Genomic DNA, 275297 nt, shown 5'->3' with positions numbered 1-275297 from the left:
GCCTGGTTTACGGAGGAGAAACTGAGGCTGGCACAGAGACTGTGAGGTCTGGGGTCCTTCCCCGTCTCTCCCCTGCCTCCAAAGGGCCTCTTGAGGTGCCGCCCCACCCTGTTCCAGCCTCCAAAGCCTCGGGACACCCGCAGGCCTGGTCTCGGTGGGGCGTGGCTCCTCTCCGGCCACGCCAGCCCCCACGAGCTGCCCGCCGGCGCCACGGGGGACATGGCGGGCCGCCTTGATTGTGTCGATGGGAGATGATTTTCAAGGTGAAATTTCTAGTTCAGTTGAGTCACTTTCGTTCAAGGCAGCGCACAAAATGTCATCCCCGCCCTGTTCTGCGCGCAATGTGCTGCTCTCCCGTTGCATTTAAATTTACCCCACTTTCCCTCCCTGACACCTGTTTAAATCAATATCTTCCTCTGCAGGTCGCGGGGAGAATGTGCCCGGCTCTCCACACAGCGCTTCTCAAATCCACTAAAATCAACACAATAATTGAAATATTTTCAAGCTGATTACACCGCAGCCCGAGGCTAGCCTGGTTGCTAAGGGTGAGCTCCGCGGTTGCTAGGGGGAGTAAATCATCTTGCATTATTTGATTTTTGTTATAGATATGAAACCGCTACTCCCGCGATTAAATGTCTCTCAGCCTAACACCTATGGGACCTGGGGAGAGGGAAGAGAAAGGCGCCAACCTTGACCCTGTCAAATAAATATCTCTAACTTTTCCTGTCCTCGGGCCTCCCAGCCAAACCTGTCTGGGTTTTTTTCTTCCCTTAACCTGACTTTAAATAACAAAGCTGTGGGGACCCGGAGATGGAGAGAGGGCGGCTGTCTGCTCTGCTAACGGTGCAGTGCGCAGACCTGCCATCCAGCCCCAGCCTGCCCAGCAGCCTCTGGCTGCTGGCTGCCCGCCCACTCTCCTCTGCCCCGAGCTCGGGCTGGCCGGCCCGGGGGGGCTCGGGGGACCAAGCACTCCTGCGGGGCTCCCTGGCCCACGGAGGTTGGCGTGCAAAGGACTTGTGACCCCCTACCCCCTGCTCACTTCTGATCGCCCTCTCCCTTGGCAGATTTGACCCAGACCCCGGCTTTGGCCTGGCTTTGACCCGGGGGTCTCAGAGTGAGGCCAAGGTCACCAGGCCCCAGGATGTCGGGACCACGGTGAACAGGGTCACTGTCCCCCTGACCCCGGGGCGGCAAGATGGAGGCCCAGAGGGTCGGGGGCCTAGGGACTGGCGGGAGGCTCTCACTGCTGGAAGCACAGCTGTGGGGCATCCTCACCTGCTTCCGCTCCCCTGGCTCGTCCCGGGGACGTGGCCCTCCCTCTGCAAGCCTCCCCTCCCCCAGCCATCAGACACCCCACAGCCTGTCCTGGCCAGCACCCTCGGAAAAGTGAGGGTGTCCCTGGCTGACCGAGGTTGTGCCTGCCGAGACGTAAGTACCTCGGCCCCGAGCCGGCTGTCGGTGGCAGGTGGGCCGTGAGGCTACCCTGCTGGGACCCAGCCAGCTGTTCCCATGAATGAATCTGAGTAAATTAACAAACAGCACACAAACCTGTCAGCTGAATCATTCTTGATGACTCTAAGTGCCGGGCCGGATGCGCAGAGCCTCACCTCTGCCCGGGACAGCCGGGGACAGTCCTGCGTGGCACCACTGGCCCGGCCTGGCCCCCGGCAGCCCCAGGCCCTCCGCCTGTCCTTGGGGGCCAGATGCTGCCCCTGGGGTGTCCCCGGCTCCCAGCTCTGTAGGGCAGCACCCCGTCTGTCTCAGTGCCCGATGCCCGGGCACCCCGGACATCCCAGGGCCGCCTGAGCCCTGCTCGTCACCCCTGAGCCTCTGGTTCTTCGGGACTCAGGCTGGGCACTTTTTCCTGGACGCCCTCGCTGACCACTGTAGCTGCCCCTCCCCAGCCTCCCACCAGCTCACGCCCGGGATCACGGTGCTTTCTCAGGTGTGTTCAGCGCTCGACAGTTTGCCCTCTCAGCCCCAGGGGAGGAGGTCAGCCACCGTTTTGCCGTCGGTGCAGAGGCCAGGGTAATAGAAGTCCTCCCGGCTCACCTGGGAGGAGACCAGAGTGGAGCCTGACCCCCGTCTTGGGGCCCAGGACCACATCACAGACCCAGAGCGCTCACTGCCCCTGGCAAGCCCTGCCTGGTCGCACCGGACCCAACGTGCGCCCTCCCTTGAGGTCGTGTGATGTGAATGGCTACGGGGAGAGTGGGTGGGAAAGGCTGGGGGGGGAGGGGGAGGGGAGGAGGCTTCAGCTGGGTCAGGGTCGGCCTTGCTTGGGCGGTGGGATCCGTGAAACCACCCTCTGTGGAAACCCAGGCCAGGCCAGGCCAGCCCAGCCGGGCCCTCGGGCTGGAGCAGCGGGGTCCCCTTTCTGAGGGCCCTTGACATGCCCACAATTCGCTTTCTTAGCTAACCTCAGAGAAGCAGACACTGAGCCACCCCCATTTTACAGGTGAGGAAACAGGTTCAGAAAGGCTCACCCACCTGCTCAAGGGGTGGACAGGGCTGAGGTTGGGGAGGGAGCGGAGGGGGCAGGCTTTGCTCCATCGTAGCTGTGGATTCCGGGTGGGCCCCGGGGTCCCTTCCCCCATCTGCAGGGCAGGGTCAGCATGTTCTAGACCTGGGGAGCTGGCCTCTGCCCCCCTCCCCCTCGGGTGGCAGGCGGCAGGGGCCTCACGTTCCTCCACCGAGTACCCTTGAATGGAGGGCCCTATGGCCTCAGCCTCCTTGTAGAGGGCCGCGTGGTCGAGGGAGGGGCCGGCACCAGCGGCCCCGGGAATGGAGTGATTAGTCCCGAGGCACGGACCAGGGGTCTTTGCCCCTCGTGGGCCTCTGTCCAAGGCCGTCACAGCCCTCCTTGTGCTGTGACCTCCGCTTGGGCTGCCCTTCCCAAGCCCTCAGTCCCTGAGCTCCTACTCACCCCTCAAGGCCCGCCCTGTTACCTCCTCTCCTGGAAAGCCTTTCCTGTCCCCCAGCCAGCGGGGTGTGCTTCCACGACGGCACGCATGGTGGTTCAGGGACCTGCACTGCCCTTAAGGGCAGGGGCCTTGTCTGATTCATGGTGCGTCCCCAGCCCAGAGCCGGCGAATCCTTGCCAGAAGTGGGAGCATCCTCTCTGGTTCCTCTAACTCAGCACTGGGCCCAAGGTGGCTTCTCCGTCACCTGGCCCAGCCGCTGCAGCTGGGCGGGGGTGGGCTGGCCCAGTGGCCTGGATGGCCCTGGGGTGGCCTGGGGGTGGGCTCCCCTCTGCTGCGGCTGAGGCCGGGGGGTGTCGGGGCGTCGGCCAGAGGCACCTTAGCTCTGGAAGGAGTCTCCAGATGTAGCATTGGTGGGGAGCCCTGATGTCAGCAGACACCTATGTCTGGGGGAGCCTTTCGCGGGGTCGACATGTTTTAGAACAGTTGAGGCCTCGGCAAAGAGGCCTGGGGTGGAGGCGGGGCTGAGGGGCCTACAGGGTGACTGGAGTCCTACCTGGAGGCCCAGGCCCTGGGTGGGGATGAGATGCAGCTGAGGGTGTTGGGACAGGGCTGGCGGCAGGGTCAGAACAGGGGTGAGAGAGGCCCCAGGGCTGAGGCGCCAACCGGCCTGGTCTCCAGGAGGAGCCTGGGGCTCTGGCCGTGAACAGCCAGGGTGTCGTCCGGTCCGCGGGGTGAGGGCTAAGGAGCCCTGCCCCTCCAGCCCAGATGCTCGGGCCTGCCTGGCTCTCCCCAGGCCCTGGGGCGGCTTCGAGCCCAGGATCCTGGCCCGCTGCCCTCCCCACCCCCCCACCCCCGCCTCCTCTTCCTCTAGCACCTGCATCCGCACCCCAGCCGTGGGCACTCTGCGTTTTCTAGAACTCTGCGGCTCTGGACCTGGAGGATCGGCTCCCAGTGCCTCTCCGGGCCCCCAGGGAGCCCCTCCTGTTTACCAGGCTGCCACCTCCCGCCCCACCAGGCCACCGGGACCCTCCTCGGCCGATCAGCGGAGCCACCTGCCGCCAGAGCTGCGAGTCTCCGGGCAGAAACCGCGGTGACAAGCGGGGATGTCCGTGCAGTTATCAGCAGAAGCAACAGAGGCCAGTTAGTCTGTCCCTCCCCTCCCTTTAGCTGCAGACAACAGCTCCCTGTATTATATTTTCTCACTCAATTAGCACTATCATCCTGCTGAAATAGAGGCCAATTTACCTATAATGACATCATTGTTAGGGAGGCGCGGGCGGGGCAGCCGGGCTGTGGAGACAGGTCCGTCTCCCTCCACTAACCCTGCCGGGCCGGACGGCCATGCGGGAAGGCACCGGGCGCCTGGGCGGCCTATCGGCGGCCACCCCGTCACCTCCGACCACAGACATCGTTTCCGACAGTTCTCAGGAGCAGCGTGGCGGAAAATTGAGTCCAGATTCATTAGGTTTTTCAGTGTGCCGCTCAAGTCAGTTAAATTGATACATTTCCTAACGAAATTGAAGGGCTCTGTGCTGCCAGCCGAAAGCCGGGTGACCGGCCTCGGCCCGCTGAGCAGCGGAACGAGCTGACGGATCCATTAGGCCGCCCGGGCGCCGGCCCCCTCTCCCTCCGCTCCCGGCCCGCGCTGTAAATCTCCGCCAATTTCGGGGCTAATCATCATTATAAACCCTTCCCCTGCCCGCTCCCTCGCTCGCCCGTCTGTCCGCCCCTCGCTCGCAAAACAGCCCGGATGTACTAATCGGGCCGGCCTGCGGGGTCAGCGTCCCTGCCGGCTCGTCTGGGCCTGGGGGCTGAGGACCCCGAGGTGCAGGGGCTCCAGGCTGGAGGAGGGGGCAGCCTTGAGAGGCAGCAGCGGGGCTTTGGAGTGGACGGTGTGCCCATTCGACAGGTGGGGAGACTGAGGGCAGGGGATGCAGACCTAGAACGTCAGGGTTCAAGGGACCCAGGAGACCTTCGTCTCTAACTTGACTCTTTCCTTTCTAAACTGAAATCCGTACGGAAGGTCCACAAGTGTCCCGAGCATGGCGTCATTTGTTCTTACATATGTAGTTCTTACGCCCACAAAGCCCCGCTAGACGTTGGGCCGGCACATTCCGGTGCCCCTCCCAGCCATGGCACCCCAGCAGGGTAACCACCATTCCGATTTTGAGCTTCATGGACGTGGGATCGTACAGTGTATCCTTTGCGTGTGTGGGTTTGGGGGCCGAGTCACCGAGCTTAGCTCTTTTTCATTGCTGTGTAGTATTCTGTGGTGTGAGGTTCCGCATTCCACCAACATTGCCGGCCTGGGGCTACGCGAGTCAATCTACCGTGAGCATTTCTCACATGTGACTTTGGTGCCGTGAGCACACATCTCTCGAATCTTCTGCCCACCCCCCTCATCCCCCCACCCTTCCACCGTTCACAGAGCTGCACCGTAAGTTTTGGAAATGCAGCTCCCCCCCCCTCCCCTCCCCTCCCCCGCCCCTCCCCTCCCCTCCAGTTCCCCACCCCCATGCCTCCTCGTGGGAAGGCAGCCAGGTGTCAGGCAGGCCCCCTGTGAGGAGAGTGTCCAAGTGAGGTTGGGAGATTGGCTATGTTGTCGAGATAGTAGGACTGGGTTTCTCATTTTCAAACAAGGGCGACACAGAATGGTTAGGGAAGCTGGTACTCGCTCCGTGTTGTTGGGTTGGAATTGGTTTCGTTACACGTAGACGGACGAGGAAATAAACACGAACGCCCGTGCACGTGTGTAGCGTTCCTCGCTCTGTGTGTCACCCCGGGGAGGTCTGGACGCTGCAGCATCTCAGCAGCAATGAGCACACCTCCTGCCCGGATCCTGGTTCCTCACCACCATCCTCTACTGGAAGGAGAGGTGGCTTGGCCGAGTCCAGGGCTGGGGCGGGAAAGAGGCTGAGCCGGGCACATCTGTTCAGAAAGTAGGGGAGTACGTCCAGGGGACCTGGGTACCAGCTCCAAGGGGCGCCTGCTGGTCAAACAGGGACAATTCAAGCATCAAATAAATAACAGGGTTATAACCCGTGGAATGAAATAGCAACCACGCATCCACAGCGATGCAGATAAATAGATAAACACACGGGGAGAAGGGAGGATGGGGTCTGAAAATCGCCATTTGTCAACCATCACGGCAGTAACCAGCGATGGATGTTAAACCTGGTGGGTGATGTTTGATGAGAAGGGTGATTTCACGTAGTTTCAAAGCATCTCCACAGCAGATCCTTGTGTGTTGCACACAGGGGATGAGTGAGCTCACGGCGGGAAACCAGGCTGGTCACAATGAGCCTCACCACGTGCCCTCATGTGACACAGCGTCACCCTGCGGTATTCCTGCCCAAAGTGCCCGTCCTCAGGCTAATCCTGAGGAAACACCCGTCAAGCCCAAATGGACGGATGTTGTGGGAAACAACAGGCCTGCAGTCTCCAGGGGGGTCAAAGTCGTGAACGTCAAGGAGAACCCGGGAGACGGGGTTCCCGCCAGCCAGATGCAGTACGTGATCCTGTAACTAGACCCTTTGCTATGAGGACAACTGATAAAACCCGAATCTTCTGGGCAAAGCGCGTGTTCCGGGTTCCTTGTATGATTCTTGCAATTTCCCTCTAAATTTGAAATTCTCCCCAAATAAAAAGTTAAAAATAAAAAGCTATAGAAAACATGCTGCTCAGTGAAAGAAGGCAGACACAAGAGGCCACACAGTGTGAGATTCCATTTATGTGAAATGTCTGGAACAGGCAAATCCACAGAGACAGAAAGCAGATTGCGGGGTGCCAGGGGCTGGGGCACTGGGGAGGGGGAACGGGGAGTGACCGTTAATGGGCACCAGGCCCCCTTCCGGGTGACGGAGATGATTCTGACCCGATGGAGGTGGGGGTTGCACGACACGGTGAATGTACTAGGGGCGCTGGTCACTTCCTTTTAAAACGGTGAATTTTGTGTGACGTGAAGTTAAAATCAAAAGCTGCAGGACGGTGAGAATAGAAACATTTCTCTGTCCCTCCCTGGTTTAAAGGCTTCGGGACCCTCAGGTCTGGGCTGTCCCACCGACCCTTCCCCCTCCCCACGCCCCAGTCACCTGCCAGTCTCCTGAGGGGGCCAATCCCACTTGTGCCCCTGGGCCTTTGCGAGTGTGGCCCCTTCCGATGTCAGTGTCAGGGCCGCTCCCTTCGAGGCCTCTCCTGCTCCCCAGTCACCTGCCTTACACAGTAATGCGCTGTGACACTTTGTTCAGTCTTTGTCACCCCAGCGGCTAGCTCTGTCCTGCCCTGGACCACGTCATGCCCACATGGGGCCCCAGACAGTGGGTGTTGGTGTGGCTCACAAGTGATGGCCTCGGGCTGGAGAAGGAAGGGTCCCACAGTGGGTGGAAAGGCAGGACCAGAGACGCGGCCCCGCTCCTGGAGGGCAGGCACAGGTGGGGGCAGTGGGCGCTCTCCGCACCTGGGCCCTGTGTCCGCCGTTGCGGCCGCGGGGCCGGCGGGACGGTGACCCTGCCCCGGTGCTGACGGTGGTCTGAGCAGCTCCGACCTCCGGGCCAGCGGGGGAGGTGCTGGGCCCTGGGCGGAGAGGGGCTGATGCGCAGTGCCCTGACGCCCCCCCACCCCACCCCACCTGTGCCCACCTTGCTCCCAGCCACAGCCTGCCAGGATGTGTGGAATCCTGGGAGAGGTTACACGCCTTCTAGAATCCCCCTGAGGATGGAGAAGGGCAGGGTGGTGGGCTCCCCTGCCTGACACTCATAGGAGTCTGACGACAGAAAGCCCACCAAGTGACCTCGGAACCAACGGGGGTGTCCAGGGGACAGCGTGGTCACCCAGTGCAGTGACCACTGGCCATCTGTGGTTACAGAGCACCCAAAATGCGGCCACCGCAAACCTAGGCACCCAGGAAGGGCCACGCACACACCCGACCCACAGCTTCGTATCAGCGCAAACAGTCCTGTTAATGCTTGTGTCTCGATCACATGTTGAAATGGTTGTGTTATTGGTGTTTTTTTCTTTTTTCTTATTTTTAATTTTTTTTGCAGCCGCGCTGCGCGGCGTGCGGGATTTTAGCTCCCTGGCCAGGAATCGAACCCGTGCCCCCTGCAGTGGAAGCTCAGAGCCCCAACCCCTGGACCGCCAGGGAACTCCCTATTTTTGGTGTATTAAGTGTATTATTTAAATTAATGCCACCTGTCTTGATGTTTGTACCGTGGCCACTAGGAAACTAGAAATCACTTACGAGGGTGCATTGTGTGTCTTTAGGGCGGTGCTGCTCTAGAAAATGCAGGAACAGACTCCAAGAGACACGGTTAAGGCCCTCGCCCACGCTGGCTTCAGAGTCGTCTCCAGCTGCATTAAAGTTGGGGTTTTTGTTTAAACTGAGGTGAAGTTCACGTCACACAAAAGCCGCCAGCTGAACCGTTTTGAGGTGTCCAGTCCAGCTGCATTTAGCAGTTCACGGTGTCATGCCACCATCACCTGGATCTAGTTCCTGGGCATCTTCCACCCCAGGAGGAGACCCCGTGCCCTGAGCACCCACTCCTGCCCCGGCCTCTGGACCACCACACCCATCCTTCTGTCTCTGTGATTTGCCTGCTCTGGACGTCTCTTCTACGTCGTCTTTTATGACTGGCTCCTTCACTGAGATGTCTTCCAGGTTTATCCACGTTGTCGCGTCTTTTAGAGCTCCATCCCTTTTGGGGCCCAATCCCGCTGCCCTGTGCGGACGGACCACGTTTTGTCTGTCACGGACACTGGGATGTGTCCACCCTTCGGCTGCTGGGAACAGAGGTGCTGTGGACGCTGTCCACGTTTTCGTTTGTGTGCCTGTCTTCAGTGATTTACTGAAGTTTCAGCTATATAGAATACCTTTATGAAAACAGAGCCCGGGCTCCGTCTCCAGCCCTGTGGCCTCTTCACTCCACCCTTGGCTGGACGTCCCTCTCCGACCCATCCAGACAGAAAAGCCGCCACACACCCGACCCCCCGGGGGGCTGCCTTGGGCCGGGGGGTCGGGAGATGTGGGTTGGGGCCATGGGGTCACACAGGGCTCCCCCGCCCTGATCCTGGACGCAGCGAGGGGCAAGGCTCTGTAAGGGCTGGGGGGCCCTCTCGGGGTGGGGGACTGAGCTCTGGGACCCCGGGTCTGGGGATTCGGGAACGTCCTCAGGGCTAGTGGTCCCTTGGGGAGTAGGATGGGGCACCCCAGGGAGCTCCTTCGGGGGGCCCGGGCGGCAGTGCTGTGTGTCACCCTCTGCCCGGCCTGGCGGGGCCGCGCTCAGTGGAGGCCCAGGTGTCGGGCGGGCCCGGGCATGGCCGCTGCAGGCTTCGGGCGGCCTGGGAGCAGCCGGGCTGGGCTGGGGAGCAGGCTCCCGGCCTGGCCACCCTTCAACCTCCTCTCTGCACTGAAGGTTGTGTGGGCATCTGGGGGGTCCCCACCCTCCAGTCTGGCCTCCGGACATCCCCGGACTCTGTCCCTCCCCTCAGGAGTCTCTTCTTACTCTGGGGCATGGACCCCAGAGCAGGCATGAGCTGAGGGTCAGGGTGTGGGGAAGGGGTGCAGCCCAGGGAGAGGCCTCCTGGGCCTGGGGGTCAGGGAGGCCCCGTGGGAGCATCTTAGGGGTGGTGGGTCCAGGTGACGAGAGGGGCCAGGTGCCCGGTGAGAGCACAGCTGGTGGGAAAGCTCCGGGCTGGGGCGGCTGGGACGTCCCCGGGCCAGGAGCCCCTCCATGGGGTTCGGGGCCTGATTCAGTGCTGGCTGTAGCTCTGAACAGCCAGCTACAGGCTGGCTGTGTCCCCAGGTCACTTCCTGGGGACAGGGCGTGACCTGGTCGGCTCTGCTCGGGGGAGTCCGGGGTCTCTGGAGAGATGCTGAGGGTCTGACACTGGGGCCTCGGGCGTGGGACTGGGACCGTTTGGGGGAGTGATTTTCTCTGGGCCGGCAGCACCGGCAGGCCTGACCCAGACGAGCCATTAGGCCGTTAGCCTGCCCCCCGCCCAGCTCCCACATGGGGCTGCAGAGAGGCCCGGATGGAAATTTACAGTGTCGAGGAGGGAGCCTCTCGCCCAGGGTTCTGGCCGGACGCGGTGAGAGGACAATATTTCCCGTAGAAGGGAAATGCAGGAGCTCTTAACAAATCGATAGCTGCCTTCAGTCAATAAACCGTGGAGCTCGTCCCCCTTCTCGAGGGCGGGGGTTCCATGGGCAGCCTCCGCTGAGGAAGCAGGGGCTGTGGTGGGCACAGCGAGGGCGGCAGGGGCCCACGGCCGCTTTCTTCTCCGGGCCTGGGTGGGGGTCGGGGGCAGGATGCTCGGGTGTCAGGCCGAAGGTCCCCGACCTTCCCCAGCCTCAGCTTCCTCTCCGTCTGGTGGATCAAGGCACACTGGAGAGCTCGTGGGAAGCCAGGGAGACACGGGATGCTGGCCCGTTTGCAAACTGTAGAGTGCTGTGCAGGGCCACGCGCTTGTGCCCTCTGGCGGGCCGGTCCAGACCGAGGCTTCCTCCACCCCTTCCCTCGCCGGGACAGAGTGGTGGGCTGCCTGCCCAGCTGGCCTCGGGGGACGCTGCGCGGCCGGGACGTGGCGCTCAGGCTCTGCTTTCCATCTGGCGTGACTTGTCTCTCTCTGGAGGCTCCCACCTCCCGTGGTTCCCGCCCACGCCCCCTCCCAGCACCACGGTGCCCGGGCAACGGTGGACTCAAGCCTGGGGATCGGCCCACGGCCCTGCTTGTACCTCTGGGGCCACACACAGGGCACCCAGAGGCCCCGGAGGAACCAGGCGGGGGTCTGTGCACGCAGCACCGCCTTGCCCCAGTGGGCAGGGACCCCAGGATACCTGGCCCCCGAGGCCTAGGCGTTGAGGGGCTGAAACCCAGGCTGTGGAGAAGTGGAGGGCAGACAAGGGCAAGCTCCTTTGGGACGTTGGTAGGTCCGTGCCGGCCCCCCCCACTCCAGGGGTCTTGCAGGCCAGTGGCCGTCATTCTGTGGCACTCCTGGGGCCGTGAGCCATCGAGATGGCAGCTGTGCTGAGTTCTCTGCACTCCCCACCGAGGCCCCTGAAAGAGAGGCCTCTCTGTTCAGTGAAGCCGGCTGGCTCCCAGCAGGGTCCAGGGAGGGCTCCTCCCACTGGCAGGACTCAAGCCCCTGCCATCCACAGCCCAGACCTCACCCCCGTCATTAGGCGGGTGCAGAAACCAGCGCCCAGAGAGGGGAGGGAAGGGCTCAGGGTCACACAGCACGTTGGAGGCCGCACTTCTCAGCTCTATTTTATCCCCGTTTCACAGATAAGAAAACGGAGGCTCCCGAGCCCAGGCTGTGCCCTGGAGCAGCGAGAACCTCCTGGGGGCCTGCAGCGCCGCCAGCCAGGCCAGGCCAGGCCAGGCCTGTGCCAAGAAGCCTCGGCGCCTGGAAACCGGAGAAGCCAGGCAGCTTGTCCGCTCGTTGCCCTGGAGATGCAAGGCGAGCTGCCTCCTTGTCTCAGTGCCAGGACCTCGCCGGCCCCTCTACAGCCGCCTCCAGCCAGACACGGCTCCGGTCATTAAATAGGGCGATTGTGGTGCCGGCTCCACGGACCCCCTCCTGGACCAGGCTGGTAAGAAACCATGGATCCTGCAGGCACGGCCCCAAGACCTGGGTGTCTGCTCTGCCGGCAAGGAGGGGGGCACTCAGGGCCTCCCTGAGCGTCCTCGCCCCCTGAGCTTGGCAGGAGCCTCTGTCCGTGCAGAGCCTGCGAGCTCCTGCCCAGACCCGAGTCCGGGAGGCAGGCCCCCGGGCAGCTCCCTGTCTGTGGCGGAAGCCGAGCGCACCCAAGGACGTCCTCCTGGCCAGATTAGCTGTGCCCCGCTCCTGAAGACACTAAATCTGCAAGCTGGCAGAGCGCAGGGCAAGGCCAGGAGACCCCTTCAGCTTTGGGCCTCCGTCCAGTTAGCCCCGATAGCTGCGCCCTAATTCCCCCGAACACTGGGAAGTCCTCCGGCCGGCATCACCGCCCCTTCCCGGCTCCGCCACCCCTCCAGACGCAGAGATGACTTTCCCTATCAAAATGTGCAATAAAGGCAGCAAGGCCCATTTCTTTTTTCTATTTTGAATTCTGTTAACTGACAATTTAACCTAAAATCCTCTGTATTTCCAGCTTGTACAGCTGTAAATAGAGACTGACAGTTTATTTTCACGTCCCAGCTTGCGGGGGGCGGCGGGGGGTAACCCATTTGAAATAAATACTTGCGGGTCCCTGACAGACTCCAGACGGGCCCGTCGATGCGGCTGGCAATCTCTGGGACCTGTCACACTCTGTGATCAGTCTTTTTGCAAACACAAACGCTGCTGATTTCTCATCAAATGTAAAACCGGCCCAGCTCTTTCTTAAATGGTTACCACGAGCATGAAATTGACATTGTGAATCACATGTGACACTGGCTTGTCTGCGCTGTAATTGATCGGTGCTTAGGACCAGGCGGGGGCTGCCCCAGCCCCCCGCCGGCCCGGCCGCACCCCGCCCCCCGCCCCCGCTCGCAGGCAGAGCCCCGGCCCTCGCGAGCGTCGTCGGTGGGAGAAAACTCTAAGAAAATGCCAGATTCGTGTTCGCCGTGGCCTCCCCCCTCCGTGATCCTCCGAGGTGTCAATTCCAATTTCCACGGCTTCATCATTACGCACATCAAACGGCTGTAATTGGCTGCTACAGAAATTTATCCTCCGAAAGGAGAGTGGGGGCAGCAGAGGAGGGAGCTTCGGGGGAGGACGGAAACGGTGGCGGTAATGAGATTTTGGAAGCCGTGGTGCCACCCCTGAGGTTGGCAGGGAGAGGAGGAGAGGCTGGCGAGCACGAGCTCCCCTTCGCGCTGGCTAACAAAACGCCGTTTGAAAACACGTCTGGCAGAGTGTGGGTGTCACACAACAGTCGCAAACACACAGCACCGTTCCAGGAACAGCCGGCCGTCTTTCACTGCCGCGTCGTCACGGTGACCGCGGGCCACACCCGCAGGCTCCCTCCCCGCCCCCCCACAGTTTGCGCAGCTGGAGGCGCCCTTCCCGTCCTGCCATCCAGACACTGGGGTGATGATGGCTGCTCTGCAGAAGGGGAAACCAAGGCCCAGAGAGGGGGTGGGGTTTGCCCAGGGTCCCAAACCCAGAGCACTGGGCCTCCTCCGTTAGGGCTTTGCCTCCAAACACCCCTTGGGGCCCCTCTGCCGTGCCGTGACCCCCAACGGTGCATCGGCCTCCTGCCGGCCTCCCCCACCCCCGAGGCTGCCCACCCTTTGTCTGGCAGGGACGGCCCACGCCCGGCCTGCCCGTGAAATCGGAATTGGTTTTTCAGGCCATGGATTTTCTGGGGCCTCCTGGGGAGCGAGCCAGTCTGTGAAGAGACAGAGCAAAGGCCCCCGCAGGGCCCCTCCAGGCTCTCTCCTGCCTGGCCGGCTGCTCAGAACTTGGCCGCCCCCTTCTCTGCCTCTCCCCAGCCCCCAGGACCTGCCAGCCTGGGCTCAGCCTAACCTGGCCCCGGGGACCAGGAGTTCCCCACGGCTGAGCGGGGCCCACACTCCCCCCTCTGGGCCCACGCACGGTCCAGCAGCTCCCTGGGCCAGGGTATTTATGTGTCTGCTTTTCCATTTGGATTTTGTGACTGATGAAACAATGTTACTAAGTTACAGGCGCAGCGATCGTGCCTTGCAGCAGGCGGGCGGTAGGCTTCCGGACCGGGGCTACGCCAGCCTCCTGCAGCCCGGCCCCTCCACAGGCCCCCCCAGCTCTCACCACGCCAGGAAGCAGAAAGCACCGCCCATTTTCTGATGGGGAAACTGACACACCAGCCGTTTTCCGGTTGAGCCTGCGACCTAGATGTTCAGGCTAGCATCCATTCCACAGCACCACACACCTGCAGAGGCTGCCGGAAGCATCTCGGGAAATCCATATGGCATGACAGTCGGAAGCTGCTCAGGCCTCCTAAATGGGAGGCCTTTCCCTCCTAAATGGGAAAAGCCTTGTTCCTCCTGGGTGCCTGGCTTAGTTTTCTTGCATGGGCGGTTCCTTGGGTACATTGCAATGGTGCGTGTTTTCCTTTTTGCCTTGGCCCCTAGGAAGCCCAGAGTCAAACCATCATCTGTTTTTAGCTGTATGGCACCATGGTACACACTGCTGAATCCTGACCTTCTGAATCCTGGCTTCTCTCCATATTTACTCAGCTGGGTGTTATTTTGTTCTATTTCAAATCCTTTGGGGAATGATGTGACTGAAGTTCAGAGAAGGGGGGTGGATCTGGTGTTGCTGGGCCTCTGTGGGGCCCACTTGCTAAATGCCATCCCTAGGGCTCTGTGCAGGGTCCCTCGGGGGCTGGCACCAGGGTGGGTGCTTTGACAGGAGGGGTGCTTGGTGTTGCTGGTGATGGTGGGGGACCCACTCTGTGGCTTGATTCACGGCAGCTCCCAGGGGAACCACAGAGAAACTGTGGGGTGATTACGTCCAGGGTCAGCAAACAGGTTTCATTTATTTTGCCATTTTTGATGGAGAACAGCCTCCTGGAGCACTGTGTTAAGAAGGATTCTGTGGTCCTGTCTGTGAAGGAGTGACGTGCTCGCTTAGTGCTGTCTGCCTGCCATTTGCCACCCGGGGTTGTTGGTCCTACTTCATTGAAGCTGGGCTCGCCGGCCACCACCTCTCCAGCCACTGTTCTTCCCTTCACTTGTTCAGCGAATGGTACTTGGGCGCTGCCAGCAGGGCTCAGTGAGGCCTGCCCTCCAGTTCTGTCTGGGGAAGCCACCCCTGCAAGGTTCGGCAGCCAAGTCTACCGGGTTTCTGTTGCAGGCCCTGAAGGCTGGGCAGGTGAGGCCACCTGTGAGCAGGAGAGCATCCCCAGAGATGGGGACAGCCTGTGTCCTGAGAACACCAGGTGTGAGAGGCCACCGGAGCAGTGCGGGTGGGACAGAGCTGGGCTCTGGGGGGGCCCCTGGGAGGTCCACGGGGAAGAGGCATGGCATGGGGCGCCCCAGGGGGCTCGGGCCCCAAAAGGGATGGGCTGATGGGGGAGGATGAGCTGTCATGGGATCTGGGGCAAGTGAGTGGACCTCTCAGAGCCTCAGGCATGAATCCTGGGAACCACCAGGACCCCGGGCTCCTCCTCTGCTCCTGGAGAGCAGCTCAGAGCCTGTTCGGCAGCTCCCGGCCTCAGCATCCACGGGAAGGAGAAGGCCGCCTGGTCGGGCCCTGGCCCGGGGTGGGGGGGCCCTCTGTCAGGGCCGCCCCACGCCAGGGTGGCTCAGGTAGGCAGGACACGCATGTCCTTACCTTACCTGGGGCTGCTCAGACACCAGAGCCCCGGGAGGTTTTCATACTCAAGCCAGAACAGAGGCGACGTAAACATGGACCAACCGAGGTACACACGGGCGAGCGAGCCTTTCCCCACCTGCTCAGCCTGGCGGAGGGAGGCTGCTAGGGTCTCCAACTCTTCCCGAAGTCCCTGCCCATCCCCAGAGACTCAGAATGCCGGGGTGAAGTGCAGGCCTCGGCAGAGCTGTGCCCGCCGGGCCTGCAGATGGCCCAGTCCTGGCTCCCGGCAGAGGTGGAGGCCAGCGAGGGTGGGACCTGCCACGGCAAGCCCAGCGAGAGCGGTCTGGACGCCTCCGGGGCAGGCGAGGGGGGACGCGGGGCCGGTGGGCGGCGGGCCCCGGGGCCGGGCGCGTTCTGGAGCTGTCCTCTGGACGTGCCAGTCCTTGGGGGCCGGCCTCCCCCGGCTCCCCCCTCTTCCCCCCCCACCCTCAGCAGTGTGGCTGAGACCACAGACGGGGGCCAGCGGGCTCTGCAGCAAACGTCTCCTGCAGCCCCTCCGCTCCTTCCCAGGCTATGGGCCGGGCACGCAACCGACCCCGGCTTCCTGCCCCCCACCCCAGCCCTCCGTGCTGCCCCTCCTCCCGGTGGCTGCCTGGCGAGGCCCTGGGATGCCCAGACACTGTGCCCAGGGGTAGTGGGCTGCCTCACAGCCCAGACCTCGGGGTGGCGGGGTCCTCCCACCGGGCTGGCCAGGCCTCTCCTCGCCTCGCCGCGGAGCCAACCTGGGCCGGGCAAGGCCAGGCTGGCGTCTCTGAGTGAGTGGGGAAGGGAGGGGAAAAGCCAAAACTTTAAGGTATATGAACTGTGAAATTAAATTGAAATACTCAAGTAAGGAATCGCAGAACAGCATAAGCAAAGATGTTTACCAGGGCTTGAAGTTAAATACAGACATTTCATAAACCCAAACACAAAATGCAGTAAAGTTCTGCGGAATGTTAACTATACTTTACAGTGGAAAGAACGTTCCTGACTGCCGTAAACCCGCATGCATGGCGTCACCATCCGGTGCTGGGAAGCTGAGTTCCCCTGGCTGCACTGCTGGGCCTGGTGCAGGCGGGCTGGGCACCCACGGCCCGCCAAGGGGCTGCCGGGCCTGGGGACGCAAGGGGCGGTGGGTGCTCAGTGCACGCACGGCCAGCGCTCCCCTCCCGGGTGGAAGGTGTCACCGGCGGGTCCAGAGATGACCGTGGTTGCCAGGTTTGCCCTGCGCTGGGGCATTGCTGTAAAGCTCAGGTCAGGCAGACCTCAGGGGAGGAAATCTCTCCAAACAGAGAAGCAGGCAGTGAGTGGCCACCCAGGTGCTGACTGGTTCCTGGTCCCACCTGGTCTTGGTCCTGGGGCCCCACCCACCGATGGGGGCCAGGTGCAAGGCAGGCCTGGAGAGCTCCCACCCAGAGACGCCAGCCCCAGGCCAGGGGATGGGAGCCAAGGCACCCAGCTTCCTTTGTCTGCCCCCTCCTGCAGTCAGATTCCTTCACAGGAAGATAGTCATTTACACTGTAGTGAGAAAGAGCCCCTTTATTGTGCTCCCTCCCCAGTACAGTTGTGTTCTCTCTGGCTGTGGAGTCTTTGTTGACCCTGGAAAGCCACTGGCATAGAAAGGCTTGAAAGGGGCAGGGTGCGGCCCAGAGCCACACACCTGCTTCCAGTTGCGTTCTGATTGGAACTCACCTTCCGGGCCTCTGGGGAGAGCAGCTGAGCTCAGTCAGTTCTTGGCTGGGCGAATGTATCGAGAGCAGCAGCCCCACAGACCAGGACCACAGCCCGCATTTCAAGTGTGTGTGGGTGTGTAGGTGGGGATGCCTGTGTCTGTGGCTGTTTGTGTGACGTATCTGAACAGGGCCCGAGTGTGTCCATGTGTCTGTGTGAACGTAAGTACCCCTGTGTGTCGCTCGGGGGTGGCGGGGCTCAGTGTGTGCCCGGGGTGGCCGTGGCCCCTGCATGCCTGGACTGTGGGGTAGCCCTTGCCCAGGCAGGCGGCCCCGGAGGTTGTGGGCTGGAGGGGACGCGCCCCCCGGCGCTCTGCACCCAGGGCTACTGAAGACGGACGGAGCGGCCTGGTACCACGCACTCCTGCAACCCCCTACCCCGGCCTGTCCAGGAGCCTGTGTGTGAGGGCTTCAAGCCATGTGGAATGCGGGGTGCAGGATCCCTATTCCCTGTGTTCAGCTCAGTGTGAAATGAGGCCCCCGCCCCTCCCCCCAGGCCGGCCTTGGCCAGGGATGTTGGACACAAAAGCTGAGCCTGGAGAGGCCAGATGGGCTGCCTTCACCTGGATGGATGGGTGGGTGGGCCGGGATGGTGGGGAGGGTCCCCAGTTGCCAGGAGCAGGCCCGGCACATGGCCCGAGGCTGGGCTGTCCTCCCAGGCCCAGATCCACCTGGATGCCCAGTGGGTGGGTTCAGAGGGGACGGCCAGTGTCCCCGTCCACAGGGGCCAGGCTGTGTGCTGCCCTCAGCGTCTCCTCCAGCCCCACCTCGGGGGAGGGGCACTGGCGGGCCCAGATCCCAGCCCAGGCTGCCCACCTCTGACCGGTGCCCCCTCCACTCCAAGCCCTCCCCCAGTGCACACAGGTAGGCATCCATAAGCCTGTTTACCAAGCGTGTATTGTGTGCCCACTGCCTACCAGGCTCCGCACTGGGAGCTGGGACCCCAGCGCCAGATGTGGCCCTTGCCCTCTGGGGCCCCCATCTTGGGGGTGGGACAGGAGCGGCAGTCACGGCTGTGTGGCCAATCGATTTCTGGCCTCGTCAGCCAGGCCCTGGGGAGGGGCTGGGCCCAAGATGGGCCACCTGGGTCCCCAGGCCTCGGGGAGTCCCTGGGGCAGCCCTGTCAGGGTCCTTGGTGTCCCGGCCCAGGGCAGCTGCCCCTAGGGGCATCCTGCCTCCTGCCGTCCCTCCCAGGCTGTGCCCTCCGCCCGCCCACATTTGCCTGGTCATCCTTACATGTGCAGGAGGCCGGTGGCATTTCTCCAGACTCCCAGCCTCCCTAATTTCTGTGCTGCCGCTATAGGGAGTATTTTCTGTAAAAACAGGATGGATGTGAGAAAAACAACAATGCTCGAAAACCACACTTAATGGGGGGGTCGGGCTGGCTCGTTAGCACCGAGTAATCCACTGAGCTGCAACCTCACGGCTGGGAAACAAAAATAAACAACCCACCCGGGGCGCGCTGGGGACGGGGCCTTCCACGCACGTTCAGCCCCCAGTGCCTGGGTCCGGGGTCTCAGGACAGCGGCAGGAGGGCTCCCGGCCAGCAGGGGCGCGGGCACCTCCATGGGGACTGCCTTCCTCTGCCACCCTTGCCGGGCACCTTCCCTGGGAAAGGTCACTTGGAGGTGGTGCTCCCGGCGGGAAGAGAAGGGGACAAACCTCCCAGCCCCTCCCAGGGACGAAACCTTTGTGGCAGCCGAAATCCTGCTCGGTAATTTAAGCTTGCTTCCCCCCCCCCGCTCCATCCTCAGTGAAGAAGAACAGCTGGCCTTGTCTCTTTTTCTAATAAATCGCATCCGACTGCACTGCCGGGGAGGGACCTGCCAGCTCAGCCGTCCGGCCCAAGGAGAAGGGCCGGATCTCCATCAGCCCTGGGCTCTGGAAATCGGACAGGGAGACCCAAGCGGCGACGCCTGCCCCGGGCAGCCCTCCACTCGCGCCGCCTTTGTATGAGCGGGTGGGGTGCGCCGTGCCGGCGGGAGGGCCGGGGTCTGGGGGGACGGCAGCCACTCACTTGTGCAGCCGAGCTCCAGGCGCATTGTGTACTGGGCCGAACTTTAGCTCACAATTTGGGATTAGAGCAAATCCGAGTATTTTTCTGCATGCCTGCCCGCTCCCGGGCACCCAGAGCCTGCTGGGTAACTGCCTATTATCCGCCGGTTCCACTCCAGTGCCCTCCCCAATAAAACTTTTCATATCCTTATAAACGAACTCGATTGCCGTGTTATAAACATTTACACTGTGCTAACAGATCATCTCCGCACATCAGAATTGGCTAAATTCCCTTTTCCAGATGAATATATTGAAGGAGATTAGAGATATGATAGCTTTTCAGATTGCTGAACCCGGAGAAATTAGCTTAGTGAGCGTTTACAGGGGCTAAATTGGAACCATTAAATACTGGATTAAATTGATGGCCCTTTCATTGTCTGTCCTTCGGTACTGCTGTAAAATCAATTAGCCGTCACCAGCCCATTCTCCATACAGGGACATTGCCGTCCTCCCTGGAAGCTGATGCAAAACCTCCCAGCGGTGGCGAGGGATGTGAAAACACACCTATTAGGTGGGACCCGGGCTGCCCGGGGAAGGCCCCGCCCGCTGCACCCCCAGCCTCTGCCGGCTGCGCATCGAGGGTCTGCTGGCAGCTCCCCCCTCCCCGGAGGCGACGGGGACAGGTGAGGGGGGTGCCTGCGGGCATGGCTGGGCCCCCGTCAGAGAGGCCGAAGATGGCGCGTGTCTGCAGGGAAGCAGCGGTCTCGGAGGGTGCTCAGGGGCTGCCTGGAGGGTAGCTTCCAGGTCGTGGCCGAGCGTGTGAGTCTTGCCGCCACGAGCCTGTGCTGGGAGCTTACTGAGCATCGGCCACGGATGAGTGGGGAGCCCACTGAACCCTCCCCACGGCCCTGGGGGGCAGGCGCTCTTCTTGTACCCATTTCACGGAGGAGGAAACTGAGGCTCAGCTGGTCTGGCAGCCGGCCCAAGTCCACAGCTGGCCCCAGGCGAGCACTGCAGCCTTGAGCCGCTGTCCTGGGCAAGAACCCTCGGGCCATGCCCAGGTCTGGAAGGAGCGTGGGGCCTACCTCACCCAGCAAAGGTCAGGATTGAGTGACCCTCGGGGCAGAGAAGCAAGTCTGGGGATGAGTGGATGGTCCAAGCGAGCTCAGGAGGATGGGCCAAGGCGAGGGGCTCCCTGGAGAATGGGGTGGGAGCAGGGAACACCCTTCTTGGGCCAGCACCCTCATCTGTCCCTGCAGAACTCAAATGATCAGCACAGGACCCTGGGTTGTACTGATGGGGAAACTAAGGCCCAGAGGCGGTGGGTCCGAGTCACACAGCAGGTGGCAGCCGGGTGGACAGTCAGCCTGGTTAGTAAACCTGGTTTGTGGTCAGTCCGATTTGACTCAACCAGCGCTGGGGGCCTGAAGGAACTTCTCCCAAACACACTCTGGACACTTCGTTGGTTTTTTTGGCCATGCTGCACAGCTTGCGGGATCTCAGCTCCCTGACCAGGGATTGAACCTGGGCCACGGCAGTGAAAGCCTGGCACCCTAATCACTAGGCCAGCAGGGAACTCCTCGGACACACATTTTAGATGCAGGAAGACAGGTTCGTGCATGGGAGACGGTGGGCAGAGGGCACTCGGGGTCTGGACTGGGGGTTGGGGCAGTGGGGCCGGAGACTGGGTGGCGCGCGGGATCTGGTGACGGCCTTCGCCCTGCGGTGTGCTCGGCCGGGAGCCCTCGTGCCCACTCCTGAGCTCAGCTCAGAAGTCACCCGCTCCGGGAAGGCTCCTCTGACCCTGCCGCCCCCTCCATCAGGCCAGGAACCCCCCCTACCCCTGCTCCCACGGGCTGTTGGGCTTCCCCATGTCATGGCGGTCATGACACTAGGTAGGAAATGCTGGCCTGCGAGGAGCCCGCCTCCGCATCTGCTCCAGGGCCCGTGGGTCCAGCCCGTCTTTGAAGAGTGGAGGGGGGAATGGGTCCATGTGTGCCGATGGCCCGGCCACCAGGCAGGTCAGTGAGAACGTGAACAGGATGCAGCAGCCGGGGGAGCCCCGGGCCTTCCTTGGCCCAAGTGCAGGGGAGGGGAGGCCAGCCCTGGGAGCTGACTGGCGGCAGAACGGCCGCCCTCCCAGTGGCCGGAACACGCAGGGGTCTCGTGGCTGTGAGGAGGTGGCTCTGTCCCTTCTCAGGCAAGAGCCTTTCCTCAAACGTTCTGGCGGCACCCACAGTCCGCAGAGCACTTCCCTCCCGTGAGCCTGGGACGGCCATCGGCCCCATCCCAGACAGGAAGCAGGAGAGACTGGGGTAGGCAAGCTCGCCCGGCCCGGCGGAGGGGAGCTGGGCTCCACTGAGGGACCCCGTGCCCCCGGCCCACTCGGCCTGAGCTGAGCCCTGGGGCGCACAGCCATCAGGACCGCACCCAGCGGCTCGATGCTCCGTAGCACTTCCCCGTCCCCGCTCTGGCCCCGCGGGACGGAGGAGGCTGGCGGACCAGCCCTTCTGTGCAACTTTTCAGAGACCAGCCTGCAGCCAAGATGTGGACGATCCTGTGGATGGGCTGAGCCCCTCCAGGCTGGACTGGGCCTTCGGCCGAGGTCTGTGTGTATGTGTGGAGGTCGCGAGGACCCAGACGGAAGGTGGAATGGAGTGGGCCTGTGGGGGCCTGGGAAGGACCCGCCCAGATGTCCACTCCTGGCCGAGGGGCCCTTAGCCGTCTCCTTCGGAGGGTGACGGGGACGAGCTGCTGGGCGGGGTGCTGAGCGGCCCGTCCTGGGAAGAGTGCAAGGCCCGCTGTGGGGGGAGGGCAGCGGGAAGAGCTGGGCCCGGAGCCTGGAGGTGTGAGGTGCCCTCCCTGGGGATGGGGTGCCCGGTGGCCCCGCACACAGTGCTGGGCACACACTGGCAGAGCCTCAGGGCTTGGGGCCCCCAGACCCCTGCCCGGGTCCCTGCAGCATCCCAGCACCGCTCTGTCCTCACCGTCCTGACGGCTGACCTCCGGCTGCTCTGAGAACTGGCCGCCCCCAGGCTGGTTGAGAGGCTCCTGTTCCAGCAGATTAGCCCCCCCTAAGAAAAACACACCGGGGGTTTCATCTGAGCCCAGCAGGTGGGCGGGAGGCCTCACAGCAGAGAAGCCCAGACGGGTGGGGAGGGGCTGCAGGCAGCACCGCACAGGTCAGGTGACGCCCGGGCAGGAGATGAGGGGTCTGCAGCCCGGGGGGGAAGGCCGGGTCAGAGACCCCCGTGCAGGGCAGAAACTTTGCACCCAGTGAGGACTGTGGGTGGGGCCAGTCTGGGATGGGTCCCCTGGGGTCTGCCCAACACCTTGGCTAACTCCCAGGTCTCCCTGATACCCAGAGGCCCTGAAAGGACTCTTCATCCCATCTTACAGATGAGGAAACTGAGGCTGGGGAAGGGAGGGGGGGCCCCTCTGGGACTGGGACCCCAGGCAGCCTGCACTTGCTCATCAGAACTGCAGACCCCTGGGCCACACCCTCATTTTTCACATGGGGGAACCGTGGCCCAGAGAGGGACAGGAGCCCACCAAGGTCACACAGGATGCCGGCCTCCTGTCCTGGCCTGGGCCCCTCTGCTGGGGCGTGCAGCCCCTCCCCACACCAAGCCCATACCCCGGGCCAGGAGGCAGCCCTCGGGGCTGGGTGGAGGCTGGGTGGATAAGGTTTCTGGCAGCTGGTGGGGGTGGGCACGGTGGGTCTGGTGCAGGGGGGGAGGGGGGGAGGGCCACAGAGGCAGGTGAGAACGGCGGCCACGGGAAGTTCTCACGGACAAATGGGGTGAACCGGCCGTCCCCGCTAGCCCCTGACAACTGATGTTAAAGTAGAGGGCAGTCTGGGCGCACATGGCCCTGCACAGGAAGGGGCTGGAGACCCCCCCTGCTCGCTGGCTCTGTGCTCGGCGCTCCCGGCTCTATGCACGCTGGGTGGTGGGCCACGTCTCTGGGCCCCCCACCCTGAGCTTCCAGGCCGGGATTCTGGGGGTCCCTCCGTTCACCCCCCAGGGGACACTCCAGGGATTGGCCGGCTGCCTGGGAGGAGGACCCAGAGCGGCTCTGTGGACTCTGCCACTGAATCACTGGTAAGTGCCTCTGCCCCCTGGGCCTCAGTTTCTCCCCCTGGACGGCCGGGGCCCCTCCCCCTCCCCTCCCCTCCCCTGCCCTCCCCTGCCCTCCCCCCGCCCATCCCGGGGGCTGCCAGGAGGAGAGTGAGCCAGGGCCCCGCCGGCAAAGATGAGACCACAAGGTGTGTTATGGTTGTCACGCTTGTCACAGGCAGAGTTTCACGCTCGGCCCCTGGGGACCATGAGGGCCTGTGGGGCAGGGGCCTCTCATCACCTGGGCCGCCGGCTCTCCGTTCGGGACAGTCTTCATCTGGCCGTGATGAATGGCTGCAGCTCCGCTTGGAAGGCCTGGGAGAGGAGCCAGAGAAGCTGGGCAGAGGCTCTAAGACGTGGAGGTGAAGGGGGCGCGGCGCCAGGAGGGCCACTGGTCCGTCTGTCCAGGCCACTGTCCTCCGCCCTAGAATGAGAGCAGGAGGGGCTGGAGCACGGGGTGGGGGCGTTTCTAAGCACACTTTCTGGAACGTTTGGACGCATGGGAGGGAATGCAGGCTGGGCCACCACGGACGGGCACCCGCACGTGCCCTGAGGCTCCGGGCAGCCCCTGAGATGCGGCCGAGTCTGGGTGCAGCAGGGCTGTGGAGGCGAGACCAGAGGTCCATCTGTGCCCCTTCCTCCCCCTTCCAGTTAGAGGACACGAGCCAGGCCGGAGCGGCCTGCCCACCAGGGACGCACGCCCGGCCGTGTCGCGGGAGCTGCGCTGCCCACCTGCTCGGGGGGACCAGGCAGTGTGGGGTGGAGCGCCGTCCACTGCACTCTGCCGCTCTGGGTCCTGCGTCGCCATCGTGGGGCATGTCCTCGGGGTTAAAGCCGCTTGGCTGTCTGGCCTCGGGGAGAAGGAAGCAGGTTGGCGTCGAGATGTCCTCGAAAACGGGTGGTGTAAGAGTCAGCGATGGACGCGAAAGTTAGTGGGCAAAAGGGAGATGAGACACAGGAACCCACACTCTTCCATGTACCTCCCCGGAGAGACACTTATTAAACTTTCTGGACTTTCTTGTGTGTGTGTGGGTAAAATATACATAACATTTACCATCTTAACCCCTTTGCAGTGTCCAGTGCAGGGGCATTAAGAACGTTCACACTGTTGTGCAGCGTCACCACCAGAATATTTTCATCGTCCCGACCTGAGACTCTGTCCCATTAAACACTCACTGCCCTTCCCCTCCCCCAGCCCTGGGCCCCCACCTCCTACTTTCTGTCTCTGTGACCCTGACTCCCCCAGGGTCCTCACGTGAGTCGAATCGCAGTGTCTGTCCTTCTGTGTCTGGCTTATTTCACTGAGCAGCGTGTCCTCAAAGTGCAGCCACATTGGAGCAGGTGTCAGTACTTCATTCCTTTCTGGGCCTGAATCTACTGATTAATTACAAAGAGAAAACTAGAACTTCACATGGGAGAAAGCCGATAGGCACCAGCAGGTGATCAAGCTGGCATCACCCGGGACGGGACAAACATCCCAGGCTCCCCTGACCTGAGGCCCCGGGGAGACACGGCATCACTTTGGGGATGTTCCTGCCCTGAACACACAGCCCGAACGGGCCCAGTCATGAGGAGACCCCACAAAGCCACACGGAGGAGTGTCTGACAAAGCAGCTGGCCGGCACTCTTGACAAATGTCAGTGTCGCAAAAAAGACTGAGGCGCTGTCCCAGAATGACCGTGACGACGGTGACGTGACAGCTACGTGCAACGCAAGGTCGTGGGACAGGACATGGGCGTCAGCAGGACGACTGGTGACCCTTGGAAAAGGCTTGTATCAGGAACCGCATCTATACCCAGGACCCTGGCGGGAATCAACTGTTAGGTAGTCAGGAATTTTGCAAACCAGCTGTAAGTTATGCAGATTGGCCGCGGTGGGAGCATTTACACCACGGAGAGAGGCTAGCGGCGCAAAGCAGGACTTTTGGGGGGAGGGGGGACCTTACAAGCACACCACCGGTTCTGTAAGACGTGACATTAGGGGAAGCTGGGTGAGGATAACTGGAATCCTGTCCACAATTTTGCAGCATTTTTGCAAGTCCGAAATTACTTCAAAATAAAAAGTTTTCAAAAGTTCTAAAATCAGACTCAGCTCCTGGCAAACCAATCCCCTTCCTGTGTCCTTCAGAGGCACCAGTCGCCACCCAAGCCTGACACACCCTTTCCTCATCCCCTGGGTGACCACACCCTCCTGGCCGCCTTCTTCTCCTCAGTCCCTTTCAGTCTTTTAAAAGAGGCTCTAATTTCTTTCTTTCATTCATCTATTCATCCCTCCACCCGCCTATCCATGCACCCATCCGTCATCCATCTATCCATCCATGATCCACCCATCCACCTATACGTCCTCCCCTCTATCCCTCCATCCAACCATTTACTGTTTTTCTTTTTGATAAATTTATGAATGTATTTATTTTTGGCTGCGTTGGGTCTTCGTTGCTACGCACGGGCTTTCTCTAGTTGTGGCGAGCAGGGGCTACTCTTGGTTGTGGTACAGGGGCTTCTCATTTCGGTGGCTTCTCTTGTTGCAGAGCGTGGGCTCTAGGCACATAGGCTTCAGTAGTTGAGGCACGTGGGCTCAGTAGTTGTGGCTCACGGGCTCTAGAGCACAGGCTCAGCAGTTGTGGCACACAGGCTTAGCTGCTCTGTGGCATGTGGGATCTTCCCGGACCAGGGCTCGAACCCGTGTCCCCTGCATTGGCAGGCGGATTCTTAACCACTGCGCCACCAGGGAAGCCCCACCATTTACTATTTTTAGAGCAACTTAAATGCAGGGCACTGCTCTCGTTTATTTTTCAGTACTGAGCAAAAGAGACAAAGCCCCTGACCTCATGGAGTTCATACACCAAAGGCGAGAAGAGCAAGCCAACAGGAAAAGAACTCCGTGAATTAAACACGAAGGAAGGGATGAGGTATCACGGGGGACGGGGGGTGGGAGGTATAAAGCTGGGAGCTGTGGGTGCACAGACACTCTGCCCCCTCCCAGCACATCCCGGGGGCCCCTCCCCAGCTCCACCGTGAGCTCCAAGCCTGCAACCGTCTCACCATTTGGTCCAGGCACACAGGAAGAGTCCAAGTGAGTTGGATGGTGTTTGATGGGGCCCCATGTGGGGTTGGACTCCAGCGTCCGACCCAGACAAGCCCTTGAAGCCGGGAATCCCCAGTTCACGGAGGCGCAGGGAGACAGGGACCCCTGGCCACCGGTGCTGGAAGCCGGGCCGGCCCTGGAAAGACATTTGGCAACATGGGCTCAGCACCGTGGAAACGCTCGACATCTTTGACCAGTAATGCCACGTGTGGGAGGCTCTTCCAAGGAAATTACCCCAAATATGGGGAGAGCGTTAGGCCCAAAGATATTCACTGTAACGTTATTTTTAACGACCAAAAAAAAAAAAAATTGGAAGCAGCTGAAATGGCCAACCATCAGGGAGTAGTTTAGTAAATTATAGTCCACAGACTCGATGGAATACTAGGCAGTCATTAAAAGTGATCATTACAAAGGCTGAGCGGTGAAATGCAGACGCGTCTGCAGTGTAACGCGGAAGGGAGAGCAGCGGATAGAACTGTGTGTGCATTAGGGGTGTAACATGTGAGAAACACGTGCAGCAGGAAAAAGCCTGGGGGGGACGGAGCGGCAGAGGACAGTGTGGTGAGCTGCGGAGGCGGAGAGCAGCCGCTCTTTTCTGTTTTCTGGCTTTTCTATAAAGTGTGATAGTCATTTAAGATACAGGCACACCTCGCTTTACTGCGCTTCACAGATACTGCATTTTCCACAAACTGAAGGTCTGTGGGGACCCGAGTCTATCGGCACCATTTTCCCAAGAGCGTCTGCTCGCTTCGTGTCTCTGTGTCACATTCTGGTAATTCTTGAAATATTTCAAACCCTCCACCAGCCAAAAGATTACAACCATTAAAGGCTCAGATGATGGTTATAGCATTTTTTAGTGATAATGTATTTTCCTTTAAGGTAGGTCCGTTGTTTTTTAGACATAAGGTTATTGCATACTTAATAGACTACAGTGTAGGGCAAACACAGCTTTTATCTGCACTGGGAAACCGAGAAGTTGGTGTGAGTGGCTTTACCACGATACTCTCTTCTTTGCGGTGGTCTGGAGCCAAACCCGTGACATCTCCGACGTGTGCCCGTACTTAATAAACAGAGTGATTGCAGGATGTCAGGATTGTAGTAAGTTTTGTTTTCTCTTTGTGCTTTTCTGGATTATTCAAAATGTTCTCCTGGGCTTCCCTGGTGGCGCAGTGGTTGAGAGTCCGCCTGCCGATGCAGGGGACGCGGGTTCGTGCCCCGGTCCGGGAAGATCCCACATGCCGCGGAGCGGCTGGGCCCGTGAGCCATGGCCGCTGGGCCTGCGCGTCCGGAGCCTGTGCTCCGCAACGGGAGAGGCCACGACAGTGGGAGGCCCGCGTACTGCAAAAAAAAAAAAGTTCTCCTATGAAGAGGCTCGCTCTGGTCCTGTGATGGGAGGAGGTTGGGGGGGGGCGGAGTGGGGGTGTCACCCCTTGTGGGATCATTGGCACAGGGACACCCTTCCTGCCCTCAGAAGGGCCATCCGGGTGGAGGAGCAGGTGTGCCCACAGGGTCCTGAGGGGGGACTGACCTCTAGGCGGGCATCACAGGCTACCCTGAAGGAAGCGCTGGGTGCCCTGGGGACGGGGGGACGCAGGGCACCGTGCTGTTATGGAGGGACGTGTACAAGGAGAACAGGGTGGTCAGAGGCCTGCGAGGTGCACTCTGGGGGAAGAGGGGAATCAACCGGAGGTCGTTCTGCACGCACTCTGCCCAGGCGTCACCTGCACCAACTCATTCATGTCTCAGAAACGGCCGTGAAGAACAAGCCTGTTTGTCAGAGGAGGAACTGGAGGCTTGAAGGCCTCAAGTAACCTGCCCAGAGTCATGAAGCTGGTAAGTGGGTGAGCGCCCCAGAAATGGCTCTCCTAGGATTGTGCAGTGTACAACTTACACCACTGTCCAGGGCCTGCATCAGGGTTCAGACCCAGGTCACCCCGAGTTCAGAGCCTGGGCTTTCCCACCTGGCCCCAGGCCCCATGCCAGAAACACAACAAGAAGTTGCCCTACAGGCGCCAGGGGGCTCAGAAAGCAGGGAGAGAGGGCACGGGGAAGGGGACCCCAAAGGTGATGGGGACGATGATGGCGCTGCCGGTGACAAAGGCGCCGATGGTCCTGGCGAGGAAGGTGATGCTGCCGGCAGTGGCCATCATTCGTTCAGTGCTCTTCATGTACCAGGCACTGTGCTAAGTCCTTCAGATAAAGTATTTGGCAGGTGGGTACTATCCTGCCTATTTGGTCTTTCAGCCCGTGAAGGGAAGGGCTGATATTTTCACCTAAGTCCACATGATTCCTGGGTCTGGGCTGGACAAAGGCCCGAAGGAGGCTGGGTGCAAGGGGCTAGGACGGAGGTCTATGCAGAGGGAGTCTAGCCCCTCCCCCTCCAGCAGAGGGAGGGGAAACATGATGGGCAGAGCTGATCCACATTGTTGGGGGGGGGCCCAGATACGGCCCCTGCCTGGAGGGTCGATGCCAGGCTAGCAGTGAGGGGACCAACAGCCCTGGGGTGCAGATGCCTGGGGCTGAGCGGGGGGGCGTCAACCTGCTCGCGTTCCTGTTTTGCAGATGGAGGTTGAGCGCTGCGGAGGGGCAGGCGTATCCGCCATGGTTTTTATTTTCTGTATTTTACGACGCTTTGATGTCTCAGGGGCCCTGCTGGCCAGGAAGAAAGTGCCCCTCGCCCCAGGGTTAGCTGGTCTGAGGGGTAACAGATACTCCCATGAGCGCGCCTATCGTACGGAACCAGCCAACACAGAGCCCACCCCTCCTCTCTCGGGCTCCCGCGCTCCCAGGGCAATATTTCCCTGCCCTCAGTCACCCAGGCCCGGGAAGCAGACAGCTGGAGACCCCTACAGCCCAGAGCCTGCCCCAGTTCTCCAATCCATCCAACCATAAGCCAGTGCACTGCTGACCCCGCCTCACCCTTTCCATGCCCTGAAAACTGCAATAAAGGCTCTGGGCCCTGCTGCCCCCAGGTTCCTTCTGCCTCTGGACTGACCCGCTGCTGCCCCGTGTGGCCCTGCGTGGCCTGCCCCCTCCTCTGGGGAACTGTGAGTGATGAACTCTTCTTTCAAGGCAGTGGTCTCCACGTCTGTCACCTTACATACCTGATTAGGATACATCATGGGTGCAAACCTCAACATGGCAGGGGGGGCCTTGGGCCGCGTGGCAGATGCAAGTTCAGACACAGGCTGTCTGGCTGGCCCGTCACGGAGCTGCTGAGGTGGGGTGAGCAGGGGCCACGGTTGTCCTGTGTGCTGGGTGGCCATGGGGCAGTGGGAGGGGACGCGCCTTCTGAATTCTGCTCATCGCCCGCTGCTGGGTGACTGGGGCGGGTCTCCACCTCTCTGTGGGTCTCCTCTGTGGACTGGAGACCTGGGCCTGGGAGCTGCCGGCCGGCCGGGAGGGTGCCGTCCGAGCCAGGCTGCAGGGGGCCGCTGAGCTGAGCGCCAGGTGGGCATGGGGCCGTCACCCCCCCATAGAGCCACCACCCTGCCCAGGACCCACTTGGCAGCCCCTGTAGGCAGCAGAGGGCAGGCAGGGCCAAAAGCCGGGCTGGGGTGTGGGGGGAGGGCGGTAGCCGGCGGGGCCCCGGCCGCCTCACCCCTGTGCCTGCCGGTCAGCATCTGGCCCCGGCCCAGCTCCCCTTCCTCCGGGCCCGGTGCTCTCCGTCCACTGGGCCGCCTCCCCAGGGGTGCCAGGCCCCGAGTGCACGGCCACGGCCAGCCTGGCCGCGTCATTGAAGCCTCCCTCCCGTAATTGGCAATTTTGTCATATTTATTCACAACAGATCGGATCGCCAGGAGCTTGCTGCGGCTCTCCGGAGGCCCGCCGTGAAATCGGTTTGAAATGGTGTGTCAGGTTTTTCTCTCCCTGCTGAAGCGACCATCTGGCTGCCGGGCCGGGGCTGGGCTGATACACTGACCCGGGGAATCGCGGCTAAGCCGCTCCCGGGGGCCCACACGCCCGCGCGCCGCTCTGGCCTCCCCCATGGGCTCGGCTGCAGGGGGAGACCTGGGCGGGGCGGGGGGGCAGGAGGCGAGAGCCCCCGGGCACCACGCTGGCCATCCAGGCACTGCCAGGTTGGCACCTCTCCCACAGCCCTACCCCGGGTGGCCCGGATCTCAGCGGCTCAGAATTAAAGGGTGAGTTTTTTTTTTTTTTAATTATTTTAAAAACGTATTTATTTTTGACTGCGTTGGGTCTTTGTTGCTACGCACGGGCTTTCTCTAGTTGCGGCGAGCGGGGGCTACTCTTCATTGTGGTGCGCAGGCTTCTCACTGCGGTGGCTTCTCTTGTTGCGGAGCACGGGCTCTAGGCGCGCGGGTTCAGTAGTTGTGGCTCGCGGGCTCTAGAGCGCAGGCTCAGTAGTTGTGGCTCACGGGCTTAGCTGCTCTGCAGCATGTGGGATCTTCCCAAACCAGGGCTCCAACCTGTGTCCCCTGTACTGGCAGGCGGATTCTCAACCACTGCGCCACCAGGGCAGCCCCAAGGGTGAGTTCTCGATCGTGTGGCAGTTCTGTCTGGGTCGATGGGGGCTCCGGTCCTGGCGGTCCTCAGGCCCCTCCCACCACAGCGCGTGGCCCTGTGAGCGCCTGGTGTCACTCAGCTGGGGGGCGGGGGCAGCTCCCAGGAAGGCCCCGAACTGGACGTGATCAGGTGGCCCCACTGATGCCAGGAGGGCTGCAAAGTGTCATATCCAGGGGAAGAAATGGGCTGGGAGCCCGTGAAGCAGACGCTCAATAAAGCAGGGGCACCAAAACCTTTTTATAAGAAATATTTTATTTCAAAAATCAAATGGGGGGCTTCCCTGGTGGTGCAGTGGTTGAGGGTCTGCCTGCCAATGCAGGGGACACGGGTTCAAGCCCTGGTCTGGGAAGATCCCACATGCCATGGAGCAACTAAGCCCGTGAGCCACAACTGCTGAGCCTGAGCATCTGGAGCCTGTGCTCCACAACAAGAGAGGCCGCGACAGTGAGAGCCCCGCGCACCGCGATGAAGAGCGGCCCCCGCTCACCGCGACTAGAGAAAGCCCTCGCACAGAAACGAAGACCCAACACAGCCAAAAATAAATAAATAAATTTAAAAAAAATCAAATGGGGCCGTGTCACACCTATTAGGATGAAGTATATATTTTTAATATAATAATATTATATATATTTCTACAGAAAATAGCAAACACTGGCAAGGATGTGGAGAAATTGGAATGCTTGCACCCTGTTGGTGGGAGTGTAAATTGGTAACACCATGGTGGAAAACAGTACAGAGTTTCCCCCCAAAATTAAAAACAGAACTGCCGTACGATCCAGCAATCCCACTTCTGGGTCTGCACCCAAAAGCATCGGAAGCAGGACACAAAGAGATACGTGTACCCCCACGTTCACAGCAGCCCAAAGGGTGGAAGCCACCCAAGTGTCCATCGACGGATGACGGATGAACACAGCGTGGTCCATCCACACGATGGAATATCACGCAGCCTTCGAAAGGGAGGAAACTCTGACCCCTGCTACAATGTGGAGGGACCTTGAGGACGTGATGCTCAGTGAAATAGGCCAGACACAGAAGGACAGATACTGGGAGTCCACTCCTATGGGGTCCCTGGAGGAGCTGGGGTCACAGAGACAGAAAGTAGGGGGTGGGGCGAGGGGCTGGGGGAGGGGCAGGGGCATCCGTGCGGAACGGAGACAGTCTCAGTTTGGGAAAATGGAAAGTTCTGGAGACGGACGATGGTGACGGCTGTCCAGCGTGACCACACTGTGTATGTACCTGATGCCCCTGAACTGGACATGAAAATGGTTAAGAGGATAAATGCTATGTTCTGCGCATTTTCCACAATAAGAAAATCAGACAGCGCCGCCACCTACGGGGAGCCTGGCGTGTCCCGTGTGGCTTCTGGGCAGAGGGTGGGCCCGGCGCCCCTTTGGGCGCTGGTCCTGGGCTCTAGCTGCCCTGTTCCTCTTCAGGGGAATGGGGAGGGGATGGGCTGCCCACGGCCACGCCGGGGCCCAGCAAAGACAGAAACCCAGAGCTCAGGAGGTTGTGGGAACGACGGGGGGAAGGTGTAGTTGGCCCTCCCGTCCCGTGTGTGTCTGTCTGTTGTGCCTTGGAGGAGCCGGGCGAGGGGGCGGGTCCGGGCGCCCCAGCCTGCCACCATGGCCACCTGCTGGGTCTGCAGGAGTGACACTGGCTGCACAGAGGCTGGGCTGGGGTCTGTGTTGGGCCCCCCACAGTGGGGGCATGGCTCCTCCCCTGGGAGGCTGGCCCGGGCCCCTCCAGCCCACACCTGCCCCGCCGTCCTCTCCCACCTGGGCCAGAGCGGGGTCCAGGCCGGACTGCTGCCAGGTGGGCTCCCTGAGGCCTCCCTGCCCCTCATCCAGCCCCCACCCTCCCTGGGTTCCACCCACACCTGGGTTCTGGTCTCAGCATCTCTGCTCACTGGCCGGTGACACTGGGCAGCTAAAGGCCCCGTCCGGCCCTCAGTTCTTCCCTCTGTAAAAGGGGGTGGAGGGCGTTGCCCTTCCCTCCCACCCCTTCTGCATCAAGCTGGATGTCTGCTCTGAAGCCTCCAGGATGGACGGGGGCCCTGGGCACCCAGATCCAGGCTGTGGACAGCAGGGGGCGGCTGAGAGGCCCAGAGGGGCCGGCAGACTCGTCGAAGGGGCCCAGGGGGTTGGGGTCCTGCCTTCCAGCATCCTGGGCACCCCAGGCCTCCCCCACCCGCTCCTGCCAGCAGCGTGCCCCCACGCCGTCGTCACTGTAGGCAAGGCTCTTACCCCGGCTGAGCCCAGATGTGCGCCCTGGCCTCACTGAGGAGGGCTGGGCAGCCAAGGAGAGTCTCCGAGCCTCGGTCTCTGTGTCTGTAAATCGGGGACGTGGTCCAGTCTCGTCTGCCAGGGCCGACCTGCGGGCTGGGAGGCTGCCTACCGCTGGGCCCGAGCCTCAGGGGGCCTCCGCTGTCGCCTCAGCCCCATGGTGGGGGGACCATCGATTCTCGAGGTGGGGGGCCGTCCATGCAGGCGGGCGGCGCATCCCGCATCGACCCGCCGTACCGTGTGCTGGCCCCCCCTGTGCTGTGCTAACAAGCCCATCTCATGGCGCCTCGGGCCCTAATTGGCAAGACGGGCACGTGCGTGTCTGTCTGGGAGACCGGCGCCTGCGCCCGCCCCAGCTCGAGGCGGACAGCGGTGCTGGGACCCTGTGCCGGCGTCCTGCCCCTATGGGCTGCCAGCCGAGGCCGCCTGGTTTCTAGAGGCAACACCCAGAGGAAGGTCGTCAGCAGGGATGTCAGCGGGGAGAAGGGGCTTGTTACCGGGACCCCCGAGAGGTGCTGGGCCCACCCCACAAGCCCAGAGGCAGCCTGGAGCCGTCCCACAGTGCGGACAGGGAGGGAGGGAGAGGCAGGCACGTGGTGAGGGGACTCGGGACCCTGGCCCTGGAGGGTAAAGGAGGAGAGGGGTTACTTGGTACAAGGAAGGAAGATGGGGGCAGTCTGAGAACAGAATTGGGGTAAAACCTGTAGGTGCAAGAAAATGGCCACTTACCTTGTCGACTTTGGTGTCCTGCCCAGATGGCAATGAGGTCCCGCCTGCTGCCCCCGGGAGCTGTCGTGGACCTGGGCAAGCGAGGGATGGCCTGGAAGATAGTGATCTGCCCGTCAGTGGGCGCGTGAAAGCTAGAGGCCTGAGAGGGGACGCCACCTCTGCATGAGGCAGGAGGGCTCTCAGAGTGGACGCGATGGACCTCAGAAATGTCCCCTCGGGGTCTGCTCAGCTGAGCACAGTGCCACGGTGGGGGCAGGGAACCGTGTCCCTGTCCCCAGAGACCCTCTCTAGTGGGATGACCTGAACCTGGAGGACCCGGCTGGGCGGCTCACTCTGCAGCAGACTCATCGCCTGCTCAGCCAGGGCGTCGCCTCATCCCAATGCCCCCAACACCCCAGAATCCAGCCGCCCCTCCCATCGGGCAGCCGCCACCCCAGTGAACACAGGTGGGGGCATTGATGCCCTGAGGATGGCAGGACGGACTCTCCAAGGCCTCCGGCACAGCTGCTGCTGCCCGGTCCCCACTCTTCCTACCCCGGGAGTCCCCAGATGCCTGCCTCACTGCCCACAGCCTGCCTGGGCCCAGGGTCCTCCGCACTCCTCTCTCTGGGTGAGCTGGGACCTCCACCCAGAGGGAGGAGGGGCCAGCCACTCGCTGAGGCCTGATTGGGCTCCAGGGAGGCCCCGCCCCGGATGCCCTGGCGGCACCTGTCAAAGAGCCCATTGTCCATGGCTCTGCCTGCAGAGATGTCACGTTGGCAGCGTGAGGCCGGCCGTGATGGGAACGCTCCCACCACGGAGACCTCCGAACAAGCCCGTCTTCTTTTGCTTCCAACAGACGTGTCCGGTGGTTCCTCTGCTCCCATGTTCTGGGTGAGAAAACTGAGGCCAGAGGGGAGCAGGGTGCCTGGTCCCCCTCCTGGGTGTGGGGGGCCCAGGAAGGTGGTGGCAGAGCCTTGCTGCTGTCGCCGGGGCACCCGGGCGGCCGCCAGCCCAGACAGGTGTGCCGCTGCCCCGCGCCCTGGCCGCAGCCCATCCGTCAGCCCGCTAATCTTTCAGCATCCGCCGGCCTCTCGTGGGGTGTGATGGATGGGCTCCCGGCCTCGCCGGCTGCTGCGAAATCACTCAGCGCCAGACAAGCCCTAAATCTGACGCACGGAGTGTTGAAAGGAGGAATGTCTGTTTTCATAACCTACCTCAGTTACAATAAATATTTAAAATGCACATTAACATCCTCTCGCCGTACAATCGGCCTCTGTGGCCCCGGCTGCGGGATTTAATTAGCTCCGGGCTTGCCCCGCCGGACGCGCTCGCCCGTGGACGGAAGGCCCCTGTTTTCTTAAACTCCTGGCCACTGCTGGGCTGACACAGAGCCTTTGTCTGGCCTGGCGTCCCCTGCTGGCCCCCAGCGCTGGGCTGGATGGGTCCCCGGGCCATGGGTGCCCATGGATCGGGGGGGGGGGCGCGTCCCAGGGCATCCTGGCTGCCCGGCCAGTGAACAGCCCTGACCAGGGCCCCCAGATGCTCGCTACCGGGTCCCAGAGGGGCAGGAAGACGACAACCCAGAAATGAAGGTAGAGCCTCAGCCCTCGTCCCGGATAGCTGTCCCAGGAGCCGTGCCCACCCCAGCGGATGGCCCGGCGCCAGGCTCACTTGCCTCCCTTCCGCCTTGGACCTCGGCTCCCGGGATGGCAGGACCCCCGTCCTCAGCAGGGGCCACATGGGCACCAAGCCCTGCTAAGGCCCTTGGGGATCATGTCCCCGACTTGCACGGACCCCTTGAGGTGGGGACGATGTCGCCCATTGTAGAGATGAGGAAACTGAGCTCAACGTAGAGAAGTGACTCCCGGGTCACCTGGATTTGTCGGAGCTCCAGCTCTCGGAGGAGCCCCGCCTGCTGGCCTGCCGGCCTCAGCCACCCCTTCACTCACCCATGCGCTCCTTTCGCACCAGCGTGCGTCTTCCTCCCTCTCTCCCTCCCTTGGGCAGAATGGAGACGCGAAGGGGGTTGAGGGATCAGGGTGGCATGGAGGAAAGCCCAGCATTCTTCCTGGAGGCAGTGGCTGCAGTGAGTCCCTGCTCGACCAGCCCTCTGTCCCGTGGCTCCCCAGGAGGCCTCGCCACCACCCAAGCCTCGTTCAGCCTCCGGGACGTGCAGGAGAGAATATGTTTCTGTTGCTTCCAGTCACCCCGCTTGTGGGGCTTTGTTCAAGCTGTCAGGCTTCCGGCTGTTGGTCCCAGTCCTGCCTCTTCTCTCTCCTCCCCTGTTCGCCCCGCGGCATCCTGGGGTTGTGGAGTCCGAGCTCTCCCGGGGATGGCCAGCACCTCTGGCTGGGCCTGGGGCTCAGCCCAGCCTCCCGGGCCTTTCAGCCTCTGGATTGTAAACCAGGGAGAGGAGGCTGGGGGATGGGGAACGTGCATCCCCACCCAGAGCCCCAGGCTGCGCCCCCACTGCCTGGCTTTTCCAGATGACGCTGGGATTCAGGTAGGGACAACGCCCTGAGGATGTGAGGCTGGAGCGCGGGCCCAGAGAGGCTCCCCAGCTGGCCTGCGGTAGGTGCTGCCCCCAGTCCAGGGCCCGAGGGCCTGCCCGGCACTTAGGGGGCTGCCCCCTGCTCCCGAACCCTCCCTCTGCCTGTCCCGACGGATGAAATCACACCCTCACCCCCTTGATGTTCCCTAGGTGCCGTCCTCAGGCAGTGGGACAGGTGCAGCTGTGAGGCTGGACGGGCAGGCCTGGGCTCGGGTCCAGACACAGCCCCTGCAGGCTGTGCTTTCGGGCAGGTCTGTAACTTACCTGGATGCCACTTCCTTCCTTTTCTGGAGTGGGAGGGCTCATGGAGAGGCTCACGGCCCCTGCGCCGAGAACACTCTGCGACACGCCACACCAGAACCTAGTGGCTCAAAACCACGTTGCTTTGCTTACAAATCTGCACCTTCGCCCGATCGGCGGGTCTCTTCTCTACCTGGGGTCTCGTCAGCTAGACACACTTGCCAGCTCCCATCTCATGGTCAGTGAGACTGACAGCCTCCCCTGTGGCCTGGGCCTGCCCACAGCACGGAGGCTGGGAGCCAGGGCTGGTCCTGGAGCGTGGCGGGTGGAAGCTGCAACCCTTTTTCCGCTCAGTCTGGACACCACAGAGCTGCCCTTCTGCCACGCACTGTTTCCTGGGAGCGAGGTGCTAAGCCTGGCCCACCTTCCAGGGTAGGGAAAGCAGACCCCTTCTCTTGCTAGGGGAGAGGACAATTCTAGAAGAGCGTGTAGGATGGGAGATACTGCTGCGGCCATCCTTGGAAAGCACTCCCAGTCACCTGAGTCATCGGCGACCACTTAAGGCCCGTAGGGTAAGGCCTGACCCTGACCTTTGCCCCTGACGCTGATGTACCAGCATCCCCTCTCTGCCCTGGGGGCCCTGCCCTCCTCCAGGCCCTCCACCCCACCCTCCCTCCTGCCACAGGGACTTTGCACATGTGTCTACCTCTGTCTCTTCTCTTAGTTCACACCCACTCTTCTTTGGGGCCCAGCCCAAGGTCACCACCTCAGGGAAGCCCTCCCTGATCTCTCTGCCCTGACCCATCCCTTTCATCAGCTTTTCTCTAGGCCCCCAGGCTCCTCCCTCAGAGCGCAGGGTCAGGCTGCAGTTCTGCCTCATATATAAATATCGTTATTTAGCAAACGTCTGTCTCTACGACTCCCTGCTCCTCCCCACAGACCGTAGGCTCTAGTCCTTAGCATGGATCCTGGCATTCAGTAGGTGCTCAATAAACAGCTGTTAAATGAAGGGAGAACAGAAGGCACTTGTATAAGTCAGAGTCCACCAGAGAAAGTGTAGGTTAACCTGTATATAACATAGGTAGGTACACAGGTAGGTAGATAGATGGATGGATGGATGGATAGATGGATGGTAGATAGATGGATGGATGGATGGATGTTGCAAGGTCGGCCGATGAGGTGGGTGCCGGCAGACAAGTCGGCAGCCTGTAGGGCAGGCCTCTGGGAGGGCAGCTGGAACTCTCGGGCACAGGCTGAAGCTGCCGTCCATGGGTGAAATTTCTTCTTCCTCAGGAAACCTCGGTTCTGCACTAAAGCCTTTGACTGATGAGATCCGGCCCACCAGTTGATCCAGGATAGCCTCCTGGACTTAAAGGCGGCTGACTGCACATGACGGCCACACCTGTGCACGCCGGCCACGTCTACCAAGTGCCTCCCAGCAGCGCCTAGAGAGCCTTTGGATCTCGGAGACACAGAGACCTGGCCACCCCGCCACGTAGCAGGGCCTCACCCCCTTCCTCCTCGACGCCTCCCACCTGGGATGGGTGCCGAGCGAGCCCACGGAGGGTGCTGAGTGCCCGGGCCTTGCGGGGCAGATTCCCCTTGGCGGGGGGCGGGGAGCACACTCAGCCTCGGAGGGTTTGGGGGTCCTGCTGAGACGCTCCATCCAGCAGGAGAGACGGGCCTGTGAACAAGCTGGACCAAGGGCCCCACGGAGCATGGGACCAGGTCTGTCTGGAGGTGGATACGCACGTGCGTGCGTAGATGTGTGAGTGTGCGCACATGCATGTGTGCATGTGTCTGTACACGTGTGTGTGTGCAGCCTCAGGCAGAGCATTCTAGAAGCAGGGCAGGAGCTGCCTGCCTCATCCAACCCGGCCTTGGGAGGCGCAAGCCCCCCTGCGGCCATCCCTCACGGCTCGAAGCTCTCAGGAGCCAGCGCAGGTTCAAGGGCAGTGGGTACAGAAGCCCCGCCATGAGCAACAGGAAAACAATGGGGCCATGTTTTAACTTGAGGGCATGTTTTAAAACCACCATAGCTGACGTGGTTGGATAGATTTCCCAGAAAAATCACTCTCGCTGGGAGCCGGGTGCGGAGGTCAGAGGCTGGGAGGCCTGTTAGCTTTGCTCCTCTGAGCAGATCAAAACAGCCTCTGCAGAGTAGCAAAGGGTGGGCTGGGGGAGAGGAGAGGCACCCCAGGGCCAAGGGCAGGGCCAGGGGGCCGGACAAGGACTCACGGTCAGTGAGCAGACGTCCTTTGGGCCAGGGAAGGCCAGAGGGCTTCCTGGAGCAGGGGGCAAGCGACAGGGGCTGAGAGGCCTGCTCTGCCCCCGAGGAGATCTGGACAGACCCTTTGGCGTGCCTGGACCAGTCCCCTGCTCTTCTGACCCCCAGCCGCCTGCCCACGGATGGCCGAGGTCGTGGGGCACGTGTGTGGCGGAGACCCCGCCAGCGGGCGTTCCTCACGCACCGGAGCCGCTCTGGCTCCCACCCGCTTGCTCCTGTCTATGACGCGGAGGGTAAGTGTTTAATTAGTCACCTAATTGCCTGGGTAATTGGGAGACGTACTCAGCTCTCCAAGTAATCAGTCGGAATAGGCCTGGAAAATATCTGGCCCAATATTCATTAGTGTGGTTCAATCGTTACACAGTTCCCGTGTTTGGTTCATGACGAGGCCCAGCAAACAGCTGCGCGCCCTGCAGCCACCCGCCAGCCCTGCTGGGGCAGGTTGCCCCGTGCACGCTCTGGACCTCCCACCCCCGGCGTCCTCCCCCCCACCCCACACCCCCAGGGAGCCTGGCAGCCGGGGTGCAGGGAGGGCTCAGTACACTGGCCCAGCAAGGGGGTCCAGTCCCCAGTGGCGGTGGGCCGGGGGGTAGGGGCTCTGGCCCATCACTGGTACCACCCGCACGCACAGTCCTTTATAGTTTACAAAGCAGGTGCCCAACCACAGGTCTCTGAATCTGCACAGCCCCGCAAGGTCCATAAATGTGCCCATTGTACAGACAGAGAAGCTGAGGCCAGAGGGACCAAGCAGCCTGAAGTGGAGTCAGGTCTCCCCACTGGATCAGCAGCACCCCCGGAGTTGGGCACAGCCCAGGCAGGACAGCCCATCTGCTCCCTGTCCCCGGATCCTGCCGCCCACCGGGAGGTTTGTTCCTCCGTGGAGGAAGCTCCTGGCAGCAGAGGAATGTCAGTGGGAGCACTGGGCCCCCAGAGGGGAAGGCAGAGTCCTCGCCTGATGTCTGCTGCGGGGAGCGAACGGCCACTGCTGCCCCAGTGCTGGCCACTCACATCCTCTACGCCTGACCCCTGGTTGCCCTCCGTGCACCAGGCTCTGCGCTCGGCTGTGGCGGGCACAGCAGTGACCAGACGGGACCTGACTCTTGCATCCTCACCGACTTCTCAGGGCACCTGGAGGGAGGGGAAGGTGCTATAAGGGTCTTTATGGGGGAGGTGGAACCAGGCCGGGGCTGGGGCGCTCCCCGCATACTCGAGCCGGGGCCTGAAGGACGGGGCAGAGACAAGTGGGGGGGAGGAGAGGGAAAAGCATTCCCGGTGGCTGGAACAGCAAATGCAAGGTCCCTGAGGCAGGGGGGAAGGCAGAAGGCCCTGGAGCTGCAGGTAGTGGGCGGGGAGGTGGGTGATGTCGGGAGGTGGGGCTAGGTCTGGGGTCTTGCTCTGGGAGTCGTGGGGGCCCTTGAGGAGGATTAAGGGGGCATTGAATGATGCTGTCTGGTTGGCATTTTTAAAAGACCCTCTGTAAGGAGGATGGGTGGGGGACCCAAGGGGAGGCCGAGAGACCAGTGCAGGGGGCCAGGTGAGCTCCGGACTCAGGCCCAGGCCCCAACCTTCTATGCCTGCTCTGGGCCCAGGAGGGGAGCCCATCCTGCTCTGGAGGCCACGGCCCTCCCTCCAGCTCTCACCAGCGCTGGCCCAGCCCAGCAGGGCTCCAGCGTGCTTCCTCCCTCAGTCAGGCCCACACCTTCCAGAGCAGCCTCCCTGCTGAATCGCCTGCCCCAGTGTTGCCCCAGCCCTCGGCGGCGACAGGCCACACTCGCTGGTCTTGCCTGAGTCCTACTGTGGTCGTGGGGATTTGTTCACACACTGAAAGCCCTTAAAGTGCAGATGCGTTACCTCGTGGACGGCACACAGAAAGAGCTGAACCAGAATCGGAAACCTGGCTTGGGTCCCAGCCTCACTGTGTGACCCTGGGCAAGCCACTCGCCCTCTCTGAGCTTCGTTTCTCATCTGGGAAATGGGGGAGAAAATAATACCCACTGATGGGATTATTGTGGGAACATGAACAGAGACATGGGGTACCTGGAAGAAAGTAATTTGGGGGATGGTGGTGTGAACAGCCACTGTAGGCGGTGCCCCCAGCTGCTGCCTGGCTGGCGCTGGTCTTCACAAATGTCACCTCGTTTGGTTTAACCCTCCCACTCATTTTTTAAAACAGAGGGAAAATTCATACAACATAAAATTAGTCACTGACCATTTTAAAGTGAACAATTCAGTGGTATTTAGTAAGTTTACAATGTTGTACAAACACCACCTGTACCTAATACCCAAACCTTTTTATTGTCCCCAAAGGAGCCCCAAATCCATTAACAGTCGCTCCCTAGCCCCCCTCCCCCAGTGTCCGCCAACCACCAATTCTCTACGGATTTGCCTCTGCTGGACATTTCTCACAAATGGAATCATATACTCTGTGTCCTTTTGTGTCGGGCTTACGTCACTCAGCATCACGCCCTCGAGGTTTGCCCACGCTGTAGCAGGTGTCAGAGCTTCACTCCTTCTGTGGCTGAATCATGTTCCACTGTGTGGGTATCAGCCATCTTTGGCAGCAGGTATAATTATGGTCATTTTGCAGACGTAGAAACTGAGCATCAGAAAGGTTTCTCTCGTCTTCGGAGCTTACAGCGTCAGGATGTGAGATATCGGAAGGGGTGTAGTTACTGTATCCAGTGCTTTTCATCCCTTGTGTGGACTCACGTTGGTCTGTTGTTATTTTCCTTCTGCTGGAAGGACTTCCTTTAACACTCCGGGTAGTACAGGTCTGCTGGGGGTGAGTTCTTGCAGCTTTTGTTTGTCTGAAAAACATCTTTATTTCACCTCCAGTTTTGAAAGAATTTTTGCCGGGTATAGAATTCTAGATTGATGGCATTTTAGGTCCTGTAAAGACATTGCTCCACTGTCTTCTTGCTTTATTATTTCCATGAGATATCTGCTGTCACGCTTATCTTTATTCCTCTGTACACATGTCTTTTTTTCTCTGCTTTTAAGATTTTATCACAGAGCTTAACGAGCTTTTGAGCAATTTGATTGATGTGTTTGTTGTAGTTTTCTTCATGTTTCTTAGACTTGGAGTACGTTGAGCTTTTATCTATGAGTTTATCGTTTTCATCAAATTTGGTAAATTTTCAGCCGAAGTTCTGCAAATATTTTTGTTTCCCCATTTTCCTTCAGCAACTCCAACTACACAAATATTAGGCCACCGGAAGTTGTCTTTCAGACACAGCTGAAGATCTTTTTCATTAAAGAACATTTTTTGTCCTTTCTATGTTCATTCTGCATAATTTCTCTTACTATGCCTTCCAGTTTATCAATCTTTTCTTCTACCATGTCTAATCTGCTATTAATACCATCTAGTGTCTTTTTTATCTGAGTCATTGCTGTTTTCAACTCCAAAAGTTCAATTCGGGCCTTTTTTTTTTCATATCTTCCATGTCTTTTCAAACATATAAAGTAGTTATGATAACTGATTAAATGCCCTTGTCTGTTCACTCTAACATCTATGTCAGTGCTGGGTCAGTTTTAATTAATTCTCATTGTGAATTTTGCCTTGCTGCTTGCTGGATGTTTTTGTAATCCTGTAAATATATCAATACCTGAGCCATGTTTTGGGGATGCAGTTAAGTTATTGGGAAACTGATCCTTCCCAGTCTTGTTTTATTGTTGGTTTTGTGCAGCTCTCAACTTAGTGCTAATTATTCCCTGCTACAAGGCAAGACCTACCTGAACATTCTTCCCAAGGCCCTGTGAGTGATGAGTTCTTCCAACATGAGTCTGCTGGTAGGAAAAGACATTTTCCCACCCTGTATGAGCACGGGACATTGTCCTCTTATCCTGGGATGATTCTTTCCCGGGGCATGGATAATTTCCCTACCTTCATGCAGCACTCAGTTCAGAGTCCTTCCTCTCTCTCCTTTTGGGTGCACCGTCCTGCAAATTCCCATTTGATACGCCCAGATTCTTGGCTCTTTCTCAGGTAGTTTGCCAGGTTACGTCCGGCTTCTTCCTTTCTGCCTCATGGTATGAAAAGTCTCCCAATGGCAGGTCACCTCATTTCTCCCCCATCTTTCAGAAATGTCTGTCCTTCACTGCCTGATGTCCAGCACCTTAAAAATCATTCTTTCTTATATTTTGTCTGTTTTCTTTAAAATAGTTGTTCCAGATGGGAAGATAAGTCTAGTCCTGTTGCTTTATCTTGGGTGGAAGTGGGAATCCTCAGACAGTTCCCGTCGCAGGAAAATCAGAGCCCAGACGTGGGTCCTGGGGATGACATTTGAACCCTGGATCGAGCCAGGCCTGAAGTTAGGGATCTATCCCAGACAGTTCAGCTCGAAGAGGCAACACATTCCCTCTTCTCTTTAAGCTGGTCAAGCTGGCTTTCGGCCCCTTGCTACTGCCAGGTTCCTATCCAACCATTGCAGCACGAGGCAGCTCCCTGGAGGTGAAACATGCAGCTATAGGAGACAGTGGGAGTGAGTGCAAGGCTGGGCCGGGCTGGGACAGGTGCAGGGGCACAGAGTGAGTTCTGTGCTTCTGAAAACCCATCCTGACCAGGTGAGGAGAGTGGATGGGTCCCATGTTTCCCACTCGCAATCCTCCAAAGTTTTCTCGAAACACTTGGGATAAAGCCCAGGGTCCTCAGTCTGAACTGACATGGCCAGGCCTCTGTTGCCCCCTCTCTTGCCCCAGTGCCCCTGCCCCAGCCCTGCAGGCTGCCAGCCCACGCCCACCCCAAGGCCTTTGCACCGACTGTGCCATCTGCCAGGGTCATGCCCTTAGGCATCTGTGTGGCTCCACAGCCGTGCCCTAGATCCCCGCACAGGTCTGGGCACACAGCGAGGCAGCGCCCTTCCCCTCCTGGGGACCTTATGCCAAGGAGGGAACAAAAGGGGGGGTGGGCCCCTCAGAGACTCCTGAGACCCCAGAACTTCCTAGAACAGGCCCACCTCCGTGGGGCAGGGCCGGAGAGGCCTGGTCCCAGACCTCCAAACTGCCCTCCCAGCAGAACATCCCCATCCAGCAGAGAGGATGGGTGGGGGCAGTGAGGAAGGGAACATAATTACTCCTCAGCCTCTAACCCTTTCCGGCAAGTGACTCGATAATAAATAATCCCCACGTCCCTCCAGCGCGGTCCATCAGCAAGGCCTCCTAATTACTTTAGGTCACTTTGAAACCGCTTCCAGTCCCACTTTCAAATAAATAAAAAATTAACATGGGACCGGAGCAGAGACCCAGACGCAGGGGTCCCAGCCCCCTCTCTGAGGTGTGCCTGAGCCGGGGTGGGCGGTGCCCCCGGGGAGCCCCACGCACACCCCCGAGGTGGGGCTCGAGGCTGGCAGTCAGGGGAAGAACTGACTCCAACCCCGGGCCAAGGACCCACCTGTCACACGTAGGGTCTCAGCTGGGAGGCGCCCACCCTGCAGGCCATTGCCGGGGCCCTTCTGTGCTCCTAGGGCACCGTGGTCTCAGGTCAGGCCCCGGACCCAGCGCCCAGCAGATGTGCTAGCCACAGCCTCTTTCCTCCCCGCCCCACTTGGCCGAGCCTCTCCACCCAGGGCTCCGTTGTGCCCTCCATAAGTAAGCCTGGGGGTTGACGAGCTGAGCCCTAAATGCCCCCGAAGCTCTGGCATTGAGCCCCCGCCCACGGGCGGCCCTGACTTTCTCTCTTTGCTGGGTGGGGACCCCACTGCCTGTGTCTGGGCCGTGGCCAGGCCTCGGCTGCACCTCTGAGCCCCCCCCATGGATGGAGGAGTCTCCGGGGCAGCCCGGCCCCTCCCAGCCCTGGATCGCCCGGTGGGTGGGCAGGGGCCTCCTCTGATAGTGGCCAGGTGGTGGACAGAGAGGCAGAGACGAGGCCCGTCCCCGCCTGCCCCAGCTGGCTCTGCTCAGGGCACATTCCCCCAGTCTCACAGCGCCCTGAGCTGAGGGCCGGAGGGAGCCCCCGCCCAGACCCTGCCCGCTGGACGTGGGGGAAGGGCCCCCGCCCCGCTGTCCCTGGCCTCCTGGAGCTGCAAGCCAGCTGCAGGGTGGGAACAGAGCTCGCCTCCGCCTGCAGGTCGGGACAGTGAGGGGCCGTAGGGGTGGCCCAGACGCGGGGCTGGCGAACAGGGGCCGCGCAGGAGTGAGGCGGCTGGGGGCACGTGGGGCCCCTCGGCCAGACCCTCCGTGGGAGAATTAATTAAACACGTCTCCCTCTGCCGCCACCGAGCGATTTCTGCTGACCTCACCAGGCCGATTAATATTTAATTAGCCTTTAGGAGGAAAGGAAAGCACTTATTAACCTGCTACGTCAATCTGTCAGCGCCGGGGCTGGGTCTCCAATGGACTGCTTGGCAGGGAAGGGGGAGAATAATGACCGGGTGGGCTGCGCTGAGATCTGAGGGCTGGGCTTAGGCCTCAGGGCCTGAGTGGGGTGGGCAGGGGCAGGGGCAAATGGTGCCCGTCATCGGGCCGGGCGTCCTCTGAGCACCCACTCACAGGCCTGCTTCCAGCTCAGGGTCCCAGCCGCTCTGGCCCCAGTGCCTGGGGCTGACTTGTGGGGGAAGGAGCGTCGGGGGCCAGGATTGGGGGGGGCTCCATGCTGAGGCCCCGGGAGTGGCGGGGACTGTGCCAGGCAGGGCCCTGCTGCCACAGGAGGTGATGCCTGATCTGGACAACCAGACCCGGCAGCCGCCTCCCAGCTCGACGTTACCCTGGGCGGGGGCGGGGGCGGGCTACGAAAGCCAGAAGAGTGAGCTTCGTGTGAACTCTGCTGATCTTCCAATTCTAGGATAACAGACAGACTCCACGTTCCAAAAGCCGGGCGAGCCGGGCTGGAGCGAGTGGCCCACGCCAGCGCCTGTGGCCCCAGCACATAGTAGGTCCTCAGCAGACTCTGGAGGGATGGACACACGGAAGTGTGTGGAGCGGAGCCGGAGGTGGCAGACTCAGGAGGACAGCCCCGGCCACCACTGCTGCAGGGGCCTCGGCACCTGGCCCCACCCACTGCGGCTGCCGACCCCTGGCCACACCCCTACCCTCATGGTCCCGCCCACAAAGCCCCTGGACCTTGGCACGTGCCGTGCCGTGTGTGCACCGAAAAGGGACTTCGGCTCTCAGCAAGCTCTGGGGAGGCCATCAGGGCCTGTGGGGCTGGAGGAGGGGGAGCCCTGAGACCCCTGGAGGGTGTCCCCATGCAGACATTGCCCAGATGGGGGCTACGATCGGGGGGGGGACACCTAGGATGGGCTGCCATGGGGGGACTGCCCAGTGCCCCTCTCTGCCAGCCAAGCCCCCCGGCCCCTCCTGAGCCCAGAGCCAGGCACACGGATGACTCTGCCAGGACCTCTCTCCCCGATGCTGGCAGGTGGTGATGAAATTTTTAAATAAGACCAAAAAAATTAAAACTCCCCTGAGTTTTATTAACTAGCTAGGTAATTATAAACTGGCTTAATTAAAATCTACCCTCAGAAAGCACTGCTGGGCGGCCCGACAGGGAAGGAAGATGGGGGCGTGGCTTCCTCGTGACAAGACTCGGTTTCCCCAGGCGTAAAGTAGGGAGGATACTAACCCCTGACCCAGAAGGGCTGTTGGGAGCATTGAATGCAGAGAGTTCACCTGCTCAGAGAGGCCAAGGCCCCGCCCAGATGGCACAGCAGTAACTAGCAGGGCTGAACTTGACCCTGAGGAAGACAGGGGCTTCCCTTCCAGGCCTGACCCACGCAGGGGTGGGGGCAGAGGGTCCCGGAGACCCTCACAGAGAATGCAACAAGCATGCCGACGTGGTCAGCATGGGAGCCTGGGGGCCTGCAGAATCTTGCAGCCCAGGCTCATCCTCCCTCTGAGAAGGTGATGGCGGAGCCAGGCCTTGTAGGACGAGTGGGGCTCACTTGCTGAAGAGCAGCCGGCCTGGGGGGCACAGCCAGTGGAGGGTGCGGCACAGGCAGGGCCCGGAGGTGTGGGTGGCCCGGAGGTTCAGGGAGGCTGCGGCTTGGTGGGAGCAGGACAGGGGGAGGGGCAAGGGGCTGGGGGAGGCCGGCTCGGAGGCCGGGCTTGGGGTCTGGGGCTCAGCCAGGGCGGGGAGAGGAGGCGGCCAGCCAGCGCCCTGGGGGTATCTTGCTCTGGCGGCCTCTCTCCCTGACCAGGGCAGCCGTGAGGGCGGCAGCAGGGCCCGGGAGGGGTGGGCACAGCTCGTTGGTCCTGGGGCAGAGCTTCCAGACCGTTTGCCCAGCGTCAAGCCACTGCGGCGCTCATGGATGGGACCCTGCTGGGCCTGGAGGGACGGGACCAGGACCCCAGCGGGGCCCGACGCCCAGTGGAGAAAACGCGGCCGGGGAGGCGGGAGGTGCTGGGAGGACGGAGGTGTCTGGGGAGGAGTCCGGGGGCTGGGACGCAGGGAGAGAGACAGAGACAGAGAGAAAGAGACCCACCCCGGCGTGGGACGGGGAAGGTGCCCCTGGCAGAGGCGTAAGCAGTCGCCTCCGCAGGGGGTCCCGGGGCTCCTGGTGGCCCCGAGGCTGGAGGAGGTTAGGCCCGCTCACCCTGTCACCCCGCAGGGATTGAACGATGGGTCTTCCCCACCCCCACGCCGCCTCCAGCCCACCACGGCCCCCCGACCCGTCTGCCCACCGAAAGGGAGGCCTCTCCACGGCAGCCGGGGCCGCAGGGAGTCTTGGGCTCATTCAGGCCTGGGTCTCCTCCTGGCTTGGCCACTGGCTGGCTGTGTGGCCTTGGGCGGGTCATCTGGCCCCAGCCTCAGTTTCCCCGCCTCCTAGGCTGCTGTGAGTACATTAAGCAGCGGCACACAGTAGGTACCCTCACCAGGGACCCGCCAGCCACGGCCCCGCGCGTCCCTCAAGGCGGGGAGTCTGGGATCCCAGCCTCAAGCCGCCCCCACCCCGCGGTCTGTTCCGGCGGCCGCCCCGCGGCTCATAAACCCCTGAGCTTTGATCTGTCCTCCTTCCGTCGAGCCGGAAGAGACGGGGCCTCCTCCCAGCCCAGCCCCTCAGCGTCGAGCCCCCCTACACCAGTGCGTCCATTAACCTCTGCACTCCGCCGGAAAGGGCAGCTTCAGCCCCCGCCTGTTCCCATGGGGGGCGCCCACAAGGTGTGTCTTCGAGGGCATCCTGCGGGGCAGGGGCCCCGCCCCCGGCAGCCGTCCCAAAGGGCCCAGGGCCTTGGGTTACCTCGGACGCCAGGAGACCCAGGGCTGCAGTTCCACCTGAGAGGGTGGATGCTGACAGCCTCAGCTTGGACCCCCAGACCCTCGTCAGCCCCCGGCAGGGGCAACTTCCTTGCGGTCTGAGGGCCTCTCCTGCCCCAGGGGACCCCTTGGAGGTGCCATGGGAGACACCCTCCAGAGTCCCTGTCTCGCCCCAGGCCACCCTACCCACTCCCTGCAACCCCACCGCCCCCTTCCAGCCCCTGGCCGTCTCCCTTGGGGCTTGTTCCATCCCAGGTTGGTGGTAATCAGCGCCCCTCGAGCTCTGCTGCCCCTGTGACAGGGGCCTCCCGCATGGGCCACTGGGGAGCTCGGCCTGGCGTCCAGCCCCACCCCGTCCTGCCTCTGGGCCCAGGGGACGCCCCCGCTCCTCCCTGCTGGGTCCTACACATGGCGGGCCCCCCTCTTCTCTGCCATCCCCCCACCACGGCTCTCACTTTGTCACAGTGGTTCTTGTCATCGTGCCTCCAAGGGGATGGGGCTCCTGATCTGCAAATGGAGCGGCAGGGTCACTGCCCTGAGCACGCATCACCCGCTGAGACCCCAGACCCACCAGCTCATTCTCACGGGAGACAATGAGCTCCCCTTGCCTGGCCCGCCCGGGGCTGGGCTGGACCAAGGGCAGGGGCTCCCTGAGCCCCCCACTCCCCGTGTCTGACCCGGGTCTAGGCACAGCACCCGTAAATCGGGGAGCAGGCCCCTCCCCACTCACGGGGAGCACAGGAAGATGCTCGCAGGGCCCGCGGCACGTCATCCATGAATGAGCTCTCTCCCTGGGAGCGCAAGTCCAGGTGTTCAGCTTGTGTGTACGGGACCCCTGATTCACGGGCACAGCGGGGAACAAATAAACAGCCCCCCTCCCGGAGCTTGGGGTCTGGAGGCGACGCAGTTGAGAAACCGACAGGCACCACGGAGGTTGTCACCAGGGGTGTGTGGAGGCCTGAGGAGGGGAGGAGGCAGGTTCAGAGCCAAGCTGGAGGCATCAGGGGACCATCACAGAGAGCCAGGAGGTGTGAGAACCCATGTGGGATAAGGGGTCAGCCTGGGAAGAGGACAGGAGGCGGGAAGGGTCCTGTGCAGTGGAGGGGGGGCGAGCATGAGGCTGGAGAGACAGGAGAGAGGGCCGGGCCACTTCTCAGCTAAAGGTCCCTCTGGCTGCCAGGAGGAGAGGGGAGCAGAGGGCCCGTCTTCCTGCCAGGGCACCATCGCGGCCATGGGGTCTCCATCAGAGCTCATAGGGCCCAGGCCCTGCCCCCGCCCTCGCAGACCTCAGGAGAAGCCTGGTCCGCTGGCTTTGCCTCTGTGCTGTGTGACTGTGGGCAAGGCCCTGCCCTCTCTGGGCTCCTGTCCCATCTGGGCCCCCTGCAGTCCCCCGCCTTCTCACAGGGGCCCCCAGCATGCACAGGCCCAAGAGGGCGCACGGATAGAGGAGGATGCCAGCCCCCCCAGGCTGCAGCCTCGTCTCGGGGAGCACCTCCACCCCAGCCGCTGCACCCTCCGCTCCCCTCAGGTCGGCTCCGTCTGCAATCGACACGTTTCCCTCCTCCATATAATGCATGTTTTCCCCATCGGGTTTACAAATAACCTCAAATTTTACTGTTTTCTTTCCCTAATGAATTCTCCGAAACGTGTTACAAGCTCCCCGTTAATGAATGTGGAGCGGCAGGCCCGGTGCGCCCCGGTTCTCCGCGGCTGAATTAGCCTAGCGGCACACAGCACACAGCCCTGGCGCAGCAGCTTGGCTCTCCGCAATTGGTGGGAATCCATTATATTGACAATATCCATTTGTGTAATTCCTGCATTAGGATTTTGTGCTAAACTGTGTTTGAAAGGCACCGCCGACCCTGATTACCTCTTTAATTGTGCTTAAAAATCCCGATTAATTCGGAGGCAAAGTCGACCGCGCTGGGAAGGGGCCTTGCTGGGCCCAAGCGGGGGACGGTTCCCAGGTCCCTGGGGTGGCTGGTTCCACGGGGACTTCCTCTGTGATGCTTCTAGCGTTCTTGAGAGCCTCCTTCGGGGCCGCCGGAGAGCTCTGGATCCGAAACGGGGTGGCTGGGGGCCTGGGCGGGCGGAGAAGAATGACAGTGGCCCCTGAATGTGGCACCGGGAGCGCCGGGCTCCCTGGGGAGAGCACGAGCGCTGTGGCCTCCTCTTCACATGGGAGAAGGCCGAGGCAGAGACCGGGACGGCCCAGGCCTTCAACTGGCGAGCGGGCGAGTCTGGGCGAGCCTCGCCCATCTCCTGCAGTCCCCCCAGGGAGGCCGGCGGGACTCTGCACAGCCCCATGCTCCTGCCCTCCTCGGACCTGAGGGGGCTCAGGGGTCCCCTGGTGGGGCAGGCGAGGCGACAGGCTTCTCGGGTCAGCCAGGCATTGGGCAGAACCCGCAGGAGGGGCCTGTGGGGGGGCGGAAGCAGATGAGATGTGGCGGAAGCTCGGAGACACGTGGTCCAGCTGGGGCTGCCTCCAGCCCGACCCCACCTCAGGCGCGGTGTTCCCCTCTCTGGGCCCAGGGCTGGGGCACCCGCGTCACTCGGTCACGACGCAGGCTGCCCCAGGGAGAGGGGTGTAAGTGCCCAGGCATCTCCCCTTGGCCAGCGCAAGCAGCGCTCCGGGGAGGGGCACCCGTGGGCCACCGGCAGCTGGGAGTGGGGAGGGCCATCGTGGCCATCCTGGCCCTCACCTCCCATCACCCAGGGAGGAAACAGAGCCCTGAAATCAGGTCTGGAGCTCAGCAAGGCCGACGGCACCTGACCCCACAGGCTGCTTAGTAGACGGCAGGCGCGCACACACACGTGTGCACACACGTGCAGGGTGCTCAGCGGCTGTCCTGGGGTGCAATGCACCCATTTACAGTGTACAACTCAGTGGGTCTAGCATGTTCACAGAACTGGGCAACCTTCAGCACAATCAATTTTAGAACACCTTCATCACCCCCAAAAGCACCCCTTTTTTCGTTAAACTTGTTCCTGAGTATTTTATTCTTTTTTTGCACACACACATTTGGAAAAACCCTCTGGTGTTGGTTTCGGGAAGGGGGTTAAAACCGTCCCACGTGGTGGTGGAAGAGGCGAGGTTCAGGTAGAGGGCGAATCACCCACCAGTTAGCTGTCTTTCGCTGTAGAACATTTATCCCCAAACGTAGCAGCTGGAATCACACACACTTATTATCCCACAGTGTCTGTGGGTCAGGAGTTTGGGAGCCACTTGGCCGGGTGGCTCTGGCCCGGGTCTCCCACGAGGCGCCGTCAGGCGTGGGCTGAGGCTGTGTCACCTGCAGGCCTTCGCAGGAGGCTGCTGGAAGGAGGCCCAGGTTCCCCACTTCGCTGACCCTGCAGGGCTGCTTGGGCTCCTGGCCGCCCCCAGAGCTGGTGACCCAGAGCACCGGGCGAGGCTGCCGTGCCTCCTACCACCCGATCCCAGAAGCCACACACCGTCTCCTTTGTCGCATTCTCCCCGCTGGAAGCAGGTCCCAAGTCCAGCCCACACTCAGGGGGAAGGGACTCAGCCTCCACCTTTCTGTGGACGGATTTCAAAACCCACAGAGGAGGTAGACTTGGGGAAGCGCGTGGGGAGGACCGTGACGGCACCATGGCAACTGGCGTCTCCAGGTGTTTCTGCTCCAGCTTCAGCGGAAAACACCTAAGCCCAGCTCTGGAGACAGAGGAGACCAAGTCGGGAGCCCTGCTCAGCCAGGGTCCCCGGGGCCCTAGGCCTCCCCTAACTCTCTGGACACTGACCCGGCTCACTGGGGCGGGGGCCCTGCCTCCCCACTGTCACCAGCCGGAGAGCGGGTCCTCCCCCGGGTAGGCTCGCTTCTGCATCCCACAGGGATGGAAAACGTGGGCCCCTGGAGGGACCCCGTGTTTGGCCCTGACCCACAATCCTCTCCTCACATTTATAACCGAGTTTCCAGGCAGGATTCCGACAGTGATGGGTAAGCAAACGGCAGGGCTCTGGGCCTCCCACCCGCTCCTGGCTGTGGCCGCGGGGTCGGACCCTCACCTTCCCAGGGCCGGGATGCCTCTTCCAGGAAGTCTCCCCCACACCGGCCGAGTTATTTACTTTCCTTAACAACCTGTTATGAGGGGCCTCGACGTGGCCTTCAGGAGAGCAGGGAGGGCTCCGAGGTCGTCCTTTGGATGTGATTTTATTAACTAACGTCGGCCCGCGGCAGGTTAAGCGGCAGCCCCTCCTCCCCCGGGCCGCACCGACCGCACACCGACCCTCCTGCTTCAGGTGTGGCATGGCTGCTCCCAGTTTAATTAAATCCTCCCTCCGCCCCCGACGGGCAGGAGACCCGTGGCAGCGCCTAACAGCCGGTGCCACCACCTGCCTCTGAACAGCAGACCTGGATTTTTAAATGAATCCATTTTCTATGTAATCAATCAAAATCAATTGTATTCGATTCTACAGTTAATCAATCGTATTGAGGTATAATTTCCACGTGATAGAATACTCCCACTTTCAGCGGACGGTTCGATGAGATTTGACAACCACAGGCTCGTGAAACAGCCCCCAGTCAAGACGGGGCCCCTCTCCCCACGCAGCGTGGGGGCCCCAGGCCGCACGGACCACTGAGCACCTGAGAAGTGGCTGGTCCCCGCCGAGGTGCGCCGTGCATGTAAAACACACACTGGGTTTCCAGGACTTAGTCTGAGAAGAGAACCCCACAAAACAGCACACTAATGATTTCCACAGTGATTACCTGTTAAATGGTGACATCTGAACGTGAGTTAACGCAGTGTATTATTGAAACTGACATCACCTGTCTCTGTTGCTTTTTGAACACGCCCACGAGAAAGTTTAAAACGGCGTCAATGGGCTTCCCTGGTGGCGCAGTGGTTGAGAGTCCGCCTGCCGATGCAGGGGACATGGGTTCGTGCCCGGGTCCGGGAGGATCCCACATGCCGCGGCGCAGCTGGGCCCGTGAGCCATGACCGCTGAGCCTGCGCGTCCGGAGCCTGTGCTCCGCAACGGGAGAGGCCACAACGGTGATAGGCCCGCGTACCGCAAAAAAAAAAAAAAAAAAAAAAATGTTAAAACGGCATCAGTGGCTTGTGTGATGCTCCTGTTTGCCAGTCCTGGTCCAGAGCAAGGGCTCCGCACCCCAGCCCTCCCCTGACCCGGGCACCGTACGCCTCAGAGCCCCGTGCCCCCGTCTGTGAAATGGGGACAAGGATGCTGCCGCGTGGGCTTGTCGTAGGGGCTAAAGGACACCAGAGGTGATTTGTCTGCAGAAGTCCTGGCACTGGGCATGGGCACTGCACGCGTGGGGGGACCCCAGCTGGGTTACCGCCCCGGCTTCCTGACCCTGCCGTCCTGTGTAAGTTCCAGAAGGTGGGACACATGGGGGGAACCCTTCCTCTAGACTCCCTGGAGGGAGGAAACTTGTTCATTGATGGTATTTTCAGGTGAGGCAAGGATGACATCTCCAGCAACGTCCCCCCGTAGCATCCGTCCCATCTCTCGCTGGGCCCCTGCCCCCTCACCTGCCTGCTGGTTCTGCCGGGAGGATCTGGGGCACCACCTCACCCCCAGGCACAAGACCACCCCGAACAGACCCCAGTTTACACGACGCTTCTCTGAAGTAGAGCGCCTGGCTGGAAGGAAGTCAGCACTGAGGCCCCACAAGGAAGGGCCAGTGCTGACCACGGACAGGGGCGTCTGAGCATCAGAGTGAACGAAGCGGCGACAGATTATAGCAGCTCGAGTAAAGAGTCCACCCGTCAGTGCCGACACACAGAAATAAACAGGGGAGGGAAAGCACCTCCTTGCAGAATGGCACAAATGTAGAAAGAAATGGAATTAGAGGATTCACCTTCGGCTGCCAGCATAGAAATGATGGTTCCAGAATGAGCCACGATGGACGCTAAAGCCGTCGGGTGCGACGGGGAAGGAGAGAGTCAGTGCCTCCGCATATCTGCCCACTGACAACTTCACTGACGGGTGTCCACGCGGCCCGAAGCCATCCCCACATCCGTCACCCCAAAGTTTCCTCCTGTCGCTTGTAATCCCCCTCCCACCTCTCCATAGACTCTCCCCGAAGCCTCGGGTGACCACCTTCTCTGTCCCTATAGATTCGTTTGCATTTTCTATAGATTCATATAAACAGAATCAGGCAGTATGTACCTTTTTTGGTCTGGTTTATTTCACTCAAGATAACAATTTTGAGGTCCCCCCATGCGCTATTGCATCAGGCATTCATTCCTCTTGGGGGCTGAGCAGCGTTCCACTGAATGGACGTACCATAGTCTGTTTATCCACTCGCTGTGGATGGACACAGTTTTTGGCTATCACCAGGTTGTTACGAACATTTGTGTACAAGTCTGAGTGTGGACATATGCTTTTCCTTCTCTTACGTAAATACCTAGGAGTGGAATGGTTGGGCTGTAAGGACACATATTTCACATTTCAGGACCTGCCAGACTGTTTTCCAAAGCAGCCGTACCATTTTCCACTCCTGCCAGCAAAGTGTACAAAACTCCATTTCTTCCACATCTTCGCCACCATCGGCCACGTCAACCTTCTTCTTCTTCTTTTTTTTTTAAATTAATTAATTAACTTTTTGGCTGCATTGGGTCTTCGTTGCTGCACGTGGGTTTTCTCTAGTTGAGGTGAGCGGGGGCTAATCTTCCTTGAGGTGCGCGGGCTTCTCACTGTGGTGGCTTCTCTTGTTGTGGAGCACGGGCTCTAGGCGCGCAGGCTTCAGTAGTTGTGGCTCACGGGCTCAGTAGTTGTGGCTTGTGGGCTCTAGAGCGCTGGCTCAGTAGTTGTGGCACACGGGCTTAGTTGCTCCGCGGCATGTGGGGTCTTCCTGGACCTGTGGGAACGAACCTGTGTCCCTACATTGGCGGGCGGATTCTTAACCACTGCGCCACCAGGGAAGTCCCACTGCATGAATTTTAATATCGACGTGTTGATTTCCACAGGAAGCCTGCTGGGATTGTGTTTTGGATTGCCCCAAACTGCCTCCAGGGAGCTCCGATGTGGTCACCGGCCCCTCAACAGCTATTTCTTGCTGGGCCCAGGGTGGAGCAGGGGGAGGGGGTGGAACCCCAGGTGCAAACCCTGGCTCTGTGCCCGCTTGCAGGGCAACCTGTCATTTCCTTTCTCTGAACCTTGTGATTTGGGGACAGTGGCACTGAGGCCTAGGACTGTTGGGGCGTAAGGGTGGGGATGGTGTGGGGGCAGCAGCAGTGGGTGTGACTTCCCAGCCGGGCTCTCTGCGCTGCCCCTGCAACCACCCTGTCCACAGGCGCCCCGCCAACTACAAACCGTCTGCAGCCACACCTGTTTAGTGAAGACGATGCTTGTCAAAGACACCTCGTTTAGGTAACTGGACCCTTTCCCCAAAGCCCAGTATCCCGAAGTTCACCCGCATCCTCTGATGAAAACAGGTGAAGCCCAATAGGGGGACCTTCCCCGTGTGCCGACTCGCTCCTCCCTCATCCACCCTCTGCATCCGGCCCTGCAGCTGGACACCTGCCTGTGGCCAGGAGAGCTCACCCACCCTGGGAGCTCCTCCCCCGAGGCCCAGCCGGGCAGGGAGTGCGCTCCCACCTCCCAGACGCGAAGCTGAGCCTGGGGTTCCCATCACACGTTGGTTCCCCTCCTCTGGTCCCCCCTGCAGTCCTCGGAGCCAGGTGGGATCATCCCATCATACCAAAGGCCCAGAGAGGCGCAGGCGTTCCCCCAAGGCCGCTCAGCCTGCGAGGGACGGGGCATACAAGCCGCCTGGCTCCCAGCTGACCCTGTGGCTGCCTAGAGGGTGCCTGCCCAGGCCCACCTGCCCCTGCCCTGCTCACCTGCCCTGTACCTGCTCTGTCTGCGGCTTCTCACCTCAGAAGAGCACCCCAGCTATTTACCACGGACTCATTTAAGTTGGTTAATTTTTAATAATGTTGAAATTTCCATGTGAATAATTCAGGTAAATTATTTATTGAAGCGCAAGATAAAGGGATCAGGAGAACTACCAGTCAACAGTGTTACCTGCCCCGTGGGCGGGGCGGGTGGCCTCGTGGCCCCGGAGGGCCGTCTCCGGGTTGGACAGGGGGCGTGGCCCGCCACACATGCTCCGCCCTCCGCGGCCCCCACTGACCGCCCAGTCGCCTAATCCTGCAGCCTGGTGGCCCCTGGCTTCCCTCTCGAGCCCCCCAAGTCCACCTCCACCAGCTGCCTTGACACCCCTGCAGCCCCCCAATCCATCCCCAGTGGCCGGAGGGAACTTCCTATGCACAAATCTGACTGTGTCTCCCCAGGGCGAGCCCTGCAGCAGTAACCCCAGGGCTCTTGGAATGAGGCCCCAGGGACCCTGCGAGGCCCCTCAGGTCAGGGGATGTCGAGCTCCACCTGCACCCTCACGCCACACACACGCCCACCATTCAGGGAGGAAGGGACTTCCCTGGACCAAGCCCCGGGGACACCAGGCTGGTGGGGCATTTTCTGCATATCTGCCCTCCCCCGACGGGGCTTCCCTGAGCAGGGCAGGGAGATGCAGGGTGGGGCCGGGGGCGCAGAGGCCGCCTGGGCGTCAGGAGCCACCATCCGTCCAGAGGCTCCGGCCCTGCGCCCAGGAGCTGCCCCGACCCTGCTCTTTCCGCCCCACCCTCGTGTCTACTGCCCCCTCTCAACTGTCCCTCGAGTCCACTCTGCTTCCCACCCTCGTGTCTACTGCCCCCTCTCAGCTGTCCCTCGAGTCCACTCTGCTTCCCAGGATGGTTCTAAAGGGTAATCCGATCCAGCTCCTCTCCAGCTTGGAGCTTCCCCGTGGCCCCGAGCGCCTCTGGAGAGAAGGCCGGGCTGCTCTGCTGGTGCCCAGGCCCCGCCCCACCCACCGCGCCCCAACGCTGCTCCACCAGGAGCACGGCCGGTCCAAAGGCAGAGGCACCGAAAGCGTAAAACAACCCAATTCTAAGGGCTTAGCTGGGGGAGTGCACGTGGAGAAACGGGCTGGCGGAATGTGTGCATGGGGTGCGGACCACCGGGGCCGCAGAACATCGGGGGGCCTTGCTTAGAAGAGTCTGGAGTTCAGGGGGCCTCTGGGTGGGGCGGGGGGAGTGAGTGGGGAGACTGGAAGTGGAGGAGGGGCCGTAACCTGCCCTGGGGGAACAGCCATCCACGCTGCCTCCGGGACCCACAGGGGTGCCTCGGCCCCTCTATCCAGAGCAGCCCCGATCCTGGCCCCATGGAGCACCTGCTCTAAGCTGGGCATTTCCTCCTTTTTCTGTGAAACCTCGCAGGAACCCTGCCATGGAACAGGATTCTCCCATTTTCCAGATGAGGAAACTGAGGCCCCAGGAGGCAAACAGAGCCAGAACTGGCATCCAGGTCTACATGACGCCAACCTCCTGCTCGTGACCTGGCCCCCGCTGACCTGCACAGGCAGAGACAGGGGTACCTGGGAGAGCCCCCCGAAGGCCTCTGCATGGGATGGCGAGGGGAACCGAGGCAGAGAGCTGGGACCCACATGGCCCCGACCAGCACAAGGGCATCTTCCAGCGCTGGCTTGGCCTGAAGCCCAGAAGCCGGTCCAGCCCCCTCGCTTGGGATCTAACTTTGTGGGGGGTTGGGCTGACGGGTATCCTCGTTTTACTGGGATTCAAGTTCACAGACCCAGCCCGCCCCCTCCCACCCATCCCGGGGCCAGGGGTCTGCTGTGCCAGGCAGCGCCCCCACGGCCCCTCCACCGTCCCTGAAGCCCATAGGTGCCCCTTTGGCCGCTGCTTTAACCATAGCATCCGGGCAGAAGCTGTGCCCGGCAGCTTCACACTGACGACAGAGGAGGGGCTCTGGGGGGACACGCAGTCCATGCAGCGGGCCTGGCAGCTCGAGGATCACTTCCGGGTTGCATAGGTGGTGAAACCCGGGTGACCGGCCCGGTGAGGGGCGCCCAGGAAGGTGACAGGCAAGCTGCAGCTGTGGCCCGAGGAGGCAGCTCCGCCCCGGAACCTGGCCCTCCTCTGCCCATAGAGGAAATCCAGCCCCTGAGGTGTGTTTCTCACTTAGACAAATGGCCCAGGTGAGCTCCGGGTAGCCTCACTCCTCCTGTGTTATCCCACCTGCAGGGTGAATTCCAGGGGCGGGGAGGGCGGAGAGGGGTTCCCAGAGGGTGGGGCTCCCTCTCTGTGGTCTGGCCTCGCCCACCCGGAGTCCTGGGCCCGCCCCACGGACCCTGTAGCCCCGCCCCCAGCCCCACGTGTGCCCCTGGCCCCTGAGGCTCACACCTCAACACTTAAGGAGCCTCACCGGGACCTGAGCTTCCCTGAGCTTCCAGCCCCTCGCGGGGTCAGCGGTGAGCCCCCAGGGCCATTCTGGGCCCCGTGTGCCGCACTGCAGCCCCCAGGGCACAGCCCATGGCTGGAGGCAGGAGCCTGGGGAGCGGGCTGCCGGGGAGCCCAGGCTGGCCCACCTCTAGGTCCTTTGATTTCCACGTGAGCCGGCACCCAGGATGCTGGGGCAGGGCGGGGGTGGGGCAGGCCCTTCCTCAAATTCCATCCCCCAACACCCCGCCCCAGGGAGGAGGTGGAAGAGAGATGGGGGGCAGCTCGGGGCCGGAGGACCCTCGTTCCCCAGGGATTGAGGACCGACCCTGTGGGGCCCTCCTCGAGACCTTCACTCTCCTTGGGACGCCAGCCTCTCTGCTGTAGCCCGGGATGTGGTCAGCTGCTTCCGCAAAGGCCCCCCAGCCCGTTCCAGGCTCTGCGTGCGCTGAGCCCCGGGGGCTGCCCTACAATCACCTGCGACCTGGGGCTTCATCAGCCCTTAGCCGTCGCGGTCACGGAGCACCGTACCAGGATGTGATCGTGCAGTACATCATACACCAGGGGTCGTATAGACACTTGAGTCCCGTGTCCTGACACCCCAGGGGCTTATTTCTCATCCACGTGGGTCTGCCCTGGGTGGTGCAGGGTACCGGACAGCTGGGGCCGGGCGGACCCTCAGGGGGCAGCCTTGTGAACGGGGCTCTGCTCCACGCAGCACGCAGGGATCCAGGGCCTCGGGCCGGCCGAGGGGAGAGAGGGCAGCTCTGAGCCTCGGATGTGGCATCTGTAGAGGGCGGATGAGCCCCCGCCCCTCTGGAACAGCACGGTCTCTGGGTCTCGCTCTGCCGGGGTCCTGCGGAGGCGGCAAGGGAGGGCTCTCAGGGGACCGGGGCAGGGGGAGGGGGTGGCTAGAGCCAGACGGCAGGGCTTCCATCCTGACTCCTTCAACTGCTGACCTGGGGCCTCCCTGTAAAACGGGGATAACTGCCTGCCTCACCGCGTGGGGGTGAGGTTTCCATGTGCTATAATGATCATAAATGCTGAAAATCAGAAGTATTAATAAAACAGAGTCACAAAGTGATTATTGCTGTAACCACACCTGGGCACTGCTCCAGATTGATTTCTGGTAACAGGAGGAGATGCACCCACCAGGCCCATGGCAGGCGCTCCGGAAATGTTTGCCCATCTGGGGAGGGTCCGGAGCCCCCAGGTGGTCCCAGCTGGGGAGAGGGTCCCAGCTTCACCCCAGGGACCCAATCCCCCGTCAGGGCTGACGGTGGAAGTCACACTGACCTGGGACGCAGGCGGGGTCAGAAGGGGATGGGAACTCCTGGAGACCCAGCCCCAAAGAAAATCACTCCCCATGCAGGGCCCAGGTAATAATAAGAAACCATTATTAGAAATAACAATCAGTGGAACAATCAAAATTGAGCATCTGATGATTTACATGTTTTCCTCATTAAATTTTCACCCACCCTAGGAGGGAGGCACTGCTGGTACTCCCACTTACAGAGATGGGGAAACTGAGGCCCAGAGGTTCAGGACCTGCCTGAGGTCGGTCACACAGCTGGTGCTGAGATTTGAGTAGGGTTCGGGGATGGAGCCTGCAGCCTGCTGGGAGTGGGCTCCCGGGATGACTGAGGAAGCTGACCCTGGAGAGGGGCTGACGACCCGGGTCACAGGGGCACGCCTCGCCCCCGCCTCCCCACCCCAACTCTGTGGGCAGGGCCGGTGGGAGCCCACAGCCAGGCCCCGTTGAAAGACACATGCCCGTGAAAACGCATCTTACGTGTTTGATTTAATCGCCGAGCGCTGATCCCCCCAGAGTGGGACACGACCCTGGTCACTTTGCGGAAATGAATTGCCTGGGAAAATGGAAATTGTCACTTTATTATAGGATTAAAAAATTCAATCCATTTGAATAATAATGGGAAACATGGCAAGCCCATGTCCTTCCCTCTCTCTCTTATTAACAAATGAGGTTTGACCCTCTCTGGGTCTTCTCACGGAGGGGGTGTCTCCAGAGAAGGGTGTGGCTCCCACATCCCAGCCTCCCCCGCCTCGGGGATCACAGGGGCCTCTCCAGCCAGGGCCACCCGCCCGGTTCCCTGGACACCCCCGCTGGCTCCAGCCTCCTGCCTTTGCCCGGGCTGCCCCTGTCCCGGACGCCGGTCCCCGCTCCGGCCGCCGGAATCCTCCCTCTGGGCTGATATCACCTCCCGCAGGCCCAGCCTGCTGGCCTTGGGAGCCATTCCTGCACCCGAACTGCCAGGCGGGGTCAGCACACACGCCTCCCACCTGTCGGGGCGCGGGGACCCCACTCCTGCCTCGCCCGTCAGGGTGTTCACCTGCGATGGGTCACAGTGTCGGGACCAGGAGAGTCTGTTTGACACTTGTGTGTTTCCTATTGTGGTAAAGACACATAACATAAAATTTCCCCTCCTAACCGTTTTCAGGTGTGCAGTTCAGGGGCATTAAGTACATTCACACTGTCGTGTAACCATCACCACTGTCATCTCCGGAACTTTCCGTCTTCCCAAACTGAGATTCTGCCCCCCATTAAACACTAACCCTCCATTGCCCCTCGCCTATATTGTACCTTCCCTATTAAATGATTAGGTCTGTATTATATTTCATACGTCATGTGCTATGCGACGTTATGCTATGGGACAGGGTCCCCAGCCTGGAACCCTGAGATGTGAGCACGGGGCCCCAAGACCCCGACGTGCACAAGCCCCTGAGAAAAGCAGGGAGGTGTCTTGGGGCCCGCCAGCCAGCAGCCAGGACCCCGAAGTGACAAATCCTCACTGGAGACGTAAAGGAGGGCTGCCCAGCTCTGAGGGTGCAGGACGTTGGGGAGACCCCAGCAGGAGCACCCGAGATCGTTGAGCGGAAGCCGGGCATCTCCCTGGGGGTGGTAGCTGGGCCCCGGCCCCAGAGCGGGAGGGCCTGCCTGTGGGGCTCAGGGCTGGACAGTTGGCCAGGACGTGTCTGCACCCATCACCCCCCCACCACGGGGCGCTTGCAGGGAGGGGCGGCACGGAGCGAGCCGCTGCCTTCACCTGGGCGCCAGGAGGCACTGCTGCCCTGAGGGGTTGCCACCTCCACCCCGTGACCTCACGCCACCACGGGCAGGACCCCCAAACAGGGCGGAGCGATTGCTGCTGCCGTGGGGACAAGAGGGGCTGCGGAGAGAAGCCAGGAGGCGAAGTTGGAGCACGAGGAAAGGGTGTCCCGCCCCGCGGAAGCCTGCTGGGCTGGTGGCTGCGGAGGGTCTGGGGGCAGACATGGGGGTGGGGCAGGGGCTGGGTGGAGAGTTCCTCTCCCCCCACAGAGGTGGGAGGTCACGCCGCCCTCGGGAAAGGAGAGCAAGGTGACTCTCAGGTGACCACGTGCTGCCCCGGCCGACCTCTCTCCTTCCTGGCGGGGCAGGGGTGTGCTGGGCCCCAAAAGCATTGGGATGAATCTTCCTCACTGGTGTTTCCCAGGGAGAGAAAAGCCACGGAAAGCTCCGTGGTTCGCGCTGGGCTCCAGGCTCGCTGGCCACAGTGATGATGGAGACCCACATGGGGCCTCGAGTTCCGCCTCTGTAGGGGGCGTCTGCTCACCCGGCCGCCTCCCACAAGTTTGCCTGGGGGGGTGGGGGTCTCCTTCCTAGCTCTGACCACGATCACCGCACAAGGGCCAGCCAGGGTCATCTTTGGCCCCCGCGTGGCCTGGCATTTACGCACTGTCCTGGCCAGGCCGAGCGCTGCCCCCTGGCATGGCCCCGTGGCCAGCCTTCCTCTGGGCAGGACGTGGGGTCTCCGTGGGGGGAAGCGGGTTATTGCCTTCCAGGGCGGGCTGTCCGCAGGGGCTGTGGGCAGGCGGGAGGCATCCGCCTCCGCCAGAACAAGATAATTAAAAGTGGATTCGGGGGATCAGGCCCGCCTGTCACTGGGGCTGGGCCAGCGCGTCACTCTTCCTGGGCTGGGCTCACGGGGCAACACTGTGGCCGAGGGCGGGTGCGGAGGGGCAGGAGGTGGCGCCCGGAACCCCCAGGGGGACCTCAGAGACTCAGCTGGTCCCCCCAGGGATGGAGTGCAGACAGGGCTCCCTGGGGGCCCCCCACCCCCGACCCTGCCCTGCCAGGCCATGCCCTCGGCCCTAACCCCACGCCTCCCGCGGGAGCCTTCCCGGACTACGCTTGGCTTTCTGGTCACCCCGCCCGGCCTCTCAGAGGTGGTCCCAGCCTCAGCTCTGCTCCCCTCTGCAGGATGGACAGGGTGAACCAGTGTCACTGGCGCCCGGCCTCCAGCCCCTCCCCGGACCTCCTTGTCAGACGTGGGAGGAGTGACATCAGCCCCAGTGGGTGCCAGTGGAACTGGGGCTGGACCCTTTTCCAGCCAAAGCCACTGGTTCACCTGTCTTTACGTCCTGAGCCGAGCAGAGGGCTGGGCCCTGGACCTCGCCCAGGGCAGTGTTATCCTGGGCTCCTGCGGCCGCTCTGGGCTGGCCTGTCCTGCCACCCACACCAGGGTCTCCAGCCTCCTGTCAGGGCCCCGTCCCCCGCCGGGACCTCTCAGGAATCCTTTTAGCTCCTGTTACCACACTCGGCTTTTGGGGGTTTCAAACCAGAGACCAAAAAGTACACAGCGGGGTGAGAGGAAGCACACGTGTATTTTGCAGTCAGGCCATTGGCTATATTCATGTGAAAAGAATGTATTGAGCACCTACTGTGTACCAGGGAGCGTGGTAGGTACTGGCGTGATGATGACCCACAAGGTAGATGGGCCCTGTCCCCAGAGCAAGCAGTCCACAGGGACAGACACACGAAGAATACATCAACCTTGGATAAACAAGTAATTGCAAGTGGTAGAAACACAGAAAATCGTCCAGCAGAGGCTCTAAAACTGCGGGTCAAGGTCCCCAAACTTAAACCAACAACAACATCATGAGGCTGACGAACTCTGTGGGTCAGGAATGCGGACGGGGCGCAGAGCAGACGGCCCGTCTCCGCTCCGGTGTCAGGACCAGAGCTCGAAGCCTCGAGAGCCGGGGCGACTTGGCGGAGGGGACCCAGCCGTCTGGAGGTGTCTTCCCTCACATTTCTGGGGCCCCGGCCGCTACCGTCTGACCGCCTGGCCTCATGGCCGGGATGCCTCCAGGTGGCTGCTGGACATCCTCACAGCATGGCTGCAGGGTCCCGGGGACTCACTGGACCCCTGCAGGGGGGCTGGGAGGTGGAAACCGAGGCCCAGAGAGGCAACCCAACCTGCCCAGGGTCACACAGCGAGACACGTCCCAAAGCCGCACGCTCCACCCAGGCACTCAGCCCAGGGCGAGTCCCCCGACTAGCTGTGTCCTGGGCGCGATCATGGCACTTGTTCCAGATAACTGAACGACACCCAGCCTGGCCCCATGGAGGCCACTGCGAAGGAACAAGCAGTGCTCGTGTCTCTGGACCCCAGGCCTGGACTGGCAGAGGGCAAGGGGACGCCAAGGCCCCCTGAGATTTGGTTTCCCCAGGTGGAGCCTCGCTGGCCCTGGCTGTGAGGACGACCACGGGACAACTCACACCCCCCAGGTGTGAACTGCATTAACACAATCAACCTCCCACGGAAACAGGTGCCGGGAGGGGAGAAGACAGCCCTGCCGCAGAGGTGCTCAGCTCGGGCCCTGTTCAACCTCGGGGTGGCCGTGGGGTCAGAAGATGTGGGCCCAGGAGCCCCAGCCCAGGAGCCGTGGGGAGACACACACACACACACACACACGCACACGCGCGCGCGCGCGCGCTGTCCCTGCTCAGCAGGGAACCCCTCCCACTGAGATGGGCGGGTGGATTCCCTAAACCCAGCACTGCCATCAGCCAGGCTGCAAGCTTCTAGAAGAAGGGCATCCCCAGGGGCCCCCAGGAGCATAAACAAGCCTGGGGGTTCCCGTGGGAGTGAGCCCGCCCCGTCCCCCGCCCTCCTGGCCCAGGGCCATCCTGGGGCTGCAGCCAGGACGTGAATCCTTTCCCCAGTTCAGGCTTCTACTTCCCCTTCTGTCCTGAGTGCCAGGATTTCCAGGTCCCAGAGCCCCCGCTCGGTCCTCATGGAGCCAAGACAGGTCCTGGGCCCCAGCCCTGCAAGACCGTCGCCTAGAAAATCAGGCCCCTTGGCCCATGCAAACCCAGCTCAGGACCGAAACACACCAGCTGCGGATTCTGCCCCCAGCCCTGCCGGGGCCTGTGCAGGCCCTCCCGAACACACATGGTGGGTTTTTATTAAACTTCCTTGTTAACTGCACAAGTAATGCACGAATACATCTGGAGTGAGTTTTAAAACAAATCCCAGACACCATATCATTTCACTCATAAATACTTCAGTATACAAATGGGGCTTTAAATAATTTGCTGTTAAAGTGATGTTGGTTTCTCCTATGATCAACACAGTACACGCTGACAGAGCAAAGGAGGAGAGCAAGCCCGCTCCACGGCCCTGGGGACCGGTTCCTCCCCGCCCCACTTGCACCTGCGTGGTCTGTGCCTGGGGCTTCCACGTGCCGAGCTCCCCGTGTAGACTGGGGTGTGCACCCTGCCCCTCTCACTCCCAGGATTAGCGTTGCCCTGGGGCTGTTCCCAGCTCACAAAACGTCTGTCCCCAGGGCCTCCTTGGACACCTCCATGGGCGCAATTCTCCGCGGTTATAAACACCGCACTGAACATCTTTGTGCTCCAGAGGATGTGTGGTTTTTGGATCACGCTCCCAGACTCCGGATTCCACAATCAAAGCGCCCATCCCCAAATGGCTTTCCAAGAAGACACAAACACTGTTGAAACCCTCATAAATCACAGTGGGGGCAGGGGCGCTCCGAGGCAGCAAGGTCACTCCTGCCTTCGGGGTGACAGCACGTGGGAAGGTGGCCTGGAAGGCTGGGGTCTGTTCCTCGGCTCCCCCGGTCACTGCCTTGCCCACGGGAGCAGCTGGGCGTGTGTGCCTCCCCACTGTCGGTTTCCTTGTCTGTCAAGCGGGCACACGTCTGTGTGGGCTGTCAGTGCTGTGTCTCACGTGTGTCCTCATGGGAGGCCGACCCCCAGCGCCCAGAGGGACAAAGGAGTGTCCCGTCCACTTTCGTGTGACAGCTTCCACTCTGGAGGAATGCAGGAGAGGGCTGGGGAGGGAAATGCCCATGCTGGGTGTGCATTAAAGTATGTTTGCTTTCGTTCTCTCCTTCTCCCCCGGGGCTCAGACTTGCCCCCAGGGAAGAAAGGCAGCTTTGCCAAAGCCAAGCAGGAAAGCTGAGATCTCAGCGTCAGCAGCCCCAGACCTCATCTCTCCCTACCTGCTCCTTTCCCGGGGCCCAGAGAGGGCATGTGACGTGCCCAAACGCACACAGCATCTTGCAGCAAAGCTCAGGTCCACACCCATCCCCTCGAACGCCCTGCTGGCTTCCTCCGAGCTCTGAGGTCGGCAGTTCAAGGAATCTGCCTGGCGTGGACCAGAAGAGCCGGTGGGCGGAACACCACAGCAGCCCCCTTCCTGGTGGCCTCCAGGTGCCAGCACCTGACCAAGCTACACCTGTGTGAGCTCCCTGAAGCAGATGCTAACAACATCCCTGTTTCACAGTCAAGGAAACTGAGGCTGGGCCTGGCAAGGCTGGAGCAAGAGCACCCAGCCAGCTGACCGTGGCCCGGGCGGGAGGACTGTGGCCATGCTTCTCCCCCTGCCCACTCCCCTGCCCTGGTGGAGTGTACATTTCTGTTCATTTGCTGGGGTCCTGCCTGGGTGGGCTCCAGAGGGGAGTGCCAAATGGAATAAAATCAAGCTAGGTGAGAAATCCAGGCGGAGGGAATTGGGGGTGGGCTTGGCAGAAGGAATTGTACCCTCCCCCTGGGGTACCCCAGGGGAGAGGAGGCGGGGTGGGGTGGGGAGGGATGGAGAAAGGCCCCGGCCTGGGCCCACCCCTGGTTCCTTCTGGCCCAGGTGGACACCCTGCACCCGCCCCCCGCAGACCCCCCACCCCCAGGCCAAGCCCCAGGCGCGCAGCGCCGCCGGGCGGCCCCAGCTGTCAGCCAGGCGATGAATTACACGCTGCAGGAAGGTGTTGACAGGAGCAGCTGGACGCGCCCGGGTGATGAAAAGAAGCAAATTCACTGCGATCCCCGTGCGGGGCCTCCGGAGCGGCGGCGGGCGCCCCCTGCCGGCGGCACGCGGGACCGCCCCTCCCCGGCCCGCGCCGCGATCCCATTTCACAGGTGAGGCCACTGAGGCCCTGCGGGGGGTCGCCCAGGTACAGAGCCTCGGGAAGGGGCCCCCGCGGGAGGAGGCACAGGGCAGTAGCGGGGAGCCAGTCGCTTCCTCTCAGCAGCATGAGGCCCAGTTTGCAGGGGGGATGGGGTTACCAGGGGTCAGTGTGGACGGCACAGCAAAGACAGCTGAATGGAGGCGCGGCTGAGAGGGAGGGTGAATGGAGACCCCTGGGGCTTCATGAGCCCTCAGGTCAGGTGCAGACACTGCTTGGTTTCTTGGACCCTCCCCACTGCACCTGCTCCCGGACGTGGGAAGAGGGGTCCTTGGCGGCTCTGGGAATAGAGTAGGAAGACCCCCACCACCCTCAGGCCGAGGCCCTCCCCACACAGACACAGCTTCCAAGACGGGAAATCAAGGGGAGCAGGGCCAAAGACCCCACAACACCTCAGCTGTGGGCTCTGCCCCCGCGTGCCCTTGCCTGCCCCCTCCTCCCAGCAGCAGGGGCAGAGGGAGGAGTCGAGAGTCAGACACACAGACAGGGTCTTGGGAACAGAGAGACAGAAACCCAGAGACATTTACACAGATGGGGCAGAGAGAGGGAAGGCATCAGCAGACAGAGGAGGGGTTTCAGGGAAGATGTTCAAAGGGTTTTTCCCTGGGGTATTTGCACAAAGGATTTTCAAACAGCCTTTGTCTAAGACCGCCCAGGCTCAGCCCACTGCAGCCAGCAGTGACCACCCTGGGACCCAGGCAGGGTCGGCGGGCCCAGTCTTCTCTCTCAGCCCTGATACGGATGTCTGAGCACCGATATGGATACTTCGTCCCATGCGGGCCTGGGGCACCAGGGAGGGATGAGGCTCACTGAAGGGTCTGGCACGGGCCAGCCAGCCCACACACCTGGTCCAGCCCACACACCTGGTCCAGCCAACACACCTGGTCCAGCCAACACACCTGGTCCGGGCCAGAGCTCCCAGCACCCACCCTGCCAGCTGTGGAGGTGCAGAGATGCAGTCGCGAGAAGGACGTTGGAGGTGATCTTGGTCTCTGCTTGAATGCTCCCACTGACAGGGATGTCACTACTCCTAGAGGCAGCCCAAAGTGTAATTCTGGGCATCTCAGAGAACTAGAAAGTCCATTCTTATCTGAAGAGGATTACTCCTCCCTCTCAGCCCCTCTGACCCTGGTTTCCAACACTGAGTTCTGGAACCGTGCACACCACAGACATCGCTTTGACATGCATTTATCAAGAAGCTACTGTGTACTGGGGAATGTTGTTGGTGCCGAAGCCGTTCCTTGGAAAGAGGCGTTAAAGGGGAAAGCCCACGAGGCCAGAGCAGAGGCAGGGAGCGAGGGTCGACTCAGTATCCTGGTGTGCCAGGTCTCGGGCACCCTCGTGACGACGTGGGGAGGGTATGATCATCACCACCACCACTGTGCAGAGGAGAAAAATGAGACTCAGAGGAGTTAGGGCCCCGTGCTGGGCACCAGGCACCTGGGACAAGCCAGACCCTGCTTTGGCCACATGACGGGTTTAGGGATGATTATGTGACCTGACTGTGGCCTGGAGCCGCAGCAACCATCGGGGGGGGGGGGGCTGTGAAACATGCCAACATAGGAAGCATCAGAACTGAGAGATGGAAAGAGACTGGGTCTCGATGACATCATAGGAACTCCTGGATCAACCCATGCCTGAAGCTGGTCCTGGATTTTTTTTACTTAAGTGAAATAGCAATTCCTTTTTTTGCTTAAGCCAATTTGAATTGAGTTTTCTACAGCCTAAAGAATCCTAATATCCAAGGGTTTATTGTCCATAAGAAACATTCCTAATTAAAAATGTGTGAGTGCTGTGGAGGGAAGTAAAGGAAGGGCCACCCACTATCATCATAAGAGCCAGCATTTATCCAGTGCTTGGAATGTACTAAGTGAAGGGCTGCGACTGGATTAGCTCATTGAACCCTCACAGCAAGTCCATGAAATAGATTCTGTCACTAGCCTGTGTATTAGTTAGGACACATCATGCTAGCTGCTGTGACAAATAAACGTCCAATAAATGACGCTGACATTAAAATCAGAGTTCATTACTTGCTCATGTAAAGTCCAGCCTGTCTACACATGGTGATTCAGGGACCTGAGCTCCTTCCATCGTGGGGTCCCACCATCCCCCAAGGCCTTGGAATCACTGGATCTGCCCGGTCGGCCACAAGCCCCGGGGTGGGGGGCACACTCTTGAAGGGTCTTATGGGGCAGGCCCAGAGGCAGCTTCCGTCACCTCTGCTATGTCTCATGGACCACAACCCAGGCACGTGGCTGTTCTAACTGCAAGGGGGGTTGAGAGATGCGGTGCCCGGGAAGAGAAGGGAAAGGTCCAGTCTTGCTTTGAGAGGTCACCCAGATGCCCCAAGTCACACAGATGGGCTGGGACACAACCAGGATCCAGGATTAAAACCAGGTGATTGCTATCACCTCACTCCCATTAGGATGGCCACCGCCGGAAAAACAGAAAATACAAGTGTTGACGAGGATGTGGAGAAACTGGAACCGTTGTGCACTGTTGTGAGCGTGGAAAACAGAGCAGCCGCTGTAGGAACCAGCGTGGCAGTTTCTCAGAAAGTTAAATGTAGAATTACAATCTGATCCAGCAATTCCACTCCTGGGTCTACAGCTAAAAGAATTGAAAACAGGGTCTCAAAGAGGTATTTGTACACCCATATGCAAAGCAGCATTATTCCCAGTAGCCAAAACATGGAAGGAACCCAAGTGTCCGTAAATGGATGAATAGCTGAGCAAAATGCGGTTCATTCACACAGCCTTAAAGAGGAACCCAATTCTGACACGTACTACATCCTGGGACGGACCTTGAGATCACGATGCTCAGCGCAATAAGCCAGACGCAAAAGGACAGGCACTGCGTGGTTCCACTTCTACGAGGTCCCCGGGGGAATCAGGGTCACAGACACAGAAGGTGAAGGGTGGGCGCCAGGGGCTGGGGGAGGGGGAGGGGGTAGCGTTTAATGGGGACAGAGTCTCAGTTTGGGAAGGTGAAATGCGCTCTGGAGAGGGACGGTGGTGATGGTTGCACGACAGTATGAATGTGCTTAATGCCCCTGAACTGGACACGTAAAAATTGTGAAGGAGGTCAATTTTATGTCGTGTGTATTTCACCACAGTGAAATAAGTGGGGTAGGGGGAACCGGGAGCTCTTACACATCCTGTTTCCCTGCCCCTGACGTCTCCGGTTGGACCCTCTCTGGGGGGGCGAGGTGTCTCGGGGAGGCTGGTCCTGTCATCAGGGCCATTTGCGTGTGATTGCCTCTGAGTCTCCAACCAGTGCTTGTTATTTTTAAGTGGTTCATTGACCCAACAGTTAATGGTTTTCATTTGGGGCAGGGGTGGTGGTTTTGAGTTGTTGTAATTATAAGATGGTGATTTCTTTTTCCCCTCTAAGACAGAAGCCAGATGAGGACACCATTTCCCTAGCACGAGCACGCAGCTGCTCTGTGGTCTGCTCACACAGCCCGCAGCTTCTAACGGGGTGCTTGACTTTCCGCCTCTAACGGGGTGTTTTCTCGGCTTTTGTCCACTCCCTGACTAGCCGTGAACTCCGCCAGGGCAGGAGCTGTGCTGGACACGGGCCTGGTGCAGAGCGGGAACTCAGAAAATATTTGCTAAATGGATGAAAGAGGAAAAGGGATGAAGGGTGGAACGTGGATAAATTAGGGGTGGAACGCGTGTCTAGCTTTGCCCCGCGGCCCCTCCAGGGGCAGCCCCGTCTTCTGATGGCTCAGCCCTGCCGCCCGGCTGCCCTGCCCCTCCACCTCTCCCTCCCTCCGGCCCCCTTGGCTGCCCTCAGGGGCTGCGGGCTCTTCGGGACACCAGGCTGGCTTCTCCACCCTTCATGCCAGAGACAGTGGAGTACGGAGCCCTCTCCCCTGCTCCCCCTCTGCCCCCTTCTCGGCCTGAAGTCGGCCAGGATGCCTCCTGGATCCGTCTTCCAGATTCCTAGCCCCACCTCCGTGTCCTTTAGATGCTGATTTTTGGAATAACCAGAGATGTGTACGTGCAAGTTGGCAATGGTTTAAAGGACTGATGGAACGTCGGGGAAGTGGCCTGGCTGTTTGCATGGCCGAGGTGATGGAGGCCAGCTTGGCCTTTCCAAGGGGCGGTTGGAGGGCCCATGGGGGCAGGTGCCTTGGGCCTCACAGGCGAGTCTGCAGCTGAGGTCATCCTGAGGGTGATCACGGGGGCCTGGCGTGGGGATGGGGTGTGGCGCTTATAGGGGCCGAGGCTCAGTCTGGGAAAGCGGGAAAGTTCTGGAGACGGACGCTGATGTTGGCACGACATTGTGAATGTCCTTAAGGCCACGGGAGTGTACGCTTCAAAGAAAGCCTCTTGACGGGTGACAGCAAACCACCCTCTCCTGTCCATCCCGTGGCCGGGGCAGAGGTCGCTGACCGACCCCGCACCCTTTCTGGCCGAGCCTCGGGTATCAGGTCCCTACTGCTGCTGTAACAAATTACCCCAAACTCAGTAACTCAAACCAACAAGATAAAAATAGAGAAATTTGTTTTCTTGCAGTTCTGGGGGTCAGAAGTCTAAAATGAACCTGCAGGGCCGGTTCCCCGGGAGGCTCTCGTGGAGAATCCCTTTCCTTGCCTTTTGCAGCTCCTACAGGCAGCACGCACCCCTTGGCTCAGGACCCCTTCCTCCCTCTTCTTGCCTCCCTGACCATGAGGACGCTTGTGCTCCATCAGCCCTACCTGGGCAATCCAGGCTCAGCCCCTCATCTCAACAGCCTTAACTCACTGACAGCGGCAAAGTTCCTTTCGCGGTGTAGGTAACCTTTTCTCAGGCTCTGGGGATTACGATGTGGACATCTCCTGGAGGTTAATCCACACCTGGATTAGACCTCAGACTCCCTCTTACCTCAGTGGTCCAGGAAGCCACAGCAGTCAGAGCTGGTGCTGGTGTTGACACAGCATCATGGCACACACATTCCTTGGTGTCCAGCTAGACGTTACCTGTGTTCTTACCATCAGATAGATGATTGATAGATAAATGATACAGGTGACAGACATAGGCGATTGATGGATAAATGAGAGATGACCAATAGATGGATAAATGCTGGATCGTAATAGATGGATAGGTACCTGACTGACAGATACAGCTGACAGATGGATAAGCGGACAGGTGATAGGTAGATGGATAGCTGGCAGGTAGACTTCCTTCTGGATGCGCTGAAACCCTGGCTGTAGCCCCAGGTCCACACGGAGGTGGAGGTGACCAGGGCAAAGGGCAGAGGCGGGAGAGTGAGTGGGCAGTTAGTGCTCTGCCCAGCAGGCCGAAGGGGCAGCAGGAGAGACAAGGGGGTGAGGTCATCGTGCCCCGAGGCCAGCAGAGGTGCCGGACAAGACGGTGGAGGGAGGATCTGGGCCAAGGTGGGTCTGAGCCAAGTGGGGGCTTCCTACAAGCCCAGGACCGGGGGGCAAGCCTCTGAAAGCCCCAGAAGGCGACGTCGGGGTGCTGAGCTGGTCCAGGCCCGCTTTCCTCCTTATTCCCCACAGCACCGGCGGGGTCACTCGTGGTGCCCCTCACAGAAGGGGCACAAGCTCCCGCAGCAGGGGTGAGCCCAGCGGGACCTCCCTGAGCTCTCCCAAGACGGGGGGACAGGCCGCGGGGGACAGGTGACTCCCAAGAGGTGGCCCAGAGACAGAAAGGCCCAGAGGTATGTGGGGGGAGCCCCTGGCCTGGGACCAGCCCCCCAGTCCCAGAATCACGGAGCCCGCGGAGGCGGGCCTACCGTTTGTCAGGAATTCAATTGGGTGGGAGAGCCGTTATTAATTTTATAGGCTTTGCTGGTCTGGAGGCCGCGCCGCGGGCGGAATCCGGACGGCCTCATCCTTCGGAGCCCGGGGTCAGCCTGCGGGGGCGACGTGAAGGCGCTTGTTGAGGTATTAATGAGATGTCTCTAGGTGCAAATACTAGTTTAATAGGTGTGACTTACGGGGCGCCGGCCGCCACCCGCAGCTCCCCGAACGCCTGGGCCCCCCGCCTTGTTGGAATAAGTAATTAGACGGTGCGGACACTCACTTAGACACTGTAACAAAGTGTCAGCCGTCACCCATGTGGTACTTAATAAAATAAAATTAAGCAGTTATGACGTTTTTGTATGCGTTGTATTTCAACCACACTGGCCCCCGCCCCCAAGGTTTTAACCCCAAGGACATGGGGAGAGCCATGCAGAGACGAGCCTGGGGGAGGTGGGGAGGTGAGGAGAGCCCCCCAGGCACCCGGGACGGGGACCGGGCGGGACAGGACGGACTCGCAGGGCCGGCTGCACGGTGAGCGACGGGAACCAGGGAGGCTCCGAAGACGCCTCCCAAGGTCTGAGGTCCCTGCTTTTTCTGCTTTCCTGTCACCCACCCCACCTGCCACCTTCAAAGCCGCCATTCCCAAAGGCCACTGAGGCCCCAGCCACGCCGGCCGGGTGCCTGGGCTGGGCTGGGCCAGGATGGCGGGCACAGGGGCTCCCCCCCAAGAGGAAACGGGCAGGTGTGATGGGGGCTGCATAGACCCCAGGCTCGGAGCACCCCGGCGACCCCCAAACAGCTCCACCCCCAGCCCAGAGACCAAGAGTGGGCACGTCTTGAGGACGTGTGGGGTCCGAGGACTCGGGGTCACACCTTATCTCCACACGTGGGAACCCCCCCAGCTCCCCTCTGCAGCGGAAGCCTGCCGCGTCCCTGCATCCCACCCCCACCCCTGCTATAGAAACTGTGTTTTCTGATGACAAAAGTAATAGCCAGGGAGGGGGAGGGAGGGGGAGGGGCATCGGGCGAAGGGCAGCTCTGGAGAGCCTGACCGGGCAGAGTCACGTGGTCACCGGACCAGCCCGCCAGGACCCGGCCTGGGGCCCAGGGATCTGAGCGCCCAGCCAGGGGGTTCAGACCACAGGGCGCTCGGCGCCTCGGCCCCATCCGGACGCAGCTGTCTCTCCGCGGGAGCCGCGTCCGCGGGCCCGCACACGTTCCCGCAGCGTGGGCCCCTGCACGTGTTCGGGGGGTGCTCAGCTGCACCGGCCACGCGGCCAGAGACTGGAAACGACCCCAGTGCCAGGAGCGGGGGCCGGAGGCCTAGGCGGTGAGGAAAAAGCTCAGCCCACGGCCCCGTCACTCTTGATTCCGTGGGTGAGACGGCCGGGCGGGTGAACTCCAGGGCTGAGGGGCAGGTGTGTTTCCGACATGCTGACCGTAAGGCCCCGGCTTGGGGCCCCTCGTGAGAGGGGAAGCCTGGAGGGCGGTGGACCCCGCCTGGGGACTCCGGCAGAGAAGGGCCCTTGGCCCTCCTCAGCCCCCATTCCCCGCACACCCACCCACCCCTCCTGTCCCTCACCTGCCCTGGGATGGGCCAGCCCCTCCCCAGTGCCCCGTCCATCCCTTCCCAGCCGCGGGCTGGGGGTGGGTACGCTTCCTGTCTCCGACGAGGCTCCCGGGGGGGTTTAGAGGCTAGCCCAGAGCCCTGGTCACTGCAGCCTGAGGCCAAAAGGAAATTGGAAACGTGGCTCATCGTGGACTTTGTGTTCATTTTGAGCATTTTAGATGCTGGACCAAACTCTCTGACCTTGACGCTGGGTCGCGCCTGCCCCCCTGGCCGTCGTCCTGGCCCCGCTAACTCGGCAGCCAGGGCCTCGCATGCCGTCACGTCCGCCGGGGCGCCCACTGGAGCCTGGAGCACCGCGGGGGCCCGTCAGCATCCTTGCCGCCAGCACCCGATCAGGCCTGGGCCCTCAGCAGAGGCCGACGCAGCTGGGCGTCTCAGGGCTGGTTGGTGACAAATACGCAGGTTTTGAGAGACAGCTGATCCGAGACAAGGGCCGCCTGATGCCCAGCAGGACAGTGGGCGACCAGCCGGCTCTGCCTCTCCCACTCTCTCCTCTCCTGATGTCTCTGTCTCTGTCTCTCTTTGTCTCTCTCCTGTCTCTGTCTCTCTCTTCCTCTCTCCCTTCCCCATGTTTGTAGCTGAATCGCTATGAATTAAACTTATGCCCAGAAGATGGGTTTCCCCTGAATTCGGTGATTCTCTGACGTGTCACCACCTCCCTCTTCAGACGGGGAAACTGAGGCTCCCATGGGAAGTGTGACGAGTCCAGACCACCTGGGAGCGGCAGAAGGCGGGTGATTCCCACGCAGACCCATCTGTGGATGCCCTGGACGGCCCAGGAGCCATGGCAAGCTGGCAGTGGGCACCCCAGGGACCGTCGTGCTGATGGGGACGTCAGCGGTGGGGGACTTGGAAGGAAGGAGGTCACACCCACCCAGGCTGGGCAGAGGGGGTCCTGCCTCAGAGCCAGGGCACTGTTAGGACACTGAGGGTGAGGGAGGGGTGGTCCTGGAGCCCACCCCAGGCCCGGAAGCCTCCTGGACCTGTCTTCACGACCTCAGGGCCTGGCTGCCCACAGACCAGGACCCGGCAGGCCAGGCGAGCTGGGCTCCAGCCCCAGATGCCAGCTGTCCCCCAGCAGCACCCTCTGGGAACCAGGTCAGGCTGCATGGGGCCCCTCCTGCCCTCCTTTCCTCTCCCTCGACCCCCAGACTCCACAGCTAGGCTGCTGTGCTGAGCTGCGTTAATGGGGTCTGAGGTTCCCCACCTGCCAGACTCTTGGCAAACGTTTTGTTGACGTCCAGTGGTGCAGCCTTATTGGTCAGTTCTTTGCAGGGTGTGCGGGCTCTTTCCTGGCCCAACATGGGAGGGGTCTGGCTGGGAGGGTGCAGCACCGGGGCCTGCACAGACCCCTCCTCACAGGAGACGTGAGCCCAGGATGCGAACCCAGCCAGAGATCTTCCCACAATGCCCTGTGGTCCTGGGCTGCAGCCGTCACTGTGCAGAATCCCTACCCCGGGCTTCCGCCCACCACACCCCTCCTGCTGTCCCCGATGCTCGGTGCAGGGGTGAGCGGGTGAAGGGTGATGCTGCAGGGCCCTCTGAGACCACGATCCCATCCCCCACTCCGGGGGAGGGACTGCCCTTCGGCCTTGCTGCAATGGCCTGAAAACCCCGGGATTCAGCCTCCCGCTCTAGGCCCCCGTCCCCCCTGGCCTGGGCTCAGACCCTCCCCTCAGGAAGCCCCTCTCACACCACCTCCCTGGGCACTGGGGGGTGGTGGGCAGGGTGCGAGGCGTGTGCCATCCTGCTTGGATCTGTGTCTCCAGGCACCTGCCAGGGGGCAGGGGGCTGCAGGGGTCCCGTGGCTGCCCAGTCACGACCCCACTCTTCCTGCTCTGAGGACGCTTCTCTCGGCCTCCAAAGTCTTCCGCCGGATAACGCTTCCCATACCCAGGGAGCTGGTCCCCAGAGCCACCCTCTCGCCACCGGGGGACGTCCCTGAGGCCTGTTGCCCGGCAACCGCCTGTGCAACCAGGGCAACCGCCATCCTGATCTCACCAAAGCCCCCGTGTTCCCCCTGCGTCAGCGCCTCTTGGCCCCGGGAGCCGCAGCAGCCTCCCGTCGCATCTCTGGGACCCTTGGTTTCTCCCAGCCTCACAGGTCAAATGTCGCACTGGGGTCCGCGTGGCAGCCTGATGGTGGGCGCCCTTGGCCCGGCCACAGGGCGTGTAGGACCCCAGTGGGCCTGTGGCGTCCAGCCCGGCGCTCAAGGCCCCTCAGTCATCCCTGTGAGCCGAGGGCAGGAGGGAATCTCTGCGCGGCCCACGGCCACCCAACCCGTGAGGCAGTCGGGGTGCTCTGTCATCAACCGCCTGGGCTTTGCAATCTGTAAAGTGCCCCTGTGTCCCCATCTGGTGCCCAGGTCCCAGCCGCTATGAAGCCCACGCAGTCAGTAATTCACAATCTGCAAAACTATACCAACCGCCCCAGCTGCATTTGCATCAAAATTGGTTGCAAAGAGCAATTAGCACCTCATTAATAATCAATGAGGTGCTAATTTACACTCCGCCCAAGAACAAATTGCAGATTCAGTTTGGCCTGTGACAGGAAGGGCTATAGTGGCAGCCCAGGCAGAGAGAGTTCCAGAAGTGACGGGGCGGGCAGCTGGGGCCCTTCTCCACTCCCCTCTGCTCCCGCAGAGGCGGGAAGGCTGGAGGGAGGGAGGGAAATGGACGAGTGAATGAACAAGGGAGTGAATGAACGAGTTCTCACCTGTGCCGGCCAGGTGACGGCAGAGGCTCACCTGGTGGGTGCCAGGGCCCCGCTGGGGCTGGAATGGGATGACGTGCTGCTCTAGGCTGCGGTGGGACCCAGTGTTTCCCCCTGCCCATCATGGGGTAAGCGGGGCCTTTCCAGAGCACCTACTGTGTACATGCCATGCTTCACTCTTCACACAGGGTGTCCTTCTGTCCCATCTCATAGGTGAGGACGCCAGACCCAGAGAGGGCGGCGGGACCTGAGCTCGGCCCCCTGGCTCCACACACCACAATCCCACATGCACCACGATGGCCCTCACTTTCTGTCCCCACCACTTGGTGGGCATCTCTGTTTAAGAACCCCGTTCCTAGCACCCGACCCAGGAAGACTCGGCCTTACGAGGCAGGCGAGGCCCCTGTGGCCTGGGTCAGTCAAGGAGGGCTCCCTGGAAGAGGAAGAGAGAGGGCCGAGTCAGAAGACTTTTGCTTTCCTCTCCCCACAGACCAGGAACTTGCCTCTGCTGCTCCCTGGGTGCTCCCCAGACCCCTTCTGCTTTCAGGTTACCTGGAAGCCTCCTGGCCAGGGGCACCTCAGGGGCACCTCAGGGGCACCTCAGGGGCACCTCAGGGGCAGCCTCAGGGCTGGCACGGGGTGGGGCAGAGGCCAAGGAGAGCCCCACAGTGAACACCTAAGGTGACCCCTGAGGGAGGGAAGTGCTGCCCAGTGGCCGGGACGGGCTCGCATGGCCAGTGGGGCCACCAGAGTGCAGGGCGTTGGAGAGGAGCCGGGCCTGGGGCAGCTGGAGGGAGGGCTTCCTGGCAGAGGGAATGGCCGTGCAAAGGCCCTGAGGTGGGACGGGAGCAGACAGAAGGGCACGCTGACACGCGGATCAGAGAGGGCAGGTCAGAGTCGGGCGGAGAGTTCGGAATAGAGAGGAGGGGGAGGAGGTCGGCCGAGACAGGGGTCTGGGTTTCATTCTGGGGTCTCTGCAAGGGTCGGAGGGTGTGGCCTGGGGTCCACGGGCCGCCGTGGGAGGTCGTTCGGGAGGGGACACGGCAGGAGCCTAGAGAGGGTCTGGGTGTCACGGGGGGAGACTGAGGGCAGCTTGGACCCCGGGGCACTGCGGGGGCAGGCCAGGGAAGGCTGTTCTTCAGGTTCCGGCGGTCCTGCTTGTCGCTGGCGGGTATAAGGATATCCCCAGCCGGGACCACGCGGGACCTCTCCGATTCCACCTGGGGCCTGGTCCCCTCGCCACCTCCTGCCTGCACCCACCACCCTCACCATGAGATTGAATTTACAGCGGACTCCAACACATTTCAATCCATTTATTGCAAAATTACTTTTCAATAATTATATCACCGTGCCGACTCTGTTGCATAATGAAATTAGCATGAGAGATATTAGAGAGAATATAAAATTATAAGAAATATTGAAATACCTCTTCCCGTCTGTCTTCATGAGGCCCCATAGCTTAACTGGGAAGCGGGCACACCTCATGGATGGGAGTGGAATGCACAGAGTGTAATTTTAGAATGTCTTTTGTGTAAATTAATTATAATGGTTATTGCAGCTTTCTATTATTGGATTGAAATTTCCCTCCACTGGAGCCAATTAGGGGAGAATAGGACCCTGGCTGGTGGCCCCGAGTCCCAGGGCCCACAGAATGGAGAGGATGGGGGAGGGGCAGGAGGACAGGCCTGGGCTTTACCGTCAGGCAGGTCACAGTTCAAATTTGGGCCCTGCTGTGTGTCTCCGGTAAAGCCACTTAACTTCTCTGATCTTGGGTTTCCCTCAGCTACTAAAAAAGAAACCACTAGTAACTCAGCCACGTTGCCGGAGGAGGAAACGAGCATGTGTTCGGTGCTGGTAAAAGTTGGTGCAGCAGTTAATGTTGCCGCGTAGCCAGCGGCTCCCAAGCTCCGTGGCTTAAAGCAACAGCGAATGTTGGTTATCGCCGCAGGTCGGTCAGGAACGTGCGAGAGGCTTGGTTAAGGGTCTGGCTCAGGGTCCCCCACGGCTGCATCAGGAGTCAGCCCGGGCTGCATAATCTGAAGGCTCGACCGCGGCTGGAGTCTCCCGTCCAGGTGGCTCAGGGTCAGCGCCAGCTGGTGCCCAGGGCCTCGGTTCCCCCCCACGCGGCCCCTGCACAGTCGTTGTGTGTCCTCACGGCATGCCGGGTGCCCTCCCTGGAGCCAGTGACCCAGAAGACCAAGGCGGACGCCACGGCGTCCTTTGTGGCCTGTGTCAGGAGTCACATGCCAGCAGGTCCCTGGACTCTGATTCATCCTGTGGGGCGCTATGCAGAGGCATCAAGACCAGGAGGTGAGCATCCCGGGAACCACCTAAGAGGCTGGCTACTGTAACTCGCTTCTCCCCCGGGGGTTTCACGGACATGGGTCCCCACAGCTGGCCAGGGCATGCTGTCCCCGAGGGGCCTGCGTCCTTGTCCTGCCTCGAAGCGGGTGAGCCTGGGGAAACGTCTCTGGCTTCCACCAGCCCATCTGCAGGACCTGGAATTAATGAGCCTGTGGCCGGGTGTACAGCACCGAAGCCGGGTCCCTATTTCCCGTCCGCTACGGCCGGGGGTCTAGCTGTTTGCATCTCTTCTGACCATAGCCACTGCAACCAGGCCTCCCGCAGCCCCAGGAGGACCACTGTGCCTTCCGCGCGGGATGGCGCAAGGTGCCCTACTACAAGCCGGGGCCTCGGGGGCAGAGGGAGCTGGTGCTGGGGTTGAGAAGCTGGGCTGGCTGAGGTCTGAGACCTCACAAATGTGCCCACTCTCGCTGCGCAATGTGGGGGCCGTCCAGCCTGTCCTGGGTCCAGGTTGTTCCTCCCCTGGGGTCCCTGTGATTTCCAAAAACCATGAGGAGTCGAGGGGGACACATCAGCAGCCCCTCCTGGGTCCCCAGCAACTGGACTCTGCGACGCTCTTGACAATGGGGGCTCGGAGGCAGCCAGTGGGAGCCGAACAGGGGTCCCGTGAGTGAGACTTGAATCTGGGGGGGAGGTGGGTTGCCCTGCTTCCATCATCCTAGCGCAGGTACAAGTGACTTATTCTCAGGAGCCCAAGAGGGCAGGGGCGGGACTGTTATGAGCTCCCAGTGTCTTGGGTCAGGACTCTGGCTTGGCATTGCTGGGCACTCCATTCGGGGGCTCAGGGCTGCGTTCTCATCCGCCAGCTCAGCCGGGGAAGACAGCCAGGGTGCTGGTGGTTTCCTCTCCTGGCAGGTGCCGGCCGGAGACCCAGCTTCCTTGCTGAGGCTGCTCTCAGGTCCTGCAGTCCCTGGCCACGGGGCCCCTCCCAGCATGGCAGCCTCTTCTCCAAAACCGACAAAAGAGGAAGTTCAGCAGCCGATCTGCCGGAGCGCCGGAGCACTTACATTATGTGGCCTCACCTGGGGGCGGACACCACATTCTGTGGGCTGCGGTCGAGTCACAGGTCCTGCCCCCCTCGAGGCGGGGGTCATGGGGGCCTCTTCCCCGGAGCTGCACAGCGAGCGAGGGTGGGGCTGAAATCCAGCCCCGCCTGTCAACACCAGCCCCCCCCACCGCTTTCTCTCCAGGCAGACGTCTGGCTGTAGAAGGGAGGGGAGAAACAGTGGGGGAAGGAGAGGCGGGGACCCAGGCCCCAAAGCGCCTCAGAGGCCATGCCCGGGCCCAGGGATGGGGCCACGGCGTCCCCACCGCGGAGGACCAGGGCACCGCTCTGGCCCCAGCATCCAGGGGTGGGGTCTCCTCAGCGGCCTCGCTCTTCCGGCCTCGTCCAGAGACCAGTTCTGAGCACGGCCTAACTTATTAACGAGTACAGGGAGGAGGCTGATGACGGCCAGAGCCAGCGGCCCGACCGATGGGGCGCCGAGAGCGGCGAGCAGCCCCTCTGCGTCTGGACTCAGTGCAGGACGTGCGCTTGGCGAGGGGCCCCTGCCCCTAAGCGCGCCCCAGAGAGCACGGGGTTAGCTGACGCGGCTGTTTGCTCCCCGCCCATGGGGAGTCCCCTCAGGTTGCTACCAGACTACAGTGCCCTTTCCAGCAGGCCTCCGAGAACCCGGTTCATGGAAGAGCGCTCCTTTCTGCACAGAGGGCCTCCCCCAAACCCAGGAAAGCGGCAGAGGGGCCCCGAGCTCCGCTCGCCACCCATGCAGATGAGCACCCGCCTGCCGGCCTCCAGGGGCCACGCGGCCCATGAGGCTGAGGCCTGGCCCCAACCAGGCCCCCCAGCGCCCTCGCTCCTGCCGCCTCTGTCCAGGTCCCACACGTGGGTCTGCTCTGCAGGGTGGGCAGCCAGAGTCCCCCGGGACCCCACCCTGCCGGGGGGGAGGGGAGGGGACCGGGGGACCCTGGGAAAGGGGAAGAGACCCTTCGCACTTGCCTGACGTTGTCCCCATCCTCACGCTGTCCCCTCGACGGTCCTCCAGGGCTGGACTCCCCGTTGCCCTGACCCCCACAAAGCCCATTCCAGGGCCCACCCCCAGCTCAGGGGCCTGGGCTCCACACGAACACTTCCCAGTTTATTTACTTGTTGAGCAGCTAATGTATTCACAACATTTCAGATTTTAAAAGGAGAGAAGAAGCCAATGGCTCTATACGAGGTTTTCATAATCACCAGAAACTGGAAACAACCAAACGTCTGTGTGCAGGAGGATGGATAAATAAGCCGTGGGGTATTCGTGCCGTGGAATACTACGCGGCAGTGAAAAAGACCACGGCTGCCCACGCCTGATGGACGGGTGTCACCGCACAGCTCTGAGTGAAGCGACCTCACAGGAATTCCATGCAGGGGGTCCCAGGACAGGCCACGTTTGGTGGATTCACTGAGCTGCTCACCCGGGAAGCAGACACTTTGTGGGATGTGGCTTTTTTGGGCTTTTTTTTAAGCAGAGAAGGGTTTACAGAGAAAAGATTTCCTCTCACTCTGTCCCCAGCCACCCAGTTCCCCTCTCGCAGACAGTTAATGTTGACACTGCCCTAGGGGTCCTTCCAGAAACGTCCCGTACACGTAAGAGCACGTATGGCTCTGCAGGTGATTGTCATGACGACTGAGTCCTAGAGCAGCCAAGACCCCCGCAGCTGCCCACGGTTTAGTGAGTCGTGGCCCCCTTCACTAGGGGCCTTCGCACGTCTGTGAAGGCTTACAGAACGATGCACAAATATAAATGCACACAATTAGTCTGGGGGACAAAAGTATAAAGTTGGGCACACATGTTCATTCTGTCAGATTCAGCCAGCACCAGTCTGGTATACTAATGGCCCTGAATGAATGCAGCAGGTGTCACTTAAAGGACCTGGGAAATGCAAATCATAACCTCGGTGGGTTGCCGCCTCGCCCATCACTAAGGTGGCTAAAGTCAAAAAGATAATAACAGATGTCCGTGAGGATGTGGAGGAAGTGGCGGGAATGTAAAATGCTGCAGCTGTTCCTTAAAATGTTAAACATGGAGTTGCCATACCACCCAGTACTTCCACTCCCAGGTGTATTGAACTGAAACCATACATCCACACGAAAGCTAGTATATGAATGTTCATAGCAGCATCGATCATAACGGCCCAAGAGTGGAAATAACCCAAATGTCCATCAGCTGATGATGGATAAACATGACGTAGCGTCTCTGTGCAATGGAGTATTACTCAGCCAGAAAAAAGAACGCGGCTCTGACACCTGCTACACCGGGATGAACCTTGAAATCACGATGCTCAGTGAAAGAAGCCAGCACAAAAGGTACATGTTGTGTGATTGCATTTATAGGAAAGGTCCAGGATCGACAAATCCATAGAGACGGGAAGTAGATTAGTGTTTCCAGGGCCTGGGACGGGGGATGGGGGCGAGTGGGAACTGCCTGCAATGAGGATGGGGTTTCCTTTAGGGGAGACAAATATGTTTTGAAATCACACAGCGGTGAGGATTGCAGCGCTCTGGGAATGTACTAGAAACCTCTGAACGGTACACTTTAGAAGGTGAATGGCATGTGAATTACACCTCCAAGCTGTTCAAAGATGCCGAAGAAGGACCCGGCTCTCGGGCTGCAGGCGCCAGGTGGGGTGAAGGCTCCGCTCCGGAGCAGGCGCTGGGACCACCCTGAGCTGGGGCACCAGCACAACGGCTCAGTCCTGGGTCCCTGCAACAAGCCCCCCGGAAGCACGTCCTCCTCGGGGGACCCCCTTTACAGTGGGGTCTGAGGCCCCAGGAGCCGGGGTAAACTGAGTCAAGGAGAAAAGGCGCAGACGGGGTTTCCAAGAGGCAGGCCGTCTGGGGCAGTGAATTTTGCACCTTTGGGAGGAAATGGCAGCGAGCAGGGCCTGGGTGAGGGGGGTCGTCCCTGAGGGGCCCGACGAAGAAACACTTTCCATTATTCATGGATTTTCCAGAAAACCTGAAAGTCCTGCTGTGGGTCGTCCATGACAAACTGTCTCCAGAAACGTCTCCCAGAATCCAGCGTGACTGGCGGAGCCCGGAGAGAAACGAAGAAGCAGGTCTCTTGTCCGAAAGCAGGAAAAGGCGACGCTGGAGGGCCAGCAGCCACGGCTGCTCGACCTTCCCGGCCTCCCTCCTACTCGTCAGAAACGCTCACGATGATGCAAAGAGATGTCAAAACATTTTTATTGTAGTAGAATACACACGCCTACAATTTCCCACCTTAACCTTCTAAGCGTGGAGTTCAGGGGCACTAAGCACATTCACGTGGTTGTGTGGCCGTCACCACCGTCCACCTCCAGAACTTTCTCATCTTCCCAAACTGAGACTCTGTCCCCGTTACGCACTCACTCCCCCTCCCCCTCCCCCAGCCCCTGGCACCCACCCCTCTGCTTTCTGTCTCTGTGACCCTGACTGCTCCAGGGACCTCGTAGAAGTGGGATCGCACAATGTCTGTCCTTCTGTGTCTGGCTTATTTCACAGAGCATCATGTCCTCAAAGTTCATCCACGCTGTAGCAGGTGTCAGTCTCCTTCCTTTTTAAGGCTGAGTGATATTCCATCGTGTGATGGGCCACGTCTTGTTTATCCATTCACCCACTGATGGACACTTGGGTCACTTCCACCTTTGGGCTGCTGTGAAGATAGGCACAGAAGTATCTCTTCAAGTCCCTGCTTTAAGTTCTTTGGGGTGTGGACCCCAAAGTGGAATTGCTGCCTCATATGGTGATTCTATGTTTAATATTTTGAGGAATCGTCGTACCGTGTTCCACTGTGGCTGCACCGTTTTACATTCCCGCCAGCGAGTGCTCCAACCTCTCTGCATCCTCGTCCACACTTGTTATTTTCAATTTTATTTACGTTTTCTACAGCCATCCTAACAGGTGGAAGGCGGTACCTCACTGTAGTTTTGATTTGCGTTTCTCTAACGATTAGTCATCCTGAGCAGCTTTTCATGTACTTTTGTCAATTTGTGTATTTTCTTTGGAGAAATGTCTATTCAAGTCATTGAATAAGAATATGAAATTTTCTATTGCTCATGTGTTAATTGGGTTGAGTTTTCTGTTGCTGTTGTTGAGTTATAGTTTTTTATGTATTTCTGGATATTAACCTCTTATCAGATACGATTTTTCAAACATTGTCTCCCTTCTGTGGGAGCTCTTCATTCTACTCATGCTCTTTGATGCACAGAATGTTTTCATTTTGATGAATTCCAACTTGCCTACTTTTCCTTTTGTTGCCTGTGCTTTTGGTGTCATCCCCAAGAAATCATGGCCAAAAAGGTATTCCCATTTGTTTTCTTCTAAGAGTTTCATAGTTTTGCTGTTCTGTCCAGGTCTTTGATCCACCTTGAGTTAAGGTTTGTACATGGTGTGAGGTAAGGGTTCAACTACCCTTGCCGCAGGCTTTGGCGTGTGAATCTCCAGTTTTCCCAGCACCGTTTGTTGAAAAGACTGAAAGACTGTCTGTCCTTTGCCAGTTGAATGGTCTTGGTACCATAGTGGGTTTTATTTGTTATTTAACGTCATTCTAGGTAAAAAAAGAACAAAAATCTTTTTAGATTTCAGTTATTATCATGAATTTTATCACTCACCTTTATATTGCACAATGTCAATTTTAAATGCAAATATAAGGACATTTAACTCATATGCAAAACCACCACATAACACAATTCGTGTTTCCTCGCTCATACATCATGCGTGTTCTTACCTGAACAGTGGGCTGCGTTCGTTTGCCCAGGATGGCTGCCGTCCCCATGCTCTCCCAGAACCTTCCCGGTCAAGTGGTCGAGTCCATGTCCCCTCCCCTTGAACCTGTGTGGACCTCAGTGGCCGCTCGGCCAGCACCACAGCGACTTCCGAGGGAAGGTCATAAAAATGCCGAACGCTGCCGCCTTGCTCTCTTCAAAGCCAATCACCGTGCTGGGAAGGAGCCCCGACATGGAGAAGAACCAAGAGCCCCGCCCACACCTCACATGTGAGGGCAAAGTAAACATCTGTTACTGTTTGAAGCCACTAAGTTTGGGGATGGCTTGTTACACAGCAATGCGTAACTGATGTACCCACCAAGGACTAGGCCCTGGGACACTCCGGCATTGCAGCCACTGCTGTCCCAACAGAGGCCAGGGCGGGGTGGGGTGTGGTGGGGGATACCAGGAAGAAGTGGGAGGATTCAGGACAAGCTTAGGAGTAGGGTCACCAGAATGGGTGGGATCGAACACGGGAAGGTGGGCAAGGTGCAGTCCTGGAGGGCTGTGAGCTGGGGGGCGGTGCAGGGCTATTGACTGAGCTGTGGCGTGCTGGGGGAGGACAGGCTGGGGACGGGGCATCTGGGATGCACGTTGGGACACCCCGGGGGGCAGCCAGCTGGCCATGTGGGTCTAGGGTTTGTGCCTGGGAGGTAAAGGTACGAGTCAGGGTAACTGAAGCTGTGTGTGTGGGCGAGACCCTGTCCTTCCCAGGCCATTACGGGCTGAACTGTGTTCCCCTCCCGCTAATTCATGTTGAGGCCCTAACCCCCCAAACCAGAGACTGTGACCTTATTTGGAAATAGGGTCCTTGCCAATGTAAGTAGTTAAGATGAGGTCCCACTGCACTGGAGTGGGGGTGGTCCCTGATGCAATGACCACTGTCCTTAGAAAAGGGGACATCTGGACACAGACATGCACTGGGAGAGGCCACGTCAGGGGAAGACAGAGATGGGGCGACGCAGCCACAGGCCGAGGAACATTCGAGATGGGTGGGTCCAGCAGCAGCAGCAAGGGGAGAGCCGGGAGCAGACCCTCCCTCAGAACGTCCAGGAGGAGCCCGCCCCGCAGACATCTCCATCTCAGACTTCAGCCTCCAGGACCGAGAGACGACACATTTCCGTTGTTCTAAGCCGCCAGATTTGTGGTTCTTCGTCCCAGCAGGAACGATCCCGGCCTCAGGGTCCCATCTGTCACCTGGGGGCCGGGGAAGGAGCTGCGCGGTGGAAGCTGGCCTGGTATATCCCCAGCGGAGGCCCTCGGTGGGGCTGCTAGGCCCGTCTCAGCACCCTGAACCTGGAGCACAGCGTGTGTCCAAGCAGCCCCCTCCCCCTCCCCCCAGCAGACAGCACAGCAGCCCTGCTGAGCGCCAAGCTTCCAGGGGCAGACTAACGTTGATTGAGCATCTGCTGTGTGCTTCACACATGCTTCCAACGTGACGACAGACAAACTTCTATTCATCCTTCAAAGCCCAGCTCAGGAGTCACCTCCTCCACAAAGCCTTCCCTTCCCAAACTTTGGGAGTTTGGCAGCAACTCTCAAAGAGAGGGGAAGACCCCCAGCCTCTTACTTCCCACTGTTGGCCCCTAAACAAAGGGACAGAGCAACGGAAGGTCTTCCCAAGAGGCTGTGAGCCCCCAAGAATCTTGTTCATCTCTGTGTCCCAGCACTTGACGCAGGGGCTTGCACACAGTAGGTGCTTAATAAATGCTTGTTGGATGAATGAATGGACAGATGTTTGGTCCAGTGAAACTGGACTGAGTCTCTTACTCTTAAGGAGACGAACAAGTCCTCACTTTGCTAAATACAAGGAGAATGTGGCTGGTTGCCACCCTGCTACGGGCACCTGCTGTCCACCAGAATCTCAGGGGGAATCCAGGAGGGCTTCCCGGAGGAAGCGACACCTGAGACCACTCTTTGGAGCACAGGTTTGCCCTGCCTGAGATGAGGAAAGGGAGTGAGGTGGTGGGCGACGAGACTGGCAAGGGGAAGCAGGGGCTGCCCAGGGCCCCCATGACGTCCCACACTGGCAGATGCCACACCCCACGTTGCAGTCCTCACCCTCCCACAGGCCCCATCCTCAAAACCCTGGAGGGTCACCTTTGTGTACAGCGAACAGGGGCCTCTGGGAGACAGAGGGCTGTGAGTGTGGGCAGGGGGCCTCTGGGCCTCCCGCCAGTCACCCTAGATGGGGCTGCTCTCCTGCGTGACCCTGAGCTTGGATGTCCCCAAGCTCCCCTGCGACCTCGGGTGACCCCTCTCCCAGCTCTGGGCCTCAGCTCACCGCCCCCCTGCCCCCAGGCCCCATCAACACAGGTCACACCTACACCCTGGTCACTTCCCCCAGCTCAACCTCTCCACCCCCAGCAGGTTTGCCCTCACTGCCCTCCTTGCCCCCAGGCCTGCAGCCTCCGTCCACCCGGAACACAGCATCAGGTGGGCGGGAGACGGCATCCCGGCTCCTCCGCAGAGTCTGTTTGTTTTCATAACCAATTCAATATTTAAGACGCGGCGAGCCGCTGACTGAGCTCGCGGGCTCCCCCTTCCTTTGTCTCCACTCCCCTCCGCCCCTGCACCTCCTGACAAACCGAGCGGTTCTGATGGAAAATTCATTAGTGGTCGGCCGCCCCCCCCTCCCCCCTGCCCGCCCGCGTTCCCAGGCAGCTCCGCGCCTGATGTGTCAGCCTCTCCATCCTGATTATCTGGAGACGCCAATTTCAAAGAGACATCTTAATAGTGATGTCAACGAATTAATTAGATGTGTTAATGAGCTAAAAGCAACCCAAATTAAATTAATGCAGTAATAAGCGCAGACAGCAAAATTAGCTCCAATTTCTCTAAATGATTCTGAACTGTACACAACACCTCATCTCGCTAGAACATTACCATCCCCCAAAGCTAATCAAGAACCCGGCGCAATTAACTGCGTAATTACAAACAGGCGCGTGCACGGGCAGGCGCACACGCACACACATGCGTACGCGCGCACGCACACACACACACACACACACACACACACACACAAACACACACGCGCGGGCGGGCGGGGAGGATTCCGCCTGGGCCGGCCTGGGGGTGGTGAGGGCTGTAGATCCCCCCCAAATAGCCCAGGTCACCATCCCCACCCCCATCCTTCATGGATCTGGGAGGCTCAGCCTTTCCAACGCGGAGGTGAGTGCTGTGGACAGTGTCAGGTGTCTGGGCCAGGCCAGGCAGGGAGAAGGGACAGCTGGAGGGCTTCCCCAGCGCCCCTGGGCATCTGCCTGGTGGTGGGGGGGGGGCTGGCCAAGGTGCAGGAGGGGCAGGGGAGGGAGGGAAGAGGGAGGAGGGGGCCGTGTCAGAGGCAGAGGAGCAGGGGAGGGGCAGCACGAGCTGAGTTGTTTATTGCTTGCATCAGAATCTGAGTTGCAACTATAAAGCTAATTGTCCAGCCCGGCTGATTTCCCACCGGGCAGGAAGAGCTGCTAATAGCTTCCAAGCCGCTCAGGTACCTGATTAGCTGTAATTGCTGCTGGATACGGGAGAGGGGTGAGGACAGAAGTGGAGAAGGCGGCAGGGAGGGGGAGACAGGGTGTGGGTGCGGAGTGAGGCCAGATGGAGGGCGGGGCCGGGTGGGAGGGGCCAGGCAGGTGCAGGGGGAGGGCCGTGGCCAGAGGAGGTGAGGGAAGAGGCAGAGGTGACTTGGGAAGGGCCGGCCCCCCAGCAGCCTCTCTGAGGACCACCCCCATGCACACACCACGTGTGGGCCCAGGACCCAGAGCGGGGGATCGGAGCAGGCCCAGAGCTGTACGCAGTCGGTGCCAACAGGCGGGGGCTGGAGCAGCTGCCCCCACGGGCCCGGGCTGGCAGGCGGCTCAAGCAGGACCCCCACCCATCTCCCACCCTCCCGCCTTTTAGAAGGGGGAGTTCAGTCTCCTTAGCCAGGGAGCTTCTTGTTCATTTCTGACCGACCTGGGGAACAGCGAAGAGCTGATTGATGAGCCCCGCCCATCACCGCCCAGCTCCCCCCACCCCGGCACCCCGCCCCCTGGAGAATGGCTCTCCCCAGAGCAGGGCAGCGGCGGGGTCCCCAGGAGGACCGCACATAGGGGTCGGGGCAGGGGGCCAAGAAGCCCTATTGGCCTACAGGCCGCCTCTTCCCCGGGCAGGAACCCTCCTCTCCCTCCCGCCCTGTCCTTCCCTCCTCATTTCCTGGGTGTTTTTCGCTCACGCATTTGTTTGTTTTTCAGCTTATTGATTCACTTAAAATATTTTCATCTTGCTCCAAACTGGAAGGAAGGTGACATCACCTCATTAACCCCCCGGCGGCCACAAACTGCGCCCCCCGTGGTGGCACCCCCCCCCCGGGGGACCAAGGTGACTGTCACTCCCCTGCCCTGGCTGAGCCCCTGACATGCGCACTGTTGATGGAGCGCCCTAGGGGAGCCTGCGCACCTGAGGGCAGAGGACAGGCCCCGGGAGGTGGCTTCTGGGGGAGGGTGTGGGTTAGTGGGGTGCCAGGCATGCATGGCAGGACAATGGGGGGCTGCCGGGGCTCCTCATGAGTCCCAGAGCCAGGCCTCACCCCCTTGGCCTCCGCTTTCAAACCTGCAAAATGGGGGCATCACAGCCGTGCTTTCCAGGAGCAAAAAGGCTCAGGGTCTTCAGGGCCAGAAGACACGGCTGCCACCCGAGGCCACCCAGGCCACATGTCCGCGGATGAGGCGTTGCGAAGCACTCATGAGGGCAGGTGGGTCCGTGCCCACCTGGCGTCGGAGTGTGTGGCCCCCACGGGTCCAAATTCCCAGCTGGGGCCTCGCTCCATTCTACAGGTGGGGAGAGTGAGGCTGGGGGCTGGGTGGGTATTGCTCAAGGTCACACGGGCCCTCGGCACGTCCCCCTCCAGGGCTGAGTGGTCACCTTTGGCGGTTGTTTGAGGATTTTATTTCCCAGCAGCAAGAAAGGATTGTTTTGCTCGGCAAGAGTTCCAGTGCGTTTTCCCCTCTCTGGGCAGGGGTGAGTCCCAGAGCCCGCCCCGGGGTGAGGACATCAGGGGTGGGAGGGGCTGTGGGCAGGTGATGGAGAAGGGGCGGGGCCACATATCGGCCAGTCAGGTGGCTGGAAGTGGCAGCCGCATGGCCACGCTTTAGCCTCCATCCTCTGACACGGGCAAGTGGGCTGGGGGCTTCTGTGGACGGGGAGAGCCCTGTCGCATCGCCCAGGTGCAGGCAGGTGCATGTGTGGGCCGGCCGGCGGGCCTCGGGGAGCCTGGCGTTGGCGTGTCGGTCACACACCTGGAGGCCGCCCAGGCTCCCACAGCCCACGCCAATTAGGAACTCACTTTACATTATTTTAATTTGTCTCTGGGGCCCTGGAAGGAAAGTCATGCGATTATTATTATTATTATATTTTGGCTGGAAATTGCAGCCACCGTTACATAAATTACATATAGTTGAATCCACCAGTTTCTTTTAAACCACCATGTTTTCCCCTCCCCAGCAACGGGCAGCTTCTCCTCACCACTCGCCTCCGTGCCCCTGGTGAGAACTTTCTGGCCCTGGGAGGAGGGGGGAGGCCTGCAGACCACCCGACCGCCTCACCCACAGGGGACAGGGGGCTTTGAAATCCAGCCCTTGTGGGTCTGCCTCTGCGGCACCACTGCTCGCTGTGTGACCTCGAGCTAGGTGCCTACCCCCTCTGAGCCTCAGTTTTCTCATCTGTGACAGCCTCTGCCTCAGAGGGCTGGCGTGAGGTTTAAAGGCAATAATGTCTAGAACGCCCTCGGGGTGGTGCCCACGGGCAGGATCCTGCTGGGAGAACTCGGTGTCCAGCCACCCAGCCCGCAGCACGGGCACCTATTACTGGGGTCTGTTTTGTCAGGCGTGGGGGACACACAGACTCAGAAATGATTGTCCTGAAAGAAGAAGTTCGTGTTATGATCACAGAGTCCCCTGGAAACAAGAGGCCGCACACAGAGGGCCACGCCAGGAAGCTCCAGGGTCAGGCAGGAGGCAGAGGCAAGGGCACTTCGGGCCAGGGGCTGTGTCCCGGGTTGTCGGGGAGCTGCCCGGAGATGAGGGCAGGTGGACCGTGGCCGGGAGGGTGCCACCCTGTGGGGAAGGGGGTGGGGCAGGCTCTGCATTAGGTGTTTGCATCTGAAAACACACTCTGGCAGGTGAGTCCTAACAGTGTCTAGGACTTGGCTGACCCCGGGGAGGGCTTAGCAAGGCCCCGATGTCAGCGCACCAAACATACGGAAAATAAGAAAACACAGTTAGCACGATGGCATGAAAGTGATGCCAGTGACTGATCCCTCTGTGAGGGCTGAGAGAGGAGGCTGCCCCAGAGCACAGGCGGGCACGCCGGGGCCCGGGGGAAGCCACGTGCTTCAGGCCACCCAGGGAACGGGGCAGGGCCCGGCGAAGACCAGCCTGGGGTGGCCTCAACCTCCTTGGGCTTCGGGCTGTTGGGAGAGAGACGGGGGAGCCTGCCGGTGGGTTGGATGTGGGTGGACGCAGGCCGTGTTGGTCTGCGTCAGGGTCCCACGAGGCCATATCTGTGGCACACGGGTGCATAGCCAGGGCTCCATGAGCACTCATTCTCTGGGTGACCTTGGACAAGCCCCTGCCCCCTCCAGCCCTGTCTCCCTGTCCACACTGCGGGGGATGCCATGTTGGGTCAGGGGCTAGTCTCTCAGATGGCATGTGCCCCTCGCCCTGGCACCCTTGCTTCTGGGAACGTATCCCACGATGCTCTCGGACACGGGGCCCAGGTGGTGCCCCAGCTGATCCCCGCACACCCCGTCTGGCGGTAACCGCCTGGAAACGACTCACAGAGGGGCTGGTGGGCTGGGGCTACAGACAGGACACTGTGCCGGCCGGCAAGACGCAGGACGGACGCTGTCACCGTGGGGAAAGGGGGAGGTCAGCTTTATTCCTCATACAACCACGGGTGCTTCTGGGTACAAGAGACCGCGGGCGGGCCTGGGATCCGCAGCGAAAGGGAAACTTACTTGTCAGCCCGTCCCTTCTGTGCCCGAGATTGTTTTTCACCATGTACCTGTGTTACTTTCTTTTTAAAGAAATTTCAAGCACTTCTAAGTGTACATCCAAGAGAATTGAGAACATTTGTCCATGCAAAGATCTGCACACGGGTGTTCAAAGAAGTGTGACTTACAATAGCCAAAAGGTGGAGACAGCGCAAACGCCCATCACAGGATGAGTGGATAAACAAATGTGGTCCATCGACACCAGGGAATATGATTCAGCCTCAGAAAGGAAGGAAGCACTGACCCCGTTACAACATGGATGAACCTTGAAGACGTGTACACAAAAGTGAAAGAAGCCAACACAAAAGGACACATACCCCACTTACTAAAAAAGTGTCCAGGGCTTCCCTGGTGGCGCAGTGGTTGAGAGTCCGCCTGCCGATGCAGGGGACACGGGTTCGTGCCCGGGTCCGGGAAGATCCCACATGCCGCGGAGCGGCTGGGCCCGTGAGCCATGGCCGCTGGGCCTGCGCGTCCGGAGCCTGTGCTCCGCAACGGGAGGGGCCGCAGCAGTGAGAGGCCCGCGTACCGCAAAAAAAGAAAAAAAAGAAGTGTCCAGAATAAGCAAATCTCCGTAAACAGAGAGGGCTGGGGGCTGGGGAGGAAGGGGAGCGGGGCTTCTCTCGGGGGGGGCTGTGACGTGTTCTGGGGTCAGGTGGTGATGGCCACACTGCTGTGTGCGCACTGAAAACGCTGAACTATACGCTTTAGAGAAGAGGGTTGTACCGCACAGTGTGTGAGTTTCCCAGGGCTGCTGTAACAAGCACCGCAAACTAGGTGACCTGAAACCACAGGTGCTGGAGGCCAGAAGCCTGAGCTCAAGGTGTCGGCAGGGCCAGCCTCCCTCCACACGCTCGAGGGGAGGGTCCCGACTTGCCTGCTTGCCTCCTGGGGGGCAGGGGGCATCCTCGGCTAGTGGCCGCATGGCTCCAATCTCTGCCTGTGTCTTCCCGTGGCTTCCCCGCTTCCTGGAAGGACACCAGTCACTGTGTTTTAGGGCCCACCCTAAAGACCTCATCTCAGCTGGATTACCTCTGCAAAGACCTTATTTCCAGGCAAGGTCCCATTTACAGGTACTGGAGGTTAGGACTTCAGCATGTCTTTCAGGGGTCACAGTTCACCCCACCACGTATGTGATTTGTATCTCAATAAAGCTGTTATTTCTTCTAGAAAGTTTTAAACAATAGAATATAAAAAGAGAGAGAAGAAATATATCCCAGTGTAGGGGCACGGAGCCTGAATCAGTGGGGAGGTGACCTCACAGGGCAGATGTGACGCCCCACCAGGGAGACCTCTGCCACCCTGGGCTCTGTGATAATCTCTCGAATAACTTTCCTGAGAACAGCAGCAGTGATAACCGCATCCCTGGCCTGCGTCTTGGTCCCGCCTCCTCCTCTGCCCTGAACCACCAGGCCTTCCTCTAAGGTCCGCCCCTGCCCTGCCCTTGAGCTCTGGCCCCGCCCACCCCTCCTGGCTCTTCCCTCCCCTCCCCCCCCCCGCAGGCCTGTCAGGCGCCTATGTCCCCAACTTGTAAAGTAACAACCTGTCACACGCACAACCTCTTTGCACCCAAAATGTTCTCTGATCTGTGTAAACTGCAATTGAAGCTGCAGCACTTGATATTAATATCTTTTGTTTGTGTGTCAGGTTCTGCAGAATCTAATTAAGGCGTGTTCTCTGCGTATCCGGGGTGTTGGAACAAGTCCATGGAGTAGACAATGCAAGCTGTTGACCTGCAAGATAAACTGTGCTTGCGGAGGATTTGGGGGTGGCGGGCAGGGGGCACACGGCTGTTCTTTTCCGCTGGGGCACCAGCCTCCCTGCCTACGGGTCACCCTTGTGTGTGTGTGGGTGGCAGAGGCATCTTCACTGGGGGGCGTTTATCACAGCAGCAGTTTGCTGTGTGTACTTCTGTGTATACACACGTGCACATGCACAGGTGCACGCGCATACGGGAGCTAGGCCTCCCTGGCCGGGCAACTCCTATCTCAACAGCCCTCTCCCTGCGGTGTCTGCGAGGTGCGAGTACTGACCCATTACACAGATGGGGAAGCCGAGGCCTGTGATGCACGTGTTCGGCTGGGAGCTCGGCTGACTGAGCAGCCACTGGTGCCCTAGCAAACCCGCGCCCGGGGGGGCTGGGCCTGGGCTTGGGCCAGGTCAGGTGAAGACACCAGCCCACCCTCCAGCGCAGGCCCAGGTGAAACTGCCATCCCTCCTGGACAGACGGGGGAACCGAGGCCCAGAGAGGGCAGGGGCTTGCCCATGACACACAGCGAGCTGGTGGCAGAGCTGGGCCCTTCCTGACCCTGCGGCCCACAGCCTGGAGGCTGAACATAAGTGTCCATCAGTTCGAGGGCAGCTTTGGGACCCCTGGACCTGAGGCCCTGACCCCACGTGCGGTGACCTTGGCCAGCGCCCGGCCCACTGCGACTTCAGTTACCCCTGAAGGGGTAGGAAGGGGTGAGGAGAGCATCACAGCAACGCGGCCTGCCCGCCAGCCCGCCCGGGCGGCGCCCAGCGGGGGCGAGTGCTTGGAGCTGCCGTCATCACTGCTCCTGTCCCAGCTCAGGACCTGCCTGCCCACCGGTGCGCCAGATAGAGTTGTTCACACCAGGTTGGGGTGGGGGGCATCCTTTGGGCTTTCCTCTCCCCGTCTGCAAGATGTACAGGGGATCCCAGACTCTGAGTGCCCCGAACAGAGAAAACCAGAGGCCAGGTCTGCTGAAGTCCGGGGGGGAAAGACTCCAGGACCCGGGATGCAGGTGGAGGAGGCCACCCCGACGGGGCACACGGTGAGGACAAAGGCCTGCAGACAGCCTGAGCTCGGGATTCAGGCCAGAGCAGGTGTTTGGGTGAGAAAACCAGTGTGACCGTGCGCTGCGCGGGTCTGCGCCCGTGTGTGCATGTGTGTAATGCATGGACAGGCACGCGGCTTACGTGTGCATGCAATCGGGTGCACGCAGCACCCGTGTACCTCGTGTCCGGCCGTGCACGAGGAATACCTGCGTCGCGGACCCGGCAGGGCCTCGCCGCCCGCGCCCCTTAGGAAACGCCGCAGCGCCACCTGCCGGCCGCGCTCCGGCCCGCACAGAGGGCGCGAGGCCCCGCCCACCCGAGGCCCCGCCCCCACCAGGCCACACCTCCCGGTGTCCCGCCCCTGGGGACGTGGCTCAGGAGGCGGCTCTGGGACCCTGACCCACTGGTGCCTCGGAGAGGCGGGCGCCTGGGTCTGGGCTTTTGAGGTCCCGGCTGAAGTGGGGACAACTGCGAGGATTAAACGCGCACCAGGGGGACAGTGAGCGCACCGCCCCGCTATGGCCCCATTTCACAGATGCGGAAAACGTCACCAAGGAAGTGACGAGTCAGCTGTAAGCGGGACTCGAAGTGAAAACGTCAAAGCTCAGCGGGCTTTGAGCCGGCAGCCTGGGTGCAGCGTGCATTCAGCCACGACCAGCAAACTGAGATGTATTTGTTAACTATTAACTGTTAATGAACCCATTCGCCCTCACACCGCTTTGTAGAGGTATATGCTGGCAGCCGCTTCGGGAGTGAGGTGCTGAGAATTGCCTGTATCCGGAAGTGACCTGGCAAGACTCACCCCGCCTTCTGGGCAGCCTCCAGTACCTGACGTGGGCAGGAATTTGGGGAGCGGGCGGGAACAGTAGGATTTCAGAGCAAAGTCAGTAGCGCTTGACCCCCTATAGGCCTCGGTTTCCACACTGTACAGTGGGGTGGGTACGGGGAGCTAGAATAGATATTTTCTCAGGTTCTGTCCCTGCGGCTCGCCCCCCACCCCCAAGGCAGTGCAGGAGGCAGGAATCCATGAAGGACTGCGCTGGTGCAGGGACTGGGGGTTCAGGCGGTCTATCCCCTGGCCCAGCCCCCCGAGGGGTCCCTCCCGACGCCCATGGCTGTCCCTGACGGGAAGTTTGAGCGCCTCTGCGGGCACCTCCTGCCCAGGGCCCCACCCCCTCCAGCCCCCTCCAAGGAGGAGGCATCTCCGAGGGTACGGGGCTGCCAGGGGCAGGTGGCGTCGCCCCGGTGCCAGCCCAGCTGAGGTCGCCAGAGGAGCCGGCAGAGCCTGCCGCCCCAGAAAACCTCTTCCGAGTGCATGGGCGAGCCCTGCACGGGGCGGGGCGGGGGGCGGGGGGTCATGCTGGGGAGACCCTGGGGGGGGGCGGGGCAGCTGCCGGCCTGGCTCAGCAATGTCCCTGACAGGCTTGACCTTGGGCAAGGCCCTCTGCCTGGCCTCCTCCTTTCCTGGGCCCCAGGCCCAGGCCCCTGTTAGCCGAACTCCCGCCCACCAGCTACCGTGTCACTCGGGGGCCCAGTCACACACACCTCCATTCACACCACAACTCGCTGTGTGGCCTTAGGCAGGTCGCCTCACTGCTCTGAGCCTCAATGGCCTCATGAAAATGGCCTCTGGAAAATGCGCTGACACCTGGGCTGGCTCTGGCCAGGGTGTGGGCCCAGAACCAGAGCCTGGAGCAGAGGAGGGCAGTTCTGCAGCCCCGGGTCTGACTACAGCAGGTCTCAGGAGGCCCCACCGTGCACTGGTGCAGCATCGGATGCAGGTCACTGCTGTCCACTCCGTCCTCACAACTGGCCCAAGAGTCAGGCCAGAGGGCCTTCATTTTACAGGCGGGAAAATGGAGGCTCAGGTGCTGCGACTTTCGCAAGGAAGTGACGAGTCAGCTGTAAGCGGGACTCGAAGTGGATCACGGCACCCCATCCTCAGGCCCAGGGATCCCCCAGTCTCACATCTGGCCTGGCCCGGGTACTGGACTCTGGGACTCCTGGAGAGAGGAAGTCCACACAGTTTGCAGACGCTTGGAACGTGGCTCCTCCTCCCAGACAGGGGCGCAGCTGAGCCCTTCAGCCCATTTTATGACAGGCAGCCCAAGGCTGAGGCAGAGCTGCGGGGGAGCCCAAAGTGTGCGTGCCTCTGAAGACCACCGCCGTCTGGACACAGCATGGGCGGCACGGCCACCCGGCCCCGCTAGCACCCAGCACGTGGCACACGCGGCCCCTTTCACCACGGCCACATCCCCACACCGACGCACAGGCCCCTCTGGGGCCCCAGAGAACAGGAGGGGCGGAGAGGTCGGGCACCTGCTTTCCTCCATCCTTGGGGTCAATCCCCAGCCTGCTCAGGGCAAGGAGGCCTGACACCAAGGGCTCAGAACTAATGTCCCTCCAGGCTGTAACCATTTGCCCAATCCCCCTCACACACACACGTGCACACACATATGCACACAGGTGTGCCCAGCTCACACCGGCCCACCCACCCACCACACGTGTGCCTGCTAGGCTGAGCTAAGTCAGGTACCTACTTTTGTACGTTCAGACACTGGGCAGCCAATATAACCCTACAAACACCCACTGCAGTTGCTGGATGGATGGAAGGATAGATGGGGCAGGAGGGACAGACAGATGGACAAATGGAAGAGTGGCTGGTGGGTAGAGAGACTAAAACTAAGAGCGACCGAGTACACTGCTCACACCCCCTTGTTTCCCGGTGGAGATGGGTTACTCGGAGGCCTGCTATGAGCCCATTTCGTAGATGAGGCAGCAGAGGCAGGAGGTGGGAAGTGACTGGCACAGGGTCATACAGCGAGCTCGCAGTGACGCCCAGGACCTGGTCCTCAGGGAGGCACCTGCCTGGCCTAAGTGGCACAGGTGGTGTCAGCACCACAGCCACGCAGATCCCCTGAGACCGCAGATGGGCACCCACTCTGGCGCCTCCGGCGGTCCTGTCCCGGCGGGCCACCTCCTCCCGTGGGCCTGCATGTCGGGCCTCAGTGACCTGAGGACCTGCCCCACCCACGTCTCTAGAGCCCCTCTCACAACATGGGCCAGACACGAGGGGCTCAGAATCAGAGCACGGTGGGCTGAAGCCCGGGAGCTCTGCCTGCCCACGGCAATCGCAGCTCAGCGTTACGCGGGAGCTGGTAACTAAACACTTGGGCGGCGTCAGACACGCCAGCACCGTGCCTGACGAATTAATTACGGGAACACCACACCCCCCACTTCTCAGCCTCCCCACTGAGTGTGGAGTGGTAGCCCTGAGCTCTCAAGTGGGGGAGACATTCTAGGACAGCAGATCCCACCCTCACGTCCTCCACAGCCCTCCGCAGGCCCCCTCCCGCCCCCAGCTCCATCAGCCACCCACGCCCATCCCAGCGCCCAGGCCAGAAACCGAGGTCCTCCTGGCCCCGCTCCCCATCTGCTCCAGACTCAGCTCCGGAGCCGCCCACCTGCCCCTCCCCTCACCGTCCTCTGGCCACCCCAGCCCCTCTCCCCGTCCCCTCCCGCGCCCGAGTCCCGTCCACCCCACCCTAAAGGGCCGGGACGCAGCCGCTGCCCGCACTGGCTTCCTGCTCTCCCCCACACCTCCTCCCCAGACAGCCAGACTCATGTTCTCGAAGCCCAGATCTGATGGTGGGAACCTTCCTCCAGAAACCCGGAGCCGCAGTCTAACCACGGGAAAATAGACAAACCCAGATCGAGGGGCGCCCTGAAAAATACCCGACTAGCACCCCTCAAACCTGCCAAGGTCCTCAACAGCAACAACAGTCACAAAACAAAGGAGGCCAAGGAGACGTGAGGACGAGATGCACGTGGGACCCTGGAATAGAAAAGGGATTAGCGAAAACGAGGAGACCTAAGTAGAGCGAGGGATTAGCTGCCAGGAAGGCACCAGCCTGCGTGTCTCAGCACTGGCACCCGCCGGAGCGACGTAAGGTGTCAACATGAGGGGGAATGGCGTGCGCGTGCGCGTGCGCGTGCGCGTGCGCAGGGACCGCCGTGCTGTCTTTGCAACTGCTCTGTAAATCTAAGCTATTGCAAAATAAAACTTTGTTTCAAAATGAGAGAGTGTACGTACAAGGGATCTGATTAAAGCGAGGTGAAGTGTTCACGGTTGTTTAATCTTGGGGTTGGGTCAATAAGGATCTATTGTTTCCCGTGTGCTTGAAATGTCTCATAATCAAACATGTAAGAAAAAACAAACCCAGATCCAATCTGTCACCCTGGCCTGACACCCTCCAAAGTCTCCCTTGAACTTTAGGATTAAGTGCAAAATTCTTAATCCCGCCCACAAGACAGACCAGGACCCTCCCGTCCGCCACTCTGCCCCTGACATCACACAGGGCCTGGCCAGTCCCAGTTTCTGGCCACCTGAGGTCATGCGGGACCCGGTGCCTTCCCTTCCGCCCAGTTCTGGCCCCTGGACCAGGCTCCCCATCTACAACTCTGGCAGGTTCAGCCTTGGCAGGGAGAGGTCACCTCACTGGACATCACTGGTTGAGGTTCACGAAGCCCTCCCCACCCCCAGGCCTGGGTCTGGGGGCCACCTGTGAGGCAGGCATCGTTCTCCCATTTCACAGATGGGGAAGCTGAGGCTGCCCAGTGATCAGAGGGATGTGGGCTAGAGTCCAGAGTCTGTCCCCCGGACCAGGGCTCTCCACCACGCTACCCTCCCGACGTGGTTTCCCACCTGTGAAATGTTCCAGGGGCCATGAACACAGCCTCCCGCCCAGCCTGGGTGGAAGAAATTGTCGGGCCCTCGTGTTCTGGGCCCTGTTACCTCTCCCCTCTCGGGTTAAGGACACCGTATTAATCAATCGATCCATCAACTGATTAATTAAGCAAAAACTTCCTGCGCACCTAGTACGGGCCCAGCCCTGGGGATACGGCAGCAGCAGATCAAGGCCCTGCCATCGCAGGCCTTGTGTTCTGTGTCAGGGCGGCGGGGGACAGTATGCAAGCACGCACATGATGTACTGACTGGAGGAGTGTGACCGGACACAGGAGGGAGAGGGGATGCGACGTCATGGGAGGGTTCCTGGGAGACCCCCCCGAAAAACCAAGACCTCCCTGGGGAGGTGAGGGAGCCAAGCAACGACTCCAGGAGGGACATCCCGGGCTGGCAAGAGCAGATGCAAAGGCCCTGAGGCAGGAGCTCACCTGCCCTCGCTGAGAACAGCAGAGAGGCTGGAGCTGCTGGAGCAGAATGAGGGGACACGAGGAGAGTGGTGAGGGCGGCTACTAACCCCAGGGCCTCCTGGGTGAAAAGCCCCCCAGGAGGACAGCGGTGGTCACAGGCCACAAAAGACCAGGCTGCTGGAGTCTAAGGACTGGCCAGCTGGTGAACCCTGGGTGTCATGGGCACCAGCCGCACCAGGCCCATCCACCAACTTCAGAGGTGCCTCTGGTCTGGTGAATGTCCCCCCCTCCACCAACCCCACCACAGGACTGGCAGGGAAATGGAGGCCGGCAGGGGTGGGACAGGAGGGGCGGCCAATAGTCTTCAGAGTCTGCACAGCCCAACTCCCGTCGTACCAAAGGGAAACCGAGGCCCAGAGGCATAAGACCTGGCTCAGATCCCTCAGAAACTCAGAACAAGCTGCTGGGACTAGCTCTTGGGTCCCCTGCTTCCTTGGCCAGGTGTGTACAGGTTGGTAGGCAGGTGCGTGGCTTACCTGGTGGGCGGGTGTCCCAAGGCACAGCAGAGTGTTTTGGTGGGAGAACTTGGCCCTGTGAGGCCAGCTGGGCCCACCTACTTGGCTTCAAGAAAGGGACACTGAGACCCCAAGAGGGCCTGCCCCTTCCTAAGATGCTCCAGTGCACCTGGGTCAGCTGGTCCCCCATCTTCCTGCTCTACCGCCCGGGCCTGGGGCTGCAGCCCACCCTGGACTCACCCTGCCCCGGCCTCCAAGGAACAATTTACCTTTCAGAGCCAGTCCAAGATATTAATTAAGATAAATCTACCTCAATTTTGAGATTCTCTTATCATGTAATTTATCAAAATTATGTTAATTATTTCTGTAGGGCAGCAAAATTATTACCTCTTTTGTGTCTGATTTGTATTAATATTCATAATTTAATAATTCAGCATCCTGGCCATCTGGTCCTGGAGCAGCTCCCTCCCCTCCCTCAGTCCCAGTCGAAGGGTCCCCACCGCACCCGCCCAGTGTCCCTGGGGCTAGACCTGCCCCTCCCCGCGCCTTCCGCCTCCAGCCCGGTGGCCACTGCCCCCCCACGCACACTGCCCCCGGCCCGCCCGCCCCCAGCGCCCGCAGGTTGGAGCGCAGGTACTGCGCACACGCCGCCACCCTCGCCTGGCAGGTGAGCCAAGCTGAATTGACATTTTCCACACTTTGTGAGTTTTACACTGTAATTTGACATAATTAATGCCTACATTACTGCTGATAATTTAGCTAGTTAATTAAACTCGGAGGAGATAATTAGGGAAAGGCTACTGCTTGGATTGCTAATTGTTTTTGTCATTATTTCAGGGGCCGACAGCTGCCGGCTGAGTCATCCTGTTTTGTCAGCTGACGGGTCATGTGACACAGGGGTCCCCGGGGGGACCCCACTTCCAGGGGAGGGAGGCGCGCAGCCGGCTACCTGGCTGCTGCCTGGAGCCCCGCCAAGCACTGCTGGCCAGTCCCGCCCCTCCCCCTCCCCCTTCCCCCTCCTCCCCTCCCCCTTCCCCCTCCTCCCCTCCCCCTTCCCCCTCCTCCCCTCCCCCTTCCCCCCTCCTCCCCTCCCCCTTCCCCCTCCTCCCCTCCCCCTTCCCCCCTCCTCCCCTCCCCTTCCCTCTCCTCCCCCTTCCACCTCCCCCCTCCCTCTTCCCCCCTCCCCCACTCCTGTCGGTAGTGACAGCCACCCCCCACACCGAGCCCCTGCCTGAGAGCTGGCCTGGGGTCACTCGAAGGTCAGCCTGAGCAAGCCGGAGGAGGTTGGGGGGACCCCTCGCAGCCCCACATCCGAGCCCAAGGGCTGAAGTGGCCCTGGCAGCACCCCAGCCTTCTGCAATGGTCAGATAGGAGGTAGGACTTCCTGGGCCCACTGGAAGTCAGAGTAGATTATCCCACATGGCAGAGAATGACGGGGGATTGTGGGAGCAGGGGAGGGGGAGAGAGGACGGTGGGGAGGGGCTGTGAGCCCAGCTCTTTGACATTGATGGGGTGGACGGAGCTGGGTCTGGAGAAGTTCTCTGACTCTGCTCCAACCCTCCCAAGGCCCCATGCCACCCACCCACCTGGTGGCAGGTAGGTCTGAGACCAGAGGAAAGGGGGAGCGGCTGAGCTCCCCACCCCGCCACGGGCCACACTCCCTGGGACCAGCCGACAGCACCTCCTGCATACGGTCACCTGCACACAGAACAGCATGGGGTGTATCACTGTCACCCGGGGTCTCCATTTTCCAGGGAAGCCAGGGCCCTGCTCGAGGCCACACCACAGACCAGATACGGGCCCTGTGGAGGGCGGGAAGCAGGACAGACGTCGAGCCCAGAACCACACTGTCCCGGATGGGCTGGGACAGCAGCTCTGCCGCCTGAGCGGGCCCTGAGGGAGTGTGTGAGTGTGCATTCAGGACCAGGTCCTCATCTTCACGGGCTCACAGTCTGGGTGGGAGCACACACACGCAAGGGGAAAGGGCAGCTCCACGCATCTGGGCACCCCTAGGGTGCTCAACTTGGCTATCAGAACATGCAAGACAGAGGCTCAAACAATCCTGGTTTATTATCCCTCAGAACAAGAAGTCTACATGTAAGAAGGTTCTAGATTGGCTAATTCAGGGCTCAGCGACAGCCACGGGACGTCAGCTAAGACCCAGGACGCTTCCCTGTTTCTGCCCTGCCAGTCCCTGCTTGGTGGCCATATCTTCCCGCATGGTCCCAAGCTGGCTGCTGTGGCAGCGTGAACCTCAAGTCCCACCACGGCGCCCCACATCCCAGAAGACATCCAGCAAAGATGGGAGGCGAGCAGTGTCCCCTCCCTAAGACGCTCCAGTGCACCTGGGTCAGGTGCCCACCCTGGGTCAGGAGGCCCATTAAGACAATGATTTGTCTCTTAATTGCGGAGAGGCCTAGACACTCGAGGTTTTCTGCTGAGCCTCCTACTTCCTTTCCGCCATTGGCAAGAGCTGTAACTTGGACCAAAGGAACTGGCTTTCCTCTCACAGCGAAGCTCCTCTGTGCAATGCTTAAGCAGTTTAGACGCCTCGCCTTGGACAGAAGTGCTCCTTTAGCAAATCCAGAACGTCCTCCCTTCGCTTTCAGGTTGGCCGCCTTCACCCCAAACTCACCTCTCTCGTATGACTTACCAAAAGCCACAAGAAGTAGTCCATTAATACCGATATTCTGAATATTTTCCTACTATTTTCACAGCCTTGATGAATTTGTGGTCTGGGATCCAAGGTACCACAGGTAACAGCTGTATCTAATTTTACGTGAGATCATCACCACGATCACCAGCTTCCCAACCGGCACAGGAGCCTCACTGCCCGGTGCGCGCTGGCCCTCCCTTAGACAATTCCACATTTGAGGTTCTGTTAGTTGTCACACCCCCACTCCTGGAAACAAATTCCAAATCGTCCACAAATATCAGAAAATCTGAGTAGAAGTTTAAACAGAAAAGGGATTATTTTCCCATATGTGGTGGGTTGAATGGTGCCCCACCCCCCGCAAAACATCATGTCCACCCAGGACCTCAAAATGTGACTTTATTTGGAAACGGGGTCATTAGGGCACACCCTATGCATTGTGACGGGTGTCCTTGTGAAAAGGAGGCATCTGGACACAGATGCAGACGGGCTGACGGCCACAAGAAGCAACTGGAGGGAGACAGCCACAAACGAAGAACACCAAGGATTGCTGGCAACACCAGGAGCTGAAGAGAGGCCTGGGACAGACTCTCCCTCACAGCCTTGGAAGGAGCCAACCCCACCGACACCTTGGTTTCAGACTTCTAGCCTCCAGGGCTGCAAGAAAATTAATTTCTGGGTTTTTTTGGCCGTGCCGCACGGCTCGTGGGATCTTAGTTCCCCGACCAGGGATCGAACCCGGGCCCTCGGCAGTGGAAGTGCAGAGTCCTAACCACAGGACAGCTGGGGAATTCCCAAATTTCTGTTTTTTTAAGCTACCAAGTTTGTGGTATCTTGTTTTGGCAGCCCTAGGAAATTCATACACCATAAGAAATCCAGAGGTAGGGAGGTTCTAGGACTAGCTAATTCAATGATGTCGTGAAAGACCCAGGTGTCTTCAATGTTTCTGCCCTGTCATCCTCAACATATCAGCCATGTTCCCCCTCATGGTCACAAAACAGCTGCTGTAGCACCATGCATCCAGACAGGTATCATCCAGCAAAAAAGAGGGTGTGTCCTCCTGGTGGTGCCTCCTTTACTGGGGATGAGAAGGGCCGTGATTGGCTTGTATTAAATATGATTCATTTCCTAGGGTTGGGGAGGGGGCCATTTCCCCTGAGCCTACAGGACGGGGTGGGGTTGGGGGAATGACATCCAAACAATATAGGGAAAACCAGCAATGTCTGCCATCATGCACACCCAGGGTCCCGGGAGTGAGTGGCAGACGAGACTGCAGCACACAGAGGCAGGAGGGGAATGTTGTGGGGTCTCTGGGGGTTGGGGAGAAGGGGGTAGAAATAGGTCCCCTGTGGGTGACTGGGCAGCAGACCCTCAGCCCTGCCCACTGCAGCCTAGTCAGAGCTCGGCTTTGGGCACTGGCCACCCTCGCCGCCAGACAGCGTGGCCCCTGGACCCCCGGCACCATCACCCACACCCGCCCAAGGGAACCACGAAATCATCCGTGTGTGTCTCTGGCTCACCTTCAGGACTCAGGGCCCATCTGAGTCCCACAACTGCCCCCGGGTGCCGGAGAAGGCGGGGAGGGCCTGTGGCCTCAGCAAGCCTGGAAATTATCCTGTTAGGTGTTGCCTCGCCTCCCAAAAGATATGCTGAAGTCCCAACCCCCAGAAGCTATGAAATGGGGTCTTTGCAGGTGTGATTGGTCAAGATGGGCACACGCTGGACGGGGCTGGGCTGCAGTCCGATGACCGGGGTCCTTAGAAGAAGAGGGGAGTCTGGACGCAGACCCGCAGGGAGAAGAGGGCCGCGCGAGGACACAGGCGGGCGGGAGCGAGGCGGCCGTGAGCCCTCAGGCAGAGGCAGCCCTGCCCACACCTCAACCCTGGACTCCTGGCCCCCAGAACTGGGAAAGGATAAACTTTCCCTCTTGTAAGCCCCCCAGCCTAGGGTGCTTGGTTACAGCTGCCCCCCACGCCGGGACACTCGGAATCCCCAGGGTCCTGCGGCCTGCGTGGAGGCCTGGATGCAGACGACACTCGCCAGTGCCTTTGCAGCCAGGACACTCGGAATCCCCAGGGTCCTGCGGCCTGCGTGGAGGCCTGGGTGCAGACGACACTCGCCAGTGCCTTTGCAGCCCGGTGCGGCCACGCCGCGAAATTCTGAGTAGAGAGCACGTCACGCTGAGCAGCGCTGGGTGGGGTGGGGGTGACCCGAGCTGCCCCCACGTGTTCCCCCTTTTGCTGATCACGGGGTTCCCACCTAAAGCTGCTCCCCAGCCGGGTCTGAGCTGCAGCCTGAACCCCGCTCCTGACCCAGGGCCCCGCACAGCTGCCGCCGCATCCGTCCCGACCCCACTCACCCTGCTCGCCTCTCCTGGGCTGTCCTTTCCCGCGGAGCCCCCTCTGGGACTGCAGCTCCCCGAGCTCGCCCTCCGTGCGCCGAGCCCTCAGGCAGGAGCTGGCCTCTGGTCTGCGGGTGGAGGCCGGTGCACTGGATGAGCAGGGCGTGGCGGTGCGAGCCCCACACGGAGTCTCCCCCGCAGCAGGCGGAGGTTTCTCCCCCCGGGGCGGGGGTCTCGGCACGAGGGTGGACTCCCTGGAGGGTAGCGGGGAGACCCCGAGGGTTTCAGCATCTGGGGCAAGCTGGGAGCGCGGGGAGACGCCCAGAGGACCAGGGGAGAAGAAAGCTCAGAGTCGGGACACGTTTTGAGAGAAAATGGACAGGGAGTGGACAGAGCGGGGCGGGGGGGGCGATGGCAGCGCCCACACCCCCAGAAGCGATGAGGAATGAGGGGACACGGAGCTGGCACAGGCGGACACCCCAAAACTGGCAAACAAGATCGTGATGAGCCGCTGACGTGGTCAGTAGCCCTGCCCACCAGAGAGAGAATGCAAGCCACGATCGCAAGGGCCGTGTGTATGATTTTGAATTTTCTAGTAGTTGCATTTAAAAGAAAAGTAAGAGGGACTTCCCTGTGGTCCAGTAGCTAAGACTCCACGCTCCCAATGCAGGGGGCCCAGGGTGGATCCCTGGTCAGGGAACCAGATCCCACATGCCGCAACTAAGGATCCTGCGTGTAGCCAACCAAATAAATAAAAAAAAATAAGAGACGAGATTAGTCTTGAAAACATATCTTAGCGAACCCGATATATGTGAAACGTGTCCATCTCAACATGTGATCAATATATAATTCTACAAGCGAGCTGTCACATCCTTTCTGTGGGCTCAGTGTTGGAAATCCCGCGTATCTCCCACTCTGAGGACGCGTCTTACCTCGGACCGGCCGCACCGCAGGTGCCCGATGGCCGCACGTGTTGCGCCCGCTGTCACCATCCCCCAGGGCCATCTGAACGCCCCCTCTTCCACGGACTGACAGGGAGGGGCTCTGGCGGAACTCAAGGCTGCAGCAGAGCATCTTTTGCTCCCAGGAAGCCCAGCAGACCAGGCCCCGTCCTCAACGTCACACCTATGTTCGCCCACCAGCCCACCCTCTGTCCCCCAGCCCTGGCGACCTTCCTTCCTGGACTTCTGCCCTCCTCCCTGTGCCCTCGCTGGCCCCTCGGCTTGTCCCTCACTGTGCCACCGATTCCTGCATCTTCCCACCCCCCGCCCCCGTCCTAGACACAGCATTTTACAGCTAAAACTGCCCCCATCCCGAGCGGAGCCTCGGGCCCTGACCCCAGCCCCCCTCACACCCGCCACGCGCTCACAGAGGGGGTGGGTCCACCCCAGGCGCTGGCCCCAGAGCCTGACGCCTCCGCGCACCCGTCCTATCACCTCTTTCCAGAAAGTTCTCCCTCATCAATAAATGAGAATAGAAATGGCCCATATGGAAATATTGTCAAAACCACTGATTAAGTTTCACACAACCAGTGCGAGAGCAAACGAAAAGGTTTAACTTTTTAATTTAAGGAAAGAGGAATCTGATATAATTTCAATTTGTGATGAGATAAGATGTCCTCGAGTCTGTGTTTCGATTGGAGTTTACATCCTCGCGGACTCCGTGAAGTGTCAGCTGCAGGTGAAGGTGGGGGGACGCTCGTTATTAACAGCGTAACGGCCGGGCATTCACGCCATCGCCTTCATCGGCGTCTCCTGGGCCCACCTGAGAGACCTCGTTAGCGCAGAGCCTGGAACTCCGGCCTGGGACGGGAGGCCTTGGGGAGGCACCTAGGTGGACCCGCAGAGGGGCTCTCAGGACCTGCCCCGGCCACCTGGGCACAGGCCGCTGCTGGGGGGGGAGGTAGGGGGCGGAGGCCCAGGGTAGGGGGAGCCCAGAAATCAGAGCTCCTGACTTGGGGGTGGGTGGGAGCCGAAGCACCCTGGGGGGTGGGGGGAGGTCCCAGTTTGCAGAGGCAGCACGCAGGAGGGCGGGGTCTGCAGCGCAAGCCTGGTGGGAGGAGGGGCTGGGAGCCCTGTCCTCTGGCTGCACCCCTCCCGGGGGGTTGGGGGCCTGCTGGGCCGAGGGGATGCAACCACCCCGAGCTCACGTCCACCACCCACTGCACAGCTCCGGGTGCCCGGGCTTCAGAATGCCGTGACCTGACCGCACGGCCCCAACGCCCCCTTTGGGGCTTCATGAGCCCCAACCACTCGTGTGCACGCCCCTGGGCCTACCCCGCGTCCACCACGGGCAGGGACGTCCCTCCCAGGGCAGGACAGGCCCAGCTCGACCCCTGGGCGCCCTCTGTGGTTCGGCTAGGAAGGCACAGCAGCCCTGGGCTCAGTGGCCCAGGAGGGACCTGGTGGGTGGGAGGAAGCCGGGTCACACCTCGATGTGTCACGTAGAGACCTGGGCAGCCCTTTCTTTCCGGGCCCCCGAGAGATGCTGGGATGTGAAGACATAAGACCACACAGAGATTCTGTTTGTGGGGCGACTGTGGCTCCCGCCCGCACTCAGCCACACAGGGCTCCTCCCCTGGGGAGCTCCCAAACGGGAGGGGGCCCTCGCTGGGGGAGTCCAGGCTCTGCTCCCCGCACCTCCCAGACGGAGGCCAATGACACCAAAACCCAGGCCCCGCCCATGCCCCTGCTTCCCGGGGGGCCAACCCCTGCATCCCCAACCCAGTGGCCCCCCTCTGCCAGCTCTACCCAGCCAAGGACAGCCCTGCTGTCCCCTCCTCCTCCTGCATCTGTCCTTTGTGCTGTGTGACCCAGGGAAGGCCCTTGCCCTCTCTGGGCCTCAACCCTTTCCTCTGGGAAAGGAGGGGAGTTGGCTGGAGTGTGGGCACAGGGAGCTCAGGTGCCATCCATGGGAAGGGCCAGGCCAGCCTCAGTTGTCACAGACCGAGACCACTGCCCTGTGCACACCCCCTGGCCTCCCCCCAGGCCCTGGCTGAGGGGGGAGGCTGGGACCAGCCAGTGGGGGATGCAGGGGTGAAGGAGGCAGGTGGGGACACTCCCCGGGGTCTCACAATTACTTTCAGCCGCTGGGGCCTCATGTGCCCGCTAATCCCCCGCTCCTGGCCAGGGGCCGTGTCAGATGGGGGTCGCCTAAGGGAGCCCCTCTCTCTGACGCTCTGGGGGTGGGGGCCCACAGGCTGTGCAGACCCCTGCACAGGTGCGGGGTTGACAGCAGGTGGAAACTGAGGCCGGGGACGGGGTCGCGGCATCCCGCGGGCCAAGCTCCCTCTGGGCCTGGGAGGCAGGGCCACCAGCTTTGAGATGTCCCAGAAAGCTGTCCCCGGAGCTCTTGAACCCCTTCCCGCATCCTTCCCATCTCTCTCAGGTCCAAGCGGGGTGGGAGGGACCTGCTGTGTGCCCTCCCACACCCCGTGGGCGCTCTGCCCACCTGAGCCCACGTACTTCTCCAGCCCCGGTGGGCCCCAACCACAGCAGGTCTGCGCCCGGCCCGGGGTTCAGGCAGGCTCTGTCCCCGGGGTCTATGGACACCCAGCAGCATCGCTATCCCCCTTCCCAGGTGAGAAAACTCGCGGCCGGAAAGGCCGGCCGAATGGTCCAGCGTCACAGCTTGAGATGCAGGGTTTCATTCATTCACTCAGTCACTCACCGGACAGTGTGCTGAGCTCCACCGCGTGCCAGGCCCCGTCCCGCGAGTGGGGGACACAGCCCAGCTCCCTGACTGGGGGACGTGGGGTATCCATCTCCAAAGACAAAACCCCAAAATTCCGAAGGTGACCTCCAAGTGCTGCAAGCGGCCCGGGCGACGGGCAGTCCGGGGCTCAAGGGAGCCTCTCCGAGGACAGGCCTGTCTAAGGAGCCAGGCTTGTGGACGGCGGGGTTCCAGGCGGAGGGGCAGCGAGGGCAGGGCCTGCGGCACGTCTTCCTGGACCGCGGCGGGCCGCAGAGCAGAGGCAGCAGTGGGAGGCCAGGGTGGAGGGACGGCGGGAAGCCGGCCAGCTTCCCCGGGGCAGCCAGGAGCCCCTGCTGGGTCACCCCCCACCCTGAGTTCCCAGCAGCCCAGACCCTCCACACGGCCAGGCCTTAGTCCGAGGGTCGCCTCTGCCCTGAATGTCCTTCAGTTCAGGCCCCAGGCCCTCGGGGCTGCAGGGTGTGTGTGGGCGTGAGGGGCGCTGCCCAGGGAACGGCCCTCCCTGAACCCCCACCCGGACCCCGTCCACAGATGGGAACATGGCTCCTCTGGGCCATGTCTGGGGAAAGGCCCTGATACGTATTAAGCACCACCTGTGCGCACAGGCGGGCTCTCAAAGCCCCAGGAACCACTCAGCAGACAGGGGCTTGCGTCCGGCTGGGCCCCCACTCGGTGCTGTGCCCTGCCGTGCCCGGCACCCCTCTGGGGTGTGGACCCCCTTGCAGTTGTCGGGGTCCCTGGGGTGGGTGAGCACTGGCTGATTCTCTTCCAAGTTGGGGGGCAGCAGTGAAGCCAGGCCCCACCTGTACCCTCAAGGGTGGTCCCATGGTCCCCCCTGCCCTGCCCCCTGGCTGAATGGACGTTGCACGACCTGGGAACTCCCCTGCCCCTCCCCTCCGTGCTTGTCCTGCCGTGACCGGGTTGTACGGGGCGTGAAGGCGCTGGGCCCCCGGTGGACAGCAAGGACACCCTGCTGGCGGCTTGGGGCCTGGGGATGTGACTACCAGAAGGGGCTCTGCTACCCTAAGCCCACCCAGCACCCCCGGGGCGGCCTCTGGGGTCCCAAGGAGCAGCCGTGATGGAGGGCAGCGTGCGTGTCCCCAGCAGGACCAGCCCCAGTTGCCCACAGCCTAATGGGCTGGACAATACGCGGTCGGTGGAATCCTCCCTGCCCTGTCTTTAAGATGCCTCGCACACCCCAGCCCACCCGGGCTCCCAGGACCACGTGGAGGGCGCAGCCCTGGGAGTGCTGGAGGCGGCCTCGTGCTCCAGTCCCATGCCACTGCTAACCTGCTGTGTGACTCCAAGGGGGTTGCCTTGCCTCTCTGAGCCTCAGTTTCCTGATCAGTAAAATGGAGCTCCTTTCCTTAGTGGCCCTCTGCTTCCCCCTGGTGATGAAGAGGCCACATTGCCGCAGGTCCCAGGTGGGGCATGCCTGGAAGGACAGCGTGGCGGGGGGCCGGGGTCTCAGCTAAAGGGTCAGGCAGGCTGGTCCAGGCCGCCCTCCACGGCCCTCCTCCTAACACGCAAGTCCCACCAGGGCCTCTGCTCAGAACCGCCTGAGGAAGGAAGCCAAGCTGCCCACCTGGCCAAGTCCCTGCACGGTCCAGGCCCCACTGACCACTCAGGGCCACCCATCTCCCTCTATCACCCCACCCTCCGGGGGGGGCCCACTGTGATGGAGGGCAGCAGGCAGTTTCTGAGCTCCTCCACCATCACTGCTGGTCCAGACACAGCCACGTGACCCCATCAACCTCACAGGCAACAAGCAACCCACCGGTCACCAAAGGCTCAGAGAGGGCAGGGCCCTAGCCCAAGGCCACACAGCCGAGCAGCACAGCCATGACAGTGAATCCATCTCCACGCCAGGCAGCTGCCCTCCTTGCCCCAGATCACATCCTGACCTCAAGTTCCAAAAATCCCCACCTGAGCCCCTCCAACACCCAGTAAAGAAAGCAGGAGTAGTGAGAGCTCCTGGGGCGCAACACACTCGGCCAGGACCTCCCAGCTCTGTCCCTAGCAGGCCCCCCGGGTCAGGACCCGGCCCAGCACCCGGGGGGGAGGACTGGCACTTTGCCATCGCTGAGGGTCCAACGGGACCACCACGAAGGGCTCTGCAGTGCAGACAGCACAGGAAGACACAGCGACAGCCGCCGCACACAGGTGAGGAAGCTGGCGCCCGGAGGGCAGATTACTCTGCAGGCCTCCCGAGGGCGGGGGGCAGCGCTGCTGAGGACTCAGGGCTGGGCCGCAAGGAGACTCTGCTCCCTCAGTCCTTCCCTGCACGGCTGTGGGAAGGGCGGTGGGCCCCATTCCCTTGCTGGACGCCAGGAACTCGGTCCCAGGGCCCAGCTGGCCTCCGTCCTAAAGGTCAAAGTCACAGATCTTGACTGCGATCCCCGCACGGGGGCAGGGCCAGCACCGACCGCCGCTTCCACAGACCCGCCCTGTCCCAGCTCCCGTAAGGCTCATGTCCAGCCTGTCCATGCAGCCAGGTCAGGAACGGCTAAAATGCCCATGTCAGAGGGCCCGAGCCAAGCCCAGAGGGTCAGCGTCTTCTCAAGGCCATGGGCACATCCACGCTGGTGCAGAAATGGAACGTGGCCAAGACCCCTGGGCTGCCCAGGAGCACGTGACCACATGGGAGAGGGAACCCAGGCCACATGGTCAGTTTCTTTATTGAGGCTGCTCAGACCCCACAGAGAGGGCGGTGCAGGTCCCGCCACCCACGTTCCTACCCCACCCGCGTGAGGGTCCTGGAGCCCCACCAGGCAGCTACTCGGGGGTCCTGCTTCTGCTCTTCGGGGACCAGATGCTGGACAAGCGGAACCTGGGCTTCTTCCTCTGCTCCCCACCACTCCTCTGCAGGTCTGGGGGACAGACACAGATGGGTCACTCGCCCACCTGATGGCCAGTGCCCTGCGGCCTTCCCTGCCACCCACAGAGCCTCCCGGGCCCCAGCAGAGCCCAACCCTCTGTCCTCCCCGGGGGAACCACCGTGCGCCTGCCCTTAGAGTGTCCACTGGGCTGGGCACGGCTGGAGAGCAAAGCAGTCCCCTCACCCTGACCACAGGGCCATCCGTGCTTCTTGGATCCCTCAAGCGATGGGGAACTCACTCCCTTAGGGTGAGCCTGCCATGTGGGTCCCAGCACCCACTCCTACAGGAGGCCCAACTCCCCCGGGGTCCAGCCCAGCCCCGACCTCCCACGCCACCCAGTCACCCATCTTCCGGATCATGTCCTGCAGCATCTCGTCCTCCTGCTGCTCCCTGAAAGAGAACGGGCCGTGAGGACCACGCCCGCGGTGGGCCTGAGCCCACCCAACACCGGGGCACCTGCCCTCTCACCCGCCCGTAAGCCACACACTGGCACCACCCTCTCCCCTCCCAGGGCAGGTGCCTGCCCCCTCGGGGCCCAGCCTCTCAGCAGTGGCCTGGGGACAGGAGGGGCCTGGGTGCACAAGAGGCCTCATGGGGAGGAACTCGAAGACAGACTGCCGGGCAGGGCCTGCCCTCGGCCTCTGGCCCCACCTGCAAGGTGTACGTGGCGGGAACCCCCCTCCCGATGGGCTCCGCCCTCCCCTGGGCCCCAAGGCCCTGCCCTCCCCCGGGCTCCGCCCTCCCCTGGGCCCCAACGCCCTGCCCTCCCCTGGGCTCCACCCTCACCTGAGCCGGTCCTCATCCAGGAGGTCGATGATGTCACTGCGGTCATTGACGGTGTTCACGTACTGGTTCAGCAGGTCCTGCTCCCGCTGCCGATCCTGGGGGGACTTCAGAGCCTCTGCAGGGACAGCTGGCATCAGCCGGAGCCCTGCTGTCCCCACCCTGCTCAGGGACACAGTGACCCCACTCCCCAAGGGTCAGGCTCCTCCACTGGAGGAGGGGGTGGGGTCTTGGGGCCTATGGTGGGCTCTTGGCAACGCCGGTTGAATGAATAAGTGCATGTATGAATAAGTGAGTGAATGAATGAATGAGTGAGTAAACGAACAGCCGTATCAGAGACTGGGCACTCGCTACCCGCCCCCTGCACACATTAACTCAGTCCTCACAACAGCTGAAGGAGGCGGCGCTAGAACTGCCCCCACTTTGCAGCGATGAAACCCAAGCACAGAGAGGTTGAGTGACTCAGCCAAGGACACACAGCCAGGAAGTGGAGGAGCTGAAACTCCACCGCGGCTCGAGAGAGTGTGCCGTGATCGCCTCCTCCTGGCAGCCACCCGTGAGAGGGCCTTGGAAAGCCGCACCCGTACCCGCCTCCTGGGACTGAGCCCCCCTCACACTCCCTCCCACCTCCGCCGGCCTGGGCTCCACGCTGGGTGCGGGGGACGCACCCGGCTTGGCCATCAGCCGGCGCAGCTCCCCCTCGATGTCCAGCTGCTGCTCCTCCAGGCGCTGGTCCCTGGCCCTGCCGAGGTGACACGGATGTGAGCCCGGCCCGGCCACTGGCCTCCCCGCGCCAGACAGGCCCATGCGGGGAGGAGCGCTTTCCGGAGGCCTCAGGGGAACCACTCACTTGTACATCAGCTCAGACTCCAGCCTCAGCAGCAGCTGCTTCTCGTGGATGAGCCGGAACCAGTCCACCATGAGGGCGTCCTCCGAGGCGTCTGCGGAGAGGGGCTGGCTGGGCACGGGGCGGGCGGGCCTGCGCGGGGGCGGGGCCGGGCCCAGGGTGGAGCTGGCAGAGGGGTTTGCGGAGGGGGTCCGCCAGGGGCTCACCCTCCTCGGCCGCACGCAGGCGCTTCTCCAGCTCCACGCCCCGGAGCTCCAGGGCATCCAGCTGCCTCTCGATGTCCTGCACCTGCCGCTGGATCTCCTCCTGGGGCACGTAGTCAGGGTGCAGCTGGGGATGAGGGCGTGGTGAGGGGGTGGGGGCGGGGGGCCCCCGGGGCTGAGCCCCTCACCCACCTGCACCCTAGTCTACTCACCCTGACCGGGGAGGGCACTGACTCGCCAGGCGGAACAGGGATGCCGGCCGGGCCCGAGGGCCTCACTGGAGAAGGGGCAGGACAGGTCTCTTCAGGCACCGGGCCCAACGTGACCCAGGCGTGGTCTGGAAGGGGGCCAGACCCCCCACCCAGCCCCATCCTCCCGAGACAGCCCCTGCACCCCGGCTTCCCTGCTGCACCCGGCAGGCCCCTGGGCAGCCCCGGCTGGTGTCCAAAGGGCGAGAGCCCACAGACCCAGGCCCCGTCCCCGAAGTCCCTGTGCCCACCTGGGCCCCTGCCCTCCTCCAGGTCAGCAGCATTGGACACCCTGCCGGCACCCCGGCCACCCTTCCCACCAGCAAACGTGCCATCGTCGCCGAGCGTCTGCGGACTCGGGCACCCGGAGGCAGGTGAGGCCTCTGCCCACCCTGAAAGGGCCCGGGGCGCAGCCTCCTCCAGGTGTGCGAGGCTGCTCGCCCCCAGGCTCGTCTTCCCTCCATTCTAGGCCCCATGGGCTCCTATACGTCCTCCAAATCCCCGCCGGGCACATCCTCCTAGAGGAGCCCCCTTCATCTGTACCCCAAGCAGGAACTGGGCGGCATGCCTGGGCTGACCTGGTTCACCCTGGGGAGGGGCTTTCTCCTCCTTCTTCCGGCTCCAGGCAGGGGCTTCCTTCCCCGAGGGCTCTGGCTGAAGCCAGCTGCCAGAAACGTCTAGGCTGGCAGGGACCGCCAGCTTCCTGCGGTGGGATGGGGACTGGAAGGGGGAGGGGGATGCAGCTGCCCACGGGTGGGGGACAGAGTCACATGTCAGGTCAGCAGGCCCGGCGCCCTCCCCCCACTGCTTCCCTGAGCTGGGCCCCCCCAGAGGGGCACCAACACGGGGGTCAGCCCTCACAGCCACATCCTGCCCGACGGGAGGGGTCACGTCCACGGGCGGGGGAAGGGGCAGAATCCTGACCCTCAACAGCACACGGGGAAACGAGCCCAGTAGGCTGGTGACCTGTGCAAGGACGGCTGAGTGCTAAGAACAGACACGCACAGTCACGCACGTGCACAGGCATGCACACACGCATTACATATACACACCCACCCGCCAGGACCACCAGCTCCCCTGGCCAAGCAGGGCCACTGCCCCCAAGGAGAGGACCACCTAGACCCGGGCTGTCTGGCTGGGGACGGCCGGGGGGCTTCTGTCTGGCATTACCTAGGAGGCTGGCCCCGGCCGGGCCTGGTGTCCTGTCCACTCGCACAGGGGTCAGGGTGATGCGGACGCCCCCCTCGGAGCTCCCAGAGACCTTCTGGGGTGCATGACCCGCCCTCGGCTCTCCCAGGACCTGAGGCTCCTTCAGCTCCAGAGCCCTGAATGGAAGGCAAGAGGTCAGGGGAGGGCGGACAGGACGCCCAGCACCCCGGCGCAGAAAAGCCCGGGGGACGCATGCCGGCCCGAAGGCGGGGCCTCGTGGTGCCCCTCGGGCTCATGTCCCCGACTCTCCCACCTCCTGGAGCACAGGTGCATGTTGACAGATGCGCCTACATCACAGGGTGAGCACGTGTTCAGGTACCCACAGCCGACGCACACATGGGCACCGGCCCCACCCCCACCTGGGACCCCGAGCATGCGTGACGGACCCCCGCGGGGCACACAGGGCAGCCGCCACGCACAGCGGACCCGGACCAACATGGGCTCAGTCGCCTGTGTGACCCCACGGTTGTGGCCTCATCCACGGAAGGCTGCAGTGGCCTTCTCTCCTCTCCATCCTAACTGAGCTTTCTGGGGGGGCTGTCCCCTCCCCACAGCGAATGGGGGTCCCAGCCCAGCACCGGGGCCAGGCCTGGTGGGCGCACAGCAGCGAACGTGCTCGCATTCCCCAGGGCCTCCAGACTGGTTCAGAGCAAGGATACCGAGGGTCCTGATGGACCCTCCCTGACTTGCAAGTCCAGTTGCACGAGGGCGCTTGGCCTGGGTCACTCAGGCCGGCACGAGCTGGTTTCTGCTTCTACAGCTGACACGCACGGCGAGACGTGCACACAGCCCCTGCTGTGGATGTCAGTTGGTGGGGGTGTGTGTGTGTGTGCTGTCACTCACCTGCAAGCACGTGTGAAGCGCCTACTGTGCGCCAGGCCCTGTGCTTGCCCCGGACACAGGCTCCTGTGTGTACAAACCCACGGCACGGGCATAGGTCCAGCGCCCAGCAGGCCACCCACCGCTCACCTCTCAGCGGGGCTTTTCTTCTCCACGGGCTTCAGGCGGGCCCTCCATCCTGCCGGCCCGTCCTCCTGGCCCTCCTGGGGGCTGGCACTCGGGCCTGGGTGGGGGTGAGGGGGGGTGGTCTGCTGGGAAAGGCTGCACCTCCCCCACCCCTTCTTCCTGCTGCCATCCCACCCTCAGGTACCCGGGAAGGAGCCACTGGCCGAGCTGGGGACAGGACTCCCCCCTGTGCTGTGTGTGCCTGGGGGATTCAATTCACTGTCCCTCTCTGGGCCCCAACGTCCCCTGCTGCCAAACAGGCAAGGGTACGGCGGTGAGCCCCAGGGATGCAGACCAGCTGTGTGTGGGGCGGTGACGACCTGCAGGCCTCCCTGGCGCAGGGGAGAGTGGCCTCCAGGCTGGAAGCTCAGCCACGGGAAAGAGTGGGAAGAACGCTTTGCGTGCTGCGTGCTGCCAGCTCAGTGATACCACGGGTGCCCCTAAGAGACAGCCCCAGCACCCAGAAAGGACCAACTCCGCAGTTCCTCAGAAAGTGTCCAAAACAGCCCAGGGCCCAAGGCCAGGGCAGTCAGGGGGGCTTCAGGGCCTTCAGAGCACAGGGCCACCGTCACCAGGACAGGGCAGTGACGACAGACGCACACGGACAGCGGCGGCAAACCCCGCAGGAGAGGGGGGACTCCACAGAGTGCGGCAAAGCGGGAGGGCAGCACGCGTGGGCACCGGCCCCACCCCTACCGGGCGCCGTCACCAGGGAACAGCGGCGCGGCAGGGGCCGGGCCACGGGGCGTCCGGCAGGCGGGTGATGGTGACACAGGGTGACGCATCCCCAGGCGGGACCCCGGGAGCCAGACTGTGCGACAGCAAACCGCAGGCCGGGGAGCAGAGCGGCCGCGACGCACGGCGACAGCCTGGGTGCGGTGACCCCAGCTCCGCCCGTGACGTGGGGGCCCTTACCCTCGGCCCGCGGGGCCTCCAGCTTCAGCCTGGAGCCGGCACCCGCCCCGACGGCCCCTGAGGGTGCAGCCGAGGCTTTCCTGCCCGCCTGGGGCGGCGCCGACACCCGCGAGATGCTGCCTGCGCTCCGGGGGGCCGGCGGCGCGCTCCTCGCGGCGGGGCTAAGGGCCTGCGGAGACGCCGACTGTGGCCGCGTGGCTGCTGGACTTGCTCCTGGCCCTTCGGACCTGGGATGGGAGTTGGGTGCAGGGCCGGTGGCGAGGGAGGGCCTGTGGGTGAGGGCGCAGGTGTCGGGCATGGCTGCATCCGGAAGCCCCCCCACGACCCCCAGGCAGAAGCCCCTCGGCCTCCCCTGGCAGCTGCTCCCCAGTGCCCACCCTCCCCTCCCGAGGGATGAGATGGGCCGTAGGCAGACGTCACCCTCCTGTTCAAGCCCAGTATCGGCTGACATTAACACCCCCCCAGACCCACCGCGCCCAGGGCGCTGCTGTGGGGTCTGCCCCCCGGGGCCTCCCTCCTCCACCCACCCGCCTGCCCAGGAGCAGCTGGGCCTTCAGCATGGAGGCCTAGCTCCATCCTGAGCCACATCCAGGAGGCCCGCACACGGCCACCCTGCGTCCCCCCACGTGCACACGTGCAGGAAGTAAGGCTGTCGACAGGGCCCCCGGGCACCTCCGCGAGCCAGGGCAGCTCCTCCGGGTGCCCCGGGCCCCTTATGCGACCAAGTTCTCTCCCCCTGCTCCTCCCCCATCCCAGGCTGAGCTCCCAGGAGGGGCTGGGCTCCCAGGAGGGGCTGGGCTCCCAGGGGGAGCTGGGCCAGATGCGCCCCAGGGAGCACTCCCGGCAGAGTCCTTACACACCCTCACTCCCGACAGCCTCGGAGAGCCCTCAGCGCTGGGGTGGCAGGCGGGCCCGCTGTCCCCTGCCCTGTGCCCTCCCTGGGAGCCCCTGGCACCACCCGCTGGCCCGGCGGGGGTCACAGCATCAGCAGCTCCTCGCCGGGAGGCCCCCCACAGGACAGGTAGCACGGGGCAGCGGGCGCAGCCCTGTCGCCAGCCCGGCGTGGAAACGTGCTGGGCGACTGTAGCAGGGCCAGTGGTGTCCCCCAGATTCCCGCCCCCCGGAAGCTCAGGGTGTGACCTGATCTGGAAGCAGGCTCTTGGCAGGTAAAATCAAGTTAGGACGAGGTCACCCTGGACTAGGGAGGCCCTGACACCGGAAACAAGCACGAAAAGGAGAGGACAGACGCACAGAGAGGAGGCCGTGAAGACAGAGGAGACGCGAGTCGAGGGCCGCGGGCGCCCCCAGGAGCTGGAAGAGGCAGAGGGAGCCCCCGCGGGCCTGCCCACACCTGGAGCTCCGACTTTGGGCCTCCAGCTCTGTGAAGGAATAAGGTCCGCTGTTCCAGCCACCCCGGCTCGGTGCTGTGTCCGGCAGCCCCAGGACAGCAGCACGGCGACCCGCCTTCACCCCGTCACCCCGTCAGCTCCGTGTCCATTGTGCAGAAGGCACGAGGCCCTGGGCAGCCCCACCTGGGGGGCTCGGACAACCCCCAGCCTCAGTTTCCTCATCTGCGAAATGTGTCCTCACGTAGGACTGGGTGTGGCCAGGCCCCGGGCGGCAGCGTCACTGCACCCGTGCCCCCAAGCACGTCAGGCCGGCTCTACAGTGTACAGCCGCGTCCCCGTCCTGCCGGCCACCTGGCACTCTGCTCCCTTGTCTACGTCGCCACATTTCCCAGATGAGGACACTGTGGCAGGGCACAGGCAGCCCCGCCGTCACACAGCCCCGCAGGGCCAGAGCCCAGAAGCCCTCCCCGGCCGCCCCAGCCCCTCTGGCCTCCGGGCTCGCACCCCCTGCCCCTCCTTCTCCACCCACCTGCCGGGCGCCTGAGCGCCGGCTGCCCCCAGCTCGTGGAGGGCCTTCCGGAGGAGGCTCAGCGCCTGTTCCCTGCTGCCGTCCCTGGAAGGAGCGTCCGCCACAGCTGGGGCCCCGCCAGCCGGGCCAGCGCGGGGGGCGGCTCCAGGCGTCTGGAAGAACCTCTCCCGGGCCTGCTGCGTCCTGGAGGACGATGGGGTCCAGGCCGGGGCGCTCGCTGGGACCGGAGACGCTGGCCCTGAGCTGAGCTTGATCTGAGGGGCTGCCCCTCGGGGGGTTACCCGGCCTTGTGGTGTGGCCGGGCGAGAGTCCCGGGCACTCGGGGTCACGGCGCGACGAGGGCTGCCTGCCGGCGACGACCACCCCGTCGGAGAGCTGTTGGTCACGTGAGTGCTGGCCTTGCCGCCCATGGGGCCCACCGAGAGCCTGGCCCCGGCTGGGCTCCCCGCATGGACGTGGGAGCAGGCGGTGGCCGGAGGGTCAGCTGCAGCCGGCGGGTAACCTTTGGCAGTCGGGCTGCCCACCGCGGGCTCCCACGCGGGCGGCCTGGCCTTTGGTCCTGCGTCTCTCTGCCCGCTCGCCTCCTGGGCCTTCTTCGGGGAGCCAGGGGTCTTGGAGTCCATGGACAGGGCTCCAGGCCGCCGGGGGGCCAAGCCCGGCAACGTGGGGCCAGCAGAGGCGGTTCCAGGGTCGTGGCTGGAGCAGACGAAGACGCCGGGCTCTGCTGTGGCCTTGTAGGTCCCCGAGTGCAGCGTGTTGGAGCACTGCTTACACCTGGGGTGGGCGGGGAAACCGGAGGGGCTCCAGCCACAGGCGTGTTCACTCCCGCCTCCCCAGGGCAGGCACACGCGGATCCCGGGTGCCCTCGTGCGGGTGGCAGCTCACTCAACGAACACCTCTTGTCCCAGGCTCCCCCGGGGCCCTCAGCAGGGCTGCTCAGCCCATCAGCGCGCACCTGAAGCAGCTCCGGTGGTACAGCCTCCCGTCTGCCAGGTGCCGCTGCACGAGGTGCACGTGCTGCCCGCAGACGCCACAGGTGCTGCTGACGGAGCCGACCGCAGCCTGGCCCTGCCGGGGGGAGCCATTGACAGGCCTGCCCCACCTTCCCTCCTCACAGCCACCCGTCAGATTCCACCGTACACACCGGAGAGCGTTGGTCCCAGAGGAGGCCCGTGCCCAGGCCGCCGGACTCTGCGTGCAGGGTCTCCAGCCTGGCCCAAGGGCAGGGGGCTGGGGGCTGACTTTGGGGGTCTCCGGGGGCCAGGAGACAGATTCTGGTACCTCCTATTCCCACCCCAAGGTGCAGAAATCCTACCCAATCCCCAGTGCCCCGCCCCAAGTCATCACCCTGTCCCATCTCCACCTCTGAAAAGTGGGGCAACCGTACCTCACTTTGCAGGGCTGGCCTGGGAGTGAAAGACATGCCCACATGCTCTCCTGGCCCTACGGGGTGGGGGGTGGCCTAGGCAAGACACCCGCTCGGGGCCCTACTTGGCCTTCGGGGCCTCCCTGGCCTCGGTTTACCCGTCTGTACAACGGGGATCATATCCTGACCACCACTTGGGGAGCCAGTCCAGGGGGCAGCTGAGGCTGTGTCTGGGACCCGAGGGGACCCCACCCCACCCTGGGCACTGTGGGTTAGGGACACACTCAGGCCCAAGAGCCCCACTCAGTAGAAGCTGGTGGAAAACCCAAGAACCAGAGGGAGGGCGGGCCAGGGCGCTTACAGCCTTCCGCTGGACGGTGGGGTTTGTGCTGACCGGAGACAGCGGCTGCCCCCGGGCTGGGGTGGGCGAAGGCCTGGCAGGTTGGGACGGGGCCTTCTTTCCAGGCGGTTCCTCACTGGCGTCCGACAGGGGCCTCTTCACGCCGGCCATGCCCCCAACTGCCACGAAACACACAGGGTCAGGGGCCGCGGCCCCGCAGGCTGGCTCTGACAGACTCGGGGCCACCCCTGGCCCAGGTTCCCTGGAGGCGCCAGTGCCCAGCCTGGGACCTGGAGCAGGGGGTGGGGATGGGCGGCCCCTGCTCTCTGGGGGCCGGGGGGAGGGGTGGCCCCAGCGAGCATCCATTCCCAGCAGGGGCCTGGCCTGCCCCACCTCCTCCCCTCCCCTCCCCTCCCCTCCCCTCCCCTCCCCTCCCCTCCCCTCCCCTCCGAGAGCCCTGATCGGAGGTCAGGGAAAAGGCACTTTGTTTCTCCACCAAGTAGGGCTCTAAGGCAGGCTGGCCGTGTGCCCAGAGCGATTCCGGGGATTTCTAAGCCCGGGTGAGGCGTGTTGGGCCGGGGCGGGGGGCTGGCGCTCAGCTGCTGGTACACAAAGTGGCTGGAATGATGAAGCCAGGCCGGCCCCTCCCCTGCCCGGCCTGCTCTCAGCCACACCCCGCCAGGGCCAGCTGACCGTCAGCACCACGTGGGGGCCCCTGTGGCAGGGCCTGGGAGCCCACGCGGGTCAGCCACGCCACCCGAGGCAAGAGCTGTGCGCACAGAGAGGGAAAGGCGGGGAGCTGGCTGTCTGCCCAGCGGACAGGGAGGCGGACGGCTGAGCCTGCTCCAGCGGGGGCAATGGGAGGCCTGGGGCCTGGACCCCGCTTTTCACTTGCAGCTTTTCACCTGCAGCAGGACGTGGAGGAGGTGGTGGCACCCGGCACCCAGGGCAGTGCTGGGTGCGGGCTGGGGGGCCGGGCGCGGACCGAGAGGGAGGGCCACGCAGGACTCACTGGGGGAGCGCCCGTGGAAGTAGTTGTAGTACTGGGACACGTAGGTCAGGATGCTCAGCCGGTCGGGCACCTTCAGGGCCACCATGTCCTCGGCGTCCAGCAAGGCCGGGATGCCCAGCTGCTCCTCAGCCACGCGGAAGGCCTGGGGGGGCGTGGTCAGCGGGTGGGCTGGGAGGCCCCTCCCCACCTCGGCCAGGCCACCAGCTCCCACCCCACCCCCGGAGGGAAGGTGGGAGGGGCCCGAGGCAACAGAGCCACTTGGAGCCCAGAAAGGCCTGGGTTCCCTGGCCTCGGTTTACCCGTCTGTACCACGGGGAGTACAGCCCAATCACAGGACTGAAGGAGCTCTGGGGCCCATCCCGGTGGGTCCTCGGTAACAGCAGCTGAGGCCGCGGCCCGGTCCTGAGGGGGCCTTGCCCAGCTCGGGCTATTTGCTCTGGGACTTCGGCCCCAGGTCACCGTGGAGACCCCCTCAATGGCCCCCACACCCGTAAATCTGTACGGCCCCGGCCGACACCGACCTTACGGGTCAGGGGGCAGCTTTCTCCATGGGAGGAGCCTTCCCCAGCCCAGGGGGACACCTGTGTCCTAGGAGACAAAGCCCGGCGAGGGACACTCACTGGGCAGGGGGTGGGGGTGGGGGCGGGGGTGGGCTCCCCGCCCCGGGGGAGGATGCAGATCTCTGCTGCTGCTTCTTCCCCGCCCCCGCCACAGCTGATTCCTCTGCCCCGACTCTGCAGTGGCCTGTGGAGGCTCCTCGCCCCCCCTCCCGCCCATCCCCTCCCTTCCCTCCCTCCCTCCTCCCCTCCTCTCCCTCCCTTCCCTCCCTCCCCCCTCCCTCCCCTCCCCTCCTCTCCCTCCCTCCCCCCCCACCCCGTCCCCTCCCTCCCTTCCCCTGCCCTGCCAGCCCAGCAGGGCTCCTGCCTTCACACTCTAGCCCTCCCCTAAACTACCACGACCCCCACCTCAATCTTTGTGCGTCTAAGACGAGGCCCGTGGGCTCCCAGACCCGCAGGCCCCAGCAGTGACCACCCCGCCACACTAGGATCAAAGCCCTCCTATTGCCTCTGACTCCTTCAAAATATCGACTTGGCCAAAAAGTGCGTTTGGGTTTTTCTGTAGGATCTTATAGTAAAACCTGAACGAACTTTTCGGCCAACGCAATATACCCAGAAGCTGGCCACTCCGGCTGCCAGCGCCGGCCCCCTAACCCCACCCTGCTCTCTGCACAGAGCCTGTGGAACCGGAGCGCTCCTATAGCACAGCAGCCTTCAGAGAAGAAGCCAGGTCCCCCCACACCCCAGCCTCCTCTCTCTGTCCCAGCCTCCCCGCCGCCCATCCACCCTCTGTCCCAGCCTCCACCCCAGCCACCCGCCCCTCTGCTCCTGCCGCACCCACAAGCTTGGTGCCCTCCAGCCCGAGGCTTCACCCCTGCAGCCCCCTCTCCTTGTCTTCACCCAGCGTCCCTGCCCCTCACCACGCCCCCACCCCACCTCTTCCCTGCGGCTCCCGTTCCTGCCCACACGCTAGCCGTGCTCAGCGTGGTCCGACGACCCTGTCACGGTGGACGCATCCTACTCTGAGCCATCCACACGTGGCTCGCGAGTGCCTGAAACGCGGCCAGTGCAGCTGCGGAACTGAATGTGTCATTTTATTTCATCTCAGTTAAGTTAAATTTAACTTCCACTCGTCAGCGCGGCGGGTGCTGCCCCCAGACTCGCAGACCTGACGGGGGTGGGCATCCTGCTCACGGCTGCACCCCAGCAGGGACCACAACGGAAGCGCAGAGAACACGGGCCAAGTTTCTGGGCATCAGCCTCGTGGGGTCATGGAGCTCATTTTGCAGGGAAGCAGGGGCCGACTAGGACTTGAACCCAGCCAGCCTGAGAGCGGGTCCATCCCAGGACCCACCCGGTGGCCCTGCCGCAGAGCCACCTCTGAGCCTGCTCTGCCTTGGGTGGGAAGGAGGGTCCGGCCCTCCCCTCCCCTCCCCACCGAGAGAAAGAGGGACCAGGAGGCCTGGCTACGAGATCTGGGGCTATTCTGGGGAGCTGGGGTTGCCCAGCTCGGGACAGGCTGTAGAGCCCAGCGGCGAGTGCCCGGCCTCCCCCTGCCCATCTGTGGGCAGCAGTGACTCCGTGGCTACCCCGGGGGAGGTTGTGCCCACTCGGGTCCCTGGGACACGGGCTGGGGATGGCGCAAACCGGGCTGAGAAGGCACTCACCAGTTTGTTGTTCTCGTAAATGTTTTCCTTCCTGAGGGCATCGAAGTTTCTGGAAAATTAAAATACAAGTGTTCAAAGTAGCTCAGGGTCCAAGAAGGGAGGGGCCACAAGGGCCTCAGAGGTCATCTTGCCCAAAGGGGGAAACCGAGGCCACGGGTGGAGCAGTGAAGGTACGAGGTCACACAACGACCAAGAGGAGGGTAGGGCTGGGCACCAGGCCTCAGGTTCTGGCCTGGCTCTGGGCCCGGGGATGCCGTCCAGCACCTCCCGAGACCTGGACCCCAACGGCCCCCACAGGCCCCCAGCTGCAGACTCCACCCCTCGCCCTGCAGAGGCCGAGCCCCACCTCTGCGCCGCCCGGTTAGGTGTAGCTGGAAGCAGGCCCTGGGTGGCCAGCTCAGGGTGGGCTGCTTCCCCCTGGGCAGCTCACGGGCCTGGTGGGTCACGGGAGGCCGACGTCCTGGGGTTGAGGGGCTCCTGTGGGCGGAGCTCCACGCTGCCCAATGGTCAGGGCGAGCCGGGCCCTCGTTCCACTTCCTGGTTCCCACTACTTGCTTTATTCACCCAGCGCCTCCCAGGAGCGCTGCTGTGCTCAGCTCCTTAAAAATACCAACTCGCACCCGCGGGCGCCGTCAATGCCCGCTTCTCACAGATGAGGCGATGTGGCACAGAGAGGCTCCGTGACTTGCCTGAGGTCACACGGTGGGAAAACAGGACCAGAGCAGGGCCTCGGCCCCAGTGTCCAGGCGTTTGGGGGTCGAACGTGCCCACCAGGTGCCCAGCCGTCCTCCCGAGGGGGCAGACCCTCAAGGCTGAGAATATTAGAGCCCCCGGTGCCTCCCACACACACTTGACCATAGGGGTGCAGGGGCCCCCGGCCCGGCCAGAATGGTAGGCCTCCCCGGAGAGGCCAGGAGCACAGCGATCGTTCCGAAAGGAGGAGAAGCCCAGCGCCAGCTCCAGGCCGGTCCCGGCACTCCACACACACGCCCCGCACAGCACACCCTGGAGGACGCTCTGACCGGAAAACACAGCCAGACCCCAGCAGGCGGCCGGCTCGGCGCAGGACGTTCGGCTACACGGCCCAACGCCTTCGGGTGGGCTGGTTAGATACAGATCTGTCTGTCTGTTCATGTGCTGGGCGGCAGCCTTGCCGCTTTGGGGTCAACTGGCTTGTTCCGGAAGCCACGTGAGACAGGAGAGAGCTGGGGGCGGGGCAGGGGGGCCGCATTCGACTCAGCCCGGCCGTGCTGTCTGACCCGGGCGGGCCCCCTCTTCTCTTGGGGCCTCAGGGGCCCCGTCTTACGAGGGTGACCACAGCTTCTCGTGGTGAACTCGAGGGCGCTGGCTCAAGGCCGGGCAGGTGGCAGGCAGAGGGGGAAGGGGAGACCTTGCGGCCACCTGGCCTAGGATGGCCCGGCTCCCAGCCCTGACCGTGCACTGACCCCACCTCCCTGACCCTGCGACACCCCCGGGAGGCCTATTACACAGATGAGCAAACTGAGGCTGGGGCAGCGGCTGGCCCCTGGCCACACACTGGGGGTGGGAGGAGGACAGGGGCTGCGGTTTGCCCACCTCCCGCCTCAGGGGCCCCATCGGCCTCCAGCTGCTGTCCATCAACCTGCCCAGCTCTTCGGGAAACCTCCCAGTTTCCGCCTGGACCACCTCCCAGGTAACGTGTTCCAGATGTGAGACCACCCCAGGAGAACAGAGGGTGCTTTGTGCCCGGGACAGGACGGCGGACAGACCCGTCTGCGGGGGACAAATGACCGGAGGAGTGGGCGGGTGGGCGTGGCAGCCCGACACCCAGCGACGGCCATGGGCACGTGGAGTGGCTGGGCTCCGTCCGCCGCCCCGGGGGCTCTCAGCCGTGCAGGCCCCTCCCTCCTCAGCGACTGGGGTCTCGGGAGCGCCTCTCCCTCCCTCCCCCACCACCCCTTTGAAAGCTCAATCTCTTCTCCAGACCTGCCCAGGGTCACTGACCGCAACGGCCGTGTCCTCAGCAAGATGCCGGCGCTGGAGGGCAGGATAACAAGGTCTGTTTTGTCTCCAAACAAGAAGGAGAAGGAAGCCCTCTGCCCCCCGCGTTGGCCTCGGTCCCCCCGGGGGCCGCAAGATCTTGCGATCTGGGGCAGCCAGCTGCCCCCAGCGCCCTCTCCGCCTGCAGACCCAGAGTGAGGGCCTCAGGGCTCAGTGTAAACTGGGGCACCCACGACGCGGTGCCAGCCCCCCGAGCAGGGTCAAAGGCACGATGGCCAGAGGGTGCAGAACTGCCCTTCCACTCAAGTTCAAGGAACACCACCCTCAGCACCAAAGCCAAGCCGCCTCCCAGGCCCCGCAAGGCGCCACGGCTGGGCCGGGCTGCCCTGGCCGGTCCCAGGACTACCACGCCCCTCCCAGCCTGAGCTCCCTCCGCGCGCCCCGGGGCCTTGGCTCGCTGCTCCCTGTGCCCAGAGTGGCCCTGCCCATCTCCCGAGGCCGGAGCTCTGAGGCCAGCGGAGACGGGCGAGGGGTCAGAGCTGCCTGGCAAATCCCTTCTGAGCGCCAAGGAGGGGCCCGCCCGTCCCCGTCAGGAAGTCCACGGGACCAGGTTTCCGCCAGCAGGCGACCCCCCGGTGGGATGGGCTGAAGTGTCCCCCAAAAGAGGCCCAATGGAGTCCTAACCCCCACGACCTCAGGACGTGACCTTATTTGGAAACAGGGACTTTACAGGATCAAGTTAAAGTGGGCCACTGGGGGGCCCTAATCCAAAATGACTGGTGTCCTCACACACAGGGGAAATTTGGACGCAGAGATGTGCAGAGAGAGAGGACGAGGCAGAGGCCTGGGGAGCAGGCAGCGTCTGCACACCCAGGGCGGAGGCCCCAGAAGGAACCAGCCCTGCTGACACCCGCCCTGGGCTCCTGGACGGAATGGGTGGAAGACTCCTTCTGTCGTCTCAGATGCCCATTTGCAGGACCGTGATCAGCAGGCCTCGCGGGCTGACACCTCGGGCTGACCTCAGGGAGGTGGCCGGCTTGCGTTTAAGGCCTCGCGGGATCAAACTGCGTCAGCACCTTCATCCAAGAACCTGCGCACCGGCGGGCGGGGACCCCGGGCACCTGCCCCAGGTAGATCATTTTCTTAGGTGAACTCCTGCATTTAAAATCGGGTGTGCTCTGCTCCGACCCCACGGTACCTGCCTGGGGCCAGGCACGCGGCTGGCACTCGGAACGCTGCTGAGGAGGTAGTCTGTCCAGGGCTTGCTGAGTGGGGGGCCGTCGGGGCCATCTGTTTACCCTTTCGGCACCGGCCTAATGAATGAGCTCACTGGGTCTGTGCGCCCTGCCCTGGCCGGCGCCGGGCCTGGCTGACAGAGCCCAGGGCACGCACAGCCCCTCCCGGCCTGCTTCCCGCCGGCCACAGCTGACCAGGGCTGCTGACCTCCTCCTGCCCCCAACGCCTCGGGGGCTCTTGGGAATGTGTACCCCCTTCCAAATTCCTGGAGAGCTGACCTCACGCTGTTTATTTCCTGGAACTAAATGCAACTACATGGGGGTGGGTGCTGGGACTGGGGGCGGAGTGGGGTGCGGGGGGAGATGACAGAAGCCCAGCCTCTTTTCCGGGCATCCCCAGCACATCTGGAGTTAATCCCACCGGGAAGGGGAGCAGAGAGGGAGAGTGAGAGACAGACAGACAGACAGAGAGGCTGAAATACAGATGGAGGGAGACATGGGTACCAAAGTGCCCAGAGATGAGACGGGAGAGCCCACAGGGCAGAAGTGCGAGGGCGGGGGGGGGGGGGGAGGCGGGGCTCAGGGACAGAGACACCAAGGCAGACACCCTGCAAGAGGCCAGGGGAGAGGGAGGACAGAGCCAGGGAGGAGTGGACGGAGGAGGTACCCGAGGCGAGGCGGGGAGGAAAGGGCCCCCCTGCTGTAGGCCTTCCTCAGGCTGGCGCAGACCCCGACCCCGACCCCAGGGCCCAGCCAGGAGGGGTCAGCCCGGGGCTCCTGCCGTGGCCTAAGGGGGAGTCATGGGGGCGCCAGGCCCGAGCCCCTTCGCAGCCACAGGCCCTCAGGCCAAGAACAGAGGCCTCTGTCCCCAGGCGGCTTCCTGCTGGCCACGAAGCCAGCGTCGGGGGGAGGCCAGCCTGTACCCGGGGCCCAGCCCCCTCTGCTCTGGCCCAGAAAGCAGCTTCTGGGTGCGGGCCTCCGGGGGTGAGTCTCCCACGACGGGTGCGTCTCCAAGAGCAGCCAGGGAGCCACCCCCAACTTGTGGCCCAGCCTGGCGGGGGCCCCAGAGCTGCAGGGAAAGGTCAGGTCACCCCCCACGGGACTGAGGAGTGGGGGAGGCCCAGCGAGTTTACACAGAACCCACTTCCTAAGCCCCGACCCCTCCGCGGCTCCCACAGAGGGCCGGGCTCCAGCACCCCTCCCGCCCCAACGGCCCTGGAGAAGGAAGCCCAGCCCCTGCCTCTGGGAAGGGCTGCGGCCCTGGCCCTGGCGTCTGGCCTGCCCACCCTCCTCCCGCCCTCCCGGCCTCCTGGAGCTTCAGTCCCTCCTGGTCTGGCTAGAGGGGAAGGAACACTCCAGCCCCACAGGTTTACCGCCGGGAGCAGGAAGGCTGTGTTTGTTTTGAGCGGTTCCTGCTCTCACCTGGCCGCTGGGCTGCTCAGGCGGATGTGGCGTCACTGGGGAAACAGACCCTGCGGGCGGGTGGGCACCTCCAGGCCCATCTGAGAAACCTACAGCTCTGGGGTGGGCCCCTACAGCTCTGGGGTGGGCCCCTACAGCTCTGGGGTGGGCCTGGCGGGCCGGCCAGGGGCGGGGATGGGCCGGGCGGATCCCTGGGTGAGCCTGAGACCCGCACACCTGTCCGTGTCCCCGGTGGTGTGGGGCAGGGGGGGCGACCACTGCAGGGCGCAGGTGAACTCGCAGATCCCGGTGGACAGAGCCATTAGGAGGACAGCCAGGCAGCTGGAGCTCCCACCCGGCGGGCTCAGCGCCCAGCTCCTCCTTTCACGGCCGCTCCCCTCCACTGGGGCCAGGAGGAAACAGGCTCACAGGAGCAGAGAAAGGGAAGGACTTCCTGGTGGCGAAGCTAGGAGACAGGGAGACAGGATGTCCACTTTCCTGCTGCCGGAGGGTCTTCACAGGATGGGGGGGGTGGGGGTGAGTGTCGCCGGGTCTGAGCTCGGGGGCTCCCCCGGGAGCACGGCCACCCCACGAGGTTCCTGCGTGTTTCCTCCCCCCGCGCAGCACTGGGGGCCGGTGGGGTGGCTCAGGCTTCTCGGTGCGACCACCCCTCCCCCAGCCACCAACTTGCCCAGAGGCATCGCCGGGACCAGAGGTGGCGGAGGGGTATCTAAGGCATAGACCCAGGCCCGTGACATGGGCCCACACGCACGGGATTCGATCAGCCAGTATCTGAGGAGCCCCTTCTGGGCCCCACCACGTATGGGAGCCTGACTGGTTCTCTGCAAACTGGGCGCCTTAGAATAACAGACGTTTATTCTGTCCCTCCCAGCCTGGAGACCAGAAGTCTGACATCAAGGTGTGAGCAGGGCCAAGCTCCCTGCGGGAGCTCAGGGGCAGACTGTGTTCCTTGTCCCTCCCAGCCTCTGGTGGCCTTCCCTGACTGTGGCCACGTGCCTCCATGTCCGCCCCCGTGGCCTCCTCCTCCCCTTGCCTGCCGCTCCCAGGCACCTGCAGAGCGCTCACCTGGCAGCAGCGGCCATACTTGCTGGGCCCCAAGCGGATCTCCCTCATCCACAGACCTCCGACTGCGTGCTGTCAACTACCGAGCGCTTGTCACGTGCCAGACGTCGTCCAGGCGCCGGGGACACAGCAGTGAACAAAGCAGGCAGACATCCCCACCCTCTGGAGCCGAAAGTCCAGTGGGGGCAGGGGACCAATGGCCAAGCCGGCAGTGAGTGCGGTAACTACTGCCGTGTGCGAGGGTGCGGCCGCCTCCTCCCCAGTCCTCCCTGCCCAGGTTCACCACCTCGGGAGCTGCCTGGAGCTTCTGTTCCTTCATCTGTTTGCTGTCTGTACCCAAAGCGTCACTCCCTGAGGCAGGGGCCAAGGCCACCTGGTAGAGCACACAGTGCTGCGTATACAGCAGGCACTCAATAATGGTTACGTGAACTGCTGTAAGACACCAGCTTGTGCCAACATGTGGACACACCCACACGTGCGTGCCTGTGATCACCCGCGGGCAGTGCGTGCTGGGACAGGTGCGCGCGCGCGCGCGCACACACACACACACACACACGCCTCTAACCCCAGCACAGCTGGGAACAGATGGAAGCTCCCAGGGCTCGGAAAGGCCCCAGATCTCCACTTACACCCGCGCGGCGTCCCGAGGTGCTGGCCTGGCGGAGGGCGGCACCCTCCTTCCCGCCCACGGCAGGCTTCTCCCACTGACCCGGTGCGGGCTGCCTGCGGTCAGCCACCAGCCAGCCTCCCGGGGACCCTGCCTGCCCCAGGCTCCGCTGCCAGTCCGTCTCCCAGTCTCCCAGTCTCCATGACCCCGCGCCCCGGCCCCCCACAATCAAAGCTCAGCTTCGGGTGTCCAGAGGGGAAGCGCACGCTGCCCCGACATCTGGCTCTGAGGGCAGCTGAGGCAAATCGAGGCAGGGAGCAGAGAGGGCTCCCCACACACGTTTCACAACCCCAGGCGGGAGGAGGAAAACCCTACAGGCCTCTTTCTTAAGACTAGCTTCCCCGTAGAGGGCGGTGCTTGGGGACAGTCCCTGGGGGTACAGCGGACATCTGGGTGCAGGGAAGGAGCCCCATGTGCCAGCCCTGGCTCTGCCGGACATGCTCTGTGTCCTGAACAAGGCTGTCTCCTCTCTGGGCCTCAGTTTCCCCGTCTGTACAGCAAGAGGCCCAAGGGCAGCATTGAGAAGGTGCTGCCTCTGGCTGCTCCCAGCCAAAGCCCTCCCTGGCAAACACGCTCCACCCACCCCTGGTTCCAGCCAGGACTTCTCAGGGGAACACTTTTAACATTTAACAAACAGCATGCTTTTTCCAGGAGGCGTCTTCCAAGGACACCCTTCCTGAGCGTCCATCCGCCCAGCCCAGGCACCCTCCCTGGCAGCTTTACTCATTGTGAATTCTCACGAGGCAGGGGTGCCAGGGCCTCACAGCACAGAGCTGTCCCAGCAAGCCGGGTCCCAGTCACAGCCAAAGAGCGTTTGCTGAGTGAATAACAGACGGAGCGGGTCCAGGGCGGGGACAAGATCTGGCAACAAGGCAGGGCCAAGCTCCCAGCCTCGACCCCTAGACCCTCCGGGGGGAGACGACCTAGCCCCCTCCCCTCCCCACCTCCCAAGGCTCCCATCTTATGCCCCATCACCCTAGGGTAAGGAGGCCCGGCCAAGAGGACCTGGGGGGTGGGTGTCTCAAGCTTCCTGCTCTGCATTGGCCCCTCCCCCACAGTGACCCTGGGCTGCATTCTTAAAGGTGCCGGAACAGGCTGGGGGACGGCCAGTAAGTACCACACAGTAAGACCCGCGTGCCCCCCAGCCCCTGATCTGGCAGGAGGTCCCAGGACAGTGGGGATCTCAGAGGGCCCAGAATATGCTGGCCCTTTCCCAGGGAGACCGACGGGGAGGGCTGGCTGTGGCCGGAGCCCAGGACGCGGGCCTGAGTCATGGACTGACTAAGCCAGCGGGGGCGGCCGGACGTCCTGGCTCCGGCCCAGCTCCACTTGGTGGCCGGGCAAACTGAGGCCCTGCAGGGGCCACGGGGCGGGCGTGCCTGCAGGGTCCGGCTCCGCTCGGCCCCGGAGCGTCCCACCAGGCCCGGGCCGGGAGTTCTGACCGCGGCCCATTGCCCCGCCCCCCGTCCGAGCAGCCCGGCCTCAGTTTCCCCGCCGGAGGCCGGCGCGCGGGGAGCGGGCGCACTCACATGAGGTCGGGCCGGTGGCGGTGCAGGATGGCGCAGAAGGCCAGGCCGTCGCGGAACGACGTGGTCATGTTGGTGATGCTCACGTCCCGGTAGCCCTCGCACTGCTGCCGGCACCACTGCTGCAGCGCTGTGATGGCCGCCATGAGGGCAGCGGCGTCCGCCCGGCCGGCGCCGGCGCTCCGAAAGCGCGCCCGGGGGCTGCGGCCCGGCCCGAGCCCGGGGCAGACGAGGAGCCCGCCCCAGAGCGCCGGGAGGACTGCGAGCCGGCGTGAGCGCGGCGAGAGTCAGCCCGCCAGCCCCTGCCCCCGGCAAGGCCGCGCCTCCGCCACCGCAAGGCCCCGCCCTCCAGGCGCCGCTCCTCCCTGCCACGCCCCCGCCACACAAGGCCCCGCCCCATCAGGTCCCACTCCTCCTGGCCAGGCTCCGCCCCGGAAAGGCCCCGCTCCCGAGCCAGGGCCGGCCCAGGCCCCACCAGGCCAGGGGAAGGCTCCCGCCTCGAACAGGCCCCGCCCCTATAGACCACGCCCAAGGCCCCGCCCGCCACTCGCCTCCCTCCCTCCCAGGGGTCCGCGGGAGGCTTCAAGACTGACTTTCTTTTCAAAGCCTGCGCCACCCCACCCTCCTGGAGCAGTGCGGTCAAGGCCACTTTACAGACGGGGAAACTGAGATCTGCCCGAGGTGCAGCCGGGCAGGCCGGCCGGTGGCCCCCACCCCCTCCCGGAGCGCAGCAGTAACGCCCGTCGCATCTCGGATTCACGGCAGAGGCGGCGGAGGCTGGGGAAGGGGCAGGTGCCCGAGGTGGCCCTGCGGCTGGGGCAACTCCCTCCAGGAGTCTCCCCGCCTGCGGCCTGTGCGCACGGGCTGCTCCTTGGGCCTGAGACCCCTCGTGGTTCTTGGTGTCCCGATCTGTTCCCGTTTTCCACTTTGAGCATGTGACCCAAGTCATTACAGAAGAGTACCTCTTGTGGGCACCCCAGTTATTGGGCTGCTCCCCTCCACATTCTCGGGGAAACCTGTCTGTGGGCATCGGACAGACAGCCAGAAACACTGACACCAGACAAGTGAAGTGACCCCGCCCACCCGGCCGCAGGCGCAGGGCTTGTCCAGACAGGGCCTGGCAGGAGGGAAGGTGTTTTCCTGAGATAGGCCTGGCAGGGGGACAGGGTGGCTTCTGTGCCCACTTGCAGGAGCGGAGACAGTCTTCCAGTGCAGAGCCAGCTCTTTCCTGCAGCTGGACCCTGTGGTGGCGAGCTCCCCGTCACAGGGGGCAAGCAGGTGCTAGACAGGGAGCCGCTGTGACCTGGGACTGTCACTGGATGCTGCCCTGACCTGCTGGGGTTTCCCAGCTAGAGGACAAAGGGCAATGTCCTGCCAGGTCAGTTGGACTGGTGGCTAGTCCCAGAACCAGGAGCCAAGTGGGTTTTCCTGACCCCCAGGGCAGCATTTAGGAGAACTGGATAAGCTGGTGAGGTCGGGTAAGGCCAAGGTCAAGAAGAGGGAGGGGGGTCGGTGGACACAGGGCTGGACGAGAGGCAGACAGGGCGGGGGGCTCAGAGTGAAGAGGACGAGGTGGCCAGAGCTCTGATTCTGAGGAGTTTAAGCTGCACGCTTGCCCCCACTGGCCACCACGTGGGACAGTGACTTGGGAGGCGGCATTTGTGGTGATGTCCCCATCAGCACCTCACACATAGCACATCCTCTGCCGGCCCTGCTCCTCTCCAGGGCCCCCCAATCCAGGACACCCCCAGCCTGCCCACTTCTCCCCACTGCGGCCACCAACATCTTGCCCCTGGCCACTGGCCAGTCTCCCTCGGCTCCCTCCTGCCCTCTGACCACCAGAGTCCACCCCTCCCCAGCAGCCAAGGGATCTTTCTAGAAAGCCAGTTGGACAAGCCCTTCCTTGCTTGGCCTCTGCAGCGCTCTGAATGAAGTCGTCTGGGCCCCTTATCACATCTCCAGCTGCTCCCTGGCCTGCCCTGCCCTGCTGGCCTCAGAGCCTCCACCCCTCTTGCCTCCTGCACTCAGCCACTCGTGGTCCTCCCAGACCTCCAACCAGCCCCACCCACAGCCGGCCCATGGCATCCTGCCAGCTGCTGGGGCCACAAGCCTGGGCAAGCTCCTTGGCCCCTGTCCTCTCACTGCCCACATCCCATCCTGCAGGAAGCTGACCACTGCCACCACCTCCACAGCCACCAGCTGCTGTGAGCCTGGGTTTCTACAGGAATCTTCTAACCATGGCTCTGCCTCTGGCTTGCCACCTGCAGTCTATTCTCAACACAAAATCTTTGATGACCACGGGAGCCAGAACTTGCCCTGCCACTTCTCCAGCCCCTCCTCCTCACAAGGAAAGCACTGTCCTCAGCATGGGCCATTGTTACCTCTCCCATCTCCCCTCCTATGGCCGCCCCAGGACCTCAGCACTCGCCATTTCCTATGCCTGGTCCGATGTTTCCAGCCTCCCTTGCAGGTCAGTGGGGCTGTTGTGGCTGAGTTCTGGCCAATGGAGGTGACGGATGCACCTCACACTCTAAATCTTCCCCGGTCTGCTGGCCGGAGGCAAAGGACCTACTAGATGATGGGGCCACAGGTGGACGAGCTTGGACACTGCAGGGTCAGGCAGAAGGTCATCACTGACCGGGGACATCCAGATTGGCCTCTGGGTGAGTGAGAAATGCAGGCTGGGTCTAGTTGCTGGAACTTTGGGACCTGTTTGTTACAGCAGCTAGCATTCTTACCCTGACTGATACACATACACAGATAAACGCAAAATTGCCCCTGTGACAGTGCTCCAAGGGACACGCCATGCCATTAGATGGTGAAGAAGGGGCCCTTGTCTTGGTCCAGAGGCCGGAGATGGCTTCCCTGGGGAGGGGACATGAGAACTGAGACCTGAAGGGTAAGTGGGAATTGGCTTGTCACAGAGGAAAGGGAAGAGTGTCCCAGGCAGAGGCCCTGCAGCAGGAGTATCCGAAGAATGGAGGAACTGGGCAGGAGGCGGGGTGCGGCTGGAGAAAGGGTCGGGAGGGCTTCTAGCATTTTCACACCCATTTTCTCACTTAATGCTTAAAGCCACTCTTTAAAAGTGGGTTGACGCTACCCATTCTGCAACTCAAAAAATGAAGTTCTGAGGAGAGAGGAGACCAGTGCATCAGCCAGGCAGAGCTGGGACCTAGGACCCGGCATGGTGGAGGGCCCGAGAAACCCGGGTCAGCCGTGGGCCGCTGCCCTGCCCGAGTGGCTGCCGTTGTCTGGGTCAGAGCTTCCAGGCCAGGTGGTCTCAATTTCCCCCGCTCCTGCTTTCCAGCACGTGTTCAGACCCCTCGGTGATGATGGGGGCCCCTCCCCGGGAGGAAGGCTGGCAAGGACATTGCTGGGGACCCAAGGGAGGATCCGGACCAGGGCAGCACTGATTTGCATCCAAAAAGCCAGCTCCTGGAGGATGCGCCGCCTACTGGGCCCCTAGGATGGTTCTTGGTGGTGGGAATGGGCACGACACCTTGGAGTGGTGGGGTGGGGTCTGTAGACCCTTTAACTGGTAGACTGAACCCCAAGTAACAGATTTGACCAAGGCTGATGGCCTGAGCTGGAACATAATCGGAGGCGCTTGTCCAAACACAGCAGACCTGGCGGTGCCCTGAGCCTTCAAGGCAGAGCAGGGAAACCAGGAGAGGCAGTGGGGGGGGCGAGAGAAAGAAGTGGGGAGGTATCCACCCATGCGGCCCTTCCCGCAGGACTTCTCAGAGCCTTCATGCCCTGCCGTGCACCGTGACTCCCAAGGGAGCGGCCACGCTACACAGGGGTTCCCAAACTGACTTGCCCACAGAACCTCTGCTGCAGGGGTGTCTCGGGAAACGAGTGCCACACAGAACAGAACCGGAAGCCCTGGCTTGTGCAAAAGACATGCTCGGACTCCAGCGGGCAGGTCCGGGTTGGCAGCCTCGCTCAGCAGCTTCGCCCTGTCACCCTCACTTCTCTGAGCCTTCACAGCAAGGTGGGGGCCCTCATCCCCAGCAGCACCAGGCTGAGCTGTGGAAAGGCGGCTCCCTGCCGCAGTAACAGTGTTACCTAGCCAGGTAATTGGGATCGATGCCGCCTGTCTTTACATTGATTGGTCTGGACTAGTTAAGGATATCATTCACGTCCCCATCGCACCCTGAGCACCTCACCTTTAATAAGTAAGGGAAAAAGGTAAATAGTGCTATCTAGGTTTGGTTTTCCTCAAGCTCTATCCATGAAAAACAATTAATTTTCATGGCCACTGTGGTTGTGAGAGACGGATGCTGGAGGGTGGTAAGCAGAGCCCCCCTGAGGGATGCCAGCCCCTTGCCGCCTGCAGCGGAACCAACTTGGGGGGTCACGCTGGCTTCACAGCAGAGCATACGAGGGGTGTCCCCTCATTCCCCGGTTCCCAAGGCCATGGTTGGGTCAGCCAACGGCTCACGCAGGCGGCTGTGGACGCCCGCACCGCAGGCAGGAGGGAGCTGGGAGCTGCGACACCCCATTTTAAGGGGCCACCTGTCAATTAATTAGGGCCAATGAATAATGCATGCCGCCTCGTGCATATGTATACGGCGCGCTATGGATGGTATACGTTCTAGTCCGAACACCTCACAAATAATTCACAACCCACCCCTTCCCCGGGCTCCGGGGGAGCCTGGCCGGTGCTTCGGCTGGGGCTCGTGGGTTGCTTCCAACAGCCAAATTTTACATTTCATTATAAATGGCTTTGCTGGTCATGTCGGTAACTTTTATATTTCCATCCACTTTATTATTAATGGCTTTCCCGGACTGTAGCAGCCCAACGCTGCACGCAAGGCGTTATAAATATTTGATCCGGCATCTATAGTCTGCCATTTATCATTTATAACGGGTTACAGAAACATTATAAAACATTTACTGCACATTTATAGATCATTTTCGGCTACCATGACGATGTGTTACAAATACATTATTAATCCTTCTCACGCCATTTATAGGAACCTTTGTAATGGGGCCTGGCCCTCCTGTCCCATTACCAGCGCGCAGGGGCGCCAGGGAGCAGGACCAGGGCGGAAGGAAGCCTGGCCCTGCCTCCAGCAGCTGTGTGTCCTTGGCCAGATCACAGCACCTCTTTGTTCATAAAGCAGGTCACATGACAGGCACCCTTCACTGAGCACTTCCTCCGTGCTCACGGTCCCCTGAGACTCAGGCGTTATTTTCACACCCCTTTTACAGATGCGGAAGCAGAGGCGAGTGGTTTGCCCAAGGCCACAGTCAGGGAGCGCTGAGCTGGCCTCAGAGCCCTGGGGTGCCTCCAGAGTTACCTGCCCCAGGTCCGGGGCTGAGAGGTCGGTCAAGGCTGCCCCCGGCCTTGAAAGGAGTGGGACTGGCAGCCTCCACCGAGACTCGGGGTGAGGGCGCCCGGAGTGGGGGGACCCAGGGTGGGTGGCCTGGGGCGGGGGGACCTGCGCTCTGGCCTCTGACCTGGTAGCCCCTCAGCTCCCGCCGCCATGCGCTTTGCCATCCCAAAGGCTCTCCTGGCTCCCGCTCTGGCCTGTGGGCGCCTGGAGCGCCGTCTGTGATGTGGACCCGGGATGAAGGGGTCCAAGGGGTCTTTGGGACCCAGCGTCTCGGGAGGCCCCCAGGAGTCTGGCCCAGGTGTGCCAAGCAGGTGGCAGTCAGCAGCTGCTTCCTCCATCACAGGGGTCAGTGGGGCCCTGGGCTCTGCAGCCAGGAGTCCCGCCCCATCCCACTCCTCTCCCTGCACGTGGCCTGTGACCACTCACTGGACAAATGGCCGCTGAGCCCCCCAGTCCCCTCCAGGCCACACTTTATACCCAGAGGGCACAGACAGGAGACCGGGGCTGTGGGCTCACCACCCACACGTGATGAGAGCCCTGGGCCCCAACGTAAGCTGGCAAGCTGAGTCCTCACCTGGAAAACTCCTGCTCACCCTCCAGCTCCTCCTCGATCCTCCACCTTCTTGAAACAGCCCTTCCCAACTCCCCCAGGCACGAGCCTTGTGGGGTCTGACCTCTGGTCCCCCTGGGGGCCCAGCCTGGGCCTGGACTGGGGAGAGGGCTCCAGGGTGAGACCTGGACTCCAGTTCTGTCCACCTGTCCTTCTTCCCCAGGGAGGGATGGGGCGGGCAGGCCCTGGGAGAGCCCTCAAGCCTCACCCCTGCCTGCCAAGACACCCGAAGTAACCCCACCGCGGCCTGGGTCAGAGTTTTAAGTGGCTCTGAGGGAGGAAACCGGGGAGAGGGGCGTGTCCTGGTTCAGGACCCCTGGGCAGTTCTACCCCATGTGACCTTGGACAACTAACTGGGCCTTACTGCCTTCATCTGTGAATTGGGGCCATAAGCCAGCCCTCCCAGGGCGAACGTGGGGGCCCTGGTGCTGGGAACCCTCATGGGGAGACCTGGGGGGCCTCTCTGGCCCTCTGCCCGGCTGCTGGCTGTCTGGCCTGTTTGAAGGTCAGGGTTCACCCCTTCCCAGGACTGAAAGTGAAGGAAACAGGTGCGCTCATCACCATGGCAACGCCGCACCTGGTCCCACCCTTCCCCACCTGCTGACGCTGGTTGATGGGGTGCCCTTTGATCCTCCCTGGGGGGCCTCCCCTCCCCCAGAGCAAAGGGGACTGTGGGGTCCGGGCGGGACGCCTCGTTTTGTCAGTGGGTGAGCGCAGTCCCTCTTAAGAGGGAGGCTGAGGCCCAGAGAGGGGAGCTCAGCTGCCAGGGTCACATGCCAGGACAGGAGCCTAGGTGGGCTCCGCCCCGCCCCCTCCACCTCTCCTCCTTCCTGACACTCAAGGAGCCCCTTCCCCAACCGGACCTTGGACGGGTCAACTTCCCAGGCCTCGCAGGCTGTGAGCCAGGCGAGAGCAGCCCCTGTGGAGAGCCTGGGGCTGGGGGCTGGGGAGGGACACACGGGCTGACCTCACGTCTTCGCCCCGGCCCCCCCACCCGACCCCACCCCGCTCCCGCCAGGTCCGGGGCTTTGGGCTCCTGGAGACTGGACTTCACTTCCTCCCTCGCCTGCTCTGCACACCCCAGGCCAGGCAGACCCCGGCTGGACTGACAACTCCAACCTCCCAGCGTGGCAGAGCGACAAACTGAGAACACAGCGCCTGCGGGGAGAAGGCACCTGACCCTGGGCGCCAGAAGCCTTCCTGGAGGAGGCGCCACAGGAGCCGAGCCGCGGGAGTGGGGCTGGCAGGGGGCCGTGGGGGGGCAAAGGCCCCGTGCAAAGGCCCTGTGGCGGGAGAGAGCGTGGCAAGCTTGGGCTTCGCAGTGGACGTGGCTGAGTGCTGAGCTGAGGCAGAAGAGTTGGGATCCAGAAGGTTCTACCTGCTGTGCTCCTGTACCTGGGGCCTCCCCGCCCAGCAGCCCAGCCCCACTGCGCTCTGCAGGGCACAGACTCCGGGTCAGGCCCACACAGGGAGCTAGCACTCCAGCTCCCCACTCACGCTGCATAGACAGGAGCAGGTCAGGTGGCCTTGACCCCGAGGGGGCTCACCCGGCCTCCACAAGCCCACACTCACCCCACACACATGCACACCCACGCCCCTGCCCGCCATCCACTGGGCCCCCTGCCCCTTCTCTCCGAGGCCCTGGGCTGGGCGCACCTGTGTAAGATGGAGCCGGCTGGATGGTGTTCACGGCAACGGACACCATCCAAGGAGCGCTGCCCTGCACTCCCGCTCTGCCCGCGCCCTCCACGCACCACCGCCCATTCCCACGGGCCGTCCCCAAGGGTCCCGCTGCGCCCCCCACCTGCCTGGCAACGCTGCAGCGCCCAGGCTGGCGAGGGCGGGTTCCGTGGGTACCGCCCGCAGCCCTGCCAGGACATCTGCCTTTGCCCGCAGAAAGGTGAAGCTGGAGGGTGGTTGGCATCCCCGCTCCCCCAGAGCCAGGCCGCGGCCCACCCCCAGGCTCCCCAAGCCTCGGCCCTGACACGGGTGGGACTGGGCAGGAAGGTGGTCCAAGGGCTCTCCCAGAGCCTGCCTCTCTGCCTGCTGGGCCCTCACACAGCCCAGTGTCATGGGTGAACTGCCCCAGCCCCCAGCCTCCCAAACCCCAGGGGGCCTGTGCGCCCCTAGCTCTGGGTGAGGCAGTGGCACTTTGGGGCATGCGGGTGTCCCAACAGCTGTCACCCAAGCCCAGATGGGCAGGGCCGTGGCTTCCTACGAGTGGCATCGCACTTCCTGGTAGGGCACCCAGGGCAGGAGGCAGGAGGGGGCCCTTCGGCTCCACGTCCCCCTCTGCAGGGACCGCAGTGGGGCAGGAGGTGCCAAAGGCCAGTTCCACGTGCCCCTGAGCAGAAGCCACACGACGGGGGCCAAGAAACAAGCCAGGCGGGACAGGAGGGCCTGGGGCTCCACCACAGAACCGGCAGGATCTGGGTACCGAAGGGCTGTCGCGCGGGCAGCGGCGTGGTGGCCGACCCGTCGGGCTCAGGGGAGCAGGGAGGCTGGCAAGGCCGGGGCCGACCAGGGGCCTGTGGGGCTAGGGGCACAGCCCTGCCCCTGGTGGGCATGGAAGCAGTGACCACCCCCCACCCAAGGGTCTGTCCAGCCTCAAGCAGGCGGGACTGAAGAGCCTGGGTCTGTCTTTAGCCTCAGCGCCCCCTGGTGGCCCCAGCTGAGGAGCCGGGGACCCTGAGGGGGGAGGGGGGCGCGCACCGGAACCCGGGGGCCGTCGGGGAGACTGGGACTGTGCCAAGCGCTGGGCGCCAATGGGAGCAACGGGAGGGAGGGGTGGGATGCCATCTGCATCCAGCCTGGATGGGGTTGGGACGGCATTGCCCCAAGAGACGAGGACACTGGCCTGGAGAAACCAGTGCCGCCTGGGGGGACCCCGGGGCCCTCACTGGAGGGAGCACTGCCCCCTGCCCTCAGAGTCCCCAGGCCAAGTTCTGGGGCAGAGCCCCACCCCTGTCCCCTGCCCCAGCACCGCAGCTCCGCAGGGGATGCGCCCCTCAGTGGCTGCACTGAGCCAGCCCTCACCCCGTGGCCAGCATGCGGGGGGCTTCCTGGAGCGATGCCCGAAGCTGAGGGTCTCGGGGAGCTGAGGTCCTTTTTGACTGCTCTGCCGACACCCAGCGAGCCCCACTCCCTCCGGGAGTTGACGAGGCCGAGCCCGTGGGCAGAGAACTCAGGGGCAGGGGGCACCCGGGCACTGTCAGCTCTCCCCCAACCCCGATGCTGCCTGAAAGTGGGGAGCTGGGTGGAGGGCAGGGAGGAAAGGCCGAGACTGTGCCCAGCAGGCGGGCGCCCTCCTGTCTCCAGACGGACACTGCCACATGCCTGCCCAGGAGCAGGCAGGCTGGCCGGGCCCTGGGGGCAGGGCTCCAAGCTCCCAGGTCCCACTCACTCCCGGGGTCTCCAAGGAGGCAAACCACACAGGCAGCAGCGTCGCGGAGTTCAAAACGTTTCATTTGAACCCAGCCCCTCGCCTCGACTCGCTAGGATGTCAGCATCCCCTCCCAGCTGGGCTGTGCCCCCCGTCACTCCGCAGGTGGGACAGCTTCCGGGGCAGACGGCGCCCACACTGCTGGCCGGGGTGGCTGGGCGTGGGCTCTGAGTACTGGCCCTGCCTGCCTTGGTGCTCCCGGAGGAGACCACCAGTGGACCCGGCTCACATCACAGCCTCCATGTGCAGGATCCTCAGGGCCTCAGAGATCTGGGCGCTGGTGTCCATCTGGCCGTACATGCCCACCAGGAAGGCCCGGTGCAGCAGCACGGCTGCATGCTCTGGGGACAGACGGAGACCCTGTCAGGCTGTGCTGCCCTGACATCCTGGCCGCGGTGGCCAGGTCGTCAGGCAGCTCTCAGAAGTGGAGCCTCTGGTCTTTCCCCGAGAGCCTGGCCCTGGGTACCGAGGCCTCCGGGGGCACCGGGGCCTGGGTGGGTGGGGTCGGGGCAGACTCACCCTGGCAGAGGAGGGTGTACTCCGGCAGGTTCCGGAGGGCCGTCTGCGCTACTTCGAAGTCCCGGCTGCCCAGGCAGTACATGAACGTGGGCAGGAAGTCGGCTGCGATGCTGGAAGAGCCACGTGCTCAGGTTGGCACCTCCCCCCGTGCCAAGACGGCCAAGGCCCCGACACCTCCCCAGAGCCCCGCGCCGGGCCCCACCGGACAGGAGGAGTGGGAGGCCTGGCCCAGGGCACCGGGCGGCCCGTGGTGGCAGGTGACGCCGACTCACCTGGGGTTGCTCTGGATGGAGCGCAGGGCCAGGCTGAAGGCCAGGCTGCGGCAGGACTCCTCAGCTGAGCTCATCAGCCGCTGCAGACTGGTCTGCGGGGGCGGGGGCGGTGTCAGCAGGGCCACCCTCCCGTCAGGGGACCCCGCTCCCTAAGCCTCCAGCCCCCTCAACACCCCCGTCGCTGGGCCCTGGGACCTCGGGACCCATGAAGCACACAGGAGGCCCAGCGCAGAGCGGAGGAGCGGCCGCCTCAGTTCTGGGCAGGACTGAACATCTGGGACGGGGCCGCAGTCAGACGTGGCGCCCGCCCCAAAGCCCAGCCGCTGCGGGCTGAGCTGGGTGCCCAGCAGGAAGGAGGGTGGGGGCAGCGTCCCTGTTCGGGGCCCAGCCTCTGACACGTGTCCCAGTTCCTCCGGGCACATGGCAGCTCCCGCACCGAGAAGAAGCCCAGGATCTCGGGTCTCCGCCGGGACATCTCGTCCACATCGCTCAGAACCTCCAACAGATCTAAGATGGGTAGAAAGCGTGTTGTTGAGGGCCGGGCTGCAGCTGCTGGGCTCGGGGGCGAACCTGTCCCCCACACAGCCCAGAGGCAGGAGTGGTGGAGTCCTGGGGCCAGAGCCCGCTGCCCCACAGCACACCTGCCGGGCAGGGACCCTGGCCCGGCCTCAGCACAGGCTCTGGTGGAGGAACCTGGTTCTACAGGTGTAGCACGGCTGTTCATAACGTCAGCGCCAGTGCCTCCTGGAGCTTCCATAGCATCCCTAGTGCTTGCTCAGGCCAGGGGGCCCCCAGCACCTTGGGACAGAAATCACTGGGGGTTCTGCTGCCTTCCCAACTACCGAGCCAGCGACCCCAAACCGGAGGTGCTGGTCGACCAGGCTTTCAGAGGTTTCTGAGGGGCCCGGGGATCTGCATCTGCACCACGCTCCCCGGATGTCTGCCCCGGCTGCCCCGAAGCCACACTGCAGAAACATGGCCCTGCCCCTCCCTGCAGGTGGCCACCCAGGCCCTCGGCTCCCCCGTAGGGGACCAGGGGCTGTCGGCCAGCTCCCCGCCAGGCCCCTCTTTCTCGGTATCTACGGGGACTCCAGGGGGCTCCCCAGCGCCACTGGCCAGCAGAGGAGCCGCCCCCAGTCTCCAGTCCCGCTTCTCCCTCCGACCCCCTCTCTACCCACCCCTATTCCCACTCTGAGGAAAGAGCCCAGCTCCTCCCGGGACCTGGCAGGGGCCCTGCTGTCTTCTGGATGCCCCACCCCCACCCCCAGGAGAAGCCTGGACGGCCAAGGGCCGCTGTGGGACCCAGGATGCTGCAGGGACAGAAAGGGAGGCCACCACCCACCGCGGGGCCGACGGGGCCTGGGGGAGCCAAACCCCCAGACTTACCCTCGACCGTCTGGCCCCGGGAAAGCCTCTTCACATAGGGGGCCACTTCAGCTGCGGTCAGAGGGGTGAAGAGGGAGACGCTGACCAGAGGCAGGGGGCCAGCCGAGCCCTCGTCTGCAAGACAGGAGGCCAGTGCTGTCGGGTGGAGACGAGGACGGCCCGCCCCAGGCCACCGTCCAGAGGGCCCAAGAGCCCCGGACACACTCGACACCGAGGCCGTGGGATCCATGTGCGTAAGCGAGGGGCAGCCTCGCTGAGCAGCGCCCGGAATCACACCAGACCCCCAAAGATGCGGCCCCTGCCCTGGGCTGAGCACGGTGCCTGGTACACAACGGGCGCTCAATAAATGTGCTGAAACGACGAGCTGCTGGGAGCTGCCTGGGAGACGCGGCACTGCTCTCTCGAGCCTCTCACCCACCACACGGCGCGTGGCCTTCCCTGCTGCCCCTGGCACACAGCAGGTGCTCAATAAAGGCGCCTGCGTGCAGAGCGCTGTGCTAGGCGCGTCCGTGGACGGCCAAGAGTCACACTCGACGCCAGCGACTTGGCAAAAGCAGGGCGAATGGCCGTGAAGGGCCCTGGGCCCCCGGCACTCGGCCCGTTCACAAGTCCACCGCACGCCCGCTAGACACAATGCTGCAGGCGCCGGGTCGCCCCACTGCAGGGGCCCCCGGGTGGGCACGGGGACAGAGAGCAGAGGGGCCTGGTTGGTCCCACAGAGGGCAGGTGCTGTAGGTTTCGCTGGCCACAACACGACTCGGTGCTTTGCGCGTGTCACGGCCCCAGGGCCAACGATGCCCGAGGGACGCCCAGGGCAGTGCAGCCCGCAGCCCCGGCCCCACTCACCCTCGCCCTCTTCGTCCAGGCCGCGGTCGGCCCTGCCGTCCCTGCTGGGAAGGCTCAGCCCCGCCAGGAGCGACTTGAGCATCACCAGGTCACTGCTGTCAAAGGACAGGTCACTGCGGGAGCAAGGTTCTCCGTGAGCACCATGCCACAGGTGGGAGGCAGGCAGGGCCCCGTGGGCAGGGGCTCAGGAGGTGCGCCGGGGGCCGAGGGAGGAGGAAGCCAGCTCAGAATGACCCCGGCGCAGACCCAGCATCTACAGCCCTGCCGCCCCGGGCCCCGGCGCCATGGGCAGTGTCCATCCCCGCCAGCACGCCCCTTGGGAGCTCCCAGCCCTGAGCACCGCCACGACGGGACCCTGGCCGGAGAGGAGCCGTGCCAGACGCGCACACTCACTGGAGCGCGTCGGAGTGTTTCTGCAGGAAGGCGATGGCGGCCGGGGCATTGCAGGTGATGTACTTGTGGGTGAACTGCACGAACTTGCTGATGAAGGGGGCCAGGTGGCGGGAGGACTTCCTGTAGTTCTGCAAAGGGAAGCGCGAGGGGGAAAGCATCCAGGGCCTGAAGCATCCCGTCTTGCCCACGTCGCTCCCCCTGGAGCCCCACAGTACACCCTGGACACCGCCAGCACGCCGCCCTCGCCGGGCGCATGTTAAGGTCCCTAAGGGTCAGGAGTGGCCTCGTCCCTCCTGAACCCTGAGGAGCGTGGGGTCTCCCCAGGCACGTGAGCAGCTGGGGGCCTTCCCCGGGTGAAGGTACCAGACAGGCAGGTGGCCTGGCCGTGCCCGATGCAGCCAAGGGCTGTGCCCTCACCCAGCCGCCTCAGGTGGACAAGGGGACGGACCCTCAGTCCTGGTCAGGAAGACCGGGGCTGCCAGAGTCATGGGACCAGAAGGGGCACGAGCTGAATGGGGAGAGCTCAGAATGGTGGAGGGAGCAGGCAGGGCAAGCAGGGGCACTGGCTGACAGGGGCACAGGGAGAGGGACCGGGCACCCGACCCCTGGGGACGCCCGGGCCCCCGAGGGTGGGTGGGGCACCCACCAGCAGCAGGCGGAGAAAGGAGAGCAGGCAGTCCCATAGCGCCCCCTGGTGCTCGCTCTGGAACACGTGCGGCTGCAGCAGCTCCAGGATGCCCAGCACGTGCAGGAAGAAGGTCAGGTGGCTCTGCTGCCGGAACTCCTGGAAGTTGAGGTGGCTGCGGCCGTGCAGGAGGGCGGCGATCATGGGCAGGTGCCTGGGGGCGACGTGTGCGCTCGGTGGTCCTGGGCCATCTCCCCCGGCCCCCCTCCCCGCCCCCCGCTCCAAGGGCCGACATCAACTTGCACTTGGAGACCACCCGGAGCCCGCTAACCGCCACCGTGATGTCCTGGGCCACTCACCTGACCCACCCTCTCCCGCGTCCACCAGGCCCCTACCCCCGAGACTCAGCTCAGTCAGGAAGCAGCCGAGGCCCTGGCTGCCCGTGGCGACACCACCACGTTGTCCGTCCACCCGCTCTTAGCCGCAGAGCCCGCCTTACAGGAACGCCTGGTGTGGGAGCCGCTCCAGGCTGGGGCGGGGAGGGCACCCTGACAGCGAGCTGTGCCCACTCGGGCTGCAGGTGGGACAGGCCAGGCGGTACCTGAGCAACAGGATGGGGTGGGCCACAGCCAGCTTCCGACAGGCCACGTTGGCATCGGCCACTCGGTTCTCGGCCGCCCGGGAGTCACTGGTGTCCGCGAGGAGGGTGACGAAGCGGTGAATGAGGCCGTCCAGCTGGGAGGGACGGGGGTGGTCAGAGCCGGGGCCGCCTGCAGCCCTCGCACCCTACCTGTCCGCCCCCCGCCGAGTCCACCGCCCACCGCCGCAGGGGCTACGATGGGGCTCCCCGGGCAGTGTGCGGGCACCTGCTCCAAGGCCCCTGGACCCCAAGGCCCTGGTGTGGCCCCTCAGGACCTGTGCAGCGACCCAGAGACGCCTGTGCCCCCAGTGCCTTCTGCTGCTCCTGGGGCTCAAGAGGCCGTGGCCAGAGCTCCCAGCCAAGCTCAGCACGTGGTGTGTGAGGTCACCCTCTCCACACAAACAGGATAAAAGCCCTGTGTTAGCTTGAGCGAGAAAAACCAACCTTACTGATGTAGCATAATTTCAGGTGTGCAAAAGAAGTAACACGCAAAAGTGGAAGGAAGCACAACTGGAAATACATCAACTTCCCTCCCTGTCCCGAGAAGCAGGGCAGGCGGCAGATCCAACTCCAGGGTCCAGCCCAGGGAACACGGGCAGGGGGCCCACCAGACCCCCCTTCCCCCGCCATCACCCAAGGGAGGTGAAGGCAGATGCCACGCAGACCCGCGCACGGAGGCCCCACGCTGGGCCAAAGGCCAGCACCACGGCAGGCAGCCAGGAAGGGATGGGGGTGCTGGGCCACATGCAACACCGTCACACACACACCACGCGGCCTGCTGTAGTCAACGGTCCCTTATCAGGGAACGAGAGGGGACACCCACTCTCCTCTGCTCCACACCCAGAGGACTTCTTGGAGGAGGAAAAGATCGTTTCCAGACCCTTCGAGAGGTCGGACAGGCGAGGGTGGCAGGGCAGGCTCTGCCCTCAGACGTGCCATCGGCACTCACCAGGGGCCTCTTTTGTCTTTCGATCCGAGAAAAGGCATTTCTACCTCCCAATGAAGGACAAAGGCGGCCCCGATGACCCCGTAGGGCTTTACCTTGCAGACGCTGCTGCCGGCGGCCCCTTCGCTGTGCAGCAGGACGTCAGGCACAGGCACCCGGAGGTCTGGCCGCTGCAGGTAGAGGTGCACGAGCAGGTCTCGGCAACGCCTGCCCAGCACGCTGCGAGAGACCAGAGACCAGACTCGGGGTGGCCGCGGGACCAGGGAGCCGCTGTTGCCACTGCGTGCAGAGCTGGCGTGCCAGGCCCCTCAGCCCTACCGCACCCCCACTGGTGGCCTGGGCTCGCTCCCACGGTGCTCACGTCTGAGCCGCGGCCTCCCACCACAAGGGCAAGGGGACGGGCGGGGGCCCTGGAGCCCGGCGTCCAGCACCCTCACCTGTCAGCCCACTGCGGGATGCAGCTCGTCAGGTGCGCCGTCACCTTCCTGACGCCCTCATCGTCACCGCGGCAGCAGCTGAGCAGCAGGGGCAGCCGGGCCTGGAGAAGGCTGCAGGCGCTGGCGTCCCCGTCCTGGCTCCTGGCCTCTGCCTCCGCCAGGATCAGCTCCGCCAGGCCGATGAGCTCCGGGGCCTGGACGCGCAGCACCAACTCCTCCCGCCGCTTCTGCAGCCGCACACCGCCAGTCAGGCCCGGGTGCGTCTCGCCACGCCCGCCCGCCACCCCACCCTGCGGGCAGGGGACGCCCCAACACCTGCCTGAGGGGTGCGCTGGTCCCTGCCCTGCCAGATGCGAGGCATGTGGATGCAGGCCCAGAGGAAGTCCAGGGAGGCCGAGGGGTCGAACCTGGAGGCGGCGGGGCGGCCTGGCTGAGCACCAGGCGCGTCTCCAGGCGGGGGGGGGGGGGGGGGGGTGCCCAGGTCAGCAGTCAGGGGACGCAGGCCGCCCCACCCGACCTCTCTGCAGCTCGCAGTGGCAAAGCTAAGGTCGGCCCCGCCCCACCCCACGCTTGCAGCCGCGCACAGGGGCCCCTGGCACCCCGCAGCACAGCACGGACGCCAACCATTCACACGACCGGAGGACAGTGAAGCCGACTGTCTGCCTGCTGGCCACCCAGGGAAGGGACACCGGGCCAGGCAGGAGGGCCTCGGTCCCTGAGGACGCCGGGGGAAGGCTGCTGGATCAGAGCCCCCCACCGAGGCCCCCGACACTGCCCTCCAAACTCGGCTCCCGGAGGAGTCTGGGCAGGGCGGCTGCCGCGGGGCACCCCAAGGCCCACGCTGCCTGTGGCAGGAACAGACCTGCCGGTGGGGGACAGAGATCTGGGGGACTCGCCTCTGCTCCCGGTTCTTGCCCAGCAGAATGTGGATACACTGGTGCAGCGTGGACCAGTTGGACTGGTGCGTGAGCAGGGCTAAGAGGTAGGGTCGGAAAGACGGCACCTGCGGGCCAGGATGGCCTTTGCCCTGGGAAGGGAGGAAGCCTGGGATGGCCCCCGCCGGGCTGGCGGCTCTGCCGGGCAGCGCCAGCAGGTGACAGCCCGCGCATGCCAGCACAGAGCAGGGGAAGGCGCCCGTGTCGAGGCAGCCCCGAGGCTCCCGCCCGGGAAGCCACCCAGCCCGGCCGCTCACTCCGCAGGCTAAGCACGGGCTGAACCGAATCCACTCCTCAGAGACCAGGAGACACGCGAGCAAAACCCTGGGTGTGGGAACACCTGGGCAGGCGGGGGGCGCGGGAGCGTGACCGCCGCTCTCAGAAGCGCAGACCCACCAGCGTGCGGCGGGACCACGGGCAGGGGATGCCCAGCCCCTCCCCGGCCATCTGGTCAGTGTTTCCTCACCTTCCCCACGGCCAGATGAGCTGGGGGACCCCGCCACCCCCGCAGAGCCCTGACATGGGCTCCGACCCCTCTGAGGACCCCACCCCCCGTCAGGGGGTGCTGAGCTCCACTCCCCCTACCGCCTCGTGCCCTGTGAGGACCTGAGCCCACAAAGGACCCATCCACCCACCCCCCGCCCGCCTCCGTGGCCAGATCTGGCCAGCTGTGGTGACCCACTCAGAGGAAACATGGGACCCGTCTGGCCACTGAGACTCCGGCATCGGATCTGCTGGAACTGACAGAGAGCCAGCCCCACCCTGGGGCTGCCGGGCGGACTGTGGGCCCAGGGCGCCGTGCGCGAACGAGGCCCACCTTGCTGCTCTGGGAGAACAGCAGCCGCTGCTGCAGGTCAGGGCAGCTGCTGATCACCTCGGGGTCCAGCATCTCCAGCCAGTCGACAAGGAGCCCCGAGCAGGGTCCCAGCCACACAGCCTCCAGGCTGCAGGGAAGGTGGGGTGGGCTCAGACGCGGCCGGCCGGGGCCGCCCCCCGCTCCCCCTCCCAGCCGGCCCCCGCCCCGCCGGCTCACCTGCAGCCGTCAGAGTCCTGCTTCCCCAGGGCCGGGGGCTCCCCCTTCTCCTGCAGCAGCAGTGAGCTCACCACGGACACGGGCCCCGAGGCCGGGAAGGCGGAGGCAGCGGAGAAGATCGCGGCCAGCAGCTCCTCCAGGTGAGGCGACCTCACGGCAACCAGACCCCGGAGGACTGAGGGTGGGGCAGAGAGGGCCCCTGTGTCACTCCAGCTCGGGGGGCCACCGGACGTGAGGACAGAGAGCCCCGCCCCTGGGCCCTGTTCTGGGGGCGCCCAGGAGAGGGACCTGCGTGCGGGGCAGCGAGGCGGGGTCTTTGTGGCGCCCGGGGCCCGAGTACCTTTGCTGATAAGCTCGGGCTCCACGTCACACCCCTCCCCAGACTTGAGGGTGGCCGCGATGGCGCGGATGGTGGAGCTGACCACTTCCGGGTCCCCGCGGAACGTCAGGGCCTCTGCCAGGTGCAGGAACCCGCTCCGCACTGCAGGGGAGCGCTGTGTGACCCACGGGACTCCTGCCAGGGGTGCCGGGCAGGCGACTCCCCTCGGTTCCCACACGTACGCTCCCCCCTGGGGGGCCTTCCCAGTGCCCCGACCCCCAAACCGCTGGGCCCCACTCACCCTGACGCCACCCGGGGCCCATCTGGGAACAAGGCCCCGGTCCCCCCGACGCGATGGCAGAGAGCCCAGGACCCCCGCCGGCACCATTGACCCTGCCTCACCATCGCTGATCCGGCGCCGTGCTGAGTACTGGGCGGCAAACAGCTTGAGCTGGGCCTGCAGAGGCCCGGCCTCCACGGCGGGGCTGTCCAGCCACTGCAGGGTCTGCACGAGCACTTTGAGGAAGCGCGACGAGAAGCCGGTGTCCTGGGGCACACAGCGCTGGGGACAGCGCAGCACGGCTCAGACAGGGCCAGGGCCGGGCGGAACCATCCCGCCTGCCACAGCGGGGGCCCCTCCAGCGCCCATACCCACAGCCCATGAGGGGTCTGCTGTCGCCTGTCCTCACAGGGCTCAGAGAGAAACGACCAAGGAGGTAGCACACACGTGGGCACGCACAGGGGCAAGTAAGGCGAACGTGGCAAAACTACCGAAACCAGGTGGGGGACGTGCTGAAAGCCCAGCACGCTCCTGCCCTGCTCCCGGGAAGCTTCTGTCACAGGAGCGGGGGACGCACCCCCAGCTCCGCAGCAAAAGCTGCGTCTCTTCACTTAGGGGCAAGAGCCGGGGCCCGAGCAGGCCTGGCCACAGGAGCCCCGAGCCTGGGGGGTGGGAGGGGGGCCTTGGCCACGCGAGGCAGAGCCCGGGCGCGGGGACTCGGGGAGCGAGGCGCAGGGCTGTGCCGGGGCCTACCTGGTACTGGCAGAGCTGGCGCATCAGAGGGCAGGCGAGGAAGTGGTTCTGGTGCATGACCATGACCAGGGCGCCGCCGTGCGGGGAGTTCAGCAGGGTGGCGAGGGCCTGCAGGAGGCGCACCGCGACGCCTGGCACCTCGGGGCTCCCCTGGCGGACTCGCGCCAGCTCCCGGCCCAGGGCCTGCTGCAGCGCCAGGGCTACAGGGCGCGCACTGGAGCTCTGCCACCGCGGGCTGGGGCTCAGCGGGAAGATCTGGAGAAAGGCATCCATCAGGACCACGCGGCTGGCAGGTGGGGCCTTCCCCAGAGCCCACACCCCGACCCCACAGAGGCTGCCGGCAGTTGGCACTGGCGTGCCCGGTCCCCAGCAGACTCTCCAGAGGGGCGTGGGGTGGGGGCCAAGGACTGGGACGAGGCCCGTGGCAACAGGCCCAGGAAAGAGCGCGTGGACCTGTGCACACACGTGCGCATACGGGCGTGTAAGCGTGAAGATGGAAACCGTGCACCGCTGCTCTGCAGCGCCTGTCACTGTGAGGAGGGGGCGAGAACACACGTGCCCAGGGAACCCCTGGCCATGGATTCCAGGTGGGAGGAGGGACCAGGGAGGAGGGGGGCCATACCTGCAGGAGCATGCTGGCCAGGTCTTCCTCGGGGCCCAGAACCCGCACCTGTGTCACGGCCCGGGGCCTGCCCTGGCCCGGTGGCTGCTCTGGGCTGCTTTTGGGTTTCGGCGCCTCCGTGCTGTCTGCAGGGAAGGAGGAGCAGAGCGGCTGAGAGGCCATCACGGCCAGCTGTGGCGGGGACCATGCCGACCATGGCCAGGCTCGCCCGGGGGCCCACCGCCCAGAGAGGAGCGGGCTCCCAGGCCCTGCAGAGGGCTCTCTCCCCGGGACCCCCAGCCTCGCCCGTGGGCCCATAAACAGAAGCCCGGACGCCGGGCAGAAGCAAACGCTTCCCGAGTGGCCGTGTGAGCCGGGATGGGTGGGTACCTCGCCGGGCGGGCAGGGAGGCTGTGAGCAGGGAGTGGAAAGTCTGGCCTCCGGACGCCCCTCGCTCGTGCTGGACCTCGACCAGGTGAGCCATGTAATCTGCAGGGAGGCAGCCACGGGTAAACACGGGCCCCCAGGGAGGAGGGAAGCCCTCCGCATGGTGCCCGCAGAGCTCCAAGCCTCCCCAGGACCCGGGAAGCTGGGCGACAGGGCCTTTCTGCAGAGAATCAGGCAGCGCCCGCAGCTCCCTCCACCCTCCAACCCGAGGGGTGGACGCAGCTCCACCTTCCTGCTCGCAGCCCCTGCCCTAGGGCTGTTCCACTCCACCCCCAGCCTGGCTCTCCAACCGCAGCCGCACGGCGGGCCCGGGGTGCTCGGGCGAGGACCCCGGCTCTCACTCTTGTCCATGATGTTCTGCTCCAGGCTCTGGGGGTCGTGGGCCACCGCCTGGTCCAGATACTGGAGAAGTTTGCTCATGCTGGACACCGGGATGCCGAAGGACTGCACGAACAGCAGCAGCTGCTGGGGCTCCAGGTCCTGCAGGGCTGGGGGCGGCTCTCGCTCAGCCACTGCCACCCGGTGACCCCGGCCCGCGGGGCCTGGCGGGGCACAGGGCCCAGAGGGCAGCCCCAAGTGTGGCTGCTGGGTCCTCAGGACCCCACCCTGCGTCCTGAGGCTGCGGGCCAGCCCTGCGCTCCCTCCAGCTCAGAGTCAAGGCTCCCCTGAGTGTGTCCTGCTGCGCTTCCCCAGCCAAGCCACCCCCCAAACTGCCCGGTCTGCCACCTCTGCTGGATACCACGCTGACCACGGGCGGGTGCCCGAGGCCACTCTGCACCCCAGAACCAGCTCGGAGGCCCCAGCCCCTCCTCCTCCCCTCCGAATCCCTGGACCACTTGGTCTTTTTCGTTCCTCCTCCAGCACTTCTCACTGGAGGCTCTCAGCCTCCCCGCCTGACCACAAGGGCCTGCGGGCACCTGTCAGGGCACTGACAGCTCCACAAACGTCTGCTGAATAACAGACGCCCCGGAACCCCCCCGAGGCCCCCGAGCTGTCCTCTCTCACAGGCCACAACTAGAACACACCCAGGCCCACAGCAGGGGGCAAGGCCTGGTTCCCCCCCCCCCCCCCCCCGCCCCGCTCGAGCCGCGCCCAGGCCGTACCAGCGTCCACCAGGCGAGGGAAGAACACACACCAGGCCCACAGCAGGGGCAAGGCCTGGTCCTCCCCCTCGAGCCGCGCCCGGGTCGTACCAGCGTCCACGAGGCGCGGGACCTCCGAGCGGATCATGCGCAGCTTCAGCCAGTCGGGCAGCAGCAGCGCCTCTTCCGACGTGTCCACCAAGAAGGCCGTGGGCAGGGGCTTCTTCTCTGGGAACCAGATGTCCAGCAGCGCCTGGAACTCGCCGTCACCAGCTTCGGGAGAGACAACAGGGCAAGCACCAGGGCCGGCTCAGCGAGGCCTTCCCAGACCTCGCCACCCTAGGAGCTCCAGCCGCACTGAAGGCTGAAGGCCAAGACCAGCGCGTCCTCGGTTTACAGGTGCGAACAGGGGCTTCAGAGGATGGAGAAGAATCTACCCAGAGCTGAGCGCGGCCCAGCTGCAGAGGCTCTGCACAGCTGACTTGTGTAATCCTCACAATCGCGGCGCCGCCCCGCCCCAGTTGAGGAAACGGAAGTGCAGAGCTGGCCAGGCTGCCCAGGGGACGGTGTGGGGCTGGGGCCAGCAGGCTCTCTGGGCTCTGTGGGCTTGGCCAAACCGGCTCCTTCCAGGGCTAAGGCTGCACAAAGCCCCGGGCAGCCAGTAGGCCAGGCCGGCACAAGGCCAGCCTCCCCTGGACACAAATAAGTGGCAGAGCAGCCCACAGCGTCAGCCACGGAGGAGGGAAGGAGAGGCTGCCAGGCAGAGAGGTTCCAGGAGACCAGAGGATCAGCCGGCTCTGGACACAGCCCACGGCCAGCGAGCCGAGGGCCACGCCCCAGGCCTGTGGAGAGGACCTGGGGCTCACTGCTCTGGGCACCAGCGTCCCCTCGGCTGGAGAGCCCCATGCGGACACCTCCGCCTCCAGAAACCACAGTGCAAAGAGCAGCAGGCGCAGAGGTGCCCAGCAACACCCGCGTGCATCTCACGACAGGACAGCGTGTGAGCGGAGGCGGTGAGGAGTCTGGAAACCCCCGGCCTGTGGATCGGAAGCGGCGGCGGTGCACGGGGTCCCGCCACGTGGGGCTCTCGCGTGTGCCCCCAGGACGGGCAGGGAAGGGGGTCCACCTCCACGGGAGACCCAGCCCCACCGCCCGCGGGCTGCTCACCGCGGGGCGGCCCCAGCGTCAGGAGGATGACCATGGCATGGACCACCAGGATGTGCATGGTGGCCGTCTCCCCACTAGTCCAGCGCAGGAAGACCTGGTCTTGCGACTCCGACTGGAGGGAGAGGAGCGGGGTGAGCGGGCTGAGGCGAGGGCCGCGGGGCCGGGCCCAGGGCACCCGCCTGCCTTACCCAGCTGTAGACCTCCTCGCCCTCCTTGCTCTTGCGCATGCGCTGCACGTAGCGGGAGAAGATGGAGAGCAGGGCGGCCAGCACGGCGTCCGACTCGGCGCTGCAGGAGCGCTTGGAGAACAGGTGGGACATGATGGTGGAGCGCTCCACGATGAGCCGGGCCACGTCCTGGGGGAGCACGGCGTCAGAGGGCGTGGGGCCCCCCTCCAGTCGTGCCTGGCCAACAGCCCCGTCCCCTCGGAAGGCCGCCCTGATGCCACGTCCGCTCTGCACAACCACCCCCTGCCACCGGGCAGCAGGCCGATGACGGACGGAAGGGCCCCACATGCAGAGAGAGCCCCGCAGCCGCGCAGGGCTGTCAACTGCCGAGCGGGCGCGAGGGGCAGCAAGAAGTGACAGGCTCCCTGGAGAGGGCCGGCCCCGCTCGCTCGGAGAGGAGAGCGAGGCATGGGGCACGGCGCCATCTGCCCTCGAGCGACAGTAACACACGCTTCTCAAGACCCGAAGGGAAAGGCCGTCTGCAAACAGCCGGACACCACGTTTACTTGAAACCTGCAGCAGTGACGCGGGGCACGCACTCTCTGAGCCCTGTGAGGACAGTCTGGCCCCTGGACCAGACTCAGAAGGGCGAGGCCTCCAGCCCCAGACTTTAATTATTACTGTCCAGCCCCTCGACGAGGAACCCAGGCTTGGACAGAATCCCCCTGCCCACCGACCTCTGTCTTCAGCCCGTTCCCTCACCCCGTCCACTCACTCATTCTACAAAGACCCAGGGCCTCCAGAACCTCCATCACTGTCAGCTGACACGCTAACAGGGCAGCAAGGTCAGAAGAAAGACGGCCCGAAAAGAGGAAGACGAAGTAGAAAACGGGCCTCCCCAGCAGGGAGCGGGATGCGGGCCCCAGCCGCAGACTCCTGGGCTGGCCTCCTGCCCCTTGGCCTCCTGGGTTGGCCAAGCCACGCCTCCCCCAGCCCAGAGCCACAGAGGCGACCAGGCCTGGATGATCACAAGGGCACTGGGGGCTCCTGCCCTCGACCCCTGCTCCGGACAGAGGGTCACCGGCAAGGCAGCTGGGCGCTCAGAGCCCAGAGCCGAGGTGTGGCCCTGCTGGCCCTGCAGCCCGACTGGGCTGGTCGGTGTCCCCCAGCCCCGCCCCCCTCACCAGGGCCAGGTCGCTGTGCTGGCTCTGCTCCTCCACGGGCGTGTGCTGGGACAGGTAGACCAGGTAGGCACTGATGGTCTGCGGGTCCGTCTCCATGTGGATGGCCTGGGGAGTGGGGGGGAGGGAGGGCGTGTGAGCGCATGCCCGGCAGTGCAGCCCGCCGCCCGCCTGCGGCCCCTCACCTGCTGCAGCGCCAGGGCGGTGGTGGTCCTGACGCTGTCGAACAGAGGCAGCCTGGGCAGGTCTCGCAGCAGCCACTGGTAGCCCTGCAGCGCGTCCGTGTCGCCCGAGTCCTCCTCCGTGGGGGGCTCCTTCTCCTCCCCGTCACGCAGGCTGCCCTCCGAGAGCACCAGGGACAGGCCCTGCAAGCAGACACGCGCTGGTCTCGGGGCCCCCACTCCCTCAGAGCCACGCGCGAGGGCCGCTTCCCGGCAGAGGCGTGGTGCGCCCTGAGCGCCCTCGCCTGGGGCGGAAGGGGCGCGGGCCGGCTCCCCTGGAAAACCGCCGCCAGTGCCTCGGGAAACACGGCAGGCGGCCACTGAGCTGCTCTCGGGGCGCTTCCCAGTACCACCCAGGGAGGGGGCCCAGACGGGGGAGAAAGGTCTGAGCCCTGCGCAGCTCATGACTGCAGCCTTCCTGTGCCCAGGAGTCAGCTAGAATACAAGTCTGCGTGAGCAAAAACTCCCATCTTAACAAAACGGGGAGAGCAGGGGTGCGCGGGGAGGAGCGGGCCAGACGGCCGCCTCACCTTCGTGGCCAGCACCCGGGAAGCCACCTGGGAGGAGCCGAGGCGCCGCAGGAAGTAGTCCAGCACCTCACACGTGGTCTGCTCGTCGGCCCTGGGGCCCAGCAGCAGGTCCTGCAGGCGGCCCAGCAGCTGCCGCTGCTTCTGCTGCCTCTGCAGGGACAGGGGGCCCTCAGGGTGGGTCTCCAGGGCCGGGGGCGGGGGGGGGCTGGGGCGGGGCTGGGGGCGGGGCAGGGCGCCCACCTGCCGCTTCTTGGCCTTCTGCTCTCTGCTCTCGCCCTCCTCCTCCTCCTCCCCGGAGGCGGGCTCGTCGGCAGCGTCGTGCAGCAGGAACTCGCACAGGCACTGCACGGGCAGCACGTCCAGGGAGCCCTCGCTGGACTGCACCAGGTCGGCCAGCCAGGGCATGGACTGGGAGGAAGCCTGGGCGGGGCGGCAGCCACATGGCTTAGCTCCTTCCAGCTAAGCCTGCCGTGGCCCCCCGACCCACCTGCCCGCCCCCAGCGGGGATTCCCGAGGTGGCCCTGTGTGTGCCCAGGAGCCCGTCGCCATGTAGCCCTGTCTCCGGGTGTGACCTCTTGTGGCCACGGTCTCATCTAACGCCGCAGCGCACTGACGCCCCTAGAAGGTTCCCCGCCCGCCCGCCTGCACCAGCCTCCTCTGCCGGACCACAGCGGGACTCACCTGCCTCTGGATGATGTTGAGGAGGAAGTCCGGGTTCCGGCTCCGACACAGCAGGTGCCCGAGGCGGAGGGACTGGTTGAGGCCTTTCACCTGATCCAGGACGTGAGGGGGAGGCCTCCGGGGCGGCCCTCTGAAAGTTCCACATGACCCAAGCGTGTCGAAGCCGCAAGCGCACTGCTCCCCAGTCGACAGTGCCGGGTGAGGGCGGGGCCGCCTGCCTCCCACCTGTGGGCAGCTGCCCGTCTTCCCTGAGGCCCGCGGTCCCTCCCCTCCCAGCCCAGCCACGGGGGGCTCTCGGCTTCACCATCGCCAGCCGCGCGGAGAACCAGGACAGCGGCCAGGACACGGCACCCCCGCCCGCCCCTGCCAGCCCAGGCCCGGCCCGAGCTCCGCGCAGCGCATACTGGGGCTCAAGGCTGGTGAGCTGGGACAGGAGCAGGCTGCTGCTCTCAGTGATGGTCTGCTTGGTGGATGCAGCGGCCAGGTGCCCCTCGAACGCCAGGATCTCCTGCTTCTCCCGCTGCGAGACCTGCAGCTCTCGGGTGACCATCTCAGTCCGGGTCTCCTCGTCCGTCAGGGTGCACGGTGGGTACGAGTAATTGCTGGGGACCAAGCAGGAGGAACCTGTCGCCAGGCCACCAGAGGCTGGCTGCCACCAGGCGGCGCTCAGGATGGGGGGTCAGAACTTAGGACGGCGTCCCTCGCCCAGGCCCAGCTCGAGCCGTCAGGCTGTGGAAGGGACCCGGGGGCAGGTGTCGGCAACATGGTCACAGTCAGACCCCCATGAGGGAGCTGGGCAGCCCTCAGAGCCCACAGCCGGCCACCCTCTCTTCCCACACAGCCGAGTGCTGGCGCCTCCAAAATCAGCCAACGTGTGTCAGGATCCTGGACCCGAGCGGCGTCTGTCCAGGATGGCCACACAGGACCCCTGGACCCTTTCCAACAGGCCAGGTGGCCCGGGGCGCACAGGGCACCCCAGGCCGACTCACGGCTTCAAAGACACAGGCGGCTTTCTGGGGGCACGAACAGCTGGACTCCTGTCCGTGTTCAAAATCTAACCTAGCTTCCTGAGCCAGCCACAGGACGGCCCTGCCACCCAGACCCCACGGGTGCACCCAGACCCCACGGTTCCGACACCCCACGGCCTCGGGCTCCGCTCCACCTCAGCCAGTGTCCCGCAGCGACCCTCACTGCCCCCGAGTGCGCCGGCAGGCTGCACCCATCCCCGCTGCAGGAGCACAGCACACACACGCCACCCGCCCAGGCGCCCACACCGCTTCCTCAGCTCGTGGCTCGCAGAGAGCATGGTCACAGCGGCCCTGGCATCTGCTGCCCGCCGCGTCCAGAGGCAGTCCCCTGCTGCTGACCCCGTCTCCATCCCGCCGCACCCTCTGGCTCTGGACCCCTCCGCTCTACGCCTCCCATGTCACAGCATCATCAGCCTGACCGTCCCCACGCCCATGGCAACACGCGTGCCGCCCAGGAGGGCCCAGGGCCCCACAGCACATGGCATCGCTTGATCCCACTGCCCCCAGTCCAGCGAGGGGGCAGCCCCGCAGAGTAGGGAGACCGCAGAGCAGTGGGAGGCCCAGCGCACCCCGCTCCCAGTGCAGCACCGGTGGGCCCGCCCTCCCGATCCCAGAGCGGCGAGCCACTTACTTGGTCATCACCATCTCCATGAGCATCTTCAGTGTGGGGTACTCCTCCCAGGCGGCCAGGCCTAGGGAGCAAGGCGACAGCAGGTGGTAGCTGGGACTCCCGGCCGAAGACCCACCCCCTCCCACGCCCATCCTCCAGTGCCCAGCCAGGCTCTGCTCCAGGTCCTGACATGCAGGACGCCCAGGAGAGGGAAAGGTCAACACCGGCCCAGGGGACCACGGCTGGCCAGAGGGGGCTCACCAATGTTTTCTGGGTTGAACGCGGCGACGACCAGCAGTAGGGGCCACGCCTTCCAGTAGAGGGTGGAGATGGCGAGGTTCGGAGGCTGGTACCTGGGACATAAGGTGTCAATGGCTTAGCCTCGGGCCATGAGGTACTGGACGGGAACGGGTCCAGGCCATGGCGGCAGCCGCTTCACAGACCCGAACACCAGCACTGGAGCCTCAGTAACTCCTCTCTGGGACTTGCACCCCCAGGATGTGCACGGCTGTATCCAGTACACCGCTCAGGCCCACACCCCAGCTCTGGGCTCCGGGACATGTGCCCTACTTCCCTCAGCCTTGGCCTCCCACCCTACAGCACGGGAACAGGGGGAAGGTAACAAACACTCGACAGTGTTAACTACTGTTGTTATTCTCTGCATCAGAAAACCAGAAAACACCCCGGTATCGGTCGACGTGTAACCATAACTTTCAAAAGTCACACATCGTGCTGTCGTAATAACAGTCCTTTCAGATGATGCAACAGAAAGCAGCTAAAAAGCTGTTAGGAAAAATGAAATAAATCTGATATGATGACTTGGCAACACTCCCCAAACTCGTCTACAGCTTGGACGCAGTCCCCCCACAATCCCGGGTGGCTTTTTTGTGGAAATTGACCAGATGACCCTAAAATTCACATGGAAATGCGAAGACCCAGAAAAGCCAAAATAATGTTGAAAAAGAATAAAACTGGAGGACTCACACCTCCCAACTTCAAAACCCAGCACAGAGTTACAGTAATGAAGACAGAAGTGTGGGCGTGAGGACAGGCATCTAGGTCAATGGAACAGAACTGAGGATCCAGAAATAAACCCGTATGTCAACTGATTACCCACAAAGGACAATGGTTCATCCGCATGAAACAATGAAGTCAGAGCCGCACCTCACACCATACGCAGAAATAAATTCAAACTGGATAACGGACCTAAACATTAAGGCTAAAACTATAAAACCCTTAGGAGAAAACACAGGAGTAGATCTTTGACGCCTTAGATGAGGCAATGGTTTCTTACGCGTGACGCGCAGACCCAAGAAACCAAAGAAAAATAAACTGCACCTTATCAAGATTAAAGAGCTTTTGTGTCTCAAACTGCACCAAGAAGGGAAATATCTACAAATCACAGGTGTGTTAAGGGTCTCACTCCAGAACCCATAAAGAGCCCTCACCATCCAACAACAAATACTCAAACAACCCAGCTTAAAACTGGGCCAAGGACTCAGACAGACGTCTCTCCAAAGAAGGCGTTCAAACAGCCACAAGCACGTGAACAGCTGCTCGACGTCACTAGCGATCACAGAAATGGAATCAAAGCCAAAATGAGGGACTTCCCTGGCAGTCCAGTGGTTAGGGCTCTGCACTTCCACTGCAGGGGGCACAGGTCTGATCCCTGGTCAGGGAACCAAGACCCCACATGCTGCGGCCAAAAAAAAAAAGCCAAAGTGAGATGCCACTTCACACCCACTAAAACGACTAAAATAAAAAGATGGACCCTCGGTCTCAGCAAAGATGTGGAGAAACAGGAACCCTCGGACCCTCTGCTGGGAAAGTGAAACGGTGCAGCCGCCGTGGGAAAGTCTGGTGGTTCCACAAAAGGTTAAACACGTGACCCAGCAATTCTACGCCTGGGTATCCTCGCGAGAATTGAAAACATACATCCTCACAGAAACGTATCCGTAGAGTTGCCAGCAGCATGGTTAACAACAGTGGAAACAACCTAAGTGGGCGTCAACCAGCAGACAGATCAACAAAACGCAGTGCCTGCGCTTGGCCACAGGGAGGGACAGAGCACAGGCGCAAACTAAAAGTCGGAGGGACCCCGCACACGTGGCGCTCAGTGGAAGGAGCCAGCCACACAGGACCACGCGCTTTATGACTCTGTTTACATAAAGTGTCTGAAAACGTCCAATCCACAGGGACAGAGTTGATTCGTGGGGTCTAAGGCCTGTGGGTTTGGGGGCGGGGGGACGGGGAGCCACAGTTGGCGGGAACAGGTTCCTTAAGGGGACGTGGTTCTAAAGTTAGGCTGGCAATGGCTGCACAACCCCACGAACGTACTGAAAGCACCAAGTCACAAGCTTCAGATGAGTGAAGCATATGAGAAACGAGAACCGTGTCTCAGTCAAGCGGCTTCAGGAAACAGAGCACGAGCTCATGCTGTCTAGAAAACACCGTGAATGTGTTCACACACAGGGAACAAGCATCTAAGTGACAAAGACCAAAAAGTGAGCAGGTCAGAGACCCAGGCGACGGCAGTCAACCAGGCCTCGGGTCGTTCGCCGCGGCCCAGCCTCATGGGTGTCTGTGGACGGGCCCCTGGAGCCTTACCCAGGCGGGAGCTGGATGTTCTCCGGGTGATGATAGGTGCACAGGTTCAGAACAGCGTCGATCAGCTGGATCCTCTCCACCTTCAGCACTTCCACGTCTGAAACCCAGAAAGCACACACGGCTCACTCGGTGGATGTCCAGGCCCAGACTCAGGCTGTGGACATCAGAGAGCGAGGAGACGGGGCAGGGGGGGCCGGGGACGACACGGGCACAGGGCAGGATGCAATGACACGCAGCCAGCGTGAGCTGGCCTGGGGAGCCGGAGCACGTCTCCACCACGTGGCACCCGAGCTGGAGGGGAGCAGGCAGGACTGGGGACAGCACAGCGCAGCTGGGCTCGGGGCAGGGCCGAGACGTGACCACGCCCGTTTCTGGAGCAGAAGCGCTAGGGCAGAGCCCCCGGGGAGGCAGCGAGCCCCGCCACACTGAAGGGTCAGCTCCAGGCCCATCGGCAACGGGACACACGTACGCTCTAGAACAGGGACTGCTCTGCACAAGGCCACCACAGTGGCCCGTTAAAGACGCGAGAGACACACACTCCTGACGAAGTTCAACCACACGGGAATGGGCACAAGTCCAGAGTGAGCTCCAGAATTAGCCTAAGGACTAGGTTACCGTCCAAGACACACGCGCAGCCTGATGCCCGATGCCCATGAGGTCAGCAGCGGGGGTGGAGCCCAGTGGCAGGAGGCCATCACCCACAGGGGGCGGAACAAAGCCCGAGGCCCTCACCGTCGGCCTGCACGGCTGCAGCCCGCTTCACCAGGTGGTCGGCCAGCTCCATGGCATCGGCGGGGCCCAGTGGAAGCTCCCGTGACAGCCCGATGACCAGGATGCGCATCAGCGTGTCCTCCAGGATGGGAACCTCTGAGCAGAGGCGGAGGAAGAAGCTGCGGGCACAGCAGGGAGAGGCTGGGCTGGCGGGAGCCCACCCCAAACCCAACGGGGCCGCCCACCCCCACGGCGGGCGAGGAGGGAGCAGCCGCCCACCCTCCCCGTGGCCACTTGTGCCCGATGCCCCTGTGGACCACACCCCGCCATCCCGAGGAGGAATGTGAGGGGAGCCCAGCCTCGTCCCGCAGCCCCCGAGCTGTGACACGAGACGGGCATGGAGCACAGGCGGGTGTGAGATGAGCACGCTGACCGGGCCCACAGTGGGGACAGATGGGAGCGGCCTGTCAGCACAGGGCAGGGTGTCCCCAGGCTCAGGGGACAGAGCACGACACTGGCTGAGGGAGGAAACATGCGTGTGCAGCTGCTTGGAAGCGAGGAGGGACAGGGAGCTGGGGAGTCCCGGGGCACAGGCACCGGCTGAGTCCCCGGGAGGGTTGCAGGTGACGTAGCAGAGACACCACACCCTTGGGAAAAGCGGCACAGGGTGTGCGAAGCGGGACAGGGACGGTGACCCTGACCAAGACCAGACAGTCTCTGGGCTGCTTCAGTGAGCCTGGCCTGGGCAGCCCTCGTGGCGCAGGGCCGGAAGGCATGCTCACTTGCGGTCACTCTCGGGTGGCCAGTTGTCCCATTTGTAGTAGGTCTCGGGCTGCTCTGTGAAGAGCACCTTGTGAAGGCTGCAGGGTGGAGAGAGCCATCAGGGTTGGAGTAGACAGGGCCCCCCACCAACCCTGTCAGCCCCCACGGGCTGCAAAGCTGCACGTGCAGAGGGGCCGCCCGATTCTGGAGCTCGGCAACCCCATGGCCTCTGCAGGGCCTCCAGCCACCCCCCGATAAGGCCTGGGGGGCTGGCAGGTGACAGAGCCCCCAGCAGGGGGCTCCCAACCCTGGTCAGACGGGACCCCACCTCCCCTTGTAAGAGAAGGCTCTGCCCGAGGCCCTGACACCACACAAGGGTCGGCTGCTGCCCACCGGCCCCTCTGGTTCCTAAGAGGCTAGTGCCAGCCGGTGACCTGCCACCTATGTGTGAGCCCTGTCGCTCGTCACCGGTCAGACCAGGGAGTGGCTGCTCATCCCGCGCAGAAGAGCAGCGGCCGCACCAGTGCACGTAGTCCTTGGGGGCCAGCTTGCTGATGGAGGGGACGACGGTGTGCAGCCACCAGACGGCGTCCCGCTGGATTGCGGCGATCTGGTTCTGGAAGGAGCGCAGCACCTCCAGGTCTGCGGACACAAGACAGTTACAGAGCCCGCACGGCAGCCAGAGGGTCTAGTTCAAGGCCAGGCGCAGCACAAGCATCCTGCACTGTCTGCAGGTTAGGAAGGCGGACCTGAGATGGAGTGGGGAACTCGGCTAGGATAAGGTTCAGTGAACACCTGACCGTCCTCACAGGCCCAGGGCAACTCGGGGAACTGAAACCCTCGGTTCCAAGTGTCCTTCCAGCCAATCGCTTAAGTGGCCTGTGCAGCCAGGCCTCCCCAGGATCAGCCGCGACCCAAAGCCGGCTGGCCCAAACACCACCGCCCTGCTTCCCCACCTACCCCAGCCCAAGGGCCACAAGCCCGAAACGCCTTCACAGCGGCACCAGGACCCACGTGAACCAACCATCCAAGCAGACAACGGGCCTGGACCAGGAGCTGGTGTTCTCAGCCCACATGGGAGGAACAGGAACCAGCAGGTTCCACAAGCTCCCTCGGTCTCCAGGAGCTGTGCCGTGGGGGCGCCCCTTCCCGCCCCCTGCCTGGGCCTCGGGGACAGCCTGCAGCCACGGAAGCACCCACCACTGCCAGGCCCGGAGCCTTACTCTTTTTCTCTCCTTTGTCCCAGGCGATGCCGGCCTCCTTCACCTGGGCCGTGATGCCCAGCATCATGGACACGGCCAGCACGTCTGTGATGTGCACCACGAAGCGCTCCTGCAAGCACAGCCCGGCTCAGCGGGGTCTGCGTCCCTTGCCCAGGCCCTGGGCACACGAGCCGCCGGGACAGGAGGACGCTGGGCGGAAGGAGGCCTTGGGACCAAGGACCGGCCAGCGGCAAGGCCAGGTCGGGCCACAGGGAGGAGGCTCAGACAACAGAGCTGGACGAAGCCTGCCCTCCCGAGAAGAGGCCCTCCACCCCCGGCCCCAAGTCCTGCTCTCCAGCGGCACCTCCCGCTGCCCCCAAACACCCCAAAATCTACGGCCCTCTGCACCATCTGCGTCGCCCTGGCTGCTCACGCCGTGCCCTGGCCTCCCCAGCCCCGCCGGCTACAGCTCTGCCCACCTCCACACCCAGCCCCGAGGTCACCGGCTCCCCTGGGGGCACCCGGCCAGTCCCTCCTTGGACCTCGCAGGATGCAGCCTCCGCTGCCTCCGGGCTGGGCCACCATGCACACGGGGCACCAATCCCAGCCAGGTGCACTCCAGACGGCACAGGGGAAACCGCTGGGCGGGACCCGAGCGCTAGGCAGCCCGCGCGGGCCTGGGGGCTGCCCACCTTGAACTCCATGTCCAGGTACTGGGGCTCCTTGCGCTCCTGCATGAGCCCCAGGCAGAAGGCCTGGAAGTTGATCTCGTGCTTCGTCTGCTTGATGATCTCGCGCAGCAGGGCCCGCGAGGCCCGCAGGTAGTCGTCCTTGTTGGTCAGCAGGTCCTGGAACACCATGGCCAGGAACTGGGGGACAGAGAGCGCCAGCAGCTGCCGGGGCCGCCCGCCAGCTTCCGTCCTCACCAGGCTGCAGGAGGTCTTCCCAGAGCCCCCGGACGAGGCCCCCGCCAGCTCCCGCTGCACGCCCAGGCCCGGCCCCTGGGCCCCCCACCCCCGAGCCTCTCACACACGGCTTGGCGCCACGCCGGCCGCCGCCGTGCCCTCGTCTCCAGCCTGGGCGCGGGGCGGGGGGCGCGGGCGTGAGGCGCGCCGGGCTCCCACCTTGGGCGCCAGTGCGGAGCTGTGCTGCAGCACGGCGTACAGCGTCTGCATGTTGTTGGGGTTCCGTGCGTTGGAGAGCTCGTTGAAGATCACGAACTTGATGGTGGTGCCCAGGTTGTCCTTGTGCGCGTTCAGCAGCTCCCTGGACGCGGGCCGAGCACCGGAGTGGCTGGGCTGCCCCCGCCTGCCCCCCCGCCCCGCTTCCCCCCGCCCCGCTTCCCCCCGCCGGGCGCACCTGACGCAGAGCATGTAGTGGTTGAGCAGGACCTTGGGCTTCAGGCGGATCTTGATCAGGTGGGAGATGACGTCCATGTCCTCGGGGCCGTGCGTGCCGCAGTTCATGCACACGGACATGAGCAGGTCCTGGGCCGGCCGGGTCAGCTGCGGGGCGGCCGGGCCGGGGGCAGCGCGTCAGCCCCGTGGCCGGCCCGCCGGCGGGGCCCCGCGCGCACGGCGCCCTCACCTTGGGGTTCTGCAGCCACAGCTCCAGCTTCTGCACCGCCATCAGCCGCACCTCCTTGTAGCCGCACGTGGAGGCGAGCAGCCGCAGCAGGTTCCGCGAGACGTTGTCAATGGGCTGCCGCCGCGTGAGCTGGTCGCGCAGCACGTCGAGGACGTACTCCTCCACGCTCTCCGCCAGCTCCTCGTACCTAGGCCAGAGGGGGGAAGGCAGGCGGGCGGGAAGGCGGGCGCGCGGGCTCTCCGGGGGGCGGGGCCTGGCAGGGCGGGGCCGCGCAGCGCACCTACCTGGGCATGGGCTGGCCCTCCTGATCGGGGCTGAGCTTCTCCTCCGCGATCAGCAGCTCCGTCTGGCTGTCCTCCTCCTCGGTGAGGGAGGGGTGGGGGCTGCTCCCTGCACACGAGCGCCTCGTGGATACGTGCGCCCAGCCAGCCCTCGGGCACCCACGCCCCCGGTGGTGCCTGGCGCCGTGGAGGGAGGCGAACCGCCCCGGCCCCTCCTGCGGGGAACCCCGGCCCGGCCGCCCAGCCTCTCTCACCGGCACTGAGTTCCCCTCCGCTGCGCCCCGCCTCCCCCTGCAGGAGCACGCTCTTGGGGGGCATCTTGGTGTTAAAGGCCGTCTGGATGTTGTCCACAAAGGTCTTGCAGTGCGGGCTGTCCACCCAGATCCGCTCCCCCAGGGAGTCTTCGATGTACACCTGTGAGGACAAGGCCTGCACCTCCTGCCTGCCCTCTGCCACGTCCCAGCGGCGCCGCGGGAACGAGCGAGCCGGGTGCTTCCCCAGGGCCCCAGCGGACAGGAGCTGGGCCGCCAGACACAGCCCTCCAGGCAGAACGTGTTCAATTGCCCCTCTCTCGCCCCGGGGCTCCAGTGGTGCAGCCCACCTCCCACGGCCCTCTGCCCCCTTCACCGCAGCAGCGACCTCCTGGGAGAGGCCCACTCACCTTGACAAAGATCTCGGGCCAGTTCTCATCCTCCTCGTACGCGGCCATGAGGAGGCTGCAGGCCAGCACAGACACCAGGCTGTTCCCCTTGGCCTTGAAGTTGATGGAGGCGTCCCGCCGCAGGAGGCTGCACAGAGCCTGCAAGAGACGGCGTGGTGGCCGGGGAGGCCCGTCTTGCCTCCACCTGCCCCTTCCCAGGACGGAGGAGGGGACGCCCGGCCCTCACCTCGATGACCCCCTCCGTGGCGAAGATGTTGGGCTTGATCTTGGCCAGGTACATGAGGCTCAGGTACAGGGTGCTGTCCGGCTTGGCCCGCGTGACCTTCAGCTGCTTCACGGCCCCGCACAGCACTCCCTCCAGCCTGTCGTCGTTGCCCTCCAGCTCGGCCGCCTCGATCTCGTCCAGCAGCACCGCAGGCGGGACTGGCGGGGGAGACGGGGCCCTGTCAGGCAGGCAGCTCCGAGCAGAGGCTCGCGGGGGCCCCAGGCCACGGGCTGACTGGGCCAACCACCAAAGACCGGCCGGCGAGGGTCTCAGGGCTGAACCGGTCTCCCAGGAGGCCGACGCCGGGCAGATGCTGTCCCGACCCGCGGGAACGACCAAGACCACGAAGGGTCGGCCTTAGCCAGGTGCCACCACGGCCCTCTCGCCACACCCACACGGCTACCCCCGGGTGATCTGTTCTTGCAACACCTACTTTCCTACAAGTTGGACATGTTTTCTAAGCTTTTAAGTTAGCCAGCACAATGCACCCGCAGCCTTCCTTCTCTTCTGTCGTGGCCGCTTCTTTGCCATCCCTCCCTGGGTCTGTCCCGCAGAGGCTTTTCTGCTCTGTCTTTACAAGGAACCCACTGGGGGCTTCGAGCCTCTTCCTACACAGCTGCCCTCTGCTCTGCTCTCCACTCCTTTCCTCTTCACTTCCTTGCGCGCGTCCTGTCCCCCACCTTCCTTCTCCGACGGGAACCGCAGCTCCGGCACAGCCCCTGCCCGCACTTGAGTCCCCGCTCCTCTGAGGGTCCCTCTCGGCCGGGCTTCGGCTCCAACCCATGTTTGCTCTGCGCTGCGTTTGGGACTGTTCCGTTCTACCTATTCTCTCACTTCCCAAAGGGTTTTTTAGGATTGTGTTTTTAGATACCCAAACAATGGAAGGAGGTGTTGTTATTGATTTCTAACTTAACTGCACCGAAGACAGAGAATTCAACAGGAGCCCCTGAGTGCCTTCTATGTGCCGGGGAAAATGACAAATAGGCAGGAAACGTGGACCAGAGCTACGGAACGTCCTGGCCGTGGAGATGTCCCAAGCACCACGTGCTATAAGTAGCTCAGTCAACCTTTTCTCCGTTCTGCTAAAGGTGCTTGTAAAATACGTTATCGTTCTGGACGTGCTCTTCAGAATCGTATTCCATCTGGGAGTCACGCAACGGTAAAACAATACCGAAGCACAGCCAGCTGCGCAGAGGGCCGTGGCCTGAGTCAGGACTCGGCCCCGCAAGCGCTTCCAGGCCTGACGGGCACCAGCCGCCTGGGGAGGGCCCTGAACCGAGGGTCTGACTCAGCTCCCAAAGCACTGCTCCAGCCCCGTCCTCCGCCTCGGCTCTGGCCACTGCGTGCCCTGTTCCCCAAGCACAGGTCCCGCTCCACGATGCGGGCCTCCCCTCAGTGGTTTCTCCTCCAACAGCCTGCACTGCCTGTTAAGATCCCATCCAGCCTTTCAGGCTCAATTTCACGCTACGGTTCCCTGATGGGCCTTCCCTCTCCGGAGGCTGTCCTGTGAGCACCTGTACGCTCAACACCTGGGACTGGTGTGATGTTTAACAGGCCTGATCTACAGGGCATCGTGGGGCCACTAGAAATAATCAACGGAAAGATGGTACAGAAAAGTAAGGGAACGTTAGGGGCACACAAAATTAAAAGCTTTCGTGTAAACAGCGGGCTTGTGGATCAGCTACAATCTGTCTTTAACGCTGTCGTATGACCTTTCCAGCTAGGAGAATAAGAGCAGGGAGGTAAGGCCTTCATTGTCAGGAGCCGGGAGAAAGGAGGAGGCAACACAAACCTCCTTATCCCAGGGGGAGAGGGGTCCTCACGAGACACACAGGCTACGAGAACAGCACCTGTCTGGGTGCGCTGCCCTGTACCCCCCATGCTCAGAGCAGAGCCTGTCACAGTGGAGCGAGCCCGTTCCCAGAGGGCAGGCGCTGGCGGCCCCCAGGAGTGCATCAGCCTCTGGAGCTGGGACAATGGAAATCCGTACAAGGCTTTCCAATCCAGGAGGCCCTGGCACATGCCCTGTCTGCTTCAGAGAGAAAGCCACCGAGATGCACGCCGTCAACGCTGCTCCCGCTACGTGGCAGCAGCCCATTCGGGCCCCAGACCTCCTGTGCCGTCTTGCCCTGAGCAACACAAGCACTTCCCATCGCTGTCACAGAATCTGAAGCACAGTGGGGTGAAGGCACTCTTACGAGAGGTGCTTTGAAAAGCAAACTTGCAGATGACTCCTGTCCTCCATGCTCCAAAGAACCTACACTCCACCTACAGGGCTAAGCCGGAAGTGGCCGTTCCAAACCCCTGGTGCACAGACAAGGCGTGGGCTACATTCTCTGGGGTACGTCAGGGGCTGACTTTACCTTCAATCGGGACCACAGACGGTTCCTTAATCGAGGGAGAGATAGCACGTTTCTCTGCCACTGCGGCCTCAGCCAGGCGTCCCAGGGCACTCAGAGGGGGTGTGGAGGAGAGTTTCGGGCGCTTGGTGAGACCGGTCAGGGCCGAGGCGCCCGCCAGAGCAGCCGCAGCATCCCGCTTGCGCTCCGAGGGCAGGCTGGAAGGGGCAGGCTTCAGCAGGGTGGATGCCGCTTTCGATTCAGTGGCCTGACCCTTGGAGCCCAGAGCAATGAAGTCTCCTGGAGGAGGGTGCCCTGCAGAGAAGAGACATGGAGAAACGGGCACCTTCACACAGTGGCCGAGGTGGAAGGGGTGTCCGAGACCAACTCCAACCTCCTGTGATTTCCGAGGGGATTAAACAAGGGCTGGGGGAGGCAAGAAACCAGTCACCCAGCAAGTCCACGGCAGAGCTGGGACCGTATGACGGGAGCAACGACAGCCAGCCACACGGAGCTTACTACAGACCAGGCCACCTCTTGTGGACGAGTGTCAGTCCCCTTAACCCTCAACGAGTTTCTGGAACAGGCAGCATTACTCTCACTTTACAGGTGAGGACAGCCAGGCACAGAGAGGTTAAGTAACGTGCCCAAGGCCACACAGCTTGGAGTGGCAAAGCGCGGGGCTGAGGCCAGTCTGGCTCCAGCCTGCTTTTAGCCACTGTTTGTGCTGCCCCCTCCTCCCGGCTCGCGACTCCCAGAGCCGCCGGGACCAAGGGCTGCCCTTCGAGACCCCATTCCTGGAAACCGCGTTCGGCTCGGAGTAACGAAGCCGCGCGACCCGACAGAGGAGCCAGGCCGGAAGCCCCGAAGCCGCGCCGCCGGGAGAGGTCGCGCACCCGAAGGCTTGGCCGCAGCGCTGGGCCTGCGGACGGTGGTGGGCTTGGCCCGGTTCATTCTGTTCCCGTCCCTTCGCCGCTGCTCGCTGCCGACGCCTCACTCGGGAGAAGACCAGCGCAAGTCAGTCGTCCACCGTTCGCCCATTCATTCGGATCCACCGTCCGGGGTTGGGGTTCGGGGCGAACGGCCAGCCCCGCCACGCGCAGCCACTCCCGAAGGGGCCGCGCGACCCCGCCTCCCCGCCTCGGACCCCGGGAGGGTCTGTCTCGCCAGCAGCCGCTGCCCAATCACTTCTAGCGATGGCCCATCGCACCGGCTCCCCGCCACCGCCACGGCCACCCCGGAACCGGAAGCTGCCCTCGGAGCCCGACTTCCGGAACACCCGGCAGCAAAACAGCGCGGCGGGGGTTGGGGGGAACGGCGAGGAAGCGAGAGGGTCCGCGGGGCCTGCAGCGCTCTCTGGCGGCGGGAGGCCGGCGGGGCCTCGCAGCCGCTGATCTCTACCTGGCGAGGCGGACGCTGTCACCCCCTCCTGCAGGTGAGGCTGACCTTAGAAAGTGACGTGCCCAAGGACAAACAGCCAGGAAGGGTGGCCTCGGATGCTAACCCCTACGTGCTGGAACTTTAGAGTCCTCTCCCATTTGTGGGTAAAAGGGCAGGTTCTGGGTCCCCTGGTGGGGTCCAGGAGGGAGCCCAGCAGCCGCGAGCGGGCAAAGCCGGCAGAAGGGCGGGGGCCCAGGTGAGGCCATCAGAGCATCAGAGCATCATCAGAGCATCTGATGAGGCCAGGCCCTCATCAGAGCAGCGCGGAGGGCATCCATCAGCCTCAGTTTGCCGGCCTGCGCAGTGGGTCACGGTGATATTCACCAGGTCTGCTCAGTGGCAGAGGATTTGGGGTCCATGCTCAGACCCTCGCGTCCTCCTCTTACTGGGGGTCTTCATGCCGTCCCGGGGCTCTGCACCCCGCCACTTGCAGCGGGCAGCCTCCCTCGAGGGCAGCCCTGATGGGTCCCTGCAGAGCGGAGCGGGGTCCCTGCGCGAAGGGCAAGGTGCTCCTCACAGAGCAAGTGCGTCAGAAAGGCAGCATCGCAGACAAACGAAGCCGAAGCCGGACGTGGGCCAAAGCTGTGAAATGGATTTTGCTCAGTAACAACTGAGGCGGGGAGAAAGCGCTGCGCTTTAAAGGGAGAAGGAGGGGGTGGGCCCAGGTGAAAACTTGCAGCGGGTGACGTGATGTCTGGGCGTGACGCTCGCGAGCCAGAGGCCACCGGAGGCTTTAGGGCAGGCGGCCTCACCGACTTCCAGCCACTGAGACTCGGCCCAAGAGCTCAGGCCGTGCTTGCCTGCAGCCTGGCGTGCAGAAGGGCCCGACTTCGGGAATGTGTTCCTCGTCCTCTCTCCACCCTGAAGCCCCCACCAGCCACCAGCCAAGATCGCGCGCCATCTTGGAAGCTCTCCCACCCATCGCAGCGTGGAGCAGAGACAGCCCTGCCCAAATTGCAGACGAGCAAAACCGCGATTGTTATTATTGTAGGTCACTAAGGTTTAAAAAACCTTTGGGGGACATAATTTCAAACTTATGGAAAATTTGCAAGAATAGTACAAAGAATTCCCATATATCCCTCACCCTGTACCCTAAAGGTTAACATCTTACTATCTTTGATTTATTCATTTCTCTCCGTTCGGATTTTTTTTCTGAATTATTTAAGAATTGCAGAAGAGTCCCCTTAACTCCTAAATTCTTGAGTGTATATTTTCTAAAAATAAGACATTCTGTTATGTAACAACAGTACAATTATCAAATCAAGAATTTAACATCAAAACAATACTCTTCATTATGCTAAGGCCTTATTAAGACTTTGTCGGGACTTCCCTCGTGGCACAGCGGGTAAGACTCCATGCTCCCAATGCAGGGGGCCCAGGTTTGACCCTTGGTCAGGGAACGCGATCCCATGTGCTGCAACTAAGAGTTTGTGTGCTGCAACTAAGGAGCTGGCAAGCCACAACAAGGAGTAAGACCACAAGTAAGACCTGGTGCAACCAAATAAATAAAATTTTTTTTAAAAAAAGATTTTGTCAGTTGCTCCTATAATACCCCATGGTGGGAGGCCATCCAGGACCCTGCAGGGCACTCCGTTGTCATACGTCCCAGAGACCCTTTCGTCTACAGCAGTCCCTGAGTCCTCCTTGGTCGTTCACGACCTTGACAGGCCTCCTCGTCCAGGACTGCTATTCTGCAGAATTCCCCTCAATTCGGGTTTGTCCAGTGCGGCCTCGTGAATAGGTCCAGGTTATGCACTTTTGGCAGGAATGTCGTGGTGATGCTGAATTCTTCTCTACATCTTATCAGGAGCTACATGATGTTAATTAAGCCCATTACTGGCAAAGTTAATTGGATTACTTGGTTAAGGTGGTGCCTGCTGGATTTCTCCTTTGTCAAGTTACCACTTTGCCTTTGTAACAAAGAAGTGCATGAGAGATAAGTGGGACAGGCCTTGAGACTGGACAGCGTCTTCTTCCCCCTCAAACTTTACCAGCTCAGTTTCAGCGCCCTGGGTGGCTTGAGCCAGAATCAGTGATGATGATGGTGGTAGCGATGGTGGTGATGGTGATGGTGGTGATGGTGATGATGATGGTGGTGATGGTGATGGTGGTGTGTGATGATGATGCTAATGATGGAGATGGTGGTGATGGTGGTGATGATGGTGATGGTGATGGTGGTTTGTGATGATGAGGATGACGGTGATGGAGGTGGTGGCGATGGTGATGATGATGGTGGTGGTGATGGTGATGATGGTGGTGGCGATGGTGGTTTGTGATGATGAGGATGATGGTGATGGTGATGATGGTGGTGGTGATGGTGGTGGTGGTGATGGTGGTGATGGTGGTGATGGTGATGGCAATGGTGGTTTGTGATGATGAGGATGATGGTGATGGAGATGGTGGTGATGGTGGTGATGATGGTGATGATGGTGGTGGCAATGGTGGTGATGGCGATGGTGGTTTGTGATGATGAGAATGACGGTGATGGCGATGGTGGTGATGGTGATGGTGATGATGCTGATGGTGATGATGGTGATGATGGTGATGGTGGTGATGATGGTAATGATGGTGATGGTGATGGTGGTGATGGTGATAGTGGTGATGATGTTGGTGATGATGGTGATGGTGGTGATGATGATGGTGATGATGGTGATGGTGGTGATGGTGATGATGATGATGGTGGTGATGATGGTGGTGGTGATGGTGGTGATGGTGATGATGATGGTGGTGATGATGGTGGTGGTGATGGTGATGATGGTGGTTTGTGATGATGAGGATGACGGTGATGGAGATGGTGGTGATGATGGTGGTGATGATGGTGGTGATGATGGTGGTGGCGATGGTGGTGATGGTGATGGTGGTTTGTGATGATGAGGATGACAGTGATGGAGATGGTGGTGATAGTGGTGATGATGGTGGTGGCGATGGTGTTGATGGTGATAGTGGTGATTGTGATGATGGTGATGGTGGTGATGGTGATGATGGTGATGGTGATGGTGGTGATTGTGATGGTGATGGTGATGGTGATGGTGGTGATGGCGATGGTGATGGTGATGGTGATGGTGGTTTGTGATGATGAGGATGACGGTGATGAAGATGGTGGTGATAGTGGTGATGTTGATGGTGGTGGCGATGGTGGTGGTGGTGATGGTGGTGATGGTGGTGATGGTGGTGATGGTGATGGTGATGGTGATGGTGGTGTGTGATGATGATGCTAATGATGGAGATGGTGGTGATGGTGGTGATGGTGGTGATGGTGATGGTGGTGATGGTGATGGTGGTTTGTGATGATGATGCTGATGATGGAGATGGTGGTGATGGTGGTGATGGTGGTGATGGTGATGGTGGTTTGTGATGATGAGGATGATGGTGATGGAGATGGTGGTGATGATGTTGGTGCTGACCGGGAAGAGGTGCTCTTCTTTCCCTTATTCCTTCTGCATTCCTGAGCTGGCATTCTAATGTCAGGAAGAGCTGTCCTGTCTTCTCCATTTACTCACTTATTTTTCCCATCGGTTTGGACGCTTGGCTTCTCTATTCAGCAGATCATAATCCTTTACTCTTACTATTTATTTGATGCTCAGATTGTCCGAGGTTTGGTCAGCGGGGGCCTCACCCAGCAGGTTCCTGCCTTCTTTTGATGTGACTCTTGAAACACTGCCTTGCTTCCCTCCCTTTCTTACTTTTCAAAGCCACCAAGTTTTGAGGTTGTTTGTTACACAGGAATGAATAACTGATATAGATGGCTCAGAGGGAGGATGGAAAGAGTGAAGGATAGATGAAGGATGGAGCAGGGGAGGTGACACTCAGTGAGTGAAGAATGGTACCCGCCACCTGAGAGGGGAAGACAGGTGGGGGGAGGACAGGTGGGGGGAGGGACACGGGGTGGGCGGACCGCTAGGGGATGCGTTTGGGTGGATGCGTCAAGAAATGCCCCCTCTGCATCAGCCTCCTGGCGGCCTCCCCAACCTGCCCCATCAAGGCTGCCCCTGGTGGCTCTGGAGAGACCCTCCTTTCAAACCTGCGAGTGGGAGCCGGTCTGGGGCTGCTGCAGACAGCTGAGCTCTAGGAAGACCTTCAAAGAGAGCCGTCAAACCAGGGCCAGGTTCCAGCAGACACTCCGCCCAGTGCCGGCCTTCCTCCGGGCGGCGCGCCGCCGGCCCCCATGCTGTGTGACTCACGACCATCATGGGGAGGGGGACGCCCAATGAGAGGCTCCATTCTGCGAGCTGTGCCCAACCTCTGACCCAGCCACCATTCCTAGGATTTGACCCCAGCTGTGCAGAAATGTAGGCACCAGGTTGATCTTCTAGGAGATCCAGTGTCCAGCCACCTGGACTGATCAGTGCAGCCGTGGGGCATCCCGACAACACACTTCTCAGAAGCTTCTGCAGAAGGACCACGTGGACCCTTCTGTGATGAAACAGCCCAATCGGTGGTGAAGAGAAAGAAGCCATTCGTGCACCAGCATGTAGGAAGTGACCACATCCATCTAAAAGTGGGAAAAGTCTGGAACGAAACACACCCAGTGGTCCCCATGGTTACAGGGATGGGCGGGGCAGCCATGCAAGCCGTCCTCTCTGTGTGGTTCATTTTTGCAATTATGTGAATGTCCCAGAAAAAGAAGTTTCCGTTAGGGAATGAAGAGCAGTGTGCTTGCCCTGTGGGATCCTCCCGCAGGGGCTGCTCAGGCCCCAGCCTCCCTCTCTGTCCCAGGACGGGACAGGCATGGTCCAGGCTGGCATTTACGGTGCGGGTCCTCCCCGGAATGCTTCCTCCATCCTCTTTCTCACCGGACACAACCTCTTCTTCCTTCCAAACCCAGCCTCCCAGCTCAGTCGCTTCCTCCGTGAAGTCCTCAGGGGTTCCCCTGCCAGGGCAGGTGGCGGCCACTCTCCTGCCGGCACCTTCCCACAGCGATTCGCATGCCTGTGCGGCTGTGCTCGAGCAGTGCCCCCAAGGGACAGCGCCTGGCCCTTGCAGAATGCAGCCTGCCTGCCTGCCTGAACGTTCTGGACAAGCCCCGAGGCTGGGGTCGGGGTCACGGAGGTCAGAGGTCAAGGGGTAGATGGAGGGATCTTTTCCTCGGGAGATTCTGGGGCAGCAGCAGGCCAGGGACTCAGATGCACAAGCGGCATCGGAGGACTGTCCCCCACGACGCCGCCCGTCCACCCGGAGGATCGACCACGCCTGGTCCGGGAGAAAGGAAGACGCTGCAGAGGGGCAGCGAGGGGCCACCAAGCAGCCCACCCAGGATTCTGAGTCCCGCGGGGCCCAGGAATCTGCGTTCCACAGTCTCCCCGAAGATGCAGGGTCTCCAGACCTCCCTGAGACCCCACTGCGTTAGCTCCCTGGGGAAGCACCTCAGGCTGGGAGGCAGAACCACAGACATTTCCTCACACAGTCCTGGAGGCTGGCCATCGAGATCAGGTGTCCCAGGGCCACGCTCCCTCCAAAGGCTCTGGGGGAGGGTCCCTCCGGCCCCTTCCAGCTCCTGGGGGCCCTAGGCTCCTGAACTCGGGCCGCGTCCTCCGTCTCTGCTGCCGACTTCCCAGGCCTCCCCTCTCTGCATGTGTCCTTTTCTCTCCGTGGATTTAGGGCCACGCTAACCCAGGATGATCTCAGCTCGAGATCCTTACCCAAATTATAGCCACAAAGACCCTATTTCCCAACAAGGTCCATTCTGAGGGCCCTGGTGGCGTGTGTTTTGGGGCCTCCTTCCCACCGACAGCAGCTGCAGGACCCCGGTCTGCGTGGCCAGCCGCTCCCCCTTCCATCCCACCCGGCACCGCAGCCTTCTCGCCGTCTCTGGGACACACCAGGCTCCTGTCTCAGGGCCTCTGCTCGGGCCCTTTCTATGTCAGGAAGCCCAGGTGCTGCCATCCTAGCTCCCAGAACCACAGCCCAGCCCCCTATGGGAACTGCTGCGCCCAAAAGCTCCCTTTAGAACCCTGGCCGCCCCCGAGATCCTATGACTTACCTGCCGGTCTCATTTTTAAGGCCTGCTTCCCACCTGACTCAGCCCCCAGCAGCACCTGGCCTGTGTGTCCCCTGCCCGGTGCAGGGCTGCAGGCCACACTCAGTCATCGTGGGCGGGGTGAGTGGACCAGGGGTGCAAGGCCCCGGAGCAGAGGGAGACCCTAAGCAGAGAAGCCACCATGGTCGGGAGCTGGGTTCAGCCTGGAGGGACACGTCCGGCGGGCAAGCCCAGGCCTCTGACCCCTGCAGTCCCAGGTCATCTGTACTGTGACCTGGGGCCACGCAAGAGCCTTGCCCCCCAGGCTCCGGACCTAGCGACTGCGTGAGGGGCTCGCACGTCTGCCGGGCCCCCCGTGGCTCCATGGGGGGAAGGAACCCACCGGCGCCAGGGCTGGGGTTGCCGCAGGTGGGGGTCAGAAGTGAGAGGGACCAGCCCAGGCCCCCGGGGGGGGGGCGGTGCGGAGGGCAGGGCTGCAGCTGTGTGTGTCTAACGGCCTCTGGGCAGGAAGCAGCTGCTCCCGGCTGGGGACCTGGGCCCCAAGCTGGGCTCCAGCCCGGGCGGTGTCTCCGGGCTTAGGTCTCCTTGCCCGGGTCAGGGGTCCCCAGCCCAGCCAGGCCCGGCCCTTCCCAGCACTCACGGTGGGGGGAGTGGGATCTGGGTACCCCCTGGAGCGGCCACAGAGGGGCGGGGGCTGCTCGGCTCCCAGCTACCTGGTCTCCTAAATTTAGAAACTGCCTCACCCGCACTGGAAGCCCCGTCAGCCTGGTGACTGGGTTTCGAAGCCATGAGTCAGTGTTTGTGGGGACTCAGACACCCGCGGCTGGGCAGGGGCAGCGGGTGCCCATCTGCTCTCACGTGGAGCGTTCGGGAATTTCCTCCGGGAATGAACAGTCCTGTCCAGAGCGCGTAGCCCTGGAATCTGCCCATGTGATGCCGCTGCAGGGGGGCCGGGCCGGGAAGACGGGTGCCCCGGGCGCCCCTGGCCTGAAGCCGGCTCTGGGGGCCAAGAGCTGCGACTGTGCCGGGCAGATCCTGGCCGGGAGCGGAAGCCCCAGGGGCCGCCTCTGGCCGGAGGTGGGGAAGCGCTTTCCAACAATTGTCTGAAAATAGAACGGGCTGGCTCCCGAGGAAAGGAGTCCCTGCCCCGGGAAGGGAGCACATGGGAGCAGGAAGCCTGCCGAGCAGGGAGGGGCTCCCCGCCTCCCACCCGGGGAGGCCCCGAGGCCTCGGTTTCTCGCTTGGGGAAGTGGAGCTGAGGAAGCAGGCCTGGGGTGCAGCCCGCCCCCCGCCCCATGCATGGCGCAGAGGGCGCGCTTCCTGCCAGGCCCCAGCAGTGTCGCTGCTTTGCCCCCCTCGTCCAGTGAGGGCCGGAGGCCTGGCACACTCTGCGGAGTTCAGCAGTCCCCCCACCCGAGCACCCAGGCCCCCAGGACCAGGCTGGCCCTCCCGGGACGAGGCTGAGCCCAGGGCCCACTTCTGCTGCAAAGCAGATCCACCTCGGCACACAGTCCACCTCGGGACACGCTGTTTCCACGCCTTCCAGAGACCGCGAGGGGGCAGGAGGCTCGTGGCACCCACAGAGAGCAGGGCACAGAGGAGCCAGCTGCCCCTGAATGGGGGCGCGGGGGTGCAGAACCCTGGGGTTCCAGGGAGCACAGTTGGAGAACCAGTGCAAGGGGACTAAGGAGTAGGGACCCCCAGGCCCAGCCCCGCGTTCTCTCCCATCCTAAGGCTGCTGCAGCGGGCTGGAGGGCACCGCGACAATGACTGCATCCCTCCGGCCTGTCCGGGGCAGCCCGGATTTCACCTCTTACGTCTCACTGTCCCGACACACCCTCAAAATCTCCCCAGCACCGCCAGTGGGGTGGCTATGCAGGATTTAGTTTCCTTGTTTGCGTTTGTCAAGTTTCCTGCAAAGAGCATATATTAGGTTTGAAATCAGAAAAACACCCTCAAGCACTTTTTTAAAAAGAAATTTATTTATTTATTTATTAATTTTTGTCTGCGTTGGGTTTTCGTTGCTGCAGGCGGGCTTTCTCTAGTTGCGGTGAGCGGGGGCTACTCTTCCTTGTGGTGCACGGGCTTCTCATTGTGGTGGCTTCTCTTGTTGCGGAGCACGGGCTCTAGGCCCATGGGCTCCAGTAGTTGTGGCCCGCAGGCTCTAGAGCACAGGCTCAGGAGTTGTGGCGCATGGGCTTAGTTGCTCTGCGGCATGTGGGATCTTCCCGGACCAGGGCTCGAACCCGTGTCCCCTGCATTGGCAGGCACATTCTTAACCACTGTGCCACCAGGGAAGCCCCCATGCACTTTTCTTAAAAGCAAATACATACATAAATAAAAGTCCCAGAGATTCTAACACACATCCCAGTCCCACTTTTCCCCGGCGACACTTTTCTTCGAGAAGCACCGCCACAAACTCATACCATGTCATGTGTTTGAACTTTGGCTCTGAAATTAGGGACAGATGTTCCCAGGTCGTCTTGGCCCACCATGACGTTCTCAAGCTGAGGAAACGCCTGCCAATGGAGGGAGAGGAGGCCCAGCCTCCAGGTGGGTGACTTCCAGACTGCGTTGGTCATGGGAGGGATTATTCACATCCCGGGTTATTATCTCTCCCGGTCCAGGGCTAACTGGGCTCAGCTGGGCGGTTCTTGTGTGTGTGCATGGTGGGGGGAGAGGCAGGTGCAGACGTGGGCCGCAGGTGTCCGCGTTTCGTCTGGCCGCAGCTGGGACCTTCGCGGTGGCACCTGCGTGTGGCTTGGGCTTCCTGACTGCATGGCACAGGGTTTCCAGGTCAGGAGGTCTGAGAGACAGAGCCAGGCAACACGATAGTAAGACGAATGTGCTTGGTCTCCTTCCAGCATTCCTGGCACAGAGCTCAAAGCCCTTGGAATTTCCTGAGGGACAGGGCTGTCTTTGGTTATTCCTAACAAGCCCCTTCGGACCACACCTGAGTTTATGCTAATGAGGCGACTCAGGATGGGGCCCCTAGCCAGCTGCTGGTGGAACCCACCCTGTGATGAGAGGGTCGGAACTTTCAGCTGCACCCCACCCACCCCTGACTCCAAGGAGGGGAGGGGCACTGGAGATGGAGTTCAATGGCCAATGGCCGGTGGCTGGATCGATCTTGTGTACGTAAAAATACTTGATGAAAACTCTAGAAGGAGAGATCCTAGGAGCGTCCGGGTTGGCGTACACAAGGTGTGCAGGGAGGGCGGCTGCCTCAGGAGGGTGTGGGGCTCTGCACCCCAACCCGGCTCTGCGCACGCCTTGCCGTGTGTGCCCCGTCCATCGCGCTCTTCCTGAGCTGAAGCCTCTGCGGTGCACCTGTCCTGAGTATAATGATTTCCCACGTTCTGTACTTTGTTCACATAGTGAATTATTGAACCTGAGGTCAGGTTCATGGGAACCCCTGAATCTGTAGTCAGCCAGGTAGACTGGAGGGAGCCTGGGGACCCGGGGCTCAGAACAGGCCCCTGAAATTGTGGGGGGACCTCTTGGGACCGAGCCCTCACCCAGAGGAGTTACTGGTGGAGTTGAATCGAGCCGTAGGATGCCCCGTTGGTGTCGGAGAGTCACGGGATTGGTTGGTGTTTGGAAAAACCAAGCAGTCCCTTTTATGACCGACCTGCCTGGACGGTACAGCACTTCCACCGTCCTCTGTGGGTCAAAGCTGTCACGAAGGCCTGGCCCGGTTTCCGGGGAGAGGACACTCGCTCCACTAGTTGGAGGATGATGTTTCCGGGGCCATCTCGGGGCACACGGCGCTACAGTCGTGAAATCGTGACTTGGCGATTGGCCCGCTGCTGACCACGGCAGCCGGTCACGACCCGTGCCCGCGGGTTGGTGGACGCGTGGGCTGTTTCAGTTTGGGGAGGTTACAAATAAGGCCAGAATAGACACCTGTGCACAGGCCTGTCACGTGGACCGACTTCACTGCACCCAAATACCCAGGCGTGGTCCTCTGTCCTCCTTAACTTGGAGGTGACAAAGCTGTCTTGCTGGGTTCCTCAGCGGGGGTTGCGGGGGGGGGGTGGCTAATGAATACAGCTAAGTGCCTCACCCTGTGTCGGGCAGAAAAGGACTCAAAGCGCAGCTGTTAATATCCTTGCCGTTGTGGGCGGGTGGGGAGAGACAGGTGACTTGCATCTCCCCCGAGCAGTTCCGTAACATTTTGTATCGGATAATTCTTTGTTTTCTGGGGCCATCCTGTGCATTGTAGGACGTTTAGCGGCATCCCTGGCCTCAACCCACTAGGTGCCAGTAGCAATTTTTTTCTTGGTAGAACAGGGGGAAGAACCATTCAGAATTTCCTCTTAAATAGCCCGCAGCATCTGCAGGGAAAACTACAGGCGTTTCTCCGCAGATCGCACATACACAAGGCATTATTGGCTTCACAGGTGAGAGAGCCTCTGCTGTGTTCTCTGTAACAAAATCCACATCACCGTGTAAACAGGTACCATTGTCGTGTTCACTTACGATTCCAGAAGGAAAGGCACGATTTGGCAAAAAATAATAATAATAATTTTGTTTTGGGATCCTAAAGTCAAGTGCAGTTATTGAGAGATGCACTTCTGGCAACAGTCTTCTGTCACTTCTCCAAGCTGTGACAGCCAAGAATACAAAAATGTGTCCTGTCTCGGCCAAGTGTCCCCCAGGCCAAATCATCCTGGATGAGAACCCCTGCCCTCCAGCGTCTCTAAATTCCAAGGGCAGGAAAGGCTATTTATTTGCAGAATAAAAGGCACGTCTCCTGGGGTGAGGGAGGGAACGCAGCTCGGCTCTCCCTGCCCCAAGGGTACCTGGTAAGAACCTGGTATCAGAGCCGTGGTCACTGCTGGCCCCCCCCTTTGTAATTCACAGGCCCTAAGACAAGGGAACGAGCAAGTTCAGTGACACACTGGTGGCCACGAGCACAAGTTTGCCATCACCTGGGTCTCAGGTGTCCCGCCTGGAAAATGGGACCAAGTTGCATCTGTGTAGCCGTCAGTACCAGTTTGAGGAGTGGCTGCAGACCCCAAGAGCAGCCAGTATGTCCTCGCCAACTGGCCGCCGGCAGTTGATGGGCTGGAAATATTAGGGGGAACCCCACCCGGAGGTGTGGCGCTTTGCAGAGGACACGGCTGTCGCCGGCAGTCGGGCAGGGGGTTGCAGGGGGAAGGGAGGTTGGGAATCTTGACAGAACTGTTCTCAAATTGTGACTGGGAATCGGCTATGTTATTTAATAATACATGAACACACAGTAATCATAATCATGATAACGGGAGTCTTTCCCTTTGAGAACAGTTGGCCTTCTACAAAGAGCTCCCCTCCCCCCATGTGATCCTCCAAGTCAATCCTATTCCCAGTTCAAGGGTGCAGAGACAGGCCCAGACGTGACCACACAGAGGAGCCTTTGGAAGCCAAACTCTGCTGCTTCCCTCTCCGGGGCCCCTCGCTCCCCTCCTAGATTTGAGATGCCCAGGGGCCCCTTTCCCCTTGGCTAGGGGAGGAGGAGACCCTTTCAGGACTCAGGGCTCCAGACCGCTCCTGCCCACCACCTCCTTCACCCCAGCAGCCAGGAGGGGATGAGCAGTCAGGCTCACAGCCGCCCCCCCAACCCCTGCCACAGCCCTGCCCCCCGGCAGAGGTCCGGGCTGCAGGAGGCACTCCCAGGAGGGGCCTTGGCCCTGGGGAAGCTTTCTGGAGGGAGGGACGGCTGCAGCCCAGCAGGGCCCTGAGAGCAGGTGCGTTGGTGGCATGGTGGAAGGCCAAGGAGGGGACCTGGGCTCTGCCTGGCCAGTGCCCTCCTCCCCGAGCCTCAGGCCCCTCATCCTCAAAGGGCAGCCGTGGTCAGCGCTGGGCAAGGGGAGGGCACCGCTGGCCGGGCCGAGGGCAGGAGTCATTTGTTCTTGGGTCAGCAAACATCCCCCCGCAAAGGCAGCCCCGTCACAGGCGTGGGGTGCCAATACCAGCCCTTCAGTTCCTAGAGAGCCCCACTGGCCTGCCCGTGGAGGGGTGGGGCCTGCAGCAGGTGCCCCATGGTCCGGCCCATCCAAGGTTCCAGCCCCCTACCTTTCTGGGGTCCAGGACTCTGGGGACAGCTGTGAGGATCCTGAGGGGTAGTAAGTGCTGGGAGCCCCTCGCGGCTAGAGCTGCCCCTCACCTCCCTGCTGAGTAATTGATCTCGGGGCCCCAGTGTCCCTCAGTTTCCCTGGACCTTGGCCAGGGCCCGCTGAGTCTGCCCACGGCACGCCTGACCTCCAGCTCTCCGGAAGGAGGGGGCGGGGTGGACCCTGTGCCGGGAGGGGGGCCCAGGCTCCTAAGAACCAGCTCTGCCCAGCTGGGCGATGGGCAGGTCTGTCTACCCCAGGCGTGGGCCGTGATGGTCGCAAGGCTCTTCCCAGGGCAAAGAGGAGCAGTGCATCTGGGTAAGCAGCGCTGTCTCTGCCATAAAGCCGTCATAAAGGCACCATTTATTAAGGCCAACCAGGGACCCGGTGCTGTGCGAAGGTCTTCACGGCCATCTAGAAACTGCACTCTCACACCAGTCCTGTGAGGTCGGCATAGTTCCCTCCATTTTATTTCATTTTTAATTTGATTCTGTAGTTTTGAATAGCTAATACGTTTCACGGTCTGGCAGTCGGAATGACATAAGGAAGTTGACACAGCAATCTCGTTTCTATCCGCGCCCCATCGTCCCCCAACGGCCAAAGGCAACCCTTTTCCTTAGTTTCCTTTTTATCCTCCCAGGCTTCCTTCTGCAGGTACAGACATGAATACAGTCGCTGGCCCTCCACGGATACCAAACTCTGAGGGTGCTCAGGCCCCTTACATAAAATAACACAGTATTTGCATGAAACCTGTGCACATACACTTTCAATCATCTCTAGATTACTTATAACATACAATACAATGTAAATGCCATGTAAATAGTTGCCAGTGTGTTGCAAACTCGAGTTTTTGCTTTTTGGAACTTTCCAGAATTTTTTCCCGCAAATATTTTCAGTCTGAGATTGGTTGCATCCCGGGACACGGAACCCAAAGGTACAGAGGACTGACAGTATACATTTTTATAACCCTCCCTTCCTTACGCTAAAGGTAGCACATCACACCCCCAGTTCTGCACCTTGATTTCTCATTTACAACAGACCCCGAGGTCTTCAGTATCAGTGTACGGGGATCTCCTGCATTCCTTTTGCATGGCTGTGTACTACTCTGTCATACAGGTGTCCCACAGTTTATTTAGCTGGTCCCTTGATGAGGACAGCTTGGTGGTCTCCCATCTTCCTTTATTATAGCCGCTGCCCCAATGCTGAGCTCGTACACCCCCAATTTCACATTTGACCAGGTGCGTGTGTGGCACAGATTTCCAGGAGTGGGATGGCTGGGTCAGAGGACAAGTAAGGTCCGAGGTAAGTATGGAAGAAGCTGCCAGATGCCCCTCCTGCGCCCTCACCAGCAGTGTACTTGAGGGCCCATTCGCCCAGCCCTGCCATCAAAGGAAGTGGTCTGACTCTTGGATTCTGACAGATGAGCAATGGCGTTGCAACGCCATTATCACGTGTGTTTTCTCTTATGACAAACATCTTTCCTGTGTTTGTCATTTAGACGTCCTTTTCTATGAAGGATCGCTTCGTATCCTTTTTAATATTTATTTATTTTGGCTTCACCAGGTCTTAGTTGCGGCACACGAGATCTTCGTTGCGGCATGCAGACTTCTTAGTTGTGGCATGTGGGATCTAGTTCCCCAACCAGGGATCGAACCCCGGCCCCCTGCGTTGGGAGCACGGAGTCTTACCCACTGGGCCACTAGGGAAATCTCTCCTTTGCTCCTTTTTGTTTGTCTTTTTCTTTTACATTTCTAGGAGCCCTCTGTACATGAGGAAGACAGTCGCAGTCTATACTTGGTGTTGTGACTTGCTTATGGTGATTTTTGCCTCAAACCACTTTTATGTGTCTGGATTTTTAATCATGATTAGAAAAAACTTTCCCCACTGCCAAGTTTTAAAGGTAGTCACTCACGTATTCTTCAATATTTTGATGCTTTTTTAATCTTATTCTTCTTACTGTGGTGACACACACATAACGTGATATTCACTATTTTAACCATTTTCTGTGTTTCAGTTCAGTGGCATCAAGTATATTCGCATTGTTGTGCAACCACCACCATCCATTTCCAGAACCTTTTCATCATTTCATGGTTTCTTTTTAAAAATGTTAATTCTTTGATCCATTCAAAATGTATAATACTGCTGTACCGTGTGGGTAAACCGTGGACCCAACTTTATGTTTTACTAAATGGTTATCATGTTGTCTCAACATCATTTATTTAAAAAGCCCATCTTCATTTCATTTTATCAAGCCCATTTTATTTTTGTATTTATTAAAAAAATTTTTTTATTTTGTATTGAAGTAAGTAGAGTTTATTTATTTATTTTTATTTATTTACTTATTTTTGGCTGCGTTGGGTGTTCGTTGCTGTGCACGGGCTTTCTCTAGTTGTGGTGAGAGGGGCCTGCTCTTCGTTGCAGAGCACAGGCTCTAGGCGTGTGGGCTTCAGTAGTTGTGGCGCATTGGCTCAGTAGTTGTAGCTCATGGACTCTAGAGTGCAGGCTCAGTAGTTGTGGCGCAAGGGCTTAGTTGCTCCACGGCATGTGAGATTTTCCTGGACCAGGGATCAAACCCGTGTCCCCTAAATTGGCAGGCGGATTCTTAACCACTGCTCCACCAGGGAAGCCTCAGAGTAAGTAGAGTTGATTAACAATGTTGTGTTGGTTTCAGGTGTACAGAAAAGTGATTCAGTTATACATACACATGTATCCTTTTTTCAAATTCTCTTCCCATTTAGGTTATTACAGAGTACTGAGCGGAGTTCCATGTGCTGTACAGTAGGTCCCTGTTGGTTATCTGTTTTATTTTTCAGAATATTTATTTAGTTGGCTGTGCTGGACCTTAGTTGCAGCATGCAGGATCTAGTTCCCTGACCAGGGATTGAATCCAGGCACCCTGCATTGGGAGCACAGAGTCTTAACCACTGGACCACCACAGAAGTCCCTGGTTATCTATTTTATTTTATTTTTTAATACATTTTTTAAAATTTACTTTATTTTTGGCTGTGTTGGGTCTTTGTTGCTGCACGCGGGCTTTCTCTAGTTGCGATGAGCGGGGGCTACTCTTCGTTGTGGTGCACAGGCTTCTCATTGGAGTGGCTTCTCATTGCGGAGCACAAGCTCGAGGCGCGCGAGCTCCAGTAGTTGTGGCACAGGCTCAGTAGTTGTGGCTCGCGGGCTCTAGAGCACAGGCTCAGTACTTGTGGCTCACCGGCTTAGTTGCTCCGCGGCATGTGGGATCTTCCAGACCAGGGATCAAACCCATGTCCCCTGCATCGGCAGGCGGACTCTCAACCACTGTGCCACCTGGGAAGCCCCTGGTTATCTATTTTAAATATAGCAGTGTGTACACGTCAATCCCAAGGTCCCAATCATTCCCTCCCCAGCTCCTTCCCCGACGCCCCCCCGCCCCCCACCCCCGTAACCATAAGTTCCTTCTCTAAGTCTGTGAGTCTGTTTCTGTTTCGTAAATAAGTTTGTTTACCAAGCCCATTTTACAGTCGAGGAAACTAAGACCCAGAAGTGAACCGATGCGAACGGCTCCAGCACAGGTGTGATCTCTCTCTCCCAGGTCCACCTGATGCAGCCTCTCCAGGCCCTGCTTTCATGGTGTTGATGAGACCATTTAGACAGTGCTCTTAGTAACCAAAGGTTACATGAAGAGACTGCGGTCCAGTTAGGGAAATGAGAACAGTGAGGAGAGAGTCAGTTACACTGATCACTCACTGTGGTGTCCTGCTGAGAGGGCCACAAAGCAACAGCCTCTGAGGACAGAGGGTGTGGGCTAAGGGAAGGGGAAACACCTTTCAAATTCCGGCTCTGAAAACATCCTGGAGAGATGGGCTGCTGCTGCTGCCGCTGTGTTTATTGGTAGCTGTTCCTGTTGAGGCCGGCAGCAAACTCCAGTGGGCCTGGCTGCCCCACGAGGCCAGGGCGCCCCAGCAGAGCAGGTCACTCAGAAGGAAGCCCACCCGTGGTACCGACTGCAAACCTCTCAGCACTTTCTCCCGTTCCCTGAGCGGCCTGAGATGGTGGGAGGCCTGCCCCCCTCTCCCAGAGCCTTGGCATTTTTCCCTGTTCTCTACTCAGAACTCAGACTTGTGGCCTCATTATTATTTCTGAGAAGGATCCAGAAACCGTCCAGGGGCTTGGCCTCCCATCCAAGTGCTGGGGAGGGGGTAGTGGGCCAGGCCGTGTGACTGGACGGGTCACCTCCCCAGCTTTGTCCTCCATCTGCAGCACGCGGAGGCTCTCCTCTCCTGGGGTGGCCCTGACCTGAGGCTGGGGAAGCATCCTGGTTCTGCCTTTGCAGAACCTGCAGGGTCTGTTTTCCCATGGCAACCATCAGCTGGGCCTTAGGTGGGCACTGTTCCAAGGGTCTTGGACCCCTAGACATAGAGGTTATGGGTTGAAGCCATTTATCACCATTTTATGTTGTTCTCTTTCCAATAGAAGAGAAGTAGTTCTCTTTACGCACATCTTGGTCAAGACGGGAAATCAAAAGAAAGATAGGGGCGCCTATCAGGAGGGGACGCCAGGTGCCCTTTCCTCATTTGTGGGGCCGGCCTACCCCACAGACAGGGAGGTGTGTGTGTCCCTGGACCCATCTCCTCTTGTGATAAGACCACTGGACCGTCCCCAGACACGGGCTTCCGCTGCGATCACTCCTGGGGAGGGCGGGGTCTCCGAGGGCCCTGGTGAGGCTAAGGGATGCGCGGGGGTGGGCGGTGGGGTGTTCAGGGTTAGGGTTAGGGGAGGCCAACTGGAGAATACGAATGTGGAGTCCAAACAGGAGCCTGCCCTTCCCCCAAGCTGAGAGAGGGCGAGCTCGAGGGAGAATGGGGGTGCTCCCGGCTCGGTTCGACGTGTGGGGACGACTGCCGCCACGTGTGGGGCGCAGGGCACGCCAGGGCCGCCACCACGCAGCGCGCGCTGCACCTGCGGTCATAGGTACCGCCCGCCCGCCTTGCACAGGTGGGCGCGGGGGCGGAGCCTCTGGGTGGTAGGAACCTTGGGGCGGGGCGTCGGCGCGCGGCGGCGGGCGGTGCCTCGGGTGGGCGGGGCGCTGGCGCGCGCGCGGCGGGTGGGCGGGGGCGGTGCGCGCGGTGGGCGGTGCGGCGTGACGCGCGCCGACGCCGATCCCGGAAGCGGTGTCAGATGCTGGGGAGCCGGGCGGGCGGGCTGGCGGCGGGCGGTGGGCGGCGGGGGGGACTTGTTGTTCTTCGCGAAGTCCGAGCCGGAGCGCGCGGCGGAGGCGGTGGCCGACGGGGAGCGCGAGAGTGAGCGTGAGCGCGAGGAGAGCGCGTGCCCGCGAGGAGCCGCCGCGCGCCCGCGCCCCCCGCGCGACGCCAGGTGAGGATCTGCCGGGCAGGGCTGGGCCAGGGGCCTGGGGCCAGGGGACCGGGCGGGGGGCGCCAGCCGCTGAGTCACGGCCCCCTCAGACCCGTGACCAAATTGGGCCGGACCCTGGGACTCCGACCCGGCCGGCGCACCTGCCGTCAGGTATCCCGTCCCGAGCGCGCCGCGCGGGCTGGGGGCCTTCCTTCTGGGGAGGGGAGCGCGCCCCCGACCCCGGACCCCAACCCCGTGCCCGGAGGCGGCGGGCGCAGGGCGGGCCGGGAGAGGGCCGAGTGGGGAGCGCGGCGTTCCGGCGGGCCCGGTGCCCCCTCCCGGCTCGCCCCACCTGTTTTGCTCTCAGGCCCCGGAGATAAGCTCCGGGGGAAGCGGGGGCCACGTGCCGGGGAGCGCGTGGCGACCGGGGCGACTCGGGCCTCGCGCACCTGGGCGCTGCCCGGCTCGGCCGCGCGGTCCCGCCCCGGCGGCGCTCAGGCCCGGCCTGCGCTGCCCGCGCCCGGGTCCCCGCCGCGCCGAGGGTGGCCAGGGCGAAGAGAAGGGGCCTCGCCGACCGGGTCGCGGTCCGAGCAGCCGACCTGCCGGGGCTCACGGAGGGAGGCCTCGGTGTGGGAGCTTGGGGTGGGGAGGGGGACGGCGAACGCGTCACTTCCCGAACCCCATGGCTCGCGGCTCATTTTTCTCCTCTGTGAATGGGGTGTCTCCATCCCTTCTCACTGGAAATGCGGGTCCTTCGGTGCCTTTTCCGAGTTCAGGACACAGGCGATGTGTCAGTAGTCTGCCTGCTTCCACACACCTTCTCCGGAACCCGGGAGGGAGGGAAGTGTTGGGCTATGGCCCCGGGTCTGCGTTGGAAAAGCACATCGCTTTGCCCTCCGTCTCCTGTCTCCCGTTGTAGTATCCTCACGCGCCACGTGTCCTGGAGTCTTCACCCAAGCGGCACTTGCCCACATTCTGCCCACATTCCCGGAGCACTCGGTTCGGGTTGCTGGAAGTCCCCTGATCTCTTTCGTGTGTTAATGATTACGCTCTTGTTTACCTTCCCCACGGCCCTGGTAGCCCAGGCAGAAGTGAGCTCTTCCCCCTAACAGTTCATTCAGAGTTGACCAGCACTCATCAGCCCCTTGCCAGGTGCCTGGCCTCACTCGGGGAGCTCCCGCGACTCGCGTGCCCACACCCAGCCCATAGTGACAGATCAGCGGCTCCCCCGCAGTGTGGCTTGGCGGCCCCACTGCCCTCCCCTTGCCCCTTTATTGGCATTGGCGAGGTTTTCCCGCACAGCGGTTGCTGCACAGGTGTCTTAATGACGTACGGCCGTGTGCCGTGTGTGCTGTCTCTGGAGCCCGGTCTCGAAGCCTCATGTCTTCAGGGGGATGGCGCTTTTTAAAAAAGCATTTGTCTAAGCGGTGGGGGGGGGGGCCTGGGAAGCTGAAGGTGGGCTGTGCCGTGGGTGGGGCACACCTGCAGCTTGTTGCATCCTGGATGGTTGACACCTTTCGGAGAACTTCTCTCCCTGGGTCCAGTAGGAATGTTTGAGTCTGAGCTCGGTAGAGGGTGTCTGCTTTTATGACTTAAAGCTAGACCTCTCGCTCTTCCAAAATAAAACATTTATTAACTCAGAACCACAAGTGAGGCTTCTCCCCAGAGCGCCTTTGCCTCTTGTGCTCGAGCATAGCTGGCCTTTAAGGGCTGGCTTCCAAGTTCAGCATCGCTCACTTTCAAGGTGGTTGCTAAAAATGGGAGTTGAATCGAGGCTACTGGGGAAGTCGGCTCCGGGGCTTGCTGCGTCCCAGCCCTTTTTCCAGCCCTGCAGCTGAGGCTGCCTCGGAGCCAGGTCGTTTTCCGGACCATTCTTTGTCCCCCGCGGTGCATTCTTTCACTCTCTGGCTCTGCCGTCGCTGCGGAGTTTGTTTACAATCTCAGGCAACCTAGAATTCCTGCCCGTGTCCTGGCTGTTCCCGAGTCTAAAGGTTTCTGGATGGACTTTCTGGATGTCGGGTCCAGTCCACACGGGAAATGGAGCCCCGGCCAGCTGGGAGCGTCCTCTGTGTGGCCGCTCCTCAGAGCAGTAAACAGTGACTCACCCTCCCCTCTGCTCCCCGCCCCCTGTTCTCTGCTAATGGAAGATGCATTGCTCCGCTGTTTACTTTTGCTTTTCATAAGTCACAGACTCGTCATGTTTCCTCTTTCTTACAGTCTCAGGAAATTGAAAGTGTCATCTTAAAATTGTAGGATTCTAGAGCAGGTAGAGATGAACCTGTGTGGTCTCAGTACACACACACACACACACACACACACACACACACACACACACACACACACACACACACACACACACACACACACACACACACACACACACACACACACACACACACACACACACACACACACACACACACACTCCATTTTATGTGAGGCAACTGAGCCCTGAGCCTCCTCGCCGGCCTGTGGGGCGGGGTCCCGTGTCCGGGGTCTGTGCAGCACCTGCCTGCCTTTCTGCGCTGCCTGTCTGGGTGCCCTGGGCCAGGGGGCAGAGAGGAGACGGGGTGGAAGCTGCCCCAGGCCCCCTCCCTTCAGTGCAGTGCTCACACACTTGCTTATGCAGCAGACCTCTCACCTGCCAGGAGTGGGGGGAGCAGGTAGGTAGGAGGGTCCGCTGCTCTCCATCCAGCGAGGGAGGCAGGGCTTGGACGGAAGGACCAGGTCTTGGGCTCAGCCCTCGACGTGTGCTCAGGAGGGGGCACCCACCTAACCACAGGGAAGGCAGGGGAGTCTTTCTGGTGATGCCAGGGTTGGGGGAGGGGAGGGCAGGGGACTCAGAAGTGGGAGGGTACCCAGCACAGATTTGGGGGGGCTGGCATGGCAACAGGTGGTCAGGAGAGAGGCGGGCTCAGGAGGGACTCTGCCCAGGGGGGCTCCCTCTGCCTGCTTGGAGGGGCTGCATTTGAGGGACCGAGATAGGAATACAGACGAGACGCAGGGGGCCTGGGCCCAGGCGGTGCTGCAGGGCCAGAGCATCTCCAGGGTGATGCAGGCCAAGCCTAGCAGGTGGGCATGGAAGGAGGGGTGAGGCCTGGGGGGCCATCGTCACCTGAGCTGGAGACCCAGGAGGAGGGCAGGTGTGGAGAGAGGGTGAGCCTCCGGGGCCCGTGCAGGCATCCCTGGCTGGACTTGGAGGTTGGGCTGGTTGGAGCCCTGCATGGCACAGCTGGGCTGGGGGAGAGCAGAAGCCAGAAGGGGACCCCCCGGGGGCTTGAGGGGATCAGGGCCTGGCCTGAAGCTCCGTGGCAGGAGCAGAGGGGCACGGGGCGTGGCGGGTGCGGGGCGGCGGTCCGCCTGCTGTCAGCCTGGCAGCTGCCTGAGTCACCTCTGGACGTAGCCAGGATGACACAGCTTCCTCGGGCTGCAAAGGCAAGGTGACCAGACGTCCTCCGAGGCAGGCAGACAGTCACGTCTTGCCGGAGGGCGGCCAGCCAGGGCCAGCCTGGAGGCTGGGTGCAGGCCGGGCTGGTGGGGTGCGCGTAGAGGTGCGGCAGGACACACACCCCATCTTGCGGAGCTGGGGCTGGGCGGTGGGAGCCCTTCTGGTCCTGGGACCTGTCTTTCAGCTCGTTTGTTCGTGGGATGAGTCGATGTGTGCTTGTCTGGGAGATGGGTGCCCGCAGTGCGGCCAGAGCGGGGGCCGCCGCAGCACGGTGGCTTCTGGCTTTGGGGTTCGCTCTCGGCTGCGGGAGTGGGAACCTGCCCTCCCTCCTCCTCCCCCTCCTCTGACCTGACACCCTCGAGGCCTGGGAATGGCAGGGCTGCTCCGTCCGCTTGTCTTGGGCTGAGGGGCATGGGCACGGGCCGGACAGGAGCAGTGTGTCGAGGGCCCACCCTGCTCGGTATCAGAGACGCGGCTTCTCACGCGTAGGCTCACGATCTGGGCAGGCAGGCTAGTCGTCCAGTCTAGGCGCGAATCTGAAACTCTAGAACCTCCCTTGCTCCTAGGTAATTCAAACCCGGGGCTGTTCGGGTGGGTCAGTGCTCCTGTCAGCCACTGGCTCCCCTGATGGAGAAAATGTCCCCCGGGCCCTGGACCCCGGCCCAGCCCCTCGAGGGCCGGAGCACACGGGGGACGGCCAGGCTGTGAGTCACCTCAGGAGCTAGGTCACAACCGAGGAAGGGGTTTGTGAGAGGGAAGGTAAGAAGTGGTCCTGGCCCAGGCCCACCTGCCTTCCGGAAGAGCAATCCTGAACTGTCAGACCTGGCCGCCCTGCCCTGCCCTGCCCTGTTGCTAATGGGCCCGGAAGGGGAGGGACGCCCCAGCCCCCGAAGGCCCTCCAGACCACGCGGTCACCTGAATTGCCTCCATCCAGTCTGCTGGGGTTCCCTTTTTCTGGAGAGGAAGCCCTCTTCCGTGTTCAGCTGTACGTGAGAATGGAGTTTCCAGCTTTGGGTTGAAAACCAGCCTTAGTTAGGCTGACGGTCGCCTGGAAGGTGTTCTGGGGTAGAAGTGCTGGCTGCACGCTGTCTGGCCCAACAGCTCCTTCAGGGCTTGGGGAGGGGGCGAGCGGAGGGCAGCCCCGCCATCCGGGCTCCCAGCCCAGCGCTGGCCACCGAGCTTCTGGGGTGACCCCATCAGGACGAGCCCAAGGGCTCTCTGCACGTGTGTCGCCAGGTTCTGTTACTTGGCGGCAGTGCCCGGGCGTCCTTCCTTGTACGGGGCTGTTGAAAAGACGTGTGGGGTGACCAGGCTCCGATGCGGCGGCGCTGGGCGCCCCTGCCCATGCCCAGCTGCTGTCTCCCACCCCAGCCGGTTCCAGCCGAGTCCCAGAAAGCAGTTCGTCCTGTGTGAGCTCTGCTGGCCCATGAGGTTGCCTGATGTTCCGTGGTTCACAAATACCCTTTTAGGGCAGTTGTTTCAAAATCAGGTGTTTTATAAACTCTTCTTCACACCTACAAAACTCTTCTCCGAACCTCTTTCCAAGAGCGAGCTGTTGTTTTTCTGAAGTCAGAAGTGACGTGAGGTCGATACTTTGTGTGTTTTGGGTGTTGGGCGAGAGGCGAGTAACCGTGCCGCTCCTGTCCCTGTGCCGAGTCTGCGGAAGGGCCCTCTGCCCCTGGGCCTGACTTTGGTGTGAGCCCCTTGGGCAGGCACCGGGCCGGGAGGAGCAGGTCCCTGAGGAGGGGGCGGAAGCCAAGGCAGTGGGGGTCATGATGCTGAGCAGGGCGGTGGGTGTCTGCTCCCGCCCCAGACTTGCCACCTTTCCGCAGGGCCGGGTTGCTGGTACAGGCCCTGCAGCCCGGGGGGTTGAGAGTGCGGCCCTCGGCCGGAGTGTCTCTCACGGCGTCACCTGCGTGGCCCAGCTGAGGACATTTGGCACTGGGGCCCTTGGTTCTGATCCCCTCATTTTTCAGAAGGGAAGATCGAGACCCACAGAGAGAAGGGGGTCTGCTTCATCACCCCCAGAGGGAGACCAGCCCCTCGGCTCCATATTTACACGCATTCGCGCCATCTGCTTGGACACAGAAGGTCTGAGAACTGAGGAAAGGTCCCTGAGGTCAGACCCCGGCTGGGACCCCAGCCGGACCCCTCTCTCCCGTCTCTGCCGGGGCTCCTCACCCGTGGTCCTGGGCCCCAGTAGCCCAGGTGGTGGACGAGGTGGGCTCAGAGCTGGTGGACGTAGCCTGAGGGTCTGCCTGGGCGACCTTGACCTGGTGGACAAGGGCGCCTAACGCTCGTGGGACCTGTGCAGAGGGCAGGGGGCCGAGCCCACGGGGTGCTGAGGCCCAGGCCTATGCACATCCTGGGAATGGGCGACCCACCAGGCAATGTCACGGTGGGCAGGTCCCCAGAGGAGGCGTCCCTGCCCTGAAGGTGCCCGGGTCCTGGCCAGCCCAGTACGTTACTGAGGGTCTGCTCAGGGTCCGAGCGGAGGCCCCCCCCACCGCCCTTCCTTTTCCCACCGGGTGGGAGCTGGTCCGGGTGGGTGGGCGGGGCCTCAGTCTGTGGGAATGTGAGCCCAGCTCTGTAAACAGCTGGTGACTCACCGCCCAGCTATGCCCTGGCGTGCTGAGAGCGAGCTGGAATGATAGCCGCTCGTCCTGGAGAAGTTTCTCATGGCCTCCCAGCCGCCTGGCCCACCAGCCCTCCTAGTGGCTTCTCCAGCCCAGCGTTGACCCCTGCACCGGAGGGAGGGGCGGCCCGTGGGGCACTCTTGGGTCCCCCCAGATGCCAGAGGTCAAGCCACAGTCAGGAAGCAGCTCTTACTTCCCTACTAGGATTGCCCCAGGAGCGGCTGCATGTCTGTCTCGAGCACACATGTAGCTGCGAGGAGAACAGAGGGGCACGGCTCCCCCCGGAGGCCACACTGGCCTTGCTGCCGTCCTGCTCTCCCGCACCAGCGCCCGGGAGAGTGGCTGTGCTGCCGGGGCCGACCAGGGGTCCAGAGGCCTGGGTGCTGAGACCCTCTGGTGGTGAAGGGTGGCGGGCCGCGGAGGCAGGGTGGGTGGGTGGAGGGCCCAGGCAGTGCTACAGCGAGGGTCTCAGGGCTGCGGGAGAAGGCCGTCCCCAGGTCTCCCTCACCTTGAGATGGAGGCTTTGCTGTGGCTCCATCTCTGGCCCCAAGGCCCTCCTTGGTGTTTCTCTGCCGTTCTCTCTGCTCAGTTCACCTCATCCGGTTCGGAACGCGGGGGGCAGACCCCGACCCTGTAAGCTGGAGACATGGCGCACCAGCGAGTCGGGCCGGTCCTCCCCATGCCTCGCCCAGCCGTAGGCATGAGGGGCCTGCTTGCTGCCCCACAGCCTGCGCTGTCTGCTCGGCCTGCCCCAAGCCATTGTTGCTGTGGGCTTCTCTGTTTCCATGACGACCATGGGGGGTTGGCTACTTCCCAAGGTCGCCATGGCAACTATCAGAGGGGAATCATGCTTGGGATGCTTTGGCTGGCTTTTTCATGAATGATTAGAATGTGTGACACAATGCAGACGCGAAAAACGAGAAGGGTGGGGCGGGCGGCCGGGGCTGGCGGGCGGCAGAGACGGCTCCCGCCAGACGGTCAGTGAGCTCTGGAGGTCCCTGGTCGCAGGCTGGCTGGCGTAGGGAGCCCCCGCCCACGCTCTGGGCCTCAGGTCATGGCTGTGGGGCAGCCTAGGTGAAGGTGGTGATGTCACAGCTGCAGTGCCCTTGGCGGAGGTAGGTCTGTTGGGGAGGGTGGGGCCCGGCCAGGGCGGGCACGGGGCTCCCCCCAACCCGTAATTACGGTGAGCTCAGCAAGCCAGGGGCTCCCCACCTGGCCTCTCGGGGGGCCAGGTGGGCCCAGAGTGATGGGGTCTTGCCGGGGCAGGGGCTGTCCCTGGGGCCAGTGGCGATTCACAGGGGCTAGGTGTGGCCTTTCGGGAGGGGGCTTTGCTACGGCGCGCTTGGACCCCTGAACATGGCGTCCTGCCACAGGTGCAGACGTCTAGCTCGGGGCCAGAGGCGGAGCAGGAAGCAGCCGCTGCTTCTGCCCGGTGCCAGCCCGCGGCACTGGCGCTCATGGCCCAGGCCCAGCGGGCGGGGGCAGCGTGGGACAGCCGTGGCTGCCAGGCCCCAGACAAGGTGCGCGCAGGCCGCTCTCGGGCCGCTGCTGGAGTTGGGGGTGTGGGCAGGTGTCCTCCCGGGCCCCCTGGGCAGCGGCCCAGGGCCACCAGGATGCCCCTGCTTGCAGGGTGCTGTGACTGGACAGTGCAGAGCGGGGAGCTGAGCCTCCTCGGGGCATCCCTGCAGGGGGTCGTCCCTGCTTTGGGTCACCTGTGCCCAGTCAGGAACTCATCGCATTCGCTTCTGTGCTCTGTGATTTTCAGTTACCATTTCCAAGCGGTTCTGTCCGGGTGACTGTACCCAGGTTATGACGACTAATCCCAAAGCGAACAAGGCGTTGAAGGTAAGGGGGGGGATGGGCACAGGCCCGGGAAGGTCCCTCCCGGCCCCCGAAGCCCCTGTCCCAGGACCGCCCTAGAGTTGAGGAAGGAAGCCTGTCACCGGGCGTGGGGAGGGGCCGTGGGCTGGAGGAAGTACCTTTGGGAGAAGTGATGCTAGAGTCGCAGGCTGTGGCTTCGGGAGACGCCGGCCCTGGCGTCTGGGGGTGGAGGGGTGGGTGCCTGCCGGCCAAGACGTACTTGCCAGCCCAGCCCCGGACGTGGGCAGGGTGGCGTCTGGTTCCGCAGAGCCCCTGGTGGGGTGCCCGTGAGCGGGTGCTGCAGCTCCGAGCCTGGTGCCGTGGGTCCGCGCCAGGCGCTGCCTCCCTGGGGCTGGCCGTTTCCCTGCTTAGGAGCAGAGCTGGATCTGGCCGGAGTCAGCTCTCTGTGCGTCTGTGGGCTGTGCCCTTCCAGGCGCCTCCTGGGGTCCCGCTGGGTCCACGTAGCCTTGTCCCACCGGCCTTGGCGGGACCTAACGGGCCTGACGGGTGCAGAGGGAGGGGTTGCCGCCAGCTCCGCACCAGGCACTGGAGAGTCCCGGGGCAGCACAGCCGGGCCGCGGCCTCGTGGGGTTTGGGCGACAGAGGGCGACCGGCTCTCGGCCGGGCATGGCCGACGGCCCCCCTCAGGGGACACCCTGCCCCGTACCGCGTGCACGATGCCAGGCGACCCCGCGGCGCCCGTCCCCGTTCCGGGGTGGAGGCCGGGCCGGCCTGGGGCGCAGAGGGGAAAGGGGCTGAGCCCTGGCGCCCGTGGCATGTGTTCCGGTCCCCGCCCCGACCACGAGCTGCGGCCCCACAGGTCAAGAAGGAGGTGGGCGAGAACGCCCCGGTGCTCGGCGACGATGAGCTGGTGTCCATGTCGGTGCGGGAGCTGAACCAGCATCTGCGCGGCCTCACCAAGGAGGAGGTGGTCCGCCTGAAGCAGCGGCGCCGCACGCTCAAGAACCGCGGCTACGCGGCCAGCTGCCGCATCAAGCGCGTGACCCAGAAGGAGGAGCTGGAGCGCCAGCGGCTGGAGCTGCAGCGGGAGGTGGAGAAGCTGGCCCGCGAGAACAGCAGCATGAGGCTCGAGCTGGACGCCCTGCGCTCCAAGTACGAGGCCCTGCAGACCTTCGCCCGCACCGTGGCCCGCGGCCCCGTCACGCCCACCAGGGTGGCCACCACCAGCGTCATCACCATCGTCAAGTCCGCCGAGCTCGCCTCCGCCTCCGTGCCCTTCTCGGCCGCCTCCTAGTGCGCGGCGGGGGGCGCGGGGTGCTGGTCGAGGGCCCCACGGGGAGCGGACCCCTTAACGCCGGAGTCAGATCGCGGACCTGTGCCGGGCTCGGGCCGGGGCTGGAAAAGAGTAGGTTCCCGGGGGCCTGAGTGCCACCCGCTCCGCACACGCACGCGCCCACGCGGCCCGCCTTCCCCCGGGCCCTGCCGCCTCGCTCAGGGCCGTTTCCGGGGCTCTGTCTTGCGCTGGGGGAGTTGGGATGTGTGGAGGGAAGGTCCTTGGGAGGTTCGCGGCCCAGACGTCTTCCGCCCCTCCCACGAGCAGCGCGTCCGTCCCCCGCTCGGCCCCCCGGCTGGTGCAGGACCCCCTCACCGCCCTGGGTGCCCCAGGAGGAACCGTGCCCCAAGGGGTCCGAACACCCGGGATCCTGTGCCCCGTGAGTGGGTGGAGGAAGGGCTGCATGTGCATGAGAGCGCGTGCGAGCCTGTACACACGAGTGCGTGCAAGCGCATGTGCGCGTGTACCCGTCCTCCCGTCAGTGTGCCGGTAGCGCCGGGGACCTCGGGGGCAGCTCGTTAATGGGGCTCGGGTGACCTTGGGCTTTCCCCTCTGCTGGGTGACCTAGGGCAGGTCCCCGTCGCGGAGCAGCAGCCGCCTGGCCGGGGGGGCGGAGCCCTGTGTTCCGTGTGGAACAGGTGTGAAGGCGGCGGCGGCAGCCTCAGGCACGGGCCACGGAGCTGGGCAGCGGCGCCCGTGGTCCTGCCCGTGGGTCCTGCTGCTGGAGGAGGTGAGAGCAGGGAGAAGGGTGGGGTTGGAGAAAGAGGCGTGTGGACGGTGGGGGGAGGTGATGATGGGGGCGGCGCTGGGCTGGAAAGGTGGCAAGGACCAGCTGCCGGGAGTGCTCGGCCGGTGTGTCGGCAGAGGACACGGGGACTCTGCAACCTTGGTGCTTAATCATCGCCTGGACCCTTCACCCGCTCTTCCTTTCTGGCGCTCGGAGCCACTGATGACTGGGGGGCCTTTGCTGGGGTGTCCTTTCCCAGAGAGCCGCTGCGGGGCTTCCCGCGTGGCTAGGCAGGGGCCGCCCCTTCCTGCCCCACCTGGGAAGATGCCGGGGCCGAGGGGTGGGCGGCGAGCCCCGAGCCCACCACAGGCCAGAAGCCCTGGGCCCCAGCTCGTGGATTCCTCTTGGCTTGCCTCCCACCATTCAGCAAGCCCCCGCGCAGGGTGCCAGCCGTCCCGGGAGGAGTGGGGGGAGGGGGAGGGCCCCAAGGGCTACAGCCAGAAAGCGTGCCCCTGTCCTGGGAGAGGGCGCGGGGTCTGGGGCGTCTGGGTCCTTCCGGAACCACGGCCGGTGTGTAAAGAAGCTGTTGATACCATAGCCATGGTAGGTAATCCACATTGGATATCAGTAAGGACCACGGGGATATTTAAAAGAGAGAAAAGTATATATATATATAAAATTATATACACATTTTATCGTACAGATTTTCATACCTTTTCTTCCTATTTGATACTGTAAGCCTCTCTAGGGCAGAGCTGCCTGGGAGTGTGGGTGGGAGCGGGACCACCGCCCGCGCCTGGCTTCTTAAGTTGGCCGCTCTCGCCCCCCACCGCTGCCCTTGGGCCGCGCCCCAGCCGGGTGCCCCGCGGGGAGGGCGGGCGGCCCGGGCTCTCCGAGCACCCGATCCCGCAGCCTCCACTCCCCGGGACAGGCCTGGGAGACCAGCGTGATCCCTCCCCCTCCTCTCAGAGCGTTGAAATTTCATTGTCACAGTTTTAATATATGGATGTTTTAATTTAAGAAAACAGGCCCAGCCCCCTGGCCGGGGGGGGCTGGTTTCCCGTCCCCCGTGCTTCCGGCTCGCTCCCCCGGCGACAGGGCCCTGCCTAGCCCCGCTCCTGTTTCCCGCACCTCTGGCCTCTCGCAGTTTCATTTCAATATTTATTTTTGTGCTGCTTTCATCATGGTATAAATTATTGAGAAGAGCCCCTCTGTCGTGGCCCTGTGGTGTGGCGTGCGGCCCGCGCCCGCCGTCCCCTCCCGGCCACGCCTAATTTATTGCTGTACCTCTCCGCCGTGACGCTTTTGTACCTTTCAATAAAGAGTTTTCTGGTTTCACGTTGTCTTGCTGCACAGTTGGCGCTTTGGGCCAACCCTAACCCTTCCCTGGCCCGGGGGGGGCGCTGTGGACCGCTGCCTGCGCCGCCCCCCATTCCGGCCCCCGTGGCTGGAGCCCCCCCGGGGGTGGGGTCACCGTCAGATGCTGCTTGGGAGTGGGTCTCCGGGGCTGTGCGTGGAGGGTCAGGCAGGTGGAGGCAGGCGGGCTCCCTTCCTAGGTGGTGGGTGGAGTTCCCAAGGCCCCTACTGCCCTGACGAGGAGCCCCTGTCGGTGGACGCGGCCCCCCTTCCCAGGGCGGCTCTCTTGGCGGGGGCTCTAAGGTGAGCTCTCAGTGGGTGGGAGAGATGGGGTCTGCCTGGGGCCGAGGGCAAAGCCAGTAAGCAGACTCCCCTGAAAGCCAGAGCCGGGGGCCTGGCCAACTGGGCCTGCTGGCGGGGGAGCGGGCGCCCTGTCCTCGGGATGCTGCCCCCTCCTTACCCCCCTGACCTTGGAGGGTCAGGTGGGTCAGCACTTGGCCTTGGCCTCTGAAGGAGGGTCAAGCTTGCCAGGAGATCTGCTGCTCGTTGGGGTTTCTGAACACGGGCAGCCCTCCCGCCCCCCCCCCCCCCCGCCGGGCTGACTGGGGTGGCACCTCGTAACCAAGGGACTGTGCTTCAGCGCCAGCCGCTGGGCCTGAGCCCCACCCCCAGCTTCCGTGTGGCCTCCGCCGGCTCCTTCCCCGCCAGCCCCCGAGCTCCCTTCTGCGGAATCAGGTGCGGGGATGGAGGCGCTCGGCAGGGTGCGGTCGCTGTCTTCCCCCAGCTGAGCAGACCCCCGTAGCAGCCCCGGGAGAGCCCGCACCCCAGCCTGCTGCTCCCGGGAGCCCCCTGGGTGTGTCCCTGAGACCAGAGCTGGCAGCAGCCTCTGGCTGCAGGCTGGGGAGTCACAGACCCCGCCCGGCGCTGGGCTCCAGGGAGGTTGTTAAAGGGTTCCTGCCTCCAGGCCGCCCAGCTGCTCTGGGGGCCGCCACCCTGCGGCGTGGACCGCTAGGGCCATTTCACAGGTGAGAACACCGAGGCCAGAGCACGTGGGTGAGACAGCCGGCCTCCGTGGCCACCCCTGGCCCCACGCAGTGCGGCCTGGAATCGGGAACCGGGTTTTCGTCAGAGATGGAGAGGTGGCCCGCGGTCCCCTCGGAGCACCCATGCTTCCCCGTCAGCAGGGCCAGGCCCGTGAGGCCGGCAGCCCCTCTGACCTGCTCTGAGGCTCTGTCCCACCTGCAGGTGTGTCATCCTCACTGCTTGACTTTGTTATGTCGGAAGCGCCTGGCCACGGGCAGAGGGGCCTGTGGAGCTGGGACCGGTGGGCAAGCAGCCCCTCTTGCCAGCCCCGTGACCGCAGGCAAGTGGTTCCACCTCCCTGGGCCTCGGCCACCCGCCCGGGGCCGCCGTGAGGACCGCGCGTGCGACAGTGCTGGCCCGGCCCTTGGCACACGGTGGGTGCTCCCAGAGCGCCAGGCCCGCCTGAGAGCAGCCCAGGACCGCACGCTGTGTCGGGGTCTCCAGAAGGCGGCCCTGGCCCACATGCCCTCTGGGTACACAGCCTTGGGCAACTCAGGCCCCAGAGCAGGGCCCCTCCAGACGGGGGCCCTGGGGCAGCACCGCCTCCCCTGGCTCACCGCAGGGCCTCTGCCCCGCAGCCTCCAGAAAACCTCCCTCATGGTCAGCGGGTCTCTGGGGGCCCCGTGGCCACTCGCAAACCAGCTGTCCTACGTGGGGGCCCGAGCCGGGCCTGCCAGCCGCAGAGGGCGCGGTAAGGCAGATGGGGGGCCTCCCAGCTGGCGGCAGGGAGGAGGCCGGCCTATCTTATCAGGCAGCCGGGCTGGGCCCTGGGAGAGGCCGCTGGCCTTGAGTCCCGTGCCCCAGGCCCAGGGAACAGGGGGACAGGGGTGACCCCACTCTGCCCTGGAAACCGTATGCTGGTTCCTGCCCTGCTCAGTCTCTCTGAGACCCTCGGTGCCTTTCCCTCTCTCCCTGGGTGACGTGGGAGCCGGCGGCCGGGAGGTGTGGGAGGTCGTGGCTGGGTGGTGCCCAGGCCTTCCTGCCGCAGCGCTGCCAGCTCTGCACGCCTGCCCGCGGGCGCACCACCCCCACACCTTTCCCCGGCTCCCGCCTCCCCCCACTGAGCGCCCCAGACACACTGACGGACCAAGGCTCACAGCCCGCTGCCGCCCCCTCCCCACGCGGGGCCCGACGGCCAGGGCCCCCCCTCACTCCCCGTCCTGCCCCGCCTCCTGGGCCCCAGGCTCCCGGGCACCAGCGCCCGAGCAGGGCCGGCACAGGGCCTTGAACTGGGGAAGCCAAGGCTCCGGGCCGCGCAGCCGTGCGCACGGCGGGGCGGGCCATCCCGCTCTAGTCTGAGCTCGTTGCCTGCCTGCTCTGAGCTGCTACTGTGGCCCGCAGCCCCAGAGTGGACGGGGGCCCTCCCCGCTGCACCCGGACTTCGCACGATGGGTCTCATCTGTCCGCCTCGCTGGGGTCCATTCATTAGAGCACTGACCCTGCAGGAACACAGGCCGCTAGAGTCACTAGAAAACCCAGGCTGCTTATGCATAAATAAGCGTAGTTCACCGGGAAGCCGGAGCCCTCCACCCGTGGCCCCAGCCCCTCCCAGACGCCCCACAGCCACACCGGCCCTTCCTCCACGGGCCCACCCCGCCTCCTGCACTCAGTGTGGAGCCCTCCTGCCTGTAAGGCCCGCAGCTCCGGGCTGCCCAGCCCTGCCCGGGAGCTGTCCATCCAGGGAGGCCACCCGAACCGATGGCCAGGTGAGCCCGGCAGGTCCCTGGGCTTGTCAGGTAGGCTCAGGTGCCCTCTTCTGAGGCCGAGGGCCCACCAGGCGATGGTGCGGCCCCGGGGCGCCTGGCAGGGCTACCAAGCGACCTGCTCCACTGGCCAGAGGTGGGATGGGCAGTGGGCTCCACGGGCCTAGCAGGAGGCTCCTAGGAGAGGCCTGACCTTTGGCAAGACGGTCGGTGGGTGAGGGGCCCTGTCCTCCTTTCCCAGCGGCCTGGAGGCGGCTGCTGACCCCGGGGCCCCTACAGCTCCTCCGCGGGGATCAGCATCCTCTTCTCCATGTTGCGGCTCTTCCTGCCCCTGCTGGAGCCAACATCTATGCCAGGGTGGGTGCTGGGCAAGGGGTCCCTGCCCTGGCCGGGTCCCGGGGCCTCGTGTGTGGCCTGCTGCGTGTACTGCTGGTAGGCGGGCGAGAAGTTGTGGATGGCGTCCTGCACGATGTCCTGCGGGCTCACGGTCTCCTTGAGGCCGCTGGAGATGCTCTGCATGGGCGCCGTGGGGGCTGGCGACAGGCAGCGGGTGGGCTGGGGTGCTCCCTGCGCCCCATCATCTTCCCCCGTGCACCCGGACCCCAGGACCTGACCCTGTTCCCCACCAGCCTTGGGGCTGCCCGGGCCAGGGCTCCTGCATCTCCAGGCCCTGGCTTCGGCCAGCAGAGGGTGACTCCTAGGACCCCAGAATCCCAGCCCAACTTCTCCACCCTAGCCCAGCACTGGGGCCGTCCCAGCCCAGACCCCCTGCCAGAGGTGGCAGAGAGAGACCGCCGTGAGCTGGCCCCCATCCTCTCTCCGCCCTGGTGTGAACCCTTCACACCCTCGGCCACTCCAGGCTGAGCGGTCCAGGCTCAGGCCACCCCTACCCAAACGGGCCATTCTTTAGGGACACCAGCACCAGCCAGCCTTGGCCTCTCTGGTCAGGCTGGTCCAGGCACCTGGGTATGGTTGCCGGAGCCCCCAGGCTCAGGCGCTGCGCCAACCCCCGATCACCGAGGGCCCCTTGGGGGCCCAAACATCAGGTCCAGCCCATCTCACTCAGAGTTCAGCCCGCCTGCCCGCCGGCCTGCCTGGGCTCTTCCCCTGGACCACGTGCCGGTGAGGCGCCTGTCTGGAGCTTGGGTCCTCCGTGGGGCCATCTCCCTGCCCATCAAGTCGACATTCCCAGGGCCCGTGGGCAAGACGGGGGACAGAGACATGGCGCTGGCGGGGCCCCGGCTACCTGGCGAGCGCTCCTTCTTCTCCGAGTACACCTGGCAGGTGAAGGCGTAGCGCAGGGCGATGGAGGCAAAGAGCATCTCGATGCAGATAATGAGGTTCTGGTAGCCGGCGGCTACCGTGCCGGCCCGCACACTGCTCCCATCGATGATCTGGGCCTCAGGGATGACCCCACACCGCTCCAGGATGGCCAGAAGCATCCCTGGGGGACGGGGATGGCCACTCAGGTGCCTGCCCCGGACAGGAGACTGGACTGCAGCCACCCCCAGCCGGGAGTCCCCCTGAGGCCGGCCTCATGGGCTTGGCGGCGGTCCGCAGGGTCTGAGGTCCAGAGGGGCTGGGAGCCTCCAAAGCCGGGGCCTTGGCACAGCGGACGTCCAAGAACTCCCTGAGCGCCTGTCCTGACCTCTCCCTGGCCCCACGCCTCACCGTCCCCTGAGAAGTGGGATCTGGCGGTGCCCAGAGCCTGGCCCAGGGCCCGCTGAGGACAAGGCTCCATCGCCCCCCGCATGGCCTCCTCCCCACACATTGGGCCAGACCTGCCGGGTGGGGAGCCCACCATCTCCCCGTGCCGGGGGCTTGGTGGCCTCCCACTGAGAGGGCCGCCTGCTGAGCCGGCTACAGCTGGGGCATCTCTCTGGGCTCCAGCCCCTGCCTCAGGAGCCCCACCCACCCTGCCAGAAAGAGAGGAAGATGACGGCCTTGATGGTGAGGAACTTGAGGACGGGCTCAAAGGGCCGCAGGAGCTCCCTGGTGGCGAAGTAGAAGAGGAACAGGGCGTAGAGGGCCAGGCTCACGGAGGCGTTGTAGATGAGGGTGACGTAGAGGTAACCGCTGTGGATGCTGGGGGCCAGAGCCGGGGCCGGTGGTGAGGGTGGGCCCGCGGCCCCATGCCCTCCTCACCCTGCCAGCTGCGCCATGGGCCCCCAGCCTGGGCCCCGGCAGTGGCTCAGACCTGGACCCTCCCTCCAGGGCCTGCAGATGGCGCCCTAGGGGAGCGGCAGAGGAGCTGGTTGCAGGGAGTCGTCTCCAGGTCCTGCCTCCTTCCGGGCAGGAGCCCTGCTGCCCCTCCCCTCTCTACCCTCCCAGGCACGGGAACGGCCCCCACGTCGTGGACCCACCATTGTGCGTGGGCGCTTCGTGTGCATGTCAGCTGTATGAGCATGTGCACATGCTCATTGTGTGTTCCCATGTGAGAGCACGTGTGTCTGCACATGTGCATGTGTGTGAGCGTGCGTGCGCGTGCGCGTGAGGAGTTCGTGTGGACCCAGGGCAGGGGCACGGGCCAGCGCAGAGCTTGGCTCTCTGGGCCCGAGCGCCCTTAAACCCACGCTCGCCCTCCAGTGGCCCTGCTGCGGGGTAGCGCCGGGGAAGGAGCCCATCGCTGCCTGGGCCGCGAAGCCCCGGAGTCCCCAGGGCACGTGTGTGACAAGGGTCTGTTTGCCACGGCCTTGCCCCCGGCCCTTTCCCAGGAGGAGGAGGGGGAGGGGATTTGGCCCCTGCTGAGCCCTCTGCTGAGCCCTGCCTACCTCCCCTGTGCCCCCCAGGCCGGGCCCGCCCACCCCCTCCCTGCCCGGGCGCCAGCCTGGCCTCACTTGAAGTCCCCGTCGTGGTATTTGCCGAACGCCTGCAGGATGATGGTGACCAAGGCCATGATGGGCTTCACAATGCAGAACTGCAGTGTGGCCTGCGGGTGGGGGAGGAGAGTGAGGGGACGGGGGAGGGGCCGAGGACCCCCAGCACACTGGGCGGTCAGGGGCGGTCAGGGGGCGGCTGGGAAGGGCCGGGCACTCACCTGCTTACAGAAGCGCAGAAACCCGATGGAGTAGGACATGCCCCGAAGGCAGCAGGTGCCGTAGAAGCAGCTGGGCCTGGGGTGAGGGAGTCCCTGAGGTGTGTCCGAGGACACACCCCAGACTGGCCTGGCTGCCCACCCTGGGCGTAGGGGTGCCCGGCGGGCTCTGGGGAGATGCTCACCGGATGGGTTTTCCCCGAATCTCAGCCATGATGCCACTCTCACCCCCCAGGTACTGGAAACAGAGGCTCAGGAAGCTGTAAATGACAAAGGCTGCAGGACAGGGGTGTCGGCAGTGAGCCCGGGCGGTCCACGAGGGCACCCGGCCTGCACGAAGGCTCCCTGGCCGCTCAGAACTGCTTGGCGCCCATTGCCCAGAAGACAGCTGGGGTTCAGCTCGCACAGCAGGACCCACTCCTCACGGGGGCTCCCGGCGGGGTTCTGGGACCACATGCCATCCCTGGCGGGGGTGGGGCCTGCAGCAGTCACGGCAGCTCTGACGCCCCCCACCCCATCTAGGGCCCGTTCCATTCCACCCCCAGGCTCTGGGCAGGCCCAGCTGCAGTCTCGCCCCCCGCTTGGGAGCCTGGGAGTCTTGTATCGTGAGCACCACTAATCCCGACTGTCCTGCAGGGGCCTCGCTAAGCCAGACTCAGGCCTGGAGGGTGGGGCGCCCCGGGGCAGGCGGGGGGAGTGCAGGCGCCTGGGAGCCCCTCACTCGGCTCCCCCTGCCAGCCCAGCTTGGGGCCACTCTGGGGCCCGGGGAGCTAGCTGTGCTCACCTTCGTAGCAATCCCGCACGGAGTCAAAGTAGACGTAGTGCTGGTGGCCCCCCAGGAGGAGAAGGCTGAGCCAGGAGTCGAAGGCGTAGATGGGGACGATGAAGAGCAGGCGGATGATGTAGCGCTGCTCGTCGGGGACGGTGTAGGAGCGCAGGTGCAGGTAGATCTGGGGGGGCAAGGCAGGCCTGGGGACACGGCCCCCCGCCGCCACGCGGGAGGAAGCAAGGCGGACCTCCCTGGGCCCTGCCCTTAGCGGACTCTGCGCTGGGAACGTGCATTCACTCACGCGCCCATTCATTCATTCATTCAACGAGGATTTCCCCGGGGGCGGGGCACGGGCGGCAGTCACGGCCCCCTCGTGGGCATGACTGGTCTGGGGAGCAGTTTGGCATTTTGACACGGAGGCATTCAAAGGGCTGATACCCTTGGACCCTTTCTAGGGATTTATCCCACGGAACAGATTTATTCAGAAACAAAAGTAGGATTTGCGTTCAAGGACGTTCACGGTAGGGACGCACACGAGGCTGAGCGCGGCGGTGGGGCCCGTGACCGAGATGCAGCCGCGCAGAGGGCTGCCCTGCAGCCCCGAGTCGCCAGCGTGGGGAGACGCTCCGACAGAACGCAATCGGTCACATCAGGATGACAACCTGAGCAGGACCCAGGTGTGTGAAAAAGCAGGGTAAAAATGAAGGGAACGACATCCCTGGACAAAAGGAAAAGATGGGTGGTTCTCATGTTCATCTGTATACCTTCTTAGATGGTCCACATTTTCTACGAGGACAAAAAAAAACAGTGACAGGGTCTTTGGAAGGAAGAGGCCCCGGGGAGCCAGGCAAACAGGTAGCTGGCTGTAGTCCCAAGCAACTCTGGGAGGCTTCCCGGAAGAGGTGCCATGAGAGGAGGTGGAGAGAGGGCAGGCAGAGGGCAGGCTGTGTGCAGAGACCCAGCTTCTCAGGGCCCAGCACGGGGAGTGGCGGGGGCAGCCTGGCGTCAGTCAGGCTCCTTATCAGCCACTCCCTCCCCAGCTGGTGCGGCGGGAGGGCACGGCCTGAGCGGCTATCAGGAGATGGACTTCTGCTCCTGGGCTGGCACTGCCTGGCTGAGGGCCTTGGCAAGCCGCTGTTCTCTCTGTCCTTGGTTCCCCGTCTTTAGAGTGAGGGTCCAGTCTCTCTGTCCCATTGAGCTCTGGATGGGTGGGGAGGGTGGGACTCCTCCATGGGAGTGCGGGTGGGGGCGGGGAGGGGGGCGGGAAGTACCACCCATGGGGTCTCCATCAGCACTGTCCAGGCCGTGGGGCCCCAGGACGCTGGGCTCCAAGCACACGTGCCCAGCTGGCACCCAGGATTACAAAAGGTCAGGGCAGGAGACAGGACCAAGCCAAGGCCCAGACTGTGGCTGGAACTGGCCCGGACCCAGGGCGTTGGGTGCCCATCCCCCTTACTGCTCCTTGTCCCACAAATCACAGCCGACACCAGACCGAAAGCCATTCTGCCACCAGGGAGGAAGGCATGGCTTCCCTGCAGAGGCAAATGCACCACCCTCCTGTCCGGTCTACCTGTCCAGATGCTCCAGGGCAGCTTGGTAAGACTCAGGGCAAATGCTGCCTCCTCCAGGAAGGCCTCCCGGATGGCCCCAACCTCTTCCGGCTGCGCTCAGCTGCACCCGGCCCACTAATACATTTGCCGTGTCCCCCCTATATTCTGGTTATTTGAGGCCACACCTGGACACGCACCACACAGCAGGCAGCTCTCACTGAGAGGGTACCGCCCTGCCTCGGAGGCCTCTGGCCACCTGACTCCCTGCCAGCCAGTCTCCTGGCTCACCTCTCCAACCCAGTCCCTATGACAATGCCAGCCAAGTCATGCCAGCAGCTCTGCTCTCAGCTCCCCGCAACGACAGCCTCCCCTGGCTCCAGCACCCCCGGGCTGAAAGCCAAACTCCCACATGATGCCGGAGGCCCCTCCTACAGGTCCCGGGTGCCTCTGCCCAGGCAGCCCTCTCCCTCCCAGCTCTGCTCGTGTCTCTCTGGCGCAGTCCTGGGCTCCCGAGACCCTCCGCTGCCTGAGATGCTCGGGACCCCTCTGCCCAGCCCTGCACTCGGGCGCCACCTCCTGTCACCCGCCCCCTGGCTCTCGCTGCCAGGCCTGGCACCGCTGCATCTCCCCAGCTCTGGGCCCCTCCAGCCAAGCTCTGACCCTGCTTCCACCCCCAGAGCCTGGTCTCACTCCTTACAGAGCCACGTCCCAGCCTCACCAGCTTTCCCGGGGATGCCGCACCTCTGGAGGGGAAGGACCTTTCTGCTCCGGGCTACGTGAGCCTAGGAAAGACCCCAGCCTCTCCCAGCCTCAGTCTTCTCATCCGTGAAAGGGGACAGTACTGCTGACCTCAGTGACCAGGCTGAGGGGCCGACGAAATGCCCCGGGGGAAGGGCCCGGCACCTGGCTGGAGCTCTTCCCTCTGCCTGGAAGAGGCCACCCACCTTCGGGCCCAGATCTCTCCCTCCCCTGCCCCCTCCCCTGGCCCGATGCTGCCTCCGCGAGCCCCTGGGCGCTGCCCCTCTGGCCCGAAGCCCTCCGAGGTCTGCACCCAGGCCATTGCGCTCGTGGACCCACAGCCCCAGTAGGGCCGGCCAGGGCCAGGCTGAGCTGTGGCTCACGGAGAGTGGTTCCCAAGGGAGCGCGCAGGGGAGGGCTCACCTGGTGGCCGGTGAGCACCAGGGCGGTCCACACAAAGACGCCCGAGATGCCGCGGGCCAGCGCCGTGGTGAGGAAGAGCTGGGAGGTGCCCTGGGAGCTGTTCCCCACGCGGTCCACCTGCAGCCCGGTGGGCACGGCCAGCGGGGGGCTGGACTGCGGCCCGGTTGCCCACATCAGGGGGTCTCCCAGGAGCCCTGAGGCATTAGTCATCTGCAGAGGCGAGGGAGGACACAGACGGGGGAGGAGGGAGGGCCAAGGTGCACGCAGACGCCGGAAGCAGCCCCAGTGCCTGTGGGGGGAGAGAGTGGGCAGGGACGGCGAGGCTGTGCTGAGCGGGCATGCTGGGCTCGGCCACCGTCCCTCCCGGGGGAGTTCCGGTCCGACCCTCCTGCCCTCTTGCCTGGGCTCTGGGCAGCCCTCTGTGTGCAGAGACCCAGGTCCAAGGCCCGGGCCTGGGCGCCCTCTTCCCTGGGGTCAGCCACCTGGCTGCAGACACCAGCTGCCTGACTGTGTCCCGGGGCGATCGGTCCCCACCTCTGGTGTCCCGGGCTTGTGGGGAGCCTGCTTTTCAGGGGCCAAAGACATCTGAGAAAGTCGGGGGGCCCCTGGTGCCCTGCCTACCAGGGGTGGAGTCCGGGAAGCAGGCCAGACGGGGTGGGGAGGCGCCCTGCACCCACAGGGCTTGCCCGAGCGTCTGGTGCCCAGCTCGGCCAGGGCCCCCGGCCACCCCAAGCCCGCTTGCTAGCCCTGGGCGCCCTGTCCCTCAGCTGCTCGTAACCCACCGGGGTGCCGGGCGCCTCCCCCCTCCCTCCAGACCTGGTCACAGGGTCCGGCACCTACCTCTCAGGCAGGAAGCTCCTGGGCCAGTCCTGGGAGGCCCGGCCTCCAGGGAAGCCTGGCTGGTCATTTGTGTGGCCACATGGCCCCCACGGGCGGCCCCCGCGGGGCTGGGACCAGGCTGCCTTCCGGAGGCTGGGCCAGGCCTGGGGACAGGCGGCCGGCACTCCACTCCCGGCGGCCCACCCGAGCCTCCGAGCCTCCGGCTGCGGGGAGGTGCTGGGCCGAGGGGAGGAGTGGAGGGCTGTCCCCTCCCCCTTTGACACTCTATCCCTCCCCCGGCTGTTTGCTCAAGGCAGCTGGCTCCCAGGAACCCTCCTGCGCCAGGTGCCCTCACCTGCCTGCGCCAGAAGGCCAGGCAGCTGCTGCCCGGGCCTGAGCTGGGGGAGGGGTCTGTGTGCGTAATGGGTACGGGCTTCCAGCTGGGGTGATGAAAGTTCTGGAAGGAAACAGAGGTGGCATGACATCGAGGGTATATTAAGTGCCCCTCTGAAACGGGTAAATTTATTATGAGAATTTCCCCTCGGTTAGAAAGGCCCCTGGCCCCAGGAGGTGCATTGGAAGCATTTCTGGTTTTCTCTGCCAGGGGGTGGGGGGAGGGGAGGAGGGGGTGTGGCTGAGTCACAGACAGGCCACTGGGCCTGCCCTGTGGTCAGCCCTGGGCCAGTGGGAAGGGCTCACCCCCCTGGGCCCTTGGAGGTGCCGGCAGGGTGGGGGGCCTCAGCCGTCTACCACCCTGGGGACTAAGTGCCCACACGGTCCCATCCTTGGTGCCGCCTGACCCTCCCTGCGGCCCTGGATCGTGGGGTCAAGGGGTGGGAGTCAGGGACTCCCACGTGTCCAGGGTCCCCCAAGGGTACAGGAGGGTCCGGGGGGAGGCTGCCAGCCCCTCGGACACACCACCCCGTTCCCCCACCCCTCCGCCCACACTGCCCCCCAGGGGGTCCCCCAGACTCGCCCTGAGGCCCCCATCCTGACTCAGGTAGAGCCCGGGACCTGGCCCGGCTCCCCTCACGGCCTCCTCCGGTGCCGACTCTCCTCCTGCCGTCTCGGGTGTCACCTCCTCTCTCTCTTCACCTCTTCAACTTCCACAGGCGCGTCGGGAACCCCGCGCCTTGCCCAGCCCACGCCCTGGACACTGGTGTCCCGCGTGGGCTCCCACTTGGCCCGGCAGGGCTGGCCGGTGTGGTCTGGCCCTTCTCCAGCGGACATGAGTTCCTGCGAGCCCCGCGCCCGCCCCCGAGCCCCGCGTGCCCATGGCACCCGGACCTGCGGCGCTGTCTGCTCGGCGGCATTTTATAAACCTGGGCTCCCCTTCCTTCTCTGGCTTCCTGACCCGGTCGCTCCAGAGGCAGCCCCTGCTCTCTGGCCACCTGAGCACGCCCCTTCGCCTCGCTGGGCCTCTGCTTTCTCGTCAGCAAAGGTGAGTTTAGGGTCCGCCAGCCCCTGCCTGGGGTATGGCATGCAGGTCCCTGCAATCCCTGGAGACCTGGGACAGCACCCCCTTGCCTTCCCCCTAGCCCCAGACCCCAGACCCCGAGCAGGGCCACATGCCAGGCGCAGCCGGGAGCCACAGGGCCCCGGGGTGGGTAAGGCGTGCTTCACCGGCTTAGAGGGCACGACTGACACGGGTACCGGGTCTGGGGGAGCAAGGGACTTGGCACCCCGGTCCCAGGAGGGGCCGGGGAGAGGCTGACCCTGCGGCCTCCCATGGGGCTCTCTGGCCGAACGAGGCCCCACCCCTGGCGGCTGCTCTCACAGGCAGCAGCCACTCGGGAGAGGCGGCCTGGCCGGCCTGGCCTGATTTCCCTGCCTGGGGCTGGACGCTGACCAAGCCTCTCGCAGGACAGACCTGCCGCCCAGACGCGGGCGGCTGACGCCTCTGACCGCTGTTTACCGTGACCAGGTGACTGGGCCCTGGGCAGCTCCCGGCTCAGCTGTGGGGTGGCCGAGGAGCCTCGGGCCAGTCACAGACCTCAACACCCCGCTCCCCACGCCTGCCCTTCACCCCAGGGACCTAATGGCCTCATTGTGGCACCGAACCTCCTTCCAGGCTCCCCCGCCATGCCAGCCCCCCTTCGGGCCGGCCTGCCATTTCCGGTGGCACACGGCTCTCTCCCACGGGGGACAGGCTCTCCCCTCCTGCCTTCCCTGAGCCAGGCCCTTCCAGCTCCGAGCTGCCCACTCTGGGCTCCAGAGACAGGGCTGGAGGACAGGGTGGTGGGAGGCGTCCTGACACGCCCCCTTCCCCAGGCCGGCCCACCAAGGAGTGGCAGATGGGATTTGGCCCTGGGCTTTGGTGGCGGCCCACACAATGGCCACTGACTCAGCTAATGCCACCACAGCCTGGGCCGGGGCGACTGCAGAGGCCCCCAGCACACCTCTGCAGCCTGGGGACCCCGGAGCCACTCCGCCCCTTTCTCTGGGCCTCAGGGGCCGGGGGGCTGAGGGTCCTTCCAGCACTAGTTTGGGGGCAATTTGGGAAGCTGTGCCTCCCCGTGTCCAAGGTGCTGGCCCCTCTGGGCAGGGCACTGGGCCCCCAAAGCCGGGCAGGAGCAGGGCCCTGGGTCCGACACGAGGGCTGGGACCCTGGCCTGGCCTCTCACCGTGTCTGTGACTTAGGGCCAACCGTGGGCCTCTCTGAGCGTCAGTTTCCGCGGGTGACGGCCGGCCGTGTGCAGCAGGTCAGCCCTGGTAAGAGCGGGGACTCGGGAGGCTTTGCCCACTCCTCTCACAGGCTGCTGGTGCTGGGGGCTGGGCGCGGGGTCCCGCCAGCCTCGGGCACTTGGGTGGTCTCCCTCTACTTCTGGGCTGCCAGGCCGACCAGCCCTGCCCTGCAGCCCAGCGGGACCCACCTGGGGCCTCGGAGGATTTCTCTCTTCACCCCGTAGGCCTCCCGTCCTCTGTCCTGCCCATGCCAGGCCGAGCCCCTCCCCAGGCCTGTTGCCTTGGTCCCCAGGGAGAGCCTGTGACTGCCCAGGGCCTGTCCGTACCTGCCCGCTGCCCCAGAGCGAGCTGCCCCAGCCCTGGGGGGCACCCTTCCGTGAGGACCTGGAGCAGGGGTGCCGACCTGGGCCTGGTCTGGCTGGGCTGGCCTGAGACCCTTTTTGGTCACCAGGTGGCATCCTGGGGCCTGGCAGGCGGCACGGCCTCTGGGGTAGAGATGGGGTGGGGACGGAGCAGCTGTGAGTCTCAGAATTTCAGGGTGTGGGCGCTTCTCTCCAGGGGTGCACGGGGCCCCAGGCTGGACACCTGGGGCTGTGCGTGCGCACACACACACGTGTACACACACACACACACGTGTACACACAGGCACACACACGCACAGCTCACCTCCCTGGTGGCTCCCTTGGCCATCTGGCCAGACCCCAGGTCTGTCGCAGGTCTCCAGGCCTGAGGGGGCGACCAGGGTTGTCCGGCCCCGCCACCGGGCCCCCAGGTCTCTGCCGTCCCTCCTCACAGCAGCCTGGGTCAGTCTGATACGATTGCTACTGGCAAAGCGCTGGCCTTGCCCCAGACCCAGAAAACCCCTCCCTGCTGCCCGCCCCACCCGTCCTGCCAGGCCGGCCCTACCTGCCCAGGTAGCCCGGCCACACCCTCCACCATGCCCTGCCCAGATTCGGGACCAGCCGTCCCTCCCCCCACCGTCCAGCGGGCTGTTGAGTCTCCGACACCCGGGCGTGGCTCTTTCCTGGACCACTGACCGGGTGTAGCTCTGGCTGCTTCATCTCCCTGGCCCATCTGTGTAGGTGGGGGGTCTCCCACGCCCACTTCAGAGGTGCAACGAGGGTTAAACAGGGTGATGCAGCATCCGCCGCGCGTGGAGCTGGGATGTCCACCCCCCACCCCGCCCCGTTCACGCTGCTCCGTTTTCCTTTCTCTGGTCCCTTCGCCCCTTGATGCCCCACATCGGGGAGGGCCCTCCTGCCTGTTCGCTCCCCCACCTCCCCCGTGCTCCGGCGCCCCCCGTCTTCCCACAGTCCTTCTGGAATTTATGAGTCCCCGCACAAGACCGGGGCTCCCCTCTGCTTCTGGCTGTGATCGCGGGGCCTCGACGACAATGCCCACGCCTGCTCTGAATTCGTTCTGATCCATCCGGCCGGCACTCTCGTCAGCTACCCGGCACCCGCTCCTGACGTCCGATTTCACTGCAAGGCGCTACGCCAGTTTATCCAGCTGGGCCCCGCGGTCACTGCCTTATTCCGCGGGTTATTTGTCATAATTGGTTCAGGTGGATCCAGGGCTCTGTCAAACCCTGGATAAGCTGCTCAGACTGGTAACCATGGGCGGTCGCCCTCCTGGCCTCTCTTGACCGCCGAAGGTACCCACTGGCCCGCCCTTGACTCTGAACGGTAGCCACAGGCCCATGTCCACTTAGGAAAAGGGAGCTAGAGGGAGGGGAACTTGGGGTTCTCTACTTGTAGCTCAGCAGGAAACCGTGTCGGGTGAATCATACCGCGTTGGTCCAAGGGCACGGCCTTGAAAAAGGGAAACTCATCCACCAGTCCATGCCGCAGGGGCTGGCAAATCAGCCCCACGTTCACTATTTACTTTTGGCCATAAACTGCTGGAAGTTGTAATTACAGTTTGATCGCTGGGCAAGCACCATATGCAGCCTTTCCATCTAGAGGAATAACGATTCCCACAAAGCCGACAGCTCTGCCTGCGGAAACTGCGGCTTTCTCGACCCCTTTACCGGAGAATGTATCTCTCCTCCTGAATTACAGCACCTGGGAGCAGAGCAACGCGGAAAGCAAAGGGCCAAATGCCTTTTCATACGAGTCGCATGTCTTGATTTATAAGGCAGAGCAGAGCAGAGGCACTGGCTTCAGTGACGGAAGCCTTTGGGCTCAGCCCGTATTCTGTAATAGCTACCAGACAGCCTCGGGCAGCTGTGAGTAAGTGCTACTCGGGAAGGCGCTGGGGACCCTGGTTTCAATTATACGTCAGTTGCCCCACCATGTTCCGGGCGGGCAACCGTGGGACTGCGCAAATGACAGGGGCCTACATCCTGGGGCCACCACTGATCACCTGGGGGTCTGGGTGACCCGCCCTGTCCTGCTGAACCTCAACTTTCTCCACGGCCTGCCTGCCTCTTAAGGGCAGTCATGAGGACTAGATGGCGTGTGCACCGCCAGGGCCTGGCTCGCAGGAGGCCCCCGCACGGAGGCTGAATCAGAGCCAGGCAGAAGCACCGAGGCAAGTCTGCCTTCAGCGTGGACAAGGCGGTTGGCCCGCTCCTTAGAGAGAAAGGGGTCCAAAATGAGTGTCAGCGAGGGCCCGGGTGACGGGTGACCAGCGTGGACTCCAGGCTCTCTGCCCACGTGAAATCCCAGACCCGCTGCTCGGTGGCAGCCACGCCTCAGTTTCCTCATCTGACATGTAGATGAGAGCAGCGGCCTCGCGGGGTCGTCGTGAGGATTAAACGTGTTACCACGACTGCATGAAGGGCTGACCCCAGACCTCACCAACAGGCAGCGTGGGCCAGTCCTGTCGTTGTGCACTTAGGGGCCAAATCAGAAAACTACAGCTGCGAATATGAACTTAGCCCCAAGTTGGAGCCCGACCCACGGTTCAGGTTCCCCGCTGGCCAAGCGAGAGAAGCATGTTTCCATGGACAGACACATCTGATTGTTAGATGAGGGGTGTGCCTAATTACAGGCTGATTCTGAGCGAGGAGGCTCCTGCCCGGTTGTGCTCCAGTGTCATCGGACGGTGCCCTGCCCTTGCCCCTGGCTCAGGTGCCGGTTCTCCAGGGGTTGCCCACCCACTGGACCTGCTGACGCCCCGCACATCTCCTTTACTCCAGTGCCTGTGTCCCCACACCTGCTATGAACTGTGTCACCTTTGGGGTCCTCACACGTGGATGGACAGGGCCTTCCCTCCTTCTCCAGTTGGTCAGCTGCTTTCTGGCTTTTAAAACTAGTGTCCGTCCAGGCCCTCCCAGTGCAGACGCCAGGTGGGATCTTCTCAGGAGAAAGACTGGACTGAGAGCAAGCAGGGAGGGAGGTGCAAGGCTGTGGAGACGTCACACCGCAGTCCCTGAGCCGGATTTGGCCACCAAGGAGCCCTGTGTCTCCCGGGGTGGGTCTGCCTGTTTCCCTCGGTCGGGGGTCGGGCCCTGGGCCCCTCAGGCTCCCCGCACAGGAGCCCGCAAGGTGCCGAGCCTGCTCGGGCATCAGTGCCCACTCTGGGAAGTCTGGCGGATCCCCACGTTCGACTCCCTGGCCCTTCTGATGCTGAGGCCGCCTGGTCACCGCGTGAGCCTGGTGTGTACCTGTGGATTTACCCGACTGTCCCCAGAGGGGACGTGAGCTCTGCAGGCTGATGGTCCCCCCCGGGAGGCTGCTGAAGGAATGAGCCCTTGAAGACAGCTTTCCTCCGTCCCACCTTCAACAAACTCACTAAGTTTTTTTCAAGTTGGACCAGCAGTGCAGCCTCTCCCATCACCTGTCCTCAGCAGGGGTTTCTAAAATCAGACTCAGGGGCTTCCCTGGTGGCGCAGTGGTTGAGAGTCCGCCTGCCGATGCAGGGGACACGGGTTCGTGCCCCGGTCCGGGAAGATCCCACATGCCGCGGAGCGGCTGGGCCCGTGAGCCATGGCCGCTGAGTCTGCGCGTCCGGAGCCTGTGCTCCGCAACGGGGGAGGCCACAACAGTGAGAGGCCTGCGTACCGCAAAATAAATAAATAAATAAAATCAGACTCAGGATTCCAGAGGCTTTTGGTTCCAAGAAAACCAAATTAGAACATCCCTTTCTGATCTCATAAACGCTCGGATCCACCCCCGGTGTTCCCCGGAAGGGCATCCTGGCTGCCCACTCCGTTTCAGGATCTCCACTGGTCTCTGCTTCCAGACCCCGGCTCTCACCTCAACTCTCCTGCTGCCTCTCTTCTCTCACGAGACTAAGAGTCAAACGGCACAAAGATTTACCGGTCTGGTCTCTAGTACGACCAGTGACTCAGGTCACCACATCTGGAGGGATGAGGGAGCCCAGGTGGGTCCCAGGCCTGGGCACGTACAGGCCGTCTTCTGTGGCGGACACACTGTCCTGAAGGCAAGCCTTGCCTCGCGCTTCCACCAACCCTTGGGGTATCTCCGAAGGGCAAACCCAGCCTGACTTGGAAGCCTTCAGTAGCTCCTTGCAGCTCAGGATCAAGTCCCAAGGGCTCAGCAGACACAGAAGGCCCTGGCCACCTGTCCCCAGCCCTTGGGCTTCACGTTCAGCCGGCCCCCAACACCCTACAATCTGTGCTTCTCCCGCCCCCTGGCCTTTGCTAGAAACACCCTCCTCCCGCGTCAGGATCCCCTTGCTACAGAGCCTTCCCTGGGCAGCGGGCGCTGCCTGGTCTGCCCCACGTGGGCCCTCCCCAGCTGACCCTGTACCTGTGGGGTGACGCACGTCTGCCCCCAGCCTTCAAGGACGTGGCTCCGGAGGCTAGGGTACCAGCACACAGTGAGAACTCGAGCAGGGTCTGTGGAACGGAAGGCTCAGAGAAGTCACGGGCAGAGGGGCAGGATGAGAGTGCGAGCAGAGCCGGATGCCGGGAGCCGAGCGTTCACCCAACAGGTTCTCTTCCCCGCTGTGGCTCACCACAGTGAACCTACACGTGTGCCTGAAATTTGGTAGCGTTGTTAAGGACAGCGTTTTGGGATACACATTTATTTTTAATAAAAAAAATTTCCCCCAACAATTCGTCTGCACACTGAGGGCCATGACTCGTTCCGCCAATTCTCAAACATGTGCAACTGTGTGGACCCAGGGAGGACCGCTTACAACGCCCCAGGACACATTCCACGTCCTCCCTCCACAGGTGACGTCAGCCCCCAAACCAAAGTCGGCCCGAGACGTGCATGTTTCTTCCAGCTTCAAGGACCAAAACCAGATAAAGGCACTCCTTCTGACTGAGGGAGGGTCTTCAAATCCTTGAGAGGGCGTCTGAGTTGCCACGTGGCCCTGCTGGACAGCAGGGGTGGTTACTCCGCGGTCACCACACCTGGCATGTCCGGATCTCCTCTTTCAAGGCCGTCACCCCCTCCATGCTCTTGTCCTTTACGGCTAGGGCGAGAAGGACTGCTCTGTTTCCAGCTTCCTGAGACACAAACGCCACCAGATTCTTTGCGAAGACATGGATGAGAGGCTGGCGAAGGCAAGGAGAGACCACTTTAACTGCAAGAAACCTGTTTTCTTCTTAATGCCTTCACCGAGTACCCCTGAGGGACCCAGAAGGGCTTCCCATATCACCATTAAAGCACCACCCGGTAAGTCCAGCGCGACAGCCATTCAGATTCAACAAGACTCTCCAGACGCTCCAGTCATACACACACTGCTAAGGAGCATCATTAGATCTGTCTCCTCAGTGCTTTCTGGCTCCTGTCTCTTCCAGCTATTTTTACTCTGGAAGGACCCATGTGGGTCTGCAGAGGGAAACCCTGTCAAATGTCACAGGTGATCTTTCCTGAGCGGAGTAGGCACTCACCACCATAACGTGCTATGACAGGGTCAGAATGAGGGGAGGTCTACATTACAGAATCAACTCGTCCGGGGACAGCAGCCCCCAAGGGCAGGCGGATGCCCTCAAGTGCACGGAGGCTGCGGAAAATGCTGTCTTGGCTGGAGGCAGGTCTCGCCTACCAGATGCTCCACATCCGTACAGACAAATTACAGGCACGGGGAGCCCTTCCCAACCACTTTACCTCGTCCTGCCCGAGAAGCACTTTAGTGGTCAGCACGGGCTTGCCGACGTCACTGGTCACATTGCTGGGTTCCAGGGAGACCAGGGTACCCATCTTCCCGAACTGGGTCACCACCACCAGGATGTGAGTGCTGAAGGCTGTACAGACCACCTGGGTGGGGACCCCACACACCACTGCAGTCTTCTCTTTCGATATCACCAATGGCTTACCTTCCATAGCTGGGACTGGCTCGATGGCGCCTTCAGTTTACGTTAAAAAGATAGAAAAAAAAAAAGTCAATCGATCAATGGCAGGTAGCCTTGAGGCTCCAAGAATAAGCATTATTAGGCATTAAAACAGAAACACAAGTAGGCCCATTCAAAAGCCTGTGCCTGTTCATCCATACGGCTTCATTCGCCCGGAACTTTCTGGATCCCTTAACTAGACACATACGTATAAACAGGCGGGATGTCAAAATACACTTTCGCCTCTGGAGGCAGGTGAGAACTCCCTTTCCCCACGCGTCGGCCCCCGCCGTCCTGCATCACTGTGACCCCCACCGCATCCCAACGGCTCTCATTTGAGTCTTGGGGGCCTCAGTCGTGCCATCGCGCGGGGGTGGGGGTGGGGGGAGTAAGCGCCGCAGGTGCAGAAACCCGGCGGAGCGGGTGGCGGCGCCCGCGTCACCCCTCTAGTCCGCACACTGAGGTTTCGTTTGCTGCGTTTGGGGAAACCATCGGTCCCACGGGAGAAGCAGCACCCCCACCAAGGCGGAGGGCAGAGGGTGGCTGGAGCCGTCCGGGGCCCGTGAGGACGCCCACCCCCTCCTCCCCCGTCCGGCCCTGCCAGATACCCAACAGCCCCGCCGCCCGCCACGCAGCCCGCGCTCACCGCGCCACGCCCGGAAGTGACGCACGTGGGCAATGTGGGCCCGCCCCCGGCAAACCCCGCCCTTCGAGCCGCAGGCCTGCGCGCTCGCTCCACCGCCCCCCCGGAAGTGCAGCCTCAGGGCTTCCGGTCCCGCCGGCGGCTTCCGGTCCCATCGGCGGCTTCCGGGCCCTGGGCAGCGGGCTTCGGTGCTGCTGGGCAGGGACGGGCTCGGCGCCGTGTCAGCGGGAAGGACCTGCACCGCCCCCCCCCAACCTGCAGGCCTCGGCTCCTCGGTTCCAGGCCCTCAGTCGAGGGGCCTGGGGCTTCTCCAGAAGGGGGTCCTCGGGCCTTCCTGCCGGGGACCCTGCAGCTCTTTGGTTGGGGAACCTCAGGAATGGGGTCTCGGGCCCCTTGGCCGTGGGCTCCAGGACCCTCACAGAAGCACAGGGAGCTGAGAGAGAAAAGCAGGGCCGGAGGGCAGTTAAAGCGCTGAAAACATTCCACTCAGGACCGTTGACATAGGGCACAAGAGACCTCAGTCATCCCCGAATACCGTGTGGACTGAAAAAACAATGCACCACCTAAAAGTTGAGAGTTACGTTTTATTCGGTGGACAAGACTGAGGACTTAAGCCCGGGACACAGCATCTCAGATAACTCAGGGACTGTTCCGAAGAGGTAAGGGAGGATCCAGGGTACTTAGGGGCTTTGACAACAAACACCGGGTAGTCGGAACGTCAGAAGATACTGTGCATTACAGAAAACCAGACACCTCGAGTTAAGGAATTTAGTGCTTTTCTGTGTATGGGAAGATGCCAGAGTCTGGGCTCACTGAGATCATTCCTTTGATGTGCACCTCAGCTCTCTGGGGCCAGTATCCTTTGCTTTCCACCCTGAGGAGTCCCCTCAGGGTGCAACGTCCGTGGGCTGTGACGGGATGGCTTGTAGGTTGCAACATCCTTTGTTTACTGTTATGGCAGGTGACATTTTTCACTTAAAACCGCAGGGGCCAGTGGGAATTTACAGCCAAGGAGCAGCGTTAGTTAGGTCAGTGGGTGGGAAATTACTAAGAGGAAACATCAGGGGGTTGGGGGTTTCTAGCCAAGGAAACCTAGCAGGATTCTCGCTGAAGGTAGGCCTGGGCGGTATCAGACCACCTGGGGGTCCGTGGGGGATGAGGAACCGATCAGACCTGGGGGGGAGGGTATCAGATATGGAGGATGGCGGGGGCAGTTCTTGCTAAAATTGGAAAATGCAGAAGTCCAAAAAGGGGAGGCCTGGTTGAAAAAGAGTTTGGTGTAGGAGAGAATCTTTGTCAGCGTCATAACAAAGGCTTTTTAACCACTCTAGGCAGTGCCAGGGGCTTCTGCCCTCAGAAGCTCATCTGGGATATCCTCCCATGTCCAAGGGCACTTAGTATGTGCCAGGCGTTGTTCTAAGTGCTTTCTTTTTTTAAAAAAATTTATTTATTTAATTTATTTATATTTGGGGCTGCGTTGGGTCTCCGTTGCTGCGCGCGGGCTTTCTCTAGTTGCGGTGAGCGGGGGCTACTCTTTGTTGCAGTGTGCGGGCTTCTCATTGCGGTGGCTTCTCTTGTTGTGGAGCACGGGCTCTAGACATGTGGGCTTCGGTAGTTGTGGCTTGTGGGCTCTAGAGCGCAGGCTCAGTAGTTGTGGCTCACGGGTTCTAGAGCGGAGGCTCAGTAGTTGTGGTGCACGGGCTTAGTTGCTCCGCGGCATGTGGGATCTTCCCGGACCAGGGCTCAAACCTGTGTCCCCTGCACTGGCAGGCGGATTCTTAACCATTGCGCCACCAGGGAAGCCCCTAAGTGCTTTCCCTATAGTAACTCATTTAATCTTAACATCCCCATTAAGTAGAGTTGTTATTTTCCCGGTTTTATAGACAAGATGTTCAGGTTCAAAGAACTTGCCCAAGGTCACAAAGCTGATAAGGGCTGGATCTGGGCTTCGGACCTTTACCCTTAATTACTGGTCTCTCAACGCAGCTCCGGGTAAAGGGGAAGACGAGGGACAGTGCTGCCCTGTAGCAGGATGATTTCTGGTTCCTCCCAGGGATTCAGAGAGCCCCCCAGCCCCCCGCATATCTTCCCTTTCTCCACGCTGGAAGTGGTATTGGCAGGGTGGGGAGTCTTGTCTGATACTGCAGTAATTTGAGCCTTGAGACTCTTCCTCAGGGGATGAACACCCTTCAAAACCGCACACCCAGAAGGCTTTCTCTCCGGCTCCCTGACAGGCCTGTCAGGGCACACTCTACCCCACCCCCAGCCTGGTCTGTCCATATCACTTAACCCCTTAGGAAGCTCTGGGACCCCTCATGTCCTTACCGCCTTTTCTCATGATGTAATTAAGTCAAATGAAGCATGTTCATTCCACAATGATTTCTGGTGGCCTAAAAGAAAAAGGCAAGTCTACAAAACATTATCAAAATAGACATAAAAACCAAGAGGAAACTTGTTTTTTGAGCTTTCTTGCAGCCAGTGCACAGTGGGAAAGGTTATGAGTTTTGTGGTTCCAATACTCAAAAAGGAAGAAACATATCAATTTCTCAGGAGAGTCTAATTTTTTGTTGGTTCTAAATTTAAACACACATCCACCCCCCACACACCCCAAAAGCCAATTGCCAATGTATTGCCATGTGAAACCTCTAAAAGGTTCATTTACTTTTATTCACCAATTCATGCATTCTCTCTCTGTAGGCAGATTGGTACAAGAAATCTGACCCTCCCCACACCAAAAACAAAAACAAAAACAAAAACAACCCTAAGTCTGAAATAAGCTCATCACTTTTATAAAAGAGATGTTGGAAGAACAAAGTGGATGATGTTTTGATGACACTGGCTGTTTTTTGGTCTAGATCTTCGATAAAGACTAAGTTTGGAGGAAACGAGGTGCGAAGGCTGTCCTCGGGTGAGGTGGTGGCAGTCCGGGGAGGAGGCTTCTTGGTGGCCTAAGTGGATGTGTGGGCAGAGCTTACACACTTACAGTAGTGGAGCAGGTGCTCACTGCCTGCCACTGACCATTCTCCAGTGCAAGATGGAAATCAGACTGGAAAGGAAGGTCCCTTAAGCGAATTCACTTAAAATGGGAATCAAATAGTAATGATGTCAATGGTGGGGCAAAAGATTTTGAGAATTTATCGTGAGAAAGGAAAAACGGGGGGAATATCTTGCATTTGTCTTGTATTCAAGGAAACTTAGGTTCTGAATGCAATTATAAGTTAATTTGTAGAACTGACAAGGAATTAATCAAGTGTTGATTTGGCAGGCTCATAATTTTTCCAACAAATTGTGTGATGGCTCTCCACATTCTCCTTCACATCGTGTGATTTTCTCAGGTGCGTTATGAAGAAAGAGGATCAGTTGCGCTAAAATATGCAAGAGCGCCTTCCACTTCCCCAAGAGCCTCTCTCTGATATTCGAGTCACTTCTTGTGGGAGCAGCAGCCTGTCATTACCTTGTCACATTCGTGGTCCTCAGCTGCACGGCCAGGCCCTCCCACTCTTGCCAGTTGCTTTGGGCTAGATCTGAACATCCCTCAGTATTATTCCATTTATGGACTTTCTGAAATCTTGCATCTTCCATAAGATTTACAATTCAACTTGATTTGTACTTCCACAGCCTCACAACATGATTCCCAGGCCTTTCAGTGTTGGGGTGTGTGTGTGTGTGTGTGTGTGTGTGTGAGAGAGAGAGAGAGAGAGAGAGAGCGCGAGAGAGAGAGTCTGGAGCTATACAGGGAGGGGTGTTTGAGTGGAGCCCAGTTATGTAAATGGTCAATTCATTCGTGAAACTCTCTGTGCTATGAGAATATCTGTTTTCCCCTGCAGCCTCCTGACCACAGGTACCCAGGTAGCCAAAACTTGGACCAAAAGGACCTCCTGGGTAGCACAGTCTCAGAATGGGTAAGGCTTTGCCGGGGTTTGCCTGAGTCTCGTAGAGGCAACATCCTTCTAAGTTTTTGTGAGACACGGTAATAGGTGGAACCACTTTATTTTTTAAATTTAAAATAATTTTTTAGCCGCGCCTTGAGGCTTGCGGGATCTTAGTTCCCCAACCAGGGCCTGAACCCAGGGCCTGAACCCAGGGCCACGGCAGTGAAAGCACCGAGTCCTAACCACTGGACTGCCAGGGAAGTCCCAGAACCACTTTATTTATATAAATTAATAATCACTGTCACTTCTCTTGGCCGGTATTTTAAGAGGCGCTGGGTAGCAGTTGTCGGGGATTACATTTGTGATGCAGGCCTGAGACACAGCCATCAGATATTTTTGACATTTAGATTATAGATATTTTGGAATGAGTGAGGGAAGCTGTATCCGTACGATTTTTTCAAGTGTAGGTGACAGACACAGATGTGAAACCGTCTTCTGCCCCAAAAGGAGCACAGATGGGCTTTTCTGTGGGCTGAAAAGACCCAGAGAGTCGCGTGATGTCTTTCTCCGCCTCCTAGCTGTGCGGGCGTGTGGGCCCTACTCTCAGAGGGGCTGTCCCCCGTGCTGTGGTAGAACCAACAGCCTCCACCGCAGGAGCTGTCCCTTCCCCATATACCCAGTGACAGTCCCAGGATTGAATCTCCCTAGACCAACCTGGGTCGCGTGCCTGTCCTTGAACCAATCACTGTTTAAAAAAAAAGTTACTGTTGGGAATTCCCTGGCCGTCCAGTGGCTAGGACTCGTCGCTTTCGCTGCTGTGGGTTCAGTCGCTGGTCGGAGAACTAAGGTCCTGCAAGCCGTGCAATGCGGCCAAAAAAAGAAAAAAGTTAATGTAAAAGCAACTTCCCATGCATCTGGGAGTTTAAAAAATAATTCTAAATAATGTATGTCAAAGAAGAAATCGTAAGTGGAAAGTACCAAATATTTAGACCTCCCCACTGGAAACCACTCGTCTACTTTCTGTTCCTACGGCTTTGCCTGTCCTGGGCATTTCCTATAAACGGGCTCACCCTCTGTGGCCTTTCATTTCGGCTTCTCTCCCTCAGCCTTCGAGATTCATCTATGTTGTGGCCTGTGTCAGTGCTTCGTTCCTTTTGGAGAAACCCATTCTTGCTTGTTCAGTAATGGGGAGGATTAAATGACATCCCATTTGCAAAAGGGCCTCGCTTAGGGCCTGGCACATACAGCGCGCTTGATAGCGTCTCCTTCCGTTCATGGGTCGTTGGAATCCACTGGCAGTGCCCCACGCACAGGCCCTCGTGTGATCGGTGGCTCCGGCCTCTCCACGCCCAGGCTTTTGCGAGGAGCAGAAAGACCAGGAGGGCGATGTAAACCCACCTGCCCAGTCCCCTAACCGTTAGGGCTGTGAGGTCCTTAATGCCACCATCCCGTCTCTGGAGAAAGGCTGTGATGATACCGAAGCTGGGTCTTTCTGTGACAGGACGTAAATTCCTAAGCCAGCACGAGAGCTGCAGAGGCAGCGAGGCCCAGCACGGCGACCGGGGTCAGCCTCAGGGCTGTCTGCAGATCTCCCTCAGCTCGGCAGCCCTGCGGCCAAGGGCAGAGAGTCCTGGTGCTTGTGGACCCTGGTTGCTACCCCCAGCCTCGCCACTGGCCTTCCTCTGCCCCCAGCGGGTGCGACCTCGTCTTGTGGCGCGGCTGCATGCCCAGCAGTCACCTGTGTGGCACAGTGTCTGTGCGCTCAGCAGTCGCAAAGACCCGTGACTAAGCAGCAGCACGGAAGTAAGACAGTTCTAACCAGGGAGCTCCGGGACACAGAAACGACCTTTTACTGCACCCAGTTATCTAGAAAAAGATAGTGAACAATTAATTTTTTTATAAACCAGGTTTATCCAAGTTGAGGGAAGGGATAGGATATAAAGATTAAAGGCAACCCACTGAAAATCACATATATTTTATTACGGAAACAAAACCCTGAGACTACGTGAAATTCGAAATTTTCCCAAGGGAAATGAATGAATACCATTAAAACTGAGCCCAGTTTATAAGGGTCCAGGGAGCTGTTCACCCGGAAAGGGCATAAATCCTCTTCCCAGGGAGCATTTAAAGATATTTCTGAGAAGCCTGCTGCCCAGGGTCAGAAGTGAAAGCATCACTTTCCCGTGGAGGCCGGTGGTGCCCTGTGGGGCAGGCGCTCGCTTTGTGGCCTAGGGGTGCCCTGAGCTTTGGAGTTTTATGTCAGCAGGAGTATTTTTATTTAATGTCACATGGTCAACACAAAGAAAATGCTCTATTTTTGGACCTAATTCCAGCAGGGCACAGAATTGAGAGTTTAGCTTGTCACTTTGTTTTCTGCCGAACTTAGTCAAGCTCAAATATTACAATCTTTCTGTTCCTGGAGTGAGGCTTCCTGCCCTCGTTAGAAATATTGAAAACTGCCTTGTACCCACATCTTGCACTGTTTGTTTAGTTCTTTAATAAATGAAACCTTAATCCATGTGCAATTTCTGAAAGCCTTTCTTTCAATATTTTAAGAAGTTATTTCCCCTGATAAGAAGCCATCTTGTTGCCCCATGTCAAGCCAAACGACAAAGCCTGCCAGGCTGGTTATTGTTCGTACTCTTTTCTTTTACAGGGAGAGGACGGAAAGCCAGCGTGCGGCTTTGATAAACGTTTGCCCAATTGGATCGCATTCAAGTTGGTGTGTAAAGCAGTGGGTCCAGAGTGGTGGGTGGGGCTAGGGAGGGGGCAGGATGAAGTGGAAAGAAACCCAAGCCCTGCCCCCAGGCCCTGGCACTAACTTGCTGATGACTTTGGACAATTCCCTTCCCTGCTCCGGGCCTCTGTTTCCTCATCTGTAAAATGGGCAGATTGGCCGGGTGGCCTCCAGGTGCCTCTGATCCATTCCTCTGTGCTCCTGCCCTCTGATGGGGACAGGGCCCTGGGGGCTGGACTGGAGTTGGTTTTGTCTGAGCAGGGAGGGAGCGGAGTGGGCTGGGAGGTCGGGGCGGGCCCGCCTTCCTGAGGGCCCATTCTGTGTCTGTGGGCTGGGCCCAGGGCCTGTACCACATGGAGGTTCTGAGAAGGTAGATTGGGCACAGCACATGGACTTTCTGACCAACAGAACTTTCCAGGAATGCCAGGGCCTTCCATGGGAGGTGGTGATTGCCCTCCCTGTGGAGGCGTTGGGACCAGGTGGTCATCGGGGCTGAGGACGGTACCAGGATGTCTGCGCTGGGGAGACTGGACTCGAAGTGTTTTTTGGGTTTTTTTAAAATTTATTTATGTATTTATTTTTTTTTGGTGTTGGGTCTTCATTGCTGCACGTGGCCTTTCTCTGGTTGCAGCGAGCCAAGGCTACTCATCGTTGTGGTGCGCAGGCTTCTCATTGCAGTGGCTTGTCTTTGTTGCGGAGCACGGGCTCGAGGCACACGGGCTTCAGTAGTTGTAGCACACGGGCTCAGTAGTTGTGGCTCGCAAGGTCTAGAGCGCAGGCTCAGTAGTTGTGGCGCATGGACTTATTTGCTCCGCGGCATGTGGGATCTTCCCGGACCAGGGCTCGAACCCGTGTCCCCTGCATTGGCAGGCGGATTCTTAACCACTGCGCCACCAGGGAAGCCCTGGACTCAAAGTGTTTTGAAGGCCTTTCCAAATCCCAGCGGCTGTGGTTCTGTGTGTCGAGGTGAACTGATGGCCACAGAGGATGTGGCAAAATCCCACTAGAGTGTCCCCAGCGAGACGCACAGCCAAGCTCAGCAGGGCCCGGCCACACCAAGTGCTGGCAGGAACTGGGAGCAACTGGAGCGCCGCTGCCTTGCTGCTGGGAGGGCCAGTCAGGGCAGGCACTGGGAAAAGCAGCTTAGCTGCTTCTCGTAAAGGGGAATATACACCTACCATGGGACTCAGCAATCCCATTCCTGGGTACTTACCCAGGAGAAATGAAAACTATGTCCACACCAACAATTATGTTCATAGTGGCTTTCTTCATAGTGACCAAAAACGGAACACAACCCAAATGTTTCCAGCAGCTGAACGGGTAACAAACTGGGGTCCATCCACGTGATAGATCATTACTCTGGGCATGTGACAGTGTGGAGGGACCCCAAAACAGTACAAGGAAGGAAGGAAGCCAAGCACAGGAGGCAGTGCGCTCCGCGAGTCCATTCATGTGACGTTCTGGAAAAGGCAGCATTATGGATCAGTGGTTGCAGAGTGGGGGTGAGGGGCAGGTTTGAATGCAAATGGGGGGGCCCAGGGGATGAGGGATCTGCTGTATCTTGGCTGTGATGGTGTTTGCAGGACTGTGTGTTTGTCTACACTCTTGGAACTGTGTGTCGTGAGTGAATCCTAAGCTGTGTAAATTGAAGAAGGGCAAGTAAACGATTCAAGCAAAGAGCAGACAAACGACAGGAAACTCTCACCCCAGCCCAAAGCAGGTGCCGCCTTTGAATGCAGGCCTGCCACTCCCATTAGGATGGCTAAGTGCACGCACAGATGTAGAGGAGGCACGTGCTGGCTGGGGTGTGAGGAATCGGCGCCCTCGGACACTGTTCACGGGCTGTAAAATGGTGCAGCCATGGCGTGAAAGCCACGTGGCAGTTCCTCAAAACACTGTGATCCAGCAATTCCACTTCTGGGTTTGCCCAAAAGAATTGAAAGCTGGGTCTTGAAGCGATATGTCAACATGCACACCCACGTCCACAGCAGCATTATTCACTGTAGCCAGAAAGTGGAAGCAACCCAAGTGTCCATGCACAGACAGACGGACACACACAGTGTGGTCTGTCCCTACAGTGGGAACTCATTCAGCCTTAAGAAGGAAGGAGATCTTGACGCCTGTTACAACGTGGGTGAGCCTCTTTTTTTAAACTTGTTTTTTAGTGGTTTGAGAGACGGCAATTTTTAAAAATTAATTTATTTTTGGCTGCGTTGGGTCTTCGTTGCTGCGCTCAGGCTTTCTCTAGTTGCTGAGAGCGGGGGCTACTTTTGCAGTGCACGGGCTTCTCATTGCATTAGAGCCCCGCGGAGCACGGGCTCTAGGCACGCGGGCTTCAGTAGTTGTGGCTCGCGGGCTCTAGAGAGCAGGCTCAGCTGTGGCGCACGGGCTTAGTTGCTCCGCGGCATGTGGGATCTTCCGGACCAGGGCTTGAACCTGTGTCCCCTGCATCGGCAGGTGGATTCTTAACCACTGTGCCACCAGGGAAGTCCTGGATGAGCCTTTAGAATGTTGTGCTCAGTGACCTAAGCCTGTGTAGGTGCCGAGGGTCCAAGGGCCCTGTCCTGTAGCCCATGGTGGGGAGGGGGGCAGACACGGAGCCAGGACTGACAGGTGTGGCGAGACCGGGGGAGCAGTGTGGGGCTGGGGCCCAGGTTCCAGGGCTCTTCGCAGCTGGGTGCCGCCAAGCCGTCCTCAGGAAGCTGCAGCTCAGCCGGGTCCCAAGTGGTGTCTGGGGAGTGGGCAGCTGAGAGATGGAACAGGTGGGCAAGCGTCTGGCGCTCGGAGGTTTTGGATTCACTTTTTCACACCTAAGTCCTGGTAGATGGAGTCTTATTTCTTTTCTTCTTTCCTGAAATTTACTGATACCGTTGTTGTTGTTAGAATAGCTAACATGTTCATACCCTACCATATCCCAGTACACAGAGGGATCCAGGGTGAAGCCAGCCTCTGTGCACAGCAGGTGTGGCCAGTGTCCTGCCCAGGTGCTGTCACCTCAGCTCCTCAGTGCTCACAGGTGTGCCTCCCACTGCCTGGGCCTGCACTGCATCGCTGGGGGCTTTCTGTGAAAGTGCTGAGCTCGCTCATCCATCCATCCATCCGTCCATGTGTCCATCCATCCGTCCATGTGTCCATCCATCCGTCCATCCATGTGTCCATCCATCCGTCCATCCATGTGTCCATCCATCCGTCCATCCATCCAGGGGTGAAATGTTTGCTTGGTCACTCAGTCAGTGAACATTTTCTGTTAGGAGCTGGTGTGAGGGGACCCCCAGTTACCACCTCACTGCAGAGAAGAGACCAATGATGAGCAAACAGCTGAAGGTCAGGGCAGTCAGGGAGAAACAGGAGTAACTCCACCCCGACAAACGGAACAGGCAAGATTTCAAAGGAGGTTGAAAGCAAGGTGGAAATACTCCCTTAGGAAAACAACTTTGAAAAATAAGATGGACCTATAAACAAAGAGGTCCTAGAAACACAGGGTCTACTGCCTGGTGAAAAGGTCAGTCATGACACTTTGTCACAGACGTGACATTTTGGCGTGGTGGGGGTGAAGAATTAGTTGGGACTTTTATCAGTTTCCATGGTCACACATTTCTGTACTATTTGAATTTTTAGCATATTTCAGAAAAGAAATAAAAATGGGAAAGAAGGAAATGTACTCCTGGCCGTGGTGGCAGGGGATTTTGCACCATGCAGACGCACCCAGAGCCCCCAGGCGAACCCAGGCCCGGATCTGAGTTGGGTCTGGCAGGAATGAGCTGCAGGGCGGCCCCCAGCCCCAGGGAGATCTGGGTGGGGAGTGCCTGCGTTACCAGAGAACACCTCTGGGGGGCAGCAGAGGCCACAGAACGCTCTCAGCGTGCGGAGCAGGGACAGGGCTGAACCCAGTGTGGGCGGAGGAACGGAGGAGCCCTGTTCTCCTCTGCGCCCGGGAAGGGGGTGTCCTCCTTCCCTCGAGCCTTCCCACCCCCATCCACGCTAGGGCAGGGCTGGCCCCCTGCCTCTTCCGCAGAGGCCGGGAGCCAGTTCTGTTCTCCGTCTCTCTCCCCTGCCCACCCCTCTGTCTGTCTCTCTCCCCACCCCCACTCCCACCTGCTTCTCTGCGTGTCTCCCTCTCCCCATCCAAGGAGTCATCTAATGACAAACCTCTTTGTCCTTCAAAGGTGTCGACATCTGTCATTTACGTCACAGGCACTTGCAGAGCTTGTTCTGAGGGCCGGACCCTGAGCTATGCACTGTAGGGCTAGCAGGAAGTCCAAGTCCAACCCCAACCCCTGGGGAGACCGTAGGGCACTCACAGCTAACAGGATTATAAATCAGACCACAGCATGAGCGTTAGAGATCAGGACTAGGGAATACGAGCTGGGCTGGACTTCAAGGCCGTAATGAAACACAGAGTGGGTGTGCATGCTGGCCACTGGGTCCTCCACAGTCGCTATGACTGGGCCTCAGGTTTAGCTTTGAGCTTCCTGGTAGCCACAGAGAAAAGGGAAACAAGATCAGGCACCAGGTACCTACCTCCCTGCTCGTGGTCAGAAGCGCCAGGCTGTCCAGACTCCACAGGGAGGACTGTCTGTCCTCTCCCAGGCTTTCTGGAGGGGCCACTGAGGTGTCAGGGCGACACCTGGGCACTCTCACTGCCCCTTGCTGGGATGTAACCCCAAAGCATCACTCAGACAGCACAGGAGGGTTGGGGGGATGGAAAGCAAGGACCCAGCCTCCCCCGGGGCTAAACCTTGAGGAATTGAGGGCCTTGACATTCTCTGAATAAATAGTGGGGCTCTAGGCCAGGTTAGGTTTATATTTTTATAACTTAAAAAAATTGAGGCATGAAGTACATGCAGTAGATGCACTTGGTGTGCCGTCCTGAGTTTTGACAAACGCGTGTGATCGTATAACCGTGACCGCGGTGCCCCATCTGCCCAGTTCCCTCCTGTCCCCCAGCCCCCGTGACCCCTGGTCTCTTCTCTGTCCCGTAGTTTTGCCTTTTCCAAAATGTCATCTGAACAGAACCCCGTGGTATGTGCTGGCAGGGCTGTTGAGGGGGTGAGCTGTGCAGGCATGCGTGTGTAAGTGTTTGCATGTGTGTGTACCTGTGTGCGCGTGTGTTTCCGGTCCCTCCTCGTGCGCCGGTGGCCCTGTCCGCCCACCACCCTCTCTGCCTTACTTGCCACCTCCGCTAGGGATGAGCTCCCTTGGGAATGAACCTCCATCCCTCGTCAGCTGACAGTCCCCCCTTGTTTTCAAGTGGTTCCTAACTGCCAGCCTCCAGTGAAGGGCATGGCCCCCACTCCACCTCCTGGGCACTGCTGGGCACTTTCGTAAAGACACACACGAGTGACATCGGAAAGTGAGGCTGTGGCGCGGGGACCCCGTGGGTACAGCCCCTGGAGGGGCCCTTGTTCTGCTGTGCCTCGTGTCCGTCCTCCCCGCGGGACGCTGGGGGCGAGCGGGGCCATGCGGGTACCTCCGTCCTGGCTCTTGGCATCCGGCTGTCCTGGCGACCCTCCAGCGTGAGAGAAGTCAGACCTTCGGGGGTGGGGGGCACACAGTGGGGGCTTTTTAATTCATCCAGGTTGTGGTTCTGCTGAACCCTCCCGGGCGGCCAGTCAGCTGTCACCAGCGATCCCCCGATGTCCCCGCCACCCGCTCTGGGGGGCAAGCTCTCTGCGTTCCCGCTCAGCTCACCTTCCCCGCTCCCGCCTCCGCGGCTGGCCAGGAGCCCCGAGCCCCGCTGTGGCCGCTGGAGGAGCCGAGGCCTAAGCCTTTCCCTCCCCACAACGAGCGTCAGGCTGGCTGTGTCCTGGTCCTGGGAGGACAGCAGGTTTTGCAGAGCGCGGCTGGGATGCTGGCGAGGAGACTGGCAGTGGCCTGCCCCTTACTGTTACGGTTGCCCACACGCTGGGCCTCGCGTTGCCTCGGGCCCTTAGAGGGGCTTCTCCATCCGCCGCGTGTCTGGGGAGGCTCCAGCGCCCCTGCACAGGGCTGGGGGCAGGGGAACTCACTCTGGGACGAGGCCCTGCAGAGCAGGCCCCTCCTGGGGAGCCCGGGTCTGGGTGCGGGTGGCACTGCAGGGCGAGGAGGGGGGTGGGTCTGCCGCCAGCTCCTGCCCACCCCGCTGCACATCAGACTTGGCTGCATCCCCAGGAGGCAGTCCGGCAACAGCCTCCTGCACCTTCTCTCCTGTACCGGAAGGGCGTCCCTGCTCGCGGCCTTCCCTCTACCCGCTTCTCTCCCGCCGCCATGGGTCTGGTTTCCCTCCGCAGCCCCCAGGGCTGAGGCCCCTGAAAGCCTGCGCTCTGGGAGCAGAGTGGCCTGAAACCAGAGACATGAACGCCGGGGGATTTGGCTTCAGCTCATTAGACGCCATGAACCCGCCTGCTGAAGGATCCCAGCCTGCGCCCGCCTGCCTGGTCTGTTAACGTCGTCCGGGCCTCGGGCTAATTTGTTTAGCTGTGCCAATCGGTTGAAGGTTGATTCAATTGGACTAGGGTTATTTGTGCCTGGATTTGCTGAGTGTCATTGGAGGTACGTGAGGTCTTCATTACGGTGGCGAGATGGCTTCATTAGGGTGATGGCCACTCCTGCCCTCCCCTGACCCCCCTTCTCCGAGCACCGAGGCCCTCTCCCGCCTAGGGAGGGCATGGCAGCCTTGGGGGGCTGGTTCCCTGGTGCAGCCTGGCTTGGGGGGTGAGCACTGCGTTGAGGGTCCAGAGACCCAGGTTCTGATCCATGCTCTGCGTTGACCACCTGTGGCTCTGCTCAGGAAATGGTCACTCCTAAACGAGTTTGGGTGACCTGCTCTCCTGCAGTCATCCCCCCGGAAGGACCCTAAAGGCATCCACCTCCCCAAGCCTCAGTTTTCCCATCCACAAACTGGGAACACCCGTCTTCCCTCTTGCCGCCTCCGGGGTGGGCTGCCTAGTCTGCGAGCCCCTGCGACTTGTGCACTTGGCGCCAAGGTCACAGGGAGGGCAGGTGGGGTCCGCGGGCCGGCAGAGCGCGCTGCCCAGAGCTGGGCTCTCTCTCCAGGCAGCTGGGAATGATGGATGGATGCGGGGCCGCCCTGGATGAGCAGACCTGGCAGTTTGCCGCTCTCCTGCCCCGGGGTCAGACGCCGGCTGGTTCCTCTTCCCCGTCCTGTGTCCTCCTAGCCCGTCCTGGGCATCGACTCTGGGGCTTGTGCCTGGGGCCGTGGGCGGGCAGGCGGGAGGCCCCATCCCTGTGGCAGGGCCGCTCTCCGGGTGCCCCCCTCCCAGCCAGCAGGCTCTCTGGCACAGAGCAGGCACCCAGGATAAGAGTTCTGGGTGGGGCTGGAGGGCCCAGGTCACAGGCGAGAGCGACTGAGGTCAGCAGAGGCGAGCGAGGGGTGGGGGTGCCCGCCAAGGAGTACCTGCCGTGCCCCGAGATTGCCAAGAGGGCTGGAGTGCTGGCCGTCCTTCCCCATCGCTGACGTAGGAGCCCAGAGCAGGGCAGGGTGGGCAAAGCATCCGGGGGAAAGATCCTGCCCACGCTCCCCACCCAGCAGCACCCCAGAACCAGCGGGCTTGTCCTTCCATCCCTTCCAGGAGAGGAACCAGAGCCGTAGCCAAGCGTCCCCCTGGGTGGTATTTCCTAAGCGAATACCCTGTGTTCTAAGAGCTCAGTGGGTCTCAGCAGCTTAGGCTGATCCCTTACCTGAACCTGGGGGAATCTGAGGCCCAGAGAGGGGAAGGAGTGCCCCCAAGGTCACACAGCACACCAGGGGCAGAGCAGGGACCACCGCTGAGGGCCACACGAGGAAGAGACTGGTACTGACCCAGGAGCCAATCCCTCCATCTAAAGACATTTGTTAAGGCTCAGAGAGGCTAGGTGACCTCTCTAGAGAGCTTGTCCGGGGCTGCACAGCTGCTCCACTGAAGAACTGACTGCAGACCTGTCTGCTTCTACACCCATCCCTGTACCTCCCTGTGCACGACAGGCATCAGGGCTGTTCTGGGAAAGACTTGGGGATCTCCCTGGAAGCCAACCCTGAGAGGAGGGTCTGAGAAGGAGTGCTGTCATGGGGAGGTCCTCTCAGGGCAGGGGGCGGTGAGTCAGGGAAGGGTACATGTCGCCCTGTGGACGGCTGCGGCTCCCCCCTGCTCAGGGCCCTGGGCGACACTGTGGAGCATCCCTCAAAGCCATCCTCCTCCAGGTATTGGGGGTATTTCTACACCAACTCCATCAGGTGCTGGTGAATGTCTGTGTCCTGGACCATCTCCTCCTGGGATGTCTCATGGTCCTCATGTCACCAGGAGGAGACACCAGATGGAAAAACTGAGGCTCAGAGAGTCTTGACTGGGTCAGAGCCCAAAGCAGCCACACCAAGAAGCCTTCCCTCCTTTTCTCCAGCTGGGTCCCACCCCTCATCAGGCTCCTGTCCCACCAGGCCGTGAGCCCCCCAGGGAAGGGTTTGTTTCTAACTCACCTGAATGTCCCCAGCTGCCCGCATGCTCTGGGCCCCAGGAAAGGGTCAGTCGTGTCCTGGGTCGGTATCTGGATGGTCTGTCTGTCTTACCGTGTGTTCCAGTTTGCTGTATGACGAACCATACAACAATGATTTTACTATAGCTCATGACTTCGTGGGTCAGGAATCCGGGCTGGGCTCGGGTGGGCGGTTCTTCTGCGCCACATGGCGTTGATGAGAGGCCACCTGGGGCAGTGTTTGTCCTGTGGCTGGCTTATCACTGAGCGTCATGTCTTCCAGGTTCCTCCATGCTGTAGCAGGCATCAGAATTTCCTTCCTTTTTAAGGCTGAATCATATCCCATTGTGTGGATGGACCACATTTTATTATCCATTCATCCACTGATGGTCACTTGAGGTTGTTTCACTTTTTGGCTACGGTGAATAATGGTGCTGTGACCATGGGTGTACAGGTATCTGAGTCTGAGTCCCCGTACGCTCTTTTTTTGTGTGTGTGTGGCCATGCCACATGGCATGTGGGATCTTAGTTCCCTGGTCAAGGATCCAATCCGTGCCCCCTGAAGTGGAAGCGTGGAGTCCTAACCACTGGACCACCAGGGAAGGTCCCCCGCCATACACTCTTGAGCGCACAGATTAAGGGGAGGGGGTGCAGGCTCCACATCAACGGGAGGAGGGCAGGGACTTGCAGCATCTTTGGTCCACCATGCTGTGCTGTGCAGAGAGAGGGGTTGCCTGGACACTTGGGGTCACGTAGCAAATAGGGAGGCAGCAGCAGCGACGGCAGATGGTGGGGGAAAGGGGAGCTGGGGGCCCGCTGTCTGGGGTCTGGGAGGATGGGTGGGAAGCAAAAGTGGCCTGAGAAGTGAAAGCAGGGGCTGGAAGCCTCTGGAGAGGGCGGGGCTGTGGTCCTCAGGTCTGGCCCAGGGGGGTGTGGTTTCAGAGGACACAGGTGGCCTGGGTGTGAGTCTGGGCTCTGCCGTCCAGGAGCTTTGTGACCTGAGCTCTCAAATGTCCTCCCTTGGGAGATGGGGGGAAATAGCACAGCCGCCCTCGCAGGATGTAGAGAGAATTCAGCGGGGAACTCCTGCAAGCCTCTTGCCTGGCTCTGTCAGCGGGTGATGAGAGGGGCCGTAGACTCGCCTCCAAGGGCCCAAGGTTATGCCCACATGGATCAAAGTTGGCAGGGCTGGGGCTGGGGGCGGGTGGCTTCCCAGAGGACCAGGCAGAGAAGGGCTGGCGGTTCCCTGTGGTGTAGCAGGGCTCACCCACCTGCGGCAGCAGCCCGGGCGTCTCCCTCCCAAGGCCGTGGTGCTGGGCCGGCTCCCTTCCCGGGGCCCTGCCCTCGGAAGCCTGGACCAGCTTCCCTACTGGGACAGGGCCGATCGGGGGAGCCTTCCAGGGCCTCCTTACGTCAAACTTGGGAATGGGTAACATCAATCCCACGCCATTCCAGTGGCAAAGCGTGTCGTGGGCCTGGCCCAGACCCAAGGGAGGGGAAACAGACTGCTCCTTGGTGGAGAGAACCACTGTGGCCGTACCTGCAGGCAGCTCCCCCAGAGTCCCGGCCACGAGAGTGCCGGGCGTGATGCCCCACCACCACGGGCTGGGGCCGGGAGCCCCTGACTCTGGCGGGGGTGGGGACGCTGGGGCCTGAGAAAACGGCACCGGGAGCGTCCACAGGCGCTCGGTGTGTGCTCAGGGCGTGATGTACGGGGGGGTGACTAAGTCAGCCAGGCTGGACCCGCCGGCCAGCAGTGGGTGTCCTGCCCTGGCACCTGGAGGGCTGAGGCTGGCGAGGGGGCACCTTCCTCGGGTCGCTCCCTGCCCCCCGCTCCCCGAGCAGAATCCCGCCCGCGCCGTCTCCCCGAGCCTTTCCTTGCACGTCAGCCGAGTTCCCATTCCCCCAAGGCTGCCTCACCGAATATTCCTTCTTTCTCATCACCATAATTGTTCATTTGTAGGTTAAGCTGCACCTGGGGTTCTCAGAAATCCACTCGCTCCCTTGCAACTTGCCAACTTCTCCAATGTCTCGTCCTCCTCTGCCTCATTCCTTCTTCTTCTGGAGGAGGAACCTGGCCACGGCGGGGGGGCGGGGGGTGCGTGGGGAGGGTGGCAGCTTCCGGTGCAACCTGTAGGACTTTGCCTGGAAACGGTGGGACTCGAGCCACGCTCTCAGCTGGAGAGAAGGCAGCCCGATCTGTCTGTCTGTCCTCCCTTTCCAGGCACCGTGGACTAGAAAGATTAGTCAGGCTTGACCAACATTTTCCAGCACCTTCCACGTGCCAGGAGCTCTCTTCGTGCCCCGGTGATATTATCTTGTTGAACACTGAAGACCACACCCCCTGCGGTCCGCATATTGTCCCCAGAGAACCAGGCTCAGGAAGGCGTGTGGCTGGCCCCAGGTCAACTGGACGGTGATGAGCAGAGGTGGGATTCCAGTTCGGCTGGGAAGAGGAGACCAGTGGATAGGAAGCTATGGCGCAGAGGGCTCATGGCCTTGGGGTGGCACCCCTGGCAGGGGCACAGCACTGGCAGAGCAGGTGGTAGGGAAGCTCGATGTCCCGTGAAGGAGCGGAAGCCACGGCTGGGGCTGGGTCCCGTCCTCCGTCCTCCGTGCAGCTCGTCAGAGCCCTCGGCCTCAGGGGGCTCTGCTCACCTGCAGCGGCACCCAGGACGTTATCAGGAGGGCAGCAGGACCTGTTGGTCAGGCCGAGTGCTGGCGGGGCGGAGGCAGGAGGCCTCCGGAGACTGGGAACAAGGCCAGAGCCCAGGCGGACTGGGCACCTCGGGGCCTGGGGAAGCTGTCACCTAGCAGGGCTGGCAGAGGGCCGCACAGGAGAAGAGGCCTGATTGACTGCAGACCCCAAGCCCAGAGGCACCCCCGCTGCTATTCCGCCAGTTCCTGCCTTTCTGAGATGGTCCAGGGTCCCCCTCCCGCCCTGCAGCAAGAGGGCCGGAGCCCCAGGCCAAGGGTGCTGTTTCCTCCCTCCTTCCCTCCCTCCCATCCAAGCAGCCAGCGCACATCAGTACAGGGAGGGAGCTCTGCTGGGCGTGGGGATATGGTGGTGACATGATCACAAAGGCCACCGTTTAGCAGGAGAGGGAACAAACAGGAAACAACAGGTCCGTAATGTGTGCTCCGGGGGCTGAGCCTTGTGGGAGGAATAACGGGGCCGCCGGCTTGGGTTGCAGGCCTGAGGAGTCCCTGATGAAGGGAGATGAAGGGACATTTGGGCTGGGGCAGCGGGGAGGCGAGCAGGCCATGGGGATGGAGACGAGGAATCAGCTGTGTGAGGGCCTTACGATGCAGGGTGGGGACACAAGTGAGATGGGAGGCTGACATTTGCTGAGCAGCTGTGTCCTGGGCCAGCAGGTGGGGTGGGGCAGGTGCAGGGCCCCTCACTGCACTGTCCCCTCCCCCGGCCCCCACCGGCATCTCCTCATCCAGGACACCTGCCCGCCCCGGCTGGAACAGGCCTGAGTCCTGGGGGAGGGCCGTGAAGACACAGACAAGCCTCTCTCCTCGGATGACAGTATCACTCGTCACTGACAGGAAGCAGCTCTGCGCTTCCCACAGACCCTGAGGGGTTGGGCTGTGTGTTTTTAGCCCATCATACAGATTATTATTCCATTAGCGGAGTCACACAGTGGGGGCCGCGGGACTTTCATCTCCAAAAGGCCTTGCGAACATTGATCACTAAAAATTAATTAAAGCATTCTAATCTCCAAATGCCTCTAGGCTGCAATATTCGCTTCCTGTGTCAGCTGAGAGAAACACAGCCCTGGTTACGGGAAGCTCCTGGTGGGGGCATTGTTCACAAGGCAGTGGGGCAGACGTCAGACACGTGGGGAGAAGGGGTGAGCGGCCCTGTCCCCCCAGCCCCTGTCCCTCCGGCCGTGCTGTACTGGGGATGGAGCCCAGTTCTGTGCTGAGGTCTCGTGCCCTCCTGCAAGGAAGCCGTTTGCCAACCTTGAGGGCTGTGTCCCTCTGCTTCTGCTACATCCCCGGGGGGATTTGAGGTGGAGAGGCTGCGTGATGCTGGACGACCCCCCACCCCGGACCTCCATTTCTCATCAGTTACTTGGTCTCTGGGACCCCTTCCCATCCTGATTCCCCCAAGTCCGAGAGAAGCTTCTGGTACCCTGCTGCCTTGCCAGGCTGACTCTGGTGTAAACTCCAGTTCAGCCAGAAGTTTGAACTAATAATGCAGGTTCTCCGGATTCATTATGTTCCCCGGGTTTCTCCCCCCTTGGGAGCCCTTGATGTCAAGGTTTGGGGAAGCAGAGTGGCCAGGCGGCGGGCCGTCCTCGGGGTGGACCAGGGCAGGCTCAGTAGGTGTCGGATGCAAAGACCCGGGGGCCTTCTGCCTGGCTGCTGTGTGCCTCGCGTGTGGACGTGTGTGTGCACGGTGTGTGTGGTCCCTACAACCCAAGATTCAGAAAGCCAGGGCTGTCCGGGCCTTCATGGCCTGACGGGTGCTTGGGGATGGGCCTGCCCGGCCACGCGCCCCAAACACACGGAGAAGGGTTAGGCCTGGTCTCGGGACTGTTGGGAGGGTGCTGCTGAAGCAGATTTTGCAGGCCCCAGGGTGCAGGGGGCAGTCCTGCTTAGTCCTGACTTAGCAGAGTGCAGGGGCTCAGGGAACTCTCAAGCCGGCCGCAGGGCGGTCCAGCACCTTGGCTGGTGGCAGGGCTGGAGTGGACATCTGGTGAGCAGGGGGCCGTGGCTGAGGGTCCCCATCAGAGGCCAGGGTGGGGCGCGCTGGTCCAGGGCTCCCGGGAAGGGCTCTGATGATGGTGCCGCCACGCTGGCAGTGCTGACGGCTGTTTGTGCCAAGCTTGTGGGCGTGCGGGGTGGGATTCTGCGGAGTAGCGATCAGCGAGGGAGGCTCTGGAGTGACGCTGGGAAGGCCGTGCAGACCGGAGCCCAGTCAAGAACTGGGAACCGGAGCCTCGCGGAACGAGCCGCAGCGCTGCGTCCGGGGCGAGGGTCGCCTGGCCTCCCATCCTGGCGCGGCCTCCGAGGCGCTGCGCACCCCCGGGTGAGTCGGTCCCTGTCTCTGAACGGCAGCATCCTTGTAGGCAAGGCCTGAACTCTGAGGTGCTCTAAGAGGTAGAAATCGTGCATGTGAAACACTGGCCCAGGGCCCGCCTGGTCCGAGGAGGGACACAGCCCATCAGGGTACTTAGTGGCTGATCGTTGACCCATTACAGAGCGAGCCTTCTCCAGGGCTGGGGAGCGCGAGTGCGCACGGCTGCCTTCCAGGAGCTTACCTCCTCGCTGAAGGGACAGACGTTCAACAAGCAGCTCCTATCTAGTGCACTCAGTGCTGTGATGGGGAAAGAGGGGCTGTGGGTGCCCAGAACAGGGGGTGGGGTTCTCAGGGGGAAGGTCCATGAAGAGCTCTCCCAGCTTGGACCTAATGAGTGAGTAGCTCTTCTCCAGGTGAAGCTGTGTAGAGAGTTCTGGAAGGAGGAGCCGGCGTGTGCATAGGCCTAGGGAGAACGAGTGTGCGCAGACCATGAGCTGACAATGGTGGTGACCGTGACGGTGATGGGGATGACGGTGATGATGAGGGTGACGGTGATGGTGATGATAGAGGTGATAGTGATGGTGGTGGTGGAGATGATGATGATGTTTATGGTGATGATGGAGGTAATGGTGGCAGTGATGATGATGGTGATGACTGTGATGACGGCAGTGATGATGAGACAGCAGTAGCAGCAGCCTTCTCCACCCCGGTCAGGGCTTCAGGTCAGCTGAGGGACCAGAACAAGAGCGCTGGCTCGTTAGGGATTGGCCGACTTTTCCTGTGCTCCTTTGCTCTCCGATCCCTCCGCCTTTTCCATGGCCCCGTGCAGACTACACCCCCTGGGTTCCTCCTGCCTGTCTTTAGACAGGGCTTTGGTCTAAGCCACGTCCCATCCCGGGGATGAGGACCACCCAGGCTTCCATGTCCCTCAGCTGTACCCCAAGTCCTCCACGGATGGCCGCTCCCAGTCTGGTCAGTTGAGGGGGGTGAGTCTCCACCTTGGAAGGGTAGGCCACCTCTCCCTGGTCCCCTCACCAGAGCAGCCTCTACAATGAGGTGATGGCGGGCAGCTGCTGGACCGCTGTTTCCAAGGCTGGCTGCAACCAGGGGCCTTATCAGGCAGGACTGACCCCTCTGACTGTCCCCTGAACCCATCTTCCTGGACCCAGCTACATCTTCCAACCTCTTCCTTAAGAGCAAGTAATTGGGATTTGAAATTAAGACCAATTTGGAGGTTCTAGAAAGCCTGTAGGGACCCCATGTGGTCAGCAGCTTCTATTGGAAATGAACCAATCTGTGAGCTTCTGTCCCTAAGTGGCCCCCAGCCCACATGGGCACTGGCTGGGGAGCCCATGCTCCCCTTCCACCTGTGACAGGGAGCTGGCTGAGAACACAGGACATAGGCCCTTCCCAGAGGTGTGGCCCCACGCTTTCTAGTCTCCTCCAGACCCTCCAAAGGCGTCCATGCCCCGCCCTGGCCTCCTCCCTCACGCCACAGCCCGCATCAGGCACTCAGTGGGTACCAGGCGTGGGGCTACGCTCACCTTTTTACGGATGACAGAACTGAGGCCCACGAGGCAGACCTGTCCAACCTGAGCCCGGATGCTTAGCCACGAGGCCACGGCCCAGCTCACTTCCGCCTCCCACCGTGTTCCAGCCACGTGAGCTCCCCCGCAGTCCTGCTCATGTGTACAGCATCCTGACACGAGCAAAACAATCATCCTTTCATGTTCCCTTGATGCCTCCCACCTCTGGGGCTGAGCCCTGAGCTGCCTCGAGGCCCCTGGGTGGGGAGGACAGACAGGTGAAAGAAAGGTCAGCCCAGGGTGCAGAGCCAGCTCACAGCGAGGGGAGCGGTTGGGACGGCCAGGCTCTGTGAGTGAGAACATCCTCTCGGTTCCCTCGACTCCTGTTTAGCATTTCAACGGCCAGGGCTGGCAGTGATGTCCTTGAGTCTGGCTGGGGAGCGAGGGCGCAAGAATCCTGGATGGGGTGCAGTAAAGGGGAGTTCTGGTCCTGGTGACGGTGGAGAGGCAGGGAGGTGGGGAGGGGGTCGGGGGGAGTAGCCAGGACCTCTGGCGTCCAAGGGGCTTTGGGTGTGGGGGCACACGAGAACTTGGGGGCTTCTGCCCTGGTGCGGCGTGGGGAGACTGAAGGCCCCTCGGCTGTGCCCTGCCCACTTCTGACACAACATAGGCAGGAAGAAGCCAGGGAGATGAGCAGGACAGGGTCCTGGCTCCGCGCGCCCGTGTGGGTGTTCGGTACACTTGGAAGGGCCGTCAGGGATGGAGAGGCCGCAGCCTGGGCGGACGTTGTGACCGGGGCAGACGGCCTTGAGAGAGGACGATGCGGAGCCGTGCTCGTGCACGTGGCAGCAGCGTGGATGCCCGGCCCTCCCCGCAGACGTCCCCGCAGGACCTGATACACTCACCAGCTTGGCAAGCAGCCCCCAGCTTTTAATCTGTGGGAGAAGCGACCTTTTATGTTTCAGATCACATGAAGTTAATTTGCACTCCAAGTTCAAGAGAGCTCCTGAGAAGGTACAAATGTGATTTCTTAACAGCTGTTCCTGTAGGACTCAGCATGACAGAAATGATGAGAAGTGAGGATTCATTTTTAGAGAGAAAGAGATGCTCTCTCCCCAGAGCCAGCCCTGGATGGCGGCCATCAGATGAGAAGAGCTGCGGGAGCGTGGGGGGCCAACTGCTCACCCTGTACGATGTTCCTGACCCACAGCTATCCTATTGCTGCTTGAATACCACCAGTGATGGAGAGCTCACCACCTCGAGGGCAGCCACATCTAATGCTGGTCGGGTTGGCTGTGGGAAAGTCTCTCCAGTGTCGGGTCAGATCTGTTCCGTCGATTGTGCTCTGCCCTCTGAAGATGTACAGATCACCGCCCCCTCCTGTCTGGTGTCATCCTCCCCTTCTGCTGACCACCTCCAGTTCCTTAACCGTGTGTCCTAAGCTGGGGTCCGGGTCCTCCCATCCTGTCCCTGGGGGTGTTCTGATCTGCCAATGTCCCTAAAGTCAGGCACTCAGAACCAAGCAGGAGGTTCCTTTTTCTGACCAACCGGCCAAGAGTCCCATGACTTTCCTGCTTCTGGACACCGCACCTCCAGCCGAGGTGCGCTGCTGGCCCGCCTGGGTGACATCCAGGGAGAAGCCACATGTGACCGGTTCTGTGCCAATTGCTGTGGGAGGTTGGGCAGGGGACGTGGCCGCAGGAGCGGTAGGTCTAGTCCAGGCACCGAGCTGACACTGATGCGGGCTGTGGTTTTAGGGTGAGCCCAGCTGTCACGTCTTCCCTGCCATCCCCCCCATCCCATCTGGGCCCTGACGACTGGACCAGGGCCGGTCACCTGACTTAAGCTAGACCAATCACATCAGCAGTTGGGGTATCAGGTCAGTCCCAGCAGGTGGCTGCGGGGCAGCTTTATTCCCATGGGGTCTGGGAAATCTGATGTCCATTTGCAGAGAAAGAAGAGAGATGGGGTGGGGGAAGCCATGCGGAGAGAGGAGTAAAACGTGAAGCAAATGCAGAGAGGTGGGGGTGGGCGCACACCCCCAGAGCCCCCTGTGACACCCGCCCTCCCAGCCACGTAGACCCACAAGGTCCCACAGGGAGGGAGAGGGGTGCTGGGGGTCTGGCCCTGAGCCCTTCCTGGTGCCAGGATTCTCCAACGTCCTTGGGACCCACCTCAACCTTGCGGAAAGATCCAAGGCAACCCAAAGCCACCACCTCTCAGGGTCCCACCCTCCTTGCTGCCCAGGGTGACACAGGCCAACAGCCAATGAGGGGCCGACAGCCCATTGCCTGGGGCTCCTGGAGGCTGTGTCATCTTGTAACTTTTGTAATTTTTTCCCGCCACTCCTTGGGGATGTTTACTGGCTACTGGACCTGTACCTGCCCAGGTGTGGAACCCGCCAGTTGGGGCCAGGGGAGGATTGTCCAGGCTGAGGCGGCACGATTCAATGCTTGGCCAAGAGTGGTTAAGACCAGTGTGGGCTCAGCCTTTCCTGGGCCCTGCTCTGGCGTGAGCAAGGGGCCTGCCCTCTCTGGGCCTCCAGTCTCTCCCCTGCAGAATGGGGACAGTTGTGTCTCCCACCTCACAGGCCTGCTGTGGCTGCTCGAGGAGCTCTAGGAGCCAGTGTAGGTAGAGAGCCTGGCACAGAACCAGTCCCGTGGAAGGCAGGTCCCCGATAGGAGGATGCCTTGCAAGATGGTGCACTCACGTGGCTGGCAGGGGGTGCTGGCAGAGGGCCAGAGGCCTTGGTTCCCCTCCACGTGGGCCTCCCCCCGGCCCCCACTGCACCACCCCTGTGTTCTGGCGGCAGGCTCATCGCCTGTTATGATACCAGCCTCAGACGTCAGACAGCATCTGTTATGAGCGCAATTGTGCCCCCTCCAAATTCGTGCGCCGGCGTCCTAACCCCTAGTAGCTCAGGATGCAATTGTGGTGGAGAACGGGGTCTTTAAAGAGAGAATTAAGGTAAAATGAGGTCATGTGTGTGGGTCCTAATCCAGTCTGACAGGTGTCCTAATAAGAAGGGGAGAGTAGGACACAGACACACACGGAGGGACGACCACGTGAGGACACGGGAGAAGACGGCCATCTGCAAGCCAAGGAGAGAGGCCTCGGGAAGAACCACCCTGCCCACACCTGGATCTTCGGCCTCCAGAGCTGAGAGGAAATAAATGTCTGCTGTTTACGCCGCCGGGTCTGTGGTATTTGTTACAGCTGCCGCGCTGACCGAGAGCATCTCTCAGCTGCACTCTATCCATAGGGCGATCGGAGGCCTGCCCAGGCTGAAAGAGGGGCCACAGGTGACCCCACCCCTTCATGGGAAGGTTCTGGAAGAGCAGGTGGTCCAGGAATAGCGATGGTGGGAAAGACCGTGTGCTACACTGACGCACACGGATTGCCCAGGAGCGGGACTCAGGCAGGTAGTGCGGAGGGGCAGGCAGCCGAGAGGAGGCCTGCTGCATCATAGACGCGGGCCGAGGGGCCGCGGGGCCGAGCGGGGCCTCCCCAAGCCGCTTAAGCTGCCGGCTGCGAGGGTGGTTGACAAGAGGCGGCTGCGCCCAGGGCCCAGCGTGTAACACCTGAGAGCACAGTCCCGCGGCCTTGGAGGCAGGAGGTGCAGCCGGAGAGCCCGGCGCTTCCCATCCTCTGCGAGGCAGAGGACGGGGAGGTCCCTCCGAGGACTGCCCACCCCGGCCCCGCCCCGCCCCGCCCCGCCCCGCCCCGCCCCGCCCCGCCCCGCCCCGCCCCGCCCCGGCCCGGCCCCAGGCCCCGGCCCCGCCCCGGCTCTGCCGTCTCCGCCCCCGCCACGCCCCCCCCCGCCGGCGCCGCGTCCCGGCTGTGGTATCTTTGCCACGCACTTCCGTCCCCCACGAAACCCCTCTAGGCCGCCCGCGGCAGCCTCAGGTTTTGTGTGCCGTGCTGGGTCACGTCTCAGTGGGTTTTATTCCTCTCATTATGTTGTTTAACAGGCTGTTACAGCCTCTCAGACAGCGTGGGGAGGTGTTGTCAAAGTGAGAGGCTGGAAGACAGTGACTTAGGCGAAGGAGGGGCTTCTGGGCTGCGATATCCCAGAGCAAAGCCGAGGCCCCGGGGTGGACGGGCGACAGGAAACAACTGCTGAGAGCCCCTCGGCGGGGTCTCCTCCAGGTCCCACCTGAGTGCACATGGGCTCGGGCAGTGCCCAAGCCGAGCTCGGCTTCAGGACTGGAAAACCAAGACTTCTCCCCTCTTTTGTCTGTTTCCTCTTCTCCCAGGTCCCTTGGGTCACCTCATTCATTCACTCACTCACTCATCCATGACAGGGCCCTTTGGTGCCAGAGGACACAGAAATGAATGAGACAAAAAAATCCCAGTTTCCGGGCACCGACCAGACACAGCACAGACGCGTGCCCTAAAGCACCATTCTTGTTTCCTTTCTCTTATCTTCAAAATCGATTCGTTTTCAAGCAGTCCAGCAGTTCAAATGGTTAAACACAGAATTACCCTACGACCAGCAATTCCACTCCTTGCTATTTGCCCACAAGAAAGGGAAACACATGTTCACAGCAGCATATTCACAGCAGCCAAAAGGTGGAAAGAACCCCAATGTCCATCGGCCAATGAACAGATGATAAAATGTGGTCTGTTCACACAGAGGAATATTATTCAGCAAATAAAAAGGGACTGAGGTCCTGATACGTGCTTCAGCCTGGATGAATCTGAAAATGTGGTGCTCAGTGAAAAAAGCCCTCCACACAAGGCCCCAGAGTGTGTGATTCCATTTATGTGAAACGTGGTGAGCAGGGCTGGGAGGGGTGGGGGAATGGGGTGATGGCCGAGGAGTGCAGGAGTGCTTTCTGGGGTGATGGAAATGTTCTAAAATTGACTGTTGGTGGTGGGTGCACACCTCTGGACAGGTACTAAAAACCTTCGAATTATGCGCTCCGAGTGGGTGATTAGTGCGTGAGTTATATCTCAGTAAAGCTGTTGGAAAATCACCATGCCTACCTTCACAGGGGTGTTAAGGATATTAATTATTCTCTGTAAAGTATTTAAAATAGTGCCTGGCACGTGCTAAATGCTCAGTAAATGTTAGCTATTTAAAAATAGTAAATTCCTTTTAAGCACTTGAAACCCCGGGCGCTGGTGCCTTGCCTTGCCTCCTGCTGTCCATCAGAGACACTCTCCCCTTTGATTTCTTTGAATATCTGGATTTCATAACCGGCTCCTCTGCCCGTGTTTTTTTTTTTTAATGAAGTTCTATTTTTTAAAAAAAATTATTTATTTTATTTTTGTCTGCCTTGGGTCTTTGTTGCTGCCCGTGGGCTTTGTCTAGTTGCCGCGAGCGGGGGCTACTGTTCGCTGTGGTGTGCGGGCTTCTCATTGCGGTGGCTTTTCTTGTCATGGAGCACGGGCTCTAGAGTGCAGTCTCAGCAGTTGTGGCGCACGCGCTTAGTTGCTCCGCGGCATGTGGGATCTTCCCGAACCAGGGCACAAACCCGTGTCCGCTGCACTGGCAGGTGGATTCTTAATCACTGCGCCACCAGGGAAGCCCCTGTCCGTGGTTGTAGTATCGCCTTTGAGGGGCCCTGGCATGGCCTCCCCCCCCATCTTCCCCACCGCTCCACAGGACCCAGACTCTCGGCTAACGTGGCCTTTTGGGGGGCGGCCCCCTCCCTGTCCTCCCCCACTCACTCGTCCCAGACCCCAGCGCCCCTTCCTTCGAGGCCAGCAGCCTGCCGCACACGCGCTCACACGCTCGCAGGCCCGCCCCCATGCTTTGCTTGCTCCCCGCGAGGGAATTTGGACAGACAGGCGCCCTCGAGGCTGGCGCTGGGTTTGGCTCCCGGGACCCGGGCTGGGGGCCGCCTCCACGAAGCTCGTGGATTTCTGACCCAGAGGACAGGCTGGCAGATCCATGTGTGAACTTTGGCAGATACCAGTAAACTGACAGAATGGCTGATAATTTACATGATATTAAAACCGAGCGGCTTTGTCTGAGTTAATTAGAAGGGTAAAATGAGATTTATTAAGGGCAAAGCCAGAGCAATCCAACAAGAGAAAGAGTCAGAAATAGAAAAGGCAGGAGTTTGGAACAGTGTTAAGAGCCGCGGAGAAGTACTGGGAGGTGGTGTCTGATGAGAAACGACATGTTAATCATGGTAATGACCCCCTCGCCCCCTCGCCCCGGGGAGCCCAGAGCAGCCCAGGGGCCTCGGCTCTGCGAGGCAAGAGGGCAGCCTCTTGGTCTGCTCTGGCAGCTGGTGGCACTGGCCAGGGGCTGGGGCCTGTCACAGAGCTCCAGTTCCCAGGAGAGACCAGAGGCCCAGCCAGATGAGCGGCCCTTGGAGCCCCCGCAGCATCTTTACAGGTACTGAGCACCTACTGTGTGCCAGGCAGGGGCTGGAGCACTTTAAAATACATTTGCTGAGCGCTCACCGTGTGCCGTGCTCGGGAAGTGCTGCAGTGACTGTGTAAGTCAGGTTTGTGGGTGAGTAGCCAGGCTCGGAGAAGGTCAGCAACTTGCCCAAGGTCACACAGCCAGGAAGTGGCAGAGCCAGGGCCCAGAGCTGCTGGATTCTGGATCCCACAGTTCTCCCGGCTGTTCAACAACGGTGTGGCATGCCTGCTATGCAGGGAACCGAGGGTGCAGGGCTGGCAGGGTTCCTGCCCCCAGGTGGTGTGGCCCAGAGGCCGAGAAGAACGAGCCAGCAGGTAGGGATGAGTCCTCTGCTGGGGTGAACCCAGGGGCTGCAGAGGCGCGTGCAGGGTCCCTGAAACCCACCCTGTCCTGGGTGATCAAGAAGAATGGCCGGAGCTTTAGCCGAGCCCGGGGCGTGGGATATGGCGGAAGTGCTCCAAGCCGACGAAACAGCAGGTTCAGAGCCAGGTGTCCTTGGAGAGCTGCCAGTCACTCCTTCCCCACAGAGCCTCTGGCATGAAGGGACAGGGGGGACAAGTGTGGCTGGGGGTGGGGGTGGGGAGAGATGTGGCTTGGAAGCCGTGCCAGGGAACACTGGGGACCCCTGCCCACTCACGCCCCTGTCTGAGGACGAGGGTGAGGAGAAGGGCCCCTGGGAGAAGAGAGGGGCCTGGCCTGAGTGGGCAGCAGGCCAGCTGAACCTCATGGGTTCTGAGCAGGGTCGCCAGGCAGCTCAGGTGGCCCCAGGCTGGAGTCTCCCTGACGGAGCTGGTCACCGTCCCCGGCTCCCAGGGCGCCTCGCAGCCCCATTCTGCAGGGCCTGGTCCCAGCACACCGACACAGCTCTGGGCTTCCTCACAGACCCCACGTGCGGGGCTGTCCCTGGACTCGGGCTGTGCTGGCTGGTCGTCCGGAGCTAGCCGTGCCTGTGTGCCCAGCCTGGACACCCCCAAAGGAGGGGACGCTCCTTTGTCTTTCCAAGGGCCTGGCCATGCGGTGAGTGTGGCCTGCCAACAAGCTGGGGGAAAGACTGAACCAGCAACTTTATCTCCATTTGCATTTGAGGAACGTGAGGCTCAGAACACGGTCAGGAGCTGCGCACTGAGAACTTACATCAGGGGAAGCCACGTGGGCCCGATGCTCTGGTTGGCTTTCCCCACACACTTAATGAGGTCCCCGTCAGACCAGCTGAGGCTGACCCAGGGAGGCAGTGCTGGTGATGAGGGAGAGTAGAGACCTCCCAGCACCCCAGAATTTGACCAGCCTCCCAGGGTGGGGATCTACGCAGGGACAGGCCCCGGGGCCCCCTAGGAGCCTCAAAAACAGCCGCCCCAGACCCAGCTGTCAGAGAGAAGACTGGGGAGGTGGGGGGGGGTCTGCCGGGCCGCAGCGCCGGGGGTGCAGGGGTGGGGACCGGCCCCACTGCCTGAGGAGCTCTAATGATGGCTCATGTCAGAGCCGGCCCTCGGCTCTCACCGCCCTGCGTCTCCAGTGGCACCACGCCAATTAAGGATGAGTTGAGTGTATCGTTAGTTTCCGAACCGTCAGGATTCCAATTAGGGGCGTCTTAGATCCACTTGAGCGGCTCTGCTCATCATCCAGGCTGGAGAAGGTGGGCTGGGCTGGGGGCGCCTGCTGTAGGCTGACAAGCTGCAATGGGCTTTGCCAGTCGGGGCTGGATTAAACTGGCAGAGCGAGGCTGAATTCCTGGCTCCGCCTGCATGCCGAGGGCCTTGGTCTCCTGACTGGCCGGTGCGAGCGTCCTTCTCCTGGGGGTGATGGGCCAGACTGACTGGAGGTCCCCTGGAAGGCAGTTCCAAATGTCACATTCCCATCAGACCTGGCCCTGAGGGACCATCTGGTCTACCCCTTCATTGCCAATGGGAGAAACGGAGGCCCCTCAAGGCCACAAGAGACCCCAGAGGTGGACCTGATCCAGACCCTCAAGCAGATTGGAACCCCCTCCACCGTCCCAGCCAAGTGGCCATTTACTTAGGCCTCTTTTATGACAACAAGGCCACTCCTCCTCCCATCAGGGCTTGTTCCCTGTGTCCACTGGGGTTCTTTATCTGCAAAGGAGGTGACTTTGGCCACGTGCAGATCTGGAGGAAGAGCTTTCCAGGCAGAAGAAAGAGCAAGTGCAAAGGCCCTGGGGTGGATCAGAGACGTGGGTCAGAAATGTGGCCTGTGGGCTTCCCTGGTGGCGCGGTGGTTGAGAATCCGCCTGCCGATGCAGGGGACACGGGTTCGTTCCCTGGTCTGGGAAGATCCCACATGCCGCGGAGCAACTAAGCCCGTGCGCCACAACTACTGAGCCTGTGCTCTAGAGCCCGCAAGCCACAACTACTGAGACCACGCGCTGCAACTACTGAAGCCCGCACCCCTAGAGCCTGTGCTCTGCAACAAGAGAAGCCACCGCAACGAGAAGCCCGTGCACCGCAATGAAGAGTAGCCTCTGCTCTCTGCAACTAGAGAAAGCCTGTGCGCAGCAATGAAGACCCAACGCAGCCAAAAATAAATAAATAAAACTATCAGTAATAAGATAATTAAATTGAAAGTCAGGTTTGAAAAAGAAAAACAAAGAAATGTGGCCCGTGTGGCCACTGGAGCAGGAGGAACTGAGGGCAGGGAGGTAGAGAAAGGAAGCCCTGTAGGCTGGGGTGGGGAGGGACGTGAGAAGCCACGGGGCGCTCAGCTGCGGAGGGGCGTGATCTGTGCTCTGAAGGCTGGAGCTGCCTCCTCACTGGGGAGTGGAAGGCGGGAGAACATGGAGATCCCGGTGTGGCCACTGGCTGGAGCGGGGACTGGGGCTCCTGGACTTGTTCTGGCCTTGGGGGCGCTGCTGGGAAGAGGGTATGATCAGAGGTTTTGGCCTGAGCCGCTGCCGAGGAGCAGAGAACGAGGCGCTCTGTTTGAACACATCCCGTTTGAGCAGGTCTAGGGACAGGGCAGTGGATCTGAAGTTCTGGGGAGAGGCGGGGGCTGGAGCTGAGAAGGGAGCAGGGCCGAGAGGTGAACCATCCACATGGAAGTGTCGCCTCCACCCAGGAGCACGAGATCCAGCCCAGCAGGTGGTGGGTGGTGGTGGAGTGGCCTGGTTTGGACCCAAGCTCAGTTCCTCCCCACCTGAGTGTGGCCTCATGGAGGTCCTGTGTCCTCCTGGGGCCTCAGTTTTCTCACCTGTGAAATGGGAGCACACCCCTCCTTTGCAGGCAACCTCTCTCTGGCCACCAGCCTGGTCCCCCTCTCGTGGGCGTGGCTCCCTAGATGGCCAGCTCCTTCTGCCCACGGGTGGCTTCTGGGGCAGGTGCCAGAGACCCCCGCGCTTTGCAAGCTGCAATGCCCCAAGTGCTGGGCGTGTGGGTGCTGCCCCCCCAACTGTCTCCTTCTCCCCTGTGCAGACATACCCGGGGGAAGGGGCTCCAGGGCCCACGCTGACATCTGACCTCCCGGGTCACCGACCTGGGACCACCTCTCATTTGACTTGCTCTGGATGAGGACACGTCTCACCTGAGCGTCCCTCGTGGCCTGTGACCTGGGACTACTTGCCCCAGGTCCCACCCTCCCCACACCTCGGGGGGCTTGGGGTTGTTGCTGCTCTGCGACCTCCGGGTCAGGAGGGTCTCAACACAGCAGGGTGCTGCGCCGGCCCTGGGGAGGCCCAGGCACTAAGTGTGATTTAAACCCAGGTCTGGTGTAGGCAGTCCGTGTCCTGAGGCGGGGGTGGGGCTGTGGCTCCCAGGTGAGAAGCCCTCTCCTCGCTGCAGGGGGACGAGGGGAAGAGGCCCTGCTCGGGACAGAGACAGAAGGGGTTGGAGCAGAGCCGGGCCTGCGCTTGACCTGGGAATGGTCAAACCGCTCCTGGAATAATTAGGAGCTTTCTCCACTGGCTGAGGGGCAGACAGTGACGCGATGAACACCTGTGAGCCCAGCACCCGGGCTGAGCAGACGTAACATTCTGACACGTGCCCTTTCCTCAGATCTTTTTTCAGCATGGCTCAGTGCCACAGTGTTTCTGCATGTTTACAACACAGGCTTACATCCCAGCAGCCTGCAGGATCAACGTTTAAACTTGACATAGATGGTACCTTGAGTCCCTGACATTCAGCATTGCTTTTCTGCTCGAATATGACCCTCCCGAGACTTACCCGAGTCGGTCTGTGTCTGGTTCGTCGATCGTCTGTTTACATTAACCGCGGGCCAGGGCTCCCGCGTGAACGCCATTCATTCATTTCCCGTGAAATACACACGGTGCTCTTCGCCGCGCTTCTTGATCACATGCCAGTCCCAACACATGCGGCCGAGGGGTTGAGGCGCGCGGCCAGGAGCTCAGCCGCCGGGTCCCGGGCAGGTGTTGCAACTCCAGGAGAAACGGCCGCATGGCTTTCCGAAATGCTGGCGCCTATCTGCTGTCCCGCCACTGGGAGAGTTCCCGTTGCTCCAGAGCCTCTCACCAACACTCCGTTCTGCGGGCCTGAATTTTTGCCCAGCTGGCGGCTCTGAAGTGGCATCTCACTGAGGATTTAATCTGCGCTTCCCTGGTGATGCCCGCGGTAGACAGCATGCGCCTCCCACTCAGGGGCAGGAAGGTCCCCGGGTGTTGCCCAAGGCCCCAGTGGAGGGTCCTCTGCCCCCGACACCCCCATCACCCGCAAAGCAAGCCCCATGCCCCAGACATCACACCGGCACAGCCCTCTCGAACCCCAGAGCACCCACCCCTCCAAAGGCTCAACGCAGGTAATGGGGCCAGATCCCCGCTGCCCCTGAACCCCCCTCCATCCTCTCCCGTGACCCTTCTCCGTCCCCAGCCCCCCGTTATGGGCTGAACTGTGTCCCCCACCAACTTCAGGTGTTGAAGCCCTACCCACAGCACCTCAGCGTGTGACTGTGTATGCAGACGGGGCCTTTAAAGAGAATTAAGGTAAAATGAGGTCACATGGGTGGGTCCTAATCCAGTGTGTCTGGGGTCCTTATAAGAAAAGGAGGTTAGTACTCAGACGCACAGAGGGACGACCCCAGGAGGACACAGGGGGAAGACAGCCATCTGCACGCCGAGGAGAGAGGCCTCAGAAGGAGCCAGCGCTGCTGACACTTTGATCTCAGATGTCCAGACTCCAGGATGGGGAGAAAATCGGTCTCTGTTGTTCAAGCCGCCCAGCCTGTGGTGCTTTGTTAGGGAAGCCCCAGGAAGCAGACACCCCCAACCCAGGGCTGCAGGACTCCTGCCCGCCCAGCCTCCCAGGCAGCCCCTGGTTTCCTGTCTGAGCTGCCAGCCCCACTGGGCACCGTGGTGTGAGGACTGGAGCTGGTGGCTGAGCCAGGTGGGGGCGGGGGGGACCAAGGTGGGGAAGGCGATTGGGAGGCAGTGTCACCAGGGGGTCCGAGTGTCCCCTCCCCGAGGGCTGGGATAGCTGTCCTGCACGAGAGGGGGGCCCAACTGGGAGCCCGGAGTCCCAGGCCTGGTCTTCTCTCTTGTAACTCTGTGTGGCCTTGAGCAAGCCCCGGTCCCTCAGCAGACTGGGTGACCCCCTCCAGCAGGTGGACGGTGAGGCTGGGGCCGAGGTCAAGGACAGGGAGCCCTCCACTCCGACCCCACTTCACAGGTGGGGAGCCTGCAGGAGGCCAGGGTCTCAGCTAGCAGGGCGGCTGGGCCTCCTGACTCCAGGGCCTGTGCTTTTCCCCCCCTCCCCCCACCGGAGGCCTGACCCTCACACAAGGCTTCTGTGTGCAAAGGAGGCTCATCACAAGGTTTCGGGGTCCAAGGAAGCTTCTACCACAGAACACAGACATCCCAATGTTGCCCATCCCTCAAAAGTGTCCCATTTAACTGTTTAGCATCCCCGGCGCCCCTCCCCCAGGAATCCCCCATCTGCCACGTCGTCCCAGCATCCCGGCCGCCTCCACCTCAGTTGGCCTCCTTGCTCCCTCAAGGCCCACTCGTCTCTCTCCCCTTCCACATTTCCCCTCCCCTAGGGCTTCCAGGAACTCAAACCACCCCGTTTATCACAAGGGGATGGTGGCTATACTAATCAGAGGGAAAAGAGGGCTCAAGCAATAAGGGGACCTGGGAAATCAGCCCCTAGACCGAAATCACCAGGTGAGACCCCACCTCACATCACTATGAAATGCGACCCCGATGGTTAGAGACCTAAGTGTGCAGGGAAAACTTTTTTACCATCTCTGGGCGGAGAAAGACTTCTTAAACAAACAAAAAATGAAGGGAAATATTCATAAATCCAACCAGAGCAAAATTAGAAAACTTGGTGTGACAAAGCACAACGTAAACACAGCAATAAGACCACCCGACACAGAGGAGATATTTACAATACGCATAACCAACGAGGGCTTAACACCCAGGCTACACAGAGGACGCCTAAAACAATCAGGGAGCCGGCCCAGCAAAGCAGAGAGAGCCCTGGAGGCCATGTGACCACAGGGACCACGGTGACTTGTGGGGTTTTGAAGGACATGGGCCACTCCCAAGGGCCATGGGGCAATGCCCCAGGGCAGGCGGTGGTGAGAGCGGCCCCTCTCCACACACACAGAAGAACTCAGACCCACGTCTGCGGGGAGAAGGGAGGGGAGCTCAGACGGACAGCTGGCTGAGTTCCCGCCTTGGGGGGAGCAGTGCCTCAAGGCCGACCTTCAGCTGAGTCACAGAGACTCATGAATCGTCCTTTCCTTGCGCACCTCAGCCTGGGGGCCGGTGTCTGTGTTTTATTGCTTCTCCTGGGAGCCACGTATTTTCCACAGAGCCTGGGATTAAGTCACCAACAAAGACCAGGGACCCCAGGCGGGCTGGAAGGGGAGGGGTCCCGGATGCCCATCTCTCCCCGCCTGCTCTCTACCAGGCCTGTAATTGGATCTGGAGCCTGAGAGCTTTGGCCTGGGGATGGGGGCGGATAATGGGATCCCAGGTCTCACGCTCTGGGCTAAGCCTTGGGTGGGGAGAGGCCGGGGGCCACAGAGCACAGAAGGCCCACCGTGTGGCCTGCACCCCGGTCCCACCGGCCCCCTCTAGGCTCCGGGCCCCTCCAGCTCCGTGTGAGCCCTGGGTGGGCCTGGCTGCCTTCGAAGGCCAAGGCCGCTGAGCCCCTGGCGTTAGGCCTCTCCTCCATCACCAGGTGACACACGGGGCTGAGGGCTGACTGGCGGTTTCTCTGTGGGGTCTGGGCTTCCTCACAGTGCGGGGGCCGGGCAAGCATCCGGAGACAGTGCCCGGCACAAGCGGTGTCCTCTCTGTGACCTAGCCCAGAACATACAGACTGCTTCTCTGCACCGTCCTGGCTGGTGGAGACATGGGTCCCCACCCAGATTCAAGAGAAGGGAGCACAGTTCAAAGGGGAGTAGAGTCCTGACCACCACCAGGGACCAGGAATATAGCCGTGGCCAGTTTTAGAAACTACAGCCAAGCACATCTTTGAATCCATGGTGCTCAGTGAGACCTTGGCGCATGGATAGCCGCCCGCGATCTGGGGCCCCAGTGGACAGGAGCCCGCGGGGCAGAGCTCCTTCTTCCTGTGGCCTGCCAGGTATCTGAGCTGTTGTGCCCACCTTTAGAGAACCCTCATTCCTTTCCCACCTCTCGGGCTCTCTGGATACTAGGTCCCTCTTGAAGTCCCTTTGCAGTCGGGCCCCCCTCCTCCCCAACCTCCAGTCCCTGCAATCACGGATCTGTTTTCTGTACTAACAGCTTGGATTTTTCTAGAACATTCTATAAACATAATCATATAGCATGTAGCCTTATGTGTCTTTTTAGGATTTTAAGCAAATCCGGAATAGGACTTGCCTATTTTGGACATTTCATATCAACGGAATCACACGATATGTGGCCTTCTGTGTCCAGTTTCTTTCATTCAGCATCACGTTTTCAAGGTTCCTCTAGGTTGTAGCAGGTGTCAGCCCTTCATTCCTTTTTTTGTGGCAGAAAAATATTCCATCATATGAATAGACCACATTCTCTTTATCTGTCCATTCATCAGTTGATGGCCATTTGAGTTATTTCCACCTTCTGTCTAGTGTGAATAATGCTGCTATGAACGTTTATGTACAAGTTTTTGTTTAAACAACTCTTTTCTGTTCCTTTGGGGTCTGTACCTAGGCATGTAATTGCTGGGTGACATGGTAACTCTGTGTTGAACATTCTGGAACTGCCGAAGTGTTTTCCACAGCGACTGCACCATTTTACACCCCACCAGCTTGCACGAGGTTCCAATTCTCTACATCCTTCCAACACCTATTCTTTTCTTTTTCATTATTGTGGTCAAACTAGTAGGTGTGAAGTGGTACCTCACTGTGGTTTTGATTTGCGGTTCCCTAACTAATGATGTTGAGCATCTTTTCATGTCTTGTTGACCATTTGTATATCTTCTTTGGAGAAATGAATGTCTATTGAGATCCTTTGCTCATTTTAAAAATTGGGCTGTCTTTTTATTCTTGAGTTGTATGAGTTCTTTATACGTTCTGGGTACTAGACCCCTACCAGATATGTTTTGCAAATATTTTCTCCCATTCTGTCGTTTCACTTTCTTGGTGGGGTCCTTTGATGCACAAAAGTTTTAAAGTATGATGAAGTCCAATTTATCTATGTTTTCTTTTGTTGCTTGTGTTTTTGGTGTCATATCTAAGAAACCATTGCTAAATCCAAGGTCGTAAAGATTTGCCTCTGTTTTCTTCCAAGAATTTTATAGTTTTAGTTGTCGTGTTCATGTTTTTAAGTTTATTTTGAGTTAATTTTTATATATGGTGTGAGGTAGGGGTCCAGCTTCATTTTTTTCGCGTGTGGCTCTCCAGTTGCCCCAGAACCATCCGTTGAAGAAACTATTTACCCCCATTGAGTAGTGGTGGCCTGCGTGTTGGAGATCAGTTGGCCACAGATGTATGAGTTTTTTCTGGACTCTCACTGATCGTTATGTCTATCCTTACATCAGTACCACGTTGTTTGATTCCTGTAGCTTTGTAGTAACTCTTGAAATCAGAGAGTGCGAGTTGAATCCTCCACCTTTGTCCTTCTTTTTCAAGATTATTTTGGCTATTTGGGACGCCCTTGCAATTCCATATGAACTTTAGAACTAGCTTGTCCATTTCTGCAAAAAAGGCCTTGGAATTTTGATAGGAATTGCATTGAATCTGTAGATCAATTTGGGGAATATTGTCATTTTAACATTATTAAGTCTTCCAATCCATGAACATGGGATGTATTTCCATTTATTTAGATGTTTTATAGATTTCTATGTTTTATAGATTTCCTTATATCAGTTTGTACCTCCTACCTTGGTTTACTTAATTTATTATTAAGTATCTGATTATTAAGTATTTGATGCTATTGTTAACGGAATTGTTTTCTTAATTTTCTTTTCAGATCGCTCATTGTTAATGTATAGAAATACCACTGACTTTTGTGTGTCGATCTTATATTCTGCAACTTTGCTGAATTTGTTTATTAGCTCTGTTTCTTTTGTGTGTATAGATTCTTTAGGATTTTCTATAGATAAGGTTGTATCATCTCTTAATAGAGGTAGTTTTACTTTGCATTATTTTTTTTTGAGATTTATTGGTGATGTCGTGTGTATCAATAGTTTATTCCTTTTTATTGTTGAATAGCATTCCATTGAATGGATATGCCACAATTTGTTTATTCACCTGTTAATAGGCATTTGGGTTGTTGCCAGTTTAGGCTACTGCAGATTGGGCTGCTATGAAGATCATTGTGCAATTCTTTGTATGGACACATCTTTTTATTTCTCTTGGGTAAATACCTAGGAGTGAGATGTTTTGGTCCTATGGCAGGTATGTATTTAACTTCCACCTTTTAAGAATCTGCCAAACTATTTTCCAAAGTGGTTGTACAGTTGTGTATTCACATCAGCAGTGTATGAGCGTTCCAGTTCCTCTAAATCTTCACCAACGCTTGATATGATTGGTCTTTTTAATTTTTGTCATTCTAATAGGTGCTGAGAGGTATCTCGTTGTGATTTTAATTTGTATTTCCCAAATGATTATTAGCTTTGAGCATCTTTTCAGGTATTTATTTGCCATTTGCATGTCTGCTTTGGTGAAGTATCTGTTCATATCTTTTGCCCATTTTAAAATAGACTTTTTGGTTTATTATTGTTGAATTTTGAGAATTCTTTACACATTCTGTATATAAATTCTTTGTTAGGTATACAATTTGCAAATATTTTCCCCCGTTCTGTGAGTTGTCCTTTCATTCTCTTTACAGTTACCTTTAAAGAACAGGAATTTTTACTTTTTTTTTTTTTTTTTGCGGTACACGGGCCTCTCACTGTTGTGGCCTCTCCCATTGCAGAGCACAGGCTCCGGACGTGCAGGCTCAGCGGCCATGGCTCACGGGTCCAACCGCTCCACGGCATGTGGGATCCTCCTGGACTGGGGCACGAACCCGTGTCCCCTGCATCGGCAGGCAGACTCTCAACCACTGTGCCACCAGGGAAGCCCAGGAATTTTTACTTTTGACGATGCCCAGTTTATTAATTTTTATTTTTTGGATCACGCCTTTGATATCATATCTAAACAATCCTCACTTAAGCAAAGGGCACAAAGATTTTCTCCTATGTTGTATTCTATAAGTTTTATAATTCTAGGTTTTACATTTGGGTCTATGATCCATTTTTTTCTTTTTTTTTTTTTTGCGGTACGCGGGCCTCTCACTGCTGTGGCCTCTCCCGTTGCGGAGCACAGGCTCCGGACACGCAGGCTCAGCGGCCATGGCTCACGGGCCCAGCCGCTCCGCAGCATGTGGGATCTTCCTGGACCGGGGCACAAACCCGCGTCTCCTGCATCGGCAGGCAGACTCTCAACCACTGAGCCACCAGGGAAGCCCCTAAGTTTCTCTGTCTTTAAACGAGCAGGTTGAATGAAGTGATTTCCCAGGGCCCTTCACACTCTGGTTTTCTTTGACTTCCATACAAGGACAGTCAAAATCTGAAGCTGACGGGGTTACACGCCTTCCCCAAGAAGGATGAGGGGCTGGGCCAAGTCTGAGGGGGGTTTTCATGCCACTGACTCTGGGACAGACACAGATCGCCATTTGCACCTATTTGTGCCAAGATCCCAGGAGCTCAGGTCCCCATCACAGGGCAATGCAGTGGGGGCCCCAGACATGTCCCCTCTTGGTGCAGGTGGCATTAACTGGGCATCCAGGGGTGCCCCTCGCTGTCTGTGTCCAGTGGGAGCCTCCAGGTACCCCGAGGAGGCAGTGGCTAAGCACAGAGGACAGAGAGGCAAGCAGTGGGGGCCACTGAGGCCCAAGGGGCAGGGCAGGGGCCTGGGGAAGCCTCAGGTTTGCTCTTCCCTCTGAGCTGACGTCAGCAGTGAACTAAAGCCCTGCTCTGGCTGCCACCGTACCTCCCACCTCACCTGTGCACACCCAGGGCTGTTTGCACCGACACGTGTGTCCCTGGCTAGACTGAGAATGTGGCATGCAGGGCTGGCAGGGCTAACGTCCCAGGGGGTGGCCTCCGGGCTGGGGGCCTGGGGGAGGCAGCGGACCCCGATCCCTCCACCGCGGCTCCGCCACCCCTGGGTCCTGGGGCTCGCCCTGACACCCTGGCAGCCTGGGCCCACTTGTGACAACATGCAGTCTGTAGTTAATAACAGAGGTTTTTGTCTCTTCCACAGTTTTCTTGTTTCTCTGTGGCCTCTGCCCACTGAATCGGGGCCCCGGCTGCCTCAGGGGGGAAGCAGACACAGCGAAGAACAAAGAAATCAATTGACTTTCCGGATGAATTTTTAAAACTCTCAGCAGAGGTAAGATTCTGAAAGCGCAGAGGATTTCTTCTGCAAGGGCAAGGCTTTTTGAGAAAGAAAGCGTTTCTGAGTGAGAACAGAGACTTTATTGCATAAGCCATGGACGGGGGAAACCGTGTGAGGGCTTTTCCTGCTGAAAGGGGCAATAATTGGACCGGGGGGAGGCAGAGAAGGGGGTCCTGAGACCCCCTTCCAGCCCCTGCCTGGGCGAAACCACCTGGAGGCAGCTGCGGGGCAATCTGGGTGAGTGTGGGCATTCTCAGCCCGCGTCTTCATGGGGAAGCCCCGCCCGGCACCGTCGCGGTGGCCCCGGGGGCAGCTCCCAACCGCTGCTCCTGCAGAGATACTTTATCATTGTTATTAGCATTATTTTTGGTTCACAGAGCAAATGGTTTGTGTATTCGACATCTCTTGCTACGTAACAAATCTCCCCCAAGTTTAGTGAAGTAGAACGATGCGTGTTATCTCCCATAATTTCCGGGGTGAGGCCTCTGGGCGTCGCTTAGCTGGGTGGTTGCAGCTCAGGGGCTCTCACGAGGCTGCATCTGAAGGCTTGACTGAGGCCGGAGGCTCCCAGTCCAGGCGGCTCAGGATCAGTAGTGGCCGGGGCCTCGGTTCCTCCCACTTGGCCCCTGCTTAGGCCAGGTGTCCTCACGGCACGGCGGCTGGCCTTCCAGAGCCAGTGACCCAAGATGGCAGGGAGGGGAGGTGCAACGCTTCACGGCCCTGGGAATCGGCCCATTCAGCACGGGAGGAGCCGGGCGCAAGGGCGCAGATAGCGGGAGGGGCGTGTCCTCAGAGGCTGCCAGCGCGCAAAGCGCTTTCCGGATTCCAAAGCGCTCTGCACCCACAGCAGACACGTGCACACGTTAGCTCCTAGGCCCCTCCCTGAGATAGTCCCGTTTCTCCTACGAAGGGACTGAGGTGGGGGCTTTGTGAGTCGCTCTGGTCCTTGTTGTGCCCCAAGCTGGGCCTCCAGGGTTTATGGGGCCCAGGAAGGCATCCTGGAGGAGAAGTCCAACCCAGCCCCAAGAACAAGCCCAGAGCTAAGAAGGATGGGTCAGTTGTGGGTCAGCGAGGGGCAGACCACCTGAGAACTCTGCCGGAGTCATACAGAGGGCCTGGGATACCCGGCTGAGACGTCAGCTAGCAGAAACCGTGTCCCCATATGTCCCCTCCTCTGCGTCCCCAGCGCCCAGCCCAGGGCCTGGCGCCCGGACAGCCTGTGGAATTGGGGGCCATCCCAGGTTTTGGAGTGGTGGCAGGGGAGCTGCTATGTCGCCAGCTCCTGTGGGAGAGGCCTGGAGGCAGGGAGGCCCAGTGGAGACGGAGAAGCCCCCTCGCCTGGCAGGCAATGCTGGGGCTGGCCCTGCCTCACTGTGGCCCCCTGTATGATTCGGGGGCCCCCTCCCTTCTTGGGCCATCCGTGAACCAGGGTAGATGCCTTCTGAGGGTATGACCAGCCTAGGGGACCCATGCCCCAGTCTGACCTTGGGGCCGAGGCACAGAGCCTGTGCTGAGTGCCCCCCAGGTCCCCAGCTGGCCCCCACATGTGCCCAACTCCTTGTTTCTGGGCCAGACTTCTCCCCCAAGGCCACCTCCTGCTGCTTCACGGGCTCTGACAGTCTCTGCTTCCCAGCCTTCCTGGGACCCCCCAGCCCTGCAGCCACGGGGCACACACTCACTCTCTGGGCCTCAGGACCTCCCCTGGGGCCAGACCCCTGGCTGCAAGGCTGGCGCCACCACTCAGCAGTAGGGGTGCATCGCTGGGCAGTGCTGTGGCCTCCCACCCGCTCGGTGACCAGTGGGGGCCGGACAGTAATTTGGATAAGACTCTGAGGTCACAGAGCTGAGCAGGGAGCGGGGTCACCCCAGGCGAGTCCTTTTCTTCCCCTCACCACACTCCTGCCCAGACTCACAGAGGAAAGGCAAGATGCCTTAGCCCTTCATGTCTCACTTTTCCCATCTTTAAAATGGGCACCACAGTGTCTTTTGAAGGGCAAACACGTTAAATATTCATCAAGCCCACTTTATTTTACAATCTGTGCTTTTCGTGTCACATTTGAGAAATGTTTGCCAAACCCAAGGTCCCTAAGTTTTTTTCTCCCACGAAAAGGCACGCTGCAGACTAGAAGAAAATATTTGCAAAACATATATCTGATGAAGGACTTGTATTCAGAATATATAAAGACCTTTCATAACTCGGTGATAAGAAGACTCAGAGCCCAGTGTTTGAAATGGGCCGAGTATTTTTTTTTTTTTTTTTTTTTTTTTTTTTTTGCGGTACACGGGCCTCTCACTGTTGTGGCCTCTCCCGTTGCGGAGCACAGGCTCCGGACGCGCAGGCTCAGCGGCCATGGCTCACGGGCCCAGCCACTCTGCACATGTGGGATCTTCCCGGACCGGGGCACGAACCCGTGTCCCCTGCATCGGCAGACGGACTCTCAACCACTGCGCCACCAGGGAAGCCCAGGGCCGAGTATTTAAACAGACATTTCAGTAAAGAAGACGCGGCACATCAGCACATTGAAAGAATGCTCAGTATCGTTAGTCACTAGGAAAAGGCAAATGAGGACCGCAGCGCGGCGTCGCCTCACGCCTCCTGGAAAGGCTAGAATGAGCAAAGACCGACCACAGTGTCGGCAAGGGTGTGGTCAGTTGGGGTGCTCCCACTGACGGTGGGTGGGAAGCGGGGCAGCCACTTTGGGGAGTGAAACACCTGCCCTCGACCCAGACCCAGCTGCTCCGCTCCTAGGTTCTCACCCAAGAGAGACGCACGCATATGTCCCACAAAAATGGTGCACGGATGTTCCCAGCAGCTCCCTGTAACCGGGCAGATCGAGCACCCCCTACCTGGGTTGTTGGCAGGATTCCTGTTGCTGGTGAATGCTGTTACTTGGGCCAGCACGTGGCAAGCACTGAACGATTGTATCTCCCTGTGTCGTCTTCATCTCGTCCAACTCTGTCAGGGCGCAAATGTGGAAACTGAGGCCGGGAGTGGGGTGGGGTGTTGACTGGGATTGGCCAGTGGGTCAGTGGCAACGCCGGACCCAGCAGCCAGGCCTCTTACTGTGGCCAGTGGGTGCCCAGTTCCCTCTTCTTCCTTCGTCTTGGAGGGGTTGCTGAACCTCCACGGGAACAGGGGAACGGGGGTGTCTCCGAACTTCCTCTTAGCTGGATTGAAGCAGCGTCACCTGGGCAGACAGAGCACCCTTCCCTGAACCGCCCAGCTAATAAGCTCCTCATTAAAACCTAATGAGGAGATCCCTTGCTGATTTGGGCTAAATTAATCCAAAAAGAGCGTCATCTGCTGCTGAGGCGGGCTCTTCTGGGCAGCCTGGACAGCAGCAGAGAAGAGAGAGGGCAGAGGGAGGCGGAGCTCTGAGCCTCCGCACTGAAAACTGGAGCCTTCAGTTCCAGGATGCGGACCAGAAGGGAAGGGAGGCAGAGGCAGCCCTGGCCTCATCTCCTCCCGGAAGCCGCTTACGCCTGGAGCCGGGGTGGGAGTGGGGGCAGAGCCGGGGAGCTGGGGCACAGCTTGGACCACTGCAGCCCAGCCCCACCCTGCTCCCCCTGTTCTGATGGTACTATTGCTGCACCACAAAGTGCCCCAAGCTCAGTGGCCTGAAACAACAGCGGTTTATTCTGCTCCCAAATCTGCACCGTGGGCGGGGCTGGGCGTGGACTGGACGCTGGTCTCTGCTGCCCGAGGCACTGGGTGGGGCATCCGGCCCGGGTGAAGGGGCCTCATTCCAGATGGTGAGCTCCAGTGGGGGCAGTCTGTGGGCAGAAGAGGGTGTCTGTGTCCCCAGGACAGAGCCAGGTGGCAGTGGTGTCGCCGTTTGTGGCCAGCGTCAGGAGTCACAGAGCATCGCTTCACGCTGCGTCCTGGGGACCACCGCAAACGCAGGGCTGGAACAGACTCCACCTCTCAGCACGGGAGTGGAGGGTTCTGGAAGGGCGTGTGGGACATGAAAGTAGTGAGGCGACCATTTTTAGAGCTGCACCTGCACGGACCCCACACTCTGCAGGCAGAAAGGACCCTGATTCACCCAGCCCAGAGCCCCCCAAGAACGCCAGCCCTGCCGGACGCTCTGCCCCGTGGCCCCTGAGGGCAAAAGCCAAACCCTGCGTTAGCTTTCCAGACCTGCAAAGGCCGCGAGCTTGTTAACTAGGAGGGGCTGAGGATGGAGGGGGAGGGGCGGCAGCCGAGGGGGCGCGGCCTGCTGGGGGAGGGCTCTGTTCAGCTGCATCAGAGGCTGCAGGACTTTCCTGATGAATGGAAAGCCTTTCTCTTTCATTTTTATTTATTTATTTTTGGGCTGCGTTGGGTCTTCGTTGCAGTGCGCGGGCCTCTCATTGCGGTGGCTTCTCTTGTTGCAGAGCATGGGCTGTAGGTGCATGGGCTTCAGTAGTTGTGGCTTGCAGGCTCAGTACGTTTGGCACACGGCCTTGGTAGTTGTGGCTCGCGGGCTCTAGAGCGCAGGCTCAGTAGTTGTGGTGCACGGGCTTAGTTGCTCCATGGCATGTGGGATCTTCCTGGACCAGGGCTCAAACCTGTGTCCCCTGCATTGGCAGGCGGATTCCTAACCACTGCGCCACCAGGGAAGCCCGAAAACCTTTCTCTTTAATGATTCATTTTCTCCTTCCATTAACAGACCCCCCTCCCCGCCCCACCCCCATTCACCTGGTCCCTGAGCTATAGGAGGTCTGAGCTGGGCAATACCGGGAAACAGAATTACACACAGTCCCCAAGCAATTGTGCTCCAAGTTCAGAGTCACCAGAGTCACCATGGTGTCCCCATATCTGCCCTGGGACTTCTCCAAAACCTCAGGGGTCCTCCGGGACCCTGCCTGTCCCCGTGAGATTTTGCTGAGGCTCGGAGTGGGAAGCGGGCTCTCCCACCGCACACACCTGGCAGCCGTGCAGCTGGGCCTCGGCCACACCCCTCTCACCTGTGGTCAGCAGTTTGCCTTGTCTTGCCAGCCACAGACAGACAGGACCTGGCCTGGGCCTTAAGCCACCAGCAGGGGCCTCCTTGACCACTGGGGGTGTGCACAGCTTGGCAAAGCTTGCGCTGTGCAGGGGTGAAGACCGGCTGCAGTCCCGGGCACCCAGGGAGAGCAGGGCGGGCCGGGCCTGGGGCGGCAGATGGCCAACACCCCACGTTAGCCTCCACCCAGAGCTCGTCCCCAGGACAGGAGCCCTGCTGCGGAGCCACCTCCCGTGGCCCTGGGCGCGTGGCCGCTCCTACCTCCTCCCACTTTCCTACCCACAGGAAGGGCCCGCCACCGACCCTGCTCCCCACAAGCTCCAGGTGAGCCCCAAGCGACACATGTCGGTGGCGACCCCAGGCTTCTTCCGGCAGAGAAAAGACAGGCCCCAGTGTCCCTTGCTGAGCCTCTGAGCGTCAGACCAGCTCGGCCCCATCGAAGTCTCCAGGTTAACAAGTTCAGTCCTGGTGATTATTAACTAGATTCACAAAGTTGATGAAAAAGCTCGGGATATAAATAAATATTCCTGGAGATATTCCACCCCCTGCAGGCATGAACTTTGAATAATTGGAGAGAATTATGCTGAGGACTAATCAGAACTTTTTTTCTCTCACTAATTACCTCTGGGCTTCATCAGTGTCAGAGTCTAATCAACTCCAGACGTCCTAATCGACCCTCGGGCAATGTTAGGCATGGGGGGGGGGCCTTCGGTGTCACGTGGAGGGGGGCGGGGAGCCGGGCGAGCGTGCCGGGGTCCTGGCTGCAGATCCACCCTGGTCTGTGGTGGGGACGGGGGCGGGGGAGCTGCCTCCCGGGCCGCCACCTCTGCTCAGGACGAGGAGGCCCATCGTGCACTGCGGGCCAGCTTCCCTCCTCTGCATCCTTCCGGTGGTCGTTGCCTTGTCTGCCCTGGCGTTCCTGGGTTAGGTGGATGGGGCCCGGGGTGGGGGCTGGCACTGGGGTGGCCCCCAGCCATGGGGAGAGGCGTGTGAGGGCCGTGCCGGGGCCCAGGGCCAGTTCAGGATTCCGGGCATCTCTGGCGGGGAAGGAAGCTTTGCTCCCCTCCCCCCAAGAAAGTCATTTGCATCTGTTGAAAAATTCCTCCAGCGCTTGAGCGGAGAGGCCCAGGCCGCCGGTGGCTGATGGCTCGATCGCAGCGGTTTTCTCCAGCGTCCTGGACGCAGGGGCTCAGGAGCTGTGACACCTGGGCCGGCGCAGCCTCTCAGCTCCTCTGCGCAGGGCGCCCACCTCCTTGGCCTCGCCTGCTGGCTGGGCCTCATTCCCAGGGCCTGGTTCTGTCTCCTTCCTCCTTCGCCTCCCTGTTTCCCGAACCCAGGAAGGCCTTTAACCAATTTCAGAGGGAAAGCTTAGTCGTGTGGAAATCCACCTCAACTTCCTCAAGAAACCAAAACCCCACCCGGAACCCTTCAGGCAGTCACGCCCCCATCCTTGCAAAGCGCCCAGGAGATGCTGCTGGTCGCGGTCATGGTCAGCGCCCTTCCAGGCCCCCTTTGCAGCCTCCGAGCATGGGCCCTCCCTGCAGACCCCACGGAGACTTCTGCAGCCAGCAGGGGATGGGCGCAGCCCCGCGGGGTTGGGCCCTAGGAGACAACTGCCTCGTGAATCCCCAAGCCCCGAAAGGATCCTGGACTTGGGGTCCCGAGACCTGGCTGGGGGACTTGGGTGCCCTGCACCCTCCCATCAGGGGGCCCACATAGACCCAGGGTGGCTGAAGGGGGGTGTCTGGGACACTCTTCTCTCCTTGGGGTCCCCGACGGCTCCCCGCAGCAGGCAGGTCCTGGCCGTGGTGGTCGGGCGGGCAGTTCCGTCCTGTCCTCACAGCCCCTGAGGGGCCGGTTCTGACCCCCCCGCCGCGTTTCCTGGAGGAGCCCAAGGCTGTGACTGCCGCACAGCTCCCTGCCCTGCATCCCTTGGTCGGCACGGACCCCAAACCCTTTCTCCTGCAGCAGAGGGAGAGGACTATGGGTGGGAAGTGGGGTTCCCAGAGCATCAGAGCCTAGGCTGCTTCCCTCCCAAGCGGAGAGGGGGCGTGGCCTCTCCCCCCAGCTCTGCTCAAAGTGGCTCAGAGGCTGCGGAAGGGGCTTTGCTCCTATTCGTCCCAAACTTTCCAGAAAGGGGGTTGAGATCGCCTTTAATTACAGAGCGGAGGGTGCGGGGAGGATGTACCGAGGAGCACCCTGCCCAGGGAGGCAGGGGGCCCAGGGGTGGGAGGACAGCGGCGCCCGGAGGGACCCTGGGAGGGCAGGGGTCCTGGGAGGTGGAGTCTGGGGAGGGGTCCTGGCGTCTCTGCCTCTGGCTCTCTCCTTGCTTCTCCGGGCCTAGCCTCCACCTTCCCGTCTTCCTGTCTCTCCCCACCTGCCGTGCAGGGGTCTCAGGTGTGCCGCTGAGCCGGGTGGCCCAGGGTGGGGCTGGCTGGACCGCCCCCCGTCGCCTGCCTGTCCTGGTGCTGGCTGACCAGCTGCCCCCGCAGCCCCTGGCAGGGAGGGAGGTGATGTTCCGACTGCTTCCCGTCTCCCAAGGCCCAGAGGGGTTCAATAGGCCCGGACGCCCCCGAGCCCGGGCCACGTCGCTCCTTCCTGCCACCCTGCCACCTTAGCCAGGACTTGCAAGTCGATTTTTTCTGATTCCACGCAAAGACAGGGTAGATGGCCACCGACCTGAGACATTCTGGGTTCTCTTCTTTTTGCCTTTAGACACGTCAGGGGTTAGCATCCTCTGCTTCACAGGAGGGAACCCCAGGTAGAGCCCCCTGAGTGACATGGCACCAGAAGCTCCAGGGCCAGCCGTGGATGTAGAGGGGACCCCTGCCCTGTGCCCGGCACTGCGCGCCGGCCACCTTCCACATTCTGACGGGACTTGTGCGCCGGGGGACTTTCCTGGGGGGAGTGGCTGACTCGGGATTCACACCCAGACTGGATCCCCAGCCCATACCCCTGTGGGGATGGGGGGCTGCTGCGCCCGCCGGCTTGGCAGGAGCTGGTAGGAGGTAGCGAGGTCTCCCGACTCCTCCCTGAGGGAGGCCTGGATCTGGGGGTCCAGCTGCTGCTCCGTCCCCACCTCCCCTGTCCCCAGGGAGGCCCATGTTCCTGCCTCTCCCTGACCCTGGATTGCTGTGTGACTCTGGGCCCCGGCCTCCCCTCTCTGGGCCTGTTTCCCTTCTCTCACCCAGATTGGATTCCACGAGCCCCAGGCCCTTCAAGCCCAGACACCGTGTAACTTAGGCTGCCCAGGGCCACCAGAGGCTGTCCCCACTCTCCCGGGGACCTGGGCTCCTGCTGGGCCCGCAGCTGGCCTGGCCCCCTTGTCCGCAGCAGGAACATCCGTCATGCCTCCGTGACAGATTATCTGTCCCTCTTCCTCCCGCCCTCGTGCTGTTTCGGCTGCAGAATAATGTTTATCACTTCACACTACATGACACCCTCCCTTCCTCCTTCCTCCTTCCTCCTTCCTTCCGTCCTTCCCTCCCGCCACCGCCAGCAGATATCAGAAGATTTTCTTGGGCTATTTTCATGATTTTAATTTTCCATTCCCCATCTCCCCTCTTCCCCCTTATTACATTTTGGGCTCTTTTTGGGCTTCTGGAATGAGCCTACATTTTCCCGGTGATACTTTTTAATAAAAACCATCATTTATGATTATTTTAGTCCCCCACAAACTGTCAGCCTCCTCATTTGATTTCCTATCAACGTGGTGTCCTGCCTGCTTTCTCACCATGCAGATGGACGTGTGTGCTCACCCTTTCAGCCTCGGGATTTGCTCCAGAGACTCAGGCCTCCCTTGGCCTTGGGACCCTCCTATCCACCTGCCCTGTCCTGTCTCAGCCCAGCCCTGCCGCCCTCCGCTCGCAACGGCCCTTGGTCTCCTGAGTCTTCTGTTTTCCTCCAGGTGAGTATGACCTGCACACCTTTCTCAGCTCCGTGTATTAGAAGGGATTGAGGTCACAGAGAGGCGGGGCTGCTAGCGGAGTCTTCCCCGCTCCTAATGGCTCAGGATCGCCAAAGATGGTGGTTTTCCACAAAGATCCGTGTCTAACCTGCAGGCATAACCCAGTGAGACAGGGGCTGACCCATCGTGCCCTCCAGCATGACCTGGGACGGGGCCCTTCCTCTGAGACTCGGTTCTCCCTTTAAAATACGGACACACGTGGAGCTGCGGAGCATTCATTCATTGGATATATACAAATTGAGGGCCTACTAAGTTTGCGGGAAGAATCACACACCTGTCCTAGGGTAGGAACCAGCTCAGGTGTCACCCTCCTGCATACCAGAGCCCCCACCCACACTTGTACACTCACAGAATGGAGCCCTGGACTGCCTCATGGTTTTGCTGTGTGACCTCGGGCGAGTTACTGACCCTCTCTGAGCCATCCTCGCTTTCCTTCTCTGGGCTCCCTCCACCCCTGACATTAGTCTTGTCCTCATCAGCCCCCAGGCGATCCTGTTTCCAGCAGCTGCAGCCTCTTCTCAGCTCCTTCTGGCTGCTTGCCAATTACCCGGAGGAGCCAGATCCATCTTGAGGCACCCAGCTCCCTCCCGGCCACTCCCCCCCCTCCGCCCCCGTCCCCGCCTGCCACGCCCAGGCCTCCGTGACTAGCTGCTGGGCCCGGAGCCCACGCCCATGGCAGGGAGAGGCCATGTGGCCCTCACCCTGGCCAGGCCCTCGCTGGCCCCTGCTCCTTGTCAGCCTTTGGAGAGGGGTCCCTGTTGGGCCTGCTGGTGGATGGGCCGCAAGGCCCAGGGCCACCGCCCAGGTTCTGGCCCCAGGTTGGCCAGACAAGTGAGTAATGGATTCTCCCTCCCAGCCCAGCTTCTCCCTTATCAGTGGTAGGAGTTGCTATGAATATTCATAGGACTCATGAATACTCACGCGGGTAATGACGCGCTCCTCTCCGCCCCCTTGCCCTTGAGCACCTCCATAGCTCTCCAGGCTCCCTGCACCCTCTTCTCTCCTTGACCCCTGCCTGAGGGGGCTGTACCTCCATTGCAGTGAGGCTGGCAGGAGACCCCGGGTGGGAAAGACCCCTGGCCTGGTGCCCAGGGGGTCTGGGTTCCTGTCTCCACTCTGACCCCATTCTGCATGGGAGGGCTGGCTTCCCCTGGGCCTCGGTTTCCCTTCTGACCTCCATGGGCACCGAGGGTCCGGCCAGGCTGACTGCCCCTGGAACAAACACATCCTCTGATTCCACTTTCTGGGCGGGTGCTCCATTGTGTGGGGACAAAGCTGGGGGCTTGGGTTCTCTGGGGGTGAGCCAGGCAGACTTTGGGTTTCCCAGGTGGGTAACCAGAGACGCCTGGGGTCCGATGTCACGGGCCTGCGGCCAGGGCCTGCTCAGCTAGCTGTCCCTTGGGACTGGGGAGACACAGGTGGGTGGGTGCACTCACCAGGAGGGGTGGGGTCAGCTGGCAGAACAGCAAACGCGAAGAGCTGCTGAGCAGGCAGAGATCCTCTGCTGTGGTCTGTGTTCAATACCCGTGTCCGCAGGGGAGACCGGAGTGTTTACCTCTAAGATGAGGTCCATCTTGAGAGAGTCACCCTCACAATGCAGTAGAGACACTGGAGGGAAATAGGGGCCGAGGGGCAGAGATACGGCAGGAGAGTTCAGATCTGGAGGCTGCGGAGGGGGTGGGGAAAGGGGGCGGGAAGACCTTCGAGGTCAGGGTCAGGGTGAGCTGGGGCTTCCCTCTGCCTGGAGGGAGTCAGGCTCCACTGCTCTCGCTGCGTGGCCTTGGGCAGGCCGCCTGGCTCTGCATCTCAGTGTCCCTCTCTGTGCATGCCTCTTCCCGGTGTTTTCAAGGCCAGCTACCCTTGCCCTGCGTGGGAGGGCCCCACCCTGGGGCATTTGGCCACTTGTCCAGAGGGGAGCCAGCCTGGGGAGCCGTGACACACCGCAGAGCCCAAAGCTTTGGGATTCCAGGAGGGCAAACCCTGCCTCTGCGTCTGCCCAGGCTCCCTGCCGCCCCAGACCTCTGGGGGTGCTTCCTCTCCCGGCACCTCCGCCCATGCTGAACCCCGATTTCCCTGCAGCTCCCTCTTTGCTTGTCTGATTCTCCCTGGGCTGCAAGCTGTGGGCATCCAGGGCGCCCAGCCCCGGCTCCTGCTGATGGACTCCCCAGGGCAAGGAGCAGCTCCTGGCCTGCAGGCCTTTTCCAGAGGTGAGGGTCTCTGGCAGGAGCACAGCGGTGGCCAGCTTGTCGAGGAGAGTAAGCCCTGACCAGCACCTTCCAAGAGTTCCAAGACGAGGCCCCTTCTGTCCACTGGTCACCAACTAGACCCCACGGACAGCGGCCTCCTTTGCACGTGAGCAAACTAAAGGCTCTGGGGGTCCTGATCCCTGATCCCCATGCTTCCAGCACACACTCTGACCCCTGTCCTGGGGCCCTGCCCTGCTCCCCGCAGCCTGGAGTGGAGGCTCGGAGTGGTCCGGCGCTCGCCCAAGGTCGTGCAGGGAGCAGGTGAGGCCAGGCCCCCACCCACGCGCAGTCTGCACCCCGTCCCACCTTCCCGGGTGGAGGACAGACGGCGGGCCCCTGCCCATGGGTCTCACTCAGGCTGACCCCGCATGAGTTCCTTCACTGAGACCCAGCCTTCTCCGTGCTGTTTGCCTAAATTTATTCAACTCAGTCTTCCCACAGGAGCCCCACGGCCACTGTCAACATCTGTGGGGACACAGCCGAGGAATGCCTAATGAAGGCTCGGCGTGGCCCCGCCGTGGAGCACAGGCTGGGACAGATGGTCCATCATTACTCATTTTTATTAATTACTAGCTCCGCATGCCGCGACTGGCCAGCCAGCTCCAGGCTCCTCGGAGGTGCCACGGGCCCAGCTCTTCTGGAAGGAAGAGACGGCCCTTCACTTAGATCAGCGTGCCTCCCGGCCTCCTTTGAGCCACAGACATTTCTGGCTCGCGCGGTCCCTGGGGTGCTGGGCCGGGCGTGGAGAGGGGCCTGCACAGGACAGGAACAGGGCTGCTGGGGACCCCGGCCCGGGGCTCGGGCGGGCACAGGACCCCCAGAGCCAGCTCCGGGCTGCGGCCTCTAGCCTGCGGGGCATAACCTGCCTCAGAAGGAGCCTGTCTTCCCTCTCCGCCCTGCTGGCCTCGTGAGGGCCTTGGGGCCCGCAGACCGCTGGTGCCGGGGAAGCTTGTGCTCTGGGTGTTGGTCCGGTTGGAGCTCCACAGCCATCTGCAGATGCTCTAGACCCCGGCTTGATCCCTCCCGGGGGCTCCCTGGGCCTCTGGGGTCCCATAGCCTTGGGTCCCAGCCCAGCATTGCCTCTGACTTGCGGGGATGCAGGGTAAATCCCCCCATCCCGGGACTTAGCCCCAGCTGCAAGATGGGCGCACGTCCTCCTCGCATGCCGAGTGGGGGGCGGCCCCAGAACCTACGCTTCTACTGATGCGGCAGAACTAGGACCAGGTCTGCTTTGGGCAAGTCCCTTGCCACCCGCAGCCTCCGCGAGGCGTGATCGTGTCCTGCCGGACCCCCGACAAGAAGGGGGAGAAAGTGCATGGGGGACGGTGACCCGCCGCGTCAGACAGTCCTGGGAGGGGTCCACTGATGCTGGGGGACGACTGGGGGCCCCAGGCTGTGTCGGGCGCCCTGGGAGCCCGCGTCTCCCTGCGGCCAGGACACCGACTTCCCTCGAGCTTCAGTGTGTGGCCTGTTAGCCCGGGAGATGATGGGACATGAAGGACAAGATTTCTAGTCAATAAAAAGGCGCCGTGGAGGCTTTTTATATCTTGCTTCTGTCGCACTGGGTAGGCGTTTTATCTGCTGCCCACTTGACAGCACATCACACAGCTGGGTCCCTGCCCTGCTGGTGTCCATCACAGCCTGTCCCGGGCTGCTGCCCATTTGCCCGCGAAGCCCAGACTCCCGAGAGGTCAGCTCCAGGGGGCACTGGTGGCTGCACAGCCAGGAGAGCTGGGGACACCTTTGCAGAGATGCAGGGGAGGCGAGGAGGTGTGGGTGGAGGTCACGTGGGAGGGGGCAGGCAGGGCTGGGCCGAGGACTGAGCTGAGGCCAGGAGCCCTCAGAGGTGAGCCCACCACAGGCTGCCCTGAGATGGCCCGAGGAGCCGCCCTGTCTGGGGCAGGACGGGGTGCTCAGCTCTTCTCAAGACAGAGCCAGGTGGGACATGTAGGTGCATAAACCAGCAGCTACCAGGGCTGAGTAGTGAGCTCCCTGACATTGGAGGAAATCAAGCACATCCTGATGCCCCACTGGGCCAGGAGGCTTGAGTGGGAGAAGAAAGGACAGTAACACAAGGGGCGGTGTGTATTTTTCTCAAAAGTAATTGAGCGGGGGGGCACGTTGTCCTGCAAGGAGGTGGTGGAGGGCCACCTCCCACACTAGTTGGTGCTTTAATGGAGGCCCAGGGGCTGGGCAGCCTGGAGGGATCTGAGGCCTGCAGCTGTAGATCCCAGGCTGCCCTGCAGAGGCGTCGACATGGACCCAGGAAGGGGTGGATCAGGGTGGCTGTGAGGAAGGCCACCCCCTGGACTCTCGTCCACATGCCTCTGACCCACGGATCAGGCCAGAGGAAGGGCGCTCGGCCAGGAAGGATGGAGGCGCTGGCCTCATTCCTGGAGGAAACTCAATCAATCGTTCCCTGCAGCAGGGCACCTCCTGGCCCAAATCTCCCACTTTGCCTGGTTTTCCATCCTGACGGGGGCTCAGGGTAAGTGGCCTGTCTGTGGGGGCAGAGGGCCCTCTGGGAAAGGAGAGCAGCTGACACCGAAGCAGGAGATGGGACAGTCGGTTGGCATGGAGACTGCCAGGGGGAGGGGCGGAGTTGGCCTCTGTTCGCTGGACCCACTTGCCTGTCCCTCCCCTGGGATCCCCCCTCCCCCCAGCCAGGTCAGTTCAAGTCCTGTGAGGGGCACCGGGGCTCGGGGGCACTGGCACAAGCCCTTTCCTGCAAGGTGATCCCCGACCAGGAACCACGACCCCAGCCCAGGTGATGGGCGTGCACGGGCACCTGAACCGGCCCAGGACACCCAAGCTGGGCCTGCAGGGCAGAGGCCTGGGGCAGGCTGACCAGCGTGCCGGACAGCATGCCACGCAGGGGCACAGGTGTAAGCACAGGCCTGGAGGTGAGGAGGCCACACCCTCAGAAGGGGACGAGCGCGCACTAGGATGGTGCCCACTGAACCCAGACCCGCCCTCCTGCCCCCCGGGCTCCTGTGCCCCGGGGCTGGGCTGCAGCGGGTCTCCCACCGAGCAGGGCAGCAGGGCTACACGCTGACGGCCCACCTGTGAGGAAGGGCACGCCTGTGGCTCGGTCCCGAAGCACCTACTGTGAGTACTTTGCCCAAAGGTGGCACTGCTCTGACTGGTCCTGACCCCAGGGGCTCACGTGAGAAGTGGGGGAAGGGCCGGTGCTGCGGCCGCTTTCACTGTGTCGGCCCGGGGCCCACATGTGTTCAAGGCCACGCCCACCTATGGCCTCCGATGGCCCCTCCGTCTTGGAGTCCCTGGAGGGACCTGGCGGCCCCCCTGGGGAGCTGTGGTCCCCGGCCTCAAAGCACGAGGGGGTGCAAGCCCCTTTGGGACAGCTGTCCTAGCCCCACCTCTGCAGCCCCGGGAAAGGCGGCCCGCTAGTTCCCAGAACTTGGAGACGCAATGGACCCGACCCAGGTGTGAGGCCCCCTCTGTCTGTCCGTCCATCTGTCCTTCCCGCCCGCATCCGGTCTGCAAACATTGGCTGCTCCTTGATGGTGGCCCTGGGCCGCGCCTGTCAGGGACACAGACCTGACATCTCAGGGTCCCTGAGGGCAGGGTGCCTCAGCGCGGCCCGAGCTCCGACAGCCCCCGCTGTCGCTGTCGTAATCCACATTCCTAATCGTCAAGAGGGACAATTCTGGAAAAAAAAAAAAAGAGAACGAAAAGCACCATCATTCGGCCAGGTCTTACTTCTACGCACACGTACATTTGTTCTTCGCAAAATTGGAATTGAATTTTCTATGCAGTTCATACTCTGTTGATTTCTCCACCCAACAGCCCATCGTGGGGTTTATCCCAGACGCGCGATGCCAACAAAGACGTGCATTTCTGCAGCCTCTGGCTTCCAAGGAGGAGACATGGCCCCCGTTTCCTCCGGTCGGCGCGCAGCTGGTCCCGAGGAGCAGGTGGGGACACAGGTGCGAACGGAGGTCACGCAGGTGAGCAGGAGAGAGGCCAGAGCTGAGGCCACGGGGGAGCAGCGTGGCGTCTGAAGGCTGGGCAGATGTCTCTGCCTCCCTCAGACCGAGACACGCCATGGGAGTGGCGCTGCGAGGCCTCCAGGCGCCCAGCCCCACGATGGGGAAGAGCGGCCGTGATGTGCGAACGACTCAGAGCCGCTCAGCGAAACGGCAGCCAACGGACACACACCTTTGGACGGGGTGGAAGGAGCCAGACCCAGGGAGGGCATATACTCTATGACCCCAAGTTTATGAAATTCCGGAAGAGAGTAAGCCAACGCACGGTGGAAAAAGTCGGAGCCAGGGTGGCGCGGGGGGCTGGGGCACGTGGGCATTTTTGGAGCGAATGTTCTGTCTGTCAATGGGGGTTTGGGCTGCAGAGCGCACGTTAGAGCATTCGATGGTCCCCCTGATGTTTCTACATTTCATTATCAATTTTACTGCAAAGAATGAAAAACTCCATAACGAACATTGAAGTCTAGTTTGTGCTGTGCGCGCTGCCTGTTTAGGGGTGTCGTGTATGGACATCTGCAGCCAACTGGGAAAGTGGTTGATTCCTGGGGGCTGGAGAGAAGGGTGATAAAGCGAGTGGAGCCAGACGTCTGCTGTGGGTGTTTGGGTGTCACTATAAAATTATATCAACTCTTCTGTATGTTTGAAAATTTGCAAGATTACATGTGAAAGCCAATGAAAGAGCCCAGGTGCTGTAGCCAAGCGGCTGGACCATGGTAGCTGTTCACTGACCGTGTGTGTGAGACCTTGGACTAGTTTCTTGGACTCCTGGTGCCTCAGTGTCGCCACGGCATGAAAGAATTAACGAACATCAAGTACTTACACACAGTAAGTAATGGCGTACAGTAGGTGCTTGAAAAGTGCGCCCTTTGTTGGTAGCAATTCCATTGTTGGTAATATTGAGTTATCAGGGCTCTTACATGTGCTGGAGGCAGCCCGGGAGGCTGACGGATAAGCCAAGGGTTTGCACTGAGTTCAAGAGTAAAGGGCCCCAAAGAGTCCAAACGATCTTGCAGATGAAGAACGAAGCAGAGGGTTCCCACGTCCCACGGTCAGGTTCTACAGGGACCGGGACAGAGGCGTCTGGCAGAAGGATAGAGACATATACACCTATGGGGTGGAGCTGAGGGTGCAGAAATAAACCCTTGTATTTACGGTCACTTTATTTTTGACAAGGGGGCCAAGATGATTCAATGGAGAAGGAACAGTCTTTTCAGCAAATGGTGCTGGGACCAACAACACGTGCAAAGAATGAAACTGGACCCCCTTTTCACAGCATCTGAAAAATAACTTAATGGATCAAAGACCTAAATATAAGGGCTGAAACTATAAAACTCTTAGAAGAAAACATAGGAGTAAACCTTCACCTTAGGCAGGGGCTTAGATACAACATCAAAAGCACAAGCAACGAAAAGAAAAAAAAAAAATTGGACCTCATCAAAATTAAAAACTTTTATGCTGCAAACAATTCCAACAAGAAAGTGAAAAAACAACCTATAGGAAGGGAGAAAATATTAGCAAATTATAAATCTAATTAGGAACTTGTGTCTAGAATATATAAAGAACTCTTACAACTCAATAATAAAAAGATAGATAGCCTGGTGGCTGTGGACAAGGCCCCTAATAGACATTTCTCCAAAGAAGATTTACAAAGGCCGAGAAGCTCATGAAAAGATGCTCAGCATTATTAGCCGTTGGGAAATGCAAATCAAAACCACAGTGAGATACCCTTTCGCACCCACTGGGATGGCCAGAATCAAATAGACATAAAAACAAGTGGTGGTGAGGGTGTGGAG

General features: G+C 61.6%; 6 protein-coding genes across 20 annotated transcripts; 2 read left to right on the top strand and 4 right to left on the bottom strand.

Annotated features, from left to right (window-relative positions):
• Positions 1 to 111587: 111587 nt before the first annotated feature.
• On the bottom strand, positions 111588 to 131982 carry MICALL2 (MICAL like 2). 3 transcript variants are annotated; one of them, XM_060125178.1, is made up of 17 exons: positions 131732 to 131982; positions 123837 to 123885; positions 121613 to 121754; positions 120622 to 120779; positions 119850 to 119962; positions 118895 to 119668; positions 117017 to 117285; positions 116066 to 116159; positions 115058 to 115212; positions 114466 to 114630; positions 113852 to 113916; positions 113643 to 113742; positions 113440 to 113530; positions 113258 to 113331; positions 112593 to 112707; positions 112150 to 112196; positions 111588 to 111797 (listed from the first exon to the last, which is right to left on the bottom strand). In XM_060125178.1, exons 1-17 carry the CDS (start codon positions 131872 to 131874, stop codon positions 111703 to 111705), a joined length of 2649 nt encoding a protein of 882 aa, XP_059981161.1. In that variant the 5' UTR covers positions 131875 to 131982; the 3' UTR covers positions 111588 to 111702. The 3 variants fall into 3 exon arrangements, with proteins under 3 accessions (XP_059981161.1, XP_059981160.1, XP_059981162.1); XM_060125177.1 differs by having other exon boundaries at positions 113643 to 113766; positions 131732 to 131980; XM_060125179.1 differs by lacking the exon at positions 131732 to 131982 and adding an exon at positions 124183 to 125761 and having other exon boundaries at positions 113643 to 113766.
• Positions 131983 to 141124: 9142 nt separating this feature from the next.
• On the bottom strand, positions 141125 to 169880 carry INTS1 (integrator complex subunit 1). Of its 5 annotated transcripts, none has more exons than XM_060125262.1 (47): positions 169533 to 169880; positions 168661 to 168951; positions 166259 to 166455; positions 166033 to 166170; positions 165626 to 165785; positions 165375 to 165480; positions 165091 to 165277; positions 164863 to 165008; positions 164628 to 164769; positions 164196 to 164372; positions 163525 to 163633; positions 162823 to 162943; positions 162322 to 162399; positions 161561 to 161718; positions 160829 to 160925; positions 158483 to 158574; positions 158243 to 158303; positions 156988 to 157185; positions 156584 to 156713; positions 156143 to 156322; positions 155903 to 156052; positions 155337 to 155516; positions 155155 to 155259; positions 153992 to 154159; positions 153804 to 153915; positions 152658 to 152909; positions 151896 to 152042; positions 151498 to 151596; positions 151129 to 151253; positions 150507 to 150761; positions 149876 to 150035; positions 149495 to 149635; positions 149155 to 149329; positions 148939 to 149065; positions 148083 to 148213; positions 147506 to 147593; positions 147187 to 147413; positions 146845 to 146968; positions 145765 to 145898; positions 145185 to 145377; positions 144539 to 144666; positions 144146 to 144258; positions 143300 to 143413; positions 142350 to 142420; positions 141914 to 142005; positions 141642 to 141751; positions 141125 to 141463 (listed from the first exon to the last, which is right to left on the bottom strand). In XM_060125262.1, exons 1-47 carry the CDS (start codon positions 169588 to 169590, stop codon positions 141348 to 141350), a joined length of 6663 nt encoding a protein of 2220 aa, XP_059981245.1. In that variant the 5' UTR covers positions 169591 to 169880; the 3' UTR covers positions 141125 to 141347. The 5 variants fall into 5 exon arrangements, 4 of the variants coding, with proteins under 4 accessions (XP_059981245.1, XP_059981247.1, XP_059981244.1 ...); XM_060125264.1 differs by having other exon boundaries at positions 152748 to 152909; XM_060125261.1 differs by having other exon boundaries at positions 165091 to 165284; positions 165376 to 165480.
• A 17478-nt stretch (positions 169881 to 187358) lies between these two features.
• Positions 187359 to 198779, top strand: MAFK (MAF bZIP transcription factor K). 2 transcript variants are annotated; one of them, XM_060124140.1, is made up of 3 exons: positions 187359 to 187500; positions 195329 to 195408; positions 196244 to 198779. In XM_060124140.1, the coding sequence occupies exons 2-3, from the start codon at positions 195373 to 195375 to the stop codon at positions 196676 to 196678; spliced, it is 471 nt and encodes a 156-aa protein (XP_059980123.1). In that variant the 5' UTR covers positions 187359 to 187500; positions 195329 to 195372; the 3' UTR covers positions 196679 to 198779. The 2 variants fall into 2 exon arrangements, with proteins under 2 accessions (XP_059980123.1, XP_059980124.1); XM_060124141.1 differs by lacking the exon at positions 187359 to 187500 and adding an exon at positions 193501 to 194678.
• A 2567-nt stretch (positions 198780 to 201346) lies between these two features.
• On the bottom strand, positions 201347 to 209178 carry TMEM184A (transmembrane protein 184A). 3 transcript variants are annotated; one of them, XM_060122265.1, is made up of 9 exons: positions 208941 to 209172; positions 208101 to 208310; positions 205405 to 205570; positions 204806 to 204896; positions 204624 to 204699; positions 204424 to 204515; positions 203502 to 203671; positions 202833 to 203030; positions 201347 to 202119 (listed from the first exon to the last, which is right to left on the bottom strand). In XM_060122265.1, the coding sequence occupies exons 2-9, from the start codon at positions 208308 to 208310 to the stop codon at positions 201860 to 201862; spliced, it is 1263 nt and encodes a 420-aa protein (XP_059978248.1). In that variant the 5' UTR covers positions 208941 to 209172; the 3' UTR covers positions 201347 to 201859. The 3 variants fall into 3 exon arrangements, with proteins under 3 accessions (XP_059978248.1, XP_059978247.1, XP_059978249.1); XM_060122264.1 differs by having other exon boundaries at positions 208101 to 208389; positions 208941 to 209171; XM_060122266.1 differs by lacking the exon at positions 201347 to 202119 and adding an exon at positions 202126 to 202753 and having other exon boundaries at positions 208101 to 208389; positions 208941 to 209178.
• A 7405-nt stretch (positions 209179 to 216583) lies between these two features.
• On the bottom strand, positions 216584 to 218449 carry PSMG3 (proteasome assembly chaperone 3). Its single transcript, XM_060122267.1, has 2 exons — positions 217634 to 218449; positions 216584 to 217077 (listed from the first exon to the last, which is right to left on the bottom strand). The coding sequence occupies exons 1-2, from the start codon at positions 217847 to 217849 to the stop codon at positions 216925 to 216927; spliced, it is 369 nt and encodes a 122-aa protein (XP_059978250.1). The 5' UTR covers positions 217850 to 218449; the 3' UTR covers positions 216584 to 216924.
• Positions 218450 to 218700: 251 nt separating this feature from the next.
• LOC132505316 (uncharacterized) lies at positions 218701 to 274952 on the top strand. 6 transcript variants are annotated; one of them, XR_009535361.1, is made up of 8 exons: positions 218703 to 219159; positions 222328 to 222402; positions 225029 to 225094; positions 258162 to 258290; positions 267025 to 267191; positions 273308 to 273468; positions 273534 to 274329; positions 274678 to 274952. XR_009535361.1 is itself a non-coding variant. In XM_060123330.1 (6 exons), the coding sequence occupies exons 2-6, from the start codon at positions 221330 to 221332 to the stop codon at positions 269515 to 269517; spliced, it is 555 nt and encodes a 184-aa protein (XP_059979313.1). In that variant the 5' UTR covers positions 218701 to 219159; positions 221198 to 221329; the 3' UTR covers positions 269518 to 270238. The 6 variants fall into 6 exon arrangements, 1 of the variants encoding a protein (XP_059979313.1); XR_009535360.1 differs by having other exon boundaries at positions 273308 to 274329; XM_060123330.1 differs by lacking the exons at positions 258162 to 258290; positions 273308 to 273468; positions 273534 to 274329; positions 274678 to 274952 and adding exons at positions 221198 to 221389; positions 269331 to 270238 and having other exon boundaries at positions 218701 to 219159.
• The last annotated feature ends 345 nt before the right edge of the window (positions 274953 to 275297 follow it).

Source organism: Lagenorhynchus albirostris, chromosome 15, assembly GCF_949774975.1.
Source record: "Lagenorhynchus albirostris chromosome 15, mLagAlb1.1, whole genome shotgun sequence".
In the NCBI taxonomy this organism is placed as follows: domain Eukaryota; kingdom Metazoa; phylum Chordata; class Mammalia; order Artiodactyla; family Delphinidae; genus Lagenorhynchus; species Lagenorhynchus albirostris.
This window is presented reverse-complemented; position numbering and strand designations above follow the sequence as displayed.

Excerpts from the sequence above, each read along its gene's own strand:
- LOC132505316 (XM_060123330.1), top strand. The coding sequence starts at position 221,330 with ATGACACTGGCTGTTTTTTGGTCTAGATCTTCGATAAAGACTAAGTTT. Across the intron at positions 221,390-222,327 it reads CTAAGTTTGGAGGAAACGAG|CCTCCTGACCACAGGTACCC; the intron begins GTGCGAAGGCTG and ends TTTCCCCTGCAG. Across the intron at positions 222,403-225,028 it reads GTAGCACAGTCTCAGAATGG|GGAGAGGACGGAAAGCCAGC; the intron begins GTAAGGCTTTGC and ends TTTCTTTTACAG.
- INTS1 (XM_060125261.1), bottom strand. The coding sequence starts at position 169,590 with ATGAACCGGGCCAAGCCCACCACCGTCCGCAGGCCCAGCGCTGCGGCC. Across the intron at positions 156,323-156,583 it reads TCAACATCATCCAGAGGCAG|GCTTCCTCCCAGTCCATGCC; the intron begins GTGAGTCCCGCT and ends CGCCCCGCCCAG. Across the intron at positions 155,260-155,336 it reads CCGCCCTGGCGCTGCAGCAG|GCCATCCACATGGAGACGGA; the intron begins GTGAGGGGCCGC and ends CCCACTCCCCAG.
- PSMG3 (XM_060122267.1), bottom strand. The coding sequence starts at position 217,849 with ATGGAAGGTAAGCCATTGGTGATATCGAAAGAGAAGACTGCAGTGGTG. Across the intron at positions 217,078-217,633 it reads TGCTTCTCGGGCAGGACGAG|CCTCTCATCCATGTCTTCGC; the intron begins GTAAAGTGGTTG and ends TGCCTTCGCCAG.
- TMEM184A (XM_060122265.1), bottom strand. The coding sequence starts at position 208,310 with ATGACTAATGCCTCAGGGCTCCTGGGAGACCCCCTGATGTGGGCAACC. Across the intron at positions 204,516-204,623 it reads TTCTGCGCTTCTGTAAGCAG|GCCACACTGCAGTTCTGCAT; the intron begins GTGAGTGCCCGG and ends CCCCACCCGCAG. Across the intron at positions 203,672-204,423 it reads TACCACGACGGGGACTTCAA|CATCCACAGCGGTTACCTCT; the intron begins GTGAGGCCAGGC and ends TCTGGCCCCCAG.
- MICALL2 (XM_060125177.1), bottom strand. The coding sequence starts at position 131,874 with ATGGCGGCCATCACAGCGCTGCAGCAGTGGTGCCGGCAGCAGTGCGAG. Across the intron at positions 113,531-113,642 it reads CCTGCGTGCGGCCGAGGAGG|ACGCCTCGGAGGACGCCCTC; the intron begins GTGAGCCCCTGG and ends CCCTCTCCGCAG. Across the intron at positions 113,332-113,439 it reads GAGTCTGAGCTGATGTACAA|GGCCAGGGACCAGCGCCTGG; the intron begins GTGAGTGGTTCC and ends TCACCTCGGCAG.
- MAFK (XM_060124140.1), top strand. The coding sequence starts at position 195,373 with ATGACGACTAATCCCAAAGCGAACAAGGCGTTGAAG. Across the intron at positions 195,409-196,243 it reads AAGCGAACAAGGCGTTGAAG|GTCAAGAAGGAGGTGGGCGA; the intron begins GTAAGGGGGGGG and ends GCGGCCCCACAG.